At 45.5% G+C, this 263,362-nt stretch overlaps 7 protein-coding genes, 1 long non-coding RNA gene and 1 pseudogene across 17 annotated transcripts; 5 read left to right on the top strand and 4 right to left on the bottom strand.

Annotated features, from left to right (window-relative positions):
• Positions 1–23,345: 23,345 nt before the first annotated feature.
• On the bottom strand, positions 23,346–61,808 carry RAB43 (RAB43, member RAS oncogene family). The gene is made up of 3 exons (XM_004475939.5): positions 61,440–61,808; positions 27,959–28,142; positions 23,346–26,717 (listed from the first exon to the last, which is right to left on the bottom strand). The coding sequence occupies exons 1-3, from the start codon at positions 61,635–61,637 to the stop codon at positions 26,467–26,469; spliced, it is 633 nt and encodes a 210-aa protein (XP_004475996.1). The 5' UTR covers positions 61,638–61,808; the 3' UTR covers positions 23,346–26,466.
• Positions 61,636–63,640, top strand: LOC131276118 (basic proline-rich protein-like). Its single transcript, XM_058288527.1, has 3 exons — positions 61,636–62,036; positions 62,132–63,331; positions 63,424–63,640. Exons 1-3 carry the CDS (start codon positions 61,636–61,638, stop codon positions 63,638–63,640), a joined length of 1,818 nt encoding a protein of 605 aa, XP_058144510.1.
• A 23,544-nt stretch (positions 63,641–87,184) lies between these two features.
• On the bottom strand, positions 87,185–113,969 carry ISY1 (ISY1 splicing factor homolog). Its single transcript, XM_004475938.5, has 11 exons — positions 113,812–113,969; positions 110,998–111,020; positions 110,199–110,250; positions 106,239–106,304; positions 106,015–106,057; positions 99,971–100,083; positions 97,418–97,535; positions 95,069–95,191; positions 93,552–93,676; positions 88,241–88,327; positions 87,185–87,878 (listed from the first exon to the last, which is right to left on the bottom strand). The coding sequence occupies exons 1-11, from the start codon at positions 113,812–113,814 to the stop codon at positions 87,771–87,773; spliced, it is 861 nt and encodes a 286-aa protein (XP_004475995.1). The 5' UTR covers positions 113,815–113,969; the 3' UTR covers positions 87,185–87,770.
• LOC139437661 (E3 ubiquitin-protein ligase KCMF1 pseudogene) lies at positions 104,278–105,478 on the bottom strand (annotated as a pseudogene).
• A 28-nt stretch (positions 113,970–113,997) lies between the features above and the next one.
• Positions 113,998–116,667, top strand: LOC131276053 (uncharacterized). The gene is made up of 2 exons (XR_009183535.2): positions 113,998–114,168; positions 115,340–116,667. It is a non-coding gene; the product is annotated as an uncharacterized lncRNA (long non-coding RNA).
• A 25,545-nt stretch (positions 116,668–142,212) lies between these two features.
• On the top strand, positions 142,213–147,378 carry LOC101441437 (large ribosomal subunit protein uL16-like). Its single transcript, XM_071212260.1, has one exon. The coding sequence runs from the start codon at positions 142,213–142,215 to the stop codon at positions 142,510–142,512; it is 300 nt and encodes a 99-aa protein (XP_071068361.1). The 3' UTR covers positions 142,513–147,378.
• Positions 146,444–202,370, bottom strand: CNBP (CCHC-type zinc finger nucleic acid binding protein). 9 transcript variants are annotated; one of them, XM_058288164.2, is made up of 5 exons: positions 202,275–202,370; positions 149,236–149,376; positions 149,048–149,138; positions 148,663–148,866; positions 146,444–147,535 (listed from the first exon to the last, which is right to left on the bottom strand). In XM_058288164.2, exons 2-5 carry the CDS (start codon positions 149,357–149,359, stop codon positions 147,418–147,420), a joined length of 537 nt encoding a protein of 178 aa, XP_058144147.1. In that variant the 5' UTR covers positions 149,360–149,376; positions 202,275–202,370; the 3' UTR covers positions 146,444–147,417. The 9 variants fall into 9 exon arrangements, with proteins under 9 accessions (XP_058144147.1, XP_071068358.1, XP_071068355.1 ...); XM_071212257.1 differs by having other exon boundaries at positions 148,663–148,861; positions 149,046–149,138; positions 149,257–149,376; XM_071212254.1 differs by having other exon boundaries at positions 148,663–148,861; positions 149,046–149,138; positions 202,275–202,367.
• Positions 202,371–202,845: 475 nt separating this feature from the next.
• On the top strand, positions 202,846–230,470 carry COPG1 (COPI coat complex subunit gamma 1). The gene is made up of 24 exons (XM_004475943.4): positions 202,846–203,047; positions 203,966–204,018; positions 204,437–204,517; positions 204,766–204,837; positions 204,961–205,040; positions 205,440–205,515; positions 205,766–205,858; positions 206,248–206,334; positions 208,049–208,206; positions 208,302–208,435; positions 210,554–210,621; positions 214,194–214,382; positions 216,414–216,509; positions 219,061–219,304; positions 220,015–220,090; positions 221,099–221,202; positions 221,686–221,811; positions 222,501–222,572; positions 223,847–223,989; positions 224,295–224,466; positions 225,340–225,437; positions 227,183–227,321; positions 228,169–228,267; positions 229,987–230,470. The coding sequence occupies exons 1-24, from the start codon at positions 202,867–202,869 to the stop codon at positions 230,115–230,117; spliced, it is 2,772 nt and encodes a 923-aa protein (XP_004476000.2). The 5' UTR covers positions 202,846–202,866; the 3' UTR covers positions 230,118–230,470.
• A 997-nt stretch (positions 230,471–231,467) lies between these two features.
• HMCES (5-hydroxymethylcytosine binding, ES cell specific) lies at positions 231,468–261,105 on the top strand. Of its 2 annotated transcripts, none has more exons than XM_004475944.3 (7): positions 231,468–231,550; positions 232,264–232,462; positions 237,844–237,987; positions 238,835–238,960; positions 248,277–248,458; positions 257,342–257,534; positions 260,278–261,105. In XM_004475944.3, the coding sequence occupies exons 2-7, from the start codon at positions 232,280–232,282 to the stop codon at positions 260,509–260,511; spliced, it is 1,062 nt and encodes a 353-aa protein (XP_004476001.2). In that variant the 5' UTR covers positions 231,468–231,550; positions 232,264–232,279; the 3' UTR covers positions 260,512–261,105. The 2 variants fall into 2 exon arrangements, with proteins under 2 accessions (XP_004476001.2, XP_058144138.1); XM_058288155.2 differs by lacking the exon at positions 231,468–231,550 and adding an exon at positions 231,577–231,715.
• Positions 261,106–263,362: the final 2,257 nt, after the last annotated feature.

Genomic DNA, 263,362 nt, shown 5'->3' with positions numbered 1-263,362 from the left:
AAGATGACGTAACAAAGGGAAGCGCAGATTCCCGTGCCGCTGACGGCAACAGAAGCAGACAAAGAAGATGCAGCAAATGGACACAGCGAACAGACAACTGGGGGAGAGGAGAGAAGTAAATAAATAAATAAACCTTTAAAAAAAAAAAACCCTGAGAAGGTCTGGAGCCCTCCCCACTGTGTGGGGCAGAACAGGCACAGAGAGGCCCACGGTCATTTTCACACAGAGGGTCTTCAGGTGGATCCTCTTCCACACATGAAAAATGCTCCCCTTAGAACTAGCCCTCCATCCACCAAGCCCTCAAGAGCTCTGCAACACAGATCCCCTGCCCCTAAATTCCGTGAAAGATGACCACAAAATGCAGTGTGTTGGATTAGAATATCTACATACATTTCCTAGCTCTGTTCCCTGGGAGGGACTAGAAGCAATAACATCCCAATAGTAACAAGCTCACCTAGCTTTGGATGTTGGTTTCTAATACCATCCTCCAATGAAAAGAACCAGGGTTCCTTGGAAAACTGGTTGAGTCCAGGTTCGGGGCAGGGAACATACACAATGAGCCCGGAACATCTTATACCAGAAAGTAAGGAAGTGCTAACAAAAAGAAGGGGGGAAGGGGAGGGGGGAGGGAGAGAGGGGAGGAGGAGAAGGAGAAGGAGGAGAAGAATGAGAAGGAGAAAGAGGAGAAGAAGAAAGAAAGAGGGGGGAATGAAGAAAAGAGCACTGGGGAAGTGGATGTAGCTCAAGTGGTTGAGCACCTGCTTCCCACATTCAAGGTCCGGGGTTCAGTTCCTGCACAGGCGCCAACCTCAAAGAGGTCCTAATGGCAAAAGTTGGAATAACTTGAGCAACAAAATAAATAATGATATATTAGATTATAACCCAAAGAATAAAATTAATATCCATGAGTCCATACTAATATAAATAAATATGAATAAATTAATAAGTGGGGGAGAAGGGACAACTCTTCCTTGCAGAAGATTCAATTAATTAATGTAGAAGAAAAGAGGAAAATAGAAAATCAGCAAAACTTGAACACCACAGCAATAATTGCAGCAGGCAAGATCTACAGACTGATGCTAAAATCAGAAGGTGAAAGGTTAAGCAGATATAGAATATTTGCATAGCCTCAGAGTGTCTCCCTTCCCCCAAATCCTTAATAACTGCAAAGGGAAAATAAGTAACTTCCAGGGGACAAATCCAGCAAACACCACCTTTACCAAGTGATCGGTTATCACCAGAAGTTAAGATAGAGTAGCATCAGGTACCCCATCACCTCTGTGGTGTACTTCCAATAACACAAAACCTCACTCTAACCAGGAGAACATCAGACAAATTTGAGTGTTTCCAAAGATGTCAGAATGAAAAGAGAAAGCAGGCTCTGAAGTTCCTCCAACCTGCTGGCTTTCTTTACCTTATACCTCAGTGTGCCTACCTAGCAGTCGATAAAAGCAAAGCTCAAAGACAGGATACACAGACATTCCACTGGATATCCGGGTTCTAGGGAAGCTTTGAGGGCCTGAATCATAACCCCAATTACCATTCCTCACTTCCCGTTGAGAAAGTTGAATTCCCTAACCTACATCAGGGCCCATCTATAGGGCATGTGGTTAGTGTATCTCCATTCATTACCCTCGGTCTTAATCCTCCCCCTTCATGTCACTGCACTTCACTGTCACTTAACAAATATTTATATTAAACAGGGTAAAAACAGAGATCATCAGGATCTCAGCACTGTGGCATAGCTGTGCTATGTGTGCTATAGTGAATTACAGTGATTGTATTTGCATAACATTGTTTAGTAGTGAAAATATTTGGTTTTTTTCCTTCAAGTGTTTCATGATTCAAATTTCGTATGCTTAACATATTGTGTAATCTTTGATTCCCATCTGGGGGAGTTCTGCCACATTTGCTAATGGAACAACAAGAATGCCCCAAGTGCAGGGACAATGACTTGTGAAGGAGGATGGTCCATTGAAGGACCCTTGATATTGATGGCTATGCTTATGTGTCTTTGCTCTTGAAATTGAAACACTGTAGTGATGTAGGGTGACTAAGAGTTACCTACTGGGAACCTCCTTGTTGCTCAAATGTGGCCTCTCTCCAAGCTGAACTCAGCATATAAAGGCCATAACTTGGGAAGCAGTTGTGGCTCAATCAATTGGGCTCCCATCTACCATATGAGAGGCCCTGGGTTCACATCCCAGGGCCTCCTTGTGAAGGCAAGCTGGCCCGCACCGTGTGGAGAGCTGACAGCCCTTGCCACACAGAGAGCTGTCACAGCAAATGATGCGACAAAGGGAGACAAGCAGACACAGAAGAGCATGCAGTGAATGGACACAGCAGAGAGAAAAAAACAAGCCACAAGGGGAGGGTGGAATAAATAAATGCATAAATAATAAATCTAAAAAAAACCCAACCCTATACTTAAAAAAAAAAAAAGCAATAACTTGCCACCAGCATGGGGCATGACTCCCAAGAATGAGCCTCCCTGGCACCAAGGGATTGCTACCAAGTACCAATAAGCAACAGTGTATTTGGGGAAAGAAAAAAAAAGACCTTGACCAAAAGGGGGAAAAACTAAAGACAAATGCGTTTGTATGGCTAAGAGACCTCAAAGTGGGAAGCGGATTTGGCTAAACTGATAAAGCATCTACCTACCACATGGGAGGTCCAGGGTTCAAACCCAGGTCCTCCTGACCCATGTGGTGAGCTGGCCCATGTGCAGTGCTGATGCGCACAAGGAGTGCCCTGCCACGCAGGGCTGTCCCCTGCATAGGGGAGTCCCACACACAAGGAGTGCACCATGCAAGGAGAGCCACCCCACGTGAAGAAAAAAAATGTACAGCATGCCCAGGAGTGGCACTGCAGACATGGAGAGCTGACACAGCAAGATGAGGCAACAAAAAGAGATAGATTCCTGGTGCCGCCGACAAGAATACAAATGGATACAGAAGAACACACAGTGAATGGACACAGAGAGCAGACAGCTGGGGGGAGGGGGAAGGGGGAGAAATAAATAAAAAATAAATCTTAAAAAAAAAGAGAGAGACTTCAAAGTGAGTCGGGAGGCCATCCCAGAGAGGCCAACACTTATGCACATCTCAACCAGATCTCACTGACAGCCAAAGTAGATACTATCCCAAATAGTGAAGCTCTTCAGGATATGGAGACATCCAGACACTGTAGTCAGGGCAGAAAGCTCAGAAATTTGGCCACTTGCCAGTGAGCCCTAATCTGGTATTTATGCTCCCCAGTATGGCAGAGTTAGCCTCAGCAGTTGTTTTCCTATGCATGACTCTTCTGTCCTACTTGAACCTATAATTAGTACTAGAGTTGGTAGGTGTACATCAAAGAGGCTTAAACGTTTGGGCTGTCCATGTGCCACCTGAGCCCTGAATCTCAACAGAATTGCAACACTTACTCTCCAGTTTGCTGGACTCACCCAGGACAACTAATGGGGAGGAGATGATGGACAAACAACATACCAAGAGAGTCCCATCTATTGGATGAATGGGATCGAAGCCCCCTCAATTAATGGTGGAGTGGGCATCACCATCCCAGAGTCTTCAGGATTGGGGAATGATCTATGGACTAAAATAAACCTACGTATTCTACAATAGACATTGTGATTCTAGCAATGGAAGAAAAACCATTGTTGTTTAGGCAGTGACCCATGGATGTCCTGGGTTTAGGGAAAAGGAAAAACAGGTGTAATAGGGAGACATTTTGGGGACTTGGGAATCATCCCGAATGACATTACAACAGATCCAGGCCATTATATATTCGGCCATAACCTACTGAGTCAAATAGGAGAAAGTGTAAACTACAATGTAAACTATAATCCATGCTTAGTGGCAATGCTCCAAAATGTGTTAATCAATTGCAATGAATGTACTACACTTATGAAAGATGTTGCTAATGTGGGAGAAAGTGGGAGGTGTGGGGAGCGGAGCATATGAGAATCCCCTATGTATTCTCTGTAACATGTATGTAATTGAAGTAGCTTTTAAAAAATAAAAAAAAAATTGTAAAAAAAGTGTAATCTTGACTCATTCAGAAACCATTAAGATAATCCAAAAATAATAATCAAACAATTTTTTTTAAAAAAGAAAGTTTGAGTTATATTATCAAAACTTTTTTCAATAGTGGTTGAAAGGGAAAGTCTAAGTTAATGTATATTACTAAAAGGAAAGCTAAAAAATGTAACATGGGACTGTATAGCATAATAAAACCTCATGTGAAATATGCATATGGGTAATATTGCATATATAAGACTGTTTTTCTTTGAAACTGAACAAATGTATGTTAATGTTATGTTAATATCAGACCAAAAAAAACATTATTCCAAGTGAAAGAAACCAGACACAAAGCACTACATATTGTATAATTCATTTATATCAAATGTAAATATAAATCTATTTATAAAGATGGAATTATATTAGTGGTTATGTAGGGCTGGGGAAGGATAGAGGAATTGAGAGGTGACTGCTAAGGGGCATGGAGTTTTTCTTTTTGAAATAATGATATTGTTCTGAAATTTTTGTGGTGATGAATGTGCAACATTGTTATTATACTAAAAGTCATTGATTATCCACTTTGGATAGATTGTATGTTGTGTGAATATATCTCAATAAAACTGCTTTTTTAAAAAGTTTGAATTCCTTACCAAAACTTTTTTTTAAGCCAATATATATTTCTATATTGATTTCTATATAGATTTGCCTTCAACAAACATATGGCTAATTTTAGCTTATAATTGGATTCATCCATTTATTTGCCTTTTAAAAATCTAGAGTGGGAAGCAGATGTGACTCAACTGATAGAGCATCTGCTTACCATATGGGAGGCCCAGGGTTCAAACCCAGGGCCTCCTGGCCCATGCAGTGAGCTGGCCCACACGCAGGGCCGCCATGCACAAGGAGTGCCATGCCACACAGGGTTTTCCCCCGCATAGGGGAACCCCATGTGCAAGGAGTGCCAACCCTCACGGAAAGCACAGCCTGCCCAGGAAGGGCACTGCACACAAGGAGTGCTGGCGCAGCACGATGGCACAACAAAAAAGAGACACAGATTCCCATGCCACCTGATGAGAATGCAAGCAGACACAGAAGAACACACAGCAATGGACACAAGAGGGCACACAGTGGGGGGAGGGGAAAGAATTAAAAATAAATCTTTTTAAAATAATAAAAATAAAAGTCTAGAGTGGGGAAGCAGATATGACTCAGGCAGTTGGGCACCTACCTAACACATGGGAGGTCGCAGTTCAGTTCCTGGTGTCCCCTAAAGAAGAAAAGCAAGACAGTGATCTGACACGATGGGTGGGCATGGCAAGCTGACACAACAAGGAAATCCAAGGAGAGACACAACAAGCAGGAAGTAGATATGGCTCAAGAAATTGGGCACCTCCCTCCCACATGAGAGGTCCTGGTTTGGTTCCCGGTGCCTCCTAAAACAAGAAGAGCAGACACAGAGAGCACAGAACAGAGAGCAGACAGAGAGTGCAAACAACCTGTGGGGGTAATTAATTAATTAAAAGTCTAGAGTAATGGTTTTCAAACCTTTTTAGCAGAAAGCCCTTTTCTCCAACAAACTCCTAGGCAGTGTCTAGTATGTAAAATAGGTGGAACGGATGGCCCTGCTTGAAGGGAACCTAAGCCTTCCCCCTCCTTCTCTGCACCTTGGGCACTTTTGCCAAACTTGAGGGCTCTTAAAAGTCAGTTGAAATAACACAGATCTAGAGCTTTTGGGGGGACATTCAAATTTGTTTAAAAAAACCAGCAGTCCTGGGGAATGTCTAAATGCTCATTCTGCCAGAGTGGGTGACACCATGGGGTAGAAACCCAAGTAGTGAGAGTGGGGGTGGACCCACATCCTGGGGAGGACTAATGCCATCCAATAGAGGGAACTGTATCCCTCGAGAGAAAGGGTGGCTCCCAGGGCATTGGGGCAGTTGAGCAAGTTAGGCCCTGAACACTATTCCATCTATCTCTGGAAGTGGCTCCTCAGGAAACGGAGGTTGGCTATCACTGAGGGCACCAAGGTGGAAGGGAAAATGGACGTTAAATGTGTGGAACCAAAGTAAATGGGGGGTAAGAGAGGAGCTTCTTGAGAGTACACAAGGATGGATATAAAACATGTAATATTACACCATAACATATAGGAGATGACAGACTGATAATGTAAACCATAATGTAAAACATAGGATAACTAAAAATGTAAAGAACTGTGTATCCTAAAGTATGCACCATAATGTAAGCACAGATGTCACCTTGTTAGAAAGCTAATGTCTCAGACTCTGTACATCACTTTAAGTAAATATGATATGAATAGGGCGTAAGAGTATCACTGTGGAAGGGAAAAGGTTTTCTGGTGGATGTGTGGGAGTGCTGTATATTATATATATACATTGCTGTGGTCTAGGACTCCTGTGAAGAAAAGCTGAATAATTAGGGGGGGGGGGGAAAAGAAAAAGATAGGATGTGGAATTTTTTCAAGTCAACATTCTTTATCTAAGTTCTTTATCTAACTTTATCCAAGTTCTTTATCTATCCTTTAAACCCATCGCTATATGCCATTCCCTAGTAAGGGACCATGACATTATACTGGGCTTCAAATTTCGGGGAGTTCTGGATCACAGAGTGTTTCAACAATGGCAATGGAGGGATACTGGTATGGGATACCAATGACAGGTGATATATGACTGACAGGGAGCTGTACAGATCATATGTCCAGGGTGCATGGTAATGTTTGGATATACTCATAGTGGCAACAATTAAAAACCACAGTAGGGGGGGTACTGGGTTCCTGGCCAGTGGTGCTCTGTCGTGGTCCCTAGGGGAGCAGCGACAGTCTCCCAGGTACAGTGGTGGGGACCGGGAGGGAGTGAGGGTTCAACAGTGAGCCCCTGATACTAATGACTATGCTTGTGAGCTGATAAACCCAAAATAAGAACAAGGCCTAGAGCAACTTTGTGCCTGGGAATTTCCTTCTGTCAGCCTTCATGTTACTCAAATGTGGCCAGTCTCGAAGCCAAACTCAACATGTAAATGCAATGCCTTCCCCCCAGCGTGGGACATGACACCCGGGGATGAGCCTCCCTGGCAACGAGGGACCACTATCAACTACCAACTGATGATGCAACTGGAAAATGACCTTATACGGAAGGTTCAATGCGGATCAGCAGAATATCCATGTCTACATAAAATACCATGACTTTAAAATGTTGTTTGACCTAAAGTAAGGGGGAAATGGAAAGGAGAAATGAGTTTACATGGCTACGAGTTTCTAAAAAAGAGTCTGGAGGCTGGCAGAAGGTTTGCCCTCATGCACAACTGAGCAGAGTCAGAGAGACAGATAAAGCAGATACAACCCCCAGATATTGGTTCCTTTGAGGGCTAAAGAGACCCATGGGAGTTATGGCCATGGCCGATGGGGTTAACTACCAGGGCAGATGGCCCCTCTTTGGAAATGGTGTTTATGTGTGATGAATCTGGACTCAGATGGGATCTCCCTTCATAAGACTTCCATGCTAATGTGCTGGAGGTGCAGTTAATGTTGGGGTTTAAGATATATTTAGGGGATTTGAATCTCTGGACTGACAATGTGATAGCCAGATCCTGAGCCTCAACAGACTCCAGCACCTACAATCTGATTTATTGGACTTACCACACTCAGCTAAGATGGAAGTGAAGAAGGACAACCACCACACCATGGAGCCTAGAGTGATTACAACTGAAAATGGGAGGATTGCATCCAGCATCCAGGTGGAATCTGAGCCTCCTCTTGACATAAAGGTGCAATGGACACAACCAATCCAGTGTCCACATAGAAGAGGTGGCATTGGATTGGGAAAAGGGGACATAATGGACAAAGGGTATGGGGAAAGGCAGGAAGAGATGAGAGGTGGAGGCGTCTTCGGGACATGGAGCTGCCCTGGATGGTGCTTCAGAGGTAATCACCGGACATTGTAAATCCTCACAGGGCCTACTTGATGGAATAGAGGAGAGTATGGGCCATGATGTGAACCAATGTATATGAGGTGCAGAGGTGCCCAAAGATGTACTTACCAAATCCAATGGATATGTCATGATGATGGGAACGAGTGTTGTTGGGGGGGGGGAGAGGGGGGGTGGGGGGGTGGGGTTGAATGGGACCTCACATATATATTTTAATGTAATATTATTACAAAGTCAATAAAAAATAAAAAAATTAAAAAAAAAAAAAAAAAACCAGCAGTGTCACAAAATGTTGCTGACAGCTTAAAGAAAGTCTAACTAAATGAACAGTAAGATTCAGTTCTCATGGATTCATCTCTAAATTCTATTTCATATCACTCAAAATCCCTACAGGGTCTTTGGGTAGAACTTGAGGAATGGAAGGGTTGCAGCTGGTGCCACTGAGCCTCCTCATGCTTCTCCACGAGGGGTGTCCAGCCCCTGCTGTGTAGACCCAGCCTGGCAGCTCTGAAGGGCAGCGGCACAGCCGGCCGCAATGATGGTGGTCCGTGGGGAGCATTCTCCAGTCTTCTGGTTAGTCTCGGCATGCCAATCATATACGGGTTTCCTCTCTCTGTCCAAATTCTGCCCAAATGACTCTACAGTTATTCAAAAGGGATAAACCCAAAAAAAATTTTTTTTTAATTTTTTAAGGAATAAATTCACAAGGACAAAGTGAAAAAGAGGTGCCAGCAGGTTCTGTAAGCGGGCGAGTGGAGGAGGCGGGCGAGCTGCCTCAGCAGGTGAGAGGCGGCTCCGCCCCGGGCCGCGTGGATCCCACACATTCCTGAGGGCTCTCCACACAGACCCTGGTGCCTGAGCATGGGGGAGGCTTGGGGGGAAATCAGCCAAGGGCTCAGAGCACCGAGAGTGCCCAGGGCCGACCCCCTCCCCAACTCTGGCATCCAGATGACTATCACTTTTTCCCATCCCTGCAGGAAATGGAAGGTGATTTCTAGAGAGATTGGAAGGATGCAGAGAGGATGGCAAAGAGGAGGAGCAGAGCTGAAAACAGGGAGTGAGTAGCTGTCCACACTCATTGCCATGCCCTCCCCGGATCCCCCACCCGAGGGCAGTGAGCTTTATGCCAGGCCCACCAGCCCCCCAAGTAGGAGATGAGAATAAACCTTGGAGAGATCTCCAGGTGTGGGCCTTTGAGGAGCCCTCCCCAGTGAAAAGGCCGCCTTGGCCCCCGGCCACCTACTGGACGAAGCTTGCCCACCTGCAAGGCCTGACGTGCATTTGGGCTTTGAATGTGGGGACAGAGTCAGGGATGGCCAGGCCTGAGGGTCACCCCTAGCAGGAAAGACTCAGTTCAAAACAAACAGAACAACGAACATCCAGCGAAGGGAGACAATCGGGTGTGTTTGTTTGCTAAAAGCTGCCAATGCAGAATTCCAGGAAAGGGCTGGTTTTTACAATAGGGATTTCTTAGGGTAGATGCTTTCAGTTTCCAAGGCTGTGAAAATGTCCAAATCAAGGCACCATCAAGAGATGCTTGGGAAACGGGCTTGGCCCAGTGGTTAGGGCGTCCGTCTACCACATGGGAGGTCCACGGTTCAAACCCCGGGGCCTCCTTGACCCGTGTGGAGCTGGCCCATGCGCAGTGCTGATGCGCACAAGGAGTGCCCTGCCATGCAGGGGTGTCCCCGCGTAGGGGAGCCCCACGCGCAAGGAGTGCGCCCCGTAAGGAGAGCTGCCCAGCGCAAAAGAAAGTGCAGCCTGCCCAGGAATGGCGCCGCCCACACTTTCCGTGCCACTGACGACAACAGAAGCGGACAAAGAAACAAGACGCAGCAAATAGACACAGAGAACAGACAACAGGGGGAGGGGGGGGATTAAATAAATAAATAAATCTTTTAAAAAAAGAGAGAGAGATGCTTGGAGTTGTCCTAAATGATATTGCAGGGACAGATGCTGGACATCCTATATCCTGCCATAACCTGGGGGAGAGTATAAATGACAATGTAAACTATTATCCATGCTGTGCAGCAGTGCTCCAAAATGTATTCACCAAATGCAATGAATGTGCCACGATGATGAAAGAGGTTGTTGATGTGGGAGGAGTGGGGAGGGGGGGTTGGGAGGGTATATGGGAACCTCTTATATTTTTTAATGTAACATTTTTTGTGATCCATGTATCTTTTTAAAAAAAGATAATTTTTTTAAAAAAGAAAAAGAAAGCTGCTGTCTTACCACACTGCAGCTGTAGGTGATCAGGCACATGGCAGCATCATCTAAAGATGGTTTCTCTCGAAGCTAAGCTGTCCATTTAAGCATATGGCTCATCTCTTCCCCTCCTCATTGCTTCATTCTCCACTGCTCCCCTATTGCAGCCTCCCACTTCTCTCTCAGCCTCTCGGGGTTTCTCTTTCTGTGATTGTGATCCTGGAGGCCTCTCTCCCATGGCAGGGTAAATGGCAGCTCTTTCTCTGTGTGCCTGATGTTTCTCCTGTTTATAAAGGACTACAGGGAAGCGGACTTGGCCCAGTGGTTAGGGCGTCCGTCTACCACATGGGAGGTCCGCGGTTCAAACCCCGGGCCTCCTTGACCCATGTGGAGCTGGCCCATGTGCAGTGTTGATGCGTGCACGGAGTGCCCTGTCACATGTAGGGGACATGTAGGGGAGCCCCACACTCAAGGAGTGCGCCCCGTAAGGAGAGCCGCCCAGCATGAAAATAAGTGTAGCCTGCCTAGGAATGGCGCCGCACACTTGGAGTGCTGACACACAAGATGACGCAACAAAAAGAAACACAGATTCCCGTGCTGCTGACAACAACAGACAAAGAAGAACACACAGCAAAATGGACACAGAGAGCAGACAACAGGGGAGTTGGGGTTGGAAGGGGAGAGAAATAAATAAAAATAAATCTTTAAAAAAAAAAAAAAAGGACTACAGCAAGGGGCCGAGACCCACCCTGGGTCACACCTCACTGAATTCAATCCAGTCAAAGGGTCCCACGCCAACAGGAGTGGATTAGCTCCAAGGCAATGATCTTTCCTGGGAGTTGCAAAAGCTTCAAAGTGTGTGATGTGGGGGCATTTTCAGGACTTGGAGTTGTCCTGGGTGATGCTGCAGGGACAGTTACCAGACATTGTATGTCCTCCCATGGCCCACTGGGTGGAACATGGGAGAGTGTGGGGTATGGTGTGGACCATTGGCCATGAGGTGCAGCGGTGCTCAGAGATGTGTTCACCAAGTGCAATGACTGTCCCATGATGATGGAGGAGGTTGTTGTTAGGGGAGGAGTGGGGTGAGGTGGGTAGGGGGTGTATGGGGACCTCATATTTTTTTAATGTAACATTTGAAAAAATAAAGACAAAGAAATCCTTTTAAAAAGCTTCAAACTGTCACACCAGGCAACAGAGGAAAACTTTAAAATGTATTTTCAAAAGAACAAAGCATCCAAGGGCTCCTTGGAATGAGGACCAACTCCAAGTCTGGGGCAGAAAATGTACAAAATACTCCAGAAAGCAAAGAAGCACTGTCAGAAGGGCTCAGCTTGACAGGACCCTCAGAGAGCAAAGGCGGGACAATCTGTGATTCCAAAAGAATAATGGCTTCCATGGATGAAGACATTCAGAAGATGCAAAGTGCCGAGATGATGCACACCCTCTGCCAAAGGAGGAAGGCACAGAGGAAAAGGCATGCAATTCTAGGTTGAAAGAGACTGGAAGGAGGAAGACCCACCCAATATAAAAGAACCAAAACGTCCCTGCTTTGACCCAACCCACTATACAAAGACTTTTTTTTTTTTTTGACAATCAGTGAATTTGAAAATGGACTAGGGAAAGGATGATTTTTAAGAATTATTATTAATTTTGTTTGGTGGGACATGGCATTAAGGTTATGCTGGCTCGCTTGCTTTTTAGATTTACACCGAATGATTCAGGATGAATACCATGATGCAATTTACATTAAAATACTATAAAAAATGGGGTGGAGGAAGATAGATGAAACAAATCCGGCAAGACAATGAGGGTTGACGTGTAATGGACTCGTGGAGCTTTGTCCTACTGTTTTTGTGGGTGGGTATTTGGAAATTCTCATAATTAAGACAAGTGTTACCTATCACATATGTAATTTTTAAGTTTAAAAAACAAACATCCAGCAGCATTATTCACAGTAGCCAAAAGGGAAAACAACCTAAATATCCATCAACAGATGAATGGATAAATAAAAGGGGATCCACACACCCAATGGGATATCATTCCAGGGTAAAAAGGTTGGAAGTTCTGATTTATACGACAAAAGGGACAGACCTCGAAGAGATCATGTAGAATGAAATAAGTCAGAAACAAGGTTACAGATATTGTAAAGTTCCACTCATATGAAATAACTAGAATATGCAAATTCAGAGACAGAAAGCAGAGTCCAGGTTACCAGCAGCTGCAGGGCGAGCGCGTGGGATTATGCACACTGGATGAGGGGCTCCTGTCGGGGATGGCGGGGCAGCCCCGGGGACGGGAGGCGAGGTGGTGTGGTGCCGGCTCTGCAACGTTCCAAATGTGCTCGGTCCCACTGAATTGGATGGTTGGGAGGGGTCGAGTGGGAAATATGCTGTTTATGTATTTCCACAACTTTCTTAAAAAAAGAACAACTAAAGAAACAATGAAAATTAAATGCAATTCATGATCCTGGACTGGATCTAAAAAGAGAGGAGAAAGGGCCCAAAAGGACATTAGTGAGACTGTCGTGGAAATTGAGAGATTCAGTGATTGCATATGGAAGGCCAGGACACAGTAATAATTTTGGGAAGGAAAAAAGAATTTATTTACAACTGGCCAGGCTCGGGAGCTTCTCTGTCCAAAAACCCAAGCCTCAAATAAGAGTTTTGGGTTCTTTTTATACAGAGGAAGAGCCACATGCTCCTTTGTTTGAGTTCTCCATAAGCTTGAGTTAACACTTATTTCCCACATTCCAGGTAGGCTTGAATTAACATACTGAGTTTGCGTTTTTCCTGAATTTTCAAAGTTTATAGAGCTTACATTTTTTTTTTATTTTTTATTTTAGATTTATTTATTTATTTAATTCCCCCCCTCCCCTGGTTGTCTGTTCTTGGTGTCTATTTGCTGCGTCTTGTTTCTTTGTCCGCTTCTGTTGTCGTCAGCGGCACGGGAAGTGTGGGCGGCGCCATTCCTGGGCAGGCTGCCCTTTCTTTTCACGCTGGGCGGCTCTCCTCACGGGCGCACTCCTTGCGCGTGGGACTCCCCCACGCGGGGGACACCCTTGCGTGGCACGGCACTCCTTGCGCGCATCAGCACTGCGCATGGGCCAGCTCCACACGGGTCGAGGAGGCCCGGGGTTTGAACCGCGGACCTCCCATATGGTAGACGGACGCCCTAACCACTGGGCCAAAGTCCGTTTCCCCATATAGAGCTTACATTGTTAATTGGCTTCCCGGGACTGGAGTAGTTGGCATGGTTACAAACGCTGCAGCTTTTCATTATCTGACACACACAGCCCAGGTTATTTTATTTACAAAGAGCCCCACGGCCCCACCCATAGCTCATATCTTTCCCCCTTTATGCCAGTTTAACTTGTTAAACTTTGGCATAATTGTTGTTGGAGTCATGAGGTGGTGGCTGTTTCTCGTTTTGATTGATTACCCCATAATATATATATATATATAAAGTTACTTTATGTTCTTGATTAACACCCAGAGAGAAATTGTAATAGATAAGGGTATTAGGTACTTAGCTTAGTTCTGAAGACACATTTCAGGCTGTTCAGTGTTTGGCACTCATGTGTTTCATCAGGTGCTTCTGGTGAACTGGCACTTTTTTAGGCAGCTGGTCTCATTCAGGATTAGTGCACCAAGTTGGAATTTTTTTTTTAGCTTTTAGCTGTGGGAGTGATCAGAACTACAGAATAAAGTGTTTTTTTACATTTCAGCTTTAATTAAATAATTCCTGGTAATTTTGACTGTTTAATAGGTAGCCCACTGTTAGTAAGGAAGCCCCATTTTTGTTACACAATAGAGTAGTAGGGTGGCTGAGCCTGGTATTAATTAACTGGTTACCTGTAAGTCACTGGTGGCCCCTGGCCTAAACTACATTCTTTACCCAGTACGGGGTGAAGACTGTGAGAGGTTGCCTCTGAGCTAGTTTGGTGGCCCTTAGATTAAAAGGGCGGTTGGCCCTACTGTTTTAGCCAAGATGGCTATTTCTTATTTTATAGACATGCTATTAACTACTTAGAAAATGAAGTTTACCAGGATTTTAACTTGTTTAATGTACTTCTGTACATGATTTAGAATGGAAAAGTTAGCATTACAATTATCAGATATATATTTAGAACAGGATAAAGGTACAGCACTTAATATTAATCAATGTCTTACTTAATGTATAAGGATTTTGAGTTGCAATTAATAGTTTTAAGTTTCAGGTTTGTAATACTTTACATGTTATATCTCCATGGGAGCAGGCCATAACTTCTACTTACAGTATTCTGGTATTTATTGCTCCACTTCATATGTTCTTCACAGAAGCTGCAGCACCATTGATCCTAGAGAGAAACTAGGGAGTTGATTTTACCGGCCTGGTGCATAGTGTTCTCTGGCATTATGAAACAGTGCCAGTCTGAAGACAATACTTATTGTACATTTGACTGTACTTAGCCACTGTTGGCTGCTGCAGGAGCTCAAAACTGCAAAGTAGTTTCCATCCACTTAAGGAGCATGACCAGAGACATAGTAGATATTTTTATTGTTTTAGAGGTCAGTGACCAAACTAGCCAATAACTCATATGGAGAGGCAACCTGCAATGTATTCAAGGACTGCTTAATGCAAAAGAGAGTTTGACAATGCAGAAGTTCATTTCTTGATTTTTATATATCCTTTGAACATTTTAAGCAATGTGTTACATATCAAATGAACTTAACTTTTAGTACTTTGTTTTTTATTTTTACACTTTTATCATGAAGATATTAATTAGCAAGTATTTTACTTGAGCAGTAGAGGTAAAACTATTTTTCATTGTTAAAATGAAAACTTAATATTCCCAATGGAATTAAGGTAAACTTTATTACTACTACTTGAATATGTACATTGAGGTGACTTTTAGACAGGTTTCATTGCTATGAAATTACTTCTTGCTATTAATATTAATCCAGGTTTCTAGTTAATAATGGCTCCTTAAAACTAGAGCCATTTAAATGCTTGTTTGGAAGATGTTTTACAAACTCTTTATAATTGACCACAGTTATAGACTGGCAAATTTACCTTAGATTACAATTAGTAACCAATGGAATTTATGCATTTAAGAGAGAGCAGCCTTATATTTAATTTAATTTTATTAAACATGAACTTACAGCTTTTATTATCTTAAAGATTCAATACATATAATGTTAACTTATTAACCTGGTATCCCATAAACCACAGGGATAATACTTAAGCTAAACAAATTGAAATTGTTATTATTTAAACAAAGAATGTTGTTTTCCTTTTTTTTTTTTTTTTACAGGGGCTTAAAACCTTTTGTTTTTGATCATTTTAAAACTGTGAATAATTTTAAAAGCATGCTGACTTTTAGGCTTTGGAATATAAAGCAATTACTTATTTTGTTTCAATTATAGTTCAAAAGGATTTTTATAGCTTTCTCAATAGTTTTTATACTCAGATTTCTATATGATTTTTTATACTGCTTAGTTTAATTTGGGTTTTAGGAATATATATTACTTATATGACTGCATATTTAACTTTAATAACTTGAGCAAATAGGCAGACATGAATAGTTTGATACAGAAACACCATTTAGTTATTTAAAACCTTTTTTTTTTTTTTTTTTTTTTTCTGGCTAATTCCTGGCAATAGTTATTTCTGATTCCTGGTGGAAGTGGCCAATCAGAATTAATTTATATTATTGGGAAAGATCAAGGAAAAAGACAGCTTTCCCTTTAAAAAGGTAAAGAGGAAATGAGAAGACCAAAAATATTTAGAATGACACAAAAGTGCTATGCATAAACCTTTTCATTTTTTAAATTTAACTATAAGTTTCTTCAAGTTTAATTATCAAGTTGAATTGTTAAGGGGTGGGCCAGACCTGCAAAAACCATAACAAAGGCAAATGCAGTTTAAAATTACTACTGCAATAGTTGAAATTTAAGGGTTAAATTCGTTATAAAATAACTATAAAATAAGTTTGAGTTATAATTACTATATTACTATAGCTGAAATTTAGGCTATATTTACTTCCCTGTAAGTTTCAGTTATAGATTTATATATATATATATAAATATATAAAGGTACTTATACAATGATTTTAATTTTCAGTTACAGTTGCTAGTAAGTTTTTATCTTAAGATGAATTGGGTACCTTTATTAATTAAGCCACAAGAATTTTATCAGTAACAACCCTGTGAAGTTTCTCTGTTTTTCTAGTAACAATACATTTCATTCATGAGTTATGCAATAAATTTACCAGCAAGACAGTATTGACATTTAAAAATTCATTTCCAGGTTACTTTTCACCGTGATTGCTTAGGCACAAGCAAACTGACAAAAGTTAAACACAGATTTCAAAGTTGAACACAAGGTTATGCACAAATTAAAATAGAAGCATTTATACCTTTAGCATTTCGAGGAACTCTTTGACCTTAATTGATGGCACATGAGGTTTTATTTTGATTACTATTCACAACTTTTATAGGCACAAATGAGTTTAAACTGAGAAGTTTGAGGTTTATTTCCTCATTTTTTTAAGGAGACATGACATGAGGTTTCTGGGCCTGAGATTTATCTGTTTTTTCCTTTGCAGTTTTTATGACTTTATTGTCTGACTAGGCACTAGTTGTTTTTTTTTCTAGACAAAGAAGGTACTTTACCAGTTCTACAGTTTTTTAAAAACATTTCAAAGTATTTTACACAGACATGCTAAGAGAGATTCAGAAAGGCAGAACCTGGGCAGAAGTCAGTTTTGCAAATGTATTTTGGCTGCAATGCCCTGGGGAAGGAACTTTCATTACGTTCATCCTGGCACTGCTCAGACTCGCTGGGAGGAGTAAGCTCTTACCTCCCCCTGCCCAGGCAGCAAGTTCCAGGCTGCTAAAATGGCTTTTAAAAAAGTCTTCCAGGCTTGGTGCCTTTCCAGGGAACCCCCGCCCTGGCAGGGCCATGATGCAAGCCCCTGCTCCACCAGCCATCCTGACTGGGGCCAGCTCCAATAAACGTGGGTGTGCAGTGCAGACAGAGACGTCCCCCAAGACACAGACAGAATCACAAAGCCTATTAATCTGACCCACAACCTTTATTTTTCTGGCACGGCCACCCCTGAGCAACCATTGCAATCCTAGAAAGAGGGAATTTTTAACACCAAACCTTTGAACAGGACTCTCTGCTCATCCTTGCTGTTTACAAAGTGAGTTCATTTGCAATTCAGCACCAAAACAAAGGCTCTGGCTAAACTTTTTTCACTGTTTAACCTTACACCCAGGTCAAGCCTCACTACAAAAGCCAATCCATTTTTCTGTAACCAAGATTTTCCAAATCCAAACCAATTTTCAAGATGCATTAAGACTTAAACTCATCAACATTTTTTTCCCACTGTAATCAAGCCTTCACTATCTTAGTGGAGGCAGAACCAGAATCAGATGCTGACGCGCAGTTAGCTAAACCTAAGCATCAGGTTTTGTTTTGTCTTTTTTCTTTCCTTTCAGCCCCAGGGAAGATGGCTTCTGCCTGAATTCCTGGAGGTAATGGGGTCCTCTTGGCAGGAGATCAGTCTCCCCTCCTAACATTTAAAGTTAGGTTTTCCTGACACTATGCCCCCCAGGAGGGTCTTACCTGGGGTGTGGAGGTTTTTCATTCCCAGAATCTTTTAGACCTTCCACTGTATCCGATTCCTTGCCAGGAGGATTCCGGCAGAGCCAAAGCATCCTCTTTCTGGACTGAAGAGAGTCCAGGGGCACCCAGATTTGGGATCCACCAGAGTCCCCCCAGCTTCCTCAGAAACACTGGTAGGGGTAGCAAAGTGCTCCTGTCTCTGGCCTTTTGTTGCAATTCTGGATGAGCCCCCAAATATTGTGGAAGTCAAGAGATTCAGTAATTGCATATGGAATGTCAGGACACAGTAATAATTTTGGGAAGGAAAAAGGAATTTATTTACAACCGGCCAGGCTCGGGAGCTTCTCTGTCCAAAAACCTGAGCCCCAAATAAGATTTTTGGGTTCTTTTTATACAGAGGAAGAGCCACATGCTCCTTTGTTTGAGTTCTCTGTAAGCTTGGGTTAACATTTATTTCCCACATTCCAGGTAGGCTTGAATTAACATATTGAGTTTGCATTTTTCCTGAATATTCAAAGTTTATAGAGCTTACATTGTTAATTGGCTTCCCAGGACTGGAGTAGTTGGCATGCTTACAAAAGCTACAGCTTTTCATTGTCTGACACACACAGCCCAGGTTATGTATGAAGAGACACACAGATCCCACCCATAGCTCATATCAAGATATAATGAAAAAATTGGAATATAGACTGTAAGCTTTAAATCAGTGTTAAATTTCTTGAACTTGATAGCTTAAGATGATTACATACGTGAATACCACGATCTTGGGAAATGTACATGACAGTGTGACGTGTTCAAGGAACGTGATGTATACAATGTAACTCAAGTGTTTAGAAAATAGATGATAGCTAGATAGCTAGATAGATAGATACAGAATGGTACAGCAGATGTGGCAAAATATTAAAAGTTGGTAGATCTGGGTGGGATGTATGTTAGCGTTCTACATATGGGTTTAGCATTTTTTTTAACTGTCCTGTAACTTTGAAATTATTTCAGAATTTAAAAATTAATTAAAATAAAAATAAACTATCAAAAACCAACAAAATAAATGAAAACCCTCACGTGAGCATGTATGTGGATGGATAGCTCGCTAAATTGGTCGATAGAGTTAATGTGATATATATAAATAGAAGATACATATATATATACACAAAGTGGTATACTTTCATTTTAATACATTTGTTTTTTAAAAAGGAGTATTCAGTGTTAACATTTTCATGCCCGGATTCTATTTTTTTCCTCAGTAATAACATTTCTTTACTTTTTTGGTATTCTGGGTGATTCAGTGAATATTGCAGCATAAAGATTTTTAACTATTAGCTACATTGTGGTCATGACTCTTTCAAAATTTATTTTTTTTCTATTACAAATATAAGTTAATTTTTTAAAAAATGGAACGTGTAGAAAAATAGCAGAAATACCTTAGTCCCGCTCAGCTCCTGCACTTGCTATCCTACAGTCGGCCCTTCAACATACTTGACTTAAATATCTTGCACTGAGTGATGGCGATGTCCAGGGTTCTCCTTATTTTCAAATGAGTAAATGAATATTCTTGTGCAGAGAGTTTTTATTGTTCTGAGTCTCGACCCCATAGAGGTGCTATTTTCAGGAACGTCCGCCTAGAAGCATGCTCCTTCACCAGGCCTTATGCCTGAGCCCGTGGTGGCTGTCCCTGCGGCCGCAGCCTCCCCTGGGGATGCTCCAAGTTGTTTCTCAAGCTTTCGAGCGATCAAGGCACAGACTCCAGAGCCCGCAAGCCCGGGGTTCCAATCTTACCTCTGCCACTTACTGACTAGATGTGGTTTGGAGCAAGGCACTTAAACACCCTTGTGGATTCAAGTAAAGTGCTTAGAAAAATATAAGTTCATAGTAGCCTTTTTTGGGGGGGGATGGGTACCACAAGCCAGGAATTGAACCCCAGCACGTAAGTGGGAAGCTGGTGCTTAACCACTGAGCCACATTCACTCCCCTGGGTCGGTTATTTCGTTTGTTTGCTTGTTGTTTGTTTTTGTTTTTTCAGGAGGCACTAGAACCGAACCCAGGACCCCCTGTGTGGGAAGCAGGTGCTCAACCACTTAAGCTGTATCTGTTCCCGTTAGTAGCCGCTTTTTTTTTAAAGATTTATTTTTCATTTATTTCTCTCCCTTCTCCACCACCCCTCCATTTTCTGCTCTCTGTGTCCATGCGCTGTGTGTTTTTCTGTGTCCACTTCTATTCTTGTCAGCGGCACACGGAATCTCTGTCTCTTTTTGTTGCATCATCTTGCTGCGTCAGCTCTCCGTGTGTGGGTGCCGCCACTCTTGGCCAGGCTGCACTTTCTTTCACCCTGGGCGGCTCTCCTCATGGGCGCACTCCTTGCGCTTGGGGCTCCCCTACACGGGGACACCCCTGCGTGGCAGGGCACTCCTTGCGTGCATCAGCACTGCGCATGGACCAGCTCCACACGGGTCAAGGAGGCCCGGGGTTTGAACCGCAGACCTCCCATGTGGTAGACAGACGCCCTAACCACTGGGCCAAGTTTGTTCCCGCCGTTAGTAGCCTCTTGATAAATACAGGGGGATGATAACCATCGTTCTCAGGGAAGTTTGAAGATCTTACACTTGTAAAATGGGCAGTCTTCACCCAACTGTCTGTCAACCCCTGATGACCTACCCTATCTTGGATCTAAATGTGAACCTATATCTTTTCTGACCAAAGAGCACAGCTGAGCAGCCAAGTGTTAGGACGCCTGCCTCCGTCATGGAGAGCTACCTTAGGGACCCACTGACCACATCCCTCTCCTTCCCTCGTCTCTCGGGAGCCCCTGCTTCCTGATGAGCCAGTCTCCTGAGTTCCCCCCAAAACAGCCCAGACCCTCAAGCTTCCTGGGGAGTGTGGAAGTATAAAAAACTGCAGATATAACTATTATTATGCTACTGAGGGAATATCTTTGAATTTAGGTAAAGGGTGTTACAGTTTGAGATTATTTTTGTGAATACCCAAAAGAGAAAGATTATGTTTGTATACTAATTTGTTCCTCTGGGTGTTAATTCAAAGGATTCAAGTTTACTTGATAAAATCAGTTTGGGGCTTCTGATTTGACGTCAGCAAGGCGTAACTCTGGTTGAGTCCCGCCCCACCGGTGAGCTGATACAAGCAGACACTCACTCAAGAAGACACAGGAGAAGAGAGAGCTCTGTCATGTTTAACCCTGGGGCCCCGAGGAGAGAGGACCATTTGCCTGATCGCTCACAGCTGCCCTGGGGAAGACAGCCGAGACTGATGCAGGTAGCCTGAGAGACGAGCCGCAGCCAGGAGAGAGGGAGAGGACTGGAAGCCCCCAGGGAAAGGACAGAGCAGGCGGAGACGCCGCCATCTGCGCCAACACTAGCAGCTCCAGCGGCTGACCGCGGGAGCAGCCTTGAGCGGACTCTTCAGGGCCTTGTAACTGTGAGCTTTGACCCTAAACAAACACCTCTTGTGAAAGCCAACAGATTTCCGATACCTCGCCTCAGTACCCCTTAGGTGGACAAAGGGAAACCCCCACGTCTCAGATTAGTCCCTGATTACATCGGAGTGGGGGGTTCAGAGTCACTGAAAGGGCGCAGCCGGCCTGCAGGGGAGTTTCCCAGCACACACAAGCCCGGGCGCAGGGAGGGAGTGGGCGCAGACCCCAGGCCTGTCTTGGCAGTGAGACCGGTAGGCACCCCGCGTGCTGGCGGGGTGTCGTGTAGGCCCGGCTGCGGGGACCCTCCGGGGTGTCGGCCCTGGGCCCTGAGTGCGCTGACACCTGGGGCCCAGGGTGGGCGCTGAGGATCCGCACCCGGAGCTGGCACCTGTCTTCCAGCCCTCTCCTTTCCCCTGGGAGACGCAGAGGCTGCCGCCTCGGAGGCTCCTGCCCAGAGGGGCCACGGGGGAGCCTGGGCGTGTGGGGTCCTCTGTGTGGGGGCTGCAGCTCGGGCTGCGGGAGCAGGGGTGCCGGCTGGCAGGAGGCCGGGGCCCAGCGAGCTGAGGCTCTGCAGGTGGGTCGGGCGCTGGCCCCGGGGAGCAGCTCGGTGGGAACACGGCCCAGGGCTGCGTGGCCGCAGGTGGCGGGGGCCAGGGGAGGGCTCGGGGGGCGAGGAGGTTCCCGCGGGCTCCCGAGGCCAGGCGGGCAGGGCGGAGTGGCCGGGCCCATGGTCTGCTGTGGAGAGCGCCTGCGGTCGTGCTCAGCAGGGCAGGGGCGCCCGGCCGGGTGGGGGGAGCGAGCTGAGGGGCCCGGCGGCCCAGGGTCGGGGACCTGAGAGGCTGTGCCGAGAGGAGGGCCAGGTGCAGGGGCTGGCGGGGTGGGCGAGCGCCTGCGGGGAGGAGGGCGGGTCTGAGCTGGGGCTGCGGGACCCTGGGCAGGAAGGCCCCTCAGCCCCTCAGACGGGCTCAGGACCACCAGAGGGCTTTGAGCAGGTCCTTCCCGCCCCGTTTCTCAGGGCCAGGCCCCTGCTATGCTCTGAGGCCGCCCTGGGGTCTGGGCAGTGCAGCGGCGTGGTCAGGGGCGCCAGGGCCCCCAGGGACGGCCTGGCCACGTCTGAGCCGCGGGGCCGAAGGGCCTTCCTGGGGTTTTCTTCCCAGGCCCGTGTGTTGCGGAGCCTTGGAGGGGAGCAGGCAGCACGAGGAACAGCTGCTTTTCCTCCTGGAAGAGCTGCTCAGCAAATGCCTGGGGGTGCGGGGGCCCCTCGAGTGCCCAGCATGAGCCCCCTGCAGGCCCCCCACCCGCAGGGCCACAGGGCTCACAGTCCTCCCCGCAGCCCGCGGGGTTCAGCAGCTCTACCTTGCCGCAGGAGCTCCGCAGGCCCCGCCCTGCAGCTTGCACAGCCCCTTCCCACCTGGGAGCCAAGCACGGCCTCGCAGGGTGCAGGCAGCACGGGAAGCGTGTCCTACACTCTGGTGACCGAGGCTCAGCCAGAAGTGGCTGCCCGAGGCCACGTAACTGGCAGCTGAATAAGGGCTGGTCACTATGCCTTAGATGGGTTTGCAGGGATGGGCAATTCCAGCTGGCCTCCCCTTTTCTGGTGGTGGGACCCAACTCAGACCCCGGAGAATCTGGACCGAGAACCTTGTCTGTGCGGGGAATGTGGGCAGCTTTGAGCAGATTCGGTCTGAGCCCTCGGGCGCCCTTGATCCCCACGTGGAATATCGGCTGTTCTTCCTTGTGGCCCCCGGACCTGCGCAGGCAAGCTTACTTCCAAGCCTCAGTGTACTCGTGTGTACAGGCAGGTAGAGCGACACCTCGCTGGGTGGGCCATTGGAGGTGGGGGTGCTGGTCATGGCACCCCCCCGGTGACTGCCAGCCTCCCTTCCCAACACAGAGCCTTCATCTTCCAGTCGGGAGAACCCAGGGCCCCGGAGAGGTGCAATGACTCAGGGGTGTCCCTGGCAGAGATGGCCCTCAACTCCAGCTTCTCTCTGCCCTGGGGAACCCCCAGGTATCTGGCAGGGGGCAACACACAGGCGGCTGGGGTGATACTGCCCAGCAGGTGAGACCATACAGTGTGGATGTGACTAGCACAGCGCTGGGCTCAAGAGTGAACCAGTCGGTGGCACCAGTGGTTCCTTACAGAAATCTGTTTAATGGTTTAGAAATGTGTACATTCTGGCTCTATTTCTCAAAAAAAAAAAAAAAAATGGCTATTCTTTTCATGTTTTAAAAAATAGATTTGATATAAAGATTCATATCATCATAAATAGGTGATGAGGAAAACTGAAATGTGGATGGCATCCCTGGGCTGGTGGAGGCCCGTCCTCCCTGCCCTGCCCCACTGCAGGGCTCAGAGGTCGGGGCCAGGGAGGGCCCCCCAGGGCAGGCCTCTGGGGGAGGGAAGAGCTGAATTCACTGTGAACCAGGACTCCTCCCAGCTCCACATCCGCTGGGCCCAACTTGGAGGCAAACTCCTTTTCTGGGAGATCAGAGACCCAGCTCTGGCTGAATCCCACACCTTAGAGTGCTCTCCCCCCACCCCCCAGGCCCTTCCATTCCCTTGCAGCCCAGCCCCCAGGCCTCAGGGCCCTCTCCCGGCTCTCCTTCCTGCACCCCGCCCAGCCCCCTCTTGCCCTCTGCTCCCAGGCCGCACCTGCTCCTGTGCTTGGGTAATTTATAAACTAAGGGAGGGACAAGACTGTCCTGCCCAGAGCCCTGGTGGCTGGGAGAGGGCCAAGCCTGGCACTGGGAGCAAGAGGAGGTTTGGTTCCCAGGCCCAGGTTCCTGATTGAGGAGGGGGCTCCAGAGGCAGCGAGGGCCCTCCCAGGCCCCCACCCGTAGGGGCTCGCCACCCCAGGTCCCAGCTCAGCAGTGGCAGCGGGTGGAAGACAAGGGTGGAGAGCTCGGAAGACTCGTGGGGCCTCCTGGGGCCTGGCTTGGAGGAGGTTCTAGAGTCCCTTGTGGGATTCTAAATGATGGGTGGGGGGCAGGGCTGGGCTGTGGGGGGAGGGAAGGCCAAGTTGGCCCAGACGGAGACGCACACAGGGGACAAGGTGCTGGAGAGAAGCCCGGGCACAACCTCAGGGGCCTTGCCTGGCGGGGCCCGGGACTGTGGAAGGTGTTCGGGCAGGTGGGCCTTTCAGCCGCAGGGAGGAGGCCCGGGCAGCGGGGGCGGGAGGCCCAGAGACCAAGGCAGAGGCCGGGAGCTGCACAGGTTAGACACGGGCCGGCGCTGAGGACGGCAGGGCAGGGCCCCGTGGACGTGGCAGTGAGGGGGGAGAGCAAGGAGTCCCCGGGGGCGGCGGGGCATTTGCGCAGCCCAGCATGTCTGCCTCGGGGGGCCTCCTGGTTGCTGGGGAGCCAAGGGGCCGCACTGAGAGCAGGCGCAGGGAGAGGGGGCCTCTGCGGTCCCCATGCGCGCTGGCGGCTCCCTTCCCCAGGGTAATGGGGGAAAGGGGGTGGCTCGAGGCAAGGGGACACATGAGCCCTGTGCCTGCCCATACCTGCGGAACCCCAGGGCTCCCCAGCCAAGGAGACGGGGTGGGGCTCCACATGGCTGGGGGGCTGCCTCCCTCATTCTCTGAGCCCCAGGAAAGCCATGGCCCTGTGAAGCCATCAGAGTGCCTACCAGCCCTGGCGGGAGAGCCAGGCTTCTCGGCAGGAAGCAGGGGGCAGCCACTGACAGGGCCGGTGCCTGCCAAAGTCCCCGTGTGCCCCCGTCCCTTCCCCACAAGGCAGCACGTCTTCTTGCGCAGCTTGGGTGCAAGCCTGAGGGACCTTGGCCCTTGGCCTGGGTGGGCCGCTCTTCAGGGAAGCAGACATCACCTTCTCCCTGCAGGCTGCTTGGGCCAGTCAGGCTGCCGCCGAAGGAGCCGGGGAGCCGTCTTGCCATCTGCTTCCAGCCCCCAACCCCGCCCCCAGCCCCATCGAGGCAGGGCCGAGATTCCCACCTGGATGGACCCTCAGAGCAGACCCTGCCCAGGAGCTCCAGGCCCACCGGGCCAGGCTTCTCCCCCCCCACCTCGAGCCCTGCTGGTCTGGGGCTCAGCCAGAGATGGGCCCTCCCAGCGGCAGCTCTGCTGCCGGGCCAGGCGGAGACCGAAGGGCCTCGTGCAGAAGGCAAGGCGGCCCCAGGCTGGGACTCGGTGCTGCCTGGGCTCGACCTCAGTGTGACGTGGCCTCAGCCTGGATCTGAAGCAGTTTCTTAGGAGCCCCATGCCGGGGTCCTTGAGGGACCCTGAAGATGGACCGTCCTCCCCGCCTTGCTCCCCTCTACCTGCACATCCCCCCTCCACTCCCAGTCCTGGAAGCTCCACAACCGAGAACGTTGCTCTGACGTTCCCAGAGGCCCAGTGGTCAGCTCTCTAACCTTCTACCCTCGGTGCCCGGCTCAGGGTGAGGCAGTGAAGGGCAGGCCCTGGGATGTGGCAAGACAGAAAGGCCTTACTTTCCTGTTTGGAAAACACTATAAGTTGGGCCGGGACCGGGCAGAGACTGGGTGACATGAGGGTGCCTTCTCAGACCTGAGCCTCAGAGAGCAAGCTTTTCCTTGTAGGCATTCCCTTTCCTAGCACATTATTAGCCAGCTGGGCAGCCTGAGGGGCAAAACCCTGGCCCCAAGCCGGCAGACAGTCCCCACCCGGCCGTGGGCTGTGCCCCCCAAGCTTGGTGCTGATGAAAATGAGAAGCTACCCTGACAACACGGAAACTCCAGGGGTCTCGTACGAAGGCAGCGAGCCAGGCCCCAAAGAGGTGCCTGGGAGCTCGGAGCTGGCAGTAGAGAGGAAGAAGCGTCCTCGGCTGGGAGGAGTTAGGGCTTCTTTGGGGGTTGAGTCGGCAGGCTCTTCTCTGCTGCTCCAGACCAAGGTTCTGGAATGATCTGGAAGAAGCCAGGACACTGGCCATCTCCCTAGAAAGCAGCAGCCTGCTGCTCCAGCCGCAGCAAGCTCAAGGTATGAAGTGGTCGGATGGGGAGGCGCCTTCCCGGCCCCTCCTCCACGGCTGTCCACACCGGCAGGCTCAGGCCAATTCTGGAATGTGAAGAAGGCGGAGGGGATGGCCACGGGCTGGCGCACCCGACCCTGTGCCGACAGGCCTCCCGCAGGAGGTGACGGGCCGCCCCCCTTCCAGCACCCAGGCTTTATCCACCGGGAATCACCAGTGCCCAGAGGGGCCAGCCCTGGGGCTGGGCAGGGCAGGCCAGGGGGAGCGAAGGGGTGGGAAGGCCCTGGCCGGCCGGCCCGGCGACGCCGGTCAGCAGCTGCAGCCCCAGCCCTCCCCCACGTCCTTGCTGTCCAGCTGGATGTGGTCAGCGCTCCTCTCGCTGAACATGGGGCCCCCGTGCCGCATGATGAGCTCGGTGGCCACCCTCAGGAAGGCCTCCTCCACGTTGCTCGAATCCTTGGCGGACGTCTCGATGGCACAAAGGATGTCGTAGTGCTCGGCCAGGCTCTGCGCCTCGGCCAGCGGCACCTCCCGCAGCTCCCCGAGATCTGACTTGTTCCCTGCAGAGAGGCCAGGGGCACTGGGTGAGGCTCCCCGGACGAGCACCCCATGCCACCCGCCCCCCCAGGCAGCCCCCAGGGCTCCTTGATACTCTTCTATTTTTGTGTTTCATATGAAACGCTCTATCATCAATTTTGTTCTTGTGTTCTTGATGACAGGGAAGCAGCTGGTCGCAGGCAGGTAGAGCTCTGTTTTCCACCGGGGGAGGGATCCCAGCTGGGGCTTCCACTCCCCATCCTCCCAGGCAAGCCATGAGGATCCAGCCAGAGCAAGGTTTAGGCCCCCCAACTCAAAAAGCTACAGGGCAAGCCCCACCTGCACAACCTACTTTTAGAAGATTCTACCCAACTGCTGCGGCGAGGACCCCAGAGACCAAAGAACACAGCAGAGCCTCTGGGTTGCAGGTTAGGAAACAGGTGCAGGAGGAAAAGGCCTGTGTGGAGAGATGCCCCCTGGCCCAGAAGTAGCAGCTTGACCTGAGACCCCATGAAAAACGCCATTCTCAGCGCCCCCCTTAGCCCTCGGGAGGCAGCGCCCAGCAGTCTGCGTCGCAGCAAGCGATGCTGGTGCATGCGAAAGTGTGGGGCCCTCACTCTGCATAACTGTGGAACAGAAATACAACCAGAAAACCTAGACTCCGAGTCCAGGGCCGCAGGCGCACAGGCTGGGTGGGCTGGAAGAAATGCCTTGCTGTCTCTGAGCCTCAGCTCCTCGCCTTTTAGGTGGAGCCCATCCAGGGCTTTGGGGATAAATCTAAGGACACATGGGACCTATAGATGACAGCGCTGCTCAATAGCCAGGTACAGTCACTACAAAGCAAACTTGAGCTTCCTTTCTTCTTTCCTCTAACTCCAATGCTAGAGAACTTTGTAAGTGATTGGCAGGAGTGGAATTCACAAGATCATGAGTTCAAGTTCTGGCTCAGCTGCTACCTAGCCAAGTTTAGCCACTCTCTAAGCTCAGGTTTATTCTTTATTTGGAAAAAAGAGAAAAATAGAGAGAGTCAGAGACAAAGAGAGAGAGGGACAGAGACAGGGAGACAGAGATATGGAGAGACATAGAGATAGAGACACAGAGAGAGAGAGATAGCCACAGGGAGATACAGGTATACAAAGACATAAACAAGAAAAGACACAGAGACAGAGAGACACAGAGGACAGAGGGAGACAGAAGGAAAGGATCCCACCACCTCGTGGAGCCCTCCTGAGCCCAGCCCACCCGCCTGGCTCCTGCACCTCACCGATGAGCAGCTGCACAATGTTGGAGCCAGCGTACTTCCTCACGTCCTCGATCCAGTGCGGCACGGACAGGAAGGAGCTCCTCCTGGTGATGTCATAGGCGAGGATGGCCCCGTTGGCACTGCGGTAGTAGCTCTGGGTGATGGTACGGAAGCGTTCCTGGCCGGCTGTGTCCCAGATCTGCAGCTGGAGGAAGCAGGAGACCTCAGGTGAGCCCGGCAGCGCAGGCTGAACGCAGAAGACAGGCAGGTCCGACCCACAGCCTGAGCCCAAAGCGGGCATTCCACTAGCCCAGCACCTTGGCAGGAATCCCAGGAAGGGCGACAAGGTGGGCTGAGGCAGACGCCTTGCAGGCCCTGAGAGGGCCACTTGGTGGCCCAGTTTTGAGGAGGAAAAGGACGCCAAGGGAAGGTGGGCAGGCTTTGACCTCTAGCCTCTAGAATCACCAAGAAGAGGCCAAAGTAGGGGGCAGGTATCCAGGGATATATTGAGTGGTGGGAGAAGAGCACTCAACCCAGAGTCCGTCATGGGTGCCATTCTCTCCCAAACCCAGGGCTCAATGCTGGGGACCCTGAACCAGCAGAGAATCCCCAGCACAAGCTGCTCAGGGTCTGCTGGGCAGGTCCAGGTCTGCTAGTGTGTGCAGACCCTTCCGTTCCCCTGCCCGGGCCCTAGAACGCTCCATCGTACCCGCTGGCTTTCTCATTCTGACCCAGCGACACCATGAAAATGCTCCATGGGGGGATTTCACAACCAACCGAGAAGTTTCTAGTGATGAGGAAGGCAGAGTCCTCTCCTGGGCCTTTAAGCACAAGGCAGTTTCCACAGGCCATCCCCAAATGGCCACAGGCAGGTCAAAGGTAGAGGCTGAGCAGTTCCAGCACGTGATGAGGAGGCATCAGCCCTCTAACACCCCGATGGAGCTGAGAGCTCAGAAAAGCTGTGCCCCATGAGTGAGGACCAGGCTACGGGAAGCCTCCACGGACCCGCCTGAAACCAGGCCCAGACACGAATCTCGGAGGTCTGGAGGGTGAACTCTTCCAAGTGAATGAGGCTAGAGAAACATCTTAGGCTTATCCAAATACCTGCCCTGGCAAGGCAGTCTAGAATCCAGAGTCTCTATGAGGTATCAACCACAATTCCCAACCAAAGACAAGCCTACACAAGTTTGAGGTGATCAGTCAGTCGCTGAACTGCCTACTAGTAACAAGAATCACACTCTTAAGGGAATGACGACAAAATGCAGTGTCTCCACTAGGTATGAACCATAACTTCCAATCAAATAATACCAAACATGGAAACTGGTAACCCATAGACAAGGAAAAAGACAGTCAAAAAAACTAACACCAAAATGACCCAGACATTGATTTTAGCAGAAAAAGACTTTAAAGCAGATATTTAAGTATTTTCAGAGAATTAAAGAAAATATGATCAGAATGTGTGGGCAGATAGGGAAATTCAGCAAAGAGAAAGGAAACTATAAAAAAATAATAATAATAAAGTGGCATTCCAGAACTGAAAAGTAAAATAAGTGAAGTGAAACATTCACTGGACAAGCTTAACAGCAGAGCTTAACAGCATATCGGAGATGGCAGAAAATGTCAATAGACATTATTCAATCTGTAGAACAAAGACGGGAAAGAAAAGGATTGAAGAAAAATTAACAGTCACAGGAATCAGTGGGACAACATCAAATAGCCTCATTCATATAACTGCAGTTGCAGAAGAGAAGAAAGTGATAATGGGACAGAAAAGAATATTTGAAGAACTAATGGCTGAAACTTTTCCAAATTTAATTTAAAAAAAAAAAATATATATATATATATATAGACTTAAAGGTCCAAGAATCTCAGCAAACCCCAAGGAGAAAAAATATAAAGAAAACCACACCACTGTACATCATAGCCAAATTGGTGAAAACCAAGGAAAAAAAGAAAATCTCAAAAGCAGAGAGAAAAAAGACATACTTCATACAAGGAACAATATAAATGACAGCTAACTTGTCATTAGAAATAGTAGGCACCAGAAGAAAATGCTGAAAATGCTAAAAAGACAAAAAAAAAGATGAAAAAAAAAACTTTCACCACTGAAGTCTAAATCTTGCAAAAATATCCTTTGAAAATGAACATGAAATAAAGATATTTTCAGATAAAGGAAAGCAGAGAGAATCTCACTGGAAAACCTGTACTACAAGAGATGTTAAAAGGCATCCTCCAGGCTTAAGGGTACCAGATGGAAACTCAGATCCACAGAAAGGAATAAGAAGCACCAAAAATGATAATTAAGCAGGTAAATATAAAATACTATTTTTTCTTCTTGTAGTTTCCTGATAAGACACAACTGACAGTTAAAAGTATAATGATTATAAGGTAGGGTTTATATGTTAGAAATAAAAAATGACAGTAATAGCACAAAGGACAAGCATAAGTGAAATTATACTCTTTTAAGTTTACCACATTTGGGAAGTAGAAGTGTGAAGTGTCAGATGGGAAGTGAGAAATGGGAAGTGTGACGTATCAGATGTGAGTATGAAGTGGTACAATATTGACTCCAAACAGACTTTGTAAGTTAAGAATGCATACTGTTAGCCCTATAACAGTAACCAGGTTAAAACATAAGCCAATAGGGAAGCAGACGTGGCTCAACTGATAAGAGCATCCGTCTACCATATGGAGGGTCCAGGGTTCAATCCCCAGGGCCTCCTGACCCATGTGGTGAGCTGGCCCATGTGCAGTGCTGCCATGTGCAAGCAGTGCCAATCCACACGGGCCCCCATGTAGGGGTGCCCCAAGTGCAAGGTGTACGCCCCGCAAAGAGAGCCACCCCACGTGAAAAAAGTGCAGTCCACCCAGGAGTGGTGCCGCACACATGGAGAGCTGACACAGCAAGATAACACAACAAAAAAGAGACAGTTTCCCAGTGCTGCCTGATAATGCAAGCGGAAGCAGAAGAACACACAGCGAATGGACACAGAGAACAGACAACAGGGGGAAGGGGAGAGAAATAAATAAAATAAATCTTAAAAAAAAAAAAAAAGCCAATAGAGGAAATAAAATGGTATACTAATAATTTTTCCAATTAAACCAAAAGGAAGTGGAAAGGAGCAACAAAGGAACAAAAAAATAGAAGAAACAAAAAGAAAACAAATAGCAAATGGTAGATTTAAATCCAACCATAACAATAATAACATTAAATATAAATGGACTAAACACTCCAATGAAAAAGCATAGGTTGTCAGAATGAGGAAGGGGGCCAAGATCCAACTATAAGCTGTCTACTTGAGATACACTTTAAATATAGAGACATGGATAGGCAGAAGGTAAAGGAAAGGAAAAATACACATATTGTACAAAGAGTACTTAAAAGTATAAAAATAATAGCATACTATCAAAGTAAATTTCCAAATAAAAAATTATGAGAGACATTTCATAATGATAAAAGGAGCAATTCATCAGAAAAACATAACAATGCTAAATTTTATTTAAAAATAACTAAAACAAATCCATAATTGTAGCTGTATTTAATACCTTTCTCAGTAATTGATACAGCAAATAGACCAAAAAAATCAGTACTGCTACAGAATATTTAAACAACACTACTAACCTAATTGACATTTCAGAAAACTACACTCAACACTGAAGAATAGCACACTTTTTTCAAGTAGACATGGAATATTCACCAAGATAAACTATATGCTGGGCCATAAAATAAATCTCAAAAAATTTCAGAAGATTGAACTCTTATAGAATATTACTCTAACCACAAAAAAATTAAAATAGAAAACAATAAAGCTCTGGGAGAGAATTCTTCAAGAAGATTTGTGGCAGATTAAGTTATGTACCCTTGTGTGTGAACCCACTGTAAATAGGACTTTTCGAAGATGGTATTTTTGGTTAAGGTGTGGCCCCCTGGATCAGGACGGGTCTCAATCCTATTACTGGAGGCCTTGTAAAGAGAAATACATGTGGAAAAGCCAGAAGTCAGCAGGAACCCAGAAGAGAAAAAAGAACATCACCATGTGCCAGGAAAGCCAAGGAACCCTAAGGACTGCCAAAAGCCAGCACCAGAAGGCTGATGGGAGAAGATATGCTGACACCTTGATTTTGGACTTCTCCTAACCTCAAATAAATTTCCCATTGTTTAAGCCAATCCATTGTGTAGTATTTGTCATAACAGCCAGGAAACTAAGATGGATAGAACTGAAAGAAAACAATAGATTTTGAGAGGAGAGTTATACAACCAGAAGGGTTTAGAGATGAATTAGGGGTTAAAACAAACCTAAGTAAAAAGATGATTATTACTGGAAAAATGAAGGGAACACAGGAAAGGAAAAATAATGACAGCACACCACATGGCTTAGCTGTGAACAGCATTGACTAATAATTATGCATTTATTCAATCATTTAATCAATATTTACTGAGTATCTACTGTACGTTCTAGGCACTGGAGATACCAGAGGGAACAAAACAAATGCAAGTTCCTGCCCCCAAGAAGCTTCTGGTCTACTGTGGGAGACAGATGCTAAATAAGATAATAAGTAAAATGTATAGTATGCTGGAGAGTAGTAAGTTATATGGAAGAAAAATCCAAGCAGGGGAAGAAGCTATGAAGTGCTTTAGAGTGAAATTTTAGATAAGGTGGCCATGGGAGGTCTCACAGAGATAACTCTTGAGTAACAATTTAAAGAAAGCTAGGAAGTAAGCTATACAGATGCCTGGGAGGTAAACATTCCAAGGAGAGCAAAGAGCAAGTCCAAAGGCCCTGAGGCAGAAACATGACTGGAGATGCAAGGAGATGAGTGTGGCTGGAACAGGGTAAAAGGGGGGAAAACAATGACAGCACACTGCTCAGCTTAGCTGTGACCAGCAGAGAACAATCAGTGGGGTCAGGTCGGGTGGCACCTAACAAATCAGAAGGAACTGTGGCCTTCACACTGAGTGACATGGAAAGCCTCTGGAGAGATTTGAGAAAATGAGATTTACTTTGTAACAGGATCACTCTGACTGCTGTAATGAGAACAGACAAAATGAGAGCCAAGACAGAAATGAGGAAACCAATTAAGAGGTAAAGGACAGTGGGAGGACAACTGGAGGAGTGAGGACAGGGAGAAGTGATCGGATTCCAGATATAATTTGACAGGAACTTAATACTGATCTAATTGATATTAGCCCAAAACTCTATTGGGAGGCTACAAGCCTTGTGAATGATGGGGCCAGAGTAACTCAAGAGAGCTATAATACCAAGATCCTCATCTCATCTTCCCAAGTAGGAAGTCAAGAGATTATGAGGGAACGTCCGGGAAGATGGCGGACTAGAAAGTCACAGCACTCTCTTCTCTGCCAGAAAATTAGCTGAAGGACAGGCAGAAACAGCCTGGGAAAAAAATCTTCTAGGGTTTAGAATGCCAGGGGAAAGCTAGACACCACCTAGAAGAGAGAGGGGTAAAGAAAAGAATCGTGACAGCAAAAGCTGCAGCTGCAACTACTGGCATCCTCCAGTCCAATATTCACCTTTGAATTCTCAGGCCTCTGGGCTTGTGGCTACAGACAAAGGGGGCCCAGGATCCACCTCTCCAGGGAATGGGAGAGAGGGAGGGACACAGTCTAAGGCTGACTCAGCTTTTGACCCACAAATTTGGTCTGCTGTGTTCCACAAACACTTCCAGTCTGGGTTGGCAGTGTCATTGTTTGCCGTGGGAACCAGCAAGGGGCTACAGAGATCTGACCCCCTCAATCTATCTCTTTACTGACCGGTACTAAATGTTGAGGATGCAGAGCGGGCTGCCAGCAAAGGCTGGAGAGCAGCCTCTTTCAAGGTTTGAATTATGAGGCTCTTAGCCACCAGGCAGAATCCTCGATCACATTGATCAGTGTTGCCGGAACACACTTCAACCATGCCTTGAAATGAGAGAGCTGCCAAAAAGGGCCATCTGGTGGCAAACCAAGGAGGTGCATGTGAGGAAATTAAATGAGAGGCATTTTCCAGCCTTTATAGCCTCCTTCCCCAAGGCCCTTGGAATTGAGTCCAACCCATTACTGGGTCCATGGCCCTGATTTGAGCAACCAGCAGGGTTGAAGACACAGAACATGTTGAACCAAGAATCCAAGAACAGCAGTAACACCCAGACCTCCCACCACTAAATCCCTACCAAGAGAAAGTGAGCATCTGAGTAAACACACCATCTGAATCAGATGCCTAGACATCAGCACACAATTACAAGCCACACTAAGAAAATGGAAGAAATGGCCCAATAAAAGGAATATACCAAAGCCCCAGAAGGGATACAAGATTTGGGACAACTAATCAATGAGATTCACACAAATTCCCAAAATCAAATTAATGTGCTGAAAGACAATGTGGGTAAAGAGATAAAGGACATCAAGAAGACACTGAGCAAGCACAAAGAAGAATATGAAGGCTGAACAGTGACAGAGCTCTTGGGAATGAAAGACATGATAAGTGAGATTAAAAAAAAAAACATTAGATTAAAAATTTTTTAAACTAATTTTTAAAAACCACATTAGAGACATACAACAGCAGACTCAAAATGATAGAAGAAAGAATAAGTGATACAAAAGACAGAACAGCTGATATTGAAGAGAGAAAAGAATGGAAAAAATTGAGCAGGGGCTCAGGGAATTGAATGACAACACAAAAGGAAACATGTGTCACAGGAGTTCCAGAAGGTGAAAAGGGAAGGAGTATTTGAGGAAATAATAGCCAAAAATTTCCCAACTCCCATGAAAGAAATGAACTTGCATGTCCAAGGAGGGCAACATAACCCAGTCAGAATAAATGTGAATAGACCCACTCTAAGACACATACTACTCAAAATGTCAAACATCAAAGAGAACAAGAAAATTCTGAGATCAGCAAAGGAGAAGCACATGCAAAGGATACCCATTAAGACTTAATGAAGATTTCTCATCAGAAACCACAGAGGCAAGAAAACAGTGGTATAATACAATTAGGATACCGAAAGAGAAAACCTGCCAGCTGAGAATTCTTTATCCAGCAAAATCGTCCTTCAAATATGAAGGTGAGGGAAATGGATGTGGCTCAACTGAAAGAGCATCCGCCTACCACATGGGAGGTCCAGGGTTCAAACCCCAGGCGTCCTGGCCCTGTGTGGTGAGCTGGCCCACACGCAGTGCTGATGTGTGCAAGGAGTGCCGTGCTACGCAGGGGTGGCCCCAGCATAGGGGAGCCCCATGCACAAGGAGTGCGCCCCACAAGGAGAGCCGCCCCGTGCGAAAAAAGTGCAGCCTGCCCAGGAGTGGTGCCGCACACATGGTGAGCTGACACAGCAAGATGATACAATAAAAAGAGACACCAATTCCCAGTGCCACTGAGAATGCAAGCAGACACAGAAGAACACACAGTGAATGGACACAGAGAGCAAACAAAAGAGGGGGAAGGGAAGAGAAATAAATAAATCTTAAAAAAAAAATGAAGGTGAGTTTAAATATTCACAAACAAACAGAAACTAAGAGAATTCATAAAAAAGAATAAGCCTTTCAGGGAATATTAAAGTGAGCCTTACAGCCTGAAAGAAAAAGACAGGAGAGAGAGGCCTGGAGGAGAGTATAAAAGACGAGAATATCAGAAAGGATATCCAAAAGAGTAAAAAGACAGATGAAAATAAGATATGACATATGAAAACCAAAGAATAAAATGGTGAAAGTAAATAATGTATTTACAGTAATATCACTGAATGTGAATGGATTATACTCCCCAATCAAAAGACACAGGCTGACAGAATGGGGGAAAAAAAAGCCATCCATATACTAACTACAAGAAACTCATCTTCGACACAAGGATACAAACCAGCTTAATGTGAAAGGCTGGAAAAAGATACTTCATGCAAACAGTAACCAAAAAAGAGCAGGGGTATCTATACCCCTGACAGACTTCAAATGCAAAAAACTTAGATAAAGAAGGCCATTATATATTAATAAAAGGGACAATCCACCAGGAAGAAATAACAGTCATAAATATCTGCACCTAACCAGGGCACTCCAAAATACATGGAACAAGCTCTGGCAAAACTGAAGGGAGAAACAGACATCTCTACAATAACAGTTGGAGACTTCAACACACCATTCGTATCATTAGATAGAACAACTAGACAGAAGATCAACAAGGAAACACAGAACTTGAACAATATGATAAATGAGCTAGATCTAACAGACATACACAGAATGTTGCACTCAAACGCAGCAGGTTATATATTCTTCTCAAGTGCTCATGGATCTTTCTCCAGGTTAGACCACATGTTGGGTCACAAGGCAGGTCTCAATAAATATAAAAAGATTGAAATTATACAAAGCATCTTCTCAGATCATAATGGAATGTAACTGGAAATGAATAATAGGAAAGAGGAAAATTTGCAAATGTGCGGAGGCTGAACAATCAGTGGGTCAAAAAAGAAATTGTAAGATAAATTAGTAGGTATCTCAAGATGAATGAAAATGAGAGCACAATTTATCAAAACTTATGAGATACAGTGAAGGCAGTGCTGAGAGGGAAATGTACAGCTCTAAATGCCTATAATTAAGAAAAAAGAAAGGCTGAAATCAAAGACCTAACTGAAAAACTGGAGAAACTAGAAAAAAAACAGCAAACCAATCCCAAAGTAAGCAGAAGGGAAGAAATTACAAAGATCAGAGCAGAAATAAATGGAATTGAGAACAAACAAACAAATAAATAAAATCCACAAAATCAAAAGCTAGTTCTTTGAGAAGATCAATAAAATCAAGAAATCCTCAGCAAGACTAACAAAGAAAAAAAGAGAGAAGATGCAAATAAATAAAATCAGGAATGAAAGGCAGGACATTACAACTGACCCCACAGAAATAAAAAGGATCAAAAGTGGGTATTATGAGAAACTGTATGCTAACAAATTTGGCAACCTAGAGGAAATGGACAAATTCCTAGAAATGCACAAACAACCTACATTGACTCTACAAGAAATACAGGAACTCAACAAACTAATCAAAAGTGAAGAGATTGAATCACTTGTTAAAAATCTTCCAACAAAGAAAAATCCAGGACCAGATGACTTCACAAGTGAAGTCTACCAAACATTTCTAGAAAAATTAAGACTAACCTGTTTAAACTATTCCAAAAAATTGAAAAGGAGGGAAAATTACCCAACACATTTTATGAAGCCAACATTGCCCTAATACCAAAGTCAGATAAAGATACTACAAGGAAAAAAAAAGATACTACAAGAAAATTACAAACCAATCTCTCTAATGAACACAGAAGTCAAGATTCTCAACAAAATACTGGCAAATAGAATCGAACAACATATCAAAAAATTATACACTGGTTTTATTACTGTTTTTGCAAGGTGGTTCATCATAAGAAAATTAATCTACCACATTAACAAATTGAAGGGAAAAAACCATATGATCATCTCGATTGATGCAGAAAAGGCATTTGAAAAAATCCAGCATCCTTTCTTGATAAAAAACACTTCAAAAGATAGGTATAGAAGGAAAGTTCCTCAACATAATAAAGGGCATATATAAAAATCCCACAGCCAACATCATACTCAATGGGGAAAAGTTGAAAGCTTTTCCTCTAAGATCAGCAACAAGACAAGGATGCCCACTGTCATAACTGTTATTCAACATTGTGCTAGAAGTTCTAGCTAGAGCAATTAGGCAAGAAAAGAAATAAATGGCATCCAAATAGGAAAAGAGGAAGTAAAACTTTTCACTATTTGCAGATGGCATGATCCTATATTTAGAAAATTCTGAAATGTCTACAAACAAGCTACTTGAGCTAATAAGTTATACAAAGTGGCAGGATACAAGATCAACAAGCTAAAAACAGTAATGTTTCTGAACACTAGTACTGAACAATCTGAGGAGGAAATCAGGGCAAAAAATTCCATTTACAATAGCAACAAAAAGTTTCAATACCTAGGAATCAATTGAACTGAATATGTACTGGACCTACATGCAGAAAACTACAAAAAGAAATCAATTGTTTGCTTTATTAATATATACCAATTAAATTGATTTGTTTAAAAAAAAAAGAAAATCAGTGAAGACCTAAACAAATGGAAAGATATTCCATGCTCATGGATTGGAAGACTAAATATTGTGAAGATGTCAATCCTACCCAAATTGATTTATAGATTCAGTGCAATACCAATCAAAATTCCAATAATTTACTTTACAGAAAGAGTAAAGTTAGAAGGGAAAGGGTCCTGAATCACCAAAAACATCCTAAAAAAGAATAGCAAAGTCAGAGGACTCAAATTTCCTGACTTTAAAGTATATTCTAAAGCTTCAGTGGTCAAAACAGTATGGTATTGGCAAATAGACAGACACATTGATCAATGAAATAGAACTGAGAGTTAGAAATAGACCTCCACCTCCATGGTCAACTAATTTTTGCAAAGTCTACCAAGTCCATATTACTGGGACAGAACAGTGTCTTCAATTAATGGTGCTGGGAGAACTGGATATCCATAACTAAAAGAATGAAAGGGGACCCCTATCTCACTCCCTATACAAGAATCAACTCAAAATAGATTAAAGACCTAAACATAAAAGGTAGGACCATAAAACTCCTAGAAGAGAATGTAAGGAAATATATACAAGAACTTGTAGTAGGTGGGAGTCTCTTAAACCTTACAACCAAAGAAAGAACAACAAAAGAAAAAACAGTTAAATGGGACCTCCTCAAAATTAAATACTTTTGCACCTCAGAGGACTTTATGACGAGGGTAAAAAGGCAGCCTACCACTCAAAGGGAGAAAATATTTGGAAATTACGCATCCAAGGGTCTAATATCCATGATATATAAAGAGATTCTACAACTCAACAGTAAAAAAACAAATCACCAGATTAAAAACTGGGAAAAAGACCTGAATAGACATTTGTCTAAAGAAAAAATACAATTGGCAAAAAAAAAAACATGAAAAAAATGTTCAATATCACTGGCTATTAGGGAAATGCAAATCAAAGCTACAATGAGATAACATTTTACATCTACTAGAATGGTCACTATTACCAAAACAGAATACTACAAGTGTTGAAGAGGATGTGGAGAGATAGGAATGCTTACTCACTGTTGGTGGGAATGTAGAATGGTGCAGGCACTGTGGATGTGTGTTTGGTGGTTCCTAAGGAAGTTACCTATAGATCTACCATGTGACCCTGCAATACCACTAGTAGTTATTGTCCAGAAGAACTGAGAGCAGGGACACGAACAGGTATCTGCACCTTGATGTTATACTGACATTATTCACTATTGCCAAAAGATGGAAACAACCCAGGAGTCCATGAACTGACAAATGAATAAACTGTGGTATATGCAAATGATCGAATATTATGCAGCTGTAAGACAAAATGGAGTCATGAAGCATACGACAACATGGATGAACCTGGAGGACATTATGCCAAGTGAAGCAAGCCAGACATGAAAGGACAAATCCAGTATGATTGTGCTATTAAGAACTAAATACTATGAGCAAACTCATGGAGTTAATAGCGAGAATATAAATCACCGGAGAAAAGAATGTGGTTAGAGAATGGAAAGCTGAGGTGTAATCTGTGCAGAACTGATAAAAAGTTGTTTGTAAGTGTTTGGAAATGAATTAAAATGGTAGAAGAACCTCATAGGATTTGTAATTTGTAGTACTAACATATGGGTATGATACTGGACTTTTTTTGACTAATGAAAATGCTCGAATATTGATTAAAGTGATGAATGCACAACTCTGTGATTATACCAAATGCCATTCATTGTACACTTTCGGTAAATTATATGGCTTATGAACAACAACAAAACAAAAGGGTGTTTGGGGGAAAATACACCAAATACAAGATATGAACTATAGTTAGTAGTAATACTTTGAGGATGCTCTTTCATAATTTTTTTTTTTTGAGGTGCCAGGACCGGGGATTGAACCCGGGACCTCATATATGGGAAGCTGGCACTCAACCACTGAGCCACATCAGCGCCCCTGAGTTGGCTTTTTCATTTGTTTGCTTGTTTCTTTGTTATTAGGAGGAACGAACCTGGGACCTTCCCATGTGGAAAGCAGGTGCTCAACCACTGGCGCCACATCCCCTCCCTGCTCCTTCATAATTTATTACAACTGTTTCACAACAATGCAAGGTGTTGGTGGTAGGCTGATGTATGGGAGCCCTGTATGATGTTATGCATGTTTGTTTTGTAAGTTCACGACTTTTACTATACACTTACTGTTTACGTACGTTCATGTATGAATGACATACTTCAATAAATTGTTTTTTAAATGGATAGACAGATGCGAGAGGCTCGACTGCTGCTGTCTCAGCCCTGACTGCCTGCTACGCTGCCCCCACCTGGCTCTGGCTCTAAGCCTTGCTCAGAAAGCCAGCCCTGGGTAATTTGCATCCTGGTGAGGTTAAGGGGGCTTTTCACTACCCAGAGTGCTGTAATGGGCTTTAAACTACTTAGAACATCTGCCAAGTTAAACTGACACCCCTCCCCACCCCCCCTCCCCACTTCTCCACCCACCAGGAAGTTCTGTGCCTGTACTGTCACTTGACAAATTCAACAGTGGACTTTGTATTGTGAAGTATATTCAAGACTTTCCCTCCAAAACACCCTTCCCCCCCGTTTTTTTTGGCCTCCTACATTTTTTACCTCCCACCTGGCCGTCACCAGCTTCTCAGCTTTTCCCAGTCAAGGCTTTCTTATCTTACAATCGACGTTGTGGAGGGGGTGGGATTCTTTAGGCTGCTGATGGCTGGCGCCAAGTCCAGAAGCATTTGCTGAGCACTGAGGAGGGTGGGTGAATCCCAGTTAGGAAGGAGAAGGACTCCAAGAGCTTGTAGACACTCCCATTCAGTAGGGTTTGTTCGTTTAAGTTTCAAAAGCAGTAGGATGAGGTGGGCTGGCGACTTCAAGGCAGCAAGAAATTCAGTCCTGCTTTTCGGGGCCTTCAGCAGCAGAAGGCTCTCCTTGTTTGGGAAGCAGTCTCTAGCTGAGGTTTATTTTCTCCTCCCAGCCCCATAACTAACAATTCCCAGTCTGCACGGTCCCCGAGTCCACACACCCATTGGGGTACTGGTTCTCGCCAACAGCTCCTTTTCCCAGGGTATACAGCATTCCTCTTCAGCTTCGGATGAACTCCTACCCAGTTCAGAAGTCACCTCCTCAGGATAGCTTTCCCGGCACCACAGGCCTGTGCCTCAGCCCTAAGCAGGATTAACTCTTCTTTCCTTCATGTTCCCAAGGCCCTTTGTTCTAGCCTATCAGCAGGGTATCACAGAGTATTAGTTATCCGTTTAAGCTAAATGTCCCAAACTAAGATGACTTTGGGGGCCAGGCTAGAAACATAAAACCCATCAAGACTAATAGATTGGTGGGAGCTGGTAGCATTCAGAAAAGGATATCCTGGCTAAAGCAAATTCAATTAAAAAAAAAACACACAAGGAAATCACCACTGTGTCGGCCAAACAAAAGAGCTTTATGGTGGCAAGCCGCCCAGCGCTGTCTGTCGATGTGTTTATAAGTGTTTGTTTATAACTCTGTCTTTTGTCAGAGAATGTGCTCTGGAAGGGAGCGAGAGCCCATCTTCCTCCTGTTTGTGCCACCAGTAGCTGACAGTGCCTGGCACACAGTAGGCCCTCAACAACCATCAGATAAAGGCACGTAAGAGAGGCAAGTGCACAGATACGAGAAATGTGGCAAAGCTAAAAAGGTGCTCGTTCCAGGGATTCGTGACAGATGTTGCTAGTGAGTAAAGCTGCACTTGCCCCAGTGGGAAATCAATCCTGCTTACAAAGGTAAAAGCACTGCTACCAGTTCCATTCCAGAGCTGCTGTCAAGCATGGTAAAAGCACTGCCACCAGTTCCATTCCAGAGCTGCTGTCAAGCACGGTCCCTCTCAGTGAAAACCAAAGATTTTGTGTGAACAGTCTTTCTCCCCAGTGAAGAAGCAGGCAGTGGAAATTTCCTTGTGTCTTCATACTAGAAAGAGACCTTGGAAAAGCTAGTTTTCAGGACAGGCTCTGAAAACTGGTCATACTGACCCAAATACAAATGCCTGAGCTATTTTTCCAGCACATCTTGGGATGTGAGGACTTGAACCAGGAAGTGGAGTCTGTAGGTGGTGCAGCCATTTCTAGGTCTGTGGCGGGCTTAGCAAGCCTTGAGCTGATGGTAAAACTGCAAAAGCTCTACTCCATCTTCTGGCTGAGACACACTCCACCTATGCGTGGGCAGGCAGGCAGGTGGGTAAACAGAAGCTAATGACTGACCCAGGAGGGGCAAGCAAAGTAGACCTGAATGCAGTGCCAGTGCTGGGGGGCGGGGCAAGTGGCCTCCTCTGTGGGGGAGCACTAGAGGCTTGGGACAGATCCCTGACCCCAAAATCCCTCCCACCCCCTAAATAAGGTCGTCCAGCTCAGAGATGCCTCTCCCTTGTTAAAAGGCAGCTCTTGGGGGAGGGGAAGTGGGAGTTACGGTTTAAAGGGTGTTGGAGATTGAATCGTGTCCTCCGCAAATGGCATGTGAGTGTGAAACCACTCGTGAATAGGGCCTTTGAAGGTGGTATTGGTTAAGATGTGCCCAGACTGAAGGAGGGTGGGCCTCAATCCAACGTGGCGAAGCCCCTCTGAGCCAAGGAAACTGGACACAGGAAGAGAAACTGTGGGGAGCAGCCAGAAACCAAAAGACAGCGGAACCCAGAAGAGAAAGGAGAAGATGCCGCCATGTGCTTTGCCATGTGCCGGAAAAGCCAAGGAACCCCAAAGACTGCCACCAGCGGGAGACACCAACCCAGGGGGAAGCCAGCCTTCTAGGCTCTGAACCCGGAGCCAACAAGCTCCTGCTGTGGACCAGCCCACTGTGTGCGAGCTGTTTTGGCAGCTGGGAAACTAAAACAAAGGGTAAAGAGTTTCTGTTTGGGTGATGAAAGAGTTTCAGTAATGGAAGCTGATGACGGTAGCATGCCACTGTGAATGTAAATGCCCTGAGTCAGACATTTTAAAATGGTTAAAATGGCAAAATGGTATGTTATATATGCTCCCACAATTTTAAAAATAAACAAATGAATAGTATAACAAGAACAATGCAGCTCTCTTTGGTAGCGCCACCCCCCAGTGCAAAGGGCAAGAGAAATTGGGAATCCTGGCTTCCAGTTCCACTCCAACAGCTGTGTGAGCTTCTCTAGTCTAGCTTGTCAGTAAAATGGGAACAACACAGTCACCAGCTCTAATCTAGCAGGACCGCTGAGGCTTTGAAAACAATGAAGGAAGGATTCTAATGTTTTTGAGAACCTACTCTGTGCCGGAGACCGTCAGTGCTACCTGTCCACCAGCCCACTGAATCCTCACAGTAACCCTAGAAGGTAAAGATGATTACCCCTCCCTTTTTTCAGATGAGGGGTGTTATGGATCGAATTGTGTCCCCCAAAAGGATATGATCAAGTCCTAAACCCCCGATCCTGTGAGTGTAAACTCATCTGCCAGTAAGATCTTTGAAAGTATTGTTGGTTAACAGGAGGCCAAACAAGATAAGGCTGGGCCCTAATCAAGTATCAGTGGTGTCCTGAGAAGAAGAAACTGACAGAGAGAGACACATAGACAGAGAGCAAATTGGCCATGTGGCAGAGCCAGAGGTTGAGTTACGCTGCCATAAGCCAAGGAATGCCACAGCTGCCCGGCCACCCATACCCTCCAGGAGCCAGGAGAGAGGCTTTCAACAGGCTCTCCCCTTTAAGCAGGAGCACGACCCTGCCACTAATGTGATTTTGGACTTCTAGTCTCCAGAACGGTGAGGTAATAAAGTTCTGTTGTGTATGCCAACGAGTCTGAGGTACTTTGTTGCTACAGCCCTGGCAAACTAAGACAAGGGGTCACAGAAAAAAATAAAGCAGAAGAGGGGTTAAAACTCAGGTTTATCTTACTCTGAGACCCCATGCCCTCTACTATATCACAAGTTCCTCCCCAAGTTACATACATTTTCTTTCCCGATAAGTCCCACTCTTGACTTATACCTCCTGCAGGATGTCAGACCCTGTCCTCAGCAGATTTGGTGGGAGGAAAACAAAATGCTTGAGCAGCCTGGGGAACTAAAACATGGGGTGACCAAAATAAAGCAGGTTTCTCAGGAGCCCTTCCATGCAGTTCAGTCCACCTGAGGCAGGCACCCGGCCAGGCCAGGAAGATCCCGCCATGAACAGGGTGGACTGCGGGCTCCTGCTGGCAGCCTGCCCCACGGTACGACTGCAGGCATAGCTGCAATCCGACTTTCTCACTGAATGGTCTCCTGGCACCCCCACCCCCACCTCTGCAGCAATCCCCTTCACCCCCAAGCCTCCTCTTCCGAGGTCCTCCGCGGGGCCCATCCTACAGGGGGCTCCCTCGCGGTCCCTCCTGTGCCCCTGCTTCTCTCTTTAACGGACAGCTGCCCACGCCAGCTGCCTGGCAGCCATCTGGGACACATCTGCTCACTCGGTCACCACTGATGGTGCTGCCTGCCCTTTTCACACTCTCACCAGACCAGCAGCAGCAGCTCCGAACCGATCTCCCAGAGCCTGCTGCCACTCAGGGCCAACCTGCCCACGCGGCGTCCTACGGCCAGCAGGATGATAAGGGGGTTCCGAGCATTTATCATAGTCCCACCTGCCTGCCCGCCCCCTCCAGCTCCACCTGACCTGACAGACGCCCACAGCTGCACACCTTCGCCCTTCCCATCTGTCCTCACTTGGAGAGCACTCACCTATTCTTCATCTTTTTAAATATATTTTTATTATTTATTTTATTATTATGCACCTGTGTGGAATTCCCACACAGCACCCCTCCACCAACACACTACGTTGTTGTAGAACATTCATTACAGATCATCAGGTATCATCAGGTAACATCACCAGACGACCACCACCGACCACGGTCACCTGCCGTTCAGGGCCTATCGCCATGTCACCGTCCCTGTGACCTGGGGACTGGGCACTGCCGCCTCCTCAGTGCTCCACGGCATCTCCAGCATGAGCACAGCCACCACACGGCCCTGCTGAGCAGAGAGGTCCTGATTTTAAACATTCTGTCCTGAGATCGCCACGATAAATGCACTTCCACTTGCCAGGCCACGTACTCGAATTCTGGGCTCAGAAACTGGTCACTCCAGCGACAGTACTGACAGCACTGCATTCCAGTTATCTACTCATACACCTGTACCCCAAATAGCTTGGGAGCTCCTGGAGAACAGGGGCTGTCTCTTACCTGCCTTTTTGCTTTTTTTTATTTTTATTTTTTTAAGTTTTTAAGGATACTTGGATTATACAAATGTCACATAAAAAAAAAATAGGGGATTCCCATATGCCCCGCTCCCCACACCTCCCACATTTTCCCACATTAACAACATCCCTCATTCATTGCAATTGATGAACACATTTGGAGCATTGCTACTAAGTGTGGATTAAAGTTTACATTGTTGTTAACACTCTCTCCCACCCAGTTCTGTAAGTTATGGCAAGATTTTTTACGGCCTGTATCTGTTAGTGCAGTGTCCTTTTCGCTTTGTGTTGAGGGCTTATTCTGGGTTGCTGTAGAATCAGAGTGTACCTGGAGGCATGAGCCACTGTGCCTAGAACAGCACCTAGGAGAGAAGGTACTTCTGGAGTGGACCAACAATGAACTAGTGGCCATTTAATTATCCTACTGACATGAAATTTATGTCTAAGGGTGTCAGATGGGTACCTTCCTGCCAAGAGAGCTCCACAGAGCACCTTCCAAGTTTCAGGCATTTTCCTCCTTTAATCCCATTTCAAACTGCCCACTGGTTGCAGACAGAGGACGTCAGCTCAAGACCGTGGTTCTTAAATGACACCCCAAGAAACAAAATTAACAGAGCAAGCCCCTGCTTCAAAAATAAACATCAATGAACCGGTGCAGCCACTGCGAAAAAGTTTGGCAGTTTGTCAGAAGGTTAAGCACACAATTACCATATGACCTGGCAGTCCCACTACTGGACGTGTACCCAAAGGAACTGAAAGCAGGGGTCCAAACAGGTATGAACACACGATGTTCACAGCGGCGTTGTGCAGAATTGCCAGAAGACGGAAGCCGCCCGAGTGTCCATCAACAGATGAACGGATACAGAAAACCTGTCTATCCACACAGTGGGGTATTATTCAGCCGTAAAAAGCAATGGAGTCCTTTTGCAAGCTATAACATGGATGAACCTTGAAGAAACTTGAAGACATCATGTTGAGTGTAATAAGGAAGACACAGAAGGGTAAATATTGTATGATCTCACTTAATGAAATAATTAGAATATGCAAACTCCTAGGGACAGAAAGTAGATTATAGGGCATCAGGACAGGTGGGGGGAATAGGGCGTACTGCTTAAAGGGTTGAGAGTTTCCGTCTGGGTGATGGAAAGTTTTTAGTACTGGATAGTGGTGATGGTAGCACAGTAGTGTGGGTATAATTAATACCACTGAATTGTATACTTCAAAGGGGTTAAAATGGGAACTTTTAGGTGGTACATGTTATCACAATAATTTTTTTAAAATACGCATGGAGCTTTACTTCTAAAATTGGTCGGTTTTGCTCTAGGTACATTATACCTTAATAAACCTGACTTTTAAAATACATAGATAGATAGATAAATGGAGAAATCAGGCCTCACTCTCAAGTGGTGAGACTCAGCGTCACTAACAGAGGGGTAACCTACCAGGATATACCGCCCGGTACCACGCCACAGAACATACTCAACATACCCTAGGGAGTGTTTTTGCCAAAAATATTGAACCTGAACCTAATCAAGCCTCTAAACTTCACTTCCAGTTTACGGGAAACATAAGGGCTAAAGCAGCACGTGAAAAGACATCAGTGAGGAAACCAGGAGACAAATACCAAAAGTGACTCTTGAAAAAAAAAAAAAAGGAAACAACTTCGGGGGAAAAAAAGTGAGGTGTCTGTCACTCTAGACTTAAAAGACTAAAGAGGCACAACAACCAAACACAAATCATGAACCCCTATTGCACTCTGTTCAAGGGCAGGAAATAAATTAATCAATCAATAAATATTATACTGCTGTTTATTTTTTTAAAAAAAGATAAACAGTTTGGAACTCAAATCCTTGATGATTTCAACATGGGAGTTGGTGGGAGGGCAGGGGACATGATGAGGAAAAGGAAGCAGAAGTGAGCTGAGGGTCTTGCCTGCTTCAGAGAAAAGAAAGAGATACTAAATCAGTTATATTTAAATAGGCATGAACATTTTAACAAGATGAATAGAAACAGCCTGTTGTTTGCAAACTACTGGAGGGATCCAGGAAGAGATAACTAATCCACCCAAAAGCAAGCCAGAGAAGACATACTTTGTGACATGGAAAAAGTAAATCACAGGACACTGACTACATTTTGGTTTAGTCATTCCTTCAACAAACAGGTGAAAACACAAAACAGCAACAAACTATTATTAAAAAAAAAAAAAAACAAGAAAATTGAGCTTGCACAGTTTACCTTCTCTCATGCACAAGGAGGAGGCAAATAGTAACAAACAAGTATGATTTGGGGTTATTGGGAAGTGCTAGAAAGAAAAACAAAGCAAGGCAAGCAAGAGGCTAAGGCCTAACTCAGACCTTGAAAACACGCCCAGGGAAAGAAGCCAGGCGCTTAGTGTGATTCCATTTCTATGAGACAGTCACAGCAGGCAAATCTACAGGCAGAAAGTAAAAATTAGTAGTGCCAGGAGATGAGGGGAGAGTGGGAGGGGGGGAGAGAGGAGTGACCACTAAGGGATGATGAAAATGCTCTAAAATTGTGGGGATGGTTGCACAACCCTGATAATACTAAAAACCACTCACTGAACTGTACGCCTTAAAGGGGGGAGACCGGGGTGGGAGGGTGTTTGGACAGGTGAATTCTATCTCAATGATGATGTTTTTACAAAGGAACTTGGGAGAGTGCTATTTTAGGCAGGGGAGTCAGGTTAAGGCCAATGGATATAAGGCAAAATAATCTGTTGATGTACGCACATATGTATATAATTGCAAAGTGAGCTGCCCCAGAGCCTACCTTAACACACGCAGGCTGTCCACCCCTTACCACTTTCCCGCCCAGAGGCAGGGAACCCCTGAGTTCCCATGAGCGGCTCCCCTTTTCACTGAACATTCGTTCCGCCAGGTGTACTTTGTTAAAATGGCCACGTGCCCTCAGGCAGCTCTTGCATGAACCAACCCGGAGCGCTGCTCCTCTCAGCAAGCAGAGCTTCCAGCCTCCATACACCACGGAGCTGATGGTACCTTCCCCTGCTCAGAGGCGTCTCCCCTTCTCTAACATTCACTTGCTCATTCATTCATTCATTCAGCCAATACTTGTCCAAGGCTTATTCTCAGAAAAATAACCCAAAGAATGCAGCAGAATCAGACTTGACATTGAAGTATTAACCTGGGAGCTTCCATAATAAAACTGACTTTTTTCTATGTCATTCTATTTCATCTAAATGTAAATACAGCAGATATGAACAATTCACAACTAGTAAACTTTAGTTTATTGTGCCAACTGTGATCAATTTCTTATCATAGAATCATCCAGTTTTTATGTAACCACAACAAATGTGAAACTCGTTAATCCAAGAGTGAAAAGGAGTCAAACAAAACAATCAAAGGTTTTCACTGGAAATGTAAACACAATATTTTTAGTTAAAAAAAAAATTTTGACACCTCTCATCCTTAAAAATGGTGGGGGTAAGGTGGAAGATTATATGGCTTGAAATCACAAGGAAATTTTTTCAGATACTGATGGTCTCCATGAGCCGGGAGAGGCTTTGTAGATGATACGGTCCCACATCCTCTTGTAGCAAAAGAGGAAACTGGTGCAAGGAGGTGAAATAATCTACTAACCGCCATGCTGTTGGCTACACGCCAACCTTTGAGACCTTTTAAATCAACATGAACTGTGTTCCCTTAGGAGTGCCCTGCCACGCAGAGGTGTCCCCCCTTAGGGGAGCCCCATGCACAAGGAGTGCACCCCGTAAGGAAAGCCACCCAGAGTGGAAGAAAGTGCAGCCTGCCCAGGAATGGTGCCGCACACACGGAGAGCTGACACAAGATGACGCGACAAAAAGAAACACAGATTCCCGTGCCGCTGACAACAACAGAAGCAGACAAAGAAGACGCAACAAATAGACACAGAGAACAGACAACCAAGGTGGGGGGGAGGGGGAGGGGAGAGAAATAAATAAATAAATAAATCTTTTAAAAAAAAAAAATCTGTGCCCTCAGGAGACCTTGCACTTATTCCAATGACCTGCCGAGGTCCACCATTCTGGAATTGCCTTTATAGCGAGCGGTGGGGGCAAGGCCCCTAGTCTAAAGGAAACCAGAATTATTTTATAGTCATATCTCATTATCATTTTTTTGTATTGTGGTAATATATATGCAACACAAAAGTTTCCATTTTAACCACTTTATGTGTACAATCCAATGATATTAATACATTCACAATATTGTGCTCCCTCACTACCATTCATTACCAAAGCTTTTTCTTAAAGCAGTTTTTTGAGATATATTCACATACCATACAATCCATCCACAAGAGCTTTTTCATCACCCCAAACTAAAACTCTGCACATTAACCAACAACTGCCCATTCCCCACTTCTCCTCAGTCCCTGATAACATCTAGTCGACTTTCTGTCTCTGTGAACTTGCCTCCGTGAATCTGTGTCAGGCTTATTTTACTCACCATGGTGGCTTTGAGGTTCATCCATGTGGAAGACTATACCAGAACTTCATTCCTTTTTGTGGCTGAATAATATTCCATTCTACGGATAAACCACATTTTGTTGATCTATTTATCCACTAATGGGCACTTGGGTGCCTTCCACCTTTCGGCTATTGTAAATACTGCTTCTATAAACATCAGTATACAAACCGTAGCTCATTTTTTACCAAAGCATTGAAAAACCTGCCGGTTATTAAAACAACTGTGAATAGAAAGCATCAAAATGAATTAAAAATTTGGGAAATAAGTATACAATAAGTATACTGTCCTTGAAAGGGACAGTACCCATTTACACATTTATGTTCTGGGTTAACAAAAAAAATCAATCAGGACCAAAATAGCATTGGTTTGTTTGTTTTTGTTAGCTCCTGACACTCAGGAAAATCTCGGTCATATCACTAGTTGGATACAAACTAAGCTAAGGGACTAAATCCCAGAGTCAATACTTTAAAATATTAAAATGTACGGTATGCAATAAAAGAGACAAGCAAAGAAACAGGAAATGATGGCCCATCCAAAGGAACAAGATAAAAGTCTAGAACTGTCACCAAAGAATATCGGTCTCTGGACACACCAGACAAAGATTTTCAACAACGATCCTCAGTATGCTCAAGTTAATAAAGGAAAACACAGAGAAAGAACTAAAGGATATCAGGAAAACAATGAAGGAACAATATGAGAATTCTAATAAAGACACAGAAAAATAAAATAAAATAAAATAAAATCATAGAAATGTTTAAAAGGAACCAAACAGAAATACTAGAACTGAAGACCACAATAATGTAAATGAAAAATTCTCTAGGAGGTTTCAGCAGCAGATAAGAGCTGGCAGAAGAAAGACTCGGTGACCTTGAAGACAAGAAAATCAATGGAGATGATTCAGGCTAAGGAGCAGGAAAAAAAAGTATTTTAAAAAGCAAAGAGAGCCTAAGTGACCTCTGGGACACCACCGAGTATACCAATATATGCATTATGGAAGTCCCAGGAGAAGAAAGGAACAGAAGGAATATTCAAGGAAATAAGGGCAGAAAACTTCCCAAATTTAAGACATGAATATGCACATTCAAGAACCCAAGGAACTCCAAGTAGTATAAACAAGAAGCAAACCACACCCAGACACATACTAGTCAAACTGACAAATTCCAATGATTTAGCAAACTAAACCCAAAGCAAACAGAAGGAAGGAAATAACAAAGGTTAAAGTGGAGATAAATGAAATAGAGAGAAAAAAAAAAACAATAGAGCAAATCAACAAATCCAAAAGTTGGTTCTTTGAAAAGATCTATATAAATGTAAAACCTTAGCTAGACTGACAAAGAAAAGATGCAAATAACTAAAATCAGAAAAAGAGGCCATTACGCTAACCCCACAGAATTAAAGTATTATAAGAAGATACAATGCACAATTGTATACCAACAAATTAGATAACTAAGATGAAATAGGCAAATTCATAGAAACACACTAGCTACCTACATAGATTCAAGAAGAAACAGAAGGGGAGCAGCTATATCTCAGTATTTTGACCATCCGCTTTCCATGTACAAGGCCCTGGTTTGGTCCCTGGTACTGCCAATAAATAAATACATACATACACACACAAAAAAGAAGAAATAGATGACCTCAAGAGATCAATAACAAGAGACTAAATCAGTAATCAAAAACTTTCCAACAAAGAAAAGTTCAGGACCAAGAATTTTATCAAACATTACAAAACGAATTAACACCAATCCTGCCTAAACTCTCCCAAAAAATTTAAAAAGAGGGAACACTCCCAAACTAATTCTATGAGGCCTACATCACCCTAATTCCAAAGGCATAAAAGATACCACAAGAAAACTACAAAATAATATATCCCTTTTGAATATTGATGCAAAAATATTCAACAAAATATGAGCAAAATGAATCCAACAGCACATTAAATGAATTATAAACCAGGATCAGGTGGGATTTATCTCAGGAATGCAAGAGTGGTTGCATTACCAAATGATTATCTCATTTGATGCAGAAAAGGCATCTGACAAAACCTAGCATCCCTTATAAAAACCCTTATAAAACTAGGAATAGAAGGAAACTTCCTCAACATGATAAAGGGGATACATAGAAACCCCACATCTAACATCTCGCTCAATAGTGAAAGACAAAGCTTTCCCCCTAAGATCAGGAAAAAGACAGGGATGCCCACTGTCAACCACTGTTAGTTATTCAACATTACTGGAAGTATTAGCCAGAGCAATTAGGCAAGAAAAATAATTAAAACACATCCAAGCTACAAAACAAAAAGTAAAATTTTCCTATTTACAGATGACATGATCCTATATATGGAAAATCCTAAAAAATCCACAACAAAGCTCCTAAAGCTAATAAATGAATTCAGCAGAGTGGCAGGGTACAAGATCAACACAGAAAACACAGGTGGTTCAGGCAATGAGGTACCTCCCTCCCCCATCAGAAGTCCTGGGTTCAGTTCCCAGTGCCTCCTAAGGAAACAAGGAAGACAGACAGACACAATAAGTGCAAACAATGTGGGGAAAGGAAGACATAAAGAATAAAATAAATCTTAAAAATAAAAAAAGAGGGAAGCAGATGTAGCTCAAGCGATTGGGCTCCCACCTACCATATGGAGGATCCCGGGTTCAATTCCAGGCTCCTGCTGGTGAAAAGCAAGCTGGCCCGTGTGGCACAGAGAGTTAGCACAACAAGATGACTCAACAGAAAAAGACACAGAGGAGAGAGAGTGAGAGACCAGGGAGCTAAGGTGGCTCAAGCGACTGAGTGCCTCTCTCCCATGTCGGAAGCTCCCAAGATCAGTTCATGGTGCCTCCTAAAGAGAAGACTAGAAGAAAAGACAAGCAGACACAGAAGAATGTGCAGTAATGGACAAAGAGAACAGACAGCAAGCGCAAGTGGCGGAGGATGGGAATAAATAAACCTTAAAAAAAAAACACAAAAATTATTAGTGTTTCAATACACAGGTAAAGAACAATCAAAGGGGAATTTTTTTTTGAAACTCTATTTACGATAGCAACTAAAAGAGTCAAATATCTAGGAATAAATTTAACCCAGGATATAAAGGACTTACATGTGGAAAACTACAAAAAATAGCTAAAAGAAATCAAAGAAAATGTAAATAAACAGAAGAGCATTCAGTGCTCATGGACTGGAAGACCAAATATTGTTACCCTGTACATAGGAAGCAGGCGCTCAACTGCTTGAGTTACATCCGCTCCTGATTTTTCACAACGGTACCAAGTCCACTCAATTGGGAAGGAGTAGTCTCTTCAACAAATTGTGCTGGGAAAACTGAATATCCATATGCCAAAGAATGATTACGGACCCCTACCTCATACCATATTCAAAACTTTACTAAACATTTTAACTCAAAATGAATAAAAAACTTAAATATAAAAACCAGAATTCTAAAACTCCTCGAAGAAAACATAGGGCATCTTCAGTGCCTTGTGTTAGCCAGTGGTTTCTTAGACTTTATATCAAAAGCAAAAGAAACAAAAGGAAAAATAAAATAATGGGACTTGGTCAAAATTAAAACTTGTTCATCCTTTGTTCATCAAAGGCTTTATCATGAAGTAAAAAGATAACCTACAGAATGGGAGGATATATTTGGAACTACCCATCTGAAAAAGGTTAATTATCCAGAATATATAAAGAAAACTTAAAACTCTATCAAAAAAAAGGCAAACAACCCAATTAAAAAATTAGCAAAAGACCTAAATAGACATTTCTCCAAAGAGAATATACAAATGGCCAAAAAGCACTTGAGAAGATGCTCAACATCATTAGCCATCAGGGAAATGTAAATCCAAACCACAATGAGATGCTATTTCACACCCACTAGAATGGCTACTTTAAAAAATCTAATTGTAGGAGAGGACGTGAAAAAACACAAAGACTTGTTCATTGTTGGTAAGAACATAAAGCAGTGCAGTCACTGTGGAATACAGTTTGGAAGTTCTTCAGAAAGTTAAGTATAGAATTACCATATGATCTGACAACCCCACTTCTAGGCATACACCCAAAAGAATTGAAAGCAGAGAACTGAAGAGATATTTGCACACCCATGTTCATAGTGGCAAAGATAGAAGCAACCCCCATGTCCATCAATAGATGAATGGATAAACAAAATGTGATCTATACATATAAGGACTATTATTCGGCCATAAAAAAGAATGATGATCCGATACATGAGACAACATGGATGAACCCTGAAGATATGCTGAGTGAAGATAGCCAGACAGAAAAGAACAAATATTGTTTGAACAAACAAATGAAATAAGTAGAAAAATCAAATCCATAGTTAGAAACTAGAATACAAGTAAAGAGGGGCTGTGGTGGGGGTAGGGTATGAGGAGTTAAAGCTTAATTGGAACAATTTCTGCTTGGGATCACTGGTGGTGGTGATGGCAGCATAACTGTGTAAATGTAATTAACAGCATAGAATTATGTATTTGAATGTGGTTAAAAGGAGATATTTTAGGTTGTATGTTACTAGAATAAAAAATTTTAAAAAAACATAGGATGTACAACACAAATAATGAATCCTAATGTAAACTATGGATTATAGTTAATATAATTATTATATATTATATATAATAGTCTTTCTTCAATTTTAGTAAAGGTACATTAATGCAAACTACTAATAGGAAAACTTCTGTGAATGAGTGGGGGGTATATGAGAACTGTATTTTCTGCATGATTTTTTCTGTAAACCTACAATTCTCTAATAAAACCTTTAAAAATATTTTTAAAATCAGTCCTATTATTCCTCAGGCACACTCCATACTTGGTAACACCACAATCATTCATGAGCAAGCAGGAAAATCTCTACAGACTAATAGACTTCATGCAATTACATTTGCCTTTTTTAACCCAGGAAAGGGAGGTTTGAAGTTTGTAAGAACTACTCTTATAGACTGTATGTAGAGCAGGCCTGTAATGGTATAGAAGCTGTTGATGACCAATGGTCCTCACATCTGAACTAAGGCAGGTTAGATAGGCTCTATTGAATAGCACTTGGTTGGCTTCTGTTACTATGTGAACCTACACACTCCATCAAAACAGCATTTCAGGAGCAGATGTGGCTCAAGTGGCTGAGTGCCTGCCTCCCACACAGGAGGTCCTGGGTTGTTTCTGGTGCCTCCTGAAAAAAATAAAAAACAACAACAACAAAAAAAGCAAAACAACTCAAAGTAACAACAAAAAATAATAATATAGTAAAAAGGAGAATTTTTAAAAAAACCAACTCGGGAGCAAATGTGGTTCACTGGTTGAGCATGGCTTCCCACACATGAGGTCCCAGGTTCAATCCACGGCCCCCAGTACCTCAAACAAACAAAAAAAAACAAACCAAAAAAAAAAAACAGCATTTCATAAGCCATTCTTCTAGCAGCTTTTCCTTCCGTCCAGCCGACCATTTCCACCACTTCCCTTAATTAATCTGAAAGGATTCATTTGCTTAAAAAGCCCCCAGCATCACAGAATATCAGTGTCATAACTCCAAAACGGAAAATGCAAGTGCTATCGGATGGCCTGGGTGGCCCCAATCTCGTTTGCTTGTTTTCTGGTAGTGGTAGAGGGCCTGCACAATACACGGTAGGCAAAGAGCAGCAGACTAGAAGCCACCCAGGGGCCTTGATCTCCTCCTCTGTAAAATGCGGCCATCTCACAGGGTGGCTACAAGGAGCCAAAGGAACATGGCATGCAAAAAGAGGTAAAGACCGGGAAGCTGTGGTACATGTGTGGGAGGGCTGTGACAACAGCTACTGAACTGTAGGCCATGTGGTTTCCTCGTGCCCAAGGCACTGATCCTATTTGCAGAATAAGAAAACCAGGCAGCAGCAGGCATCCTCGAGGGCCTCTCATGGGCCTAACAAGACACCAGGGCCAGAGGAAGGTAAAGGCTATATAAAAAAGTTTAACAACCAAAGAAATGAAAGAGAGGAAAGACATGTGGACACCCTGAGTCATAAGGTGGAGCGGGGAGGGACTTGTTACATTTTTTTATTTTAACTAATTATAAATTTTTTTAAAAAGATTATTTATTTATTATCCCCCGCCCCATTGTCTGCTCTCTGTGTCCATTCGCTGTGTTTTCTTCTGTGTCTGCTTGTCTTCTCTTTAGGCGGCACCAGCAACCGATCCTGGGACTTCTGGAGCACAAAAGGCACTTAATCTCCTGTGCCACCTCAGCTCCCTGGTCTTCTGCGTCTCATTGTCTCTCCTCTCTGTCTTTCTGTTGCATCATCTTGCTGCGCCAGCTCTCTGCTCAAGCCAGTTTGCCACACAGGCCAGCACTCCAAGCAGGTCAGCTCGCCATGTGGGCCAGCTCGCCTTCATCAGGGCACCCTGGAAATCGCACCCTGGACCTCCCATGTGGTAGGCAGGAGCCCAATCCTCGAGCCACATCGGCTTCCCACCTCGCTCCATTCGGCTTCCACGGTGAGCCCTAGCCACTTAGAACCACGGTCTGGATCTTTCCAGCACCAGCACAGCCACTTGCCTTTTCTTACAGGGAAAACCGTATGTGAGTAGGTAAGAAGGTAACAGTTTCTTCATTTTGCTGATAGGGTAAGAGACCAGTCAAGTGACTTGCTTAAGGCCAGCAGGGCAGCCGGGCTGAGCAACCATGCTTCCCGCCCCACTCAGCTCTCTGGCCAGGTGGTCTACACACCAACATCAGCTCCCTTTTATTGACTGTCCACTAGGTCCCAGGTCCTCAAAGGGACAGGTTTTTGCAGATAAAACAGTTTAGAAGAGGTGACATCACACGCCCAAGCTAATATGTGCATTTTTACCCTGGTACTGCATGGTTCCAAAGCTGGCTCTCTACCCACTATCTTTTCACTACACATGCTGCCTCAGAATTGTGAGAAACCCCAGAAGGCAAAGTTCATTTTGCAGTTAGGATGGTTGTCACTGACACTGAGAACAGATTTCTTCAGACAACCAGCATGGCCCAGAATTTCTGTCTTATCAAACATTCCTTTGGCTATTTCCGATCAAAGCAGAAAGAATCAAATCAATTTTTACCCAAATACGAGAAGGATATGAGCAAAGCCAGGCCCTTGATGGGAAGGACTGAGATACAAACCTAAAAAAAAAAAATTTCCTTTTACCTTGCCCCTGTTCCCCCCAGCCCCCTTTTGGAAGTGCCAGGAGCAGCTATAAAATCAAAGGTGACTTGTAGGGCCAAGGCAAGTTTGAGAGCCAAGGTCAAAGTTTCTGAAATCTTGAGGCCCTGGCCCAAGGGCATAAACTTTACTCCTGTGAAAATGAGATCTGGCCACATCCCGACTGGTAGACAGTGAACCTGATACAGAGCTGGTAAAGGAGGCACGATTCTAGAAGACTAACCTCTGTGCACGTACTTGAGGCCCTAGGATCTGCGAAAAAGAGAGTTTACATAACAGGCCTTTGTGTTGTCCCAGATAAGACTCACTTGAGGGGCTATCTGGATGTTTTAAGGATTTAGAACTGGCTGAGATTTCCTGGGGGATGGTGAAGTGGGAAGGAAAGGGGTGTGTATGGGGGGGGCGGTTAGTTAGGAAATATGGCAGCAACAGCAATCTATAAAAGCATGATTCTATTTACAACGGCACTTTCAGGATAAACTAGAAATGGCTAACATTGACTATCTCTAAGAAGGGACTGGGTGGCTTGGGGGACACAAAAGTGGAAAAAAGGATTACCTTCATATCCTTTCCAATCTTAAATTTTGAACCAGAAGAATGCATTATCGATTCAGAAATAAGCCAAGGTTATTTTAAAATATTTTAAGCATATCCATAAATTCCAGCACCCCTAAGAAGTTTAGGCAGAGCCAAAATCATCAGTCCCATTTAGTAGATGGGAAATCTGAGGCTCCAGTGAGGTCATCTAAATTGCCTAAGGTGGTTGGCAGGGCTGGAAAGTTGAGACCCAGACCCTCAGGCTCCTAAGCCAGTGTTTCTTTTCAGAGGCTCCAGAGTTTGAAAGACTAGCTAGCAGCACCCAAGTTCACATTCTAAGTTCAGTCCGTGTAGCCAGAGCCAAATGAATCCACACGGGAGAGCGCAAAGGAAATTCTCATCGAACGCAGAACCTCAGCCCGCGCTGCAAACACAGGGACTGTCTGTGGCTACATAAATGTTCTGGCTAACCAGCAAATCCCCAGAAGCTCTCTGAGGTTGCAATCCTTATTGAAAATCTTCATCAAATGCCCAAGTTCACATTCTTCCCTCAGTAAGGACAGAGGCTTCGATGGTATTTTTACTACATTCATTCACTTGCAGACTCTCGGGGTCCCCTTGATGAGCTCAGAGGGAATCAGAAGGGAGGTCCAGTGTGAAAATGAGCCCTGGGCTGAGGGGGAACCTTGGGTTCCAAGCCTGGTTTTGCCACGGATGTTGGCTGTGACCTTGGGAAGCCGGTCACTTCACTGGCCTTGCCTCAGCTTCCTCTCTGTAAAAATGAAAACCAGCCAATCCACAGACATGTACTGAACACACATGCCTGACGCTACTCTGAGTTCAGGGGCTCCCAGGTCCAGCAGGCAGGCATGACCCAGCGCTTTCAAGGCACTCACACTGAGCCAGGGGGACCAGCAAACATGGGCATTTCAAGTCCTGGTAAGTGCATGAAAAAAATAAAACAGACTAATGCAGTAGAGAGAATTAGGGAGATCAAGGAAGTTCTCTTGGAAGAGGTGGCATTTGAGTTGGGACCCGAGTGAAAAGGAAATAGTTGCACAATCTAGGGGCAAGGTATTCCAGGCAGGGGATGGACAGAGGTCCCGAGGGAGGAACAAACCTGGCATGCTTGAAGGACAGAAAAGGCTAGCATGGCTGGAGAAGTGTGCGCTAGGGACAGTGCAGAAGACAAACAGGCAACCTCTTGGGGTAAGGAGTTTGGTTGCCATGGGAAGCCACTACAGAAACAGAGGGTCTGACTAGATCTGTGACTATCAATTTCTTGGAACCTCCATATAAAACTAGATAAGGTGAGCAAATGTAGTCCAAGCGGTTGAGCACCTGCTTCCCATATATGAAGTCCCAGGTTTGATCCCTAGTACCTCCTAAAAACAAACAAACAAACAAAAAAAACTCTCATTGGAGAGTGGATGTAGCTCTGTGGTTGAGCATTTGTTTTCCATGTATGAGGTCCTGGGTTCAATCCCCCCGCACCTCCTACCAAAATAAAACCCTGATGAAAGCAGCATAGCTCTATCTGGTGGGAAACCAGTGAAAGCCCTTCTGTTTTCTTGGCTTATCCTCTGCTCCAGCCTCCCACCACCCCACCTGTAGCCCACCCCCAGGGCACTTCCAAGCCCTTGAACTCTGAGGAGCTGGAAAATCCACCCCGGGGTCTCTAAGGTTCCTTCAAGCTCTAGCAAAGCCCAGCCTTACAGGGAGAGATTTAGGAGATAAGGCTGGACGGTTGCTCCACCCGGGACAGACCCGAGAAAGGTTTCATACGAAATCCCTCATGTGAACTTGCTTTCTGCAGAAAGGACAGCAACAAAATCTAGTTCAGCAAAGTTTCCAGTTAAAATCACTGCTGTTAACAACAGGGACAGAAAACAGATCAGTGGTTGCCAGGGCCTGGGGTGGAGGGAGGGAACTGACTCCAAAGGGACACAAGGGAACTTTTGGGGTTGATGGGGAAATGTGCTATATTTTACCTTCAGTGAGGTTCCATGTCTATGTCAAAATTCATAAATTCATAAAATGGATGAAGTTCACTGTGTAAATTAAACCTCAATAAAACCGACTTTTTAAAAAAATCCCATTGCTAGATGAAGAAACAGTCTCAGAGAGAGGAAAAATGACTTGCTCCTGCTGAGTTGGGAGGGTTGCCCACCCTCTGCAGCTCAGTCTTATCTAACTCAGCAGCTACGAATGAGTCTTTTCCCTGCACCGGGCTTCAGGTTTCCCTGAGGCTCAAACCAGTAGGTCAACAATCCCCAGCTTTGAGCAATCGGATTCTAGGACGCAGTTTGGAGTCAGAAAAACTGGGAAGATAAATTCCCAAGTTTGTGCCCTGGGGCAAGCCTGCCCTGTGTGGATAACACCCTCTTGGAAGCAGGGAGCACATCTGGAAAGCAGCTGGCCTGCACCCAGGAGACTCAAGAAGGGCTGCAGTTAGCACCATTAAAAGGCTTAACTACACCAACCCTGCTGTCCTCTCTCGCTCCCAGTTCTTACAGGCTGCTTCCGAAGAACAAGCTGGAAAAGACCCGAAGGAAATAAAAAACGAAACTGCTAACCGCCCTGACCTGCATTGCCTAAGCTGAACTCTGCCACATCGTGCACCCTCCGGGTTATCTGGACAGGTAAACAGGAGCACCCTGCCCCTCCCCGACCACCCTCAGCACCGCACCACCACAAGCCCTTTGGGTGCAGGCAGGTGCCTGTGAGAGGAACCCTGTTCTCTGTGCCTCTATTTTTTTTTTTAAACACTCCACTTTGCCCGTAGCTGCTGGCATCACCACAGTGGCACCAACTCCGCTGGTCACGGACACCCTCCACCCGTGCCACAGCCCTCCCCTCCGCCACCTGCTCCAAAAGCGATAGTCCCGACAGACTCAACGCGGCCCGCCTGCACCTGGCTTTTTTCTGCCGCCAAGGAGAGCAAAACCAACACACACCCGGGAGAATGTAAATAAAACTCTTCAAGGCGGGGAGTTTCTGTTTCTCCATTTCCCTGGCACTGTGGCCACGGAAAGACCACTGACTTGCTTTTTTTTTTTTTTTTCCTTTCTCCGTGGCGGGGCAGGAGGGAGGCAACACCCAGAAATTATTCCAGTTTTAGAGAAGGGCAGACAAAGAGCGAAAGTCGCCTGTCCAAAGCCAACACCGAGCAGGCCCGCAGCAGCCAGGGAGGCCCTGCTCCAGCCTCCTGACCACACCCTTCCGAGCCCGCATCTCCCCCTGAAACGCAGAGCTACACCTGCCGGCCCTGCCGCCCGCCCCGGCCTCCCCCGAGTCCTGCGGGCGACAGTGTGAGCTCCGGAGCACGGAAGAAGGGGAAGGACCAGTGCCCGGGGCACTCAGGAAAGTGAATGGGTGCCCGCTGGCGACGAGAGCCAGGCCCCGCTGGGGGCGGGCCGAGGCGGGAGGTGAGAAACTCCGATGCGTCAATCACAAGTGCTTATCGAATCAGTGCCGGGACGAGGCCCCCGACGCGACATCCTGCCGCGGCTGCCCGAGCCCGGGGTCCTAGCCCGCCTTCCGGGATCTGCGCGAGGTTTCAGTTTCTATCCCGCGGCCGAGCGGCGGGGGAGGGGGCGGGGCCGGCCCGTCTGGGGTCAAGTTCCACCACCCGGGCCACAAAGGCGCTGCGGGGAGGCGTGGCCAGGCCGGAAACTGACAACAACAGAAAGTTTGGCCCTTCAGGTCCCAGAAGGATCTACTTCCTGACCCCTCCCGGTCGTGGGGATGGGGGGGAGGCGTGAGGGGCCTGGGGGAGCGGCGGTGGGGAAGGGTCCAGGGCCGGCCGCCCCCCCCCGCCCCCGGCGACATGCGGCCCCCGACGGCCAGGTCGCGGCGCGCCCCCCACTCCGCCTCCCGCCCACACCCGGCTCGCGGGCCGGAGCCTGGCCCGGATCCCGAGGCCCGCTCCACCGGGGAGAAGGGAGCGGGGAAGCCGCGGGGCGGGCAGGAGAGCCGGCGCAGCCCGGAGAGCGCCGGCGCGGGCCCGCCAAGGCAGACCCGCCGAGGGCCCGAGCCCCCGCGGCGCACCTTGACCCGCTTGCCCTGGACCTCCAGCGTCTTCATGGTGAAGTCCACGCCGATCGTGCTGCCCTGGCGCTCCGAGAAGGCGCCCGTCTTGAAGCGCTGCACCACGCACGTCTTGCCCACGCTCGCGTCCCCCACCAGCACCAGCTTGAACAGGAAATCGTACAGCTCGTCCGGGTCCCCTGGGCCCGGCCCCGCCATGGCCGCGCGGGAGGGAAAGGGCCGGCGCTCCAGACGCGGGCGACCGAGGCTCACCGCAGCCGCGGGGCGGGCTCGAGTGGCGCCAGCCCCCGGGCCGCCGGGCGACGTGGAACCGCCGGAGCACCTGAGCCGCGGGCGCGCCCGCCGCCTGCCACCGCAGCCCCGCCCCGCGCCCCGGCGGCCTCGGCCCCGCCCCGGCTCGCCCGCCCCGCCCTCAGCTCCGCCCTCCCCGCCCTCCGCCCGCTCCCGCCCGGCACCGCCCTCAGGCCCGCCTCAGCCCGACCGCGCCCACAGGCCCCTTCAGCCCTCAGCCCGGCCCCGCCCACAGCCCTCCTCAGCCCTCAGCCCGCCTCAGAACGGGCCCGCCCACAGCCCGCCTCAGCCCGGCCCCGCCCACAGGCCCCCTCAGCCCGACCCCGCCCACAGCCCGCCTCAGCCCTCAGCTCGACCCCGCCCACAGCCCGCCTCAGCCCTCAGCTCGACCCGGTCCACAGGCCCCTTCAGCCCTCAGCCCGGCCCCGCCCACAGCCCTCCTCAGCCCTCAGCCCGCCTCAGAACGGGCCCGCCCACAGCCCGCCTCAGAACGGCCCCGCCCACAGCCCGCCTCAGCCCTCAGCCCGACCCCGCCCACAGCCCGCCTCAGCCCTCAGCTCGACCCCGCCCACAGCCCGCCTCAGCCCTCAGCTCGACCCGGTCCACAGGCCCCTTCAGCCCTCAGCCCGGCCCCGCCCACAGCCCTCCTCAGCCCTCAGCCCGCCTCAGAACGGGCCCGCCCACAGCCCGCCTCAGAACGGCCCCGCCCACAGCCCGCCTCAGCCCTCAGCCCGACCCCGCCCACAGCCCGCCTCAGCCCTCAGCTCGACCCCGCCCACAGCCCGCCTCAGCCCTCAGCTCGACCCGGTCCACAGGCCCCTTCAGCCCTCAGCCCGGCCCCGCCCACAGGCCCCCTCAGCCCTCAGCCCGGCCCCGACCACAGCCCTCCTCAGCCCTCAGCCCGCCTCAGAACGGGCCCGCCCACAGCCCGCCTCAGAACGGCCCCGCCCACAGCCCGCCTCAGCCCTCAGCCCGACCCCGCCCACAGCCCGCCTCAGCCCTCAGCCCGACCCCGCCCACAGCCCGCCTCAGCCCTCAGCTCGACCCGGTCCACAGGCCCCCTCAGCCCTCAGCCCGGCCCCGCCCACAGCCCGCCTCAGCCCTCAGCCCGACCCCGCCCACAGCCCGCCTCAGCCCTCAGCTCGACCCGGTCCACAGGCCCCCTCAGCCCTCAGCCCGGCCCCGCCCTCAGCCCTCAGCCCGCCTCAGAACGGGCCCGCCCACAGCCCGCCTCAGAACGGCCCCGCCCACAACCGGCCTCAGAACGGGCCCGCCCTCAGCCCGGCCCCGCCCACAGCCCGCCTCAGCCCTCAGCCCGGCCCCGCCCACAGCCCGCCTCAGCCCTCAGCCCGACCCCGACCACAGGACCCTCAGCCCTCAGCCCGGCCCCGTCCACAGCCCGCCTCAGCCCTCAGCCCGGCCCCGCCCACAGGCCCCCTCAGCCCGGCCCCGCCCACAGGCGCCCTCAGCCCTCAGCCCGGCCCCGCCCACAGGCCCCCTCAGCCCTCAGCCCGGCCCCGCCCACAGCCCGCCTCAGCCCTCGGGCCCGCCCCAGCCCCGCCTTTCCGGAAGCCCGATTCTGCCCCCTACTGCCGCCATCCGTCCGGCTGCCAGACGGTTTCCGCCCTCCAGCCTGCGCTTGGCAGGGTGCCTGCCCGATTCCACGCACAGTCCCTCTCTCGTCCCCGCCCAGTCCTTCTGGCTCCGCCCACCGCCCGAACACACCGCCCACCTCGGACCTCAGCCGGGTGGAGGCCCCAGGTTCTGCCCGGTGCCTCCTCCACCCTCCAGGCCTGGCCGGCCGGCCCGAGTGGGCTCTCCTACCTGTTGCCTCTGAGACCACGGTCAGGAGCAGCATTGAGGGACTGGTGCAGTCTCCGGGCCTGCAAGCTTGGAGCTTGCTCATGTAGCCTTTGGACCCGCAATGGCCTCTGCCAGCCCTGGAGCCGTTGGTGAAAGCGACATCATGGTAGTGTCATCTCAGTGCTCACATGGACAGAGTGGACAATTCAGACCCTCTCTAACAGAGGGATGGATTAAGTGGCAACATTTTCCCACATTGAGGAAGCAAAAGGCCTGGCATACCACAAGGAGGAATGGAGAAGGCTTGAGTGGGGGCAAAATTAAGCTGCCTGTAAAAGGGGAAGAGGCCGATGTCCTTGAGAGGAGAACTGCAGACTATGGACACGAAGGAGAGGGGAATTAGGGAGGCTTCCAGAAGAAGGAGTTGTCAGAAGCCATCGCCCAACGGCAGCCTACCAGGGGCTGAGCAAGGTTCAAATGACTCGGGTGGGGCCCATTCAGCTGGGATGATGGGTCCAGTTGGGGGAAATTGACCAGGCAGAAAATCACCAATGATCAGCCTGAGTGCAAGAACCAGCGAGGCTTGTGGGGACCTGTGGGAGGGCACACCTGGCACACCAGGGTTCCTCAGAAAAATAAGAACCACCTCTCTTAAGAACCTTAAAGTACATCAGATAGGGGAAGCAGACTTGGCCCAGTGGATAGGGCCTCTGCCTACCACATGGGAGGTCCGCAGTTCAAACCCCGGGCCTCCTTGACCCGTGTGGAACTGGCCCACGCGCAGTGCTGATGCAGGCAAATAGTGCCCTGCCACGCAGGGGTGTCCCCCACATAGGGGAGCCCCATGCACAAGGAGTGCACCCTGTAAGGAGAGCCGCCCAGCGGGAAAGAAAGTTCAGCCTGCCCAGGAATGGCGCCGCACACACAGAGAGCTGACACAAGATGACCCAACAAAAAAGAAACACAGATTCTCGGTGCTGCTGATAAGGATAGAAGCGGTCACAGAAGAACACACAGCGAAGGGACACAGAGAGCAGACAACTGCGGGAAGGGGAGAGAAATAAAATAAAATAAACAATAATAATAAAGTACATCAAATAGGGCATATCCCCCAAATGGCTTCCCAGCAATAAAAACAGGCACGCCAATTCTATTCACTTCAACAAATTTGGTGAATACCTCCTATGAACCTGGCACTCTTCTAGGCCTTGGAATACATCAGTGAACAAAACAGATGAAAATCCATTCTCTCCCCTGCAGAAAAGGGAAGAGGAAATTTCCACCACTTAAGGAAACTGCAGAGAACAAGTCTACCTGTACCAGTGCCCCTACAGATCCCTGACCACTGGCCAAGTGGGAAAGGGATTGGACAGAGAAGGCAATGGAGAAGGGAAAGAGTTGTCGTCTCTGAAACAGTTTGAAGTTCCTTCTCATGAGAAATATCCAGCAGTACCAGACAGGAAACTCCAAAGTGCCATTGAAAAGCAATTCTAGGAAGGCAGCTTTGGTTCTTTAGACAGGAGTGGAGAATTGGGAGTGACAGAAAATAGTCCCCATTCCAAAATAGAACTAAACTGCAATTGATGAGGATGGGCCTTCCATAGTCTGGGTTTGGCACGTCTGAACCCCTACACATACCACAAGGCTGAGTGGGGAAAAGGGAAAGGCAAGTCCCGTAGCCAAGGCGATCCCTTGGGCTATCACAATTTTGAGGGGATGGGGAGGGGAGGGGGGAGGAGAGGATCCTATTACTGGAGGCCAAGGAAAGGAGCAAGAAGCTGGAAGTCAACAGAACCTGGACGAGAAAGGAGAGGACATGGTCACATAGTGAGAAAGTCAAGGAACCCAAGGATTACCAGCCACCCAGAATGCCCCCAACCCTGGAAGGAAGCCAGTCTTCCAGCTTCTGAATCTGTGAGACAATAAATTCCTGTTATGTCAACCAGTTGTGTAGCATAGCAGCTGAGAACCTAACACACTCCCCAAGACTGTTCTTTTACTCTGTGCTTCCACAGCCTTGTCTTTCCTCCATCACTGCACTTAGCACAAGACAGTGTGCTATTTCTTCTCCATCTCACCCATTGACCACTGCTTCTCCTGGTTCTCACTAGTGCATTGGATTACCAGTGGAGCTTTCAAAAGTACTGATGCTGGGTCCCTCCTTGAAATTCTACTTTGATCTGTCCAGTGTGCAACCCGAGCTTTGGGATTTCTCAAGTCTCCCCAGGTGATTCCATATGCAGCCAAGGTTGATGTGCCTCTGATATACATTGAATTCTGTGAATGAGTGGCCTGCATTTATATTATTATTTTTTGTGATAACATCTATACAATACAATAGTGCCCATTCTATCCACTTTCAAGTACACAATTACATTCACATTTACACTATTGTGTTACCATCACTACTTTCCATTACCAAAACTCTTCCATCACCCCCAGGAGAAACTCTGTCCCCACTATGCAATAACTCCCCCATTCAGCCTGAATTTATCTTCTTCACCATTCTGCACTCAACATGAGCACAGTGCCAGGGTCTTAGTGAGTTCTCAGTAAATACTGAGTGAGTCAAGGAATGAATGAATGAATGGGGATGATCTGCATGTCCTTCCAGGTGGACGTGATGTTATTTAGGAAGCTGGCCATTCAATTTAACACATTTCCTCCCCATCCCCCATTGTTCCCTTCTCATTAAGATTTTAGAAATTGATGCTGAGCCTAGGGACCCCTCTGTTTCCCATGAGATGATTGCTGTGAAATTTTCAAGAAGTTGGGAGATTTAGTAAACAACACCTAAATTTTGTACATGTACAAATTGTTTAGCCTGCCTGAACTCCTAACATGAATGTCATTTCTTTCAGCTCACAAAACGTGAAGTTAGTAATGGCCCTTTTTAAATTTATTGGATTTAATTTGCCAATATTTAAAAATTTCTAGTAATGAGAGGCCTAATTACTCAGGAATGATTCTCCCTGCTTCTTCCCGTTTAAAAAAAAAAAGATATAAAGATAGATAATGGACGGAAGGGGGGGGAGGGAGGGAAGAAGGAAGGAAGGAAGGAAGAAAGAATGATGGTTTGAAGCTGTTTGGACCCTAGAAAAATATGTTCTTAAAACTAACACATTCCTGTGGGTGTGGGCCCATTGTAAGGATCTTTTGGTGAGTAAAATCTTAAGATATGACCCACCTCATTCAGGATGGGTTGTAAGCCTCTTACTGGAGTCCTTTATAAAAGAATGAAATTCAGAGGAAGAGAAAAAGCTATGAAAGCAAGAAGCTGAAAGCAATGAAACACAGAAGAGAAGGGAGAGCCCGGCACATGGCACCATGTGCCTTGCCATGTGACAGAGGAGCCCAGGATCGCCGGCAACTGATCTTCCAGGAGAAAGCATCACCTGACAATGCCTTGAAACAGACATTTTTCTCAGCCTCAAATTGTAAGTTTAAAAGTTAATAAATCCCTATTGTTAAAAGCTGATTCTTTTCACAGTATCTTCATTTCAGCAGTCTAGCAAAGTAGAACAGATTTAGATACACACACATATCTGTACAGAAAGGGCTAGGGACGCTAAGTCTCAAAGTATTTCCTACCTTAGAAAAGAACTGAATTGCCTTAAACGAGTCACCCAGCCGCTCCGACCTGCAGTTTTCTCATTTATAAAACAGCACTAACAACCAGACTCATGGAGACAGGCTCATGGAGTCAGGAGTCAGAAGTGCCAGGCCCTCTCCAGACCACTTTGTGCGCGTCAACCCATTTAACCCTCAGAAAAACCCCAGGGAGGCTGAGCAAACTGCGAACGTGTAGAGAGAACAGTCTCCAAGGCCACTCTCAGGTTCTACAATACACCTGGAGGACTTTCAGAACTGAAAAGTGTTATGCTGACAGTCGCAATGTTTCACGGGGAAAGGATACAGATTAAACTTTGCCAAGGGTAGGAATGCATGCAGCAGAGTCTGGGAAAGTACCGAAAGTGGAGCTTCCATTGTCCGCTCCCCAAGGAGTCCTGATATCAATGTGTGACAATATACATGGAGCATTGCCCACCAGGGAAGCTCGCTCAAGCCCATTTTTACTGGGACTTCGTTACATTGGCATGATTGATTGATCGCCCAGGTGATTGATCTCGATCTCCAGGGTAACTGATCCGATGGCCCTAGGTCCCCACTCTAAGTCACATGTTGGTTTCTCTGGTGTGGCCAACCCCCCACTCTACCACTGTGCAGGTGTGACCAGCTGTAGCAGTTTGGCATTATTTATGAATTTCAAAAATACATACTGGATTATGTTTGTAAACTGGTCTTTTCCTCTGGGTATATTAGAGTGTATTGGATTCAGAGGTTTTACTTTTACTTGATTATATAATGATTAAGGCTTTGATTGGGCCATGTCAGTAGGACACTGAGTTCCTGCCCCCTTGGTGTGCAGGGACTCACAGAGAAACTGCACGGCAGAGAAGGGAGGTCAGAGTCTTGAGCTGGAACCCTGGGAAGTAAACACACAGAGGAAAGAGAAAAGACCCCAGGAAGAGAAGCCTGATAGTCTACAGCTGGCCTTGTGGGGATACAGAGCAGCTGAGCCTGAAGAGAGGCAAGCCCCAGGAAGAGAGGAGCCCAGGAAGCCTGAACCCTGGCAGACGTCAGCAGCCATCTTGCTCCAACAACACGTGGCAATAGACTTTGGTGAGGGAGGTAACTTGTGCTTTATGGCCTGGTAACTGTGAGCTTCTACCCCAAATAAATACCCTTTATAAAAACCAATCCATTTCTGGTATTTTGCATCAGCACTCCTTTGGCTGAGTAATATACCAGGTCCTACTCTAAATCACATTGTTAGACCATCCAGTATGACCCAAGACCCCAGACAAACAAAAACACTAAAGGTTACCTCCCAAAAGCTGGGGGCAAAGGCCATATTCCTTTTTGGGTAAGGTTAAAATCTTTACAGATTTATCTGACAAAAAAAAAAATCTTTACAGAACGTCTGGGAAGATGGCAAACTAGAGAGACAGGGGACTCTGTCCTCTCCCAAAAAAACGGCTAGAGTATGGCCTAGAAAAAAATGCCAGGGAAAGGTTGGACACTGCCCAGAAGAGAGAGGGGTAAAGGAAAAGAGTCTCAACAGCAAAACTGTGAGTCAAAGCTGCAGGTGCAGCTGCCAGCACCCTAGGCCACCCTATAGACAATTTTTAATTCTAAGGCTCAGGGCTGGCAACAAAGGGGGCAGGGGATCCACCTCCCCAGGAAATGGGAGAGAGAGGGACCCAGACTAAGGCTGACTCAGCTTCTGACCCACAAATTTGGTCCACTGTGTCCCAGGAGCCCTTCCAGTCCGGGTGGGAACACGCCACTGTTTGCTTGGGGAGCTGGCAAGGGACTGAAGAGACTCAACTCTCACCCAGCACCCTCCCTAAGGACCAGAGCTAGGTGTTGAGGACACACAGGAGAGTGGATTATTTCCTATCCAGGAAAAGGGAAGGGATTGCCAGCAAAGGTTGGAGAACAGCCTCTGAGAAAGTTTGATTTGCAAGTCTCTGAATAGCCTTCAGGCAGGATCCTCTGTTACACTGTTACACATTCTGACCAGAGTTTGAACTGAGAGGGCTATGAAGAGCACCTTTTGCTGGAGGACTAAGGAAGTACATGTGAGGAAATTAAAAGTAAATAAATGAGAGTCTTTTTCAGGCCTTTACAGCCTTCCTCCCCAAGACCCTTGGAAGAGGGTCTGCAATCCATTACTGGGTCCATGGCCCATATTTAAGCAAATAAACAGGGATAATCCTAAAGAGCTAGAACAGACTGAACCAAGATTCAAGAATGGCAGTAACACCCAGCCTCCTGCCACTAAATCCCTACGCAAGAGAGAGAAATTTAACATCAGAGTAAACTCAATATCCTAATCAGATGCCTAGAAATAGCAAAAAATTACAAGCCATGGTAAGAAAATGGAAGACATAGCCCAAGCAAAGTGATATATCAAAGCCCCAGATGAGACACAGGATTTGAGATAACCAATCAAACAAGATTTATACAAATCTCCTAAACCAACAAGTTGAAAGACAATATGACTGAAGTGTCAAGAAGACACTGAGCAAACACAAAGAAGAATTAGAAAACGTGAGTAGAGGGAAGCGACTGTGGCTCAATCAGTTGGGTTCCCGTCAGCCATATGGAAGGCCCTGGGTTCGCGACCCAGGGCCTCCTTGGGAAGGCAGGCTCGCCCGCACGCTGTGGCATGCCGCCCAGCCTGCAAGCACCACGGAAAGCTGACTCAGCAAGGTGATGCAACAAATAAAGGGAGACTAGCAAAAAAAAATAAAAACACAGAAGAGCGCACAGCGAATGGATACAGAGAGCAGACAGCAGGCAAGCCGCAAAGGGGGAGGGGAAATTAAATACATAAATACAGACACAGAAGAATGCACAGCAAATGGACACAGAGAGCAGACAGCATGCAAAAAGTCCCAAGCAGAGGGGGATATATAAAATTTAAAAATAAAAAAGGATTAAAAAAAAAAACCTGAATAGAAAAGTGACAGAGAGTGGGTGTGGCTCAAGTGATCAGGCGCCTCCCTCCCACATGAGAGGTCCCAGGTTTGGTTCCCAGTGTCTCCTAAAAATAAGATGAGCAGACACAGAGAGCACACAACAGACAGACACAGAGAGAAGACAGCAAGTGCAAACAACAGGAGGGGGGGAATAAATAAAATAAATCTAAAAAAAAAGTGAAACATTAAAAAAAAGAAAAGGTAACAGAGGTCATAGGAATTGAAGACATGATAGGAGAGATCAACTGTATTTAAAAAATAATAATAGAGTGGGATGGGGGAAAACACACCAAATGTAAGATAAAGACTATGATTAGTAGTAAGATTTTGACAATATTCTTTTATAGTTTGTAGAAAACATCTCACAACAATGCAAGGTGCTGGTGGAGGGTTGATGTATGGGACCCCTGTATGATGTTATGCATGTTTGTTTTGTAAGTTCACAACTTTTACTATACACTTAATTGTTATGTATGTTCATATATAAATGATATAAAAATAATAATAGGGTTGGTTTGGGGAAAGTGTTTGGTTAGTAGTAATATTTTGACAATGCTCTTTAATCATTAGTTAAAAAGGTTTAACAACAATGCAAGTTATTGGTGGTAGGGTGCGTTATGAGAGTCCTGCATGATGTTATATACGTTTGTTTTATAAGTTCACAATTATTATTATATGTATGTTTATGTATGTTTTGTGTATGTTTATGTATGAGTGATTTACTTCAATAAATTAATTTAAAAAAATAAAATTTATTAGACCAGGCTTGAAACAATAGAAGAAAGAATAAGTGATACAGAAGGCAGAACAGCTGAAATTGAAGAGAGAACAGAGTCAGAAAAGAATGGAAAAAATTGAGCAGCAGTCAGGGAGTTGCATAAAATGAAATGCAACTACATATGTGTCATGAGAGTTCCAGAAGGAGAAGAGAAGGGAAAAGGAGCAGAAAGAGTATTTGAGGAAATAATGGTGGAAGATTTCCCAACTCTCATGAATTTACATGTCCAGGAAGTGCAGCGTGCACCAACCAGAATAAATCCAAATAGATGTACTCCAACACACACACTACTCAGAAGGTCAAACGTCAGTGATAAAGAGAAAATCCTGAGAGCCGCAAGGGAGAAGCGTACTATGATATACAAGGGACACCCGGTAAGATTTAGTGCAGATTCCTCATCAGAAACCATGAAGGCAAGAAGACAGTGGTATGATAGGGATGCAAACTGACTGAAAGTGAAAGTTTAGAAAAAGATACTCTACTCAAACAGTAACCAAAAAGGGCAGGGGTAGCTACACTAAAGTCGGACTAAACAGACTTTAAATTCAAAAAAGTTATAAGAGAGAAAGAAGGCCATTATATAGTAAAAGGGACAAGGCACCAGGAAAAAATAACAGTAATAAATACCTATGCCCCTAACCAGGGGCATAAGACAAACACTGGCAAAGCTGAAGGGAGAAATGGACCCCTCTACAGTAACAGTGGGAGACGTCAACACCCAACTCACGTCATTAGACAGAACATCCCAAGGAGACAGGGAACCCGAGCGTATGATCAAAGATGCTGCCACCTAGCTCCTGGAGGGCACAATGGGGGGCGGCAGAACCAAAGCATGCCCTCACCAAGGTGTCAGGCATGAGCGGTATTTATTGGGACTCAAGGGCTGGAGGTATTTTCCCTGGAGGCGGCAGTCCCGAGAATGAAGATAGCACTCCACAAAGAGGTGGGAAGATGAGGGCCAACATAAGGGGTCTCACAACAAAGACATGTCCTGCCAGAGTTACATGAAGTGGGTCTGGAGAAGTTGCTGCAGGGAGGAGCTGCACAGCCTGGAGAGCATAACAGTCTACAACTCCATCTGCGTTGCTCCCCCTGAGGAGGTCCGTTACATTTTGACCTGTGTCCTGGGCGTGCAGATGGCTCCGTACTTTGGGCTGAGTTTCCCTTAGGAAGGGGGAGCCAGGGCCAGGGACCTACTGGTCCCCCACAAACGAGCTAGTCCTAACAGACATTGTGTCACAAATCAGCAGGTTACACACTCTTCTCAAGTGCTTACAGATCTTTTTCCAAAATAGACCACATGTTGGGTCCCAAGGCAGGTATCAATAAATATAAAAAGACTGAAATTATAAAAAGCGCCTTTTCAGATCATAGTGGAATGAAACTGGGAATCAATAATAGGAAAGAGGGAAGTCTGCAAAATGTGTGAAGGCTGAACAGCTCACTCCTAAACAATCAGTGCACCAAAGAACAAATTGTAAGTGAAATTAGTTAACATTGAGATGAATGAAAATGAAAACACAATTTATCAAAATGTATGGGATACAGCAAAGACAGTGCTGAGAGAGAAATTTATAGACTTAAACACCTATATTTAAAACAAAGTGCTAAACATCAAAGATCTAACTGAACAACTAGAGAAACTATAAAATGAACAGCAAACCAATCCCAAATCAAGAAGAAGGAAAGAAATAATAAAGATTAGAGCAGAAATAAATGAAACTGAGAACAACAATGACAACAAAAACTAGAGAATATCAACAAAGCCAAAAACTGGTTCTCTGAGAAGATCAATAAAATTGAAAAACCCTTAGCTAGACTAACAAAGAAAATGAGAAGATGCAAATAAATAAAATCAGAAACAAAAGGGAGGAAGTTACGACTGACCCTAAAGAAATAAAAAGGATCATAAGAGGAAATTATAAAAAAACTGTTTGCAGTTGTAGGCACTCTCGGTTCCCTGGTGTGGCGGTTGACCATCTTCACTTCCTTGTTAGCTAATCTGGGTAATTCCAATGAACCAGAGAGTAGGTGCTGCAACTCTTCTGAGGCTCAGGACCCAGATGGCACATGGCCAGTGCAGAGAGTCAAATCTCCTGAGCATACATCGAACCCAGGACCAACCACAGGTTCAGTAAAAGTGACAGAAGAGGCATGTGTAGAGAGCTCACATCTGAGTCCAATTCCATCTCACTCAGGAACACAGATTCCAAAGTAGGGTCCACTGACAAGGCACTGAACTCCAGAGCCACCTGCCATGACCATAGAACCTGTGTTACTGAGGGTAGGGAGAGAAAAGAAGAGAAGTGATGTGGGGGCATTTTTAGGACTTGGAGTTGTCCTAAATGATAATACAGGGACAGATACTGGACATTATATATCCTGACATAACCATTGAATGGACTAGGAGAGAGCATAAACTACAATGTAAACTACTATCCATGTAGTACAGCAGTGCTCCAAAATGTATTCACCGAACGCAATGAATGTGCCACAATGATTAAAAAGGTTGTTGATGTGGAAGGATTGGGGGTTTGGGGTATAGGGTATATGGGAACCTCTTATATTTTTTAATGTAACATTTTTTGTGATCTATGTATTTTTTTTTTGAAAGACAATAATTTTTTTTTAAAGTTAACAAACTAGACAACCTGGATGACATAGACAAATTCCTAGAAATGCACAAACTACACTGATGCTATAAGAAATACAAGAACTTAACAAATCATCACATTTAAAGAGATTGACTCAATGATCAAAAATCTCCCAACAAAGAAAATCCAGGACCAATGGCATCACAGGGAATTCTACCAAGCATTTTGAGAAGAATTAACACCAATCCTGTTTAAACTCTTTCAAAAAACTGAAGAGGAGGAAAATTACCTAACACATTTATGAAGCCAACATCACCCTAATACCAAAGCCAGATAAAAATACTATAAGGGAAGCAGATGTGGCTCAAGTGATTGGGCTTCTGCCTACCACTTGGGAGGTCCTGGGTTCAGTTCCCGGTGCCTCCTGGAGAAGACAAGATGGGCAGGTGCAGTGAGCTAAGCAACAAGATGATGCAACAAAAGAGACACAGAGGAAAGACAATGAGAAATACAAGAAACCAGGAAGCTGAGGTGGCGCAGGTGATTGAGCGCCTCTCTTCCACGTGGGAGGTCCCAGGTGCAGTTCCCAGTGTCTCCTAAAGAGAAGATGAGCAAACACAAAGAGCACACAGAGAGCAGACAGCAACCATAAACAGTGAGAAGTGGGGCAATAAATAAATAAAATAAATCTTTTTTAAAAAAAGATACTACAAGAAAAGAAAATTATTAAAGACTCATCTCGCTAATGAACATAGATACAAAAATTTTCAACAAAATACTTGCAAATACAGTCTAATATCATTTCAAAAGATTTATACACTGCAACCAAGTGGGTATGCAAGGGTAGTTCAATACAAGAAAATCAGTTAACATAATACAGCACATGAACACATTCAAGGAGAAAAAAAAACCATGATCATCTCGATCAATGCAAAAAAGGCCTTCAACAAAATCCAGCATCCTTTCTTGAAAAAAAACACTTTGAAAGATAGGAATAGAAGGCAAATTCCTGAGTATGATAAAGAGTATATATGGGGAAAGCAGATATGGCTCAAGTGATAGGGCTTCTGCCTACCATATGGGAGGACCTGGTTTCGACTCCTGGGGCCCCCAGGTGAAAAAGAAGAAGAGAGAGTGCCTGCGCGTCGAGCCAGTGCCGCAAGCCAAGTGCCTGAGCGGTGAGCCAGTGTCCATGCCAGTGAGTCACACAGCAAGATGATGATGCAACAAAAGAGAGACGAAGGGGAGAGTCAAGGTGAAGCGAAGCAGAAACCAGGAACTGAGGTGGTGCAGCAGACAGGAAATCTCTCTCCACATCAGAGGTCCCCAGGATCAAATCCTAGTGAATCGTAGAGGGGAAAGAATGAGAAGACCAATAAGAGAAACAGATACAGAAGATCACACAGTGAATGGACACAAACAGCAGGGCGGGGGAGGGGGGGAGACGGGAGGGGGAGGGGAAGGGGGAATAAATAAATCTTTTATTTTTTTTAAAGAGTATATGTGGAGAAGCAGATGTGGCTCAAGCAATTGGCTCAGTAATGTTTCTGTACACTAGTATTGAACAATCGGAGGAGGAAATCAGGGGAAAAATTCCATTTACAAAAGCAACAAAAAAACTCAAATGCCTAGAGTCAATTTAAGCAAAGAAGTAAAGAACCTATATGCAGAAAACTACAAAACAATGCTAAAAGAAATCAATGAAGACCTAAACAAATCAAGACACTCTGTGTTCATGGATTCCATGTTCATTCCGTGTTCATGTCAATCTACCCAAACTGATTTATAGATTCAATGCAATGCCAATCAAAATTCCAACAGCCTACTTTACAGAAATAGAAAAGGCAATTACCAAATTCATTTGGAAGGGAAAGGGCACCCAAATAGCCAAAAGCATTCTAAAAAAGCAAAGTGATGTGGGAGGAATTTCTCTGCCTGTGGTTGAAACATATGACAAAACTACAGTCTTCAAAAGAGCATGATATTGGCACAAAGACAGACACATCAATCAGTGGAATAAAATTGAGAGTCCAGAAATAAACCCTCACCTCTCCGGCCAACTGGTTTTTGACAAATCTACCAAAGCCATGTCAACAGGAAAAAACAGTCTCTTCAACAAATGGTGCTGAGAGAACCTGATATCCAACCAAAAGAATGAAAAAGGACTCCTATCTCACTCAAAAAGAATCAACTAAAAATGGATCAAAGACCTAAATATAGAAGACCTAAATATAGAATGCAAATCTACTACAAGAAAATGTAGGGAAACATCTCAGAGACCTTGTGGTAGGTGGTGGTTTCTTGGACCTTACACCCAAAGCACATGCAACAAAAGAAAAAACAGATGAATGGGACCTCCGCAAAATTAAATGCTTTTGCACTTCAAAGGACTTTGTCAAAAGGGTGTTAAGGCAGCCAACTCAATGGGAGAAAACATTTAGAAATCATATATTCAATAAGGATTTAATATCCATAATATATAAAGAGATGCTGCAATAAAAAGACAAACGACCCGATTAAAAAATGGGCAAAAGAATAGACATTTGTCCAAAGAAGAAATATAAATAGCCAGGAAACTCATGAAAAAATGTTCAGGAGCAGAAATGGCTCAAGTAGTTGAACACCTCTTCCCACATGGGAGGTCTCAGGTTTGGTTCCCAGTGCCTCCTAAAAACAAAAATAGAAACAAGCAAATAAATGGAAAAACCCAACCCAGGGGAGCCAGTGTGGCTCCTGGTTGAGCACCAGCTTCCCACATACATGGTCCTGGGTTCCATCCTCAGCCCTGGAACCTCAAAAAAATTTTTTTTGCAATATCACTAGTGATTAGGGAAATGCAACACAGCTACAATGAGATATCATTTCACACTTATTAGAATGGCCACTATTGAAAAGACAGAGAACTACAAGTGTTAGAGAGGATGTAGAGATAGGACCTCTTATTCACTGTTGGTGGGAATGTAGAATGGCACAGCCACCGTGGAGGACTGTTTGGCAGTTCCTAAAGAAGTGAATATGGATTTGCCACATGACCCAGCAATACCACTTTCAACAGTTAGAGATTATTTTATGAATCCCAAAGTGAGAAAAATTATGTTTGTAAACTCTTCTAGGAAGGCAGATGTGGCTCAAGCGATTGGGTTTCTGCCTACCACATGGGAGGTCCCAGGTTCGGTTCCTGGTGCTTTCCAGAGAAGGCAAACTGGGTGTAGTGGGCAGATGCAACGAGATGACGCAAAGAGACACAAAGAGGAAAGACAATGAGAGACACAACAAACCAGGTTGCTGAGGTGGTGGCTCAGGTGATTGAGCACCTCTCTTCCATCTGAGAGGCCCCAGGTTCAGTTCCCCAAGCCTCCTGAAGAGAAGATGAACAGATACAGAGAGCACCCAGCAAATGGACACAGAGAGCAGACAGCAACTGTGAACAATGAGGGAGGGGTGCGGATAAATAAATCTTTAAAAAGAAACCGGGGAAGCGGACTTGGCCCAGTGGTTAGGGCGTCCGTCTACCACATGGGAGGTCTGTGGTTCAAACCCCAGGCCTCCTTGACCCATGTGCAGATGGCCCATGCGCAGTGCTGATGTGCACAAGGAGTGCCCTGCCACACAGGGGTGTCCCCCACATAGGGGAGCCCCACGCGCAAGGAGTGTACCCCGTAAGGAGAGCCGCCCAGCACAAAAGAAAGTGCAGCCTGCCCAGGAATGGCACCGCCCACACGGAGAGCTGACACAACAAGATGACGCAACAAAAAGAAACACAGATTCCCGTGCCGCTGACAACAGCAGAAGCGGACAAAGGAGACGACGCAGCAAATAGACACAGAGAGCAGACAACCGGGGTGGGGGGAGGGGAGAGAAATAAATAAATAAATAAATCTTTAAAAAAAGAAACCTAATCTATTCCTCTCTATGTGATACCCTTTGATTATACTAAATTTAGTTGAGGGGCATTTGATCAAGTTACCTATTAAGGCTGCTTTTAGGGCACTTCTTATTCAGCATCATCAGTAGGGTGTGGCTCAAGTTGGGTCCCTTCCCCTTTGCTGGGTCTGATATAAATGGACACTTACTCAAGAAGACAGAGAGGAGAGAACTTTACCTTTTTTTTTCTTTTTGGAAGTACTGGGAATTGAACCTGGGACCTCACACATGGGAGCAGTTGCTCAACCTCTGAGCTACTCCTGCTCCTCACCTTTGGCATTTTTGATCCTGCCTTGTGACAGAAAGGAGAAGGCTCAAACAGCTAAAGCCCTGGGGAGACGTGTGCCCTTTGCCTGATACCTTACAGCTGACCTTGGGAAGGCAGCCCAGTCTGACACAGGAAGCCCTGAGCGGCAGGCCCTATGCCAGCCTGCAGCCAAGATGCCAAAGAAGCTGGGCCCATGGAGCCCCAAGGGAAGAGAAGCCCAGAGAGGAAGCCTGAAGCCTGGAAGAGAGGGCCCGCCATCGTGCTTCCACACGTGGCAGCTGACTTTGGTGAGGAAGTCCCTTTTATGGTATCTTGAGGTAGACTTTCCATGACCTTGGGACTGTAAACTTTTATCCCAAATAAATCCCCTTCATAAAAGCCAGATTTCTGGTACTTTGTATCGGCACCCCTTTGCCTGACTATTACACGACTTACTGGCAATATACCCAGAAGAAATGAGAGCAGTGACATGAACAGACATCTGCACGCCGATGTTCACAGTGGCATTGTTCACAATTGCCAAAAGATGGAAACAACCCAAGTGTCCATCAACAGATGAATGTAGAAACAAACTGTGGTGTGCACACATGATGGATATTATGCAGCTGTAAGAAAAAATGAAGTCATGGAGCATATGACAACATGGATGACCCTGGAGGACATTATGGTTAGTGAAGCGAGTCAGAGGCAAGGCGGCAAATGCTGTACGATTGTGCTATTACGAACTAAATATATTGTGTAATCTCATGGCGTTAATAACTTGAATATGGGTCACCAGAAAATAGAACAAGGTTAGAGAATGGAAACCTGATGGTTAATTTGTGCAGAATTGGCAAAATAAATAAATAAAAGGATGTGTGGGTTTTTTTTTTACTCGATCAACTATTAAAACTTTATTAAGAAGCTTTATCCAAATCCACCCTAATAGTCAAATCCTGTTACAACTTAACAGGGACTTTCCAATGTCTTTACTGGCAGTGGAATTTTGAACTGAACATCAATGAAGTAAATGGTCCACTGGGCTGGGCCTTTGGACTTTTTGGTTATATGGCCTCTGCTGTAAAGGTGTTTTGCTGTAACTGGATTTGACCTCTTCCATGTAAAAAGATCTAAATTTTAAATGCAAAGCATTTTTTTTTTGCTACGTTCTTCATGGCCGTTAGCACTGCTCAATTTGTTCTCATCAATTAAATCAAGATACAAAATAAAAAGTTTTCTATATTAACAAGTTAATTTTTAGTTACTTTCTTATATATTTTAGATATTATGTTATCCAGCTTACAGTGTTGAAGTGGTTAAATATAATTTCTATAAAACATGCATGAAGTCCTGTTTTGTTTTTTGGTTTTTTTTAAAGATTTATTTATTTAATTCCCACCCCCCCCCCTCCCCCAGTTGTCTGTTCTTGGTGTCTATTTGCTGCGTCTTGTTTCTTTGTCCACTTCTGTTGTCGTCAGCGGCAAGGGAAGTGTGGGCGGCGCCATTCCTGGGCAGGCTGCACTTTCTTTTCACGCTGGGCGGCTTTCCTCACGGGCGCACTCCTTGCACATGGGGCTCCCCCACGCGGGGACACCCTTGCGAGGCACGGCACTCCTTGCGCGCATCAGCGCTGCGCATGGCCAGCTCCACACGGGTCAAGGAGGCCCGGGGTTTGAACCGCGGACCTCCCATGTGGTAGACGGACGCCCTAACCACTGGGCCAAAGTCCGCTTCCCGAAGTCCTGTTTTGAGTTTTATTCCATGCGCTATGATCCCTTAGGTCAGTACCACGGATTCTATTTCTGCCTAAGCCCCAAGTGGCCACGCTAGCGGCCAGCCACTATCGATTTCCCGTGACCGATGCCATTCCTGAGATCTTTGCCCATTTCCATCAGAGGGTTGGGACTGTAAGAGCTTGATGCCACCTGTCACACATCTCGCCCTGTTTACATGGTATTGCATCCATGTAAAAAGCTTATAGTTTATTACATCAGTGATAATGCATGCATACAGCTATTTTCACCACCAACTGGTGAAAGAATGAAAAGCGATGTGTGTTAATCTTTGGAAATGAATAGAAAAGGTGAAAGTACAGCATGTTGGTAATTAGCAGTGCCATTATATGGGTGTGACAGTGCTTGAAATGAAAGTCTAAGGTCATGTATATTACTAAAAGGAAAGCTAAAAATGTAACATGGGACTATATAGCATAGTAAATCCTCATGTGAAATATGAATATGGGTAATAGTGTATATAAAGACTGTTTTATTTGAAACTGTACAAATGTATGCTAATATTACAAGATATTAATATCAGACAAAAACATTATACTAAGTAAAAGAAATCAAACACAAAGTATTACATATTGTATAAATCCTGTATATAAAATATAAATATTAATCAGTTTATAAAGATGAAATTACATTAGTGGTTATGTAGGGCTGGGGAAGGATAGAGGGATTGAAAGGTGAGTGCTAAGGGGTGTGGAGTTTTTCTTTTGTAGTAATGAAATTGTTCTGAAATTTGTGATAATGAATGCACAATAATGTGCTTATACTAAAAGTCATTGATTGTGGAAAATAGGAGGAATAGGAGAAACAGAAAACAATTTTCATAAAAGGAAAAAATCATTAATTTCAGTTTCATGCTGGAAAGATCAGGGACTGCTTAATAGGTACAGTTTCAGTTTGGGGTAATGGTTGGTGTTGATGGTAGCAAAACATCGTAAAAATAATCAGCACTACAGAACTTTATACTTGAAAGTGATTAAAATGGGAAATGTTAGGTTGTATATAAGTTACCACAATAAAAATGTTTATGAACACACAGAACTGTACAGTACAGAGAATGAACCCAAATATGAATGATGAAGTTTAGTTACCAACGCAGTGGCCTTCCATTTGAAACTGAATTATGCTGGTTAGAAATGGAGCAATTCAAAGATATTTATTTTTATTTTTTTAATATTTATTTATTCATTTATTTCTCTCCCCTACCTGCCCCCGCCCCGTTGTCTGTTCTCTGTGTCTATTTACTGCGTCTTCTTTGTCTGCTTCTGTTGTTGTCAGCGGCACCGTAATCTGTGTTTCTTTTTGTTGTGTCATCTTGTTGTGTCAGCTCTCAGTGTGCGTGGCACATTCCTGGGCAGGCTGAGCTTTCTTTCGCACTGGGCGGCTCTCCTTATGGGGCACACTCCTTGCGCGTGGGGCTCCCCTACGCGGGGACACCCCTGCGTGGCAGGGCGCTCCTTGCGCGCATCAGCACTGTGCATGGGCCAGCTGCACACAGGTGAAGGAGGCTGGGGTTTGAACTGCGGACCTCCCATGTGGTAGACGGATGCCCTAACCACTGGGCCAAGTCTGCAGCCAATTCAAAGTTATTTATGATGCCTCACTTTACGCCCAACATTTGAAATAATGCAAATCAAAAAAAAAAAAAAAAAAGGCCAAGACTTTAAGATTTTTAAGCTGGGGGTAAAGGGAGCGAATCTTGCAGTGCGTTGTGCTGCCACGCGGCGGCTCCCGTGCCTGGTAAGCGGCAGCGCGGCCCGCGGGCACCGCTCGGTGGCTCGAGCGCCTCCCAGAGGCTGTGGGGACAACTGCGCCTCTTTGTGCTCTTTTTCGTCGCGCTCTTTGGGCAGTGACCGTTACTAAAATGTTATCCTCCCAGGGGCACAACCCTGTGGTGGAGGACCTCTGTGGTGAACTGCACAAACGTGAGAACGTCCCTCCGTGAACTCTAACAGCGCACATCACCATTACAAGGCATTAGTAGTGGGGGGGTATGGGGAAAATACCCCTCGCGCAAACTGTGGCTCTAGTTAGCAGTAATGCTTGAGTATTCCTCAAATGCAGATAAACCTATACAGACAGAACTAGATTAGGCTCTGCAGGGCTGGGGAAGGAGAGAGGGGTCAAGAGGCGACCGCTAAGGGGTGGGGTTTCTTTTTGAAGTAATGAAAATGTTCTAAAAGTGTGTGGTCATGAGTGCACGACTCCGTGATTATTCTAAGAGCCCCTGGTTGTGCACCCTGGGTGGATGGTACGGTATGTGAATATATCTCGGTGAAACAGCTTTAAAATATGTCCTCCTGCCGGGAGCAGGTGCGGCTCAGCGGCTGAGCTCCCATCCCCGCGCGGGAGGTCCCGGGTTCGGTTGTCAGCGCCTCCTACAGACAGCGAACACTAAGCAAGCAAACGAGGACACCAGCTCTGGAGGCCGAGGCGCTCCGCGGCTGAGCGCCGGCTTCCCGCGCCCGAGGCCGGGTTCAGTCCCCGGCCCTGGCACCTGAAAAAAAAAGGGCCCTCCAAGCCTCATGCGTCGGTGCTGTGAACGCGGCCCCCGTCTAAATCCAGGAGGGGACCTGCAGCCCAGGCCTCGCCCTGCACGATGCCCCGTGCTCTAGGAGCGCGCTCGCTGCGGAATGGGAACCAGAAGCCGCGGCTCAGCAAGGCCACGCCGCCGCCGGGGCCCGCGCAGGGGCAGGCGGGCCCGGGTCTGTCCCGGGGGTCCGCACCCAGCACCCATCCCGCTCTCCCACCCCAGAATCCGAAAGCGTCGCGATGGTCGTCCCCGTGCGAGCCCCGCTCCAGGCTGAGGGCCCCCCTGGCGCTCAGCGCTCCCACCGCGGCCTCCGCCAGCTGCGCCCCGCCAGCCCCGGGGAGGGGGGGCTGCAGGAGCCCGGCTCCCTGCCGCGGCGGCCTGTGCCCCAGGCGCCCGTCCCCAGCTGCCTCTCCGAATAACCCACGGGCCGAGGCCTCCAAAGCTGCACCCCCGCGCGCTGCAGCCCCGGCGCCGCTGCTCCCCGGCCCCGCCGCCCCTGCTCCACGCCCCGGCCCCGACGCCCCTGCTCCACGCCCCGGCCCCGACGCCCCTACTCCCCGGCCCCGGCCCCGACGCCCCTGCTCCCCGCCGCCGCCGCCCCTGCTCCCCGGCGCCGCCGCCCCTGCTCCCCGCCCCGGCCCCGACGCCCCTGCTCCCCGCCCCGGCCCCGACGCCCCTGCTCCCCGGCCCCGGCCCCGACGCCCCTGCTCCCCGCCGCCGCCGCCCCTGCTCCCCGGCGCCGCCGCCCCTGCTCCCCGCCCCGGCCCCGACGCCCCTGCTCCCCGCCCCGGCCCCGACGCCCCTGCTCCCCGCCCCGGCCCCGACGCCCCTGCTCCCCGGCCCCGGCCCCGACGCCCCTGCTCCCCGCCCCGGCCCCGACGCCCCTGCTCCCCGGCCCCGGCCCCGACGCCCCTGCTCCCCGGCCCCGACGCCCCTGCTCCACGCCCCGGCCCCGACGCCCCTGCTCCCCGCCGCCGCCGCCCCTGCTCCCCGGCGCCGCCGCCCCTGCTCCCCGCCCCGGCCCCGACGCCCCTGCTCCCCGGCCCCGACGCCCCTGCTCCCCGGCGCCACCGCCCCTGCTCCCCGCCCGGGCCCCGACGCCCCTGCTCCCCGGCCCCGGCCCCGACGCCCCTGCTCCCCGGCGCCTCCGCCCCTGCTCCCCGCCCCGGCCCCGACGCCCCTGCTCCCCGGCCCCGACGCCCCTGCTCCCCGGCCAGGACGCCCCTGCTCCCCGGCGCCTCCGCCCCTGCTCCCCGCCCCGGCCCCGACGCCCCTGCTCCCCGGCCAGGACGCCCCTGCTCCCCGGCCAGGACGCCCCTGCTCCCCGGCGCCTCCGCCCCTGCTCCCCGGCCCCGACGCCCCTGCTCCCCGGCCCCGGCCCCGACGCCCCTGCTCCCCGGCGCCGCCGCCCCTGCTCCTCGGCCCCGGCCCCGACGCCCCTGCTCCCCGGCGCCGCCGCCCCTGCTCCCCGCCCCGGCCCCGACGCCCCTGCTCCCCGGCCCCGACGCCCCTGCTCCCCGGCGCCACCGCCCCTGCTCCCCGCCCGGGCCCCGACGCCCCTGCTCCCCGCCCCGGCCCCGACGCCCCTGCTCCCCGGCCCCGGCCCCGACGCCCCTGCTCCCCGGCGCCGCCGCCCCTGCTCCCCGCCCCGGCCCCGACGCCCCTGCTCCCCGCCCCGGCCCCGACGTCCCTGCTCCCCGGCCAGGACGCCCCTGCTCCCCGGCCCCGACGCCCCTGCTCCCCGGCGCCGCCGCCCCTGCTCCCCGCCCCGGCCCCGACGCCCCTGCTCCCCGGCCCCGACGCCCCTGCTCCCCGGCGCCACCGCCCCTGCTCCCCGCCCGGGCCCCGACGCCCCTGCTCCCCGCCCCGGCCCCGACGCCCCTGCTCCCCGGCCCCGACGCCCCTGCTCCCCGGCGCCGCCGCCCCTGCTCCCCGCCCCGGCCCCGACGCCCCTGCTCCCCGGCCCCGGCCCCGACGCCCCTGCTCCCCGGCGCCTCCGCCCCTGCTCCCCGCCCCGGCCCCGACGCCCCTGCTCCCCGGCCCCGACGCCCCTGCTCCCCGGCGCCACCGCCCCTGCTCCCCGCCCGGGCCCCGACGCCCCTGCTCCCCGGCCCCGGCCCCGACGCCCCTGCTCCCCGGCGCCTCCGCCCCTGCTCCCCGCCCCGGCCCCGACGCCCCTGCTCCCCGGCCCCGACGCCCCTGCTCCCCGGCCAGGACGCCCCTGCTCCCCGGCGCCTCCGCCCCTGCTCCCCGCCCCGGCCCCGACGCCCCTGCTCCCCGGCCAGGACGCCCCTGCTCCCCGGCCAGGACGCCCCTGCTCCCCGGCCAGGACGCCCCTGCTCCCCGGCGCCTCCGCCCCTGCTCCCCGGCCCCGACGCCCCTGCTCCCCGGCCCCGGCCCCGACGCCCCTGCTCCACGCCGCCGCCGCCCCTGCTCCCCGCCCCGGCCCCGACGCCCCTGCTCCCCGGCCCCGACGCCCCTGCTCCCCGCCCCGGCCCCGACGCCCCTGCTCCCCGCCCCGGCCCCGACGTCCCTGCTCCCCGGCCAGGACGCCCCTGCTCCCCGGCCAGGACGCCCCTGCTCCCCGGCGCCTCCGCCCCTGCTCCCCGCCCCGGCCCCGACGCCCCTGCTCCACGCCGCCGCCGCCCCTGCTCCCCGCCCCGGCCCCGACGCCCCTGCTCCCCGGCCCCGACGCCCCTGCTCCCCGGCCCCGACGCCCCTGCTCCCCGCCCCGGCCCCGACGCCCCTGCTCCACGCCGCCGCCGCCCCTGCTCCCCGCCCCGGCCCCGACGCCCCTGCTCCCCGGCCCCGGCCCCGACGCCCCTGCCCCCCGGCGCCGACGCCCCTGCTCCCCGGCGCCGCCGCCCCTGCTCCCCGCCCCGGCCCCGACGCCCCTGCTCCCCGGCCCCGGCCCCGCCGCCCCTGCTCCCCGGCCCCGGCCGGCAGAGCCGCGAGCTGCTCCCGGGGAGTCCCGGGCTCGGAGGCTGCGGTGACGCGCGGGCGGCCCGGCTGAGGAGCCTGAGGGGGTCCGCCTCAGCCAAGGACCCCTGTGGCCCAAGCGGGTCGCCTCTCAGAGCCGCGGTCCCCCACGTGCAGGCGCCCGCTGCCAGCGCAGGTGTGGCCCCGCGCCCTCAGGCCTGGGGCCGGCCCCGCAGGAGCACTGCGCGCTCCCCTTTCGACGTCCTTGCGGGGAGGACGCGGATAGGCCTGGAGGGGGCGGGGCCCTGGCCCAGTGGACGGAGGGGGCACCGGGAGCGGGGGCCAAGCGGTCCCGAGGCGGCCGCGTCCCCTGCCACTAAGGCGCGTTCACTGAGCCTTGCTGGGAGTGAGCAGACTGAACGGACAGGAGTGAGGCGGCTCCGTCCCCTGCGGCTTGGGGAGGACCCTCTTCCCCAGGCCGGACTGACGCCCGGGGCAGGGGTGGCGCAGCCCGAGGCGGAGAACCCGCTCCTTTTCCTCCCCGAGCAGCCGGCCTCCGCTCCCAGCAGCAGCAACAGGAGGGTTTTCCTCTCTTGCTTGTTTCCCAGTTTCCCACGGGAGGAGCAGGAGGGGAAGGGTGCGCAGGAGGGGCCCGGAAGTCCGAGGCCTGGGTGCGCTGTGTGAGGCTGAAAGCACAACAGGAGGGAGACGATGTGATTTTAGTCTCTCAGGAGGGAAGGGCAGGGGAGCCTGTGGACACACGGACGTCACCTTTTGAGAAAGGGCTGGCAGAGTCACATCTAATATAATCAATTAAACAGGCTTTGCTAGGGCAGCCAAGGCTTTGGGACTTGCAGAGGTGCCACTGCACCCCAGTGGTCACGCCTCCCCCCTTCCCTCTGCTCCCAGACTCTTCCGGCGTCCCCGAATGTAGGACACGCTTCCCTTGCTGCCTGCACCCGGCGAGGCCGTGCTTGGCTCCCAGGTGGGAAGGGGCTGTGCAAGCTGCAGGGCGGGGCCTGCGGAGCTCCTGCGGCAAGGTAGAGCTGCTGAACCCCGCGGGCTGCGGGGAGGACTGTGAGCCCTGTGGCCCTGCGGGTGGGGGGCCTGCAGGGGGCTCACGCTGGGCACTCGAGGGGCCCCCGCACCCCCAGGCATTTGCTGAGCGGCTCTTCCAGGAGGAAAAGCAGCTGTTCCTCGTGCTGCCTGCTCCCCTCCAAGGCTCCGCAACACACGGGCCTGGGAAGAAAACCCCAGGAAGGCCCTTTGGCCCCACGGCTCAGACGTGGCCAGGCCGTCCCTGGGGGCCCTGGCACCCCTGACCACACTGCTGCACTGCCCAGACCCCAGGGCGGCCTCAGAGCATAGCAGGGGCCTGGCCCCGAGAAACGGGGCGGGAAGGACCTGCTCAAAGCCCTCTGGTGGTCCTGAGCCCGTCTGAGGGGCTGAGGGGCCTTCCTGGCGAGGGTCCTGCAGCCCCAGCTCAGACCCGCCCTCCTCCCTGCGCGAGCTAGCCCACCCCGCCAGCCCCTGCACCTGGCCCTCCTCTCGGCACAGCCTCTCAGGTCCCCGACCCTGGGCCGCCGGCCCCTCAGCTCGCTCCCCCCACCCGGCCGGGCGCCCCTGCCCTGCTGAGCAGGACCGCGGGCGCTCTCCACAGCAGACCACGGGCCCGGCCACTCCGCCCTGCCCGCCTGGCCTCGGGAGCCCGCGGGAACCTCCTCGCCCCCCGAGCCCTCCCCTGGCCCTCGCCACCTGCAGCCACGCAGCCCTGGGCCGTTTTCCCACCGAGCTGCTCCCCGGGGCCAGCGCCCGACCCACCTGCAGAGCCTCAGCTCGCTGGGCCCGGCCTCCTGCCAGCCGGCACCCCTGCTCCCGCAGCCCGAGCTGCAGCCCCCACACAGAGGACCCCACACTCCCAGGCTCCCCCGTGGCCCCTCTGGGCAGGAGCCTCCGAGGCGGCAGCCTCTGCGTCTCCCAGGGGAAAGGAGAGGGCTGGAAGACAGGCGCCAGCTCGGGGTGCAGATCCTCAGCGCCCACCCTGGGCCCCAGGTGTCAGCGCACTCAGGGCCCAGGGCCGACACCCCGGAGGGTCCCCGCAGCCGGGCCTACACGACACTCCGCCAGCACGCGGGGTGCCTACCGGTCTCACTGCCAAGACGGGCCTGGGGTCTGCGCCCACTCCCTCCCGGCGCCCCGGGCGTTTCGGGAAACTCCCCTGCAGGCCGGCTGCGCCCTTTCAGTGACTCTGAACCCCCCACTCCGATGTAATCATCACTTCGGAACACTAAGCCCAGGGAATGGTCTGAGACACAGGGTTTCCTTTGATATAAAAGTTTTTACTAAAAATAGTTCTCTCCAGAACAGCTATAAAACAGGCAGCAGCCCCCAGCTCTCCCCGCCCAGCAGGACGGGGGCAGCAGGCTGCGTGGCACCCCAGAGCCCTGAGAGCACAGTCTGGTCCAAAAAGGACCGCTGTGGCTTACGGCTGGTGGACAAGTGGGAATGTGGGCTCCAGGACATCTCAGCTTCTCATTTTTCAGGACAAGTTATATGGGTTTTTATGTAAAATTACATTTTTAAATGTTGGCCACTAATTGATTCTCTCCTCCAGAAAACACAGTGTGAGGCTAAATAAAGCACGTTCAGGCAATTAACAACCTGTCTTACACACTCCAAAATAAGAAAAGGATGCTTACAGTAGCAAAATATTTATACAAAATTATCAGTACAAGACAGCCCAGCGGGGAAGCAATGGATAGAGCCCTGCTGGGATCAGGACACGAGCTTAACAGCGAGGCCAGAAGAGCATGAACGGTGGGAAGCTGGCCCGTCTCTCTGCAGTCCCACAGAGGCCATGGGCTAACGCGTGAGGCTGGGGGGCCGCGGATCGCCTGGCTGGCACTAGTACCCCAGGAGCCTTTTGGCCTCCTCGCTCTGGGCCTGCAGCGTCTCGCTTGCGTACTTGTGGAGGAGCTCCATCTTCTTCCTGCGCACAAGCGCCTCCTCAATCTGCGGAGAGCAAGAGGAAAGGGCTCGTGCTTCCCGCCTCAGGGACGCCCGCCAAGCCCTGCCAAGAACCCCGCCCTGAGGGAGTTCCAGCAGGCGCGGGCCCCCAGGAGCCCGTCTAAACTCTCCTGCTGGAACCCTCTGAACACGTATTTGATGTGTCATTGAAGGCAGAGGGTCTCACCCCTTTCTGGAGTCCACACCCTGCCCTGCCCTGTGGTCAGGACCTAGAGCTGCCTCAGGGGCTGGAAGGGCTGAGGAAAACGCCCTCGAGGCTGCCACGGAGTGGGCTTTTAGAGACAGTCATGTCGTGTTCCGCCCCCCCCCCCCCCCCCCCCCGACTCCAGGAGCCAGTCCCCGTCTACCTCTTGCTGTGATGGCACTGGGACGTGAGCGATGAACTTCTGCTGCCCGTCATCCCCTCCCTTCTCCAGGCCGCCTTCCTCATCCGACTGCGAACAGAGCAACCAGAGGCCATCAGCGCGAGACGAGTTAAAGACAGAAATGCCGTAACGTTAAAAAAACGTACTACTCTGCGCGGCTACAAAAAAAAAAGAACTAACGAGGAAGCTCTGAAACGACATAGAAAGATCTCCAAGACCCATTATTGAATAAAAAGGCAGCAAAACCCTGTGTATATTATACTACTTTTCATGTAAGGAGAGAAAGTAAGAATAGAAACTAGTAACAGCATGAGAACTGGGAGGTGGGGAACAGAGATGGGAAAGAGACTCTTTGCTGAATACAGTTATATCCTCTTTGGTTTTTGAAATTTGTGAATGTATTATCTATAAATTTATTTTTTTTTTAAGATTTATTATTATTATTATCTATTTATTACTACCCCCCCAGCTGTCTGCTCACCATTCACGGCTGTGGGAATGTAAAACGGTTCAGGCACTGTGGAAGACAGTTTGGCCGTTCCTCGGAAAGTTAGGTACAGAATTACCATATGGCCTGGCAGTCCCACTTCTAGGGATACACCCAAAAGATTTGAAAGCAGAGATTCAAACAGATAGCTGTACGTTGATGTTTCTAGTGGCATTAACCACAATTACCAAAGATGGAAGCAACCCAAGTCTCCAGCAAAAGATGAATGGGTGCACAAGTGTGAGATGGACACACAATGGAATGTTATTCAGGATGAAGTTCTGATCCACGGAAAGCATGGATGCACCCTGAAGACATCATGTTCGGTGAAAGAAGACAGATACGAAAGGAAAATATTATAGGATCCCACTTATATGAAATAATTAGAATAGGCAAATGCATAGGGATAGAAACTAGAATACAGATTACCAGGTATTGGGGCAATGGTAGGGGAGAGGGAGTTAATACTTAAATTGGTTTGTGCTTAGGGAGATACAAAGTTTTGGTAATGAATGGTGGTGATAGTAGCATAACAATCTGAATGTATCTTACACCACTGAATTGTATATTTGAAAGCAGTTAAAATGAGAAATGTTAGGTTGTACATATGTTACCATAATGAAAATTTTTCAAAACCATACAACTGTACCATACAAACAGTAACCCTAATATAAACTATGAACTACATTTAAAAGTATAATTACAGTAACATTGTTTCATCAAATGTAACAAAAGTATCATACCAATGCAAAGAGGGGAGGGTATATGAGAACTCTGTACTTTGTCATGATTTTCTGTAAACCTACATTGCTCTCAGGAAAGAAAAAGGCTTATGGGGCCATAGGGAAAAACTGGAACACAGACCATAATCTTTATCTCAATGTTAAATTTCCTGAACTCGATCACTGCCCTTTAGGTGGTTACATAAGTGAAGATCCTTGTTCTCAGGAAATGTACACGAAAGCATTAAGTATTCAAGGAACATGATGCATACAGCCTACACTCAAGTGTTCAGATAATGGATTGACAGAGACAGACAGACAGATAGATAGATAGGTTGACAGATGTATGGATGGTGGATGGACAGACAAGTAGGTAGGCAGGAAGATAAAATGATACCACTAATGTGGCAAAATGTTAGAATCTGTCTATCTGGGAGTTAAGGAGTATGCCGGAGTTCTCTGTATGGGTTTGTATAAGTAACTATAACTTACAAAACTAAGTAACTTTCAAACTTACTTTCTGTAAGTTTGAAAATATTTCAAAATAAAAAGTTAAAAAGGGAGCAGAGGTGGTTCGAGCCACTGGGCACCTCCCTCCCACATGGGAGGTCTCGGATTCAGTTCCCGGTGCCTCCTAAAAAAGATGAACAGACACAGAGAGCACATAACGGGGGGTGGGGGTGGGAAGAAATAAATAAAATAAATCTTTAAAAAAGGTTAAAAAAACAACCACCTTTGGTGGGAACCTCTCGTACGCTCCTGGCAGGAGTCAAAGTTGGTACAAGTGCTTTAGGAAACTGGCTGGATCTCCTAAAGCTGATCCGTGCCTACCCCCGTGATCTGAGTGTACTCATCTGAAAGGACTGTCCCCCAAGGACACACACAAGGACGTTCACAGCCTGCCTGCCGTGGCCCCACACTGGACACCAAATACTAGGAGCACCAGGCACAAAAGTGTATGCATGGTTACGTTCATATAGGACGTTCAGAAAGGAGAAAAAGCAATTCGCTATCAGAGGTAGGAGAGCACCTCGGGGCAGGAGGGGAGCCTCCAGGCTCTTGCTTCTTCCACTCTACTTCCTCGAAGGGCGCGTTCAACCTGCTGCGCGCTTAGACCTGTGTGAGGGGAGCACCACTCGGCAAGAAGACAGGAAGGCACTGCAGAGGCACAGCAACCTAACAGTCCTACCAGGCACTGGGCTGAGTGCAGAGGCCAATCTCAAAAGGTGACATGCTGACTGGTTCTACTTACGTAAAATTTTCTAAATGACAAATTATAGCAATGGACAGCAGACTAGTTGCTGCCAGGGGTTAGGGACAGCACAGGGAGGGAGGTGGCTGGGACTGTGATGGGGCAGCAGGAGGGCAAGCTTTGTGGTGACGGCAAGTTCTGGAGCTTGACTCCGGCGACGGTTACGTGGCTCTACCCCCGTGATCGAATGACTTAGAGCAATGCACACTCACTGGACCAATGTCGGTTTCTCCAGTTTGGACACTGTGCTGCAGCTACAGAGATGGAACCCCTTGGGGCAACTGGGGACAGGGTACATGGGACCTCTATCTTTGTAACTTCCTGTAAATCTACACTTATTTCAAACCAAAAAGCCGCCCCCTTGCATGCCAAGCTCTATGTCCCACCACGCTGGTCTGCGCTCTGCCCTTCACGCGCACCACAGAACCTTCCAGCACACGCAGCCTCTGCACCTGCCACTCCCTCTGCCTGGAACATTTCCCTCCCTTCTGTGCTTGGCCAACTCCTCCTCATGTTCCAAACCTCAGCCGAAGGGTCCCTTCCCCAGGAAAGCCTTTGTGGGCTCTCCCAGCCCATGTGGCTCTCTCCGAGCTCCCGTCCCAGCAGCCACTTCCAGTCTATCCCTGTGCCTGCTGGCTCCCCACCAGGCCGGGAGCTGCATGCCCAGAACTTGCACTGGGCACAGGCCTGGCTCACAGAAGCCACTAATGAACCCGGCATCACTCAATGAGCAGATGAATATGTGCACCTTGAGCATGATGTCGTCTTGCTTCAAACCCTTCACTGATCCCCACTGCTAGTTAGCGAGACCTGAGCATGCACCTCAGGTTTGATAGATCCTGTGTGGCCCTGACTGAGTCGCTAAACCTCTCTGGGCCTGCCTCCTCACTAGTGACGTCAAGGGAACCTGGCCTGTCATCTGCACTGGGGTGAGACCCTTCCTCCCCTTTCTCAGACTAGCGCATCAGCTGCGTTCTGGTCCTGCCTGGGGATGACTGCCCCCACACGGCAGGACGCACACAGGAGCTGGGGTGAGACCCTGCCTCCCCTTTCTCAGACTAGCGCGTCAGCTGCGTTCTGGTCCTGCCTGGGGATGACTGCCCCCACACGGCAGGACTCACACAGGAGCTGGGAGCTCAGGGGCACCGCCCGCGGGGAGGGTCACTCTGCCCCACCCTGAGCCGCTCAGCAAGTCCCTTCCTGGCCCCAGGCCTGTTTCCCCATCTGTACAAGGCAGTGTTAAACTACAGAGGAGCTACTGCCACTGCCATTTTAAAAGACATGACGATGGGAGCAGGTAAGGAGAAAAGCAGCAGAGCACCCATCTCCCACAACGAAGGTCCCAGGTTTGGTTCCTGGTACCTCCTGAAAAAAAAAAAACAAACAACAAGCAAAACAAACGAAAAAACCAACTCAAGGAAGCCAACGTGGCTCCGCAGTTGAGCACCGGCTTCCCAGGGAGGTCCCGGGTTCGATCCCTGGTACCTAAAAACAACGATGAGGTCCTTGTCACGAAGATGGTGCTGGAAGTGAAGGAAGCCACTGCCCATCCCAAAACTGGAGTCAAAGCAAAGGCTGTGAGGCAAGACAACAGCACTGGAAGGCGTCCGCTGCCATACAAAAGAAGCTCCGCACACGACCCACCTTCCAGCAGGCTAAGACGCTGCATCCCAGAAACACCCAAATATCTCCACAAAAAACAAGCCTGACCACTGTGCCATCACCAAGCCCCTGACCACGGAGTCACCGTGACGGAGAGCAAAGACAACACACTTGGCTCGCTGTGGACGTCAGGCCAACAGCGCCAGAGCAGACAGGCCGTGAAGAAGCTCCGTGACGCTGCTGCGGCCAAGGTCAGCACCCGAGCAGGCCTGAGGGCAGGGAGGAGGCCTGTGCTCAGCTGGCTCCTGCTAGGACCACCCGGATGCTGCCCGCAAAACTGGGATCATCTAAACTGAGTCCAGCTGGCTAATTCTAAAAATAAGTTTCCTGACCACGGGGAAAAAAAAAAAAAAAGGAAATGATGAGGTCATGGGTTAAAGCTCGTATGGCTTCATATGTGTCTATGCCTCCAATGCCCGTATCTCAGCAGGTCCATCCCTAGTAAGTAAAGGGCTAACCTCTGGGAAATGGACGTGGCTCAACCAATTGGGCTCCCGTCTACCACATAGGAAGTCCAGGGTCCCATGCCCAGGGCCTGCTGGTGAGGGCGAGCTGGCCCATGCAGCGAGCTGGCCCACGCAGGAATGCGGCCCCGCACAGGACAGCCCCCCTATGTGGGAAAAGTCACCCTGCACAGGAGTGCCGGCCGACGTGGAGAACTGGTGCAACAAGATTACACAACAAGAGACACAGGGGAGAGAAAATAAGAAGATGCAGCAGGACAGGGGAGCTCAGGTGGCGCAAGAGAGTAATCACCTCTCTCCTACTCCAGAAGGTCCCAGGATCGGTACCCAGAGCCGCCTAATGAGAATACAAGCAGGCACGGAAGAAATCACAGTGAATGGACACCGAGAGCAGACAACGGGAGAATGGGGCGGGGGCGGGGAGGCAGAAATAAATAAAAAGAGCTAACCTCTGTGTTAAGGTGTAGCTCCAAAGTGTTTCCCCAGCCATACTTCTCTGAAACCCTTCCCATAATCCTCAGAGGTGATTTCCACACCCATCTTCCATGAGAGGAAGCTGAGGGTGAGGCTGGAGGTAGGGGCAGAGCCGGGCTTGACCCCTGCTCCCTTGTTAACGAGCCACACTTCCTTCCTCCCGTGCTACCCTGAAATCAACGCCTCACAGCTCGGAGCACAGGACGGCGGCCCACGGGGAGCGGCCCAGTACCTCCTCCTCGTTGACAGCGTAGATGTTGACCTCTTCCTCTTCCTCCTCCTCCTCCTCCTCCTTTTCTCCTCTTGCCAGCCGGGCCTCTCGCTCAACTTTCCACTTTTCCACTAATTTAGCTCTCACTAAAGACAAGGGAGAGCAGATGCAACTTACTCCAGGCTCTAAATTAGCCCTAAACACCAGGCAGGGCGTCAGCCCCGGAAAAGGGACCCCTCTGTTCTGCCCTGGTGGGTGGGAAATGGGTATGAGGGGTGGTCTTGCCTTCCAACAGGTCTGGCTTTAAGTTTCTGCAAGGCAGCTTTTAAAGGTTTTTTTTTTTAATTTATATTATAACATATATATACAACATAAAATTCCCTAATTTAACCACTTTTAAGTATACAGTTCAGTGTCCCCCTCCCCTCAGCTCCTGGTATCCCTCTGGTCTCTTTTCCGTGTCTCATGAATTTCCTTATTCCACATATTTCATATAAGTGAAATCATCCAGCAGTGGTCCTTGCGTGCCTGGCTTATCCCACTTAGCATCAGAGGGAGATTCACTGTGTAGTAGCATGCACCAGAACCACATTTCTTTCTACAACTAAGGGACATTCCATTGTCCGGAGGGACCGCATTTTGCATACTCATTCATCTGTGAATGGACAATAGGCGCTGGGACCTCTCGGCTCTCGTGAATCATGCTGCTGTGAACACTGTTGTGCAAGTACCTGCTCCAGTCCCTTCCAAGGCAGCCACCTAAGCAAAGTCCTCAGAGCCCCGCCAGTTCAACAACCCGGGTGGGTTCCCGGCACACCTGCTGAAAAACAGAGCAGAGATGGAGCATGCTGGACCATCCGAGTCCAAGTCCTGACTGGTTGTGTAAGATGGGGATTAACTGCATTCTTCACAGATTGTCAAGGGGCTTCCAAAGAAAGCCCATGTGGTGTTTAGCACGGAGGAAGTACTTGGGAAGTGATGCCTGCCGCTGCGTCCACGCGATGCCCATCGCTACACAGGTGAGCCAGGAAGATGTGATGCTAAGTGGGACAAGCCAGGCACACAAGGACACTACTGTATGATTTCACTCATGTGAGATACCTAGAATAAGGAAATTCATGAGACACAGAAAGGAGACCAGAGGATACCAGAGGCTGCGGGAGGGGGATACTGAATTGTAACCCTGGAGCTGTGTTTCAAGCAGATCTAAAGCTGCTTCATGGGCACCGTTGCATGATTCTCGGAGAGGTCAACCTGGGAACGAATCTACATGGTAAGCACATGCAGCAGAAGGATGAGACCAGAAGCAGCTCTGGGTGGCATCCCCCGCCTGCTGCTCCTGGCCTGTGACAGCCCCAGCTGCCTCACAACCCGCCTCATGGATACGCATAGGGAGGTGGGAACTCCACACACTCCAGAGACCACTGGCAACAAGGAAAACTCCCTCCTGGTGCAAAGCACTGTTTTAAACCCATTTTCAAAGGAGTGAAGAGAAACTGGACGCCGTCTGTAAGGAAATGTAATGCCCATCGACCTACATTTCTTTTCATACTCCTGTTCCAAAGGCACGATAACACCATCATCTTCATCCAGGTACCCGTAGTACTCAAAATCGATGGCCTTCATGAGCTCAGCTCGCGTCTTCCTTGGAGGAGGAAGAGCTAAAAGAAAGAGCACCAACGGAGCTGAATTTCCCAAGTCACAATCACACTAGAGCCTCCTTCCTATACAATGCTGTGCAGCCATATAGTATATATTCATAAAGAGACACTGCAATAGGCACTTCTCTGTACTACTGAGATTATATGGTGGCACCACCCTTTAACTCAGTGCTTAGAACTCTGATCCAATCAGTCCACGTGAAGGCATCTATCCTAATTTATAAAAAACCTGTGGCTGAGGCCCGGCCAGCTCAGGACACTGTGTGACACGTATCCTGGCCACAAGGACTGGTTGAGGGTTTAAGGGTGGAGCTGGGATCAATCAGAGCCAAGCAGACTCAGTTTGGGGAATTCTGTTTCGATGCTAGGGGGCTGGAATCTGACGCTGAGAAAGCACAAGATGTAAGTCCGCGATGGACAATGTGCTGTCACAAGCAGAGACCAAAGCAGAGGACGCTCGCATGGTAGAAGTCGAAACACAAAGAGCGACCGTGACCTGGACTCCTGAAGCCAAACTACCCACGGGCTTTCCAGTCCCTGAGCCCATACATTTTCTCTTCTTTTTAAGTCAATTTGGGTGCAGTCATCTGTCATGTACAATGAAGACATTTAACTGAAGAAAGACACACGGAAAAGCATGGAAAAGGCCTGGAAGGCACCAGACAAAAAATAATGTGCCCTCTAGCAGGGAAAGTGGGCCTGGGAGGTCAAGGGGACTGTAGCTCTTTCTGTACTATCTGAATTATACCCAGAAAGACATACTTTCTTTTATTTAAAAAAAAAAAATCTATGACTAGAATAAATTTTTTTAAAAACCCACCATATACAGCATAAACTTAATCTAGAAGCTCCCCTCATGACCCTTAAAAATTGGAGGGAAATATGCCACAGCATCTTAACAGTCATCATCAAGTTGTGAAAATTATAGGTGATTTTTTTTTCCTGATTTGCTTTATTTTACAACCTCGCCGTAATAATAATGTATTGCTTCCATATGTGGTATTTAAATTTTGAATCATTTTTAAGTAATGGTAATGAAGCATGAAAAAATTTTGACAGAATGAATTTTTAAAGAAGCAGGATTTACGCTTTTTTAAAAATAGGAAAACCAACTGGAAGAAAATACATTAAATGACAACAGTGGTGCCAATACTGCTACCATTTTCTGCTTTTCACATTTTTTTCCTATAGTGTTTAAACTACTTTTCTAAACAGCAAAATCAAAATACACTAAAACTCTAGACCAGTGGCTTCAAATTGTGTATGTGAAAGCCCTAAGGCTGAGCTGGTTCCCCAGGGCCACTGTGGGAGGTGGGGAAGGGGGGAAAAGGAGGACCGATGAAGGGTCCCCACTGAGAGCCACACAGAGCAGCTTACCTTTCATCTGTTTTCTCACACTGGCATTCTGCCCGTGTTTTGTTTTTCAGGTACAGTTTTCTCAACTGACAAGTCCGTCAGCGGAACCATGAACCTGACTTAATGAACTTCAGAGACTGCACCTTGTGTCCCAATGGTTTTGAGAAACTTCAGACTGGCAAACTCCTTATCCAGACTCACTAGTATCTGCAGAAAGCATGGAATTTGGCACCAGCCATCCTGGGCTCGCTTTCCAGGCCCAACTGTGTGGCCCTGGGTCTGTGAGTTCAAATCCTAGGGTCTGAGGTTTCTCATTTAAAAACTGGGAACAGGGAAACGGACTTTGGCCCAGTGGTTAGGGCGTCCGTCTACCACATGGGAGGTCTGCGGTTCAAGCCCCGGGCCTCCTTGACCCGTGTGGAGCTGGCCTATGCGCAGTGCTGATGCGCGCAAGGAGTGCTGTGCCACACAGGGGTGTCCCCGGCGTAGGGGAGCCCCATGTGCAAGGAGTGCACCCATAAGGAGAGCCGCCCAGCGCGAAGGAGGGAGCAGCCTGCCGAGGAATGGCGCCGCCCACAATTCCTGTGCCGCTGATGACAACAGAAGCGGACAAAGAAACAAGAAGCAGCAAAAAAGACACAGAAAACAGACAACCGGGGGAGGGGAGGGGAATTAAATAAATAAAAATAAATCTTAAAAAAAAAAAAAAAAAAAAACAAACAAAAAAAAACTGGGAACAGTTATTCCTATATTACAGGTCGTTGTGCAGCTAAGAAATGATAGAGGAAAAGAATTTAGCACGTAACATACTTACTCACAATTATTACCGACAAGCAGGGGTTAAAATCTTCACAAGCATCAGTTACTTACGCTCTTTTTCAAACAGCTCTCTCACACCAGGCAAATCTTTGGCTGCTCCAAAGTACTTGTAACCTCGGTTTCCCGGGACTTCTTTCCCTTCATGATCCAGCATTTTAGGGCCAACTTTCTTTATTGGGAGGGAAAAAAGAGAAAATAGGTATGATCCTTAAACCCACTATTTTCACATTTGTAAAGATATTTTAAGATAATAAGGTTAAAAATGGAAATACCTATCTACAAAGAACAGTTTTACACATATTTTTATCCCCTAAAAATCAACCTAAATATCTAACAGCAGAGATTTCAGTAAATTATATATTTACTGATAGAGTATCTTCTAGACCTTAAAAATGATGGTTCTTATGAAACTCTTACATTGACTTAGAAAAATAATATGACATTATGTGACAAAAGTCAAAAGAAAGAAGAAAATGCAAGCAACTAAATGAGAATCAGTAGAAGACAAATTAAATACATCCAGAAAACTGAGTTCTATTCATTAAAAACGAGGATATTTACAACTAAAGACAGCTTGTAAGCCTGAACTGGGTCTGGTACTAGAGGGGAAAAAATTGCTATAAAGGACATTATTGTGAAAATTTATAAAACTGCCATGTAGACTGTATATTAGATTAAAATTATTCTATCAAAGTTAATTTTCTTACATTTGATAACTCTACCATGGTTCATTAGAGAACATTCTTATTCTCAGAAAATACACAGTATTAAGGAGTTAGATAGCATGATGAATTCAACCTACCTTCAAATGGTTCAGGAAAATAAAAACTGGTGAATCTGTGTACAGGGTATATGAAAGTTCCCTACTATTTTTGCAACTTTCTGCGAGTTTGAAAAAGTATTTTTAAAATGATGACAAGAATTACCATTTATTGACATAAAATATTTTCCTGATATACTATTAGGTGAACAGAGAATATAGTTAAAATATGAACTGAGAAAAATCCTATAAAGATAAATAGAAAATGTTAATAGTGGCTATTGCTCAGTATATGTTTATTTTTATATTTTTTATGTTTTTTCTTTTTTGCAAAAAAGTACATACTATTTATATAACTAAAATTACCATTTTAAAAAGAAAATAAAACTGTAGAACCAAAACTTTACATGCAGTGAGAATGATCTCAATGATGAAAAATGCATCCAAAGAAAAACAATGGGAGGAAATATTCTAGCAGTTGTGCTTAGGTTATAGGATTATGACTGGAGCTTGTTCTGGTTGTTTATATTTTCCTGAACTTTGTAAATTTTCTACAATGATAATTTATTACTTTAATACTTAGACAATGAAAAAAACTTAAGCATTACAAAAAGCCTAGAAGAAAATCCATAAAAACATTAAAAGCGTTGAATTTGGATAGTAGAACTTAAACATATTTTATATACTAGATTTCTCTGTTTTTGTTTTTTCTTTTATTTTTCTCTTTTTTTTATGTGTTTGTTTCATGTTAGAGTTTTAATGCTTCTGCAATGGGTCACTTTTCTAAGAAAGTTAATAAAACTCTATTTTTTTTAGGAGGTGCCAGGGATTGAACCTGGGGCCTTGTGTACAGGAAGCAAGCATCCAACCACTGAACTACACCCACTGCCCTCTGCATTACTTTAAAACAGACTGAAGGGAAAGAGAAAATCTCCCTTCACAGTTGGAGAGGTTCACAAGAGGACCCATGAGAAAGCTCCCAGCATAGAACCTACAACAGAAAAGGTGCTCGAGAAAGGTGAGTGCCTTTCCCCCAGCAAGGGGAAAAATAAAGCCTTCATTTTTATGCCAGGTGCTAAAGTGAGGCTTCAGGTTTTGTGTTAGAATTCCATAAAACCGAAAAGACCACAATGGAGAAAAACAGCATGTATTTCTTACATAATATATTACAGCCCGTTGATTAGAGGCCATTGGTTCAAAAGATCTGGGATACATCTCCTCACAAAAGCAGCCAGATTCTGGGCAGTGTTTCTCGAAGCTGAGCTAAGTGAGGGGGTCATGAAATCAATTAAATGTGTCATAACCATTGTTTTGTTTTGTTTTTAAATCAAAATAGAACAGAATAGAAACCATCGAAACCATCATAACAATCATGTTTTCAGCAAATTTTGTGTACGCATGTGTGTGTTTACAAAGGGGCATGTCCTGAAAGTTTAGAAGCCACTGTCGGAGAGTCCAAAGAAGGGAAGGAATGGAGAACGCCTGAGGCTCAATCAGGTGAAGAAGCCAACAAATGGCCACACCTACCTCCCCTAATTCAGAGAAAGGATGTGGAGAGGCCATGATCATTTCAGAGAAAAGGAAACTGAGGTGCACAGATTTAAGCTGCTTACTCAGGAGCGACAGACTGTTTAAGGCAGGAAGCCTGTCCACCTCTGAGCCTTGTGCTATGAACTTTTTACACCTATCCTCCCTTTTCCGAGGCAATTTTTGAGCCTTCTTTCATTTCCTGAGCACCTCCCCTGTGGCAGGCATGGGCTGAGAGCTGCAGGGAATGCCAAGGGAGACAGACCTACCCATCCTGCCAAAAAACACCAGGCACAAACCAAACGCCATCAGCTTACCCCATAATCAGGGCCACCCAGTTCCTTTATCCGGACCTCCCAGTGTCCTTTTTCTCTTAGCAGTTTGTTAATTTCATCATTCAGGTCACGAATTCGGAATTCACCTAAACCAGCTATAAAAGAAAAATATTAGTAACATCATATCTTCCAAACACCAATGTCACATCCTCTAAAAAGAATGTCAACCATCAAGAGATGAATGGATAATTAAAATACATACAATGGAATATTAATCTGCCCTAAAATGGAACAAAGTTCCATTACATGCTACCACATGGATGAACCTTGAAGACATCATGACAAATGAAATAAGCCAGGTACAAAAGGACAGACAGTGCATGACTCCAGTTACATGAAATAGCTGGACTAAGCAAATCAATAGACAGAAGTAGATTTCAGGTTACCCTGGGGAGTTTTGCTTAATGAGTACCATTTCTGTTTGGGGTGATGAAAAAGTTTTGGTAATGGATAGCGGTGCTGGTAGCACAATATCGTAAATATAATTAGAATCACTGAACTGTATACATGAAAGTGATTTAAAATGGGCAATTCTATTGCATGTTACCACAACTTAAAAAAAAAAAAAAGAACGTAAGGGGCCTGCACAAGGTAGTCGGTAGTGGCCAAAAGCAAGAAGCAACTTGCCATCCCACCATAGAGAGGCAGGGAAAATGGTTTAATGAACCCTGACAGGTGGAAATGGCACACTGCACGGCTCTTGCTAGTATGAGGTAAAGAACGAATGAAAATATCAAAAGTATGGAAAGGCACTTCTACCCAATCACGAAATTACTCTAGAAAATTCAATTGGATGCCTTTTCCTTCTTTTTCTTGTCTCATTGTTCTAGCTAGAACTTCCAGCACAATGCTGAATAAAAGTGGTGACGGGGGAATCCTTGTGTTGTACCAGATCTTAAAGGGAAAGCTTTTAGTCTTTCACCATTGAGTACGATATATGTCTTTTATCATGCTGAGAAAATTTCTTTGTACTCCTAGTTTTTCAAGTGTTTTCATCAAGAAAGGATGCTAGATTTTGTTAAATACCTTTTCTATGCCAATAGAGATGATCATGTGGTTTCTTCCCCTTTATTCTCTTAATGTGGTGTATTATATTAAATGATTTTCTTATGTTGAACCACCCCTGCATGCCTGGGATAAATCCCACTTGATAATGGTGTGTAATTCTTTAATGTGCTGTTGGATTCAAATTTGCTAGTATTTAGTTGAAGATTTTATTCCCCTACATTCATAAGAAAAATCAGTCTGTAATTTTCCTTTTTGTAGCATCTTTATCTGGCTTTGGTATTAGAATAATGTTAACCTCATACAATGAGTTCTGTAGTGTTTCTTCTTCAATTTTTCAAAAGGTTTTGAGCAGGACTGGTATGCATTCTTGGAATATTTGGTAGAATTCATCTGTGAAGCCATCTGGTCCTGGGGTTTCTTTTTTGGGAGGTTTTTGATCATTGAGTAAATCTCTTCACTTGTAATGAGTCTTGAGATTTACTATTTCTTCTAGAGTCAGTGAAGGTTGTTGATGCTTCTAGGAATTTGTACACTTCACCTAGGCTGTCTAATTTGTTGGCATACAGCTATTCCTAGTATCCTCTTATGATCCTTTTTATTTCTATGGGATCAGTGCTAATGTCCATCTCATTGCTAATTTTATTTGAGTTCTCTTTTTTCTGTCAGACTAGCTAGATGTTTAATTCATCAATTTTATTGATCTTTTCAAAAAGTCAACTTTTAGTGTTAGAAATTTTTAGTGCTCTATTTCATTTATTTCTGCTCTAATCTTTGTTCTTTCTTTCTTTCTTCTTACTTTGTGTTTAGATTGCTGTGCTTTTTCTAGGTCCTCCACACCTATGGACAGATCTTTGATTCAAGTCTTTCTTCTGGTTTTTTTTGGGAGGATGGCAATTTGAGATTATTTATAAATTCCAAAAAGAGAGATTATGTTTGTAAACTGGTCTGTTCCTCTGGATGTGATACCCTTTGATTGTATTAGGTTCAGCTGAAATGTCTTTGATTAAATTTTTATTAAATTATGTTAAAAATTAAGCCTTTGATTCAACCACATCAGTTAGGTAATGAATGTAAATATCATGATTATACTAAAAGCCACTGATTACACACTTTGCAGAGACTGTATGGTATGTGAATATATCTCAATAAAACTGCTTAAAAAAAGAGGCTGGGTTGAGTGTGTGCACCTCTTGCCAACAGTTCTCCTGCAGTCTCTTTTATTTCCCAGGGAGGAGTCTTTTTTCAAATGCACTTGCTCACCAGCTGCTTGTACCCTGCTCTGGCCTGTGAAGACTTGGGTCCCTGTGCCTGGATATGCCTGGGATTCTAACTTGCTGTCAGTGGCTCTAGGGTCTTAGTCCACAGCAGGAGGGCCTGGGGCATGCTGCCTCTGTGCTACTCTTAAGCTGCACAAGACTGAGTGAGGGGATGGGGTCTGGACTGGCAGGTCCAGGTCACAGATCTCCCACCTTTTTCTGTTTTGTTTTTCCTCCTTTGTGAGTTCAGCATTTATGGAGTCATTCTCCAGGTTCTATCATCCTCCAGAGTTCCAAACAAGTGGAGCTTGTCCCTGTATTAGTTGTTTCTGAGGGGAGACTTTTCCAGGGGATATCTTTTGTTGCCATGTCGATGATGTCACTCTGTGAATTACTTTTTAGATTAGAAAACTAACTAAAACAAACGTTTCTTTCATTTTCATGGACTTGACCTGCAGCCACTCAGGGTTTTGAGGGTAGGAAAATGTCCAAATCAAGGTGTCATCAAGGAGATGCTTTCTTCCCAAAGACTGGTTTTCTGGGGCTGGCTGCGGATGATCCCTGGTCCCGGGCTCCTCTGTCACATGGTAACGCATGATCTCCGCCTCATCGTCGCAGTTCCACTGACCTTCAGCTTCCTGCTTCCTAGGTCGTTCTCCCATGATGTAGCCTTTTAAATCTGGTTTCTGTTATTTAGTCAAATGCTTCTGAGATTCATCCATGTTGCTGCATGTATCATTAATCTGTTCCTTTCTATTGTCAAGTAGTAGACTACTGTATAGATGGTAGCTCAGTTTGCCTCTCCACTCACAAGGAGAAGGGCACTTGGGTTCTTTCCACTTTGGGGCAATTATGAATAAAACATACATGAAGAGCTGACGCAGCAAGATGACACAACAGAAAAGAGACACAGATTTCTGGTGCCACTGACAAGAATATAAACGGACCAAGAAGAACACACAGCGAATGGACACAGGGAGCAGACAACTGGGGGGGGGAGGGCAGAGAAGGGGAGAGAAATTTTAAAAATTAAAAAAAAAAAAAAAACTACTTATAAATATCTGTATACAGGTTTCAGTATGAAGAAATTTTTTTCTTGGTTATATACCTAGGAGGGGAAAAGCTAGGTCATATGGTACGTGTACGGGTAGCTTTACATGAAGCTGCCAAACCACTTTCGAAAGTGGCTGTACCATTTTGCATTCTCATCAAAGATTCAGAGTTCCGGTTGCCCCATGTCTGCCAGTACTAGGTACTGTCAGTGTTCTTTAATAGGTGTGTAGTTTTAATTTATATTTCCTTAATGGCTAATTATGTTCAACAAAAGAAAGAATGCTCATTTGCCATTAGTTTATCTTCTTTTGGTAAAGTATCCAAAGCTTTTGCCCATTTTGCAAAATCAATTGTTTTTTAAAGTGAGGGTTTTTTTTGTTTTTGGAGGTAAACCATCTAACCAGTTTTCATTCATTAATATTCATAAATACACACAGTAGCTTCATTAGCAGGTTCAATTTTCCTCTTTAGGTGGAATTTTAGTATTACAAGTCCTTTGAATACCAAGATGCAGGAAGCAGAGATCATTCCTGCGATGGTACCTACATTTGCCTGCTAGAAATAAAAACTACTTAAGTGGAAATGATCATTTCATATATTTCCTCTCTTCCTATTAAATGTACATGATATAAAAGAGGAACAGACCTGAAATTATTATCACCAAACAAACCCAAGATAGTAGTTACCCACTTTCCCTGGCAAATACAGCACAGAGGATACTGGCTGTGAATTGGGTTCTTTTAAATTAAGCCTATGAGAAGCAATGTCTAAAGACATAATCTCTACACAGACCATAGCACCAAAATTTGCCATCTCCTCCCATTCATCCTCATCTCAGGAAAGGTTGTTCTCTACGTGCATCAAACTGGACAGAAGCTGCTCTTAGACAAAAAGAGTCACTTTCCATGGACTAGTGTTCTGTTTCAGACATTTTAGGATGATTCAACCTTGTTAGAAGGAATCATGGGAAGCAGATTTGGCTGAAATGATAGTGCATCCGCCTACCACATGGGAGGTCCAGGGTTCAAACTCAAAGCCTCCTGACCCGTGCGGTGAGCTGGCTCATGCGCAGTGCTGATGCACACAAGGAGTGCCATGCCACGCAGTGGAGCCCCACGTGCAAGCAGTGTGCCCCATGAGAGCTGCCCCACACGAAAAAAGCATAGCCTGCCCAGGAGTGGCACCGCCCACACAGAGAGCTGACACAGCAAGATGATGCAACAAATAGAGATTCCTGGTACCACTGACAAGAATACAAGCGGGCACAGAAGAACACACAGCAAGTGTACAGAGAGAGCAGACAAGGGGGAGGGGGAGAAGGGGAGAGAAATAAATAGAAAATAAAGCTTTAAAAAAAAGAAAAAGGAATCATAAAATAAAAAAGATTTTTAAAAAAAGGAATCATGAATTCTAGAAAGTTTTCTGACTGCTTTCTGCCCTAGCTGTGCTGGTTGTTGCTCTGGGTTGTAATTGTGGTGATGGCATTGCTTGCGTTAGACTGCGAGGATGCCCTGTGTGCAGTCTCCAGTGCTTGCAATGCTGTCATTCTGGCTGCAGCTGTATCTGCAGTTGCTGTAACTGAGACATGAAAAGGCCAGAAGAATTAAGCTGTTCTCCTGCAGAACATCTCACTGCTGACAAGTGAGAGAAAGGCTCAGCTACAGGATCCGTACTGACTGTAGAATATGAACTCAGAAAAGAAGAAAGTCCACCAGCAGGACTTGTGGTACAGTGCATGTTTGATCTCTGAGCACGAGGACTTCTTAATCCCTGGCCAGGTGAAACACAACACCACTCGAGTCACCCGAATCTCCAAGTCTCTGTGTTCAAGTGTAAGACAAGCTGCAAAGTCACCTGTAGCCTGATTAGCATTGCCTCTGGATAACTGCACAAGTTGGACAAATCTCTTCTGCTGATGTTTCCATGATATCAGAAGTTAACATGTTTTTAAAGAGATGTCTCCCTATTGGCTATTGGTCCACAATCCTGACAAGTAAAAGACTGTGGCTGCTCTAGAGAAAGCTTCCTACCACAGCACAAATCAGAATTTACCCTTGTTAGTATGTACTGCTACTATGTAGTATGTACTGCTATCAGGTGGTCCGGGGATTGTATGCCTTGTTGCACCACTTTTATAACAAAATGCAAAAATACCTTAATCGCAGCAAAGTAAACATTTTTATCTGTGACATCAAAATTTGCCTTTTACACATATATCACAGCTCAATTCCTGGGCTTGGCTGCAGGGGTGGGGTGGGCAAGGAGTGCGGGGGGCAAGAAAGAGGCCTGGCCTGACCAAGGCCAAGCTCCTGCAAGAGGGGAGTCCAACATCCACAATGACATGGTTACTCCTGGACTTGCAAATCCCACTCCTCCCAACCCCAGCCCCTCTCCCCAAGAGCCCAAGGCCTCTTCCATCCTCTCACTGTTAAGTTTTCTATCAGACAATATACTTGGTATATCAATTATTTTAAACTTGGTAACAGTTGTTTTATAGCCCAAAATATGTTCTATCTTGGTGAATGTTCCATGTGTACTTAGAAATGTATTCTTCTGTTATTACATATACTGTTCTATATAAGTATCAATTAGGTCAAACTGATTGACAGTATTATTTAGGTTTTCTATGTCTTTACTTATTTTCTATTTGCCCAAGTCTAACTTTCTATTTGAGAAACAAACACATCAGAGACAAACGAGACAGCTTACCATTCTGAATTTGAGCCACTTTTTTAGAGATCTCTCCAATAATCTGTGAAGATTTAAAAAAAAAAAGCTAATAAATTTTCATGGCTTTTGACTATCCCTGAGACAGGAAAAGTATAATTCAAAATGAGTACTTTAAAATACTTAGAATTCTGGTTTAATAATCATTTTAAAAGGAAGCGATCACAAGCTTGCTTTCGCTAAGGTTAGATTCACCCAGAATGTACCTGTCGTCTCCACTTCTCGGCTTTGGGCAGCTCGGTACATTCTGAGGCGAGAAAGGGTCTTCGTTCCTATGGACAAGCGAAGTACACATGCTGTCACTGCGCTAGTTACAAGCTTCATGCAACATACACAAGTGGTTCAAACCTGGAACCTAAAATGTCTAAATGTTCCAGTTATATTTGAATTCACTTCCAGGCAAGCCTCATTAAGCCTTAAACCCAACTCTATAATCTCTCCTAAGGAAAAAACTACACAGGCAAAATCATTCATTGCATTGTTATCTAGCAGATACAGTGGAAGAAACTCAAATGTTGTTTAAGTGGAATAGCTACATTACCTTAAAAATTATGGCCATCAATGTTTAGAACAAAGAACCATCTATTATTTATGCAAAAAGAGCAAGATATAAAATGCATTTCAAGGGATACCAATTATGTTAAAACACACTCACTAGCACATACACATGCTATATTAGTCAGCCAAAGGGGTGCTGATGCAAAACACCAGCAATCTGTTGGCTTTTATAAAGCGTATTTATTTGAGGTAGGGGCTTACAGATACCAGGCCATAAAGCATAAGTTACTCCCCTCACCAAAGTCTATTTCCACGTGTTGGAGCAAGACGGCTGCCGACGGCTCCGAGGGTTCAGGCTTCCTGGTTCCTCTCTTCCTAGTCTTGTTTTTCTCTGGGCTCAGGGTTTCTCTCTTCCCAGGGCTTGCTTCTCTTTCCTCTCTGTGCTTACTTCCCGGGATTCAAGCTTGAGACTTCAGCACAAACTCCAACATCAAAAACCTTCCAACTCTGTCCTTTGCCATGCCTTTTACCTGTGAGTCCTCACTGACCAAGGGGTGGGGACTCCACATCCTACTGACAGGCCCAATCAAACCCCTAATCCTAATTTAATCATGTCCAGGAACAGACCAGGTTACAAACATAATCCAATATCTATTTTTGGAATTCATAACTATATCAAACTGCTACACTCCATCCTCCGAATTTCAAAAAAACATTATAATATTTAAGAAAATCTTAAATCAGTAATAATGCAAGTACTAAATCATATCACAATCAATTTAAAGAAATACAGTTTTCTTGGGGCTAAGTCCCACCTGGATATAGACCTCTGAAATTACAAAACAATTTATCTGCTTCCAAAACACAAATGGACAGAAAAAGGATAAACATTTTCATTACGATAAGGAGAAATTGGGAGGGAAACATGAGTTATGGGTCCTCTACAGTTCAGTAAACCTGCAGGGCATCCTCCATTCGATTTCAAAGTCTGAGAGTCATTCTTAAGATGATGGTTTCTTCTCCTTGGTACCTTATGGGAACCCACCCTTTCCACATGCTTACCCAACAGCCATTTTCTTGGTTTGAGCCTCATCAAGCATTGGGTGTGGACCAAACTCCAGACCTTACCCTCCAAGAGTGTTGGGGTGATTGCCACACTTTACCCGATATGTGGGTTAGAGTCTTAGCCCCCCTAGTACAGTAATGTGAAGGCAACATCCTGCCTGACCTTTGGCATACAGGCTCAACCTTCTCAGAACAATGAGTCGACAACCTGGCCTCCCCTAATCTTAGGCATACAGGCTCAACCCTCAGAGCAAGGGGTTTACCACCTGCCCTCCCCTAATCCATGGAGGACAGGTCCACCCCTCTCGAACCGATGGGGTTCTAACCTTAACCGCCCTAATCCTTGAGGAATGTGCTCCACCCTCTCTGTACCCTGGGGTAGCAAAAGTCTCCCCAACCATCGGGTGGGAACATCCACCCTCTTCAAATGCTGGGGCAAACTCACCCTCTCTGTACACATGGGTGGGGTTCCTCTCTTGGCCCAAGGTGACGTCTTAATTCCAGATCTCAGTTTCCATGGCTTTCCTCTTAAAGCTGTCTCTCCTTCCATTTCTCCTTTCCATGTTCTTTTTATTTCATGCTGACAGTGGTTTTGTTCATACAGCTCTCTCAAAAACCTTGTTGGTTTTGCATGTAAGAAGCAGGGGTCCAAGCCATCAGACAGTAAGACTTTCCACAAGTTTTTCCTGGATAACTGCATCTTCAATCTTGATTTATAGTTCCAAGCATTTAGCTAAGTCCCCAAATGGGGCAATATCATCTGGGAGCTTGATTTCCAGAGGCTTGGAATTTCCACAATCAGTTTCTGTTTTCTTTGTGTCTGACAGTTCAGTCCTCAGCATATCTCTCTCATCTAGCCTTCTGCTATAAGCTGCAAGCAGAAGCCAAGTTGCATTCTCTGGGTTTCCTTTGGAAATTTCTTCAGCTAAATGCCTAGGCTGCCCATTTTCAAATTCTTCCTTCCATAAAACATCAGGAGTTAATCTTGCTAAGTTCTCTGCAACTTTAAAACATAGATCATCTTTCCTCCAATTTCCAATAATAGTTTTACCATTTACTTCTAAGACATTATAAAAGGTTTCTTTAATATCCATAGCCCTACCAAAAGTCTCTGCAAAGCAATCTCAGTCTTTTCTATCAAGCATCTCACAATTCCTCCAAAAAATATTCCTTACTCATTTATAAAACCTTTACAGCACTTTGGTAATTACAAAAGCACTACTCCACTTCCAGTACCAAATTCTGTATTATTCTGCCAAAGCAGTGCTGATGCAAAATACCAGAAATCTGCTGGCTTTTATAAAGGGCATTTATTTGGGGTAGGAGCTTACAGTTACCAGGCCATAAAGCGTAAGTTACTCCCCTCACCAAAGTCTATTTCCACGTGTTGGAGCAAAACGGCTGCCGACAGCTGCCAGGGTTCAGGCTTCCTGGGTTCCTCTCTTCCCAGGTCTTGCTTCACTCTGGGATCAGGATTTCTCTCTTCCCCGGGCTTGCTTCTTTCTGGGCTCAGGTTCCTCTCTTCCTGGGGCTTGCTTCTCTTTCCTCTGTGTGTTTACTTCCTAGGGTTCCAGCTTGAGACTTCAGCATCAAACTCTAACATCAAAACTCCAACATTAAAAACCCTCCAACTCTGTCCTTTGCCATGCCTTTTATCTGAGTCCCCACCCACCAAGGGGTGGAGACTCAACACCCTACTGATGTGCCCCAATCAAAGCCCTAATCCTATTTAATCATGCCCAGATACAGAGCAGTTTACAAATATAATCCATTATTTATTTTGGGAATTTATAACTATATCAAATTGCTACACATACATACACACACTTGTGCATAGAGAAAATACTAAAAGGAAAATATTGGGGAAATGTTAATAACGATGTTTATCTTTGGGGGATACAAGGAGTATGAGAGGCCTTACCCCTCTCTTCATTTTACTATTCTTTTTTTCTCCCAGTTTTCTATGAATAGTGCTTTCATAAAAAATGTTAGGTGATAACTGTTGAAGGTAGATGACATGTATGCATTGTGGAGAGTTCATTCTATCATTCACTGTATTTCTGTGTAGATTTGAGACTTTCCATAATAAAAAAAAAGTTTAAAACTAAATACAGATACTACTCAAATGTGTGCGTATACACAAATAAATAAGTATATAATTTTAAAAGAAGAAAGGAAAATATCCAAATGATACATATATCCTTAAACTGGCTAAGTCTCCATGAGTCGAGACATTTCTGGTTTCAGCTTATAGCTGCTTCCCACATCCCACTATACTTCCTATTACTCAATATTAGACAGAGCCAGGATAACAACGGGGCCCACCAAATCAACATATTACAGAGGAGATGGAAAAAGCAACCACGAGATCATTACACTGCCCCAGCTATAGGGAGGTACACCTGGGATTCAAGTGCACAGATGCAAGAGTATCAGTGAGAACAGACAAGAAATAGGAAGACTAGGAGTCTGATGTCTACCCAGGAGGAAGTTTTACTGCATTTGTGGTTTGTTTGTTTTTTTTACTTAGTAAAAAATAATTTTAATGGTATAATGCGTTTGTTTTTGACACTTTAAAATTCCTAAGGAAGACTGACACCAACCTTCACTTTTCCCTCTTCCAGCTGAGCTTGGCGAAATCTTGCTAAGGCCGTCCTACAAGGGATAGAGAAGATTCTGTTAGATCCTGCTCATAGATTTCTTATCACCAAGGTTCCTGGATGGGGAAGATCTGCTCATGACCATACTTAATGTCATTCACAGATGGTGATTAAGAAACCATAAGGTAATTAAGGGCTTTCACATTCCAAGCAGTAGGGCTTATAAGACCAATTGTGCTCCTGGAAACCCAAGTCTCTATTTTGTTTACACTGTGTGTAATAACAGTAGGAAATGCTACTTATCAGACCAATGAGACAAGCAACAAATTCTGATATTAAAAAACCAGTATCATTGGGTGCTCCAGCTGTCACTCTCACAGCCCCTGCACCATCCCAAGTGAACAAATGTTTATCCAGTATAAGTTCTGGGAGCCATCAGAAAACACTAATGGGGAAAACAGAGGAGCAAATATAAGGAATGCTACTTTAACACCTGCAGAGAAAGAAATGGCATCTCAAAAGGTCCATATTCCAAAAGGAGCAAATGCAGAGACAGTTCCATGGTAGATACTAATATTTTCTTAAACAATATTTTTTTTTAAAGACTTATTTCTGCTGACTCCCTCATTGTTTGCATTTGTTGTCTGTTTGTTGTGTGCTCATCTTTTTTTTTAAAAGGCACAGGGAACCAAACCTGGGACATCCCTTGTGATATGCAGGAGCTCAGTCGCTTGAGCCAAATCCGCTTTCCTAGATATTAACTTAACATAAAATTTACTTTCAAAAACCAGTTGATACTTACATGGCCTTTTCTGCATTTCGAGCCTAGGAAGAGAAAGAAGGGAAAAATGCCCATGTTTACAATACTTTTTGTTTCCATTTATATTTTTTTTTCAGATTTATTTTTTATTTATTTCTCTCTACCTCCTCCCCGCCCCCCCCCCCCACCACTGTCTGCTCTCTGTGTCCATTTGCTGTGTGTTCTGCATCCGCTTGCATTATCTAGTGGCACTGGAAAACTGCATCTCTTTTTTGTTGCGTCATCTTGCTGCGTCAGCTCTCCGTGTGTGTGGCACCACTCCTGGGCAGGCTGTGCTTTTTTCACGCAGGGCGGCTCTCCTTGCGGGGCGCACTCCTTGCACATGGGGCTCCCCTACACAGGGACGCCCCTGCATGGCACGGCATTCCTTGCACGCCACAGCACTGCACATGGGCCAGCTTACCACACGGGTCAGGAGGCCCTGGGGATCAAACCCTGGACCCTCCATATGGTAGACGGAGGCTCTATCAGTTGAGCCACGTTCACTACCTTCCATTTACATTTTAGTGAAAAGTTTTACAAGGACATTAGCAAAGTGCTTTGAACCAACAGATGAACCAACAAAAAAGCAAAAAATGTCCAAATCCTAAAACTTTACAATGTTCCCTCTACCTAAAAATTTTATCCCCTACTGTCCACACCCCAACTTATATCTGGCTGTTATTTATTCTTCAAATTTTACGTATGTCTTCACATCCCAAAAAGTTTTTTTCTGACCCCTGTACAGCAGGGCTAGTATTCTCTTTCTGGGTTTATACTTACATAATACTTACCACTCAGCATCATTCTGTTAGTGGAATTTGAAGAAGAAACACCTCAAGACTGACTTCTGAGTTTTACATAAGTACCGATACACTAGTGTCAAGTTCCTTAAACAAACTGTCAGGCAGAAAACATGTTTTCTGCACTGTAATATAAAGTAGAGCAAGTACTTGCTGAGACAAGGTCTTGAATTTTACCCCCGGCTCTGCCACTTACTATCCCTGAAAAGTAGTCTCTCTAAGCTTTGGTTTCTCCATCTTCACAACAGGAATCATACCATGTTGTGCTACATAGGGATGTTGTTTGATTTAACAAGATAAAACACGAAGACATTAGGCATACAGTTTACAGACGCTCAGGAAAAGTGAGCTCAATTAAAATCTCCTTTCATAACCTCCATTTTAACTGACACAGAAACAAACTTGGCAAATACTTGGTGGACAGATGAACACGACATTTATAAAGAAATAAAACAGAGCTTCTCCCAGGGGAAGTCACCATCTTGAAAGCTGAGGCTGTGTTTTATTTCAACTGTTTATTAAGGTCTACAGATTCTAAATATTTAATTCAGTGTTTCTCAATGCCTATTCCATGCTTAACACTGTGCTAGGTGCTAGATATATATTTTTTAAGATTTATTTTTTTATTTATCTCTCACCCCACCCCCCAAGTTGTCTTTGTTGTGTGACCGTTTCTATCCTTATCAGCGGCACCAGGAATCTGTGTTTCTTTGTTGCATCATCTTGTGCCAGCTCTCCGTGTGTATGGCGCCATTTCTGGGCAGCCTGAACTTTCTTTCGCACTGGGCGGCTCTCCTTATGGGGCGCACTCCTTGCGCGTGGGACTCCCCTACGCGGGGACACCCCTGCGTGGCAGGGCACTCCTTGCGCGCATCAGCACTGCACATGGGCCAGCTCCACACGGGTCAAGGAGGCCCAGGGTTTGAACCACGGACCTCCCATGTGATAGGCAGACACCCTATCCATTGGGCCAAGTTCGCTTCCCGGTGCTAGATAATTGACCATGGTTTTTGTTTTGGGGGAAGCTCATAAAAACTTTTCCCCAAAACTATAATTCAATACAATTAAAAGAGCATGCACCTAGGGTGATGGAAGCCCACAGACATGACTGTGATGGGGACAGGTATATAAAACCCAACAACTACTGTAGTCAAAAATATCCAGGGCCAGAGTTCCTTCTCCCTTACTAAGGAACAGAGGGAGGGGATTCCCTATGCTTGTCAGATGGAAGGAGTAGTTTGAGGCAGGGAAGATCTTCCCACAAAAAGGACTGCGTCTGGTCCAGTGGTTTCTCTCCTTGGAATCTTGTATTCACCAATGGCTTCCCATACATCTTTTTTAGTTTTACTATAAAGGGTCATGTGTCTCTTACGTTAGTTCACTTACTGAAAATAGTTTAGTAATCTACACATATGAACATTTTCTTTGTAATGGCACTGTGTGCATTCTCATATTTGCACATCGTTAAGACTTCCTGAACGAATGAAGGAACCAACAAACCAGGCCAGACCACAGAGATGACACTCTTATTCACCAGCACTTCCTGTGTATGCCATTCATTCATTTATTAAGTGGTTATTGAACACCTACAGTGCGTAAGAAGGCAATGATGAAACCTGTGAAATTTATAACACTGTGGAGAGATAGACAACATACATCAAATAATCTCTGAAATATACAGTCACAACAGCTGCTCCTCTCTCTTTCCGGACTTGGAGACAGACAATCCAGCCCACCCTGTGCATCGTGATTCCAAGCCGGTTCTTCCGCCTCTCTATACTTTGGTTTCCCTACTGATACCACAAAGAACTTCAACGGGATTAAAACACGGTCCGAAATGATAACGCGGCTGCTATCTAGGTTCCAGTTTGCACCTCCAACTTGCGTCACGTACGGGAGGCAGGAAAGAGGCTCGTCAGGCCTACGGCCGAGGAGCCTGTAACCCGCAGTGGCGTCCGACGGCGCCGCACAGCCCGCCCGCTCGCCCCCTGCCTCCCACACTCAGCCCACTTACCATGGTGCCGAGGGCGCTGCTCCCGGGCCGCGAGGCCCGGCCCGAGGAGCTTCACAGGCGCAGGCAAGCACTACCCCAACAGGAACTGAAGCCTCTAGCCGCCGGGACGGAGGCCGTTCATGTCGGAAGGATAAAGAAGAAGGACCGGAACTGAGCGCGAGCGTCGGCCTGCGGGAGGGAGGGAAGGCCCGTGAGCGGACTTCCGGTGCGTCTGGACACCGCCCTACGGCGCACGTGCGTGCAAACGCGCGTAGGCGTCATCGCGCTTACGTCGTGGACTGGTCGAGGCTCTGGCTCCGCACCCCGATGGCAGGGTTGGCTCCCGCTTTTCCTGCAGCGACCGTTTCGCGTTAACTGGTCGGTACCACGCGAGGGGAGACGTGGAGCGCAGTCGTGCGGAGAGTTGTGTGGGCTAATTGTCGCGACGCAGGCTGTCATCCCACAGGCCTCCGTTTTAGTTGTCTTGTGAGCGCAAACACCACCTTCTGGAAGTTATTCGTCCTTCTCTGTCTGAATGGACGGGGCCTGCGGACCACGAATCCATGGCAGCTCCAGACCCGGAGCTGAAGTCTCCAGTTAGTGGGCGCTGAAACGCCTCTCGGGGCAGATCACAGCGAGAGCCTGTGTTCCCGGGATTAGGGCTAGACGGGCTTTGCACGCTCCCCCCTTCCCCTGGCATTAACTTGGGGCCTCTGCTTTTTCTGGCCTTGTTTTCCTCTGGAGTCGCTGGGCCCCTTGGAGCTGAACCGCGGCTTGAATCGTCGTTTCGTGTGTGCGGGTTGGGAGGGGGAGCGAAGCGGGCACTATGTGTGTGTACAATTTAGTGGAACTGATCACATTTATAATGTAGTGCCGTTCTCACGACCTTCCATTACTCAGACTTTTCCATCACCCCAAACAGAAACTCTGCACTCATTAGGAACTTTCCATTCCTACCTTCCGCCAGTCCCGGTAACCTTTAATCTACTCTGTCCCTATGGATTTGCTTATTGTAGATAGTTCACTTAAGTGGAATATTTGTCATGTCTGGCTTATTTCATTTAGAAGATTATCAAGGTTCATCCATGTTGTATAGTATGTATCAGACCTTCATTCATTTTTACAGCTGAGTAATAATCCATTATATGTGTATACCACCTATCTACTCATCCATCAATGGACACTTGGGTTTTTTCCACTTTTTGGCTATTGTGAATAATTCCTTGTGAACAATAGTGCACCAAGTATCTTGAGTAACCCTCTTTTAAAATTATTTAAGGCCCAGGGAAGTAAAGGCCACTTTTGGGAGAAAAGGGGATTTAGAGGGATGAAATATAAGTCACTGCCCACATGGATAGAATCAGCATGTGAATGTCACAGTCCTGGAACCAGAAGCTCCTCAAACAAGGACCAGGAACGGAGGGAAGAGGCCACTCATAGGAAAAATTCTGGGTGGCTACTCCTGGATGGCATCAGTATTGGGGTGAACATGGTGTGGAATTTAGGACCTGCAGCAGATTCAGCCACTTATGCAGCTTTCCCCTTCCAGGCATGCATGGAGACTCCCTCCACCAGAGGACCTATGGTGGTGGGCATCCTACTGCAGAGGCCATGTGGAGCAGGTCAGACAAGTACTTAGGAGCAGACACCAGGATCTCATTGCCTAGCCTATGGCAAGGACAGCAGATTTTCTCTCAGATGCTTTAGGTTGGCATATGGCCACTCCACTTTGAGACTACTATGTCTTCTCACCTCTGTGGCAGCTAGGAGTGGGTTTGTGATTAAATAATGGCCAATAGGAAGTGAGTCAAAGAATGTGTGTCATGGGAAGCAGATGTGGCTCAAGAGATAGAGCATCCACCTACCACATGGGAGGTCCAGGGTTCAAACCTAGGGCCTCCTGACCCGTGTGATGAGCTGGCCCAGGCACAGTGCTGATGTACTCAAGGAATGGTGTGCCACACAGGGTGTCCCCCACATAGGGGAGCCCCGTGCGCAAGGAGTGTGCCCATAAGAAGAGCCGCCCAGTGTGAAAAAAGTGCACCCAGCCCAGGGTGCCACACATGGAGAGCTGAGCAGCAAGATGGTGCAACAAAAGTAGACACAGATTCTGGTTGCTGCTGACAAGAATACAAGCAGACACAGAAGAACACAGAGTGAATGGACACAGAGAGCAGACAACTGGGGGACGGGGGAGCGGGGAAGTGAAGAGATACATTTTAAAAATTAAATCTTTAAAAAAAAATGTGTCATGTAGGTAATACATGTTGTTTTGTTTTGTTTTTAAAGATTTATTTTCCCCCCTTCCGCTCCTCCCACCCTGCTGTTTTTGCTGTGTTGTCTTCTCTTTTTCTCTCCTCTAGGATTCACTGGGACTCGATCCTGAAGACCTCTGATGTAGAGAATGTTTCCATGTCAGTTGTGCCACCTCAGTTCCTGGTTTCTGCTGTGCTTCACCTTAACTCTCCCCGTCTCTCTTTTGATGCGTCATCATCTTGCTGTGTGACTCACTTGCGCAGGCACTCGCTCACTGCGCAAGCACTCACACAGGCACTGGCTTGCCAAACGAGCATGCTTTCTCTCCTCCTTTTTCACCAGGAGGCCCCAAGGATCGACCCCAGGCCCTCCCAAATGGTTAAGCAGAAGCCCTATCACTTGTGCCACATCCAGTTTCCCATTTGTGTTGTTTTAAGCCACTAAGTTTGTGATAATTTCTTACAACAGCAAGAGGAAGTTAATACAGATTTTGGAATCTAAAAGTGGATGCTGCTGTAACAAATGCCTAAATATGTGCAAGTGCTTTGGAATTGGGCAATGGTAAGACACTGGAATAATTATGAGGATAATTTAAAATAAAAAACCTTGGAATGCCTTGAACAGACTGTTGGTAGAAATATGGATGTTAAAGGTGCTGCTGCTGAGGGCTCAGAAGGGAAAGAGGAACATGTTATTAGAAACTGGAGGGAAAGGAGGTCCTTGTTGAGTCAGAAAGCTTAGCTGAATTGTGTCCTACAGTTATGTGGAAAGCAGAACCTGTAACTGATAAACTTGGCTATTTAGCTGAGGAAATTTCAAGGCAAAGTGCTGACGATGTGGCCTAGCTGGGTATTGAACCCAGGACCTTATATGTGAGAAGCTAGTGCTCAACCACTGAGCCACATCAGCTGCCTTGGTTTTTTCATGTTTTGCTTGTTGTTTTTAAAGATTTATTTATTTCTCCCCCCTCCCTCCACTGTCTGCTCTGTGTCCATTTGCTGTGTGTTCTTCTGTGTCTGCTTGTATTCTCCAGGAACTGACCCTGGGACCTTCTGGAGTGGGAGAGAGGCAACCATTCTCTTGCGCAACCTAGTTCCCTGGTCTGCTGTGTCTCATTGTCTTCTGTGTCTCTTTTTGTTGCATCATCTTGCTGCGCCAGCTCTCCACGTGGACTAGCACTCCTGTGCAGGGCAGCACTCTTGTGCAGGGCAGCACTACTGTGCAGGGCAGCACTCCTGTGCAGGGCAGCACTCCTGCGTGTACTCCATGCAAGCCAGCACTCTGTACAGGCCAGCACTCCACATGGGTCAGCTGTCCACTCAGGCCAGCTTGCCTTCACCAGGAGGCCCTGGGCATTGAACCCTGGACCTCCTATATGGTAGATGGTTTTGTTTTTTCAGAAGGCACTGGGAACCAAACCGGGAACCTCCCATGTGGGAAGCAGGCGTTCAAATACTTGAGCCACATCTGCTCCCTTCTTCATGCTGCTTATAATAAAAATGAAGATGAAAGAGTAAAATTAAGGGAAGAGCTGTTAAGCAAAAAGGAACCAAGAGGGAAGCGGATGTGGCTCAGGTGACTGGGCTCCCACCTACCACATGGGAGTTCACTGGTGCAAATCCTAGTGCCTCACTGGTTCAAATCCTAGGGCCTCCTAAAGAAGACAGCGGGCTGGCACGATGGGCAGGTGCGGCAAGTTAACACAAGAAGACACACAAGAAGAGTGAACATGAGAGACACAACAAAGCAGGGAGCAGAGGTTCTCAGTACCTCCTAAAGACAGCAAGCTAACACAACAGGCAGATATGGAAAACTGATGCAACAAGAGACTTGGGGAGGAAAAACAATGAGACACAACAAAGCAGGGAGCAGAGGTGGCTCTAGCGATTAGGAACTTTCCTCCCACATCAGGGGTCCCGGGTTTGGCTCCCAGTGCCTCCTTAAAAAAAAAGAAGGAAAACAAACAGACACAGCAAGTACAAACAACTAGAGGGGTGGGGGGATAAATAAATACATCTTGAAAAATTAAAAAGGAACCAAGACTTGACAATTTGGAAAGTTCTCAGTCTATCCAGATGGCAAGAGATGCTAAAATTAAGAGATTCACTTTTAGGAAAGCAAGCTCTGAAGACAAAGCCAAAAGTGTGGCTGGACAACCCTTTGCTAGTAGCTCAGAAAGAGCAAAAGGTCATAATCTTTAGTCACGCAGGGCTCTCTGAAGAGAGGAGGCATATGAATTATGGCGTTTCATCAGAAGCCAAAAATAGAGATGGGACTATCTAGCAAAGATCTGTGAAGGAGCCTCTTAATGGCGTGAAACTTTGTGACATACAGGAGAAATTTACAAAAACTTTGAGAATGTTGTACCAGCAGAAACACTGACAGCTTGGACTGAGAGGAACAGAAGAGAGGGCAAAACAAAAGAAAGTTATTGACTCCCAAAATTCTACAAGCAGGAACCAGCCTAACACAAAACTATTTAGCTACATGACAACTAGGACTGGGCCTACAGCCCAAAGGATTATTCCCAGGCCTTAAAACCGAATACTGTTTATCCAACTGGATTTTTTAAATTAGTTGAGACGAGTGATGCCTTTTTTTCCTTCCATTTTCTCCTCTGTTGAAGAAGAATGTCTATTACCAATATCCCATGCTATCCCACCATTCTATTTTGGGAATGGATGACTTGCTTCCTAGGCATTTTTGTCTCATGATAGAATGACAGATATACCCAGTATCTCTCCATCCTGCTTCAGATAAAACATGGGACTTTTGAACTTCTGGGAAGATGGTAGACTAGAAAGACATGGGAAATCTTTTTTCCCAGAGAAAATAGCTAGAGAACAGATAGAAATGGCAGGAAAAAAGAAAATCTAGGGTTTTCAGGCACCAGAGGAAGGCTGGACATTGCCCAGAAAAGAGAGAGGAAAGAAAAGAATTGCAAAGGCAAAACTGTAAGTTAAAAGCCACAACTGCAATGCCCTATTCTTTTTTTTTAAAGATTTATTTATTCATTCCCCCCCTCCCCCCGCCTTGTGGCTTGTTCCTTTCTTTGCTGTCTCTTCTCTGTGTCCATTCTCTGCGTGTTTTTTCTGTATCTGCTTGTCTCCCTTTGTTGGGTTATCTTGCTGCACCAGCTCTCCATGGCATGCAGGCCAGCTTGCCTTCACAAGGAGGCCCTGGGACAGGGACCCAGGGCCTCCCATATGGTAGATGGGAGCCCAACTGATTGAGCCACAGCCGCGTCCCTGCAATGCCCTATTCTACAGACACTTTTGAAATCTCAGGCCTCAGGTCAGCGGCTACAAAGGGGGCCCCAGGGATCCACCTCCCCAGGAAACAGGAAAGAGAAGGACGGTCTAAAATTAACTCAGCTTTTAACCCAGAAGTTGGGTCTGCTGTGTCCCAGGATCTATTCTAGGCCACGTGGTGGTTCAGGCTACTGTTTGCATTAGAGCCAGCAGGGAACTAAAGATTTCCAATTCTCTCAGTCTCCCTGTTTACTGACCGGGAATGGTTGTTGAAGACACAGAGGGGAGTGGAATTATTCCCTGCCTAGGAAAAGAGGGGGCTGCCAGCAAAGGTTGGAAAACTGCCTCTGAGAAAGTTTTAATTACCAGCCTCTTAGCCTCCAGGCAGGATCCTCTGTTACGTTAATCCCAGCCATTCTGCAGCAGACACTCCAACCAGGCTTTGAACTGCAAGGACTGTCAAAGAGCACCATCTGCTGGCGGATCAAGGAAATGTATTTGAGAAAATTACCTTTGGAAATAAAAAGTAATTACTTAAAAGAGGCTATTTACGGCTTTTTGAACATGTACAGCCTCACTTCCCAAGGCTCTTGGAAGTGGGTCTGCAACCCATTACTGGGTCCAGAGCTTATATTTGAACAACAGGGACAATCCTAAAGACCCATAACAGGTTAACCCAAGAATCAAAGAGCAGCAGTAACACACAGCCTCCTGCCACTAAATCCCTATGAAAGAGAAACTAAGCATGTGAGTAAACTCACCATCCTGATCAGATAGATGCCTAGACATCAGCAAAAAATTACAAGCCATACTAAGAAACTGGAAGAAATGGCTCAATAAAAGGAATAAAATCAAAGCCACAGGAGACAAAGGATTTGAGACTAATCAATGAGATGCACACAAATACCCAAAATCAAATTAATGAGTTAAAAGGCAATGTGGCTAAAGATATAAAGGACATCAAGAAGAAACTGAGCAGGCACAAAGAAGAATTTAAAAACCTGAATAGAAAAAGTAACACAGTTCATGGGAATGGAAAACACAATAGGTGAGATGAAAAACACAGTAGAGGCATACAATAGCAGACTTGAAATGAGAAAAGAATAAGTGATAACAAAGACAAACAGCTTAAATTGAATAGAGAATAGAAGAAAGAGAAAACAATGGGAAAAATTGGGCAGGGGCTCAGGGAGTTGGATAAAATGAAATGTAAAACATACGTGTCATGGGAGTTCCAGAAGCAGCAGAGTAAGGAAAGGGGCAGAAGGAGTATTTAGGGAAATATGGTTGAAAATATCCCAACTCTCATGAAAGAAATGAATTTACATGTCCAAGAAGCGCAGCATACTCCACCCAGAATAGATCTGAATACACCTACTCTAAGACACATACTACTCAGAGTGTCAGACATCAAAGATGAAGGGGAAGTTCTGAGAGCAGCAAGGGAGAAGCAAACCATAACATAAAAGGGATGCCAAGTAAGACTTAGCAGATTCCTCATCAGAAACCATGGACGCAAGACCGTGGTATGATACAATTAGGATACTGAAAGAGAAAAACTGCCAGCAGAAAATTCTTTATCCAGCAAAATTGTACTTCAAATATGAAGGTGAGTTTAAACAGAAACTAAGAGTTCTTAAAAAGAATCCACCTTTGCATGAGGTGAAAGAAAAAGACAGGAGAGGCTAGGAGAGTATAGAAGACACGGTAGCAGAAATGTAACCAAAAGAGTAAAAAGACAGATGAAAAATAAGGTATGGGGAGAACTAGCAAGATGGCAGTGGTGTAAGGAGCTCCTAGAGTCAGCTCCTGCTAGGGGGCAGTTAGCAAACACCCAGAGTTCTCTGGAGCGGCTGAAGCACCTGTTTGGGGGCTCCAGGAGGCCAGAAGAGGATCCTGCAACATCATTGGGGGAGTGGAAGGATGAGACTGCCTGTCTGCAGAGTTGACTCCTAAGTAGAGCACTCCACGCCCAGAGGCCAGTGCCCATCCTTCCCTGGAGGCAAAAGCCACCTCGGGAGCTGTTCCGCAGCTGAAATTGAAAGCTCCACTTCCCCAAAACCAGGGAGGAAGAGGCGGTTGGGCGCCCATTTCAGCTATGATGAGGAAATTCAGTGAGCTACAGTATGATCTTGAGAACAGCTAAGGTTTGAGCCTGTCCAAGTCAGAAAGAGGCTGGTGGCTGCCATCTTAACTGTGCCTGGCACGAGGGCAAGCGGGGAGGACTGAAAATCCCAGTGCTGGTGGGGATGGGCTTCTTCCCATCCAGATCATATTGCTGGTCTAGCCTAGGCTCCAGTGCCACCTCCAGCAGGGAGGAAGCTATGGGGACCTGCACTAGCCTCTCCGGGAAATTACCGGCCAAGCCACGGAGGCCAGTGATTGTCCTACTCTGGCAGCACAAGCCGTCCCAGGAGCTGTTCTGTGACAGGAATTGGAAGCTCCATTTCCAAGAAACAGAGGAGGAGACCGTTGGCTGCCGATTTCAGCTACTGATTAGGAGACTTGGCTGGCAAAGTCAAGACTTGGCTGGCAAACCCTGGGAACAGCTGGGGTGAGAACTAGCTCAAGTCAGAAAGAGGCCAGTAGCCACCATTCTGACTCTGATCCCAGCCTGAGGGGAAGCAGGGCTGACAGTTTCTTTCATGTAGATCAGCCTACAACCCACCTAGGCTTCAGCCCTGCCTCTGGGAGGGAGGAGGCTGAGGAGCCCTGCACCAGCCTATACAGGTAACTACAGGGAACTTTGGCTGGCATAGACTGAAAATCAGAAGTCTGCATAGATTGCTGCCCACACCTGCAGCTCCATCCCTGCCCCAGGTAGGGGAGAAAGGGATGTGAAGCTTCATCAGTCTCTCTGGGCAACTACGGTCTGGGCCTGCATGTGGATTATTCCATATAACTGTGACTCTGTCCCTAAGCCTGTCAAAGGAGAAAGTTGGGAGAGGCTTCATTGGTCCCTGGGGCAATGAGGGCAGCTTGAACCTCCACAGCTTACAGCACTAACTACATGCGTGGCTCCTACTGCACAACCAGCAAGGGAGAAACGATAGCAAGCCCTAGAGAGAAAAACTGCACCCAGAAAAAATACTCTATTAAGCCAGATGTGAAGACACCAACAAAAAATTACAATTCACACCAAGAAAGGAAGCTATGACCCAGTTAAAGGAACAAGATAAGCCTCCAGATGACATAAAGGAGTTGAGACAACTAATCATAGCTGTTCAAACAAATCTTAATAAATTCAAGGAGATGGCTAAAGAGAGTAAGGATATTAAGACACTGGATGAGCACAAAGAAGAATTTGAAAGCATACATAGAAAAATAGCAGATCTTAAGGGAATGAAAGGTGCAATCAAATTAAAGAAACATTACAATCATATAATAGCAGATTTGAGGAGGCAGAAGAAAGGATTGGTGAGCTTGAAGAAATGGCCTCTGAGAGTGAACATACAAAAGAACAGATGGAGAAAAGAATGGAAAAATTGAACAAGGTCTCAGGGAACTAAATGACAGCAAAAGGCATGTAAACATAGGTGTCATGGGTGTCCCAGAAAGAGAAGAGAAGGGAAAAGGGGCAGAAGGAATATTTGAAGAAGTAATGGTAGAAAATTTCCCAACCCTATTGAAGGACATAGATATTCCTGTCCATGAAGCACAACGTACCCCCAATAGAAAAAATCCAAATAGACCAACGCCAAGACACATACTCATCAGAATGTCAAAGGCCAAAGACAAAGAGAGAATTCTGAGAGCAGCAAGAGAAAAGCAATGCATAACATAAAAGGGATACCGAATAAGATTAAGTGCTGATTTCTCGCCAGACACAGTGGACGTAAGAAGACAGTGGTCTGATATATTTAAGATACTACAAGAGAAAACTTCCAGCCAGGAGTCTTATATCCAAGCAAGACTGTCTTTTAAAAATGAGGGAGAAATTAGAATATTCACAGATAAACAGAAACTGAGAGAATTTCTAACAAGAGACCAGATTTTCAGGAAATACTAAAGGGTGTGCTAGAGCCTGAAAAGAAAAGACAGGAGAGAGGGGCCTGGAAGGGAATCAAGTAACTAAAAATATCAAAAGAGTGATGAAAATAAAATATAACAGATAAAACTCAAGTAGAAATAAACTTAACCAACGATGTAAAGCACTTGGATTCACAAAACTGCAACTCAATGTTAAATTTAAAAAGCCCTAAATAACTGGAAGAACATTCCGTGTTCATGGATTGGAAGACTAATCTCATTAAGATGTCAATTCTACTCAAACTGATATACAGATTTAATGCAACCAAAAAAAATTCCACCATTGCAGAAAAAATGGAAAACACAATCATTAAATTTATTTGAAACGGTAAGGAGTCCTGAATAGCCAGAAACATCATAAAAAGGAAAAGTGAACCCTCATCTCCAGATTTTAAATCAAAATGCCTACCTATAGTGGTAAAAACAACATGGTACTGGCCTAAAGACACACACAATAGACCAATGGAACCAAATTTATGGTTCAGAAACAGACCCTCACAGGTATGGTCAAGTGATTTTTGACTAGCCTGTCAAACTCACACAGCTCGGGCAGAACAATCCATTCAACAGATGGTGCTGAAAGAACTGGACATCCATAGCTGAAAGAAGGAAAGAGGACCCCTATCTCACACCTTATCCAAAAACTACCTCAAAATGGATCAAAAATCTAAAAATAACCCCCCAGCCTCCCGGGGATGAACCTCCCTGGCACTGAGGGATCACTACCAAATACCAGCTGATGATGCAACTAGAAAATGACCTTGAATTAAAGGTTCCATGCGGACCAGCAGAATATTCCTGTCTACATATAATAACAGAACTTTAAAAAGCTGTTTGACCTAATGTAAGGGGGAAATGGAAAGGAGAAATGAGTTTATATGGCTACGAGTCTCTAAAAAAGAGTCTGGAGGTTGTCAGAAGGATTGCCCTTATCCACACCTGAGCAGAGTCTCAGAGACAGATAAAGTAGATACAACCCCAGTATTGGTTCTTCTGAGGGATAAAGAGACCCACGGGTTCTATGGTCATGGCAGATGGGGTTCACTGCCATGGCAGATGGCACTTCTTTGGAGCTGGTGTTTCTGCGTGATGGAACTGGACTCAGATGGGATCTCTTTTCACAAGACTTTCATGCTACTTTACTGGAATTGTAGTTGGTGCTGGGGTTTAAGATATATCTAGGGGATTTGAATCTCTGGACTGACAATATGATAGCCACGCCCTGAACCTCAATAGACTTCAACTCCTATACTCTGATTTATTGGACTTACCCCACTCAGCTAACATGGAGTTAAAGAATGTCAACCACCACACCATGGAGCCTAGAGTGCCTACAACTGAAAGCAGGAGGATTACATCCAGTATCCATGTGGAATCTAAGCCCCCTCTTGACATAGAAGTGCAATGGACACAACCAATCCAATGTCCACAGAGAAAACGTGGCATTGGTGTGGGGAAAGTGGCCATGGTGGCTGATGGGTGTGGGGAATGGGAGGAAGAGATGAGATGTGGAGGCGTTTTCGGGACTTGGAGTTGTCCTGGGTGGTGCTTCACGGACAATTACGGGACATTGTAGATGCCCCCAGGGCCCACTGGATGGAACGTGGGAGAGTATGGGCTATGATGTGGACCATTGACCATGAGGTGCAGCGATGCCCAGAGATGTACTTACCAAATGCAATGGATGTGTCATGATGATGGGAGAGAGTTTTGCTGTGGGGGGAGTGGGGGGGTGGGGGCGGTGGGGTTGAATGGGACTTCATATTTTTTGAATGTAATATTTTTAAAAAAATGAATTTAAAAAAAGAGCAAAAAAAAATCTAAAAATAAAAGAACCATAAAACTTATAGAAGAAATTATTGGAAAATATCTTCAAGACCTGGTGGTAGATGGTGGATTCTTAAAGGAGATAAGAGAAGGACTGAGTGGACATTAATGTATGTAGAAGTTTTAATTAGCTTTACTGTAAAAGTGTGGAAACATATAGACTGGATGGTAACACACAGTAACAGCTAGTTTATAAATGGGGATGTGACTGAAAATGGTAGTCTAGTTATGTAAATGCCAATTGACAGAATGCTTGAGAATAATCTAGGAACTGGATAGCACAATAAACCAAGAGGTAGGTGAGAATTGTGGTTTTTGGTTAGAACAAATGTGTATCACTACTACAGGTTGTTGGGAATGTGGAGAAGCATGGGAAAAATACAGGGAGTGACCTATGGACTACGGTTAGTTATAATTTAATATTCTTGCATCTATGCAAAAGATGTACTGTGTTGATACTGAAGCAATATGGAAATGTGAGCCAAATGTACACTATGGACATGACAATAATCTGATGATATTATTTTATGTGTAGCAAACGACACACCACATTGTGGTGTGTTGATGGAGGGGTGTTGTTTGGGAATTCTGCACATGTGCATGATTGTTTTATAAGTTTACAACTTCTGTCACAAAAAAATATATTTAAAAAATAATAATAGGGTGGGATGGGGAAAAACACACCAAATGTAAGATAAGAACTATGATTAGTAGTAAGATTTTGACAGTGTTCTTTCATAGTTTGTAACAAACGTCTCATGACAATGCAAGGTGTTGGTGAATGGTTGATGTATGGGACCCCGGTATGATGTTGTGCATGTTTACTTTGTAAGTTCACAACTTTTACAATGCACTTAATTGTTTATGTATGTTCATATATAAATGATATAAAGATGATAATAATCAGATTGATTAGGGGAAAAATACTTTGTTCAGTAGTAATATTTTGACAATTCTCTTTAATCATTAGTTAAAAAGGTTTAACAACAATGCAAGTTATTGGTGGTAGGGTTAGATGTTATATATGTTTATTTTATAAGTTCACAACTATTATATATTTATTATGTATGAGTATATATTTCAATAAAGTTTAAAAAAATAATAAGGTATGACATGAATATCAAAAAACAAAATGGTGGAAGTAAATAATGCATTTACAGTAATATCACTGAATCTGAATGGATTAAACTCTCCAGTCAAAAGATATAGTCTGACAGAATGGATAGAAAAACATGAGCCATCTGTATGCTGACTACAAGAGACTCACCTTAGACCCAGGGATAAAACTGGCTGAACGTGAAAGGTTGGAAAAAGCTACTCCACACAAATAGTAACCAGAAAAGGGTAGGGGTAGCTATACTAATATCAAACAAAACAGACTTAAAATGCACAAAAATTATAAGAGATACAGAAGACCATTATATATTAATAAAAGGGACAAGCCACCAGGAAGAAATAACCGTCATAAATATCTATGCCCCATGGGAAGCAGATGTGGCTCAAGCGATTGGGCTCCCATCTACCATATGGGAGGTCCAGGATTTGATTCCCAGGTCCTCCCAGTGAAGGCAAGCTGGCCCACGCAGTGAGCTGGCTTGAGCGGCAAGCTGGCCCATGTAGAGTACAGGCCCAGGCGGAAAGGTGGCCCAAGTGGATTGCTGGCCCATGCAGGAGTGCTGGCCCACATGGCAAGCTGGCTGGAACAGAGAGCTGGCGTAGCAAGATGTTGCAACAAAAAGACACAGAGAGCAGAGACAATAAGAGATGCAGCAGACCAGGGAGCTGAGGTGGTGCAAGAGATTGAGCACTTTTCTCTCCCACTCCAGAAGGTCCCAGGATTGGTTCCCGGTGCTGCCTAAAGAAAAGACAAGAAGACACAGAAGAACACACAACAAATGGACACAGAGAGCAGTCAACAGCGGGGTACGCAGGGGTTAGAGGTGGGATAAATAAATAAATAAACCTTTAAAAAAAAATGAAAGAACAAATATCTATGCGCCTAACCAGGGTGCCCCAAAATGCATGAGGCAATTTCTGGCAAAACTGAAGGGAGAAACAGACATCTCTACAATAATCATTGGTGACTTCAACACCCCACTCACATCATTAACTACAAAAACTAGACAGATCAAGGAAACAGAGAACTTGAAAAATATGATAAATGAGTTATACCTAAGGGACATATACAGAACACTGCATTCAAACTCGGCAGGTTATATATTATTCTCAAGTGCCCATGGGTCCTTCTCCAGGATAGGCCACATATTAGGGCACAACTCAGCTTCCAATAAACATAAAAAGACTGAAATTATACAAAGCACCTTCTCAAATCAGATTGGAATGAAACTGGAAATCAATAATAGACAGGAAAAAAGTAAATTCACACGTGTGGAGACTGAACAACACATTCCTAAAAAAATCAGTCAGAAAAAAAATCATTCGGTCAAAGAAGAAACTGCAAATGAAATCAGTAAATATTTTGAGACAAATGAAAATGAGAACACAACTTACCAAAGCTTTTGAGATACAGCGAAGGCAGTTTTGACAGAGGAATTCATAGCCCAAAATGCCTATATTAAAAAAGAAGAGGCAAGTGGATTTGGCCCAACAGATGGGGCATCCGCCTATCACGTGGGAGGTCCGGGGTTCAAACCCAGGGCCTCTTCCCAGTGCCGCCTGAATGCAAGCAGACGCAGAAGAACACAGCGAAAGGACACAAAGCAGACAATGGGGGGGGAAGGGGAAAGAAATAAATAAAATAAACCTTTAAATAAACAAAAACATAATGTGGACCATTGACCATGTGGTGCAGCAGTGCTGAGAGATGTATTCACCAAGGGCAATGAATGTCCCATGATGATGGAGGAGGTTGTGGTTATGGGAGGAGTGGGGTGAGGGAGGTGGGGGGGGTATATGGGGACCTCATATTTTTTTAATGTAACATTAAAAATAAATTAATTTTTTAAAAAATGGAGACAACAACTTGTACCTAAGTCAAGGGAAATAAAGCATGTAACCTCTTGGTGAAAAACAACAACACAAAACAAAACAAAACAAAACAAAAAAAAACCCAGGGCCTCCTGACCCGTGTGATGAGCTGGTCCACGTGCAGTGCTGATGCACACAGGGAGTGCCCTGCCACGCAGGGGTGTCTGCCACATAGGGGAGCCCCAACGCAGCAACAAAGAAACAAGATACAGATTCCGGGTGCTGCTGACACAAGCGGACACACAGAGAGCAGACAACTGGGGTGGGGAGGTGGGAAGGGGACATAGATAGATAAACAAATTAATAATAAAATAAAAATAAAAAAGAAGAAAGGGCTAAACTCAAGGATCTAATTGAACAACTAGAGAAACTAGAGAAAGTACAGTAAACCAATCCCAAACAAAGCAAAAGGAAAGAAATAAAAAAGATGAGAGCAGAAATAAATGAAATTGAGAAAAAAACAACAGAGAAAATCAACAAAACCAAAAGTTGGATCTGTGAGAAGAGCAATAAAATTGATAAACCCCTACCTAGACAAACAAAGAAAAAAAAAAGATACAAATAAATACAATCAGAAATGAAAGGGGGGAAGTTATAACTGACCCCACAGAAACAAAAAGGGTCCTAAGAGAATATAATGAGGGAAGCGGATTTTGGCTCAACAGATAGGGCATCCGCCTACCAAATGGGAGTTCCAAGGTTCAAACCCAGGGCCTCCTGACCCGTGTGATGAGCTGGCCCACACGCGTGCTAATGCACGCAAGGAGTGGCGTGCCACGTGGGGTGTCCCCTGCGTAGGGGAGCCGCACACACAAAGAGTGCGCCCAACAAGGAGAGCTGTCCAGCATGAAAAAAGCGCAGCCTGCCCAGGAGTGGCCCCCCACACATAGAGAGCTGACACAACAAGATGACACGACACAACAAAACAAGACACAGATTCCGGGTGCTGCTGACAAGAATACAAGTGGGCACAGAAGAACACGCAGCAAATGGATACAGAGAGCTGACAATTGGGGGGGCGAGCAGGGAAGGGGAAAGAAAGAAATTAAAAAAATCTTTTGGAAAAAAAAAAGAATATAATGAGAAATTGTATGCCAACACACTAGACAACCTAGATGAAATGGACAAATTCCTAGAAATGCACAACCTACACAGATGCTACAAAAAATACAAGAACTTAACAAACCAATCACATTTAAAGAGATTGAATCAGTCATCAAAAATCTCCCAGCAAAGAAAAGACCAGGAACAGATGGCTTCACAGGTGAATTCTACCACCGTATTTCTAAAAGAATTAACACCTATCCTGTTTAAACTCTTCCAAAAAACTGATGAGGAGGGAAAATTACCTAACACATTTTATGAAGCCAACATCACCCTAATACCAAAGCCAGATTACAATACTACAAGAAAAGGAAATTAGAGACCAATCTCTCTAATAAAAAATAGATGCAAAAATTCTCAACAAAATACTTGTAAATAGAATCCAAGAGCACATCAAAAGTCTCATACATCACGACCAAGTGGGATTTATTCCTGATATGCAAGGCTGGTTCAACATAAGAAAATCAATCAACATAATACATCACATTAACAAATTGAAGGAAATAAAACACATGATCATCTCAATTGATGCAGAAAAGGCATTTGATAAAACCCAGCATCCTTTTTTGATTAAAAAAAAAATACTTCAAAAGATAGGAATAGAAGGAAAAGTCTTCAATATGGTAAAAGGCAAATATGAAAAACCCACAGCCAACATTGTAGTCAATGGGGAAAGGCTGAAAGCTTTCCATCTATTATCCAGAACAAGACAAGAATGCCCTTTTCACAAGTGTTACTCAATATTGTACTAGAAGTACCAGCTAGGACAATTAAAAAAGAAAAAAAATTAAAGGCATCCAAATAGGAAAAGACAAAGTAAAACTCACTGTTTGCGGATGACATGACCCTGTATTTAGAAAATTTGGAAGTATTCATGACAAAGCTGCTTGAGCTAATAAATTAGTTCAGCAAAGTGGCAGGATAAAAGCTCAACTTGCAAAAATCAGTAATGTTTTTGTACACTAGTACTGAACAATCTGAGGAGGAAATCAGGAGGAAAATTCCATTTACAATAGCAACAAAAAACCCTCAAATACCTAGGAATCAACTTAACCAAAGAAGTACAGGTTAAAATACTGCTAAAGTACAGTACTTTAGCAATACAATGCTAAAATAAACTTTGAAAAAGACCTAACCAGAAAGCGGTTGTGGCTTGATCAGCTGGGCTCCTGTCTACCATATGGGAGGCCCTGGGTTCACATCCCACGGACCTCCTTGTGAAGGCAGGCTCGCCCACAAGCGCCGCGGAGTGCTGCTAGCCCGCAACTGCCACAGAGAGCTGACTCAGCAAGGTGACACAACAAAAAGGAAGACAAGCAAAAAAACACAGAAGAGCGCGCAGCAAATGGACAGAGAGCGCACACAGCAAGCAAAAAGCTGTGGTGGGGGGGGAGTGGGGAACACATTCTACGTTCATGATTGGAAGAATAAATATCATGAAGATGTCAATCTTACCCAAACTGATCTATAGATCAATGCAATACCAATGAAAATTCCAATATCCTACTTTACAGAATTAGAAAATGCAATTACCAAATTCATTTGGAAGGGAAAGTGCACCCAAATAGCCAAAAGCATTCTAAAAAAAGAACAACAACATGTGAAGAATTTCACAGCCTGAGCTTGAAACATATTACAAAGTTACAACAGTTAAAACAGCATGGTACTGGCATAAAGATAGACACATTGATCCCTAGAATAGAATGGAGAATCCAGAAATATACCATCACCTCCACAGTCAACTGGATTTTGACAAACCTATCAAGTCCAAGACTGGGACAAAACAATCTCTTCAAAACATGGTGCTGGGAGATCTGGATATCCATAACCAAAAGAATGAAAAAGGACCCCTCTCTCACTCCCTACACAAGAATCAACTCAAAATGGACCAAAGACCTAAATATAAAAGCCAGGACCATAAAACTACTAGAAGAAAATACAGGGAAACATTTTCAAGGCCTTGTAGTAGGTGGTGGTTTCTTGGACCTTACACCCAAAGGATGTGCAACAGTAGAAAAAATAAGAGAAATGGGACCTCCTCAAACTTAAACACTTTTGTACATCAAAGGACTCTGTCAAAAGGGTGAAAATGCAGCCAATTCAATGGGAGAAAATATTTGGAATCACATATCCAGTAAGGGTTTAATATCCAGATGATAAACTCAACAATAAAAAGACAAACGACCCATTAAAAAATGGGCAAAAGACTTGGATAGACATTTGCTCAAAGAAGAAATACAAATGGAAAAAAAAAAAAAAACACATGAAGAAATGCTCAGGGCGGCGGACTTGGCCCAGTGGTTAGGGTGTCCGTCTACCACATGGGAGGTCCACGGTTCAAACCCCGGGCCTCCTTGACCCGTGTGCAGCTGGCCCATGCGCAGTGCTGATGCGTGCAAGGAGTGCCCTGCCACGCAGGGGTGTCCCCCGCGTAGGGGAGCCCCACGCACAAGAAGCGCACCCCGTAAGGAGAGCCGCCCAGTGCGAAAGAAAGTGCAGCCTGCCTGGGAATGATGCTGCACACACAGAGAGCTGACACAAGATGACACAACAAAAAACAAAACACAGATTCCCGTGCCGCTCACAACAGAAGCAGACAAAGACGACGCAGCAAATAGACACAGAGAACAGACAACCGGGGTGGCCGGGGGAAGGGGAAATAAATAAATAAATAAATAAATCTTTAAAAAAAAAAAAGCTCAACATCCCTAATCATTAGGGAAATGCAAATCAAAACTACAGAGAGATATCATTCATACCTATCAAAATGGCCACTATTAAAAAAGACCTGGGGGAAGGAGATGTGGCTCAAGCAATCAGGCTCCCGTCTACCATATGGGAGGTCCAGGGTTTGATTCCTGGGACCTCCTAGTGAAGGCATGCTGGTCCGCATGGCAAGCTGGCCTGAGAGGAGTGCTGGTCCGCACAGAAGTGCTGGCCCACATACCAAGCTGGCCCGAGCAGAGAGTTGGCACAACTGGATGCAGCAGCAAAGGGAGACCAAGGAAAAACAAGAGACGCAGCAGTCCAGGGAGCTGAAGTGGCACAAGAGATCGAGCACGTCTCTCCCACTCTGCAAGGTCTCAGGATTGGTGCCTGGTGCCGCCTGAAGAGAGAAGTAGACACTGAAGAATGCACAGCAACGGACAAAGAGAGCAAACAACCAGGGGTGGGAGTGGGGTGGAGAAATAAATAAATAAATCTTAAAAAATAAAAAAAGAACCACAAGTGTTGGAGAGGATATGGAGAAATAGGAACACTTATTCCCTGTTGGTGGGAATACAGAATGGTACAGCCACTGTGGAGGAGTGCTTGGCAATCCCTGAAGAAGTTGACTATAGACTTGCCACATGACCCTGCCAATACCACTACTGGGTGTATACCCAGAAGAACTGAGAGCAGTGACATGAAAAGACATTTGCGTATCAATGTTCATAGCAGCATTATGCACAATTGCAAAAAAGATGGAAACAACCCAGATGTCCATCAACTGATGAATGGATAAACAAACTGTGATGTATTCACATGATGGAATATTATACAGCTGTAAGAAATGAAGTTATAAAGCATATGACAACATGGATGAACCTGGAGGATTTTATGTTGAGTGAAGCAAGCCAGACACAAAAGGACAAATATTGTATGACTGCCTTACTATGAACCAAATATATTGTGTAACATATTGTATGATGCAAAAATAAAAAAAAAAATTATAGGTATCCAGTACATTTAATTGATAAATGTATGTTTTTATTCAACTGTGTCATTTTTAATTATTGTTTATATTTTCAATTACTAAATGTAGACAATAAAGTTTAAAAAAAGGAAAAAAATTAATATGCCACTTCCTGATTTCAAAATTACAATGCTATACAAACCAGTATGGTACTGGCACAAGGACAGACATAGACCAATGGAATAAACTGAGTACAAAAAATAAATTCACACATCTAGGACCAATTGATTTTTTACAGTAGTGCCAAGTACATCGATAGGGGAAAGAAACAAAAACTGGATATACACACGAAAATGAATGAAAATGAACCCCTACCTCACATATACAAACCAACTCAAAATGGATCAACAACCTAAATATGTGTAAAAATGAAAAACTCGTACATGAAAACACATTGAAATATCTTCAGGACATTGTATTAGGCAATGGATTATGCTTTCTATCAAAAGCACAAGCAAAAAAAAGAAAAATTAGATAAACCAGACATCATCAAAATTAAAAACTTTTCTGCAAGGACATTATCAGGAAAGTAAAAAGGGGGAAGTGGACTTGGTCCAGGGGTTAGGGTATCCGTCTACCACATGGGAGGTCCACGGTTCAAACCCCGGGCCTCCTTGACCTGTGTGGAGCTGGCCCATGCACAGTGCTGATGCATGCAAGGAGTGCCCTGCCATGCAGGGGTGTCCTCCATGTAGGGGAGCCCCGCGCGCAAGGAGTGCGCCCCATAAGGAGAGCCGCCCAGCACGAAAGAAAGTGCAGCCTGCCCAGGAATGGTGCGACACAGAGAGCTGACACAAGGTGATGCAACAAAAAAAACCACAGATTCCCGTGCCACTGACAACAACAGAAGCGGACAAAGACAACGCAGCAAATAGACACAGAACAGACAACCAGGGCGGGCGGGGGGGGGGGGGGGGCGCGGTGAGGGTGGAAGGGAGAGAAATAAATAAATGAATCTTTAAAAAAAAAAAAAGTAAAAAGGCAACCATCAGAGTAAGAGAAAATATTTGGGAACTTATGTATGCTGAATATCCAGAATATAAAAAGAGCTGCTACAAGTCAACAGCAAAAAGAAAACAACCCAATTAAAAAATGGACAAAGGACTTGAACAGACATTTCCCTAAAGAAGCTATACAAACAGGTATAAAAAGAAGCTATACAAATTCCCTAAAGCCATTAGAGAAATGCAAATCAAAACTAAAATGAACAAATTAGCTGGAAACTGACCCAATCAAGACGACACAGTGACATGCATTATGGCTCTGTCTGCCCACAAAAGCTTGGAATAAACATCAAGAACTGGTAGAAATACCTTTCTCAAGATCGAAAAAACAGTTTAAGGATTACAGGAACATGGCAAGCACCAAATCAAGAAAATGGCCACTTAAAAGTAGAAGGATGTCTTGGTGCCTGGCACCTCCCCCCATCCCCTCACCAGCTCGCTGTGAAGCCAATGTGCATTGCCAGTGCAGATCTGTATCCCAATTCCAGATGTGCACATACTGGGAGCGTGTATGTATGGCCCAGTCTGTCTGGTGGTGGCCAGAGGAACTCACTATTCAGAACTTACCCTGCATCACCATTCCAGGGTCCTCAAGATGGAGGAATTACATACAGATTAAAGTGGATTTATTGGGATTCTACTATAGAATTATTGCGACTCTAGCAATGCAATTATATCACTGATGTGGAGACAGTGGCCAAGGAAGTTGCTGAAGGCAGGGAGAGAGAAAAGGAGGTGCGATATGGGGTAATTTTCAGGACTTGTTCTGAATGATATGCAGGGACAGATGCAGGACATTATATATCCTGCCATAACCCACTGGACTAGGAGAGTGTAAACTACAATGTGAACTGTAATCCATGCTGTGTGGCAGTGCTCCAAACGTATTTGTCGAATGCAATAAATGTACCAGACTAATGAAAGATGCTGATGTGGGAAAAGGGGGGGGGGGGGGAGGGGTGTATGTGTAGGAAGTGGGGCATATGGGAACCTCCTATATTTTTTAATGTAACATTTTGTGTGATCTAAGTATTTTTTTAAAATAAATAAAATAAAATGAACTTGCCCCACATGTAGGTGGCTCACTGAGCTCTCCTATACAATACTGTGGGAACCCAGTCAAGTGGTGCTGCTTGAGGCAAGGGACTGCTGGCTGTAAGCCATACAGTGCAGTGCCTGGGATTGAGGAAACTTTCCTAAGGGGGAACATTAGAAACCGTGTAAACAGGGGAATTCTTATGGCCAAAGGTCACTTCAAAGGCAAGAGGCACGCACAGGTCAATCCCCAGGATAAGAGGCATGCACAGAAAGGATCTAGGAGCCCCTTTTCTTTGGCCTGGAACTATTCTCCAAACTCACTGGATAAAATGGATAATCCCTGAAGGAAAGCACTCAACACAGGTCAATAGTAAAAAACTGGGGAAGGTGTTTTCTAACTTTTTTTTTTTTCTTCAAATTAGCTCCTGACATTGAAGGAAACCTCTGTCATAATATTAGCTAGATCCAATCAGGAGTATCAGACCTGGGACATTTCAAAGACATCTAAAAAACAGCCCTAATTATGCTCAAAGAGATAAAGATTATGCTCAAAGAACTAAAGGAAAGAATGAAGAACTAAAGGAAATCAGAAAAACAAAAGATGAGCACAAAGAATATCAAGAGGAGGAAATTATGAAAAGGAACCAGAAGACCACAGCAACAGAAATAAAAAATTTCCATAAGAGTTCAATGGCAGATTGGAGCTGTCAGAAAAAAAGAATCAGTAAACTGTAAATCTTAGAGTCAGAGAAGTAGAGAAAGAATGAAGAGAAGCAATCAGTCATATACAACTGTGTCTCAGTAAGATTAAATGCCAATTTCTCATTGAAAACCATGAAGGTAAGAAGGTAGTATCTGAAAGAACGAACTGCCAACCAAGAATCCTGTATCCAGTAAAACCATCTTTCCAAAGTGAGGAACTAAAACATTCTCAGATAAAAGCTGAGGGAGACTTCTGGCACTTCTACATCAGCCTTACAATACAGCTAAGGGGAATTCTGCAGTTTGAAGGAAAAGCACTACTACTACTACTACATTTTTTGTTACCAGTTTTTACTTCCTACAGGATCTGAAAGGCAAATGCATAATTATGAATCAGTGATTTTAGCCTCAAAATACAAATATGTAATTTGTGACAAGTACATACAGGTGAGGCGATGGAATGATACAGGAACAAAGTTTATGTATGCTACTGAAGTTAAATTGGTAACAAAACAAAAAAAAATAGTTAACAGATTTAGGGTGTTAAATTTAAGCCCCCTGGTAACCACAAAAAAAGTATCAGAAATGATGCAAACTTAGAGACAAAGTAGAGGGTGAGAAGGAGACAAGAGCAATGGGGAGTTAATACAAACAGTATGATTTTCTGTTTGGGGTGAAGGGACTACTGTACCGTTGAATGTGATTAAAATCCCAACTGAACTTTATGCTCAGGAGTGGTTGAGATGGGAAGGTTTTTTTTTTTTTCAAATTCTACTCAATTTACTCATTTTTAAAAAAATACTACATTCAAAAAATATGAGGTTCCCATTCACCCCCACCGCCCCCAACCCTGAGATGGGAAAGTTTATGTTGCACATAAAATGTCACAATTAAAGAGAGAAACTAAAGAAATAGTAAGTAAAAGCAATACGTTATTGGGTAAGATCTAAAAATGCAGAAAAGGTTCAAAGGACATTATTGGGACATGAGAAAAAAATGGAATAAAGAATGTAAGCTTTATATTAAGCTGTTTAACTTAAAATAAATGCACTTACAGTTGATTTCATAATATCCTTTGGCATTGGTGGTGGGAATTTAAAACACTGCAGGTGCCATTACTCTCTGACCTAGCAATCCCACTTCTAGGTGTATACCAAAAAGTATTGAAAGCAGGGACCCCTATCTATACATCAGTGATCACAGCAGCATATTCACAGTAGCCAAAAGGCGGAAATAAGTTTCCATTGGCAGGTGGATTAATAAACAAAATGTGCTACACATCCATACAATGGAATATTATTCAGACTTAAAAAGGAATGAGGTTCTATGGAAAATCTTAAACGGTATGTTAACAAAAATTTTAAAAATGAAGTTTTCATTCATGCTACTATATGGATGAATCTTGCAGACATGTTGAGTAAAAGTGGGACAAAAGGAAATACACTGTAGAATTCCACTTGTATGAACTACCTACAATGTGTAAATAACAGGTCACCAAGGGGAGGAGAAGGAATTGAATTTTTTTTTAATAATTTATTTTTCCCCACCCCCATCCCCACCTCTGCCCTGGTTCTTTTCTTAAGTGCCAGGACCAGGAATTGAACCCTGGGCCACATATGTGGGAAGCCAGAGCTTAACCACTGAGCCATATCTGCTCCCTGGGAACTGAGTGTTAATACAGCAGTGTGGGATTTCTCATCAGAGTAATGGGAAAGTTCTGGTAATGGAAAGTGATAAGGGTACTGCAGTATCAGGAATATGCTCAATCCCACTGAATGGTATGCACAGGAATAGTTAAGAGGGGAGAGCTTTTTTGCATGTTTCCACAACTAATAAAAAAAGACAAGACAATGATAAGTCTAATACATGATCCTGGACTGGATCTAATAATGGAGAAAATTCCCAAAAGGACATTACTGGAACTATGAAAAAAATGGAATGTATTTCATGTGGTTTCCTGAGTATCCTTGTTCTCAGATAACATACACAGTAGTAAGTGTTCAAGGAGCATGATATATACAACCTGCTCTCACATGTTTAGAAAGCAGACAGAAGATGGATAGATGGACAGACAGAATGAAGAGCCAATATGGATTATCTCATTAGGGGTATGTTGGATTTCTTGGTATGTATTATTTTTACAACTGCCTGTTAAGTTTAAAATTATTTCAAAAGAAAAAGAAAAAATAAAAATCGAAACCAAGTTTCTGTTACCATTATCATTTTGCAAACATAAATATCCCATTTCCAAGGTTTTTTTTAATTATTCAGAAATCTAGTTAATGAAGCAAACTGAAAATTAATCTAGGCATTTAGGATGACTAACTCCTAGAACTGGCACGAAGACCACTGGTGCTAACAGTCTTCTACCCACAAGTTACAAAACCAACATTGTTCAAGTTTTTGTCCTCTCCAAAGAAATGGGTCTGCAAATAAAACCACTGAGTTCTGCCATCTCTGTTACCAGGTTCACTGTGTGGAAACTATCATCTGAAATTTAGTGGACAAGCAAATGGTCAGCCTGGAGACAAGTGTGACATCATCTGTATTTGACCACCTGGAAGCATTAGCAAAATGCCATTATACTGAGGTTTATGCTTAACATGAGCCAGGAACATGTCCCCCGAGCCTTAAAGCATGAATCAAGGTTTAATCAATTCTCCATCGGTAGGCCGGCAAGAGTTCCAATGACCATATATGGTTGTCTCATAAAATGGTAGGTACAGAGGAAGTGAGTGTGGCTCAGGTGATTGGGCTCCTATGGGAGCTCCTATGGGACGTCCAGGGTTCAATTCTCAGGGCCTCCTAGTGAAGGCAAGCTGGCCCAAGTGGAGTGCTGCAGCAGCAAGAGAACACAAGAGAGACAGAGAGGAGAGACAGTAAGAGATGCAGGAGACCAGGGAGCTGAGGCGGCACAAGAGATTGAGCACCTCTCCCCAGTACTGCCTAAAGAGAAAACAAGAAAACACAGAATACACAGCAAATGGACAGAATGAGCAGACAATGTGGGGTGGGATTAAAAAAAATCTTTAAAAAAAAAAAAAGGCACACCAGTCAAACCTCACATACTATGAAACATCCTGAATCCATGTGCCTAATACATGAACCTCTGTGACCGATTCAGGAAGCTTGAATGTAGTACACAGGATTTCAGTACCCCATTCTTTTGGAGAACTGCTCACCCTTTTCCACCCCACATGCACCCACTTTGCATGCAGGCTTATTTTGATATCCTTGCTCCAATGACCATCAACAACTGGGGCACAGAGGCTAGCTGTAACTAAAGGAGTATTCAAGCCGGACCTAAGGGAAGGGGACAGTCATCCTGTGGTGGCAAGGCTGTAAGATGGGTGATGACAAGTACAGGGAGACTTCTTGCCTGAGATGGGAGCACTGCTCTCTTCATCAAGTGGAAATACCCTTACTGAGCTATCACTTAATTACCCCAGTGCCACCACATTATTTTTGCCTAAACTTGGTCAATTAACAATGTTTTATGTAAGAGACAAGAAAGAGAAGTCATTTTTTAGACCCTGATGGCTGTGTGGCAGCATCACAACAAAGGCGGCAATGCTGATAAATAAGACCCATAATTGCAGTAGGGTAAAAATGAAAATATCATGACTAATACACATGTACCCACTGTTGAATGGAATTGACTTTGTGTCCTCAGTCCCACTTTGGAAGGTTTTGTTTGTTTGTTTGTTTGTTTGTTTTTGGAGTTATGGGGATTGAACCTGAGACTTCATACATGGGAAGCAGGAGGCACTCAACCACTGAGCTACATTCACTCCCCAGAAGGTTTGCTTTTGAAAATAAAGTAGAAAAAAAGTGTGAAAAAGACTTAATCTGTTAATTTTGAAAAGCCACTACCACCATCCTTGCCATCAGAAATGTAATTATCAGTCACCTTAGATAAATGTTTGCTATCAAAATATTTACTAAACAGTTAACTTTCTTAAGTTTCGTGGTAGCACTGAAAGTGGATAAATGTGAAGCAGTTTTTTGTTTTGAGGTACCAGGGCCAAGGATTGAATCCAGGACCTCGTATGTGGGAAGCCGATGCTTAACCAATGAGCCACAGCAGTTCCCCTGAGTTGGTTTTTTCAGTTTTGTTCTTAGGAGGTACCAGGGATCAAACCCAGGACCTTGTATGTGGGAAGCAGGCACTCCACCACTTGCGCCACATCCACTCCCGGAAGCTTCGTTTAGTGAGTGCTCTTTAACATTTAAGGCAAAAAGATAACACAACATCAATCACAGTACGAAAGAACACAAGCACGACTCAGACCTGTTCTCAAAATCCTACCCCTGGGGCTATAACTTCATGTTACCTAACAAAATAGTTTTCAATCTGGTAGTACATTATAAAATCACCCAAGGAACTCATGATGCACATGACATACCCTTGACAAATTCAAGCCAAATGAGTATGCCTCTATTTCCAATTAAAAGGGTATATTATAGTAGTATCTACTCTATGAAATTAAGATTAAATGCTTTTAACTTCTTTAGCACGATTATATCTAGAATATAGTACTGTACTTACTAAATTTTGCATAGTAAGCAAGCACATTTAAAGGCTTTGACAATAGTCCCTAATGTTTCAGGTCACATGACAACTATACTGCTATACTAGGGTCTACAGCAAAAACAACATACTCAAAATTTTTCAGATTAACTAATGAGTTTACCCCGTTTGTTTTTCTGTCATGTTTTTTCAAGGAGGTACCAGGGATTGAGCCCAGGGCCTTGTACATGGGAAGCAGGTGCTCAGCCACAGAGCTACATCTGCTCACCAATCAAAGTTGGCTTTTTTTTTTTTTAGGAGGCATGGAGGATCGAACCCAGGACCTTGTACGTGGAAAGCAGGTATTTAACCACTTGAGCTACAACTGCTACCCAAGTTCATCAATTTAAAAACCCATAGAGTTTTAATTAGATTGTGGAAGTGAATAACATTTACCTCTGGGTAAGAAACAGTTTACCAACACCGCTGATAAAATGGCAGCACAGACCTCTTTGTGTTAATTTCTAAAATATTCTCCAGAAAATGGTCTAAATATTCATTTATGAAATTCCATCCTATCATTACAACGAAGAGGTAAATTTTTCTGAAAATGCTCCCCTTTAAGTGCTGTAATCCAATCAAACAAGGCTCCCAGAAGCTTCTATGTTCTTTCAGACCACTTAAGCTATTTTTTACTTTTGATCTTTATCATTACAAAGTTCTTCCCTATCATCACTACTGTGTGTGAAAAACAAATAGTCCCATTCAAGTAAGCATGAGAAGCAGAACACATGAGACCAGCTAACAACTGACTTGGAAAGTACTGGTGCCAAGACTTGACCTAAAATTTTTAATTGTGTATGTCTATTACAAGAATAGAAGCCTTTGGCAGAAATAAGAGCCACAACCTTGCCTTTGCCAACTCATTCGCATATATATACAAGTGTTAGGATAATTTTTCTAGGCATGCATGGAAGGGAGAAAAAAAACACTTTATCCTACAAATAACAATGGATCATGGTACCCAAGTTTAGAAAAATTATTTTAACATATTAGAGAAATGAAAGACAAAATTAAAAATTAGAAATGTTTTTGGATTCTCAGTCCAGAAAAGAAAAAGAGTGCCATATTCCTGTTATGTTCAAACCTTATAATGCCAGCAACAGTTCTGCTCATTTAGAACAGGCTCTGAAGAATAGGTCACAGAAAATCTTGACAAACTAACAGTTTGGCCTGGATGACAAACCAATCAGGAAAAACAAAGAAAAGAAGAAAGGAAAAAGGTAAGCACATCCAAAATGGAGTTGGAAGAAAGAGCAATATAGTAAAAGACAAAGATGCACTAAATGTTCTTTTGACATTCGAAAAACCTAAAGGTTTTACTTCTGGCACTTTGAATAGACAAGGTTGAAAATGTGGCTGTACCAGAGGCAGCCCAATCCAAGTATTATCTGGGAAAATAGTACAATAGTCAAGCTCTCCAATGTTCTCTGCAACCGACCCAAGGAAAATATTGTCCTAATTATAATACACTGTGCAGGACTCCTAAAAGCACAAATCAATGTGCAGGAGCAGTCTTGGATATAATCCATGTGACAGAATATTAATTCCATTCACTATAAGCCACAATTAATTGTTCAATGCAGCACAGTAGTTTACTAGGGCATAAGAAGAGTTCCTGACCTATCTACTAAAGAGGGGAACCTTTTCAAATCGACTTACAAGTGTCAAAGCAAAAACATCAACACATTTTTAAAATACTTTTTGCTAGATGAAAAAAGCTTTCTAGGGAAGCTGATTTGGCTCAATGGACAGAGCATCTGCCTACCACATGGGAGGTCCAAGGTTCAAACCCAGGGCCTCCTGACCTGTTGCCTGTACAGGTGGCCCTAAGGGACCTTGGAGATAGGACCAGCAACAGGCAAGGAAGGGCTATCTGTAACCTCATACCATCCCCAATCTAGGCTCCAGGTGGGTATGCAAGGTGCCTTTGGAAAGCCTCAGGGGACAGTGGCCCAGGTCCACATCGAGCAGGTCATCATGCCCATCCACAACAAGCTGCAGAACAAGGAGCATGTGATTGAGGTGCTGCGCAGGGCCAAGTTCAAGTTCCCTGGCTGCCAGAGAATCCACATCTCCAAGTGGGGCTTCACCAAGTTCAATGCTGATGAATTCCAAGACATGGTGGCTGAGAAGCGCCTCATCCAGGATGGCTATGGGGTGAAATACATCCCCAACAATGGCCCCTTGGACAAGTGGGGTGCCCTGAGCTCATGAGGGCTTTGCCAGCACTGCCCTCATCCTACCCGTGCCCTCCAATAAATGACTTCCTGGCTGTCAAAAAAAAAAAAAAAAAAAAAAGCTTTCTGCCTCTAGCTAGGTGAATCACTTTATTTTCCAGAGAAAATTTCTCATATTCTGCTGCCATAACTAGAAAAACAAATGCCTTATCTCCCAACCCTATAACTGCTGCATGCCAATAAGGACAGCATGTTCTGCAAATAATTTAACATATTACAAAATCAAAACAACTCAAACTAACACCAAAAATCTTCACAAAATCTTTTAAGGCACTACATGTAATTGTCCATTTTGGAAGCTGATTTTTCCCTTAACTTCATTTAAAAAGTGACTGTTCCTATTAAAAAAACCAACTTTTCCCTATGTGGTCTTTCAACTGATACGCAATATTTACTTATAAATAACCTCAAAAGCATTATTCCCAATATGACTTGGTTTTGCTACACCAGTGTTGTTACATTTTACATTCTCATCAGTTATGTAAAAAGGTTACACACTGGAAGCAACACAGTAATGGTTAATAAGTGTTATATGCACTAAGTATAAAAGGATACTGGGGAACAGGAGATAAATCACTAAATTTCCAAGAGAAACGTGTATTATTACAGTGAAAAAATCTGGGAGACACTGCCTAACTGATCAATTTCTGAGTCAACAGTGGAATTGACTTAACACAACATAAAGTACATACTACCTTTAAATATTTTTTGCTAAAAAAATATTAACCTGGACCTAATAATCAAGTCTCTAGGTCAAGAAACAGAGGATATAAAGGAACTAGTAAATTGAAACCAAAAGGAAACAATCAGATAATAAGTATGGAACGTTCAAGAAAACTGTTCTAGTTTCTTCAAAGAAAAAGTCAAGGTTATAGAGGAAACAGTGGGAGAACTGTTAGGTTAAGAGAGACTAAACAAACATATCAACCAAAAGTAAATGCAATTCATAAACCCCAAATGGATCCTGGTTTGGAAAAACTGGTTATGATTTCTTTGGGACAAATGAACTACTTGAAAAATCTACTAGACATTAGATGGTTTTAGGAAAATAATATAAAATTTCTTAAATGTGATAATGGTATTTTGATTTTAAGAAATTCTTCCTAAGAGATTCAGAGATGTATGCTGAAATATTCAGGGTGAAATGTCACACTCATAACTTTCAAATGGTTCAGCAAAAAATAACAGTTGTTAGATCTAGGTGAAGGGTATCCATAGAGATGTTTAATGTACTGATTATTCTTTTAACTGTTCATGAATTTTTCAAAACAAATTTAGGGGAGTTATATTTTGTCAACACATTTAAGTCATGGATGAAGCTAAGAGATTGAAGTAATTTAGCTATTCCAGAAGTAGTTGTCAAATTATGGATAGTAAGACTAATAAAATAGGCAACAAGATAGCAAAAATGTAGAAGGAAGGAAAAAACAAGATGTAGTTTTTCTGATTGGATGACGCCTAATTCATTACAGTACTTTCATTTATCTTCTCCTCAATCCATGTAAGGAGAAATATCCTTGACCTTTTACTAACTTTTAGCGATAGGATCAGCAGATAGTAGAAAAATAAGTGGGATTTGTTTTCTTCCATGTCTCACTGGGAAGGAGGAATTCATTTCAAGTTAATAATTTGGGTTTCTCACACAAAGGTGAAATTTGCTACCCTCTCCAAACAAATCTCACTGACAAAATCATTAATGCAGCAAAGTTCTTCACTAACAGAATGGTCAGTGTCTTTTTCACACACAAAACTCCGGTTTAAAAAAAAGGAGGGGGGCACATCTTAAAAACAAATCTCACTATAAACACTAATTCCTACTGCACATCTGCCCTTAAAATTAATTTCCTTATTAAACCATGCTGCATTTGCTAAGCCTTACCAAGGACAATGCAAATAGATCAGAAGTGATGCTTTGTGGTCTGCTGGAATAGGTTAACTATGTTTATCAATTTCCCTAAGTACTACAATTGAAGCACAATGGAATGATTGTGTGAAAACAAAGTGTTATAATTTTTAACAGTCTCTGTAACCTCTATCTACCCAACGCTTAAAGCTGTATTTAACACAGAAAAAAGTACAGAACTGGAACCACCTAGAGTGAAAGCACATTTCATGTACTCCCCTTTTTCGGGTTTTCCTACCTGAAGTGAGAAATGTTTTTTTTGTACCAAGGATTGAACCCAGGCCTGACTGAGCTACACCCGCTCCCGTGAAGCCAGAAACCTGAGGGAAATGACCCCATACACACCAGTACCCACCCCTGAATTCAACTACAGTTAGCAGTGATGCCTTCAAAAATAGGTCTCTCCCACAAAAAGACAAATACTGTATGGTCACACTAATATGAACTAAATACAAAAAGTAAACTGAGTTAAAACTTAAGAGGACAGGTTACCAGGCGATAGGATGAGGGCTGAGAAGGGATACTGATGCTTAATATATGTAAAATTTTTAATTAGTTGGACTGTTAAAAAGTGTAGAAACGAATAAATCTGGCTATATGTTATAGAGAATATAACTAACACAACTGGTTTATAAATGGAATTGTGGCTGAAAGGGGTAGTCTAGGGATGGGAATATCAAATGAGAGAAAGCTAGAAAATCTAGGGACTAAATAACATAGTGAACCCAGATGACTACAGTTAATAGAAAAATGTTCTATGAACTAGAATAAATTCACATCACTATTATAAGGTGGCAAAAATATGGAAATGCATGAGAAAAATACAATTAATGTAACTTACGGACTACAGTTATCAGCAATATTGTAATATTCTTGCATCAATGTCAAATATGGTACTGTGTTAATAATAGGAGGTATGGAAAAAATATACCAAATGTATACTATATATAGATCATTAGTGGTAACAGTCTGAAGACGTTCTCTCATCTGTGACAAATGTTCCACAAGAGTATAATGTGTTGGTGTATGGGAATTCTGAACATTGTTTATGATTGTTTTCTAAGTTCACAACTTCTCTAGTAAAAAACATGTATTTTTAAAAAGATGTCTTTCTTTATGCCTTTTCTTAGTTGGGGTAGAAACTAAAAATATCAAGTATAAGATATTTAATGTGCTTAATTAACTGAGACATAGTATTTGCTCAGTTAAATTTATTATCGCCAGTAATTTAAAAAAAACAGGGAAGCAGGTGTAGCTCAGCTCAGTGGATGAGCATCTGCTTCCCATGTACAAGGTCTTGGGTTCAGGCCCCAATACCTAAAAAAAAAAAAAGATTATATAAGCTTGGACACATAAGGAAGAGTCTCTCTATATGCCATTACCTCATTTTCTTGCCTGCTTTGGACTATTAATTTGACAAAGCGGGAGTGTGCACTGCACAGCCGAGATACCAACATCTTAATACTCAAGTGATATGCCATCACAAATTGACCAGAACTGTAGAGGGAAAAAATAGAACTAAGTCATCAAAATGTACGCTACTAACTGTATTTAATTGCGGGGGTGGGGTGGAGGATGGATGAGTAGAGGAGATGGGGTAAGGAGGATACTTGGAGTTCTAAGTTCTACCTGTACATCCTTCAAACAAGTAAAACTTTTAACTCATCCATAAAATGAGTCCATTAAACCAGATAATTCCTAAGGCCCATTTCAACTCTTAAATTAAAACCTAGAAAATTAAGGAATTGACATTACAGACCCTTGTGGAGCCCAGGAAAATGTGACAGAGCTGCAAAAGAGCAATGTAAAACATATTAAACAGTTCATAATGCACACAGAACTAAAAGGCACCATTATAATGGATAACAAAGAAAATTAAGTTTTCTAAGCTCCTACCACACAACTGACACCAAAATACTCAGGCCCTATGCTTCTTTACAATAGCTATTTTCATTATGGAAAACATGACGGACTTTGTACAGAAAGAAAAGTCCAAACTGGCAGCTTTCAGTCCTCCACATTCCCCTCTTTAATATGGCATTTTGTACTATATACATTAATGAAAATTTGAAACAAACAAAAAGAACTTTAGTCAAACTCCCCTTCCTCCTCCAGCTTTATTGGATAGTTTAAAATTACATTTCTATTTTCTAGGACTTCAGTTGCTTTTTCCATCTCACTTTTAAAAACTGATTACAGCAAATGAAACACAGTTGTCTAAGTGATATAGTATACAAAAATAACATCTTGATTTCTGTGAAAATGCATTTCTCTGCAATTCCTGAATAGCTCCAAATTATACTAACTCTGAACATCGATGTTTCCTCTGGGTTTTAGATTTAGTCTTTGAAAATAATGTGTTCTAAACCTTTGCCATCACCATCTATACATCCAGCATCAATGCTGTGATTAAGGTGTTCCTGTTTAGGCTTTTATCTCGATTTCTCTCTTGCACAGCCATTAGCGCGCATGTTTGTCTTATTTTGTTTACTCCCACTCAACTGTATGCTCTATGGAGGGCCTGATACAGATGTTACTTGATGTTATTTAATAGCTACTGAGGTCAGACAATCCAAGGCCATCATTATGCTAAAATTAAAGTTATTTATGGAAGTTCATAGACACTTCCAGAATTGGTTTTACCTCCTACATGGGAACATATTCAAGAAACCCAGAATGGGCTTACTGGTCTGACTCAACTCTTCCCATTCATTAATCCCTATTCACCAGTGGCGCGGAAAGGGGGTTCTTTAACAAAGCATTATACATAACACCTCTACCAAACTAAACATAAACTTTTTTTTTGTAGTTAAATGCAGGAAGTCGATTTTTTTCCACCCCTTTCCTCCTTTTACACGGCAAGTAAAGCTCACTGGCCTGGGAGTAGCCTCTATCTGCCAACCTCTGGCCAGTGAAGAGGATTGAGAGAAAATAATACAACCATCAATCAGAAAAAGGAGGGGCGACAAAGGAAAATAATTAAGCTGTAGCTTCAATTGTGCATTCCCGTGCAAGGTGCCCTGACTCGCCACAGCGGTAACAGTTGACTTCACTTGTCTTGCTGCAGTTGATGGCTACATGACCAGTTTCACCACACCTAAAAAAGAAATTAAAAGTTTTCACACTGGTGCTCAGAAAATGTCCAACTGTTAACCAAAGCAATAGTCAGTACACAACAAAGAACCAAAACAAGCCAACACTGGCTTTAATATTTTTAATATTTTAAATTTAAATCTTGTTATTAATCCCTTACCTAAGGGCAGACAATGATGGAGGAGAAATCAGATAATGGAACTATTCTTTTTTTTTTTTTTTTCCAAGATTTATTTATTTAATTTCCCCCCCTCCCCTGGTTGTCTGTTCTTGGTGTCTATTTGCTGCGTCTTGTTTCTTTGTCCAGTCAGCGGCACGGGAAGTGTGGGCGGCGCCATTCCTGGGCAGGCTGCTCTTTCTTTTCACGCTGGGCGGCTTTCCTCATGGGCACACTCCTTGCGCGTGGGGCTCTCACGCGGGGGACACCCTTGCGTGGCACGGCACTCCTTGCGCGCATCAGCACTGCGCATGGCCAGCTCCACACGGGTCAAGGAGGCCCGGGGTTTGAACCGCGGACCTCCCATATGGTAGACGGACGCCCTAACCACTGGGCCAAAGTCCGTTTCCCGGAGCTATTCTTAATTACACTGCCTAAGCCATAAAATTAAATTATCATTAAAAAAAATCAAACATCATCAAAAGGCAAAAACACAGAGGTCAAGATCCTGTTAAACTGTTATGCAAATCAATACCTAAGGTTTACAGGTGTACACACAACAAACCTTATCAAACCACACACTTTAAATATGCAGTTTATTATATGTCACCCTCACAAACAGGCAAAAAATTTCTGGCTCCATAACAAAATAAAGACATACATGTGAATCATATAGCTTTCTACAAGAAAAAACAAGTCTCTGTATGCTTCAAATTATTACAGCATAACACGCATATTTTTTTAAAACATTATGAATTCTATAGTCATATAGACTGTCCAGTTGCCAGAAGCTATCATGGCAGAAGACTGGATATATAGATAGGCTGCTGGTTATTTATACCAAAAATCTATCTCAACTGGTCAGAGCCAATTTTCACTGAATGTACTAATCCACAAGGTCCTTCTATTTACAGCTACTTTACCTATATAAAGAATTGCTGCAATGAGTCTTCTCTAGCAAGATTTTAACTCACCTATAGCACTTCACTTTGGTGCAGTCTTTTTGAATGTGTCCAAATTCTCCACAAGAATAGCACTTCTGCTCATCCGCGTGGTCACAATCACGCGCCAGATGGCCTGGCTTGCCACAGTTGTAGCAGCACTGCTCTCGCTCTCTCTTGGGCTCCTTGCAGTCCTTGGCAATGTGGCCACCTCTACCGCAGTTATAGCAGGCTTCAACAATAAGGAAAAGAAGCAGACCAAGACTATAAAATCTTGACAAAGTATTGCTATTATTTTAAACCACACAACACAAAACCTCAAAGGTGGAAAATCCTTTCAAATGCTATGCTGCAGTACTGTGCGCTCACCTCTTCTAGTTTTAGAGGGGTATGAAATAGAAGTATTAAATACTTACCATCCTCCTGAAGATCACAATCCTTGGCAAGATGACCAGACTCACCACAGCGATAACAGATGTCTGGAAGAGATGAGGAAACAAACTGGAAACCTATTTTGAGTGGAAACAAAAAGAATTTACTAATTAGATTAATCTTGATACTAATGAATACTGAACTACTTCACAATTTTTTATTCGACAAAAATACCTCTATCCGAGGTAAAACCACCTCTGCCACGGCTTCTCATTCCACGGCCACGGCCTCCTCCAGTAGGGCATTCCCGGGCCCAGTGGCCAGATCGTCCACACTTGAAACACTCATTGCTGCTCATGGCTGCAGTTAGATCTTCTGAACACCAAAAATAACAACATTAAACTACTTGAAATTACTTTTAGCCTCTATTCCTTTTAAGTATATTTTTGGAAAATTATTTCAGGAGAAAAAAGCCACACACCTATCAATTAAGCATTACACACTTTTGTAAAATGCTGTACTTTATGCATTAATACGGAGAATTAAGATACAATTAAAAACAAGGAAAAAAAATTTTTCATACACTTTGTCTTTTTATTAAAACCCGTAAGATTATGCACATATGGATTACCATGCACGTTAATGTAATTACTGATAGATGGGATTTATAGGGTTAGTAGTAATGAAAGCCCATCATCACAAATAAATAGTAATACCTCATATTCCAGGTCCAACTTAACTGACTCATTTTACTGGCAATAATTCAGTAAGTTTTATTTTGGGCAGAAACCACTTACTGGTTATAAATTGGACTAACTCCAACCAATGGAGCTGTACCTATGGGTTCTGGAGGTAAGGGGTAGGCAGAAAAAAAATATTTTTCTCTGTAACCTTAGCACCTAACAGAGTGCCTAGTTATAATGTAGTACTCAAAAGCTTATTAACTGACATAGTCTTTGAGTAAATATAGTAAAAGACATGCAGAATGTAAATTTTATCTCCAAAACGACATGTTGAAAAAAATATATATATATCACTAGAAAAAAGACCAGAAGGAGGTACACTAAAATGTTAACTACACCTGTAACACTGGGACCATTAGAATTTTTTTCTCTTCTATTCTTTTTCCAATTTTTTTTCAGTAATTTGTTTTACTTTTATAACAAGACTACTTCAAATCTCCTAATACACCCCCTCTTATAAACAATCATTTGAAAACATTAAATACAAAACTTCCACTAAAGCAAATGGATTATGCCCTTCTAACATTACAATCTAAAAATAAACGGAGGCTATTTCGGAATTCATAAGTCACAGGGCAAACTCCTAGAAAAGTGGCTATTAAAAAATAAACCAGCTAAAAACAATACACTTCCATAGTTAACATTTTTACCCATAATTTCAGTGTCAAGCAATGTGTACAAAGTTTTAAAAAAAATACTTAGCTCAAAGCCAAATTCCTAAGCACAATTATTTAGAAAAACATCAGACTGTTTCAAATGAATGCTAAAATGATAGTGGAATTAAGCCAAACCAACCAGTCTCTTTCCCAAGCAACAAAACCCTAAATCCCCTTTCAGTAACTGATTCACCATTAAGTTCTACGTAGAGAAATCTAGTGACTAAAAATTAAGCTAAAAACATCTAGTAAGCTTCCACTGTCAAGCACTAAAAGATCCAAATAGTAACTTATCACAAATCTCTAGGATCAAATCTACATGTTTTGAATACTTGTAGTTAGTGGATTCAGATGTATAATACACATTTCATGTTAGAAAAAAAGCTGGCAAAAGAAATACATACAGAGGAGAAGCACAGAGATTAAGAATTTTCTTTTTGTTTTTTTGTTCATTATTACTGAAATAATGAAAATGTTCTAATAATGACTGAAGTGATTAGTGCACAAGTATGCGATTATACCAAATACCACTGATTGTACACTTTGGATGAGTTGTATGATATATATGTATCAATAAAAGCGGTTTAAAAAAATGTATTTTAATAGAATCTGAACTTTAACTTACTTTGTAACACCTTTGCTAGTTTTAGCGCTGTAAATTATGGAAGTGCTGGTTTCTAGCCGAAGGCAGAAAATGAATGGCACATGAATGGTCAAAAGAAAAAAGCTGCTATATGGCACCTTTTTTTTTTCCATTTTGGATCTTCTCCAGTTTACTACTTGAGCACATATAACTATGACTGTTATTGAGGTTTTGCTTTTGTGTGTTTTTTTTTTGGAAGCTCTGGGAACAGAACCCAGGACCTCCCGTGTAGGAGGGAGGCCCCCAATCCCTTAAACCACCTCAGCTCCCTTCAGTTTTTATGTAGAAAAATGATACTTCCTTTTATCATGTAATCCAGGCAATCCCACAACTTCTGAATATTTTATTACTTATTAAACAAGATACTTATCTTTTCTAGAAAAGTCAAAACAAAAGCTGACAACCCAACATGCATTTCTAGAGCTAAAGAAATGACAGAACCTGCCATAACCTCTTCAGACTGTTGCTTTAAAAAAAAATTTTTTTTGCAATTGTAAAGTACAAAGGGAAAATATTATGATACATAATCATATGCTTATCAGTGAAGTAACATTATTTTTTTACCTATGGCATAGAAACACTGTTTAAAATTTTTTGTTACTCAAGACCTGATTAACCAATCTGAAGATTTTTCATGAACCATTTCGTTTTTCTCTCCCTTATGTATGTTTACCTTTATACTCATGGGACTCAGCTCCAAAGTAAATGGAAAAAAACAAAATGACAGGAAAAGAAATATTTTTGTAAAAGACACAATTAGCTAAAATGACATTTAAGTTTAAACATTCCAAATGTGATTAATCCCACTGAACTGGATGTTTGGGAATGGCTGAAATGGGCAATTTTTTTGTGGTATTTATGTTAAATTATTTTTAAAAAGAGAAACAAATACAAGGACAATTAAGTGCAATACATGATCCTCAACTAGACCTAATAATTGAGGAGACAATGCCCAAAGGGAAATTATTGGGACATACGAAAAGACTGGAATAAAGGCTAAAAGCTTTTTATCAATGTTTCTTGAACTTGTACTTGAACTATACTTAACCGTGGTTACATTAAGTAAATATGCTTGTGCTTAAGAAATGTACATGGGAAGTATTAAGTGTCCAATGAGCACGATGCATTGCAACCTATTCTCAAACATTAAGAAAACAGTGATATCACAAATGTGGCGAAATGTTCAAAGTGGGTATAATGGAGTTCTCTATTACTTTTTGCAACTTTCTTATAAGCTTGAAATGATTTCAAAATAAGTTTAAAAAAAGCAAGATTAAACACTGAGTTCTACTTTCTCCTTTCATTCCTAATTGAAAGTTGTGTTAAATGTGATCATTTGAGTATGAACTCAAATTACAGGAGTTTCTCCAATTAGATTAAAAGTAATAATCCAAAAAAAAAAAGTAATAATCCAGTAGTATTTATCTACTTTTAACAGAGTATGTCTTACAGAACTAGAAGTAAACTATTCTAAGAAATAGATAAGAACAACTCAGTGGCAAAGGCAAAACCTTATACATTGTAACTAAATAGTTTGGGACGTTTAGTTTTGTCACCAGCAAATTTTAGCTTCACCTCATTTTTGTTTTCTGAAGGAAATTAAGGTAAAAACAAAACAAAATTCCAGTAAATCTTAAAAGGGGATATAACATTAATTTTATTAATATCTCAAAGACCCATCATTAGGACACATGCTTTTTAAAGTGTTTTCTAGTATAATTAGTAATGTGTATGCAATCTGCAAACCAGCAGGTCTACATTTTCATTGTATACTTGGTCCCTTGGGATGGACTCATCCCTTTAGTAACACTATTAAAACAGCCGTGTTTTAGAGGCAGGTGTCCATCCTAAAACTCACATTATATATAAATATACTTAGTTAGTTAAGAGGTCTTTAGAGGATTTCATGCTATCCTTTAGGAAAACTGAAGGGAATAAGGTAAGAAAATCTGAGCTGAGAATCATGGCTCAGTGCTTCTCACAGCCCAGTCACTCCCAGTTGGAATTCTAATGTACTATCCAGACCCCTGACCTGTATGTACTCCACCTGCCAAGTATTTTCCAACTCTGTATAAGAATCCAACCACATCTCCCAACTTGGAACTCTACCAAACCTTAGGGCATTTGGTTAATTCTGTTTCATGGTACTGCTACATTGCTTTTTTATCATATTCTTTGAGGGCAGAAACAAAGTAATACACTTTGAAGCACCTTTCTACTTTATAATTACCTGTTTAGTAGCAGTTACATAACTCAGGTCTAAATTACATATAAAGCACCTAAATTTTGCTATCACTCACAAGATTGTACCATTAATTAAAAATAACAATGTATTTTCAACTATGTACTCATTAAGGATTGACTATAATTAATGCCCTGAAACACCTAGCTTCTTGAAATCATAGGCACGACTGTGCCAATGAATTTTTAGGATCCACAGGTTGCAGCTTCTTAGGATTAAGGCCCATCACTATAAAGGCAATTCCTAACATAATTTAAAAGAAAAATGATCCAAACAGAAGTAATTTCCATTTGTTATTTTTAGATTCCAATCTATAACAAAGCTCAGACAGAGAGACCAAAACAAGTAAATATTGTGAATGATAAAACCAGTTAAAGTTGAAGGGTATCTATCAGATTATCTAGTACAATCACATTGAGAAATTTTTGCCCAAGGTCACCAAAAAAGCCAGCAGCCAGGCTAGAACCCCCAACTTACCATCCAGGGCTCTTCCAATTACACCAAGAATTCACAAGCAACCAAACCATAGTAATATTTTATGGAATGCTACAAAATATATGTACTAATTAAAATAAAAAACAAAATACTGTTTTCAGTGTTGCCAGGCAACAGGAGAGCGTATATTCTCTTCCTTTCGATGTAATAAAATACAGCTTTATCTACAAGTATCCCAATGCAAAAGAAAAATTGAGGGATCATAGGTAAGCTGAGGTTTGAATCCCAGCTTAACCATTTGCTGCATTACCTCAGAGAAAACACTGTACCCCTCTCTGTCCTTCTCTACAAAAAAATATTAAAACTGATTTCTGGTGAGATATGTAAGGCAAAATGTAACAAAGTGCCCTGAGATTAACAGATGCTCAATGTGCAAAAACAGTTTATATTATTCCATTTCATTTTTACCCTAATAAAATTATACTGTTTACAGGGAAACTTCGTTTAGAACTCAAGCCAATGTCTACATAAGAACAGAATGAACTTGGCTATACTCAAGATATGTATATATATATATATATATATGGTTATACTCAATTTTTCCATCACTTCCCATCTCATAATATCTATTTCCTAAATGGAATGGAGAAAGAATTTAAAGGAGAAAATCTTACAACTACTAAGTAGTTTTACATTTTAACTATGAAAAATCAGATGTTCTTTCTAAGTCTCAACTTTCATGTACCAAAATTGTCATAGAGACCACACGGAAAGCAGTGTGATGAGTCAGGCAAGGGAAGGCATGTGACTAAGACAGTCAAGATAATGCTTTAAACTTGAGATTTCTAATAAATTAAGAAGTTTGACTATTTTAAAGATTCTGCTTATCTAAGACTTAAATCCAGGAACTGATACCAAAGCACAAAGTTATACTACTTTTTCATTAATGTAATTGTACCATACTTTTAATACCAAGACTAAAGCCAGTAAATTACTTTATTATTTGGTCAAGACTAATAATATTTGGATTCAATGAATAAAATGTCTATATAAATCTATCTATCCTAGAAAAAACACTTGAAATAACAATAGGAAAATTGGGGATAAAATGGCATTAGCTAAGTATGATGGGTGCTCGGCTACCTTTATTGTTTTATGTTTTTCCTAACACAGTGGTAGATTTACATTTGCAGTACCCCTAGTCATATTCCCAAGCTCGGCGTTATCCCCATCTCATTGCAACTGTTGCTCTAAATGCATTTAAGACAGTGGCTTGCTTTTGGCCTCTGAATGCATTCACTCACTCATTCTTCTATTTTTTTTTTTTTTTCAGGAGGTACTGCGGCTTGAACGCAGGGCTTCATACAGGGGAAACAGATGCTCAACCACTTGAGCTACATCCACTCTCCTCATTCACTCATTATTATGTTCCACTAAATCAGTTTAGTGTTCCTTCAAATACGGTTCTGAAACACTTCAGACTATATAATGTAACGTAGTTGTACTATATAATGTAATATATATGTATATTATATGTATAATGTATAAATATATGTATATTATATGTATATTATATGTATAATATATATAATATATATAATGTACTATATAATGTAATATAGTTGTACTATATTACAAATAGAATGGAAGGAAGCAAAATATGTTCTGCATTACCTGCAATCTAGACAAAATCATGAGATCAGAGTACAATATTGGGAGTAATTCTAAGTTCTTAGCCTGGGTCCTGTATTTTACTGCCTGATCTTTATTAATTAACCCCATTTCTGCCCTCCCTAATGATCTCTGAGGAGTTTTCATTTAATAGCTGAAGTAGTGAAGTACACCAATTATACACCAATTCACCCCCTACCTCAAAAATATCACACAAGGGCATTTCTACTATAAATCAAATAACTGGAAAAAACACAAATTCGTTCAAATTTTAATGCAAAAAATTTTCTTTGTACCATCACACAGCTTTCCTGAAATGTTAAGCTAAAAGAGAACTTAGGAATGTCACCACGTGCCCCAAATACTGGCAACCTGATTTCACTAGTTAATATGCTCATCTGTAATTATGCAACCACTCCAGGTGATCACTAGAGCACTCTCCTACTTCTAATTAACTGAATCCTTCTACTTACAACTTGGATTTCAGTGGCTACAAACTCTCATTAATTATTCCATCAAGTTTTCTATAATACGAAAATGCTGTACCCTTTACTGGGATCTCTCAATGGCATTCCCTTTACTACAGTAGCATCTGTCACTCCCAGAGTTAAGAGTTCTATTAAGTGAGACAGTATGGAAAGCATATTCTCCACATAGCAGGCCAGGATGCCTTGGCATCAGTCTTCTGGCACTCCACTTATTTGTCAGGAGGCTAAGAGGAGGAAAGGAGCCAATAATTTTATTTTAAACTCTCACTCCTGCAGGGGAAAAAAGCACACTCTCTCTGTGGTAAATGTTTAGCCAATAGGCCAATCACCCCAATTAGCCAAGTGGTGGCTCTACTGCAGTTAAGCACCAGCTGGGTACTTACTCATATATGTGTCATATATTCTTATCAGTAGATTTTTAAAAGGTAAAATGAATCCCAACAATCACAAAACCTTATTACAAAGAACATTTATAATGCCTTAAAAAAGAAATGACTCCGCCTGTTCAGGATGTTCAAATACAGTATAAAGAAACACACCTTGGTCTTCCACTGACTGGCTCAAAATATATTACAGAAGCTGTACATCTGTTTAAAATACATTACTTCTCTTGTACGGATGCTTGGAACCCTAAGAAAAACTTACACAAGTGTCTAATGTGACGTATGTAGGTACACAAACATACCCTGTTAGGGTTTTTTTCCCCACCCTGCTGCCAAGTGGTTACTGCATTTGGAAAAAATTTAAGTCCATAATTCATTCATAATTATGGACTTGGGACTCTAATAAATTACTCCTTTTATATTCCAGGACACAGAGTTCCTTGTAGACAAGAATCAGGCCCAACAAGCTAAATAAAAACAACACATACCTAGTAGCACTTTGTAGGTGCTGGATAAGCAATGATCACAGTCATTCTTTAGTATTTTTTTTTTAAAGCCATTTTGCAAGGGGAAAAAAAAAATTCTAGGAGGCAGAACTAGTTTTATAAATCTTTTTAAAGCCTTATGCTTATGTTCAATAATATAGTGTTTGAACAAATGACAAAAGAAATTGCTAATTTAAATTCAAAGATGAGCTAGATGCAAAAATCAACTGATGTTTCTCTCTAAAGCTGGGTCACAAACAGAAAAAGGGAAAACCTACTTTGGGGAAAAAAAAAAAAAACCTTGTAATTTGCGGGCAAAGTTAACCCTTTACTTTAAAAAAAGGAAAAGCAAACCCTGACTCTTGGCTTCCTTCTTACTTGGGTCCCCCTCAAAAATGCCTGAAACACACGACCTGTAGCCACAGCTTACTGAGCAACGTTCTGGGTTTCTTTAAAGACCCCCATGGCCAGATGAAGTCATTTCCTTTTTGAAGTACCCTGTGGCTGAAGCCATGTGGTTAACATGTGGCAATAAGGAAAGCCTTATCCGTAATAAAATCAACACCCAAACCCAAATATGAACGATTAGGCCTTCCTAAAGTAGGTTTTCACTTTAAGAAAAATGTAGATGAAAGTTGGCCAATTTAATGGCTCGTTTCCAGCGTAAATTATGTTTAATTAATCCAATAAATGATGCAAACTACTGTCGCTGCCATTGTTTTAGAGGGGTGACAAATTCATATTTTTTTCTAACAATGAGGTTTTTGTAACTCCCCTCTAATGTAAATCCTGTTGATTCGAAGAGAACAGGCTCTATCAGGTCCTTTTCGAAGACAACCATCCGAAAGTCGACGAAAATTCAAGATCAGGAAGCTTGATAGTATGGAGTATGGAATTCCAAAGGCTCTCAGGCCTTTTTAGGGAGAGCCCTGCCGCCCCCAACACCAAGGCATCTTCAAAGACCCTTTTCTAGGACCACGAGTACCCTCGGCTCCGGCACATGGCCCGCTGAGGACCCGACCCATCCCCCCCTTCCGCAGCCAGGCCTTCCCCACCACACGGCCTCTTCCGGTAGCTCCCGCTAACTCGGCCGTCCGTCCCCCATTCCACCACTCTCGAGGCCTCGGGCGTCAGCCCCGAGGACGCACAGGCCCGGGGCCCAGCTGCCCGCAGCCCGCGGCCTGGGTGCGGCCTTGGCGCAGGGTGAGGCCCCAAGGCGCAGCGGCCCAGCTTCCCCAAGGGAGGGGTGCGGGGACGAGTCGCTGGACTGCGGAAGGCCGGGAGGGCCTGAAACTCCGGCCCGAGACGGAGGTGGCAGCCGACTCTCCCGCCTGACGCAGCAGCGGAGCAGGCCGAAGTGCGGCCGCCATCGCCGCCTCACCGCTCCCTCTCCCCCCACCCTCGTCCGCTTCGAGCCCGCGGCCGCCCCGCCGCGCCCGGGTCCGGGTCCCGATTCCCAGCCCTCACCTTCGGCGTCTGAGAGCACCCGCAGCGGCGGAGACTCGGACTCGGCCGGCAGGAACGCGACTGGCAAGGAAGCGGCTGTTTATTTTCAGGGTCCTTGCCTGCGCCACACGCGGGTCTGCACACGGCCCCACACACGCCGCTGCACACGGCTCGCCTCCGCCTCGCCCACGCGGCCAATCAGCGCGCGGGGCTCGGCCTTCCAATCAGAGCCGCCCTCGAGGAGGCCCGCCCAGCACCACCCCACCCCAGCCCCGGGGGAAGGGCCTCCTTCTCCGCGCGCGGCCTTTCCCGGCGTGCCCCGCGCGCGACCTTTCCCGCCCGGAACCCGGCGGCGCCCCCGGCTGCGGGCCGCGTCTCTTCCGGCCTTTCCTCGCTGACGGCGTGGAATGTAGGCGTCTCCGCTGTGACCTCTTGGGCAGCCGGCGGCGAAGGATCCCTGGGATGGGTCTCAGTAAAGTGACTCTGATTAGCGTGGGGCCGAGGAAAATTCCTCTCCCTTCTTGGGCTCCGACGAAAGCCTTTTTTGGGCGCTTGACTTGGGACACACTTTCGGAACCGGGCCCGATTTCCTGATACGCACATTTAAGCTTGGAGAAAAGTCGTGGCTGCCAAGTCATGGAAGGACATGCAAGGCCTAGAGGTTTTTGCATTTTGTGTGAGCCCGAGAAGAGCCCGGGAGGCCTAGCTGCTCTCATCCCCAGAACTGATGTATCCGCCCCCCACCCCCAAATAAGAGCGCCTGATGAGAGAAGTGGCCCGCCCTGTCGAGGGAGAAAATGGTGAAGGGATGGGTCCTGCTACCTCCCCTCCCACAACACTTCGTGGGATTCATTAGCATAATTATAAGTGACATTGCCTGGCCTTTAATTTAAATATGGCATTTTCTTCAGAAGAGATTTTACATATATATTGACGGATAATAAGTCAGGGTTGCAATCAACTTTTAATATTCTAGAGCTTTGTGCCCTGTTTTGGACCGTCTTTGTTTCTTAGTATATTAAGAACATGTAAAAAGCAGGAAAGTCCCGAGTCTCTTGGGCCCTGAAATTGCTACAGTGTCAAACTTACTAGGCTTCTAGAGGCCAACGTCCAGCCCATGCTGCTGGCTGCTTTATTGCACCAATGTGCTTTTCAGCTAGTGACTAGCCCATTCTTTGAAGTGAAGGGCACAGATCTATTAAAATGTTAAAACTAGGATGAGGGTAGCGAATGTAGCTCAAGGGGTTGAGCACCTGCTTCCCAAGCAGCAAGGTCCCTGTTTCAAGCCCCGTACCCCCTAAAAACAAATGAAAAACCCAACTCTTACTGGGGAGTTGATGTAGCTCAGTGATTGACTGCCTGCTTCCCATGTATGAGGTCCTGGGTTCCATCCCTGGTACTTCCTGGGGAAGAAAAAAATCTGTGATAACCCGTCAGGGATTGTAGCATTGGTTCTGCAGGTGACTGCCTCCTTTCATCCCCTTGGGTCCTCCCAGTTCCAGGGTTGTATGGTTTTTGTAATCCTATTAATATTTGTGAGGAGGCAGTACAGCAGAGTGGCTAAGAGCACAGACTTCAAATCACTAGTGTTTGTTTTTTTGTTGCAAAACATTTAGCAAACTGCTGGACATATAGTTCTCAATAAAAGGTAGCAGTTATCAAAGAGGGAATGCACTGTTTTAGGACCAATGATTTTTAAGTTTTTTTTTTAATCAAGACTGTTTAAAGTACAAGCATTTTAAAATTCAGTATAAAAAGGCTCCATTTCCTATCAGATTAAATAAATGCCTAACAGGTATTTATGTACTGAGCTGTAATACTGAGTTACCAATAATGAAGTGGTATTTTATATTATAGTTTTATCTCCAAGAAGCTTACACAGCTTTATAGATTTCCCCTCCCTAGTCTGATTAAATCTTTATAATGTCTTGAGGTAGGGAGTAGTTTTGCAATCGCAGACATTAAAGTAGTGACTTCCTAATAATGAGTCAGTTTAATGCAAGAAGCTATTGATGGAGCCTGGAGCATTCACACCACGCAGGAGAACAAGTTAAAATTGGCATAGGAACCATAAATTCAAATTTTCTGACTTGTTTTCTGTTCACCATTTCAACCACAGTGCTGCATAAAAAATTTGCTATTCATTATAAACTCAGGGACAGAATGTACCTAAAGCTAAAAAAAAAAAAAAAACACTAAAGAAAATGAAGGTGGGTGTGAATTATAGGTGTTGGACATTATGTCCTTCTATAGGCTTTAAAAGATTTAAGTAGAAGGAATGGAAACATAATGTGGTCTTGACTTCTTGGCTCCAGGTGTAGTAACAGCCAGCTTTCTGTAATGATGATTATTAATAGAGCCAGACTGATCATGAGGCATTAGTGATGCCTCCAGAGATGGTCTGTGAGGGAATTTTTAACTACTGTAGCTCACATTGCCTGGGGTATGCACCCTGGGTACACCAATTTCCCTAGGGATGTTTGGAAAAAAAGTATAAGAAAGGGAAAAGCCAGCTCATTCAAAAGATGAACTGCTTGACTATACTTGAAAATAGAGGCTCTTATAGCTACCTCCCCTGGGACGGTGATTAGCCTCTCCTTCCGCTCCAGTATTGTCTGACCTAGGTATTGCCCTGGGCATTGCCAGGCTTACAAAGGTGACTAGGGAAGAGCCAGACCTTGCCCTTTCAGGATAACAAGGGTTATGAGAAAATATTAAGTGTCCTGAGAGAAGGCCAGCTTAAATGATGATTCATCATGATTCAGGATTCCTTAAAATGGGTACCAGTTGAGCAGCAATACCTGCCAACTCTTCATTTCCACTCAGATGCCTAACTGGAGAGCACATGCCTTAGAGTCTGCCCTTAAGGTGGAGTGGTATCAGATATACCCTTTTAAACCCTTCCAAGTCTTGCTTTCTCTATGGCAAGGAAATGGTGCTCTGTAACTTTGCTTAGAAAGACTTTAAGGTTGAAGAGAATAAATTGATGTTCTGACTCTCCTGTCTGCTTCTAAAGCAGAAACATTGTAATAATAGGAATCTGTAATAATAATAGCTAATAGTGGGAAGCGGATTTGGCTCAAGTGATTGGGCTCCTGTCTACCATATGGGAGGTCCAGGGTTCGATACCCAAGGCCTCCTGGTGAAGGCGAGCTGGCCCATGTGGCGAGCTGGCCCATGTGGAGTGCTGATACAGCAAGATGACATAACAAAAAGAGACAGAGGAGAGACAATAAGAGATGCAGCAAACCAGGGAGCTAAGGTGACACAAGAGAATGATTGCCTCTCTCCCACTCTGGAAGGTCCCAGGAGATTCCCAGAACCACCTAATGAGAATACAAACACACAGGAACACACAGCGAATAGACACAGAGAGCAGACCATAAGAGGGATGGGGGAGACACAAATAAATAAATCTTTTTTTTTAAAAACCAGCTAATAATATATGTAAAGCTCTTAAAACAGTGCCTGGCACAATTTTGTTCAGATTTCCCTGGTTTTACTTGCATACATGTGTGTATGTGTGCTAATTAGTTCTATACAATGTTATCACACCCATAGGTTCACATATCCAACACCACAGTCAAGATACAGAACAGTTCTGCCACCGCAAAGGTCACTCCCACTGGCCCTTGATAAACCACACCCGCTTCCCTCAACCCCTCTCTAATCACTGACAGCCACTAATCTATTCTAAAACCTCATCCTTTCGAAAATGTTACACGAATGGAATCATATAGTACGTAGTCTTCAGGGAGTGGCTTTTTTCATTCACCATAATTCCCTGGAGATTCATCCATTTTTTTCCATTATCAATGGTCCGTTTTCTTTATTTCTGAGTAGTTTTCATGGCATGGGTGGGCCGCAGTTGTTTAACCGTTTACCCATTAAAGGACATCTAGGTTGTTTCCATTTTGGGGCTACTACAAATAAAGCAGCTAAGAACATTCATGTATAGGTTTTTATGTGAACGTAAACTTTCATTTAGGATCTCAATTTTTCAAGTAGCATTCTGCAGACTACTTGTGTGGTTGAACATCTCTTTACTTATTTAGAGGCTGTCCAAGATTCCTCTTTTGAGAAGGGCCTTTTTCTTACTAGTTTGTAAGAGGTCTTTACATATGGTGATTTTTTTTTTAAAGATTTATTTTTTATTTCTCTCCCCTGCCCCCCCCCCCAGTTGTCTGTTCTCTGTGTCCATTCGCTGTGTGTTGTGTGTTCTGTGTCTGCTTGTATTCTTGTCAGCAGTACTGGGAAAATGCATTGCATTTCTTTTTTGTTGCGTCATCTTGCTGCATCAATTCTCCATGTGTGTGGCACCACTCCTAGGCAGGCTGTACTTTTTGCACCATGCAGCTCTCCTTATGGGGCACACTCCTTGTGCATGGGGCTCCCCTACACGGGGGACACCCCTGCATGGCATGGCACTCCTTGCACGCATCAGCACTGCACGTGGGCTAGCTCACCACACAGGTCAGGAGGCCCTGGGTTTGAACCCTGGATCTCCCATGTGGTAGGCATATGCTCTATCCGTTGAGCCAAATCTGCTTCCCATATGGAGAATATTAATCCTTTGTCACTTACAGGAGCTTGTCTGCATTGACACTGTGGTTATCATTGTTTCTCAAAGTGACATAAAGTTTAGAAATTGATAACGAATTTCTGAAACTCGGGTTTGGATCCTTGATGAGGGAACCGAGATTTTCATTCTGGGAATGTCTTTCAGAGCTGCCCGCCAAGTTCAAGGAGACTACTACACCATCCATCACCTCTTATAGCATTTCCTTTGCATCTATTAAGTGCCAGCAATTTGCTTAAATGGTGGCAGTTTAGTGCTAAGCAGAGCATCTCAAAGCTTCTGCCCTCTGGAGGGCAGATGCCATGAACACTTAGATTTGCTATTAGAAAACCTTTACTGCACTTTTTTTTGGGGGGGCCTTCAAAATGTATTTATTGCATCACTAAACTAGCTGTGTTTTTAAGTGTTTTGACTTGGAAACTGCTGACATCACAATGAACTCCTTCACTGGTGCTTTTGCTTTTCCTAGCACTGCAGAAATTCCAGAATTTAGACTCCTGACGCACCCTTCAGACAGTCACAGATACTGCTGACTTATTTTGGTGGGGTCAGGGCTCACAATGTGACTTTTAAAGGGGAAAATTACTTTTAGACAAACCACAGCCAGTGCTGCCTTTTTCTCCTCTAACCTCTCAGCAGCTTGGTCTCTCTCCTTTGACTGAAGCGGAAGCCAAGCCTCCAACATCCTGACCATAAAGCTGTGGACTGTACGAGCTGGCACAGCCAATACTGTCCTTCCAAGGCTGAGTGACTCATCGTTTAAGGCTCCTGGCTGGGGTGCAGTATGCCCTTAAAGTGAAACAGCCGGCACGACGAGCTTAGGCATAGTTGAGTTAGCAATTCACTGGGCAGAATCATCTCGAAACGTTCATTTTTGTGAATGCTGCAATTCCTCAAATTGCTGATGGAGAAATGAATGTACAGATTGCTATAGCTGTCCCTCAAATCACAACAAAAACATAAAGGCAACTACTCGGACTTCTAGGAGTATGAAATTTATACCTTTTCTATACAAATAAATGTTAAGGAAAAGAGGTTTGGATATTTTCAAAAGGCTATGATGAGGATTAAATAAGGTATAATATATGAAAATGCTTTGCAAATTCCAAAGTGCTTTACCAAGGTAAAATATTAAGGTCAGTTCCTTTGTTATGAAATTCCTTTTCCACACTGGTTTTTTATATTTAAAAGAAATATTTTTGATGTATGAATAGACAATTACAGCATTTCTATTGCATTTGAAGAGTGGAAGTATTTTCTCCCTTTTTTTAGGTATTGGCTTCCCCATATGATGCAATATTCTCAAAGAAATAGAACTGACTTCAGATGTAACTGATGTCAAAGATTTAACCAAAATAACGTTTGTTTTTAAATAGAGGGGGAAAAAATAGAGGATAGAAACAAGTGCCTGCTTCATATTACTTCTATGAATATAGTTCAGAGCAAGCTGAAATGGGAGTTTGGGGCAAGTGTCTGAGACATTTCAATGTCTGCAGACAGGCAGTTCTACTGGCATTTCCTGTTGGCTGCTGTCCTGAGGAAATTGCCAAGGATGCCAGGGGCGAGTGGGTGAAGGTGTGAAGAGGGAAGTAGACTGCTAATAATCGGGGTGCTTGAGACTTTTAGCACCTGAATGGTGTGTATGACCGAAAAATTCAGCGTAGGTGGTAGCTTTCTCTGTTCCTTAGCCAAAGGCAGCATCCTCGGTTTTGTTGTGTCTACACACACCTGCATACAGCACATTACAGGCCCTTGGTTATTAGAAGAATAATATCAAAAGGGTCAAGACTTCTCTCTTTTTTTTTTTTTTTTTTAAGATTTATTTTATTTATTTCTCTCCCCTTCCCCTCCACTGTGTGCTCTGTGTCTGCTTGCATTCTTGTCAGGCAGCACCGGGAATCTGTGTCTCTCTTTTTTGTTGTTGTGTCACCTTGCTCCATCAGCTCTCCATGTGTGCGGCACCACTCCTGGGTAGGCGCACTTGTTGCACGTGAGGTAGTTCTCCTTGCAGGGCGCACTTGTTGCGCATTAGGCACCCCAACACGGGGAACCCCTGAGTGGCGGGGCACTGCTTATGCACGGCAGCACTGCCTTTAGGCCAGCTCACCACAAGGGCCAGGAAGCCTTGGGTATCGAACCCTGGACCTTCCATATGGTAGGTGGATGCTCTGTCAGTTGAGCCACAACCACTTCCCAAGACTTCTCTTAAGATAAACAACCCAAGAGTTGGGCCTCAGGGGGAAGGGGGGATACAAAGCAAAACTGGAGAGTGAAATTTGTCTTTGATTTTTATCCTCTTCCTTTTCACATCTCCCTTTTCCCTTTCCTTACTATTGTTTTTTCAACTGTCTTAGGTAGTGGTCCCAGCTGAATAAGAGCAAATCAATAACTTCCCACTGAGAGGTTAGGGGACATTGGCCAAGAGTCTTAGCTTTCCCCAGGTTTTTGCCCACAAAATCGACTGTGAATAGATTTTTGTGGGGGGGAGGGTGCAGTGAGGAACAGTGTCCTCAAACTTCCCAAAAGATACCTACAGACCCTTTCCCACTTTTCTACCCCTATCCCCTTTGAAGACCTTTATATATTCCTGTCTTAAAGAACAGTACGTTGGAATATTATATAGGGGCATAAAAGATGAAACCATAGTTTGAGATCCACAATAGAAGGGAAAAAAGGAGATGACACTGAAATTAAAATCATAGGAAGTCTTTGAAAACAAATTTCATAGTTTCATTATATGATTCTAAACTACAAGGTCAAGAGGAAGCAAAGCTCAACTCATAGCCCCTCTACCTGACAGTGCTTGAAACACAGGCTTTCAATAAATTATTATTGAATGAATATTTCATTTTCCCTCTCAGCATCTCAACTGAGACTTCCCAATTCGTTCACATTTCTCAGAGTCAACATTCATTACAACTTGTCCAAGAGCCAAGGCATTTTCCGCAGGTATTTCCTGTTTTTTAATGCTGGTGACAGCATTAGTTGGCTTGTGTTATTATGCTGGCCTTTGCAATGACACAGTAAAAAAAATCTGGAATCTCCTGAATTAATGTTAATACAAATAGTTTTTAAATGGAACTACTGTACAGTGGGGAGGTTGATACCTCCTAAGAGGGTTGTGAGATTTAGGATAATGTATATAAGAAGTACGTTTTTAAATGTAAGGAGCTGGTCACACAGATATTATTGCAACTGAGAGTTCAGAGTTAACAAGTAATTATGATTACAGAATCATGATAGATGCCTTTTTTTCCTTTCTAATATATTGTAGAATAGCCAAAAGTAAATACCTGAAATTACTGAAACTCACTAAACTAGAACCCAGTCCTTGCTGAGGTATGTTGTCTTTTTGTTGTACTGTTAAAATTCTTCAAATATTCTGGATATTAAGTTCTTATCTGATATAAGGCTTGCAACAATTTTCTCCCATTCTGTAGATTCTTTTCATTTCTTGATAATGCACAAAACTTTTACATTTTGATGAAATCAAATTTATTATTTCTTTTGTTGCCCATGCTTTTGGTGTCATTTCTAAGAATCCATTGCTCCCTAGACCACAGAGATTTGACCCTATGTTATTTTCTAAGACTTTTATAGTTTTAGCCCTTATGTTTAGATCCTTGGCCTATTTTGAGTTGATTTTTTATGTACGCTGAGGAAGGGTTTTAACTTCATTCTTTTGCACATAGATATCCAGTTTTCTCAGTTTGTTGAAGGGACTATTCTTTTCCCACTGCATGTATTTATCACCCTTGTTAAAATCATCTGGTCATAGATGTGTGGATCTATTTCTGAACTTCCAGTTCTGCTCCATTGATCTATTTGTCTATCTTTATGCCACTACCACATTGTTTTAATTATTGTAGCTTTGTAGTACAATTTGATATTGGGAAGTATGAGACCTCCAACTTTGTTATTTTTCAAAATTGTTTTGGCTATTCAGGACCCCTTGCAGTTCCATATAAATTTGAAAATTAATTTTTCCATTTCAGTTTTTTTAAAAAAAGCTTACTAGTATTTGATAAGGACAACATTTGTATAATACTTTGGGGTAAGTGTTAATAATATTAACTCCTTCCATTCATGAATATGGGATGTCTTACAATTTATTTAGGTCTGAAAACGATCCTTTTAAATTGTTTTTAAAAGGTTCAGTGGTTTTTAGTATATTCACAGAGCCATGCAGCCATCACCACTATCTAAATCCAGAACATTTTCACACCCCAAAAAAGAAACTCCATATCCATTATCAGTTCATACCCATTCTCCCTACCCCCAGCCCATGGCAATACTAATCTACTTCAGCTCTATTCCTTGACATTTAAATGGAATCATACATTATGTGGCCTTTTGTGTACCTGGCTTCTTTCACATCCCTCAATTTTAAGTTCCATTCATGTTGTAGCATTATTCAGCACTTCATTCCTTTTTGTGGCCAAATAATATCCCACTGTATGTATTTTCCACATTTTGTTTATTCATACAACAGTTGGTGGACATTTTGGTTGTTTTCACTTTATGGCTATTATGAATAATACTGCTGTGACATTCATATACAAGTTCTTGGGTGAACAAATACTTTCAGTTCCCTTAGGAAAGTAGGTAACTTTTTTTTAAAGATTTTTAAATTTTTTATGCCCTTCCCCCACCCAGCTGTTTTTGCTGTCTGTGTCCATTCACTGTGTGATCCTCTGTTATCTATTTCTTTTTTTTTTTTTTTTTTGTCTTCTTATCTTTCTCCTCTAGAAAGAAGGATTCGATCCTGGGGACCTCTCATGTGGAGAGAGGTTCCCTGTCAATTGCACACCTCAGTTCCTGGTCTCTGCTGTGCTTCACTTTGACTCTCCCCTTCATCTCTCTTTTGTTGCATCATCATCTTTCTGTATAACTCACTTGTGCAGGCACTGGCTCTCCACACAGGCACTCGTGTGGGCACTCAGCTCACTGCATGGGCACTGGCTCACCATGCAGGCACGCTTTTCTTCTTTTTCACCAGGAGGTCCCAGGGAGTGAACCTGGATCCTCCCATGTGGAAGGCAGAGGCCTTATCATTTGTGCCACATCCGCTTCCCAGGTAACTTTTTTTTAGCAAATCAATTTTATTGATACATATTAATGAAGCATAAATCCATCCAAAGTGTAAAATCAATGGTATTTGGTATAATCATGTAGTTGTGCATTCATCATGTCAATGGAAAATAGGTATCTTAAACCCCCTTTTCCCTAAGTTCCATTTAAAAATTGTTAGCAGTAAATTCATAGAGACCAAAAGTAGATTAGCAGTTATCAGGGACTAGGCAGGGGGGAAAGGGTGATGAAAGAGTTTTGGTAATGGATGGGAATGGGGAGTTATTGTTTAGTGGGTGCAGAGTTTCAGTTTTGGGTGATGAAGAGTTTTGGTAATGGATGGTATTGCTGGTAGCAAACATTGTAAAGGTATTTAGGGCCACTTAATTGGACATTTAAAAATGGTTAAAATGGCAAATTTTATGTTATATAACAGGTGTTATAATGATTTAAAATTTTTTTTTAATTGTTAACAGTAGCCTAAATTGAGGCAATTCCAGGATCACTTAGCTTTATGTTGATACAAGCTGATGTAAGGAAACTTGGTTCACGTGTGAATGTCAAAAAAGTATTCACAAAATAAGGGGTGTTTGATTTAGGTTTTGAAGGATAAGAATTACAGGTAAGGGATGAGTAGTGGTGGGGAAGGGACAATTGGGGAGGGTGTGGGAAGGGGACAGCTGACTTGCAAGTTTGGGGACCGAAATCCTCCTTCTGTTCTTGGCTTTCCAGTCAAGCCTGGATCCTCATCATCCCCATCAATTCTGGGACCACACACTCACCTTCCAATAAGTCACCTTGTGCTTTAAGCACATGCTCAATTTCTATTGCTTATAACTCACAAACTATAACTGAGTGCTCTATAAATACTGAAAGTGCATGACTTTTGGAAACACAAAAACAGGTTTTGAATCATGGCTACATAACTTGGGACAAAGTCCTCCAATCTTGTTATAAGTTGAGTTTTCCTGTCTCTAATATACAGATCATCATCATGTGGCTTTGTGAAGCAGAAATAAAATTAACTAGCATGTGTAAAAGCACCCAGCTGGAACTTGGCATTTAGTGGCCACTGAATAAATATTAGTTCCATCTCCCTCCGCACATCTACTATATAAAAATCAGTGAAGGCATTAAAATAGATGTCACAATTCTTGGTGTGAAAACCATGGGATCCCACACAGTTTTAGTGGGTTTGAATAACCACTACATACATTACGATCAAAATCATGGGGGCAGGGAAGCGGATGTGGCTCAAGTGACAGGGCTTCTGCCTATCATATGGGAAAACCCAGGTTCAATCCCTGGGGCCTCCTGTTAAAAAAAAAAAAAGAAGAAAAGAAAAAGAGGCGTGCCTGCATGGCGAGTTGAGGGTCTGAGTGCCCACACAGCAAGCCAAGTGCCCATGCAAGTGCAGCCTGCCCAGGAATGGCGCCGCACACGCGGAGAGCTGACGCAACAAGATGACGCAACACAAACACAGATTCCCGGTGCCGCTGATAAGGAAAGAAGCAGCCACAGAAGAACACAGTGAATGGACACAGAGAGCAGACAACTCGGGGGGAGGAGGGATAAATAAAGAAAGAAATAAAACTTTTTTAAAAATGGTTAAAAAAAAAATCTGGGCAGGGATTCCGAACGGGTCGATCTCTCTCCCTGGAGAGAGAATGCAGGAGTCGAGAAAGGTCCTGGTCCGGGAAGAGATCCCAGGAGGAGGCCCTCCAGATCCCCCTCACAGAATACGTTCCAGATGCCCAAGATGACACACATCTACATTTTCTTCCCCTTCTCAACTAAAAGAAGAGATGAGGAAAAGAAACAAAGCAAAGAACGTCAGATTACTGAGGAGGACTTAGAGGGCAAGACAGGAGAAGAAATAGAAATGAAGTTAATGGGCTTTGCCGCCTTTGACTCCACCAAAGGGAACAAGGCCTATGCCATAAATTTGTCTCAGAAGCAGAAATATGGGCAGGAAAGTCTGGAAAAGGTGGATTCAACAGACCTTTGGATTTCATTGCATGAGAACTGCAACGCTGAAGAATGACTTTTTTCCCTCAGCTTGGTCAAAGGAATAGATTTTGTATTTTGTATTTAGTATGCATCAAAAACAGGATCTCAATTCTTCCTCCTCTTAAAATAAGAAAACCTTCTTTATGAAGTGTGCCGTTTGCTTACCCTGACTCAAGATTAAATATTACATTTTTTCGTTTTAGGAAATATTTGGGTCAATCATCAACCCCATTTTGTTTGTCCTTATTTCTGTGGAAGGTGTATGCATTTTCTTCTTGGCTGTTTTGCCAGGACTTTTTAAAAAAATGTAAAAGTAATTCAAATGTTTCTCCAGTATAGCAATATTTTTTTAAAAAATATCATGGGGGCTATCAAGACGGTGGAGGGAGATGATTCAGGACTCCATCCCCTCACAGAAGCTTTGACAACCAGCAAGAAATACAGAAAAAGATTCTGCAAAGCTCCAGAAAACAGTTAAAGGATTTCAGTAACAGGGCACACACCAAATCGAGAGCGAGGGAGTAAAACATTCTCAGACAAAGAAAAGCTGAGGGAGTTTGTAACCCCCAGCCCACTCCTACAAGAGATGCTAGAGAGTTCTTCAAGTTTAAAGGAAAGGGCAGTAGACCATCGATCAATGTCATGAAAAAATAAATATCTCCGGTAAAGGTAAAGACATGGGGAAAGATGAATGTCAGTACTATTGTATTTTTGGCTTGTAACTCCACTTTTTTACTTCCTATAGGTTCTAAAAGGCAAATGCATAAAATATAATGATAAATCAGTGGTACTGGACTCATATAAACATGTAATTTGTGACAAAAAACACATAAAGATGAGGGCACAGATTGAACCTGGGGCCTCACATGTGGTGGGCGGAGGCCTTATCACTTGAGCCACATCCACTTCTCTTAAAATAAATTTTAACCTACACTATAGGTTTCTTAATGGGACAGGAAATTTCTTATACTTCTTTATCATTCCTCAATGCTGAGCATAAAAGCATACCTGCAGTTGATGTTCAACAAATGTCCAACCAATGATGGAACTTAAAAAAATCATGGGAAAGGAAATCTTCTTAATTAGTTGAAACTTTAAAAAGTTATGTAATTATGGTGATGGTTGCATAACCTTGTAAATGTAATTAACACCACTGAACTGTATACTTGAAAGTGGTTAAAATGGGAAATGCTGTCTTGTATATATGTTACCACAATAGTGTTTAAAAAATAACCTATGCAGGAAGCAGATTTAGCTCAACTGATGGAGTGTCCGCCTACCATACAGCAGGTCCAGGGTTCAAACCCAGGGCCTCCTGACCTGTGTGATAAGCTGGCCCACGGGCAATGCTGATGCATGCAAGGGGTACCGTGCCACGCAGGGATGTCCCCCACATAGGGGAGCCCTACATGCAAGGAGTGCGCCCTGCAAGAAGAGCCGCCCTGCGCGGAAAAAAAAAGGGGCAGCCTGCCCAGCAGTGGCGCTGCACACACGGAGAGCTGACACAGCAAGATGATGCAACCAAAAAAGAGACACAGATTCCCGGTTCCACTGACAAGAATGCAAGTGGACACAGAAGAACACACAGCAAATGGACACAGAGAGCAGACAATGGCAGGGGAGGAGAATGGGAGAGAAAGAAATAAAAAATAAATAACCTATGCAATAAATTGTAACAAAGTTACCACACTAATGTAAGATATTAATAATGGAGGGCGGGCAGGGGCATATGAGAACTTTGTATTTTCTCCATGATTTTTCTGTAAACCTACAACCTCTCTAATTTAAAAAAAAAAACTTTATTTTCAAAACCTATGTAATTCAATAAATAAATAAGCTTGGAATGAAAAATAGAGATATATTACCTGATTTTTGTCTTGAAGATGGATGTAAACAAAAAATAGCCCAAACCAGATAGACAGAAATTCTGTATTTCTGTACTTGCCCTGAGCCTGAGTCTGGTTAAAAATAGCATGCTAATTTAACAACTCTCATTTAATTTGCAGACATTGATCAAGTATTGGCTTGGTTTTTAAGTGCTGTTCTATGTTGCTAAGGACTAAAGAGACATTGCCCCTGCCCACAGGTAACCATCTATTAGAAGAAATCTAATGGAGAAATAAGAAACCAAATGTGGTTGAACTCTGACAAATGGTGCAATAGGTCATTCAGTAAACATTTACTGAGAAAGTGCTTTGAGGCAGGTAAGATCTCAGTGCTGGACATAACAGCGGTGGACTGAGGTCCTGGCTCTGCTGGAGTTCACGACGCTCAGGACAATCTAGAAAGAGCTTTGCCAAACCCAAATACACAAGTACTGGAGAAAGGAGACCAAGAAGCAAGGAGAGTGAACCCCCAGCTGCTGCCTCCAGCCACAGCAAGCTGGAGCCTGTGCTGTAGCGGAATGACAAGGTCCTGGGCGTCCAGGCCACCCGAGGGGGTCTGTGGTGGTTTGAAGCTGAATGGACCCAGAAAAGTATGTTTCCAAAGTTAGGCCTTTCCTGTGGGTGTGGAGCTACTGTAAATGGGATCTTTTGGTGAGTAGTGGCTTTTTTTATTTTAAGATTTATTTATCTCCTCCCTCCCACATTGTCTGCTCTCTCTGTCCATTTGCTGTGCACTTTTCTGTGTCTGCTTGTCTTTCCCTTTAGGCGGCACCAGGAACCAATCCTGGGAGAGTGGGAGAGAGGTGCTCAATCTCTCGCGCCACCTCAGCAACCTGGTGTGTTGTGTCTCTTATTGTCTCTCCTCTGTGTCTCTTTTTGTTGCATCATCTTGCTGCACCAGTACTCCGCTTAGCCCTGCTCCCCGCACGGGCCAGCTTGCCTTCAGCAGGAGGCCCCGGGAATCAAGCCCATACTCCCGTATGGTAGATGGGAGTCCAATTCTGAGCCACAGCCGCTTCCCTGGCGAGTAGGATCTTAACTTAAGATGTAACCTGCCTCATGCAGGGCAGGTCTTAATCCTTTTACTGGAGTCCTTTATAAGAGAATGAAATTCAGACAAAGAGAGAAAGAAAGCCATGGAAGCAAGAAGCTGGAAGCAATGAAGCCCGTGAGAGGCCAGCAGATGCCACCATGTGCCTTGCCACGTGGCAGAGGAGTGCAGGATCGCTGGCAGCTGGTCTTTGGGAAGAAAGCATCACCTGATGAGGCCTTGATTTGGACATTTCCACGGCCTCAGAACTGTAAACACGTAAGCCAATAAATCCTATCGTAAAAGCCAACCCATTTCTGGTATTTTGCTTTTGGGAGCCCAGCAGACTAAAACAGAGTCCAAACAAAGAATGACGAGGAGAATCGGCTGAGAGGATGAGGACGAGCCCCTGCATGGTCTGGCCTCTGCTTATCTCTCCTGCTCCTTTCACCCTCTCCTCCTGCCACCCTGGACTTTGAACAGTTTTCTGGATTGTTTCCTGCCTGCACATGCTTGCACGTGCTGTTTTCTCTTCCTGAAAGGTCCTTACTCTCTCGTTCCTCATCCAGCATTCAGCTGAAACATCATCTCTTCAGCAAGAACTTCTGAAACCACTTCCCACTCCCAACCCCAAAAAGAGACGACCCCTGTCCTATTGGGTGTGCCAGGTGCTGTTCGGAGGGACTCGGCAGGTTTACACCTTGGAGTGTCCAGGAAGACAGCACTCTGGTTATGAAGTTTCTTCTGCCTCTTCCGTGCTGGCCTAGGGTAGAGTGCTATGATGGTTTGAAGTGGTACAGACCCCCAGGAAAGTCTGTTCTTAAAGCTAATTCATTTCTGTGGGTGTAAATCCATTCATTCATGTAAAAAGCATTTATGGGGAATGGATGCAGCTCAAGCAGTTGGGCACCTGCCTACCACACAGGAGGTCCAGGGTTTGGTTCCTGGTGCCTCACAAAGACAAGCAAGACAGCAAGCTGACGCAATGAGAAGGCACAATGAGGAGACACAGTGAGAGACACAATAAGCAGGGAGCAGATGTGGCTCAAGCTTTGGGCGCCTCCCTCCTACATGGGAGGTCCCGGGTTTGGTTTCTGGTGCTTCCTAAAAGAAGACGAGCAGACGCAAAGAGCACACAACAAACAGACACAGAGAGCAGACTGTGAGTGCAAATGAGGGGGGAGGAGAAATAATTAAAATTTTCTTAAAAAAAGCATTTACGGATTATGTGGGTGCTGGGGACTCAGAAGTGGATAAGGCAGGTGCAGGTGAGCTCCTGCTCTTGTGAGGTGTCAGATAAGCAGGACATGCTCAAATTAATAAGATAGTTTCAGACAATGGCAAGTTCTATAAAGAAAGCAAAATAACACAATGGTAGAGTGACCAGGCGCTGAGGGCTGGCTGCTTAGTGAAGGGGTGAGGAGGGGCCTTCCTGGGGAGTGGGGAGCTTGGCCGAGACCCAAGGGATGAGAAGTAGCCAGCCAGGCCGAGCCTGCAGGAGAGCATTCCAGGAAGAGGAAGTGAGAGCAGAGGTCAGAGTGCGCACCTTGACGTAAGACTCAGCTCAAAGCGTTTGGGGACAGAAAGAAGGCCAGGGTGGCTGAAGAGAAACAAAAGAAGGGAGAGGGAAGGGGTCAGGTCGGAAGAGTTGGCAGGGGCCTTGTTGGACCTTGGAACAGAGCCTTGATTTATTTTTTTTCTTCTTTTTAATGGTTTAAATCTTTTTTTTTTTTTAAGGATTAGTCATCAGAATAACAACCATTTCTGTTGGAGTGCCAGTAGCCATTGTTCCTTAGCCATAAGTGTGCTTTCTTAATGCCTTCCTCTGTTTCTAGAACCTTTCCTGGAAGCCGGCTAGATCTGGGGACTGCCACAGGCAGGGGGAGGCTAGAGGGAGGATAAAAAATATTCTAGCACTTGAGGACGAAAATTCCTGCCCAGGCAGTGGAGAGGCAGCTCAAGCTCAGACACCCCTCCCCCATGTACACACTGACCCACGGCACGCTGCTAGGACTCAGGGCCCCTGACAGCCGTTTCTAATTATAGCTCACATTTGTTTTCACATATATCATCCAGCATAACCCTCACATCCAGCTAGCCAGGGACAGTCCAAGGAAGCAAACATTTGAACTAACACCACTGGCTAAGTTTTCCCGTGCTCTGTCTGGTTCAATATTCCCACAACCCCGGGAAGAAGGTTTTTATTACCATGTGCATTTTGCAGTGGAGGATGTACACTCAGAAACCACACCAAGAAACGGCAGAACTGCAATTCCAACCCGAGTCCTCTTTATCTGTGTCACAGGCTCTGTCCCCTCCCAGTGGCTTTAGCCAGCTCCCAGCAGGGCCTGCCGCAGGCGGGGGGGCTGGTTGCATGTTATTCAAGAGCCTTATCTCTAGACAAGATATGTGGGAGTCAGAAAAACCAGCAGGCTGAAGAGAAGATGCTTATCTTATTACCTTGACTCGTCTTCCTTTATTGAACCAGACCACTGGAGTGGTATTATATATATAAACAATATAATATGTTCTATATGTTATATATGTAGTATATGATATATAATATATCCTATTTTTTAAATTTCTCACCTGTATTTTCTTATACTCTTTCAAATTAATCAAATCCATTGCTTTATTTTATTTATTTTTTTAAAGATTTATTTTATTTATTCCTCTCCCCTTCTACCCTGTTGTCTGCTGTGTCCATTCGCTGTGTGTTCTTCTGCATCGGCTTGCATTATCCGGTGGCACTGGGAAACTGCATCTCCTTTTGGTTGTGTCATCTTGCTGTGTCAGCTCTCTGTGTGTGCAGCGCCACTCCTGGGTGGGCTGCACTTTTTCACGCAGGGCGGCTCTCTGCAGGGCACACTCCTTGAGCATGGGGGACCCTATGTGGGGACACCCCTGCATGGCACAGCACCCCTTGCACATGGCAGCACTGCACGTGGGCCAGCTCACCACATGGGTCAGGAGGCCCTGGGGATCGAACCCTGGACACTCCATATGGTAGACAGATGCTCTATCAGTTGAGCCATGTTCACTTCCCAATTGCTTTAAATTTAGAGGTTTTTAAGCTGAAAAGATGGCTAGAGGTTAAAGAAAAAAATATTGAGCATATTATATGAAACTAACAAATTATTTAACAAGATTATCCCCTATTTCTTGACTTTTGGAATATTTATATATTTGTGTATATATATATAAAATTCTGTTTTTATCTTGAGAATAGCATTATTATACCTGGAATGTTTGTGTGTGCTAAAAGTGTTCATTATACTACCCAAAGAGATTTACAGATTTAATGCAGTCTCAATCAAAATTCCAACAGCCTTTTTCACAGTTAATCATCAAATTCATATGGAAGGTCAAGAGTCCCCGAATAGCCAAAACCATCTTGAGCCAGAAGAATAAAGTTGGAGGACTCACACTCCCCAATTTCAAAACTTATTACAAAGCTACAGGAATCAAAACAGTGTTGGGATGGGGGGGTATATCGGGACCTCATATTTTTTTAATGTAACATTAAAAAATAAATAAAGACAAAGAAATTAAAAAACAAAACAAAACAGTGTGATACTGTGTTGGTCAGGAGGGGAGACACCTGAAGAGATGTCATCCCACTCCAGCACAGGTGTCAGGGTGGCCAACAGAAGCATGGCACCGGGCGCTGGATGGAGAAAGCAGGGCCAGGTCAGCTCCGTGAGTGGCGCCGGTTCCCCAGCAGCACTCCTTTTGTGTGAGTGCCTTAGTGGGGAGCCCCTCTCCCTCCCCACCAGGAACAGATGGACCACTAGGGCGTGACAGGATGTCATACAATAGGCCCACCAAAGTCAGAATGTCTCCAGTGACTATTTATAGACACTCAGGACAATAGGGCAGGGAATGTCCTGACGGTCCCCTTTCTGCTAGGGGCGGCTTCATCCTGCCAGGCCTGCACGCTTGGCCCTGGGCCCTGGAGGTATGTGTGTGTCCCGGGGAAGGTGTCAGGCTGCACTACTCCCCTACCACACACTGGTACAAGGTCCAGTAAGACCAATGGCATAGAATTGAGGGTGCAGAAATCAACCCACACAGCTATGGCCAATTGATTTTTGACAAGGGTGTCAAGTCCACTCATTGGGGAAAGAATACTTCCTTTGACAAATGGTGCTGGGGAAACTGGATATCCACAAGTAAGAAAAAATGAAAGTGGACCCCCTACCTCACCTCATATAAAAAATTAACTCAAAATGGATCAATGACAACTGTCAGAGCTAAAACTATATTCTTAGAAGAGAAGAGGGATATATCTCCAGGACCTGAGATTAGGCAATAGACCCTTAGGCTTTACACCAAAGGCACACAACAACAAAAAATAGATAAATAGGACTTCATCAAAATTAAAACTTTCTGTGCATCAAAGGACATTATCAATGAGAAGCAGGCATGGCTCAAGTGAGCGGGCTCCCATCTACCATATGGGACGTCCAGGGTTCGATTTCTGGGGCCTCCTGGTGAAGGCGAGCTGGCCCGCACAGCGAGCTGGCCCACGTGGAGAGCTGGCCCTAGAAGAGCGCTGGCCCATGCAGGAGTGCTGGTCCGCGCGGGAGTGCTGGCTCACGTGGCAAACTGGCCTGCGTGAGGAACTGGCACAGCAAGATGATGCAACAAAAAGAGAAACAGAGGAGAAACAATAAAAGACGCAGCAGACCAAGGAGCTGAGGTGGCGCAAGAGATCAAGCACCTCTCTCCCACTCCAGAATGTTCCAGGATCTGTTCTTGGTGCCTCCGAAAGAAAAGACAAGCAGACACAGAAGAACACACAGCTAATGGACACAGAGAGCAGACAGCGAGCACAAAACAATGAGGGTGTAGGGGGGTACAAATAAAGAAATAAATCTTAAAAAAAAAAAAGGACATTATCAAGAAAGTGAAAAGACAACCTACAGGATGGGAAACCATATAACTGATATATTCAGAATATATAAAGAAATCATACAAAAAGAAAAGAAAAATGAAAAAATAAAGAACAACAAAAAAGAAACATACAACGCAATGTAAAAATGGGCAAAGGACTGAGGTAAACATTTCTCCAAAAAAGATATACAAATGGTCAAAGCGCATATGAAAACATGCTCAACATCATTAGCCATTAGGGAAATAAAAATCAAAGCCACAATGAGATACCACCTCACACCTAAGAGAAATGGCTAACACACACACATAGATTCATAAAGGAAAATAATAAGTGCTGGTAAGGGTGCAGAGAAATATGAAATTTAGTACATTGTTGGCAGGAATGTAAAATGGTACTGCTGCTGTGGAAAACAGTCTGGTGGTTCCTCAAAAAGTTAAACATAGAATTACCAAATGACTTGGAAATCCCACTCCTAGCTATACATATTCAAAAGAACTGATTGCAGGGACTGAAACAGTTGTTTATATACCAATGTTCATAATAGCATTATTAACAATAGCCAGAAAGTGAAAGCAACCCATATATCCATCAATAGATGAATGGATAAACAAAATGTATGTATTAGGGTTCTCCAGGGAAACAGAACCTACAGTTCTGTTATATATATAACATATATATATATATATAATATGTAATATGTATATATATATATATATATATATATGATGAGGTTCATTATAGGACAGAGCTCACACGACCATGGGGACTGGCACATCTGACTTCCAAAGGGCAGGTCACAGTTTGAGAACTCTGATGAAGGTTTTGATAAATTCTCCAGGACAAGCTGGCTGGCTGAAGAAGAGATAGAAATTCTTCCTTCCAACTGCTGTAATCGTCAGTCCCCTTGGAAGCCCTTCGGTTGATTGGATGAGACTTCCCTCATTGCTGAAGGCAACCTCCTTTGTTGATTGCAGATATACTCAGACATAGAGGCAGTCAACTGGCTGATGATCTAAATCCATTAACTATTCTCACGGTAACAATCACGCCAGTGCTTGCTTGACGAAGCAACAGGACAGAATTACCTAGTCAAGCTGACATAGGAACCACAATTTTGTAACTCCAATGTGATATTTCTTCTATATTATAAACGAAATTAGCAGTGGCCCAAGGCCTCTGTGTCCCTGAGAGGCCCTTCTCTAGTTGATTTGAATCCTATCAAGTCTAGGATTAACTTGGCTTTTTAAAAGTGACTAAAGGGAGCTTATAGGACCGTGTTCAGTTTACAGTTCACGTTAAGGCGCGGCAAAAACACCTGCACGGGGAGGCCACTCTCTGGGGCAGGAACAGCCAAGAAGTCCTGTGACTTCCTCTGCATGTCCCAGCCGGCCTCACAGCCTCTCCCCTTGCCCAGGTCATTAGCGGCCATTGCCGGGTCCCAGTGACTCTGCTGGCCCTGTGGCCAGGGCTGTAACCGAGCAAGAACCTGTGTCCTAAATAACTCTCCCTGCAGCTGTGCGTGATTACAATTCTTTCTTGATACAGTCTCTGATTTCCTATCTAAAGGTCAACAACGCAAGAGATTGTGTTTTAGGGACTACCCCATCAGCCAGTATTTAAAAGGGGGTGATTTTATCATTTGGAAAAAGATGGAGCTTTTAGGAACTGGGAAACACAAATTAAAAGCTTGTTTTCCACTCTTGATTTGTATTTTTTGCAGCTTAACAAGAAAGGAAATAAAAAATAGAATACCCTCACTGATCATTCTTCCTAGCTCTTCCTCACTACAAAGAGGTACACTTTGATAAAGCAGTAATTTGAGATGATACAAGTTTGTGTTCTTTCATCTAATGTCACGAATTTAAAAGAAAAAAGAAACTACCTTTTAAGGGCAGCAGAGTTACGTTTTATTATAAAGATGGAGGACCATAATAAAGTTTGGGAAATGGAAAATATTTATTCATGTCTGCCATCCTTACTAAACATATTTAATTTTTGCCTTTTCTCACCTACACTTTGCCCCTGCATCCATGTTTTATGTTTTATATATTTTACATAATAGAACTGTTATTATGATTTTCTACAAACATTCACAGATACAAAAAAAGAAAAAAGTATGCACACTTCTAGCACTCTAAAAACCTCTAGGGGGAAGCAGTTGTGCCTCAACTGATAGAGCATTCCCAGGCAGGGCGGCACTCCTGCGCAGGGCAGCATTCCCAGGCAGGGCGGCACTCCTGCGCGGGGTGACATTCCCTGCATGGGCCGGCACTCCACGTGGTCCAGCTCACTGCGTGGCCAGCTTGCCCTCACCAGAAAGCCCTGGGCATCGAACCCTGGACCTCCTATATGGTAGGTGGGAGCCCAGTTGGTTGAGCCACATCTGTTTCCCTATAAATTTTTTTTTAATCATACAATATAACAACACAATATATTTAGTTCATAGTAATGCAACCATACAATATTTGTCCTTTTGTATCTTGCTTGCTTTGCTCAACCTAATGTCCTCCAGATTCATCCATGTTGTCATATGCTTCACAACTTCATTTCTTCTTACAGCTGCATAATATTCCATCATGTGAATAGACCACAGTTTGTTTATCCATTCTTCTGTTGATGGACACCTGGGTTGTTTCCAACTTTGGCAGTCATGATTAACGCCACTATGAAATCAGTGTGCAGATGTCTGCTCATGACACAGCTCTCAGTTCTTCTGGGTATATACCCAGTAATGGTATTGCAGGGTCATATGGCAACTCTATATTCAACTTCTTCAGGAACTGCCAAACAGTCCTGCACAGTGGCTGTACCATTCTGCATTCCCACCAACAGTGAATAAGTGTTCCTATCTCTCCACAACCTCTCCAACACTTGTAGTTCTCTGTCTTTTCAATAGTGGCCATTCTGATAGGTGTGAAATGATATCTCATTATAGGTTTTTTTGGTTTTTTTTTTAAAGATTTATTTATTTATTTATTCCCCCCACCCCGGGTTGTCTGTTCTCTGTGTCTTTTTGCTGCGTCTTCTTCTTTGTCTGCTTCTGTTGTTGTCAGCAGGACGGGAATCTGTGTTTCATTTTGTTGCATCATCTTGTTGTGTCAGCTCTCTGTGTGTGCGGCGCCATTCCTGGGCAGGCTGCATTTTCTTTTGCGCTGGGCGGCTCTCCTTACGGGGCACACTCCTTGCACATGGGGCTCCCCTACGTGGGAGACACCCCTGCGTGGCACAGCACTCCTTGCCTACATCAGCACTGCATATGGGCCAGCTCCACATGGGTCAAGGAGGCCTGGGGTTTGCATCACGGACCTCCCAAATGGTAGACGGACGCCTTAAGCACTGGGCCAAGTCCACCTCCTCATTATAGTTTTGATTTGCATTTCCCTAATCATTAGTGATGTTGAGCATTTCTTCATGTGTTTTTTTGCCATTTGTATTTCTTCTTTGGATAAATGTCTATTCAAGTCTTTTGCACATTTTTTAATTGGGTCGTTTGTCTTTTTATTGTTGCATTGTAACATCTCTTTATATATCCTGGATATTAAGCCCTTATTGGATATGTGATTTTCAAGTATTTTCCCCTAAGAAGTGTTTGTAAAAGTAACAATAATAACTAAAAAGTGGAATTGGTGTGACTCAAGCAGTCCTCACAAGGAAGGTTCCAGGTTCGGTTCCCATGCCTCCTAAAAAAAAAAAAAAAAGAAAAAGAAAAACAAGCAAACAAATGAAAAAAAACTCAGGGGAGCCAATGTTGCTCAGTGGTTGAGCACCATCTTCCCACATACAAGGTCCCAGGTTCAATCCTTGGCCCTGGTACCTCAAAAAAATAAAAAATAAAAAAAAATAATAAAGAACTTGACAAGCCAGTCCAAATAGGGCATATGTGTGTGTGGGGTTAGGTATACCCTGGGCTTGGTCTGCTTGAGTTTGAATCCTGAGGTGTAATCACATGTAAATTATCTAATCTCTTGATGCCTCAGTTATTTTCAGATTGAAAAGAAGGGTATGTATTTCACTGGGCTGTTGGAAGGAGTAGGCACTGTAAAATGCTTGGCATATACAGAGCTTTCTGTGGAGATAAGCTATTATAGTTATAAAAAGATACAAGTTAGTCAAGGAAGGGAGAACTCTTCCCTTCACGGCTGGGCAGGGGGGCGAGAAGACTTCCTAGAGGGGGCTTAGGGGGTGGGTCTTGCAAGGAGGGCAAGCGCTTGGAAAGTAGAGATGGGCAGGGCTCATTCCCAAAGGTGCAGACACAGAAATGAGAATCTGGAGACTCTACGGTCCTCCTTGCAGAGGGGAACAGAGGAAAACGAGCTGACCACGTGCAGGCCGTCCACGCCCGATTCACAAGTCTTGTCTCTTTCTTCCCCTTTGTGGCCCCGCACATGGTCAGCCCCCCGCTATTTGTTTATCATAACTTCATTTTTTCCTGTGGTCGAATAGTAACCTAGAAGCTGTACAAAAAGGAACTGAAACAACAGCTAGTAGAAAAGCAATGTGGAAAGGCCAAATGCCGGCAGCCACAAACAGGAACGTGGATTTTTTTTTTGGAGATTTATTTTTTTATTTATTTCTCCCCTCTCCCCTGACCCCCCAGCAGTTGTCTGCTCTCTGTGTCCATTTGCTGTGCGTCTTCTGTGACTGCTTCTATCCTTATCAGCGGCACTGGGAATCTTTGTTTCTTTTTGTTGCGTCATCTTGCTGTGTCAGCTCTCCATGTGTGCAGCGCCATTCCTGGGCAGGCTGAACTTTTTTCGCGCTGGGCAGCTCTCCTTACGGGGCACACTCCTTGCGCGTGGGGCTCCCCTACGCGGGGACACCCCTGCGTGGCACGGCACTCCTTGTGCGCATCAGCACTGCGCATGGGCCAGCTCCACACGGTCAAGGAGGCCCAGGGTTTGAACCGTGGACCTCCCATGTGGTAGGCGGACGCCCTATAGGTTGGGCCAAGTCCACTTCCATCTTTTGTCTTTTTAAAAAAAAGATATATAGATGACACAAAATGTTACATTAAAAAATATAAGAGATACCCATATACCCCACCCCCCATCCACCCCCACTCTTCCCACATCAACCTCTTTCATCATTGTGGCACATTCGTTGCATTTAGTGAATACATTTTGGGTTTTTTTGGTTTTTTAAAGATTTATTTTTTATTTATTTCTCTCCCCTTTTCCCCTCCCCCCCTCCCTGTCTGCTTTCTGTGTCCATTTGCTGTTTTCTCCTGTGTCTGCTTGCATTCTTGTTAGCAGCATCAGGAATCTGTGTTTCTTTTTAATTGCATCATCTTGCTGCATCACCTCTCCATGTGTGCAGTGCCACTCCTGGGCAGGCTGTGCTTTTCTCACATGGGGTGGCTCTCCTTGCAGGGCACACTCCTTGTGCTTGGGGCTCCCCTACGCAAGGCACACCCCTGAGTGGACAGCACTCCTTGTGCGCATCAGCACTGCACGTGGGCCAGCTCCACACGAGTCAGGAGGCCCGGGGTTTGAACCTGGACCTCCCATATGGTAGGCAGATGCTCTATCAGTTGAGCCAAATCTGCTTCCCAGTGAATACATTTTGGAATACTGCTGCACCGCATGGATTATAGCTTACATTATAGTTTACACTCTCCCCCAGACCATCCAGTGGGTTATGGCAGTATATATAATGTCCAGCATCTGTCCTGGCTATATTATTCAGGACAACTCCAAGTCCTGAAAATGCCCCCATATCACACCTCTTCTTCCCTTTCCCTGCCCTCAGCTGTATATTCTTTATAATAACACAATGTAAGAAAGCAATATTTTCTGGTTGGATTATTTTTTAAATGTACCAGTAGTTACCACTTTGACTTTAATATGATTAACTTACAACAGAAAAAAGGGGGTAGAATTACTACTACTCAGAAAATATTAGATGAAAAATATATATAGTATGGTATTAGAATGAAGTACCAGAATAAAGCAATGAAGTATTTTATAAATTGAGATTCTCATATAGACTATGCATTCCCATGCACCAATTAATGCACACTTTTTATATAAAGATTTATATGATGCAATAAGATCCATGATTTATATTTAATCCGCTCGCCCTAGCCTGGAACGGCCTAAGACATTTTGTGTATGGACTCTGTCGACTCATTTGTATTTATTTCTCAGAAACACAGTTCCAGAACACAGACTGATTATCTGAAAGCCTGCCTGATAAAGTAAAATAAAAGCAAACAACATTTATAGCTGTTCTGATTCAGCACAATTGGAGTCTCTTTTGGCAAAGAGAGCTAAGTAGTGTTCTGGTACTTCTCAGCCACAGTCAATAGAGAGAGCTTCGGGCTCCTTGTCCAAGTAACCATCTTTGCAAGGACACTTTCTGGAAGAGCTGCCAGGTAATCTGGGTGAAAGGGCCCTAGCAGATGCCCCTCTCAGCACCGCGATGCCTCTGGGCATTTGTTTACAAAATCAAGGCTGACCTGTACTGTTGTACTTTTTAAAATGTAAAATGTATTGTTTATTCATCCATGTTCCTAAAATATTAAATTCCTAAATTTAATATTTTCTTTAAAAAATGATTGCAGAGGGAAGCGGCTGTGGCTCAATCGGCTGGTCTCCCATCTACCGTACGGGAGGCCCTGGTTCGCGTCCTGGGGCCTCCTTGTGAAGGCAGGCTCGCCTGCACACTGTGCAGAGCCACCGGCCCACAAGCACCACAGAGTGCTGCCCGGCTCACAAGCGCCGCAGTGTGCTAACTCCGCAAGATGATGCAACAAAAAAGGGAGACAAGCAAAAATGCAGAACACATAGCAAATGGACACAGAGAGCAGACAGCAAGCGAGCTGCAAGGGGGGGGTTAATAAATAAATGAAAATTTAAAAATACAGACACAGAAGAATGCACAGCAAATGGACACAGAAAGCAGACGGCAAGCAAAAAGCCGCAAGGCGGGGGGATAAAAAAAAATGATTGCAGGAAAAGGATGTAGCTCAAGTGGTTGAACGTCTGCTTCCCACGTAGGAGGTCCCAGGTTCGTTCCCTGGTACCTCCTAAAAACAAACAAACAGGGGGGTGGGGGGGTGGGGTTGAATGGGACCTCACATATATATTTTTAATGTAATATTATTACAAAGTCAATAAAAAATAAAAAAATTAAAAAAAAAAAACAAAAAAAAAAACAAAAAAACAAACAAACAAACAAACAAACAAATGAAAAAAGCAACTCTCACTGGGGAGCAGATGTAGGTCAGTGGTTGAGTGAATACTTCCCCTGTACAACATCCTGGGTTGAATCCCCAGTACCTCCTTTGAAAAAAAAAAGATTGCAAAAGACAGAAGGTCAACATGGCTTTGCTACGAGAACAACTTCTTGCAAGTTAATGAAAACTTAAAATTGCCCCATGCTCCATGCTGCCAGACCACTAGGGGTTGAAGAGTTCTGAGGATGGTAATTTCATCAGAAGACCTAATTTGGTAGTGTGCGTGGATATTAACACGTCACTTTCATATTCTTCCATATCCCTTTATAGCGTCTCCACTACTGAACTTTGCCATTTCTGTTAAAACCAGTCCTTACGGTTGCCTACCCATATGCAACTCCCCGAAGGGGTTGCTCAGCTCCTACCACATTCTGAATACCAGCAGGTTTTTGATCCTTATCTACCCAACCCAAATCTGCATCATGGCATTTCTTTACCCCAGTTCTCCAGCTGCTTTTCTTTTAGGTACCCAATCCTTTGATTTTTCTTCTCAGTCAATATTCCACTTTGAGCATGTAATAGCTGGAGGGCAAAGGACAAATTTTACTAGTCTTTTGTATCCTGCAAAGAAAATCAGGTCTGTACATCACCAAAAGAAAGAAAGATAACTGAAGTAAATACCATTGGATGGCATCTTCCCTTGGTATTATACATCATTACAATATTCTTTCAACTCTCTTCTCTTAAACTCTATTTCCCTCTTCTACCTTCTTTTATCCATCTATAATTTTTCCCTCCTTCCATATTTGACATCTTCCAGGAAGATGACACGTGCGAAACTTTATCTGTGCCCTTGTTTTCTAACCTTATCTAAATGTGTAAAATTCCTTCCCAATGGGACAATGTCACAAAATATTGGAATGCTAGATATTTACATATTAGAAATATGGTGGGAAGAGGACTTGGCCCAGTGGATAGGGCGTCTGCCTACCACATGGGAGGTCCACGGTTCAAACCCTGGGCCTCCTTGACCCGTGTGCAGCTGGCCCATGCACAGTGCTGATGCGCACAAGGAGTGCTGTGCCATGCAGGAGTGTCCCCTGCGTAGGGGAGCCCCACACGCAAGGAGTGCGCCCTGTAAGGAAAGCTGCCCAGCGTGAAACAAAGTTCAGCCTGCCCAGGAATGGCACCGCACACACGGAGAGCTGACGCAGCAAGATGACGCAACAAAAAGAAACACAGATTCCTGTGCCGCTGACAACAACAGAAGCAGACAAAAGAAGAACACGCAGCAAATTGACACAGAGAACAGACAACTGGGGCGGGGGGGAGGGGAGAGAAAGAAATAAAAAATAAATCTTAAAAAAAAAAAATGGTGGTATGTCAGTTTGAGATTATTTATGAATTCCAAAAAGAAAGATTATGTTTAGAAACTCATCTGTTCCTCTGGGTATGATACCCTTTGACTGTATTAGATTCAGCTGAGATGACTTTGATTAAATTATGTTAAGATTAGGGCTTTGATTCGACCACATCAGTAGGGTGTAACTCACTTTAAGTCCCTACCCCTTTGGTGGGCTATATAAACAGACACTCAGTCAAGAAGACACACAGAAGACGGCACAGGAAGAAAGAGAGCTCCACAGACATGGAAGAAGAGAGAACTTGGTCATTTCGATCCTGCCATGTGACAGAAAAGAAAAGGCTCAAACAGCTAAAGCCCCAGAGAGAGCTGAACCATTTGCCTGATATTTTGCAGCAGAAGAGACCAGAGCCCTGAGCAGCTGAGAAGGCCCAGAAGGAAACAAGCCCTCCCGCCTACAGCTGAGATCGGAAGAAGATGGCCCCCTGAACCTGAAAAGGAAGAGGAAGACTGAACCCTTACAGGGACCAGCAACCATCTTGCTTCAACACGGGGCAACAGACTTTGGTGAGAAAATACCTCTTAGGGCACCTTGAGTTGGACTCTTTAGGGCCTTTTAACTGTAAGCTTTTACTCCCAAATAAATACCCTTTATAAAAGTCAACAAATTTCTGGTACTTTGCATTAGCATCCCTTTGGCTGACTAATACAGGTGGGGAAAAAAAAATTATTGAGTCAAGGAATACATAGTTAGCAAGAACAAGTATATGAAGAATTTTTAAAATAGTACTCAAATGCACCTCCATTTTAATAAGTTCTTCCATATGCATAAAGTAGAACAAAGTGAATTGAAGTCCACAAGCCATTCAAACTATACAGATTCCATATAAACTACTGATATCAATGTAGGAAGGAAAGATACAAGAAGGAAAAAGACAACTTATATCACAGGACTCATGGGCCATCAAACCTATGGTCTGCCCTAGCATCCAGAAGTTTTCACAGCCTGCTGCAGAGTCATCCTAAAATTACTAGCAAGAGGGAAGTGGATGTGACTCAAGCAACTGAGCTCCCACCTACCAAATGGGAGGTCTGTGGTTCGGTTCCTGGAGCCTCCTAAAGAAGACAGAGAGCTGGCGAGACAGGCAGGTGCAGTAAGTTGATACAACAAGATGACACAACAAGAGAAACAAGAAGAAAAACATAATGAAAGACACAACAAAGCAGGGAGCAGAGGTTCCCCATGCCTCCTAAAGAGGACAAGCAAGACAGCAAGCTGACACGATGGGCAGGTGCAGTAAATGACGCAACAAGATGATGTAACAAGAGACAAAAGAAGAAAAACATAATGAGAGACACAACAACAAAGCAGGGAACAGAGGTGGCTCAAGCTATTAGGTACCTCCCTCCCACATAGGAGGTCCGGGGTTCAGTTCCTAAAGAAACAAGGAAGATGAACAGACACAGCAAGTGCAGATAATGAGGGGGTGGGGAGAGATAAATAAATAAATATTTAAAATTACTAGCAAAAAAGAACTATACTAGAATGATTTTTATGGCTAAATTGACTCCAAGTCATAATTATTCTCAGAAAAATCCCATCTATATAATATAGGCCAAAAAACACAGCCACAACTGGATGCTTCATTTCTTGATCCATTCTGAACTCCCATGCTGCGTGTTTGCTGGCTCTCTTTCAGTCAGATAACACTGTTTGAGGTAGAGATGTTTCAGTTTTACCATCCTCTCAAACATTTCTTTACACTGAGATAACAAGGTTCTTCCTCCACTCCTCCAGCAGGGAAAGTTATTTCTATTTTCCCCGATGACCTTTTCTCTGCCCTGCTGTTAGAATACATCTTCTGGTAGAGAGGAAAGGAATTGACACCAGGGTTGAGAGACAAGTTGCTCAGGTTTCTTTTTTTTTTTTAAAGGTTTATTTTATTTCTTTATCCCCCCACCCCTCTTTGCTACTCTCTTTGTCCGTTTGCCATGTGCTCTTTCTGTGTCTGCTTGTATTCTCACCAGGCGGCTCTGGGAACCGATCCCGAGAACTTCCAGAGTGGGAGAGAGGAAATCTTTCTCTTGTGCCGCCTCAGCTCCCTGTTCTGCTACATCTTCTCATTGTCTCTCTTCCGTGTCTCTTGTTGCGTCATCTTGCTGCGCCAGCTCTCTGCGTCGGCTGGCACTCCTGAGCGGGGTGGCATTCCTGCGTGGGGGGGTGGCACTCCTCGTGGGCCAGCACTCTGTGTGGGCCGGCACTCCGTGTGGGCCAGCTCGCCACGTGGACCAGCTTGCCTTTTACCAGGAGGCCCTGGGCATCAAACCCTAGACCCTGCATATGGTAGATGGGAGCCCAACTGCTTGAGCCACATCCATTCCCTTGGGTTTCTTTATTAACATTTCTGAGGAGAAAGGATGAGGGGTGGCAGCGTCTTTCTGGGAATTCTCTTCAGTCGACGTCTGGGAAGACTCCCGGGTCCAGGCTGAGGCAAGCCTCTGTGTTGGGTCTGTGGAGGTCCAGTCACAGCTCCAGAGTCCTCCTGGGTCCTGGGCTGGACTGGGAAGTTAATGCTCAAGGCCCTCAAACTACTGCATGGCAGTCTGGAAAGAAACTACAGCCCAGAGTCAGAAAAACCTAAACTCCTACTCGGTATTGTACTATTAATTTGAAACAAAATGAAGGAATAAAACTTCTGCAGGTACCAAGCTTCATACATTTGGACCTTGGCTTGTAAAAGTAAAAAAATCTGCTTAGTTTTTCTTTACTCAACACTGAGCCTTTTATTTTAATCACTTTAAAATATAGAGAGATGGAGATTTAGGAACTTTAGGGGGAAAAAAAAAAACTATTAATCCTTCTAGATTAATATTGGTCAGACATGGCATCCAGATGCAGGGCATTTAGTGGTCTCAACACCCGATTCCTTTCAAGTTAACAAATGGACCTAAGTACGTTTTCAGTCTGCTAGGCTGCTAAAAGCAGTATACCACAAATGGGTTGGCTTTTATGATGGGGATTTATTTGCTTACAAGCTTACAGTTCTGAGGCTGTGAAAATGTCCAAACCCAAGCATCACCAAGATGATACCTTCTTCCTGAAGACCAGAGCTGGCAGTGATCTGGACCCCTCTGTCACATGGCAAAGCACATGGTGGCAGCAGCTGGTCTCTCCCTTCTCTCCCTGTTTTTTGCTTCCAGCTTCTGGCTTCCACGGCTTTCTCTCTCTCTCATGTGTGTGTGAGTTTCCTACAGACCTCAAAAGAATGAGGCAGCTTTGTCCAACCTTGAAATTCATTCACGTCTTAAAAACAAAACAAAAAGCTTGGGAAGCGGACTTGGCCCAGTGGTTAGGGCGTCCATCTACCACATGGGAGGTCCACGGTTCAAACCCCGGGCCTCCTTGACCCGTGTGGAGCTGGCCCATGCGCAGTGCTGAGGCACGCAAGGAGTGCCCTGCCACGCAGGGGTGTCCCTGCAAAGGGGAGCCCCATGCGCAAGGAGTGCGCCCCGTAAGGAGAGCTGCCCAGCGTGAAAGAAAGTGCAGCCTGCCCAGGGATGGCGCCGCACACATGGAGAGCTGACACAGCAAGATGACACAACATCAACAAAAAAAGAAACACAGATTCCCGTGCCGCTGACAACAACAGAAGCGGACATAAAGAACATGCAGCAAATGGACACAGAGAACAGACAACTGGGGTCGGGGGGGAAGGGGAGAGAAATAAGTAAAATAAATCTTAAAAAAAAAAAAGCTTATGCTTCCATAAGAAGTAACTCCACGTCCTTTAAAGTTTTATCACAAGAGGGCAGCAATTCAGTCACATCTGCAGGTTTCTCTTCTAATTCCAGTTATTTCCACCACATCTGCAGTTACTTCCTCCACTGAAGTCTTGCACCCCTCAAAGTCATCCATGAGTGTTGGAATCAACTTCTTCTAAATCCCTGTTAATGTGGATATTTTTACCTCCGCTCATGAATCATGAATGTTCTTAATGGCATCTAGAATTGTGAATCCTTTTCAGCAGGTTCTTTTTTTTGAGGTAGCAGGGGCCAGGGATTGAAGCTGGTGCTCAACCACTGAGCCACACTGGCTACCCTGAGTTAGTTTTTTTGTTGTTTGTTTTTGTTTTTTTCAGGAGGCACCAGGAACTGAGCCTGGGACCTCCCATGTGGGAGGTGGGAGCTCAACAACTTGAGCCACATCCGCTCCCCTCCAGCAGGTTTTAATTAACTTTGCCCAGACCCATAAGTGGAATCACTATCTACGGCAGCTATAGCCTTATGAAATGTATTTCTTAACTAACAAGACTTGTAAGTCAAAATGACTCCTTGATCCATGGGCTGCAGAACGGATGGATTAGCAGGCATAAAAACAATGTGCCTCTTGTTGTTCCTGCCAGCAGAACTCTTGGGTGACAAGGTGCATTGCCAATGAACAGTCATCTTTTCATAGGAAACTTTTTTTTTCTGAGTGGTAGGTCTCAACAGTGGGCTTCAAATATTCAGTAAACCATGTTGTTAACAGACGTGTTGTCTCTGCGCTTTGTTGTCCCGTATATAGAGCACAGGTGGAGTAGATTTAGCATAATTCTTAAGGGCCCTTGGAGTTTGGGGCTGGTAAGCAAGCACTGGCTTCAACTTAAAGTTACCAGCTGCATTAGCCCCTAACAAGAGCGTCAACCTCTCCTTTGAAGCTCTGAAGCCAGACAGTACCTTCTCCTCCCCTAGTTAGGAAAGCCCTAGATGGCAACGTCTCCCAATAGAAGGCTGTTTGCCTACACTGAAGATCTGTTGTTTAGGGTAGCCACCTAAATGATATTAGCTATTAATAGATTTTCAGGATAACTTGCAGCAGCTTCTACATCAGTATTTGCCACTGTATCTTGCACTTTTATGTTTTGGAGTTGGCTTCTTTCATTAAACCTCATGAACCAACCTCTGCCACCTTCAAACTTTTCTTCTTCCGCTTCTTCACCTCTCTCAGCCTTCCTAGAATTGAAGAGAGTCAGGGCGTTGCTCTGGATTAGGCTTTAGCAATAAGGCTGTTTTGCTGTCTTATCATTTGTGTGTTCACTGGAGTAGCACTTTTCATTTCCTTCAAGAAATTTCCTTCTTTTTTTTTAAAGATTTGCTTTATTTATTTCTCCCCACCCTTTCGCTGTTTGCACTTGCTGCATCTGTTTGTCTTCTTTGTTTCTTTTTTTTAAACATTCATTTATTCAATTATTTCTATCCCCTTCCGCCCCCCACCCCAGTTGTCTGTTCTCTGTGTCTATTTGCTGCGTGTTCTTCTTTGTCCGCTTCTGTTGTTGTCAGTGGCATGGCAATCTGTGTTTCTTTTTTTTTTTTTTTTTTTAAAGATTTATTTATTTATTTAATTTCCCCCCCTCCCCTGGTTGTCTGTTCTTGGTGTCTATTTGCTGCGTCTTGTTTCTTTGTCCGCTTCTGTTGTTGTCAGCGGCATGGGAAGTGTGGGTGGCGCCATTTCTGGGCAGGCTGCTCTTTCTTTTTCACGCTGGGCGGCTCTCCTCACGGGCGCACTCCTTGCGCGTGGGGGCCACGCGGGGGACACCCTTGCGTGGCATGGCACTCCTTGCGCGCATCAGCGCTGCGCCTGGCCATCTCCACACGGGTCAAGGAGGCCCGGGGTTTGAACCGCGGACCTCCCATATGGTAGACGGACGCCCTAACCACTGGGCCAAAGTCCGTTTCCCTCTGTGTTTCTTTTTGTTGCATCATCTTGTTGTGTCAGCTCTCCGTGTGTGAAGCACCATTCCTGGGCAGGCTGCTCTTTCTTTCACACTGGGTGACTCTCCTTATGGGGCGCACTCCTTGTGCGTAGGGCTCCCCCATGCAGGGGACACCCCTGCCTGGCACGGCACTCCTTGCGTGCATCAGCATTGTGTGTGGGCCCACTCCACATCAGCCAAGGAGGCCTGGGGTTTGAACTGCAGACCTCCCATGTGGTAGACGGACACCCTAACCACTGGGCCAAGTCCACTTCCCCTTCTTTGTTTCTTTAGAAGGCACCAGGAGCTGAACCCGAGACCTCTGATACAGAAGAGAGGTACCTAATCACTTGAGCCATCTCTGCTCCCTGCCTTGTTGTGTCTCTCATTATGATTTTACTTTACATGTCTCTTGTTGCATCATCTTGTCACATCAATTTGCCACGCCTGCCTGACGTACCAGCTCACTGTCTTTTTTTTTTTAGGAGGCACTGGGAACTTTCACCTGAACACTTAGAGGCCACTGCAGGGTTACTGGATTATTCATTGGCCTAATTTCAATACAGTTTTGTCTCAGGAAATAGGAAGGCTAGAAGGGAGGGAGGGAGGTAGAGAGAGAGAGGAAGAGAGAGGGCGAGAGATGGGGAGCGGCCTTTTGGTACAGCAATCAGAACACACTCATCATTATCGATTAAGTTTGCTGTCTTACATGGCATGGTTCATGACACCCCAAAACAATTACAATAGTAACATCAAAGATTACTAATCACAGATCACCATAACAGATATAATAATAATGAAAAGTTAGAAGCATTGCGAGAATTACTAAAATGTGATACAGCGAGCACATGCTGTTGGAAAAACGACCCCAACAGACTTGCTTGATGCAGAGTTGTCACAAAGCTTCAGTTTGTAAAATACCAGTATTTGCAAACTGCAATAAGATAAAGTGCAATACATGGTATGCCTGTAGACACAGGGGCTCATTTAGTCCTCAGGACAGCTTTGTGGGGTTATCTCATCTTCCACTGAACAGCTAAGGAGACAGCTAGCCTGTGGGCCATACCACAGTCACTGCTGGTGCTCAGAGACTAGCACACAGCCTGGTCCACTGCAGGGGCTCTGTTCATATTTTCTGAAAAGATAAAAAATAATGGATAAAACAAATAAAAGATAAAGAATACACTCCAGTGTAAGTGGAAAATGAGAGAAGAGAAGACATCCAGGAGGGCTCCAGGTTTCTAGATTGTGTGATGGGGTCGTGTCATTTACAGGGCAAAGTAAGTCCACAGGATGAGCCGGTGCGGGTGGGCTAGCAACAGGGTGAAGCACTGGGTTGGGCAGACACGGAGCTGAGAGCTCAGCGCTGCTGCCACTTTGGGTCTGCTGCTCAGGAGGCAGGTGTGGGTCAGATGGCTCTTGATGCAGGAGCCGTCAGTACATAGGCGGTAAACTGACCCCGAGGGTGTGGAGATTACCCAGGAAAGCGTGTTGAGTGGGAAGAGAAGCCCAGGGCAGAGCCTTTAGCGAGTTCGACATCTAATGGGGGAAGCGGAGGCAGCTCAACAGATAGAGCGTCTGTCTACCATATGGAGGGTCCAGGGTTCGATCCCCAGGGCCTCCTGACCCGTGTGGTGAGCTGGCCCATGCACAGTGCTGCGTGCACAAGGAGTGCCATGCCACACAAGGGCGCCCCCGCATAGGGGAGCCACACGCACAAGGAGCGCGCCCCGCAAGGAGAGCCACCCCGCCCAGGTGTGCTCTCCTATTTGCCTCAGTCCCTGCCTCTCCCTATTGTATCCCTGACAACTGAGGCTTGTGAGAGTATTCACCATCTCACCTGCATTATTGCTTTTCTTTTAGTAGAGTTAAGAGAAAAGGGAGAGATTTCTGAAGTTCAGGTTTCTATCAGAAATGGGAAAACAAAGCATAGACTGAGAAGGTCATGCATTTCTTGAAAAATGGGAGGGAGCATATTCCTTAGTTGACAAGAAGACTGTTCCCGTATTTCACACAATTGCCTTCTCTGGCTAGGAGGTTTGTAAGAATGGGGAATTCAAGGTGGAGGTGGGTCTCCTCACCCCCTTCTGCCATCATCCACATGGCAGCGACCCCAAAGCCAGCGTAGGACCAAGGAGGGGGCCCCCAACCCGCAGCGTCGTCACTAGTGCCTGCCGCCCCCTCTCGCCACCGCCTCCCACCCACCCAGCCTGGGTCGTGATTCCCCACAACTCGCAGAGCTGTGCAGGATGTCCCTGGGGCCTTGTGACTTCACAGAAGACACCCTCAGTCTTCTTTCCTGGGGAAGAGGGGTCACCTACAATGAGGATGAGGCGATTTGATGCAGATCTCAAAATATTTTGAACAGTCAAAAAATTTTTGAAAAAAAAGGTCCTTGGATAATCGGCTCTCCTTGCCTGTGACCTGGACCCAGTGACTTGATTCCAACAAGTGGAATGTGACAGGTGACGGGACGGGCTTCCATTTTGCTAGCAGACTCGATTGCCTTCTTGGCTTGCAGGTTGGTGCAGGTGCGAGTGCACGTGGCAAGGGGCGGCAGCTGGTAGGGGACCGAGGCCCTCAGCCAACAGCATGGGGAACTGAATCCTGCCAAAATCACCGGAGCCTGGGAAAGGACCTTTTCCCAGTTGAGCCTTCGGATGCAACCTAGATCTCGTGGAACCCTAAAGCGGAAGAACCGGCTAAGCTGAGTCCAGATTCCTGACCTGCAGAAACTGGGTGATGCTAAACATGGGTTGTTTCAAGCAGCTAAGTTTTGGGGTGATTTTTAAGTGCTAACACATAACTATTAATAATACAGGCCTACTCAGAGACACCACGGGCTCAGTTTCAGACCAACGCAATAAAGTGAACATCACAATAAAGGGATTTCCATAATTCTTTTGGTTTTCCAGGGCATATAAAAGTTATGTTTACACTAGGCTGTACTCTACTGACTGTGCAGTAGCGTGGTCTAAAAAAACAATACACATACCTTAATTAAAATGTGACATAGAGACACAACATGAGATTATGCTCTTGGAAAAATGGCACCGATAGACTTGCTCAAGCAGTAACCACCAACATTCCATTTGTAAAAGAAATACAAGATATCTGCAAAGCACAATAAAAGGAAGTATGTCTGTACACCATTTTATTTTGAGTTTCAATGAGGGAGTGGTCATTGGTTTCAAATGCCGCCAAAAGGTTGAGCAAGAGGAGAACTGAAACAAAGGTCTGCCAGAGTTATTACAAAGAGAAGGCAGGGGGACTGGGCAGAACAGATTCAGTGCAGAGCTGTGGAAAGGGACCTGGCTGGAGGCATGGAAGTAGAGACAGGAAATAAGGGCGATTGTTTTTAAGGAGTTACCTATATTACTTGCACAAGTTATCTGCATTCTTTCCTGTGAAATGGAGATAAATGGAATAGCGAGTGGGTCAGAGAGGGTTTATTCTTTTGCATTTTTAAAATAGGAACTATTTAAAATAGGAAATAAATCTTTTTTTAAAAATTTGCTTTAAAAAAAAGACAGACTGTTTTTCTTTGACACTGACCAAAGCTTTGTTAATGTTACAAAATGTTAATATTAGGCAAAAAAAAAAAACAACCAAAGCAAACTATGGACAGTAGTATGTAGTAATATGTTAATAACCTTCCAGTAAGGGTAAGAAAAAGGAAATATACTAAGGGAAGAAACTAGACACAAGATACTACATATTGCTTGACTCCATCTATACAAAATATAAATACAAATAAATTAGAAAGAGAAACAGAAAAGCAGCTAGGTATGGCAGGAGAAGCATAGAGAGATTGAGAGGTGCTTAGTAAGAGGTAGAGCTTTATTTGTTTTATTACTATTGAAATAATGAAAATGCTCTAATATTAATTGAAGTGATGAATGCACAACCATGTGATTATACCAAATACCACGAGTGTACATTTGGATGGATTGTATGCTTTATTAATATGCATCAATAAACTGATCTTTTTCAATTGAAAGGGAAAAAAAGGAAAGAAGGTTATGGCTGGAGGGGCATGCGGCAGGAGGAGAAGACAGGGTCCCCTCAGGCCATGGGGAGGAGTGTGGCCTTTACTCTGGGTGTAAGGGGACTCCTGTGGTAGGTTTTAGGAAGACCTGTGCAGGAGCAGACGTAGCTCAGTGGTTGAGCACCTGCTTCCCATGTCTGAGGTCCTGGGTTCAATCCCCAGTACCTCCTAAAAAAAAAACAAAAGAAAACCTGCAATTGTTGTATAACAAAGAATTTGGCTGGCCATTGTCCCTTGTTCCTAGAAGATACCCTCAAAATCTCTAGAATTTCCTCTAATAGGGGTATCTTTGCTATTTGCAAAGAGGATAACTCAGCGTGGGTCCTTTGGTAGTCTGAGGGTGGAAGCTGGTCACCCCAGTGAGACCGACCATATGATGAGAGGCATCAACCCAACCTCCAGGGAGGGGACGGTGCTGGAGGCTGAGTTCAGCTATGTGGGTTTTGATTTAGTCCATCATACCTAAGTCATGAAAGCCCAATAAAACTCACGAAACAGAGAATGTCTACAAATCAACTCCAAAAGAAAAGAGAGAGCGAGAGAGACATGAATGGGTATTCAAAGAAGAGCTCCACTTATTTATTTATTTATTTATTTTGCTCTGTCAACTTCTTTAATGTTGTTTAGTTGGATAAAACAAAAACTATTACCTTATGCTGAAACTGATAATTTTTCTCTCATTAATAGAGCTTATACTATTGTTAAAATACTAAAAACCCTTATCTCTCATTTAGCTTGACTTTTTTTTGTTTTATTTATTTTTTCAATTGTATTTTTTTTAAGAGACATAGATCACAAAAAAATGTTACATTAAAAAATATAAGGGGTTCCCATATACCCCACATCCCACCCCACCCCACTCCTCCCACATCAAGAACCTCTCTCATCAGTGAGGCACATTCATTGCATTTGGTGAATACATTTTGGAGCACTGCTGCACTGCATGGATAATAGTTTATATTGTAGTTAACACTCTCCCCCCAGGTACAGGTGCTTCTGAGGGCTCCAGGGACACACAGGTTCCATGGTCATGGCAGGTGGCTCTGGAGTTCAGTGCCTTGCCAGTGGACCCTACTTTGGAATTTGTGTTCCTGAGTGTGATGGAGTTGGACTCAGATGTCACCTTTCCACACATGCCTCTTCTGTCACTTTTACTGACCCTGTGGTTGGTGCTGGGGTTGGTGTATACTCCGGAGACTTAAATCTCTGGACTGGCCATATGCCAGCTGGGTCCTGAGCCTCAGCAGAGTTGTAACTCCTACTCTCCGGTTTGTTGGTCTTACCCAGGTCAGCTAACAGGGAGGTGAAGATGGTCAACCACCACACCAGGAAACCGAGAGAGCCTACAACTACATGCAAGAGAGTTGCATCCATCAACCATGTGGGATCTAAGCCCCCTATCAATATAGAGGTCAAGTGGATACCACCATCCATTGATTTATTAACAGATAAAAGATCCTCAACCTCAGGAAAAAGCAAATTAGACCTCAAAGAGATATCATTTACATCCACTAAATTGGCAAAAACTAAGTGGAGGGAACTGGATGTGGCTCAAGTGATTGAGCTCCTGCCTACCACATGGGATGTCCTGGGTTTTGTTCCCAGTGCCTTCTGGAAAAGGCAAGCAAGACAGCGAGCTGCCATGACAGGCTGGTAAGGTGGGCCGATGCAACAAGATGATGCAACAAGTAGGCACAAAAGAAGGAACAACAAAGCAGGGAGCGGAGGTGGCTGAAGCAACTGAATTCCTCTCGCCCACATGGGAGGTCCCAAGTTTGGTTCCCGGTGCCACCTAAAGAAAAGACAAGGGAAGCGAACTTGGCCCAGTGGTTAGGGCGTCTGTCCACCACATGGGAGGTCCGCGGTTCAAACCCCGGGCCTCCTTGACCCGTGTGGAGCTGGCCCATGTGCAGTGCTGATGCGTGCAAGGAGTGCCCTGCCACGCAGGGGTGTCCCCTCATAGGGGTGTCCCCCGCGTAGGGGAGCCCCACGCGCAAGGAGTGCACCCGTAGGGAGAGCCGCCCAGCGCGAAAGAAAAGTGCAGCCTGCCCAGGAATGGCGCCGCCCACACTTCCCGTGCCACTGATGACAACAGAAGCGGACAAAGAAACAAGACGCAGCAAACAGACACAGAGAACAGACAACGGGGGGTGGGGGGGAATTAAATAAATAAATAAATCTTTAAAAATAAATAAATAAATAAAGAGAAGACCAGCAGACACAGAGCACATAGCAAATGGACACAGAGCACACAGCAAATGGACACAGAGGGCAGACAGCAAGTGCGAACAACAGGGTGGAGGGGGAAATAAATAAATACAATTAATCTTAAAAGGAAAAACTAAGTGGGAGAGGATGGGGATCCCCAGTAGGGGTTAAATTGGTACAATGCTTTGGGAAACAACTGACATTTATCTTGTATTTTTGTACAAATTACCTCATCCTACAAACTTCCAGTTTTTAATAATAATCATAGCATACATTTACAGAGTACTTGCCAAGTTTTACAAACTTTATGTAAGAGTGGGTGTTCAATAAAGGCTGAGTGAAGGAACGAGCGTTTCGAAGGTGCACGCAAGCAGAGAAGAGAGCCTGCTTCTCTGACAGAACTCATTGTGTGTGGCTGGAAGCTGCCCCTAAAGCAAGAGTGGCCCTGAGTCTCCCTGCTACAATAAGGGGACCCTCGGGGAAGCCAGGACTCTGAAACGGCCTGGGTCCTTCTGGCCGGCAGCCCGGCACAACTCAGCAAAGGGGCTTCCGCCTTCTTTCTGATCATTCTGGCTTCTGAAAAACTAGAGGTGGAAAGAGAGTTGGCGCCACCTGGAGGGTAAATGTGGGCAATTGGGAGCTCTGAGGAAGACTGGGAGAATCATTAGAACAAAACTTTAGTTCTTTTAGCTTGTTTTGGGGTGGGTCCATATTAACAATCCCGACTTTATTTCAAATTGAATTTGAATTGAGATCATTGTAGATTCCCATGCTAGTGTAGGAAATAATGCAGGGAGATCTTTTGTATCCTCTGAGCAGTTTCCCCAAGGTTAACATCTTACAAAACTATAATATATAGATCAGTGGAATGGAATGGAGAGTCCAGAAATAAACCCACGCATTTATGGTCAATTGATTTTTAACAATGGAGTCAAAACCATTCAATGAGAAAGGAACAGTCTTTTCAATGGATGGTGCTAGGACAATGGGTTTGGAAAAGAATGAAGTTGGACCTCTAATGCAGACCACATACAATATTTACTTCAAAAAGGCTCAAAAACCTAAACGTAAAGGCAAAACTATAAAACTCTTGGAGCAAAAGATAGCGAGAACTTCATGACCTTGGAGTAAGCCATGGTTTCTTACATATGACACCAAACCGCACAACCAACCAAAAAAAAAATTAGATAATTGAATTTCACCCAAATTAAAAGCTTTTGTGCTTCAAAGGACACTCTCTAGAAAGTGATGACAACCCATAGAATGGGAGAACACATCTGGAAATAGGGTCTAGTGCTCAGGATAAAGACCTCTTACAACTCGACAATAAAGAGACAAAATAAGCCATTTTAAAATGGACAAAGTATGAACACTTTTCCAAAGAAGATACACAGGGAAGCTTACTTGGCCCAGTGGTGAGGGCGTCCGTCTACCACATGGGAGGTCCCGGTTCAAACCCCGGGCCTCCTTGACCCGTGTGGAGCTGGCCCACGCGCAGTGCTGATGCGCACAAGGAGTGCCGTGCCACGCAGGGGTGTCCCCACTAGGGGAGCCCCACACGCAAGGAGTGCACCCCATAAGGAAAGCCACCCAGTGTGAAAGAAAGTGCAGCCTGCCCAGGAATGGCGCTGCACACACGGAGAGCTGACACAGCAAGATGACACAACAAAAAGAGACACAGATTCCCATGCTGCTGACAGCAGAAGCAGACAAAGAACACACAGCAAATAGGCACACAGAACAGACAACGGGGGGAGAGGGGAAAGGGAGAAAAATTTTTAAAAATAAAAAATTTTAAAAAAAGAAGATATACAAATGGCCAATAAGCACATGCGAGATGCTCAACATCATTATAGCCACTAGGGAGATGCAAATCAAAACCATAACAAGACACCACTAGATGGGCCATAACAAGTGTTAGTGAGGATGCAGAGAACTGGACCCTTCCTACACTGCCGGCTGCGAACGCGAATTGGTGCAGCCACCCTGGAAAAACCTTTGGCAGTTCCTCAAAAAATTAAACAGTTACTTCATGAACCAGCAACATTACTCGGAGGCATATACCAAAGTGAAAACCTAAGTTCACCCCAAAACTTGTACACGTATGTTTATAGCAGCATTATTCATAACATCCCCAAAGTGAGAACAGCCCAAATGTCCATCACCCGAAGAATGGATAAACGAAATGTGGTCTAACCCCACAATGAAGACTATTCGATGTCTTAGTCTGCTGAGGCTTTGCTGCGGCAATAACAAACCACCACAAACTAGACGGCTTAAGATGACAGAAATGTACTGTCTCACAGATCTGGAGGCTGGAAGCCCAACATCTGTAGGGGAGAGTCCTTCCCTTGCCTCTTAGCTTCAGGCGGGCTGCTGGCAATCCTTGCCTCAGTCAGCACATGACATTCCCTCTGAATGTCTGTCTGTCTGCGTCCAAGTCTCTCCTTCTCAGAAGGGCACTGGCCGTATTGGATTGACTCACCGGTTTGGCCTCACTTTAACCATTAACATCTCCAAAGACCCTATTTCCAAATAAGGTCACACAGGACCGCAGGACCGGGGGTTAGGATTTGAACGTATCTTTTGGAGAGATGCAAGTCAATTCATAATATTAAGCCATAAAAAGGAATGTAGGGGAGCAGGTGTGGCTCAGTGGTTGAGTACCTGCTTCCCACATACAAGGTCCTGGGTTCAATCAAGGTCCTAAAAAAAAAAAAATGTAGCACTGATTCATGCTACAGCATGGATGAACCTTGAAATCATGCTCAGTGAAAGAAGCCAGACCCGCTAAAGACCACATACTGTAAGATTCCATTTATAGGAAATGTCCAGAATAGGCAAATCCAGAGACAAAAAGTATATTAGTGGGTGCCTAGGGCTCAGGGAGGGGGGGGGGGCTGAGGAGTGACTGCAAATGGGCACAGGGTTTCTTTTGGGGGCGCTGAAAGTCTTCTGGAATTCGATAGTGATGATGGTTGCTCAAGTCTGTGAATATGCTAAAAACCACCAAACTGTACCCTTAAAAAAGGTGAATTTTATGGCATGTGAATCATATCTCCAAAAAGCCACAAAACTGTAGCATGCTATCACAAACAAAACGATAGGAGAATATCACATTGATCCGACTGGCCTATCTTATTCAGGTTTTCCCAGTTTCACTTGTACTTCCAGTTCTAATAATCTGTGTTTCTACAAAAGACTCAGGAGTTATCATGGTGAATGTACATTTTAAAAAAAAAACAAAAAACCTTAACTTACATATAAGCCTCTAATAAGAGTTGGAGGCACAAGGCAAAATTCTCCTTTTCAGAAAAGTATTGTAAAAATTGCCCTTGATATATAGGTTTATAGAATTAATATCACAACATAAATTGATATTTTAACCCAACAGAATTCATCTGTATTTTACCATCTTAATAAAAAAATTCAATACTCAGGGTTTTTTTTTCCTGTTGGTAACCATAAAGCATTTCTATTTCACCTTGATTATAAACACTTTTACATCCAACTTTTCTCTTTTAACCTCATATTTATTTTAAGATGTTGTCCTCAGAAATATCCCTATTAAATGATGCAGAATATTTCATCCACTGGATGTGCCAATACCGTAATTTCCTTACTTACGGACATATAGGGTGTTCTATCTTGCCGCAAACTGCTGCAGTGAGCAACTTTATCTTCTTTTGGATGATTTCCTCCGGATAAGGGGTGGGGTTACTTGTTAAAGGTTTTGAACCTCATTTTGTCTCTAGGCCATTTCCTTTTCCAGCAAAACCTGCTCTCCTGCTGCCCACCTCCCTTTCCCCCCAGCCTCAGCCCCCGCAAAGCCCAATCCACAAGGCTGTCCCCTCCTCCAGCATTTCCGACGCACGCACCCCGCTTTGCTGTCACCCCCCTCCGCCTGCGGGCCTCTGCTCCAGCTCCTGGTCTCTCCTCCCCACCTCCTCCTCCTTCCAGCTTGGCTGCGGGGCGCCCACTCCCCAGGCGCGCTGGTGCCACGCGTGGCAGCGCTTGGGCCCTCCCGACTCGGCTGGCCGCTGCGAATGCACTTTGGCATGCTGGCACTCACGGTCCTTACCTTAGCTGCAGGGTGTCCCGAGTAGGTTTCCAGGAAGATAAACCCTGGGTGATGTGTCATTTTTCCTGTCCCATCCCTTCCCACCCCCAGCGCTAGGAGGCGCGCGTAGCTGGCGCTCCGTAAATACCTAGTATTCAGACAGACACTGAAGTTTCCTGTTGATGTTTACTTATTTTTTTCTTTTTTTGTTATTAATTATTTTTATGTTTATTTAAATCCCTAGAAGTTAATGAAGTACAAAGCAATTTGTACCAGGTGCAGCTGTGATCGGGGCTGGGCAGATTTAACAGCAATGTCATACATTCAACAAAAACTTATTGCGCACTTACTTTGTGCTAACATTATCCACTGCGGTGATTAAGGACAATAAAAGCCATTAAGTAAAAGAATTGTACGTTAGACGGTGATTCAAGCTTGAGATAAAAATCAAGCAGGAAGGGGCACGCAAAGCGAGGAGCGGCGCAGAGCGGGGACCCCTGACCGCGCGGTTCCCAGAGGCTTCCGCCCTCTGTGTCTCTGGCTTCTGGCGAGGACAGGGTTAACGCCGTGCAAGGCTGCGGCAGCCGCACTGTGCGCAGGCGCGCGGCGAGGCATGCGCCTGCGCAGAGCGCTGGGCTACGTGGCCGGGCCGGACCCCGGAAGTGGCCCGTGTGGAACCGCCGCGGTACCTCTTCTCCGAGCCGCGCTAGCGCTAGCGGAGGATTTGTTGTTGCGTTGCGCGCCGGCCCGCACCGCCATGCTGAAGAAATTCGACAAGAAGGACGAGGAGTCGGGTGAGGGAGCCCAGGCCTGGGTTTGAGGGAGGCCGGACCTCCGCGCAAGCCCCCAGGACCACCCCCCCGGAATTCTTTAGGTGCCTCTGTCCTCACCCCGAGGCCGAGGCCCACGGTCGGGTCACAGAGGCTTATGCAAAGCTCCACGACTGGCCAGTGGTGGAGATCAAGCATTTCCCACGCCCGCTCCCCCTCGTAAGCTCGGACCGCGACTCGCCGGGTGACCTTGGGCGAGTCTCGCTCTTCTCTGGACCTCAGTTTCCCCATCTATCAGAGTAGAGTGTCGGGGTGGATTCTCCCTTGTTACTTACTTCATCCAACCACTGACTGATCTGCGGAGACGTTGTGCGGTCACTGGAGAACCCTGGCTCCATTCATTCGTTCATTCATTCAGCAAACTTAGGGAGGCTTACTGTGTGTCAGGTCTTGTACTGTCGTGATACAGCAATAGAACAAAGCAGACAGTCAGTCCCAGAGCTGGGAATATGAGAATGAAATAAACAAGGTGGTCACAGGCCTAGTGGAGGAGACAAACATCAACCAGGTAATCACACACGTCATTAATCACAGAGGTGAATTTGCTATCTAGAAAACCTAGACATGGGGTGAGTGGTCCCTGGCACATAGTAGGGACTCAGCAAGTACGGGCTGCATACATGAATGCAAAGTGTGACACCAGGAAAGTCACAGAAAGGGCTGTACCAGGCATTGCTGCTGGGTGACCGTAAGTGGTTTGAACTGAGTGGAGCCCCCCTGCGTGGTAGGATCTAAGGCAGATCGCAGAGCCTTCATTGCATTCCTGAGGAGTTTGAATTTTATTAGATAAACAGCAGGGATATCTTCCCCTTCCCTATGTCTGTGAGAGTTTTGAAATTCAGAGATAGACCAGTATTCATTCTTCTCCATTCTTGATTGTAGGTGGAGGCACCAACCCATTCCAACACCTGGAGAAGAGTGCAGTACTCCAGGAGGCAAGTGTCATCTGTTCCCATACTGGTGGGATGGAGATATTAGCACTTTGAAACAGTGATTTAGGAGTAGTAGGAGAGAAAACCTGTGCGAGACAAAACAGGAAAACTATCTTGGAGAGAGTTCATTATGCCGATGTTTTTGTTGATGTTAATCGTTTCTTCTTCCCCTTAACAAGCATTTACTAAGTACTTGCTGCTCAGTAGGTCAGCCTATCCATAACCATTATTTAGGGAAGATTTCAGAAATTGTGTATAGATGAGTTAAGGAAAAAAGCCTCTTCCTTTATGAAAATAAGCTTGTCTAGACAAGTGTATTTATTTTCCCTAGAACTTCTCAGAGCCTTGAATATGCTTGAGTGTAGCCAATGGAAGGGAATGAACTGGGCTAGAAAGTAATAGTCCTGGTTGCTTCCTCTAGGCTCGTGTATTTAATGAAACTCCCATCAACCCTCGGAAATGTGCCCACATCCTCACCAAGATCCTTTACCTCATAAATCAGGTACCAGGGTGAGGCTTGGGAGTGGGAAAAATGGTGCTGGGGAAGGTTTGGGGGATGGTGCACAAAATTATCATGACGCTTAGGTGCGGTTGCAGCCACTGGTCCAGCTTGTGGTTCCCTGCAGCATCCAGCCCTGCTGTGTTGCCTCTACTGGCACCTCTGCAGGCCAAGGAATGGCCTGGGGTGATGCAACCAAGAGCCATCTGGCTCCTCTTCCCGGGCTGAGGCTTCTTTCTTCATTACCACAGGGGGAGCATCTCGGCACCACCGAAGCAACCGAGGCCTTCTTTGCCATGACCAAGCTCTTTCAGTCCAATGACGTAAATACATTGACCCCAGTTTTTCTTGAGGGGGAGCAGCTTATAACAGGGTGGTGGGAGGACCAAGGAAAGTCACTGAGGACTGCCTTTGTGAGATCAGAGTTTTTCTCATCTCTTTCACAGCCCACCCTCCGTCGAATGTGCTATTTGACTATCAAGGAGATGTCCTGCATTGCAGAGGATGTCATCATTGTCACCAGCAGGTGAGTTGTTGGGCCGTGGTGCCTTCTGTGATGGGCTCAATGGACACAGAGGGCATTCTTCCTCTCGTGGGTTCTAGAGTTATGAGACTTGCGGCTGGCATAACCGCCTGGCACCCTTTCCTGTTCTGTCTCCCTCATCTTCCAGTTACTGCTGTCAACCCCATGATTGCCAACCCTGGCAATTCCCCTTTTTAATTCTCTGGCCTTAACTTGGGCACAAACCTTTCCTTCCCTTGGTTCCTCTAAGTCCACAGAGCCAGCAGGAGCACATGGGTTAGGAGAGGTTTATAGTAATCCAGGTAAGCATGGTAGCAGAGCCAAGGAGCAGATGAGGGCGTGGCCTCAGGGGAGCAGGCAGGGCAGCCTCCGCTGTGCTGAGCACCTCTTCTCCCCCCACAGCCTGACCAAAGACATGACCGGGAAAGAAGACAACTACCGGGGCCCGGCCGTGCGAGCCCTTTGCCAGATCACTGACGTGCGTCCTCCCAGCCCCCCGGCCCCTGTTTCTCAGTCGAGGCTCTCGAGCTTGTCCTTTGCATGCTTTGGGTTGTGCCCCATCTCCTGGGCAAAGCCCGGAGCCAGGTGCTATGTGGGAGGGTGGTGGGTGAGAAGATAGGAAAACGAAACGTTGACTGCCCCCACACACCGCTCCCTCCCCGTTACCTGCCCTCCTCAGCGTTGCTGGGGATCGACTGGGTCCTCTCACCCACCTCTTATTCCCACAGAGCACCATGCTGCAGGCTATTGAGCGCTACATGAAGCAGGCCATCGTGGATAAGGTGCCCAGCGTCTCCAGCTCCGCCCTGGTGTCGTCCCTGGTGTGTACCTGTGGCCGGGGCCCCGCAGATGGGGTGGAAAAACAAAGGAAGGAAAAGCGTCTCCATAGCCCCAGAAACAGGCATCTCATTCCCCTTTTCAGCCAGGCGTCGATCGAGGAGGGGCCCGTTTGGATGGCCTTGACCCAGACCTTGGGACCCCACAGATTGTAGGGAGTTTGAAGCAGCCAGGAGGTCTTCTGCCATGGCTGGGAGAGTGAGGGGGCAGCCGTCCTGAGCCGCTGTCTCAGAGGCCCAGGACCATGGTGGGCCCTGGCTGTGCAGTTCAGCCCAGGACCATGTGAGCTGGGCTCGACTGCAGCCTGCCCCCGGGAGGCCTAACGGGAGAGCCTCCTGCCTGTCCGCGTCTTACTCTGCCCTGTTACCCCCAGCACCTGCTGAGGGGCAGCTTCGACATGGTCAAGCGCTGGGTGAACGAGGCCCAGGAGGCGGCGTCCAGCGACAACATCATGGTCCAGGTGAGCTGCGAGTAGCGGGGTCGAGACTTAAGGGACCTCAGCACTTGGGACAGCACTGGCCAGTCGGGGTTGACACTCGCCCCTGGAGAGCCCTGGCCGGCTTTCATCCTGGGTCATGGGGGGATTTGGGGGCTTCTGGGGAAGAATCCATGGTGCCACTTGAGGACACTGGGGTTAAAGACTGTGTACCAGCTGGTGCAGAAATATTCCCATATTTTGGTAACCAGCCAAGCATTGTTTTGGGGTATGTGATTTATGGCAAACCTGGCTCAGGCTAGGAGAGGGCCTCCTAAATGCCAAGCTGGCTTTGTTAGAAACACACGTACATATCTCAGTGGGGCTTTCATCTACTTAGCTCTTTCTCGGCGGCCCAGGCGAGTTATTTCTTATATCTCTCTGAATCTCCGTTTCCTCATTTTAAAGTGGGAGTGAAGGTCTCTACCTCACAAAAGCACTGAGGGTTAAGTGAGATGACACGTGCCACCTAAGCCGTCTGGTGCGCAGGTGCTCCTTCACTAGTCGTCTCTTCCCCACATCTCTGCTCTCCTCACCACACTGGCTGATTCGCGCCTTCAGAGCCAGCCGTGGCCCCTCACCGTACCTGTGAGGCTGACACAGCCTCTGTGCCTCAGCCCTCAAGGGCCACTCTGGTATGGAAGCGAAGAGAGAGAGAAGACAGGAAAGAACTCTCCAGAGGAGGAAACCCTGGACTTCTGGCCCTCTAGACCTGCTTCACCATTCCCAGCCAGGGTGGGATAAGACTAGCTACCTTCAGGGCTCCCGTAAGGTGTCCGAGGTACATGTCCTTGCACGCGGCGGTGCCGTACCCTGGCTTCACCATCCCTCCTGGTGGAACAATGCGACGTCTCCTCCCTTGCCTGTCATTTCTGTGGTGTCTGTTGTCACTCTGCCTCTGCCTGTCAAAATCGGAAGTGAGAACGAGAGCAACAGGCTCAGTCCCGTGTCTTTGTTAAACATTTGTTCTGGGGCTGGGCGTGCAGAGGGTCTCAGAGAGTAGACACAGCCACTCTGAGGTAGTTCGTCTATGTCTGTTCCAGTTTGCTAAAGCTGCTCAAGCAGATACCATAAAACAGGCCAGCTTTTGTATTTTTTTGTTTTTTAGAGGTACCAGGGATTGAACCTAGACCTTCGTACATGTGAAGTGTGCTCTCAACACTGAGCTATATCTGTTCCACAAGGGTCAACCTTTAACAATGGGGATTTATTAATTTGCAGGCTTACAGCTTTGAGGCTGACAAAAATGTCCAAATCAAGGCATGATCACGCAATGCTTCCTCCCCAAAGACTGGCCGATGGTGATCCTTGGCTCCTCTGTCACATGGCAAGGCACACGGCAGTATCCGCTGGCTCTCCCCCGGCTCTCTTCTGGGTTTTGTCGCTTTCAGCGTCTTGCTTCTGTGGCTTTCTGTCCAAATTTCATTCTCTTATAAAGGACTCCAATAAGAGGATTAAGACCCACCCTGAATGAGTCTACTCACCAAAAGAACCTATTTCTAGCAGGTCCACAGCTACAGGAGTGGATTAACTTTAAGAACGTACTTTTCCAGGGTCTGTACAGCTTCAAAGCACCACAGTGTCGGTCTTAGAGATGAGGAGGCTGGAGCCCAGGTTGACGCTGGGATTCGCCCAGGGCCATGCAGGTATTAACCAGAGCTTCGCGTGCTTGTGCTCTCTGCTCTCGCCTCTCCTCCAGTACCACGCACTAGGGCTTCTGTACCACGTGCGTAAGAACGACCGCCTGGCCGTCAGCAAGATGATCAGCAAGTTCACCCGGCACGGCCTCAAGTCCCCCTTCGCCTACTGCATGATGATCCGGGTGGCCAGCAAGCAGCTGGAGGAGGAGGACGGCAGGTAACGGGGCTTGTCCCTCCCTGGGGGGGAGGCCTCCCTCGTCCCACCGTGCAGGGCTGCCCCACCTCTTCCTGCTGCCCTGTGTCCTTCTGTAGCCGTGACAGCCCACTGTTTGACTTCATCGAGAGCTGCTTGCGCAACAAGCACGAGATGGTGGTGTATGAAGCTGCCTCGGCCATCGTCAACATGCCAGGCTGCAGCGCCAAAGAGCTGGCCCCGGCTGTGTCAGGTAACCCCACGCTCCACCCTGTCCCCTCGCTTGTTGAGTGCCTTCTGGCCCTGAACCAGGCTTTGGGGGAGAGAAAGAGAAGGCCCTCAGATCGGTGGCAGTCTAGTGTTATGAAAAGAGCTCAGGGAGCAGATGTGGCTCAAGCAGTTGAGTGCCTGCTTCAATTCCTAACAACAACAACAACTGAAAACAAGCAAATGAAAAATCCAACTCAGGGGCACGGATGTGGCTCGGGTGGTTGAGCGCCTGCCTCAACACAGGAGGTCCTAGATTTGGTCCCTGATGCCTCCTAAAAACAACAACAACTAAAAACAAACAAGCAAATAGAAAAACCAACTCGGGAGCCTGTGTGGTTCAGTGGTTGAGCGCCAGCCTCCTGCATACAAGGTCTGGGGTTCAATCCCCAGTACCAAAAAAAAAAACCAAAAGCACTTGGTACTTAACAAGCACCTGCTTCGTGTCCCCACTGTGCCGGGGTCCTTCACCTGCACATTTTGGGGCTGGGGTCATTTGAGTTCCCACTTGCCACTGAAGAGGTTGAGGCTCTGGGCGCATGGCAGAAGTGAGTTCAGATCTGTCCTGGAGCCGCTGGGCTGGCTAGGTGGGGGGAGATGGCCTAGTGGGGGAGCCCAGGGTGCTTCTGCCCTTCTCTCGGTCATTTATGAAACCAGCATGTGCTCATGAGGTGCTGAGCTGTCACGGGTGCAAAGAGGAGAACATCCAAAGGGGTCACTCAGAGCAAAGACAGGGAGCCCTGCCGCTGCCCCGGCTCGGCTCTTGTCTCTGCCACTTACCGTTTGGCGGCCCTGGGCAAGGCCCCTCACTGTCTCTTTAAAAATCTGGGTGACAGCAGTACCTATGGCATAAGTTCATGGTCGGCAGCAAAGGTCTCTCCCGTACCAGTTGCTTGGCACAGGCCCTAGCAAAGCACAGTGTGACGTTGGCTCTTGGTTATTGCTACGGTAGATACAGCAACCTAGGGTGTTTGGGTCCTGCCGTTAGGTATTCGGCTCCTCGGCCGCAGGACCCCGTGCGTTGTGTTGAAGCCTCCCTGTGTCAGGGAAGAGAAAGCGTGTCATGGTGTGCTCAGCGGCTGGCACTGAAGAGCGGGTGCATGGAGCAGTTAGAGATGGAGAGAGTCACAGGGGGCTAACTTCATATTCACAGAGTGGGAGAAGGGGAGAACATTCTCAACAGGCCAAGCCCCGTGAAAGCAAAGACCCAAAGGCAGGAGAGTTCGATTTTTGGATTTCTCAGGGATGAGCAGATGTCCTGTTTTTCTCACATTCTTCACAGGGTCCTTGTTTGGAGAGAGAAAATCTCCCTTTCTTGTTAGAGGAAAAAAATTCAAAGAATTAACGAATTCATTCTTAATTCTGATTTGTATAGTCATTCACTCTTATTGTTCATATTTTCAGAATAAGAGATATTAAATAGAGCCTGCAAAGTAAAGGTTATCTTAATTTAAGAACAAGAAGAAAAATTAAATTTTTGAAAGAATAAAAAGCCAACTTACAAAGGAAGAAAGATAGATAGTAGACATGCCAGCTACTATGAATGAGTGCAAAATTTAGCTCTGAGCTTCTTGGCAGCCAGGGCAAAGGGAGGGCTGTGGTCCCTGACACGGCTCTCACGTAGTTATGGGAAATGAGCCAGGAGTTTAAGAGAGGATTTTGTTTCTTCCCCCAGAGGCAGTTAAACTGGTTTCTGTACACTCAGCCGGGGGGGCAGAGTGGAATTTGTTACAGTCTGGGGCTTCACTCTGATTCTGCCCCTCACTGGCTGCTGACCTGAAGCAAGTCCAGTTGCTTGACCCCTCGGTGCTTCAGTCTCCCTGTCTGTAAAATGGGAGTCGTCGTAGCTGCTTCCTAGGGTGCTGAGTCAGTGCGGCGACACACGCCAGGTACTCCGCTCAGGTGCGGCATCGGCACCAAGCAGGCGCTCGGTTCCCCTGAACACAGCAAGGCCTCGCTGCCCACAGCTCAGTGCCCAGGGAGAGGGGCAGAGCTGAGCGGGGGTTTGAGTCAGTGTCCCCTGTCCCCAGAGACCCTCCCCCAGGCGCTCCCAGCTGCTGCGGATTGGGGAGCAGCCTGGCATGGGGCATCTGTCTTCCCACAGTGCTCCAGCTTTTCTGCAGCTCCCCCAAGGCCGCGCTCCGCTACGCCGCTGTCCGCACTCTCAATAAGGTAAGAGCCCAGGGTTACCGACAGCGGGGTCGGGCCTCTAGGGAGGACAGGGCGAGGTGGGCTGATCCAGCTGGAGGGGTTCCCCAGCGCCACCCTGTGGGGGTGGGACGAGCTCTTCCGAGGAGCCCTCACCTGACCAGACTGTCAAGTGAAATGACAGGCTACACGTCCTGTCCTCTTTTATTATTATTATTATTATTTTTACTTTTTATTTTGAAATACTCTCAAACTTAACAGGACAGCAAAAATAATACAAACTCAATATAGAGAACTCCATTATAAGTCCACTCCCCCAGCTACCCAGATCCATCATTTTTAACATCTTGCCACCTTTGCCCTTCTCTTCTTCCCTCCTTCCCCCTTTCTCCTTTCCTCCCTTCCCTCCCTTCCCTTCTTTCCCTTTCTTCCTTATCTGTCTATCTATCTGTCTATCTGTCTGTCTATCTATCTATCTATCTATCTATCTATCTATCTGTCTTTGAACATTTGAGACTAGGTTACATCCATCATACTCCTTGAACACAATACTTCCATGCACACTTTCTACGAACAAAGGTATTCACTTGTGTAGGTATCACATTCAAGAAATTCAACTTTGATTTAAAGCTTGTATTCTCTATTCCAGTTTTCTCATATGTCCCAGAAATGTCCATTTGAGCCTTTTCTCCTCCATTCTTAGATCCCATCCAGGATCATGTATTGCATTTAATTGTCATTCTCTCTCTAATATTTCTCGCTCTATTTTTAAATTGTGGAAACATGTATAAAACATAAATCTTCCCAACCCAAACTGTCCCAAGCGTACCATTCAGTGGGATTAATCACATTCACCATGTTGCTGTACCTTCACCACCTCCCATTACCAGAATTTTCCCTTTACCCCAAACAGAAACCCTGCACTCATTTTGTATTAACTCCCCACGTCCCCTGTCCTCCTCCCCTGGTAACCTGTACTCTACTTTCTGTCTCCAACTTTGTATATTCTCTGATATTTTCTGTGTAGTTGCCACGCGGCTTAAATTTAACATCCTAAATCTATAGCAGTCTCATTTGCTTTGATACCCACTTGATTTCAGTAGCATCGATAAGCTATGTTACTCCACCCGTCCTTCACTCCATGTGAAGTTCTTGTCTCAAATTACATATTCATATGTTGTGAGTCCAAAATCATTGGTTTACCATTACGTTTTATCTATTTATCCTTTAGATCTTGTAGGAAGGAAAGGTGGAATTACAAATCAAAAATACAATAGTACTGGCACTTATATTTACCCATGTCATTATCTTTACCAGAGACTTTGATTTCTTCATGTGACTTCAGTCAATGGTCTAGTGTCTTTTCTTTCACCTGCAGAGCCTTCCTTAGCATCTCTTGTGGGAGCTGTCTGCTGGTGACACAGTCCCTCAGCTTTTGTCGATCTCAGGATGTCTTCTCCCTTGTGTTGGAAAGGACACTTGTGTGGATACTGAATTCTTGGTTGGCAGTTTTTGCTTTTCCACACTGTCAGGGTCTTCTCACTGCCTTCTTGCCTCTGTGGTTTTGATGAGAAATGGGCACATAATCTTATGGAGGCTCCCTTTTCCTTCTTTTGTGGTTTTCAGAATTCTCTCTTTTATCATTGGCGTTGCAAGGGGTGGGCCTCTTAGGGTTTATCCTGTCTGGAGTGCGTTGAGCATCTTGGATGTGTGTATTCGTATCTTTTGTTACACTTGGGAAGTCTCCAGCCATTATGTCTTTGAATATTCCCTCTGCCTCTTTCTTTCTACTCCTGCTGGGACTCCCACAGTGCTACGCTGGTACAGTTGACCCGTTCCACAGGTTCCTCAGGCACTGGTCACTTTTCTTCATTCTTTCCTCTCACTGCTCCTTCAGCTGTAAGATTTTTAAATCTTAATATTCATGGATTCTTTCCTCTGCCAGCTCCAATCTGCTGTTGAACTCCTCTAGGGAATTTTTTTTTTCTCTTGCTATGACCTTCAACTCTGTTTGGTTCCCTCTTCATAATTTCCATCTTTCTATTGATAATCTCTTTGCATTCATCTGTCATTTTCCTGATTTCCTTTAGTTCTTAGTGCATACTTTCCTTTAGTCTTTGAGCTTATTTAGGATTTTAAAGGTCTGGCTGGAATGTCCACTGTTGACCCCCCCGTTGGTAGTTCCTAATGCTTTAAATCTTCTCCTTTGACTAGACTGTTTCTTCCTAGTTCTTCCTATTATGTGTTTTGTGATTTTTTTTTTTAAGATTTATTCCACCACCACCACCCCTATTCCCCTCATTGTCTGCTCCTGTGTCTACTTGCTGTGTGTTTTTCTGTGTCTGCTTGTATTCTCATTAGGTGGCTCCAGGAACCGATCCTGGGACCTTCCAGAGTGGGAGAGAGATGATTATTCTCTTGGCCACTTCAACTCCCTGTTCTGCTACATCTTCTTATTTTCTCTCCTCTGTGTCTCTTGCTGTGTCATCTTGCTGCACAGCTCTCAGCATAGGCTGGCACTCCTCTGTGGGGCGGCTTTTCCTGTGCTGGGTGGCATTCCCACTCAGGGGGCACTCCTGTGCAGGGCAGCATTCCAGCATGGGCTGGCACTCTGCATGGGCCAGCTCGCCATGTGGGCCAGTATGCCCTCACCAGGAGGCCCTGGGTATTGAACCCTGGACCTCCTATATGGTAGATGGGAGCCCAGTTGGTTGAGCCACATCCATTTCCCCATTTTGTGATTCTTTGTTGACACCTGGACAGTGTGATCTTTTACTGTGTTATCGCTGGAATTTAGCCTGTGAGGCATCTGTTCTTTAAACTTATATTCAGCTAGTGTTGTGACAGAGCTTTCCTTGAATGCCAGGAGCTAAGTAAAAGAGAAAAAGAAAAGGAAACACCCTTCCCAGTCTTTGCAGATTGACCTGTGCCCAGCGCTCTCCCCACCAGCTTATCCGTACAGTGAGTTTAGAGAGTAGCTTGAGGCCATAACCTGGGGGCCTTCCTGATAATTCTGTGCCTGTGTCTTGTCTTGGGCCTGCTGTGTGGCCCTAGGAATTCCCCCTTTACAGGAATATAAACGTCCTCATTCCCCTAGGAAGTAGTTTCCTCGTGGTCCCAGGCTCAGCACCGCGGGTGCTCCAGCCAGCAGTCCCTTGCCCCAGGCTGCCCGCCTTGACCGCTCTCCACGATGCTCTGTAGGGGAGTCCCGCAGCCACCCTCTACAGCACATGTAGGGGCTGGGCTGGGACGGCACGTCCCTCAGGCCATCTCCAGACAGATTGGGCCGGACTTGCATCCTCCTGGCGTAGGCACTCGCGGGTTACTCTGCTCCCTCTGGAAGGGAACCCGGCATCTAGGCTGGATAGGAGAGGGTCCCGCCAAGGTGCCCGCTGGCCCTCCCACTTTCAAGTAGCCTTTTTTCTTGACTCGGTGCTTGTCCTGTTACTGCAGTCCTTAAATTGCTTTTTGGAGCTTTGAGGAAGGTGTTCCTGCGAGTTCTCTTGGGGGCTGGGAGCCCTGGAGCTTCTCGTTCTGACATCTCGATCGGGGCGGGGCTGGTCCTGCCCTCCTTGTCTCTCTCTCTTCCTGAACAGGTGGCCATGAAGCATCCGTCTGCAGTGACAGCCTGTAACCTGGACCTGGAGAACCTCGTGACGGATTCAAATCGCAGCATCGCCACCCTGGCCATCACCACCCTCCTCAAGACGGGCAGTGAGAGCAGCATCGACCGCCTCATGAAGCAGATCTCCTCCTTCATGTCAGAGATCTCTGATGAATTCAAGGTACCCAGCGTAACCCTCCGGAACACCCACAGCCCCCAGCATCGGGAGGATACTCTGCGCCTGCCCTCCGTGTCCACCAGCCCTCACCCTGGGGTTGACCCGAGGGCTAGGTGGGGTGAGAATCCAGGCGAGGCTGGTGTGGTCCCGTCAGAGGGCTGGCACTTAGGCACGCACATCCCCACCGCTATGCCTCCGTCTTGTTCCTTGGTGCCGCGAGACCAGCGGCTTCCAGCCCAGTCAGGGATTCCTTTGTTCGTTCCGTAAGTAGTTTCCCAGTGCTGGCCGTAGACTGTAAATGATCTTAGGAGTAAGGAATACAGCAGAACATAGCAGGACAGGTAGCTGCTCCCCTGGAGCTTACCAGTGAGGCGCGATAAACAGTGAACAAACAAATGGATTGACAAGTTTGTTTCAGACCATGGCAGTCCAATGAAGAAGACGATAGAGGTTGCCAGGACCAGACCAGATTAATGCAAGCGAGCCAGCTGTGCAAAGAAAGGGGCGAAGAGGCAGCGGACTGGCCATGAGGGGCCGTGAGCTTTGGGGATGGTGGCAGGCGACTAAGTCAGAGAGTGGGCAGAGGTAGAAAGTGTTAGGGCCTCAGGGGTCCTGGTAAGAGCTCTGACTTTTAAGGAAGGCATTGGAGAGTTTCAGAGGTTTTTTTTTTTTTAGTTCTTCTTTTTTTTTAACCTTTATTTTGAACTAATTATAGATTCCCAGGACGTTGCAAAGAAATGTACCAAGCCTGTGTACTGCTCCCCCAATCCCTGCCAACATCCCACACAACCACAGTATAATATCGAAAACAGGAAATTGACCTTGACACTATTCACAGAGCTTATTCTGATTTCACAGGTCATGTCTGCACTCATTCTTGTATGTGTTTGTATCTCTATGCAATCCCCTGCATAATTACCACCATCCCTGGGAGACTCTCATGTTTATAATCTCATCCATCCCCTCTCCCCCATCCCTAACCCCTGTCAACCACTAATCTATCATCAATTTCTATGATTCTGTCATTTCACAATCGCTACATAAATGCAACCATACAGTATGTCATTGGACAGATTTAATCAAGGCTGGCGGTCATACAAATAATTATAATGTAGCATGGTGTGTTTTCTGTCGAGGTTTGTGCGAAGTGTACAGAAAGGGACTCTGCCTATGGGTTACGAGATTATTTCGTAGACGGTGGAATGACCTAGCAGGGTTTGCATGTTAGAAAGGTCCTCCTGGAGCAATGTGGAAGCTCGCCTGGGGTGAGGAGACTGTTGCAGTACATCGGTAGAGAGATGACGGCAACCTCACCCGGGCAGCAGGAGAAGGGGTAGAGGGGGTGGATAAGAGAGCTTTTGGGGAAGTAGAGCCATTTGTCAGGGCACGGGGTGAGAGGAGAGAGCACATGTCAACAAGAGGACACCCTTTTCTGGTTTGGCTTAGTGGTGGTACCATTGATGAGTTTGGGAAAGAGGGGGAGAATTGGATCTTGAAGATAATGACTGATCTTAGCTACTGTGAGCTGAGGTGCTGTGGGCAACAAGTAGTTGGAAGTTCAGGTCTCGAGCTCAGATAAGAGAGAAAGAATTGGGAGTCCGTGACATAGAAGAGGTAGTTAAAGCCATGGGAGGAAATGAGGCTGCTGACAAGACTATGTATGAGAAGAGAAGGCGGCCGAGGACGGGATACCAAGAGTGGCAGCCTTGACGAAAGAGCCAGCCAGGATAACGAGTAGCAGTCATCGGCATAGGAAGAGAGTCAAGACCAAGTGGGCTGGCGCGGGAGCGTGTAGGCTTTCCTCGAGGTCTGAGTAGAAGAGCAGAGTTGGGGAACCCAGAGTCTGAATTGGGGGCCATGAGGACAGCCGTGCATGGCCCCCTGCCTTGGACAGACTCCAGGACGAGGGCCCGATGGGCTTCCCCTTGCCTCCTGGGCCCCGTGGGCCACCTCCAGGGCCTGGGCTCACCTGGCAGGGCCCGGTGGCACCCAGTGATTTGAGTACACTCGTTGTCACATGTCTGTCTGCCTCAGGTGGTGGTTGTCCAGGCCATCAGCGCACTGTGTCAGAAGTACCCTCGCAAACACGCCGTCCTCATGAACTTCCTGTTCACCATGCTGCGGGAAGAGGTGAGCATGCGGCACCCAGGGGCACGCCGGCTTCCCTGACACGGGGCGAGGGACCGCTCAGCCCGGAGCCAAGAGCCTCTTCTAGCCCGAGCAACCCGTTAACTGGGTAGATTTCCTGGAGCTTGAGGTTCCTCAAACTCTGGACAGGTGGTGTGAACATGCACTGACTGCTATTAACTGTAATAAATAACTCATGACTCATCACCCGGCCTTCAAGGCACCTGCCCTGAGGCTATGCTTGTGCGGTAGGTGGGAAGACATGTCATCTGCTGGTGTGGTCCAGTGCAGACAGGCTGGGGCCTTCCAGATGCCCAAGGGTGGCGTCTTGTAAAACTAATGCCAACGTTGTGACGCCGTTCTTGTTTTTACCCCCAACATGACCTGGCAGTGTGCCTTGGCCACCTTTCTTGATGAACAAAGCCAGTTTAACTCAGAGGAGCAGGGGCCAGGTGTTCCTGGGGTAGATTTGGTACCCTGGTACTTGGTCCCCCTTTCCCTCCAGCCCCAGAGTGGCCCTTGGACCAAGGCAAGAGAGGGGCCAGGGTCTTGGGATTTCCCAAGAATGTGAGAAGGGAGAAGAGCACCTCACTGAGTGACCTGGCACCCCGTAACCGCCCACACAGCGCGCTCAGTCTTCCAGGACCCACACGGGCATACCTTGTCAGTGGACATTATAGGCCCCCTTTAAAAATCAGGACCCTGAGGCTCAAGGGTGACGTGTCCTTCCTGTGGTCACCTGGCCAGCCCGCGTCTGTCAGCCCGGCTCCGACGCCCAGGCTTTCCCCCAAGACCTCCCGGGAGAATACCCGGCTCACGCATTCGTCCTCAGCACCCAGGCGTGGAGGCCTTATCTTCTAGAAGTTGCTCTGCAGAGGGGCTCGCCGTTCTCCTGGTCAGAGCCTTACTGCAGTTCATCCGAGCTTCTTGGGGAAGGTTACACGTACCTGCATACCTAACGGTTTTGTTTCTTTGTTTTGTTTTGTAATAATAAACTTTACTTTTAGAGAAGAGATTACAGGACATTACATCACAAGTATAGAGGAGGGGAGTGGATGTAGCTCAAGGGGTCGGGCACCTGTTTCCATGTACGAGGCCCCTGATTCAATCCCCAGTACCTCCTAAAAAAAAAACATGAAGGGGAGATGGAAATACTCGTGGAACTTCGAATTCCAATAGTCTTGTCATACAAATTAATGTGACAATAAAAAAAGTATAGGGGATTCCTATATAATCCCTACACACCCAAACACACCCATTTCCCCCTAATAGTAACGTCTTATATTCATATGGTCCCTTTGTTACAATTGATGAACCACGATTGAATTGCCACTAACCATGGTCTATCATTTACGTTATGGTCCATATTTTGTGCTGTACAGTTTTATAGGCACATGTCATGTGTCACTGCAGTATCATTCAGAACAATTCCAGTGCCCTAAAAATGTCCTGTCTAAATCACTGTCTTTATATGAATGAGTGACATTTTAAAAATAACATCTTTTTTGAGGTATGAGTCACATGCCATACAAATGACATCTCATTTATTCTTCAAAATACCTTGTGAGGTACGCACACTAGTAGTCCTTATTGACTTTATTATGAGGTCCACACAGTGCCGTAAAACAAAAGTCGTGATCTGGTAACTGCGGGCCAAATCCAATACACAGACACATTTTATTTGGATTTTACAAAATTTAAAAATGTTTGAATTATAGCCAATTTAAAAATCAGGATATTTCATATTTAAAAACGACCCCCCTCCCTTGGTCCATGAAAAAAAAATACACCAAATATACCTAAGGACTATGGCTAGTAATATTGTGGTGATGTTCTTTCACAATGGTAAGAAATGTTCCACAACAGTGCATGGTGTTGTTGGGGGAGTCATGTTTGGAAAGTCTGCACGTAATGCATGATTGCTTTGTAAACTCACAACATCTCTGAAAAAAAATATGTATTTTTTTTAAAAACCCTGACCTACACCCCCCACCACCACCACCACCATGAGAACATATTTGCAGTTTCTCTTGGAAAAACTTGTGTGCTCTGGCGACACTAGCCTGGGCAGGGCCTGCCTTCTTTCGGTGGATGTGCACTTTCTGTTGCCCCCTGATTCCCAGCCTGCTTCGTTTAATCCAGTTACATGCCTGGCACCTGGGTCATTAAAGTCTGTATGTCAGGGGGTCCAGATTTGAACTGAATCTTTTAGCTTCCAACTACCCTGTTCCTGCCTTTTGTCTCATCTCAAAGTCGGGAAGGAGAGTAGGACCCAAAATGTTTCTATCCTCTCCTATTGGAACCGGAAAGGGCCCAGTGAACATGCAATCCAAGCCTATTGTTTTACCCAAAAAGACAAGGGAGGTCCAGGGCACCGGACACCTTACCCAGGCCGCACCCCGAGTCGGCAGCAGAGCTGGGGGCAGGAGCCAGGTGTGCTGCCTCCAGGTGCTGGGTCTGGCCCTCCGTCCCTGCCCTGGGTCGGCCCTGGGCCTCAGCCCGTGCCTGGAGAGAGCAGCCTCCACAGTCGGCTCAGCCCCCTACCCCCCTGCAGGGTGGCTTTGAGTACAAACGTGCCATCGTGGACTGCATCATCAGCATCATCGAGGAGAACTCGGAGAGCAAGGAGACGGGGCTGTCGCATCTGTGCGAGTTCATCGAGGACTGCGAGTTCACGGTGCTGGCCACACGCATCCTGCACCTCCTGGGCCAGGAGGGGCCCAAGACCAACAACCCCTCCAAGTACATCCGCTTCATCTACAACCGAGTGGTCCTGGAGCACGAGGAGGTCCGAGCAGGTGCGTCCAGGTGGGACTGGAGGCGGGCGTGCCCCTTGCCCAGGAGCTGTTCTCCTGGCACAGCAGGGCCCCGCCTGCCATGGTGTTCTGGCCTCGCAAGCTCTGTTTTTTATAGCCTTGTAGGAAGGGCCTGAGGTCGCGAGGTGTGTGGTTCTTAGTCCTTTCATTTTGTTTTATTGGTTTATTTTTAAGTTTCACTACATGCCAGTGTTTAAAATTCACCCTCTTAAAGCATACAATTCAATGTTTTAGGTTTTATTATGATTTTTTTTTAATGTTCTCATGACCCCACTGGACAGATTTTCTTCTTTCAGCAACCTCTTTTCCTTAAGCGATAGTTCACGTTCTCATTCACATTAACCTACGGCTTCACTGCGAATTGAGGCTCTTTGGATACAGAAGCTGAGAAGCCTGATGCTGTAGCCAGCTTCTGTAGCCTCATAATGGTGGATGCTGAAAGCAGCTCCTGGACCGTAGGAGGAGCCCTCGTGGTCACTGGGTCCTCTCCATGATGTGGGGAGGACGTGGACGCCCAGCGGCACTGAGGCCCCCCCGAGACGGCTCACTGTACTGGTGGCAGGTGTGGGCCTCGGGATTGAGGCTGCTCGGCTCTGAGCGCTGCTGCCTCGAGGCCCGGCTGAGCACCTTGAAGTGAGCACACGAGGACTGCCAAGCGCATCAGGCGTCTCCTGTTTGCTTCACGACTGCAGGCGCTGTGAGTGCTCTGGCCAAGTTTGGAGCCCAGAATGAGGAAATGCTCCCCAGCATCTTGGTGTTACTCAAGAGGTGAGTCAAGGCCCAAGGGCCCAGTGGGTGGCAGGTCCCTCTCTCTCCAATGGAAAAAGGAGAGAAGAATTATGTAACTGTTCCTTGTAGGGAAAATTGAAAAAGAGAAAGCATGGAAAAGCATGGGGCAAAAATGTCCGGCAAAAGCCCACCACCCAGAGGTGACTGTTAACCTGGGATTTCTTTTTTCTTTTTTAAAAGCTTCTTTATTAAGATACAACTCACATATTATGGCATTCATCCACCTCAAGTATACATCTCTGTGGTTTTTATCTTATTCAGAGGGGTGCAACCATCTCCACAGTCAAAGTTCAGAGTATTTTCATCTCCTTACACTGAAACCCTGTGTCCATTAGCTGTCACTCCCCAACTCCCCCAGACCTCCAGCCCTGGCACTCACTAATCTACTTTGTGTCCCTCTGGATTTGCCTATTCTGGACATTCCTATAAATGGAATCACAATAAGTAGCCTTTTGTGTGTCTGGCTTCTTTCACTTTGTGTGATATTTTCCAGGTTCATGTGGCATCTATCAGAATTTCATTCTCTTTATGGCTAGTATCCCACTGTGCGGCTCTGCCATATCTCATTTCTCCATTTATCAGTTAAGGGACATTTGGGTTGTCTGCACTGCTGCTGGGAACCTGCGTGTATAAGTTTTTGGGTAGACGTGTGTTTTCATTTTTCTTGAGTGTATTCCTAGGAGTGGAACTGCAGGATCATCCTGAGTTCTTTCTGGCATTTACCGTTAGTTACAGGAGACTGACACTCTCACCAGTGGGCTTTCCAGAGAGTCCAAAGGGAACAGACAAGGGCGTTATCCCCTTATTAGCTTCATGGACCCCTCGGGGTGTTCTGATGCCCGCATTCCAGAGCCGCCTGCACACCCCACCTGGGGGCTGCGTTCTCGGCGCTTCCAGGGGTCTGCTTCCCCGACACGCCCTGCTGAGGCCTGGAAGGCTCCCCTGGCCCCCTCTCCCCACTCAGCAGCACCTTGCGTCCCGCTGCAGGTGTGTGATGGACGATGACAACGAAGTCAGGGACCGAGCCACCTTCTACCTCAGCGTCCTGGAGCAGAAGCAGAAGGCCCTGAACGCCGGCTACATCCTCAACGGTGAGTGCCCCGGCAGCCTCGACTAGCCCCGGCCGGGCTTCTGCGCAGGCGGGCTTCCGCGCAGGTGGGCTTCCGCGCAGGCGCGCCCCCAGGGAGAGGATCCAGGACAAGACACCCGCCCGGACTGTCGTGACACCTTCACGGCGTCCCTCGAGCTCAGGAGACCCAGGGCCACGCAGGCTGCCGCAGTTTGGAGGAAGCAGCCCCCTGGATTGAAAGACCAGCCACCAATAAAAGCTCTGTCCTCACAGAACTTCGCGCTTTAGAGGACACGCTTATCCGAATGTTTACTCCTCCTGCCAGTCCTGCGAAGGAGGACGTGGTGGCCCAGAGGGTTAAGTGGCTTACTCAGGGCCGTACAACCTGAGATGTAGAGTTTGAAACCCCAGAGCCTCACTCCGGCTGGGTTGGTGGCCGGGAGGGAGTGGTCCCTGGCTCTTTTGTGTCTTCCAGGCAGAGTGACCTGTCTCCCATCCCCTCTAGGTCTGACTGTGTCCATCCCTGGTCTGGAGCGGGCCCTGCAGCAGTACACTCTAGAACCCTCGGAGAAGCCTTTTGACCTCAAGTCTGTCCCCCTGGCCACCGCACCCATTGCAGAGCAGAGACCAGGTAACCCCCGCACCCCCTGCCAGAGGCCCTAGGGCAGGGCTGGCCTCCACTGGGGAGGCTGCAGTGGCCATGGGGCCACTAGGCTGGCCAGGCCGGGCGGCACAATGCCGGGACAAGGGCTTGCTCCATGAGACAGACACACACGTAAGCTTGCTCTTTTTTTTTTTTTTTTTTTTTAAGATTTATTTTATTTCTTTCTCTCCCCTTCCTTCCCTGTTGTCTGCTCTCCGTGTCCATTTGCTGTGTGTTCTTCTGTGTCTGCTTGCATTCTTGTGTGGCACTGGGAAACTGTGTCGCTTTCTTTGTTGTGTCATCTTGCTGTGTCAGCTGCCCGTGTGCCACGCCACACCTGGGCAGGCTGTGCTTTTTTCGCGCGGGGTGGCTCTCCCTGCGGGGCACACTCCTTGTGTGTGGGGCTCCCCTATGCAGGGGACACCCCTGTGTGGCACAGCACTCCTTGTGCACGGCAGCACTGCGCGTGGACCAACTAAATGCGTGGGTCAGGAGGCCCTGGGTACTGAACCCTGGACCTCCTGTATGGTAGGCGGACGCTCTATCAGTTGAGCCACAACCACTTCCCTAAGCTTGCTTTCTTTCTCACGTGTTTTCCACGTCACACTCTCAGGAGAGTTGAAGTTGCAATCCCTTAGTAACAGCACTTGGGTCACCGCTCATATTTGCTCCCACAGAAAGCACCCCCATCGCGGCGGCCGTCAAGCAGCCTGAGAAGGTGGCAGCCACACGACAGGAGATCTTCCAGGGTGAGTCACAATGCCTCTCTCAGCAATGACTGAGAGTAAGAACCGTCCTTTACTGGGCCTCCCCGGAGTGCTGGACCTGCAGGGTTCTTTAGGCCTCTTAACTACCACATTTGGCCTTCAGAGTTAAGAGGGGAAGGCTGTGATGTCCACTTGGTATCTGAGGAATTGGAGGTTCAGAGAGGTAAAGTGACCTGCCCAAGGCTGCACAGCCAGAGAGTGGAAGGGATGGGATAAAAGCCAGATCAGACTGCCTGAGAGCTTTGCTGCTTGGCCTCATGTCCGAGGGCACTGGCCCCTGGAGTGCCCTGGCCACTTCAGGATGCCTGGTGAAGCCCAGCTGGGGGCCAAGGAAATGGTACTTACTCTTGGGTTCCAGATATGTTTAGTCTGTGCTGCCTCTGGTCTTGTGGGTGCTTTTTGTTTTTGTTTAATTTTTAAATTTTTAGTCTTGTGTTTGTGTCTAGTTGCCAGACTGTTTTTTATCCTCATCCTCACCCACCGAATTCCTACCTTCAAGGCCTGGCACAAACCCCTCTCCTTCCGCGAAGCCCTCGCTGGTCTCTCGAGCGCATTTCTCCCCCCAGCTCTTCTGTCTTCCCTTCAGTAGTTCTCCACAGTTCTTCGCGTTTCGTCTGTCACAACACTCAGCCTATTGCCTGCCTGCCTTACGTGATGATCGCATTAAAAATTAAATTCCCACCCTTTTCCAGTGCATTCCAAAATCCTGTCTTCTGTTGACCCAATATGTTTTAAACTCAGAGGATCCCGAGTTAACCAGGATCGCTCACCCCAACCTTTCCTTCTTTGCTAGTCCTATGGCTGCTGGAACAAATTGCCCCAGACTTGGGGGCTTCAAACAATACACACTTACTAGCTTATAATATGGGAGGTCAGAAGTTCAAAGTGGGTTTCACCATGTTGAAAGAGGCCAAGCCCCTTTGGAGGCTTAGGAGAGAATCCGTTTCCTGGCCCTCCCCATGTCTGGAGGTATGTTCTTTGGCTCGTGGCCCCTTCCTCCATCTTTAGAGCCAGCAGCGTTTGCTGCTACCGAGGTCTTTTGTGGGGAAAATGGAAAGTATTCCTGGTGGATGGACCAACTTGAGCAAAGTTAGGGAGAAGAGAAAACGGACAGATACGTTCAGGAAACAGCACATAGCCTGTTGTATATACATACCATCCTCTCAGGCAGGGTGGAAGTCATGAGAATTTATTAGAAACCTTCACAAGTCGGTGTGGGCATCAGGCGAAGTGAGTGTGTGGCCTGTGGGTTTCAGAGCAGCTGGCAGCGGTGCCGGAGTTCCGTGGGCTCGGGCCCCTCTTCAAGTCCTCGCCTGAGCCCGTGGCCCTCACCGAGTCAGAGACGGAGTACGTCATCCGCTGCACCAAGCACACCTTCACTGAGCACATGGTGTTTCAGGTGAGCAGGGCGGGCCGAGGCTCAAGTGGCCCCAGTCTGATGGGTCCTGCAGGGCCACAGCACCCTCAGTCGGTGGGAGCCCAGCTGGGTGTCAGGATCTGGCACCAAGGTGTGTGTCCCTTGGCCCTCTTAGCCCAGGACCTTTCTGGCTCCTGAGTATAAGCACAGAGTCAGGGAATCTGGGGCAGGTGACTGGGGCAAGGTCAGCTTGACCGAGGGGGTGAAAGGTAGGCCCTCCGGCTCTTCCTGGGCAGCACAGCTCCGACCGAGAGCAATGTCTGAGCACCTTCTCTTCCCTGGTCCAGTTTGACTGCACCAACACACTCAATGACCAGACCTTGGAGAACGTCACGGTGCAGATGGAGCCCACAGAGGCCTACGAGGTGCTCTGCTGTGTGCCTGCTCAGAGCCTGCCCTACAACCAGCCTGGGACCTGCTACACGCTGGTGGCGCTGCCCAAGGAAGACCCCACAGCTGGTGAGTTCCCCACCAGAACCACTGTGGCCTCCCGGGAGCCCATGGGGTCAGGATGGGGTGGGCAGCGTGGGCAGCGTCGGCTCCGCGACTGCAGTCCCAAGGAGAACAGGAATGGCACTGGCCATGTATTGTCTCATTTACTCTTTGGTGTTTTTTTTTGCTTAAACAAAGGGAATTTATTGGCTCATGGTTTTGATGCGAGGAGAAGTCCAAAGCAATGCTTGCAAGGCAATGCTTTCTCCCCAGAGTCTGTAATAATCTGGTGCTGGCTGCCAGAAATCCTTCAGTTTTCTTTGCTTGTAATTTCTGCCTTGCATCTATGGTGATGTCCTCTCCTTTTTCTTCTGGTTCTGTTGACTCCTGGCTTCCCTCAATTATTTTTCACAGCTAACCTATAAGGGTAAGTGCTGCTGTCCTATTCGTAGATGAGGAAACTGAGACTTGGGCTGAGTGGCTTGTCTGCATTCATTTGGCAGGTCTGTCTGGCTCTCAGACCAGTGCTCTCATTATACCCTGTCTTCTCCCAAAGACAAAGGCACAAACACTTAAACATCCCGCGCCCCCTCCTCCCAGACCTGGGGTGGCAAGCCTGGGACTGTTCTGTGGACACAGCCGTCCTGCACTGTCTCTGCTCTCTTTTCTCTTCCTTCCCTGGGAGGGAACTCCTTGGACCCATGACTCGACTACCCTGTCCTGCAAGGCAGCGTGCTCTGTCCAGATTCTTGGGGTTGGAGTGGCGCATCGCTGCTACGGGTCATTGGGCAGAGGCCTGGCGAGCGGGCTGTGGACGTTCTTCCTCCTGCCAACCCCCAGGGGAGCTTGTCCCCGGTAGCCGGGGACAGCCTCACTCACCCCCAGCGTTCCTCCCCACAGTGGCCTGCACGTTCAGCTGCATGATGAAGTTCACGGTCAAGGACTGCGACCCTACCACTGGGGAGACCGACGATGAAGGCTACGAGGATGAGTACGTGGTAAGGGACTCACGCCAGGAGGCTTGGGTCAGTGCCGGCACTGCAGAGCAGCTCTTTCCAGGAGCTGACAGTGGACTTGATTCCTTCTCTCTTGCTTTTTTTGGCATTACAGAGCTCTCAGGTTTTTTTTCCCTTTCTTATAAAAATACATGCTCAGTTGTTAAAAAATTAGGGTCATAGGAAAACCGTATAAACAAACAGAAAGGCATTACCTGTAATTCTTGGGAGTTATTTTTTTAGGGAAATGTATATAATTGAGGTCATCCTGTACATGATGAATCTTGCTTTTTTTCACCTAACATTATAACAGATGTATTTTCCATATCATTACAAATACTTCATAAATCCTGTATTTACAGAGATAGCATAATCTACTTGATAGTTCATTTCTCTAATGCTGAACATTTGGCTTTCCAAATTTTCACTGTAGTTTAAAATTTAGAGTTTAAATTTTTTAAAAAAGTATAAAAATATTTGCAATGTAATGTCTTCTTCCCCATCCTTGCTACCAGCCAACCAGTTTCCCTTCCAACAGGTAACCAATGTTATATCACATTAAACATCCCCTCAGGTACAAATCTGTTATTGGCATTTCAGATGATTTCTTTAGGATAGACTCTTAGAAGGAGAATAATTGAATTGGGTCAAGGGGTAAGCCTGATTTTAAGACTTTTCATTTATATTGTCAAGTTGCTTTCTAGAAAGATCAGATCCATTTATACCTGCTCGGAAGTCCTTTTTTTCCTGGAAAGTTATCTTGAATTTCTTTACTAAATTAACATTACACACAAGACACGACCACTGTAGGCTTTTATCCTAGTTAAAGGTACTGGGCAGTCCTTTCAAACACTGGCATAGCCCTTCCAATTCCACTCCTCTGTGCTTGGGTAGAATTGAGTACAGGATTGCTGGGGGTTTGACATGGGGCGGTGGCTTGGCGCCGTCGGAAGAGAGAGTGTTGTACGTAGCCTGGGAGCAGGGATTGTTAGAGCGCCTCATGCCTAGGGGGACAATCACTGTAGAAGACCCTTGGCATCCACCATTGGGTCATCCTACAGGCGTAGTGGAGGATGGGCCTCACCTGAGCCAGAAAGGACCCAAGGGCAGGAACTGCCACCAAGTGAGCTCCTCAAGACAGCCAGCTCTGAGGCCCCCTTCTACTGAGGGAGCTGAGCTTCACTTACACAAACCTGCTGGGTGCATGAATGGGGAACCTTTATGTAGACTCAGCCCAAGGCAGGTGACTGGGGTGTGTAATGTATCAGGTTCTGGAAGGGCACAGCTGTATATGTCAGGCTCTGGGGACACAGCAGAGGGAGGAGAGAGGATCTCTGGACCCGGGAATGGCTGCTCCTTTCGAGGGGCTCACAGTTGCCAAGGAGTGGCAAATCCTCGGAGGCAGAGCTTGAGGAGAGCATCAGTCAGTTCATTTGGATGCTGGATCCTGGGGGTACTGGCTCCAGGATGCTCTAGAAGAAATGCAGTCACCTGGCTGAAAACCCAAGGATGAGTAGAATCTTGTTAGAACGATAGTTGGGGTCAGGATGTTTGTCACTCAGGGGTCCCCACTGGGCTGTGCCTTGAGGCTAGGTCCCTAGTCAAGTTGTCCGCGAGCCTAGCACAGCCCATGCACCAGCTGGATGTGCTGTAGGAGGGGTAAGCGGATGGATTCAGGGCAGAGGCCCAGGGGTGCGTGGAGAGAGAGTTTCCCGGGCATGTGCTCCTAACTGCCGCTTCACCCCCAGCTGGAAGACCTGGAGGTGACTGTAGCTGACCACATACAAAAGGTCCTGAAGCTGAACTTCGAAGCAGCCTGGGACGAGGTCGGAGATGAGTTTGAGAAAGAGGAAACTTTCACCTTGTCGACCATCAAGACACTTGAAGGTATTTTGTGTGATCTAAGTACCTTTAAAAAAAAAAAAAAGACCAAAAAAAATTTGCTAAAAACAAGAACAAACAAAAAGACACTTGCAGTTAAAAATCCTGGGGATGCCTTTTCTGGGCTAGCCTTTCAAGACCCTTCGATGCTGTTCAAGTGCACTCCCAACCCCCAAGGATTCAGGCCGTGCCAAGGGCATAGACTCCCAGCGGCACTCCATTAAACGCCTCTTAAAAGCCCGTCGAGGAGGGGCAGATGCAGCTCAGTGGCTGAGTGCCTGCTCCCCACACACGAGGTCCCGATACCTCCTAAAAAAGCAGCGAGCACAAAATAAAGGGTTCAAAGTGTGTTTGTTTTTTGTTTTTTTTTTTTAAAGATTTATTTATTTATTTATTTAATTCCCCTCCCCCGGTTGTCTGTTTTCTGTGTCTTTTTGCTGCGTCTTGTTTCTTTGTCCGCTTCTGTTGTCGTCAGCGGTACGGGAAGTGTGGGCGGCGCCATTCCTCGGCAGGCTGCTCCCTCCTTGGCGCTGGGCGGCTCTCCTTATGGGTGCACTCCTTGCGCGTGGGGCTCCCCTACGCGGGGGACACCCCTGTGTAGCACGGCACTCCTTGCGCGCATCAGCACTGCGCATGGGCCAGCTGCACACGGGTCAGGGAGGCCCGGGGCTTGAACCCCGGACCTCCCATGTGGTAGACGGACGCCCTAACCGCTGGGCCAAAGTCCGTTTCCCTGTTTGTTTTTTTTTAAACAAAAAAAGCCCCTCGAGGAAGGTTTGGCGTGGCGGTGTGGTGGTGGCACAAAGGGGAAACCAGAGAGGTGGCTTACTGGCACTGGGATTTCTCCCTCCAGAGGCTGTGGGCAACATTGTGAAGTTCTTGGGAATGCACCCTTGTGAGAGGTCAGACAAAGTGCCGGAGAACAAGAACACGCACACCTTGCTCCTGGCGGGTAAGCGGCATTTCCACATGGAACGGGCCCGGATGACACTGGGACCGGGGTAAAAGATCCGGAGTTTCAGTCTGAAAAGTAAAAAACAATCTGCAGTGGTAGGTCTTCCTCCCCAGCCTTGCTACCAGTCATCCACGTTCCTTTCCACAGGCAACCAGTGTTACTGTTTCAAAAATGTCTATATATCCTGCCAGTCATGTTATGGATATAAAAGCTAATGCACCATGTTGGAGATAAGGTGATTAATAGTACCAATGTAATTCATTTCCCTTTTTTTTTTTTTTTTAACTCAAATATCTCTGCGGAAATGGTACATTCTTTGTTCTGTACTTTGCTTTTCATGTGCCAGTACATCATGAAGGTCTTCCCTGTTAATACATAGAACTTCCTCATTGTTTTTTATAGCTGCCCAGTATTCCATTGTATGGGTGTACCAGAATTCTATGGAACCAAGTCCCCTACCGACGAGCACGGAGAATGTTGCCTATCTTTTGCCATTTCAAACAATGCTATATAAATAGCCACACATAGGCATATCCATCCACGCATGTGTGCACACACACACTTTATTTTGCATGTGTGCACTGAGCATACCTGTAGGCTCACTTCCTAAAAACGGCATTACCACATCACAAAGCAATTTCTGAAATGCCTTCCCTAGGAATTGTATGCCTTATCCCCCACACTCTGGCCAGACTTTATGGATCTTTGCCAATCTGGGTGGAAAATGGTATCTTACTGTAGTTTTAGTTGACATTTCTTATTTTTATTGTGGTTTTTAAATTTTATTTTATTGTGTAACATGAAAAAAATACATATATACACACACCATAATATTTATTATTTTTTTCCATTTTTAAAGGTTTCGCATTTCTTACATTTTGAATGAAACTAAGCATCTTCTCAAATGTTGAAGAGCCATTTGTATTTTTTTTTCTGTGAATTGTTTTCATATCCTTTGTCCAATTTTCTTTTGATTTGGTCCTTTTTTGAATAAAAATGGGGTATTTTTAAAGCATTTTATCATGGAAATTTTCAAATATGAACCCCCAACAACAACAAACATCTGTATCACCATCTATTCTCAGATTATTTAAAAGTAAATCCCAGGTACTCTATCATTTTAACTACAAAAGGTCTGTGTCTATATGTTTCTCTACGATATAATGATTCTTTGTATAAGGGGGAAAAAAGGGGCTAATAAAATTATCACACCTAAAATAATTAACAAAAGTAACGAAAGGAGGTGGTTTTTCGGTTTGTGTTTTTTTCCCCTGAGTGTTTATACAGGGTTGGGAGGATGCCCTGCTTCAGTGCTCTCCCCCAGCTGGCAGCTTCCCACCGCACTGACGCACCCGTCCCCTGGGACTTGTGTGGTTCTCCCAGTGGGGCTGTCCCCTCCTCTCTGCTCCTAGATTCAGCCAGCATGTGTGAGCCCCTTGGTGGCATCAGACACAAACTTCGTGTGTCCGTTAATTCACGTCAGCCTTGGCAGAACCCTGAATAGGATACGTAATACTATCCCTCAACTTTGCAGCTGAGGCTTCTAAAGCTCACAGAGGCAAAGTTACTCACCCAAGGCCTCACTTTCATGGTCCAGGCTCACTACCCATTTCACACACCAAAGCTGCCTTGACTTGTTGCTGCAAATGCTACCCTGGGCCTTGTCTCCAAGCTGCCTTCTGCCTTATGCACCTGCACCTCTCTCTTCCCTTCTAGGTGTGTTCCGGGGTGGACATGACATCCTGGTGCGCTCCCGGCTGCTGCTTTTGGACACAGTGACGATGCAAGTGACAGCCAGAAGCTCAGAGGAACTGCCAGTAGACATCATCTTGGCATCTGTGGGCTAATGGGCCAGCCCTGCATGGGCCCTGCTCCTATCCCTTTCCCCCAACACTACATAGAAGTCACCCCTTCCTCTTGAACCCAGTGGAAACCTCTTCCCTGGCTTCAGTATTCAAAAACAATTAGGAATCTTTGAACATTTTTTTTTAAGATTGTGTTCCCTCACCTCCACCCCGATAGCTACGAGATAATTTTTTTTTTTTTTTAAATAAGGGATGATTTTAGCTTCTCCTAAAACTTGCTGCCATGCCAAGGAAGGAACATCACAAATGAATAAAATGTTCTCAACTCCTTGAATTTCTCTGTCCCCAAAGAAGCCATCCGATCCCTATAAATAAATCAGCATGTATTTATTGAATGACTGCTACTTCTGCAGACTTGTGCGCAAGAGTTCCACCGTCCCTTTTGCAGCCTCCCCACCACCAAGTAGAGGACCTGCTCTCTCTCCATTTCACACGCACAGCCCCTTGGCTACTGTATTTACTGTGAGGAGTGGCCCTACTAGGCGCTGTCCCCAGCATCAAGCCTAACAGGCCTGAGGTCATATGCTTATTTATGGATTCTCACAGCCACCTCCTTTTTAAAGGTGATCAGTGGAGGCCCCAAAGGGTTTAAGTAAATTTCCTGGGTGCTTCCTAGCGTCAGCTCAGAGGTGGAATTGGCACTGGGGTTTGCCTGGCTCCCAGCTCAGTCCAGCTGAGTGAACGGGGGAGGAATTGCCCTCCAGAGCACGCTCTTTTGGCTGCAGAAGCAGACGTCGCTGGTGGATGTCCCAAGAGAGCAAGTTCAGAGGCCACCCCTACTGAACTCAAGCTTTCAAAACTTTTACCAGCTCAAATACACCTGTACAGCCTGTTCCAAAAACCTCGTGGCCTCGCCTTTAGTGAGTCGGGTTGGTAGAGGAGAGGGCCTTGGGAAGTCTCGTTCGTCACCCACCAATATTTAACGGTCACTTAAGTGATTCATGGGATTCTTCCTGATGCTCCTCAGTTTCTGCCGCAAACTATGAGGCCCTTGGGACTGCAAGGTACAGAGGACAGAGTTTCGTTTCCTGCTCCCGACACGCCAGGTTCCCGCCAGAGAGCGCGGCGCTGGGGCTCCCGGCGGCCGCCTGAGCGCTCCCTGAGCCGCCCCTTCCCCACCCTCCCTTCCCGCGGGGCACCCGGCGCCCCCGGAGGAAAGTGGGGCCCAGAGGCCCTTGGGGTCGATGAGCCCCCGCCCCCCTTTAGGGACCCCTGGGGACTTCCGCGGATCCAGATTCCATGACCCCGTCCTCTGTGATGCGGCTGCGGGAGAAGACCCGCCTCCGGCGCGCGACCCGCTCCGGGGCGCACCCGCCGTCGGGGGCGGGGCGGGGGGCGGGGCCTGGCGCGGGAGCGTGACCCCGCGGGAGCGTGACCCCGCGGGCGAGACGCGCAGCGCGCGCGGCGGGGCTGAGGTGAGGGCCGCGGGGGCGAGGCGCGGGGCGGGCGCTGAGGTGGGGGGAAGGCAGAAGGGAAAGGAAGGGGGCCTGGAGCGCCAGGACAGGAGGGTCCCCGCGGCGAGGAGTCGGTGGCCCCCGGGCGCCCGCAGGCGCCTCCTCTAGCCCGTCGCGCGGAACCAGGTAGAGCCCGCGGCGCCGCCTCCCGCCCGCAGGGCGCCGCGCGGGACGGCAGGGCGGCGGGACGCGCGCGGGGCTGCGGGGCTCCCTCAGACCTGGGTCAGGTGCTCTGACGACGCCCCCGGGCTGGTCTCAGGAGGGCCTGGGGTCACAGGAGGGGGCTGGGGTCTCAGGAGGGCCTGGGGTCTCAGGAGGGCCTGGGGTCTCAGGAGGGCCTGGGGTCTCAGGAGGGCCTGGGGTCAGGAGGGGGCTCGGGTCTCAGGAGGGGACTGGTCTCAGGAGGGGGCTGGGGTCTCAGGAGGGGGCTGGGGTCTCAGGAGGGCCTGGGGTCTCAGGAGGGGGCTGGGGTCTCAGGAGGGCCTGGGGTCTCAGGAGGGGCCTGGGGTCTCAGGAGGGGGCTGGGGTCTCAGGAGGGCCTGGGGTCAGGAGGGGCCTGGGGTCTCAGGAGGGCCTGGGGTCTCAGGAGGGCCTGGGGTCTCAGGAGGGGGCTGGAAGGCGGGAATCGCGCCGCCGGGCCGCCAGGCGCCCTGACGCCGCGGTTTGAAGCGCAGGAGGTCGCGCCGAGCCATGTGCGGGCGAACGTCGTGTCACCTGCCCCCAGAGGCGCTCGCCAGGGCCTGCGCCTACCGCGACGCGCAGGGCCGGCCGCGGCTGCCCGAGTGGAGAGACGCCGACCGGTACCGCCCGTCCTACAACCAGAGCCCGCAGGCGCGCAGCCCCGTGCTGCTGTCGCGCCTGCACCTGGAGAAGGTAAGGCGGCGCTCGGCTTCTCCCGGCCTGGCAGGCGCGTCCCCTGCTGCAGGTTCCCGTGTGCGCTGCTCCGAGATGGCGTTAAACACCAGCTCCTGCCGACCGCGTTCCAGCCCCACGTTGAGAGCCACTCTGGGCCTCACCCAAAAATTTCTATTAGTGTCTTAGAACTTTAGAGGACCATTGAGTATTCCTTCTTCAAGCTCTCAATATAAAGGCCTTCTCCGTACAAGGTATACCAGCCCAGGACTTTTATTTGAATACATTTTTTACTGCAACAGCTTTCAAACCTCTCTAAGCAGCAGCAGCAGCATTTCAATATCTTTAAAAAAAAAAAAAGATTTTCAGCTAAATTAAAATCTCCTGAATTGGATAGAATGAAGACTGCTAATCTAAAGCTCCTCTAATGTTTTTTTGAACACTGAAAAGTTTGTTCTTTCTGCTTGTTTTCAGTCTTTCTATACTTGTCTCTTACTGAAGCGAGAAAGGATGTATTTGGTTTGGCTGTCTGAGATTTAATTGCATTCTCTGTTTGTAGTGTTGACCCCTGTAATGTTGGGAGACCAATAATTTACCATTGTGTTTTAGTTCTTTGCCTTATCTCCTGAAAGTCTTGTGTGTGTGTTTGCGTTTGTGTCTAGTGTAATAAAAATTTCATTCGGAAATGAATAGCTTCTCCATGTCTTGACTATTTTGAATGACTTTAATAGTGTTTTGTTTTTTAAATAATGGTTATTTCCTTTCTGGATTTTGGTTCTGTATAATCTGTAATGCTGACATCACATTATAAAGTTGATTATACGTCTGGTACATACTCTTCAGAACTCTTGTGATAATATGGTAGTCAAAAAAAACTCATGAAATATTTCATTCTTGAGTCACTATTTTAGAGGATGCATACTTCCCTACTGAAACTTTGAAAAAAAAATTTTTAATCAGATAAATCAGGGTAAATATCATGGAGAAGCTTGAAGGAGAAAGGAAAAGACAAGTTTCAGAGGAAGGCATACTTTCGGGTGAGGAGAAAAAAGGATTAAGTATATGTCTTATTCTTTTTTTTTTTTTTTAGCAGAAAAGTTTATTCAACAGAAGAATAGATAGTTTATGACTTATCCTAGATTACCCAACTAGTGAGGGACAGAGCTGGGATTCAGGTTCACACCACTGTCCACAACCCAGTGGATACTTCTTGGATCCAGGAATGGGGGAAGGTCAAGCCTCTAGCAGACAGCTCTTTTTGGATCAGTGGTGTTAGTTTGTTCATGTAGTGTATTGACTTCACATCTCTACCAAGTTTTGCTAAGATTGCCAGTGTTTCCTACTTTTGGTAAATAAAATGATTTGGTTTCATTTTCTCAAACCTATAAATTGTGAAGCAAACTTGGAACCAGTTCAGCGGTTTATTATTCCAAATCATCAACGGTCAGCACATGTGTATAGATTGTAACATTTGCATTTGAAACCACCGATTTGCAAATTATTTCCTCTTTCATTTATCTGCCCCAGCACCTCCAGCTGTTGTGGTCAGCAGTCCATAAGGGTAGAGGAAAAGATGACTAATACTGAGCAATACTTTCAGTATTTTGGCTTCCCAGCCACTTTCTGTTCATAGTCCCCAGTAGAGGGCAAAGCCTAACATTTGGGTTTGGTTTACAGCTGTTGAGTGAACACATGCAAGTGTTGGGAGTTAAAAGTGGTCCATAGATCCCACATGGCTGATAGATGGAATTCTCCTGCTTGCAGCTGTAGACTCTCTTGATTCCCTGGTGTAATGGTTGACTATCCTCACCTTCCTGTTAGCTGATCTGGGTAAGTCCAACAAACTGGAGAGTAGGTGTTACAACTCTGCTGATGTTCAGGGCCCAGCTGGCAGATAGACGGTCCAGAGATTCAAGTCTTCTGAGCATACACGAACCCCCTCTTGATTTAGAGGTGGAGTAGACATTGCCATCTCAGGGTCCTCAAGATGGAGGAATAAAATATGGATTAGAGTGGACTTACTGGTATTCTACTGTAGAATTAACTGTGATTCTAGCAACAGAAGAAATTATATCATTGATGTGGAGACAGTGGCCACGGGAGTTGCTGAAGGCAAGGAAAAAGAGGTGTGATATTGGGGCATTTTTGGGACCTGGAATTGTCCTGAATGATATTGCAGGGACAGATGCAGGACATCGTATCTCCTGCCATAACTCTTTGAATGGACTGGGAGAGAGTGTAAACACACCATAAACTGTAATCCATGCTGTGTAGCAATGTTCCAAAATGTACTCATCAAATGCAGTGAATATACCACACTAATGAAAGAAGCTGTCAAAGCAGAAAGAGTGGGGGATGTGGGGATTGGGGTATATGGGACCCTCATATTTTTTATTTTATTTTTTAAAGATTTATTTTTTATTTATTTCTCCCCACCACCCGCTGGTGTCTGTTCTCTGTGTCCATTCACTTGCATTCTTGTCAGTGACACCGGGAATCTGTGTCTCTTTTTTTGTTGCATCATCTTGCTGCATCAGCTCTCCATGTGTGCGGCACCACTCCTGGGCAGGCTGTGCTTTTTTCACACTGGGCGGCTCTCCTTGAGGGGAGCATTCCTTGAGGGGAGCACTCCTTGCGCGTGGGGCTCCCCTACATGGGGGACACCGCTGCGTGGCATGGCACTCCTTGCGTCCATCAACACTATGTGTGGGCTGGCTCTCTACACAGGTCAGGAGGCCCTGGGTTTGAACCCTGGACTTCCTTGTGGTAGGCAGACACTCTTATCAATTGAGCCAAATCTGCTTCCCTCTTAATTTTTTTAATGTAACATTTTGTGTGATCTGTGTATCTTTAAAAGAAAAAAGATTATTTAAAAAATGAGGAAAAAATTTTAATTTAATAAAATATTTGGCAGAAATCAACAACAACAAAAACAATTTGGTTCCAAAACTTATTTAGCCATCCTTTGGCTCTTATACTTTTCTTTGAAAACTGCAATAATTTATATATTTTATTGCTTTACTTTGGAACTGTAATTCTATGTAAGCTTATCTACTACATTTAGTTTTACCAGAATAAAATATTTGTTAAAAAGTGGTCCATAGACATTGTGAAAGCAGGATTTTTCAATGTCAACACTAACATTTTCGGTGGCATAATTCTTTGGGGAGCTGTCCTGTGCGTTGTAGGATTTTAGTGGTGTAGCTGGCCTGTACCCACTAGGTGCCAGTAGCACCACCACCCCCACCCCACCCTCAAGTCTTGCCCACCAAAAATGTCTCCTGACATTCGCGAATGTCCCCTAGAGAGGGACAGGCAAAATTACCATGTCTTACAAATTTCTGATGACAGATAATTGTAATTGGCCATTCTATAATATTGTCTCTCTTTTTCTCATATATGATTTGGCCAAGGGCCTCTATAAGCTTAGATTATGGCACATTTGATTCTGAAGAGTTTACAAAAGTTTTATATTTTCACCTTTCTCTTCCTTCCTCCTATCTCTCATGAGGTTAACACTTGCATTAAAGTTTCCTCCCCTCCCATTTCTTCTGAGGTCTCTTCTGTAGTTATCTTGCATTCATTGATTGGTTTCATTCCTACTTCTTGGCATACAGCATATCTAGGCTGCCTTTGTCTTTAAGGGGGGAAAAATATATGTGTGTGTGTATATATATATGCTTACATATGAAAAGGGAATTGACTGATAGAGCAGGATTCTGAAGAAGGAAGACAAGGGTGGTAAAAGGAGCACAGTAGAGGAACTGACTTTAAAGAAAAGGGAGGGAAGTGGTTGTGGCTCAACTGATAAGAGCGTCCGCCTACCATATGGAGGGTCCAGGGTTCAATAGCCAGGGCCTCTTGACCCATGTGCTGAGCTGGCCCATGCACAGTGTCTGCCACGCGTAAGGAGTGCCGTGCCATACAGGGATGTCCCCCACATAGGGGTGCCCCATCACGCAATGAGTGTGCCCCTGCAAGGAGAGCCACACCATGCAAAAAAAGCACAGCCTGCCCAGGAGTGGCACCGCACACACAGAGAGCTGACGCAACAACAACAGCAAAAGTGACACAGTTTCCCAGTGCCACATGACAAGAATGCAAGTGGACACAGAAGAACAAATAGCGAATGGACACAGAGCAGACAATGGGGGGAAGGAGAAAGAAAGAAATAAAATCTTAAAAGAAAATTAAAGGAAGTCTTTCTCCTGGACTATTACTATGACTCATTTCTTAGAGTTCCATCCTTTCATAACTTTTTTTTTTTTTTTAAGATTTGTTTTATTTATCCCCCACCCATTCGTTGTTTGTGGTCACTGTCTACTCTCTGTGTTCATTTGCTGTGTGCTTTCTGTATCTGTTTGTCTTCTCCTTAGGAGGCACCGGGAACCAAACCTGGGACCTCCCAGGTGGAAGAGAAGCGTTCAGTTGCTTGAGCCACCTCAGCTCCTTGGTTTGTTGTGTCTCTCATTGTCTTTCCTCTTTGTGTCTCTTTGTTGCATCAGCTTGCCATGCTAGCTCACCTTCTCCAGGAGGCATCAGGAACTCCATGTTGTAGGCAGGAGCCCAATTGCTTGAGCCACATCCCTACTCTCATTTTTCCCCCCTGTTTTTTGGACTCCCAGGTTACATCCTGAGCTTGATTTACTCAAAGAAGCCTCACTTATCCTCATGACTAACAATCACCTTTATGTAGAAAAATTTTAATGTTTTTAAAAAATCCTAACCTTAAAAAATCCATGCCACATATTTTAGGTGTATTATGTTTAATTCTTAAAAATTATCTTGCAAGGTACGTAGGTATTATTCACTCTAGTTTTACAGGTAAAAAAAGTTGAGAGTCCAGGAAATTGAGATTAGTTTAACATTTTAAGTAGCAAAGAAGGGATTTTTGAATCAGGGTCTCCTTACAAAGCCCTATGCTTTCTCTGTATCAGAGATTGGCAAACTTTGGTCCTCAGAGCATATCTGGCCCACTGCCTGATCTTAATAAAATTTACAGAGCATAGCCATGCTTATTAATGTACATACTGCCTTTGGCTGCTTTGTGCTGCCAATGACATAGTTGAGTTGCTTGAGTAATTGCAGCAGAGACCACATGAAGTACAAGATCTAGCACTGCATCTTCCATAGTAAGCACTAATTAAGTATACAGGAACTAAATCTCTACATAGCCCCCACCCTACCCAAGCAGAACGTCTTATATTCTAATAAATGAGATTGCTAAAAAACTCAGAAGTTATCCACACCATGATAAATATTAAAATTGTCTTCAAGTAGAATCTTTCTTTCCTTTTTAATAATCTTATTTATATTTCAATGCCTAATAGTAATGTATGTGCTAAGTTTCATTTTCTGAATTTCATTATGTTCTCACTAAATCTCACCTTTCTCTGTGGCAGGATGCAGACTCATCTGAGCGTATCATTGCCCCCATGCGATGGGGCCTGGTCCCGTCTTGGTTCAAAGAAGATGATCCTTCCAAGCTACCGTTCAACACTATCAACTGTCGTAGTGATACCATGATGGAGAAGCTGTCCTTTAAAGTAGGTAGCTGGTCTAGGGAAAATGCATATATTCTGTTATTATTTCTAACAGCTATTAGTGTCTTATATACCTGGGAATATAATAAGGTTTTTTTTTGAACCTATCTTAAAGTTCTAAAGAATGTTCCCAGTTGTTAATGTTGAGTACTATTCAATTTATTACTGTGTAACAAACCATGCCAAAACTTAGTGATTTAAAATAACCATTAATTATTATGTCATATTCTGGTAGTTGACTGGGCTGGACTGGGTGGTTTTCATGTAGGTTTCTCAGATGGCGTCTGGGGCTGCACGTGCAAGATGGTTTCTTCACCCACATGCCTGATACCTACCTGGGATGGCTAGAGCACCTGCAGGACTTTCTGCTGCCTAGCATAGGATTCTCAGGGTAGTCAGGCTTCTTTTAAGGAGGATAGCTTACCCCAGAGCTCAAGATCTAAGAGAGCGGAGCAGAAACTGTAAGACTTTGTTAACTATTTATACAGCATCACTTCTGCTTTGTTTTATTGGTTTTGCTGAGCCAGCCCAAATTCAGGTGGGAGGGGACTACATAAAGTATAAATGCTGGGATCCCTGGTTCATTGTGGGGCCAACTTTGGAGACTAGCTACCACAAGTACCTGTTTGTTAGAGAACTGGTTGCTTTTGTGCACTTTATTTAATCTTTTCAAATCTGTGTGTTATTTTCACCACTTTGTACACAAGAAAACTTAGGAACAATGAAATTAAATAACTGCCCTAAGTTCACACATTAGTGGACCTGAGATTTTAACTCAAGTCAATGTAATGGCAGTCTGTGAAACATGATTATATTACTAAGACCATACCTTGCTCATATTTTCCCCCAGGTGCCTCTGGGAAAGGGACAACGCTGTGTTGTTCTAGCAGATGGATTCTATGAGTGGCAGCGATGTCAGGGAACAAGCCAGACGCAGCCATACTTTATCTACTTCCCCCAAATCAAAACAGAAAAGGTATCTTCATTACCATTCACAGTAGTGTTTGGAAATCTATGAAGCAGATTAATTCAAGGAAGCACATATTTTTCTTCATAAATTTTTTTAATAACTTTGCTGAGATAAAAGTCACCTTTTTAAATTGTACAATTCATTGGTTTCCAGTTTATTCAGAGTTGTACAACCATCGCTACTATCTAATTCCAGAACATTTTCATCACCTCAAAATGAAACTCTGTACCCATAAAAACTCTTACCATTTCCCTTTTCCCACAGTTCATGGCAACCAGTTATCTACTTTCTCTCTGTATAGATTTTTTTTTAAAAGATTGATTTATTTATTTTTCTCCCCTCCCCCCCACCTGCCCCAGTTGTCTGTTCTCTGTATCTATTTGCTGTGTCTTCTTTGTCCACTTCTGTTGTTGTCAGCAGCACGGGAATCTGTGTCTCTTTTTGTTGCGTCATCTTGTTGTGTCAGCTTTCCGTGTGGCACCATTCCTGGGCAGGCCGAACTTTCTTTCACCCTGGGTGGCTCTCCTTACGGGACACACTCTTTGCACATGGGGATCCCCCACACGGGACACCCCTACATGGCACAGCACTCCTTGTGTGCATCAGCACTGCACGTGGGCCAGCTCCACATGGGTCAAGGAGGCCCAGGGTTTGAACCGCGAACCTCCCATGTGGTAGACGGACGCCCTAACCACTGGGCCAAGTCTGCTTCCCTCTCTATATAGATTTTATGTCACATTGTGTTTATTCATTCATCTGTTGGTGGACATCTGGGTTGTTTATACTTTTGGGCTTTTATGAATAATGCTGCCATAAATCTCAGTGGAATTGCTAGGCATATATGTGATAACTCGATGTTTAAAATTTCCCTCATAGACCTTTCATTTTAAGACATAATAAATTTGACCTGTTCATAGCATAACATCAGAAGATTGAAAATAAATCAGACATGGTAACATTATGTTTTCTTTTACTTAGATTTATGAGTTTTACACTGCTAAAGAGTCTTACACCCAGTTTGCTTTGTTATTGTTCTTTAGTAACAGTGGGAATTGTTCTTCAGATGGTATCATCTCTTTTTTGGAACTTCTTACAGTCAAGGGAATTTGCTCACCCACAGAAAATGCCCTCTGCAGCCAATCTAGTAACACAGGAATGATTTGTAGGTGATAAGACTATTTATAGAAATGGATATCTGTTAATTATAACAAATATTAAGTGCTTACTGTGAGCCAGGTACTCATTATGAGCTTAATGTTTATTAATTTAGTACTTCTAATAACCCTGTGAAAAAAGTACTGTTAGCATTTTACAGATGAAGAAACTGAAATGCTAAGAGGAAAAGTAAAACTATCTTGTTCTCCTAGACTCTTATTTTAACTCCACAGAATGACCCATTCATTCATTAGACAGTAATTATTGACTTCCTTACTTCTTGGTGGTATGGGCAAGTAATAGAAATTTGTGCCACTTTATAGTAAGAAACCAGCATAAAGAGTTCTGTGAATTGGGGGAAGAACTGAAATTTGTTTTTTGTTTTTTTTTTAATAAAGATTTATTTTATTTATTTCTCTCCCCTGCCCCCCTGTTATCTGCTTTCTGTGTTGATTCGCTCTGTGTTCTTCTGTGTCTGCTTGCATTCTTGTCAGGCTGCACCGGGAATCTGTGTCTCTTTGTTGTGTCATCTTGCTGCGCCAGCTCCCCATGTGTGCAGCACCACTCCTGGGCGGGCTGCGCTTTTCACGTGGGGCAGCTGTCCTTGCGAGGCGTACTCCTTGTGTGGGGGGGCACCCCTGTGTGGCACAGCCCTCTTTACGCACTGCAGCACTGTGCGGGGACCAGCTCACCACACGGGCCAAGAGGCCCTGGATATCAAACCCTGGACCTCCTATATGGTAGGCACATGCTCTGTCAGTTGAACCACACCCGCTTCCCTGAAATTTGAATGTATAAGTCTTGTGACTCACTGATTCATTGCTTTAATATTGGTGTCTAGTATGAAATATTTTTGTCCCTAACAGTTAATACATGAGTCTTTTTTTTTAGGTGACTCATTAATGTGGTTGGTCGCTGCATTCTGTCTCTCGCATTGATTTGGGGTAAAAGATTGTTCGCTTGTCTAGAGACAGTAAGATGACTATTGTGACATGTCATCGAAGATTTGACCTTCAACTAATAAATTGCTTCCCCCTCCCTTAAGGTCTTTTCTTTGCTCAGGAGCAGTTCTGTCTTGAGCGAAGGGTACTAGATAGGTAGGGGCTAGAGTAGAGATTAATTTATGAAAGATGAAGAAACCCCAGTTTGCAGAATTGTCCATTGTATGACTTATTTCCCTTTAATTCCAGGATTATCACTCTTGTTTCTGTTCATATTAATTTTTATTGAGGTAAAATTCACATAACAAATTCACGATTACAACCATGTCAGTTTACAAGTCAGTGTTTATTTATAATGTCATACATCCGTTACCAGTATCTAATTCCAGAACATTTTCATTATTCCCAAAAGAAACCCCATAGTCATTAAGCCCCATTTCCCTCAATGCATAGCCCCTGGAAACCACTAATCTGCCTTTTCTGGATATTTATATTAATGGAATCATACAATATGTCTGGCTTCCTTCATTTATCATAACATTCAAGGTTCAGCCATGTTGTAGCATGTATCAGGACTTCATTCCTTTTTATAGCTGAATGATATTCCACTGTATAGATATACCACATTTTATTTATCTATTGATGGACTTGGGTTATCGTAGAAAATGCTGTTATGAACATATGTGTATGCATGGTCTTATGCTTTCATTTTTCTGGGGTATATACCTAGGAGTAGAGTTTCTGGGTCATATAGTAATTCTGTATTTAATTTACTGAGAAACTGCCAAACTGTTTTCCTCAGCAGGTGCACCATTTTACATTCCCACCAGCAGTGTACAAATAAGTGTTACAGTATCTCCATATCTTCACCAAAACTTATTTTCAGGTTTTTTAATATAGCCAGTGTACTAGTGAATATGAAGTAGTATCTCACTGTAGTTTGTATTTGCATTTTTTTCCAATGAAAATGAGTCATTTGTCTTTTTGTTGTTAAGTTGTAATAGTCATTTTGGATACTAGGCCCTTACCAGCTATATGATTTGTAAATATTTTCTCCCACTCTGTGGGTTGTCATTTTATTTTATTTTATTTTTGTATGTGTGCTGTGGAAGCAAGCACATTACCTTTTTTTTTTTTAAGATTTATTTATTTCATTCATTTATTCCTCGCCCCCGCCCCCCGCAGCTTGTTTTTTACTCTATTCTCTGTGTCCATTTGCTGCACATTTTTTCTGTGTCTGCTTGTCTCCCTTTGTTGTGTCATCTTGCTGTGTCAGCGCTCCATGGTGCATGGGCCATCAGCTCTCCGCGGCGCTTGAGCCAGCTTGCCTTCACAGGGAGGCCCTGGGACAAGATGGTAGACAGGAGCCCCACTAATTGAGCCACAGCTGCTTCCCCACATTACCATTTTTTATATTGTCTGTTGGTACACAAATAATTTTAGTTTTGATCACTCCAGTTTATTGACTTTGTCTTTTTGTCCCTTGCATTTTTGGTATCATATCTAAGAATCCATTGCCAAATCTAAGGTCATGAGAAAAATTTTATAGTTTTACTTTTTAAAGTTAAGTCTTTGAGTTAATTTTGGTATATGGTATGCGGTAAGGGTCCACCTTTATTATTTTGCATGTTGTCATCCAATTGTCCCAGTACCATTTATTGAAAGGACTATTCATTTCCTACTGAATTCCCTTAAGCTAAAGCCTAATCCAGAGCAAGACCCTAACTCTTCAATTCTGTGAAGGCTGAGAGAGGTTACGAAGCTGCAGAAGAGAAGTTTGAAGTTAGCAGAAGTCGGTTCATGAGGTTTAAGGAAAGAAACCATCACCTTAACATGAAAGTAGAAGGTGAAGCAACGAGTGTTGATGTAGAGGCTGCAGCAAGTTATCCAGAAGATCTGGCTAAGATCATTGGTCAACAGATTTTCCATGTAGCCAAAACAGTCTTATTTTGGAAGAAGATTCCATCCAGGACTTTCATTATTACACAGGAGATGTCAATCCCTGGTTTTAGAGCTTTAAAGGACAGACTCTGTCCTGTTGTTAGCCCCTCTCTTGTTAGGGGCTTATGTAGCTGGTAACTTTAAGTTGAAGCCAATGCTTATTTACCATTTTAAAAATCTGAGGGCCCTTAAGAATCATGCTGAAATGGAACAACAAAGTTTGTATGACAGCACATCTGTTTACAACATTATTTACTCAATATTTGAAGCCCACCTTTGAAAATTACCACTCAGAAAAAAAAAGAATACTTTCGAAATATTACTGCTCATTGACAATGCACCTGGTCATCCAAGAGCTCTGGTGAGATGTACATCAAAATGAATGTTTTTTTTCCCATGACTGCTAACCCAACATCCATTCTACAACCCGTGGGACAAGGAGTCATCTCGACTTTTAAGTCATATTTAATAATATACATATTGTTAGGCTGTAGCTGACATAAATAGTGATTCCTCTAATGGATCTGGGCATAGGAGATTGAAACCTTCTGGAAAGGAGTCACTACTCTAGATGCCACTAAATACATCCATCTGGGATATGAATTCTTTGGGGTCTTTTAAAATGCAGATTCTGATTCTGTAGGTTTAGGGTGGGGCCTTCAACTTATTTTATACCAAATTCTCTCACATGCTCAGGCTGCAGAATCATTTACCACACGTTGTGAGTCTTGAGACTCCTTTTAGGGCTCAGATAATTAGAGAAGTGAGTCTCAAACTTTGATGCCTATTGAAATCACCTGAGGATTTTTCAAACTCTTGAGTCTCATGCCAAGCACAGGAACAATTAAATTCATATCTCTGAATGGGACCCAGGCATTAGAATTTTTTAAAACCCCGAGGTAAATTCAGTGTGCAGAGACATTTGAGATCCAGTTCCATAGAGTATGTGATACAATATGGAAAACTCCAAAAATAGGATTTGTAAATAATTAGCACAAAAATTTCATGTTTTTTTAATAGAAAGAATATGATTGTCATAGTAAAAAAATGTTTGTGTGAGTGGTGTGGCTCAAGCAGTTGAGCACCCACCTCCTACATGGGAGGTCCTGGTTCATTCCTAGTGCCTCCTGAAAAAATAAAAACAAGCAAAACAAATGAAAAACCCAACTCAGGGAAGCCTATGTGGCTCAGTGGTTGAGCTCAGAGGTTGAACCTCATATAAGGTTCCAGGTTCAATCCCCAGCCCTGGTACCTAAAGAAAAAAAAAAATTGTGATTCATGGGAGAGGAGATCAAAATATCAACATTCATGGGTGTTTGGATAACTTTGAGGGGTTCAAAACTTTAGTGGAGGAAGTAACTGCAGATGTGGAAATAGCAAGAGAACTAGAATTAGAAGTGGAGCATGAAGATGTGACTGAATTGCTTCCATCTCATGATGAAACTTTAATGGATGAGGAGAGTTGCTTCTTAGCAAAGAAAGGTTTTGTTTTGTTTTTTTTTAAGATTTATTTATTTATTCCCCACTCCTACTCCCATGAAAGAGGTTTTCTTTTTTTTTTTTTTTTTTTTTAGATTTATTTTTATTTATTTAATTCCCCTCCCCTCCCCTCCCCTCCCCCGGTTGTCTGTTTTCTGTGTCTTTTTGCTGTGTCTTGTTTCTTGTTTCTTTGTCCGCTTCTGTTGTCGTCAGCGGCACGGGAAGTGTGGGCGGCACCATTCCTCGGCAGGCTGCTCCCTCCTTGGCGCTGGGTGGCTCTCCTTATGGGTGCACTCCTTGCGCGTGGGGTTCCCCTACGCGGGGGACACCCCTGCGTGGCAGGGCACTCCTTGCGCGCATCAGCACTGCGCATGGGCCAGCTCCACACGGGTCAAGGAGGCCCGGGGCTTGAACCGCGGACCTCCCATGTGGTAGACGGACGCCCTAACCACTGGGCCAAAGTCCGTTTCCTGAAAGAGGTTTCTTGAGATGGACTCTACTCCTAGTGAAGATGCTGTGAACATTGTTGAAATGACAACAAAGGGTTTAGATTATTACATAAACTTTGGATAAATCAGGGGTGGGGTTTGAGAGGATTGACTCGAAGTTCTGCTGTGGTTAAAATGCTGTCACATAGCATCACATGCTATGAGAAATTTTCATTGTTAGAAATTTGTTGTAGCAAATTTCATTGTTGTCTGATTTTAAGAAATTGTCACAGCTACCCCAGCGTTCAGTAACCACCACCCCAAGTAGTCAGCAGCCTCTAACAACAAGGCAAGATCCTTCACCAGCAAAAAGATGACTGTCTGAAGGCTTAGACGATGGTTAGCACTTTTTACCAATAAATTTTTTTTCACTTTTTAAAAAAGATTTAATGATGTATTTTATTTAAACCAATATATCCAGAAACAATGTTATTTCAATATATGATCAATATAAAACAGTATATTACATTCTTTTTTTCTGTACTGTCTTATTTTTGTAATAATAAAGTATTTTTAATTAAGGTATTTTTTTAAGACATAATGCTATTGCACTTAATAGACTACATTATAGTGTAAACATACCTTTTTTTTTTTTTTTTTTTGAGGTATCAGAACAGGAAATTGAACCCGGGACCTTGTAAGTGCACTCAACCACTGACCCACATTGGTTCCCAAACATAATTTTTATATACACTGGGAAACCACCAAATTCATGTGAATTGCTTTTCTGTGATATTCACTTTATTGTGGTAGTCTAGAACCAAACCTTATAGTTTCCATCTCCCTGCTGCAATTCCGTATCCGCTCTTGTGTGTTGTTCACCTTTCTGACAGACAAGAGCCCTTAATAATAATTTTTTTTTTAAGATTTTATTTATTTCTCTCTCCTTCCCCCCCATTGTCTGCTCTCTGTGTCCATTCACTTTGTGTTCTTCTGCATCTGCTTGCATTATCAGGTGGCACTGGGAAACTATGTCTCTTTTTTGTTGTGTTCTTCTGCATCTGCTTGCATTATCAGGTGGCACTGGGAAACTATGTCTCTCTTTTGTTGTGTCATCTTGCTGCATCAGCTCTCCGTGTGTGCAGCACCACTCCTGGGTGGGCTGTGCTTTTTTCACATGGGGCAGCTCTCCGTGCAGGGCACACTCCTTCCATGTGGGGCTTACCACACAGGTCAGGAGGCCCTGGAGATCGAACCCTGGACCCTCCATATGGTAGGCAAATGCTCTATCAGTTGAGCCATGTCCACTTCCCTAATAATAATCATTTTAAATCTTTATTCAGTAGCTTCACCCTCTGGGAAAAGTAATTTCTTAATTCTGATTCTGTGGACTTCTATATCTCTTGGTGGCAGTTTTTTTCCCTCTGTTTGAGGTTTTTTTGTGCATCTCGTAATTTTTTATTTGCTTGCTAGACCTAGCGTGTAGGGTGTAGAGACTGAAATAAATATTTAGGTCTGGAAATGGCACAGTTATTCTTAGGCCATTAATGTGAGAGGTTGCAATCAATTTACTCGGTGTGAACTGGGTTTGGGTTGTGATGTTTTTTGTTTGTTTGTTTGCCATCCCACCCGCCCGAGGTGGCTCCCTGTTTGTGTGCTTGTTGTCTGCTCACCGTCTGCTCATTGTTTCTGCTCACTGTGTCCACTACCAGCCACTTGAGCCACTTCCACTCCCTTGGTGTTGTGTTGTTTTTTTATCTCCCCCACTGTTGTTTGCGCTCACTGTCTGCTCTATGTGCCCATTTGCTGTGTGCTGTCTTTTGTCTGCTTGTCTTCCCTTTAGGAGGCACTGGGAACCAACCTGGGACCTCCCATATGGGAGAGAGGTGCTCAGTTGCTTGAGCCACCGCAGCTTCCAGCTTTGTTGGGTGTCTCATTGTGTCTCCTCTTTGTTGTATCAGCTCACTGTCTTGCATGTCTTCTCCAGGAAGCACTGGGAACCAAATCTGGGACCTCCCATTTAGTAGGCAGGTGCTCAATCTTGAGCCATTTCTGCTTCCCCAGTGTTGTTTTGATTACCTCTGTTCACAGGCTTTCAGTTTCCTGTTGCTACCTTGTACTTGGGCTGCAAGTTGATTTTCCAGAAGGTTTTTCTCAGTAGTTCTCCACCCTGTGCTGTACGTCTTTCCCGTGAATCTGTGCCTTAAAGAGGGTCTCTCAATACCTTTGTCCCTCCAGTAGCAGTAGTCCGCTGTTGCCTGTTGCTTAGTTTTTGCTCATCTGAAGGTAGAAGGTGAGGGAACAGTTCTCTCTTATCTTGGTTCAGACTCCCTCCTAGGCAGACGTGTGTCCCTGGGACTGAGTTCGGACTTTATCAACAGTCCTGCTCCTCCCCTAGTGGGGTAGAGGGCTTTTTCTCTCACCTTTTCCCAGTTCCAGTGGGTCTTCATCTATATCCTAGGGAAGATAGGGCTTATTGTCCTTCTCCTGGCCATTTAAGGCTTGGGTTCCTTTGGAGAGAAGGGGTCAGGTGAGGCTTTGTGCCTTTCCGGCAGCAGAGGAGCATCCCTCCTCCAGGCCTGGACCACTAGGCGGGCTCTCGCCAGGCTTCTGCCCTTCCACAGTCTTTCCTGTGAGCATCTAGTGAGGTCTGGGGGGAAGAGCCTGCAAGTGGGTGCCAGCCCCGCTGATGTCTGTGGCTTGTTGACGTTCTTTACTCTCCCACTGGCCCACACTCTACTTTTAGCAATTCGATAAATTTTACTTAAATTCTTACCTGTTTCTATGGAGGCCCTATCTTTCTCCTACTGCCACAGGTAAGCCACCTCTCCTTGGAGAGGCCCTGTCTTTCCTTGAATTTCAGGCTAATGGCCTCAGTTCTCTGCTGGATTCAAGAAAAGTTATGATTTTGCTGATTACCCAGCTTTTATTTTAGGTGGGAGTGATACACTTTCTACATGCTAGGCCTAGAACTGAATTTTGAATGGCAAGTAGGAACTGGGATGGTGAGAAAGGGTGGCAAAGACATTTTTGGTAGAGGAAGGTAAGACATAGTGCTATGAAGTTCAAAGAGAGTGTCATTTACAAATAGCTGGTTTGGGATCAAATTGACATCATGAGTGAAAGTTGGGGGGAATGGTGGGCCCAGTTATGGAAGGACCTAGACGGTTGCCTAGTAAATGGGTTCACTTGTATTTTGAAATATTGAGAACCATGAATCTATAGCTTTGATGGTCATTTGCCACCAAGCCTCTTTCCTCTGGTGTCTGGATCAAGAGGTATGGGCTGAATTACTTCTAAAATCATGGCCGTGCTCTTAAGTCTGTTGGTAGAAGAGGGCTGCTGAGGATCTAACCTGCCTGTGTATTCTGCTTCCAGCCCAGCAGCATCAGTGCTGCAGACAGTCCTGAGGACTGGGAGAAAGTCTGGGACAACTGGAGGCTCCTGACCATGGCTGGAATCTTTGACTGCTGGAAGCCCCCAGAGGGAGGAGACCTCCTGTATTCCTTTACCATCATCACTGTGGATTCCTGCAAAGGCTTGAATGACATCCACCACAGGCAAGTCGTACTTCTTATCCCTGGATCCAAAATGAGTCGGTAAGGCTTGTCCCCTTTGCTTTTAGATAGGTAGTTTTTTTATTCCTTTTCAACCTTTTGGCTGAGATCAAGTGTAGATAGTTAGCTTTCAGAATTCAGAGTTTCTTTATGAACAGATTTAGAAAATGGAAAACTGAGTTTCTTCACAAAATACAGTTACACTCTGAATGGATGCAAGACAATGGTGGGATTTGTAATCTAATAGATTTAATATTCAAAATTATATTTCATAGAAATAAACTTTAACATACACACACACCCCAAAAAATAAATTACATTCAGTTCTGTTCTGAATACCTAAAAATCACCACATCATGCAAAACTGTGCAATAAAAATCACAGAGCTTATGGGGAAAATGGGGGAAGGGCACAACACTTAAAACTTTCTTAGTGGGAAACGGACTTTGGCCCAGTGGTTAGGACGTCCGGCTACCACATGGGAGGTCCACGGTTCAAACCCCGGGCCTCCTTGACCCGTGTGGAGCTGGTCATGCGCAGTGCTGATGCGCGCAAGGAGTGCCGTGCCACGCAAGGGTGTCCCCCGCCTGGGGGAGCCCCACGCGCAAGGAGTGCGCCCGTGAGAAAAGCCGCCCAGCGTGAAAAGAGAGAGCAGCCTGCCCAGGAATGGCGCCGCCCACACTTCCCGTGCCGCTGACGACAACAGAAGCGGACAAAGAAACAAGACGCAGCAAACAGACGCCAAGAACAGACAACCAGGGGAGGGGGGGAAATTAAATAAAAATAAATAAATCTTAAAAAAAAAAAAAAAAAAACTTTCTTAGTGACATATTAAAAAGTATAGAAGCTAAAAAATAGTAGCATAGTTTTTATACATATTAAATGACTAAGAAATACATGAACACCTCAATAAATATGGCACTTTACCTTGATAAAGACCTGAAATTCACTTGTAGAAGTGGATGTCAGAAGGGTTGCAGCTTATGAGTTACTGTTAAATGGTGGAAGGAGAATTATCCAGATTTTCAAAGTTTGTGCAGTCTTAAATCCAGGGGCATATTTTTGTGCCTTTAAAATGTAGTTCCAGGGAGCAGATGTAGCTCAAATGGCTGAGCACCTGCTTCCCATGTATGATCGTGGTCCCAGATTTGATCCCTGGTACCTCCTAAAAACAAAAACAAACGGGGACAATCAGCAAGATGGCAGCAGAGTAAGGGGCTCCTAGAGTCAGAACCTGCTACAGCACAGTTCGTAAACACCCAGAGTTATCTGAAGCTAGCAGAAGCACCTGTTTGGGGGCTCCAGAGGCCAGAAGAGCATCCTGCCGTGTTCTTGAAGGAACAGAAGGAGGAGACTGCCTATCTGTAGAGATGAATTGTAAGTAGAGCACTGCATACCACGGAGGCCAGTGCCCATCCTCCACTGGAGGCACAAGCTGCCTTGGGAGCTGTTCCACGGCTGGAATTAAAAGTTCCACTTCCCAGAAATAGTGGAGGAAGAGACAGTTAGGCACCAACTTCAGCTACTTATGAGTAAATTCAGTGGGCTAAAGTATGATCCTGAAAACAGCTAAAGTTTGAGCCCGTCCAGGTCAGAGGGAGGCAGGTAGCCACCATCTTAACTCTGGGACTGGCAGGTCGGACTAAAAATCACAGTGCTGGTGAGTACTGAATTCTTTCCATCCAGATCAGATTGCAGCTGTAGTCTAGGCCCCAGTGCCACCTCCAGCAGGCAGGAAGCTGCGGGAACCTGCGCCAGCCTCTCCAGGAAATTACTGGCCAAGCCGTGGAGGCTGGTGATTATCCTACTCTGGCTGCACGAGCCACACCAGGAACTATTCTGTGGCTGGAATTGGAAGCACTGTTTCCCAAAAATAGGGAAGAGGAGACTGGCTGCTAATTTCAGCTACTGATTGGAAACAGCTGGGGTGTGAGTCTGCCCAAGTCAGAAAGAGGCCATTGCCCACCATTTTGACTCCGCTCACAGCCTGAAGAGAAGCCGGTCTGACGGAAAATCCCAGTGACAGTAGGAACCTGTTTTTTTCACCCAGATCGGCCTGCAGCCCTAGACTAGGCTTCAGTCCTTCCTCTGGCAAGGAAGGAGGTTGGCAGGCCCTGCACCAGCCTATCCAGGTACCTGCAGGTACATTTGGCTGGCACAGACTGAATAAATCCGAAGTCTACTGGGGCAACTGCAGTCATCTTGGACCGGCACTGCATAGATTGCTGCCCACACCTGCAGCTCTATCCATGCCCCAGGCAGGGGAGAAAAGGGCATGAAGCTTCATCAGTTTCTCTGGGCAACTACAATCTAGGCCTTCATGACTTGGATTATTCCACACAGCTGTGACTCTGTCCCTACCCCTGGAAAGGAGAAAGTTGGGAGAAGCTTCATTGTTCCCTGGCACAATGAGGGCAGCTTGAGCCTGCACAGCTTATGGCACCAACTACAGCCTTGGCTCCTACTGCACAACCAGCAAGGGAGAAAGGGCAGGAAGTCCTAAACTAAAGAGAAAAACTGCACCCAGAATAAATATTCTAGTAATCCAGATGCCAAGACAACAACAAAAAATTACAATCCACACCAAGAAACAGGAATCTGTGGCCCAGTTAAAGGAACAAGATAAGCCTCCAGATGACATAAAGGAGTTGAGACAACTAATCAAAGATGTTCAAATAAATATCCCTAATAATCTCAATGAGGCAGTGGACTTGGCCCAGTGGTTAGGGTGCCCGTATACCACATGGGAGGTCCACAGTTCAAACCCCGGGCCTCCTTGACCCATGTGGAGCTGGTCCATGCACAGTGCTGATGCGCGCAAGGAGTGCGGTGCCTCGCAGGGGTGTCCCCCACGTAGGGAGCCCCATACACAAGGAGCCCGCCCCATAAGGAGAGCCGCCCAGCACGAAAGTGCAGCCTGCCGAGGAGTGGTGCTGCACACACGGAGAACTAACACAACAAGATGACGCAACAAAAAGAAACACAGATTCCCGTGCCGCTGACAACAGAAGCGGACAAAGAAGTCACAGCAAATAGACACAGAGAACAGACAATGAGATGGGGGGAGAAATAAAAAATAAATCTTTAAACAAAACAAAACAACAAAGACTGGGTGAACAGAAAGAAGAATTTGAAAGCATATGTAGAAAAATAGCAGATCTTATGGGAATGAAAGGTGTAATCAATTAAATTTTAAAAACATTGGAATCATAAAATAGATTTGAAGAGGTAGAAGAAAGGATTGGTGAGCTTGAAGAAATGGCTTCTGAAAGTGAACATACAAAAGAATAGATGAAAAAGATAATGGAAAAAATTGAACAAAGTCTTAGGGAACTAAGTGACAGCAAAAGGCGTGCAAACATACATGTCATAGGTGTCCCAGAAGGAGAAGAGAAGGGAAAAGGGGCAGAAGGGATATTTGAAGAAATAATGGTTGAAAATTTCCCAACCCTATTGAAGGACATAGATATCCATGTCCAAGAAGCACAATGTATTCCCATCAGGAAAAATGTGAATAGTCCCAACTCCAAGACACATACTCATCAGAATGTCAAATGCCAAAGACAGAGAGAATTCTGAGAACACCAAGAGAAAAGTAATAACATAGAAGGGATACCCAATAAGATTAAGTGCTGATTTCTCACCAGAAACAGTGGAGGCAAGAAGACAGTGGTCTGATATACTTAAGATACTACAAGAGAAAAATTCCCAGGCAAGAATCTCATACCCAGCAGGACTGTCTTTGAGAAATGAGAGCGAGATTAGACTATTCACAGATAAACAGAAACTGAGAAAATTTCTAAGCAAGAGACCACATTTTCAGGAAATACTAAAGGGTATGCTAGAGCCTGACAAGAAAAGACAGGAGAGAGAGGTCTGGAAGGGAGTCTAGAAGTAAAGATTATATCAATAAAAGTAATTAAAAATGTCAAAAGAGTGGTGAAAATAAAATATGACAGATAAAACTCAAATAGGAATAAACTAAACCAACAATGTAATGCACTTGGATTCAGAAAACTGCAACTCAGTGTTAAAAGAAATCAAAAAAGACCTAAATAACTGGAAGAACACTCCATGCTCATGGACTGGAAGACTAAATTTCATTAAGATGTCAATTCTACTCAAATTAAGATACAGATTCAATGCAATCCTGATAAAAATCCCACCAGCATTTAAAAAAAAATATTAAAAACACGATTATCAAATTTATTTGGAAGGGTAAGGGGTCCTGAATAGCCAGAAACTTTTAAAAAGGAAAAGCAAACCCTCATCTCCAGACTTGAAATCATATTATTACCTAGCTACAGTGGTAAAAACAGCATGGTATTGGCATGCAGACAGACATATAGACCAATGGAACCAAATTTATGGTTCAGAAACAGACCCTCACAGGTATGGTCAAGTGATTTCTGACTAGCCTGTCAAACTCATACAGCTCGGGTAGAACAATCCATTCAACAAATGGTGCTGAAAGAACTGTATATACATAGTCAAAAGAAGGAAAGAGGACCCCTATCTCACACCTTATCCAAAAATTAACTCAAAATGGATCAAAAACCTAAAAATAAAAGCAAGAACCATAAAGCGTCTAAAAGAAATTGTAGGAAAATATCTCCTTGAGGTGGTCGGTGGTGGATTCCTAAAGGAGATAAAGAGAAGGACTGAGATGGACTACTTAATTAGCTTTATCGTAAAAGTGGAAATGTATAGGGTAGATGGTAACTCATAGTAAAAGCTAGTTTATAAATAGGGATGTGGCTGAAAATGGTAGTGTAGGTATGTAAATGCAGACTGACAGAATGCTAGAGAATAAGCTAGGAACTGAATAGCACAATAAACCAAGAGGTAGGTGAGAATTGTGGTTGATAATACAGATGCAAGAGTGTCCTTTGTGAGCTAGAGCAAATGTACATCACTGTTGCAGGTTGTTGGGAATGTGGAGAAGCATGGGAAAAATATAACTGGAGTGACCTATGGACTGTGGTTAGCAGTAATAATATAATATTCTTAGCATCTATACCAAAGATGTACTGTGTTGATAATGGGGCAGTATAGAAAGTGTGAGCCAAATGTACACTATAGACATGGTAACAATCAGGTATTATCTTAACCTGTAGCAAATATTCCATCACAGTGTGGTGTGTTGATGGAGGGGTGTTGTTTGGTAATTCTGTACATGTGCATGATTGTTTTATAAGTTTACAACTTCTGTCATAAAAAAATATATTTAAAAAATAATAATAGGGTTGGGGGAAAACACACCAAATGTTAGATAAAGACTATGATTAGTAGTTAGATTTTTAACAATATTCTTTCATAATTTGTAACAAACGTCTCACGACAATACAAGGTGTTGGTGGAGGGTTGATATATGGAACCCCTGTATGATGTTATGCATGTTTGCTTTGTAAGTTCACAACTTTTACTATACACTTAATTGTTTATGTATATTCATATATAAATGATATAAAGGTAATAATAGGGTTGGTTGGGGAAAAAGTAACTTTGGTTAGTAGTAATATTGTGACAATGCTCTTTAATCATTATTTAAAAAGGTTTAACAGCAATGCAGGGAAGTGGACTTGGCTTAACGGATAGAGCATCTGCCTACCACATAGGAGGTCCAGGGTTCAAACCCAGGGCTCCTGACCTGTGTGATGAGCTGGCCCACGCACAGTGCTGATGCGCACAAGGAGTGCCGTGCCACACAACGGTGTCCCTCGTGTAGAGGAGCCCCACGTGCAAGGAGTGCGCCCCATAAGGAGAGCCGCCCAGCACAGAAAAAGTGCAGCCTACCCAGGAATAGCACTTCACACACGGAGAGCTGACACAGCAAGATGACGCAACAAAAAGAGACACAGATTCTTGGTGCTGCTGACAAGAATATAAGCAGACACAGAAGAACACACAGCTAATGCACACAGAGAGCAGACAACTTGGGGGGTGGAGGGCAGGGAGGGAAGAGAAATAAATTTAAAAAGAAAATAAAAAATAAATCTTAAAAAAATAATAATAATAACAGCAGTGCAATTTAGTGGTGGTAGGGTGAGTTATGAGAGTCCTGTATGGTGTTATATATGTTTGTTTTGTAAGTTCACAACTATTATACACTGACTGTTTATGTAAAAAATATTTATGTAATAAGCACAAATTAAAAATCCCCTATCAAAAAGAATAAAAATACAAGGACCATAGAAAACAAAAATAAAATTGCTTTTATCAGCACTAAAAAAAAGAAATAGGGGAAGCAGATGTGGCTCAAGTGATTGGGCTCCCGCCTACTACACGGGAGATCCAGTGCCTCCTAAAGAAGATGAGCAAGACAGCGAGCTGACGCAATAGGATGATGCAGCAAGAGACACAAAGATGAAAACATAATGAGAGACAACAGAGCAGGGAGCAGAGGCGGCTCAAGCTTAATAGCACCTAATGGCCCTTCCCTCCCACAAGGGAGGTCTCAGGTTCAGTTCCTGGTGTCTCCTAAAAAAAAAAAGACGACGATGACCAGCCTGCACACAACAAACAGACACAGCAAATGCAAACAACAAGGGGTTAGGGAGAAATAAATAAAAATTAAAAAAAAAAAAAATGGGGCAGTGTATCTGGCTCAAACAGTTGGGCACCTGCCTACCATGTGGTCTGTCCCACATTCAGTTCATGGTGCCTCCTGAAGTAGATGAGCAAGACAGCAAGCTGATGCAACAAGAGGATGCAACAAGAGGATACAACAAAACACAATGAGACACAGCAAATAGGCCGTGGATGTGGCTCAAGCAATTATGTGCCTCCCTCCCACTTGGGAGTTACTGGGTTTCGTTCCAATGCCTCCTAAAAAGAAGATGAGCAAACACAGAGAGCAGATCGAGTGCAAAACATGGGTGCCTGGAGGGGGAATAAATAAATAAAATAGATCTTTAAAATTTTTTCAAAAAAAACAAAAACCTCTCATTGGGGAGCAGATGTAGCTCAGTGGCTGAGTACCTGCATCCCATGTATGAGGTCCTGGGTTCAATTCCCAGTACCTCCTAAAAACAAAAAGGCACTTCCTTAAAGGCATGTGTTTTTAATAGAAACATATTTCATCAAAATTAAAAATTTGTTCCAGTAAACTTTTCAGTCACTGCTAGAAGTTCTTCTGTTGCTTTTTCATGTATACTCATGGGTTTACCCAACAACTAAGGGCTTTGGAAGTTGTAGCAATGAATGAAATCATCAAACCATCTGCTGCTAGCCCTAAAAGGAGCCATACTTCTGTTTGAGTTAAAGTCTTTCTATACAGGTAGTGTTTTCTCTTTATGAGAAAGGTTCCAGTTTTTTCACTGTTTAGCATTCAGTCCATTTGCCAAACAATCTTTCCATTTTTTCTATTTTATAGACCTTGTTGGTAATGACTTTGCAACAGTTCTGGAAGTTGCTCCTTCAGTGGATTCCTTTGTCTCCGTTGCTTGGGACATATCACATGTTCTCTTTTTTCTTTCAAGGAGCTTTTTTATTTCAAGTTTCTCCTTAATACTTAAGTTTTCCATTTGTGTGCACTCCTTGGCATGTTTTGAGCCAGGAAACTTTAAACACGTTTGAGATATGAATCAGTGTTTTTCATATGTAGAAAAGTCCACAAATAACGAAAGTATAGCAGAATACAACTTTGTAGGATAAAAGGTGATGAACCAAGGGAGCTGGTAAATGTTACAGGTGTGTACATGTATACATTTTGTGTATTCCTTCAAGCCTCAGTGCAGCCGGGTGCAGTTCTCTGTCACCTATCTCAGATAAAATCTTGCATAAGCAAGCACAAAATTTGTGTTAGCTCAACTAGTTCCCTAACAGGTCAATTACATTTAAACAGATTGGTGTTTTAAAAACAAGCATTAGGAGAACTGAATGAATTTGTATAACACCTTCAAATTCTTGCCAGATCTCAGCATTTGCAGAAATGACTTTTTGATGTTTCACTGAAAAGAATATGGTGCTGCACATAACAGGATTACCCACTTTAGCCTTGTCCTGAGTGAGATCTGTGAGAAATCATGGTTTGATGTGAGCAGTAGTTGTATTTTTTACTAATTCACAGTAAAATAAATTCTGCTATTTCATCTAATCTAAGACATTGTCAGTTTTAAAAATGGACAATTATTTGTGTGCTACTAAGAAAGATAAAGTAGGGAAAAAAAAGAAAGATAAAATGCTGCTAATAAAAACTATAATACAATGCAAAGATGTCAGTCATCATAAGAAGCATCTGGGTTTCAAAGATTTTAAAATACATGTTTGATTTGTTGAAGTTACAGTAATAAGCTTTTGAAATAGTTGTTTCTATATATGTCCTAAAATCACCTGTACCACCCACCAATGATATGTGTACCATACCTGTCATTGGTCTAGGACATGAAACTCAAAGTTAAACAGAAGCTCTTTTCCTGACATCTTCCAGGTACCGAGAATCATCTTCAGTAATCTCTTTGCTTTGCTGAGGCATGGTTTCCCTTTGTTCACAGTTACATAAATAGCAGCTTCTTACTGTTAAGTCTTTCATGGTGATGAGGCTGGAGATTGTTGTTTAGAGACAAGTTTTCCAGGATCTCTTTTCCCTTTTACTGTAGTCTGGGGCATCATGGAAAGCTCACCAGTTTGCTAGAGTATACTCTGGAGTGCCCTGGCATCTAGTCACAGCACTGGTCCCTGTCTTTATCTCAGAACTTTGTATGCAGGCTCTCCTGAGCTGAATTTAGTGCACTTTCAAGTTGTGCTCAGGAAGGTACATGCGATACGCAGAGGGAGGGTGAGCTTTCCCTTGTCATGATTTGAGTTTTGTGTAGGCTCAAGTCTTCTTTCCCTGCCTGCCCTCACCCTCCCTCCCCTAACCAAGGTCTTCTCCTCCCTGGCTAGGATGCCTGCTGTACTGGATGGAGAGGAGGCAGTCTCTAGATGGCTCAACTTCAGCGAGGTCTCCACTCAGGAAGCTCTCAAGTTAATCCACCCGACAGAGAACATCACCTTCCATCCAGTCTCCCCTGTGGTGAACAACTCCCGAAACAACACTCCCAAGTGTCTGGCTCCTGTTGACTTACTGGTCAAAAAGGTAGAGACCTGGGACTATTATAGTCCTTTTTGAGTTGTCTGTCTGTTACTATGACCTGTTCTTACAGAATATAGCCTTTACAAGCAGCACTTTAGTTTCAACCGCCACTCTCCTATTCCTGAGCATGGCAAGGTAGACCAGAGCAGTGATTTTCAAACCTGGCCGTGACTCAGAGTCCTCAGACCTTTACTGTATTTTTGTGCCCAAAACGGTATATGATTTTTTTCAATGGTTTGGTGTTTTTGTTTTTGTTTTTTTCATTTTTAAACCAATTTTATTGAAGCGTATTCATGAACTACACAGTCCAACCACAGTGTGCAGTCAGTGTCATTTGGTATAGTCACAGTTGGGCATTCATCATTTTGTTCAATATTAAAGTTTTTTTAATATATATATTTTTTAGAATCCCACCCCTCTGCCCCGTTGCTGCTTTTTGCTTGCTGTCTGCTCTCTCTATCCATTTGCTGTGCATTCTTCTGTGTTCTTTTTTTTTTATTCTCCCCCTCCCTTGCGGCTCGCTTGCTGTCTGCTCTGTGTCTGTTCACTGCGCGCTCTTCTGTGTTTTTGCTTGTCTCCCTTTTTGTTGCGTCATCTTGCTGAGTTGGCTGTCCGTAGCACTTGCGGGCTGGGCGGCACTCCACAGCGCTTGCAGGCGAGCCTGCCTTCACAAGGAGGCCCTGGGACGCGAACCCGGGCCTTCCATATAGTAGACGGGAGCCCAGCTGATTAGCCACAGCTGCTGCCCAGAGTGTTTTTTTGTTTTTTTGTTTTGTTTTGTTTTTGAGGTACCAGGGGCCGGGGATTGAATCCGGGATCTCATAATGTGGGAAGCCAGTGCTCAACCACCGAGCCACATTAGCTTCCCTAAGTTGGATTTTTTGTTTATTTTACTTTTTTGTTCTTGTTGCTGTTGCTGTTTATGCAGGAGGCACCAGGAACTGAAACCAGGACCTCCCAAGTGGGAGGTGGGTGCTCAGCCACTCAACCACTTGAGCCACACCTCCTCCCAAGCATTTTCATTTTAATGTCCCTGTTCTATAACTCTGCTTCCCAGTTTACAAGTCGGAAAAGGAGTTCCTGGCTTCTGTCTCTTCAGAAAAATTTGAGGGAATCCGTGCCATGAACTTTAACTTACTAGAATTATCATGGACCTAAGGATATGTGCTAAAGGGAAGGTGAACAGGCAAAAACCCTTCCATGGAGAGGGAAGTTCCAGAACAAAGTGGTCAGGCCAGCCCCACTGACATTGAGGGTTTAGGAATGGGGGAGGTATGAGGAGGGGACAGAGAAATCTTTTTTTTAAAGGAGGGTTTAGGAATAGCAGTTGTCAATAGGTATATTGTAGGGACCTGTAGTAAGAGTTGTCAGTGTTCCAAGAATAGACATCTTCGAATGCCTGAGACATGCAAGGAGGATGACTGTACTGTGCTCTCCCCCATTGTTTTAAGTTTTCTAGATCCATACCTTTAACAGCGTCATCTTTTTTCTTTTGTTTTGGTCCTCTGCAAACTCTAGCAACACTTAATATTATTATCAGATGTCTCTATAACGTGCTTTTTACATATTATTTTTGCTCTCAACATTGCCCCATCTCCACCCTGGTCTTTATTCCAAAAGAATTCACATTCCAGAGAGGCAGCATTATGCTACTTCAGGACCTTTCCATTCAGCTTTTGGACATGAGCATAGGGAAGGCAGAAGGCAGCAGTGAGAGTTGAGGAAAGGCTCTGCAGAAGGGCTGACGAATGGGGAGCTGTTAGCCTGCCCAGCCTTAGGCCCCAAAGCCCCTCTGTTAGTGGCTGAGGCCCAGCCACCTCTCTGCAGCCTCCCTCCCCACCACTCCCCTGGCCACACTAAATTATGTCCTTTCCTTGAGAACACTTTGTTTTCTGCCATGGAGTGCCCCTCAGTTCTCTTCTTTGACTGGTTCCACGCACCTCCTCTGAAGCTCAGAGCTACTCCCTTACCCCTGAAGCACGCTCAGATGCTGCTTCCTTCCCTTGTACTCCCAAGGCACTTTGTACTTGTACGTGACTTTATTAGCACTTGTTACAGAGTACGGACTCCTTCACAATACTGGGAGTTCTTTGAGGGAGGGAGCTAGACTGGTTCATCTTTGAACTCCCAGAATTAATCATAGTATTTACGTTCTCCTTAAACCATTACTGATGAAGGAAGGAAAGGGACATGTTAGAGGGGTAATAGAAGGGTATGTGGAGAGCGCGTACCTCTCAAACAAAATATTTGAGAAGCAGGTTGTCTTAAATGTAACTGTTGCTGTTGAGATTGTGGGTTCTGGAGTCATACTGCCTGAGCTCAGATCCCTGTTCCACCACTAATTGGGTAGGTGTGGCTTTCAGTAAGGGACTTAACTTTTCAGAGCTTCAGTGTTCTTATGAAAATAAGAAAATTATTTGTATTTTTCACTATTTCTTAAGTAATACAATCCATACAAAGTATATATAGCATAGTGTCAGGCCCTGTAGTAGGTGCATAATTACAATTAGGTCTACTTGTGTAGGGAAAGAAGCAAAGCATGAAGAGGTTGCGTAGCTCTGGACATTAGGAGATAGGAGCTGTGGGTCCCCAGCAGCAAAAAAGAACATTCCTGACTTTCGGACCCCAGTGTGATCCTTAGTGATGTTTCTAAGCCAGGGTCAGTGCCTAATGCCACTTGCCCTGTTTCTTCCCATTTCCCAAAGGCTTAAGCAGGTTGGTCTGAGCTTCGCTTTTTTCTTCCTAGGAGCCCAAGGCAAGTGCCAGCAGCCAGAAGATGTTGCAGTGGCTGGCCACAAAGTCACCCAAAAAGGAGGATCCAAAAACACCCCAAAAGGAAGAGCCCTGTGTGCCCCAGTGGTCCAGCCAGTTCCTGCAGAAGAGCCCAGGCCCCACCAAGAGAGGCCGTGTAGGCCTCCTGGACCGGTGGCTGAGGCAGGGGGAGGAGGAGCCGCTGGGCAAGCGGCCGCACTGCCAGTGACCTTCAGAGACCAAGGCCACATCTGCTGCACTAAAAGCTGCTGCTAACAGTTTCTTGCCTTTTTTGTGTGGGGGGGTGGTGTTTGCTTTGGGTTGTTTCTGATGCCAGGGAAGCGGCAGCAGGTTTTGCTGGTAGTCGTGCGCTCATGGATGCCTATGCCTGGCCTGACTAGGAGCCCAGCGGGGCTCAGGACACTGCCCAGCTGTTCCCTGGCGGGCAGCGGCTGGGGCTGGCCTGGAGGCCCCACCCTGCTGGCGCTCGTGCACTGACCTGCTGCTCTGCCTGTGGGCTTTTCATTCTTTCAGATTAAGCTCTCAACACTTTGGAGGGTTTCTTTCTTTTTTAAAATATATTTTCTTCTTTTGTTATATTCATTGAAATTACATTTGATAAACTTCTTTATACATTTTGGAAAATTGTGCTAGTGGGGGAGTTCTGGATTTTACCCAGTTCATGGCATCGGTCCTATGGAATGGGCTTTGTCAAGAACAGAGGCCATTGGAGCTGTCTTTGGACAAAAGTGCCTTTTTGGAAACAATAAAAAGTTTGAAGGGGGCCCTTTGTTGGGTCTCTTTTCACTCTTAAAACTTGGAAGTCGTCTGACCTTGATGGAGTACCTGCCAAAGAGCAGGCGTGGTGGAGGAGAGCTGGGTGCAGAGCGCCCACAGAGCCAGGGGGGCTGGGGGAGCGAGACCCCGGCAGGCCCGCCGCGCCAGTGCACAGCACCCTGGGGCCCCCGCCCGGCCTCGCACTGGAGCGCAGGAGCCAGTTGGTGCTGCGGAAGGCTGTCTACCGGCCCTTTCCCCGCCTAGACCACGAGCTCCACAGGGAGGGGGCTCCTCCCAAGCCTCTGCCGGGCACCCGCCCCAAGGGGCGCAAGCGCTCGCGGGGGCCTGGCCAAGCCCCGGGCTTCCCGCAGGCCACCGGCACTGCCAGGCGGCTCGCCTCCGTCGGCGCCGCTTTGTGCGCTGGGGCCGTGCGGCGAGCGGGAGCCCGGGAGGCGCGGGGCGGGAACACCCGGACAACCCTGCCAGCCTGGGCGGCTCCTCCCAGGGAGGCGCGCTGCGCGGCTCCCGGCGAGCCCACTGTGGGGCGGGGCATGCAAATCAAGGATCGCATTTCCACCAATCAGAGGGCCCCGGCGCGGCCGTGCTCACCCAGTCTCCTGCGAAGCGGGGTGTCAGGGGCCGCCCTCCCCGCTCGTCACAGAAATTCTTTTCCAGCCCCGCCTCCAGCCCCTTCGCGTGGCCGCGTGGCCGTCTGCTCTGTGTGGAGGCGGGGGGTGTTCTCATTTATGACCACCTGTTTTGTTTGGGGTGCTGCTTTCTATGGGGTCCGGTTGTTTTAAAAAATGCTGGTGAATTTTGACTTGTATTTCGCCATCCTTGCTTAAAGTTTAGTAAACATGACAAAAATGGAATTCCCTTTGTTTTTCATCACTGCCTCCCCACTGGTGAGAACTGCAAATGAGTTTGGTGGGGTCTTTTCGTATTAAAATGAAGAAAATATCCGTGGTTGCACACATCATTTTCACTCACGTGTTTATACTTTCACATACTTGTGACTTCTGACTGCATTAAAAACGCCTACTTTTATCTGGACATACTGTTTCCTGCGTTTCGAGCTTATATAAATGGTCTTCATTTTAGACATTTCATTCTGCAACTTGCTTTTGTCTATTGAGCTAGGCGTCAGGAATTCATATCTGGCTTTACTGGGTCTTGCCAAATTGCTCTCCAAATTTCCACTTATTTCAGGGGCATCTGAATCTCTTTCCCCCCCTTTCTTGCCAATACTTCATCCTGCTTTGAGAGTAGCAGACCCTCTTCTCCTGTCCCTTGTTTCTCACCTCTCAAAATGGGATGTCTTCGCCTGCCAGTCACTCTGGGGCTGCTTCCCCGAGTGTGGCAGGGTTGAGCCAGGAGCCCAAATGTTCTTTGGAGCGGGTGGAGCAGCCCTAGGACGTGGCAGTGACACCCCCACCCCCACCTCAACCTTCTACCCTAACTCCACCAGGACCCCGCTTGGCTCCAGGTCTTTCTTGCCCTGCAGCCTTAGAGCAGGTAGAGGGTCCCCAGGGGCTTCCGTCCTAAGAGAGGGGTGTCTGCCCCCAGGCCAGTCTGGATCCATGGCCTCAGGCAACAGGCGTGTGTCTAAAGTCCCTACTGCCTGTGCAGAGGTAGACACAGACCCAGGCAAGGGAGGGACTCGGCCAAGAGCACACCGCTGAGCACAGGCAAACTGAAGCAAATCCAAGGTGCTCCAGGCCCGGGAAGGGGGTCTCACTTTAAAGAGTTTGGCCAAGATCCTGCCAGATGCCAGCATGGGCCTTAGAGGTGGAGGTTGCGGTGGGAACGAGACACGGTGAAGGGTGACCTAGACTCCCAGATCCCCATCTGGCCTGCACGTCCTCTTTTCCCCTTCTCAGAGTGAGCAAGCAGCCACTGGAAAGGTGGAAACCCCACTCCCTGGGGAGATGAGCTCACTCAAGCTGTCTTTGGAGGGTGGGTCCCTATTATAAGCAAAACTTGGGCTCGGGGACTTGGCTTGCCCACCTCTGAAGGAAGAGGATGGGTGCTCACAGTCATTAACTCCCAGCAAACCAGAGCAGCGACACTAGTTGTTGGAGTAATTGATTCCACCCACACACACCCTAGATCCCAGGGAAGCTGGAGAAGCAAGTTCAAGGCACCACAGGGAACGTTCCCGGTGGGCCGCAGAAGCTGGAGGGCTGAGTGCAGCGGCAGGGGCCATCAGCGAGAATGGCTGGACAGTCAAGCTGAACAGCGCAGGTCTGCAAGCACAGTGTTTCCCTGCTGAGGTCATGTTCAGCTCAGCCAGGCCCTGACTG

The sequence above is a fragment of the Dasypus novemcinctus genome, chromosome 26, assembly GCF_030445035.2.
Source record: "Dasypus novemcinctus isolate mDasNov1 chromosome 26, mDasNov1.1.hap2, whole genome shotgun sequence".
NCBI lineage: Eukaryota > Metazoa > Chordata > Mammalia > Cingulata > Dasypodidae > Dasypus > Dasypus novemcinctus.
The sequence above is the reverse complement of the archived record's forward strand: the minus strand, read 5'-3'. Positions and strand labels throughout refer to the sequence as shown.

What these genes read in the sequence shown, in the direction of transcription:
- LOC131276118 (XM_058288527.1), top strand. Translation starts at nt 61,636, where the DNA reads ATGGCCGCGCGGGAGGGAAAGGGCCGGCGCTCCAGACGCGGGCGACCG. An exon ending in CAGCCCGGCCCCGCCCACAG is followed by an intron (nt 62,037 to 62,131) that starts GCCCCCTCAGCC and finishes CCCGGTCCACAG; the next exon opens with GCCCCTTCAGCCCTCAGCCC. An exon ending in GCCCCCTACTGCCGCCATCC is followed by an intron (nt 63,332 to 63,423) that starts GTCCGGCTGCCA and finishes GTCCCCGCCCAG; the next exon opens with TCCTTCTGGCTCCGCCCACC.
- RAB43 (XM_004475939.5), bottom strand. Translation starts at nt 61,637, where the DNA reads ATGGCGGGGCCGGGCCCAGGGGACCCGGACGAGCTGTACGATTTCCTG. An exon ending in TCCAGGGCAAGCGGGTCAAG is followed by an intron (nt 28,143 to 61,439) that starts GTGCGCCGCGGG and finishes TGCTTCCTCCAG; the next exon opens with CTGCAGATCTGGGACACAGC. An exon ending in CATTGTGCAGCTGCTCATCG is followed by an intron (nt 26,718 to 27,958) that starts GTGAGGTGCAGG and finishes GCCTCTCTGCAG; the next exon opens with GGAACAAGTCAGATCTCGGG.
- ISY1 (XM_004475938.5), bottom strand. An exon ending in ACAGGAGTATGAAAAGAAAT is followed by an intron (nt 93,677 to 95,068) that starts GTAGGTCGATGG and finishes CCTTGTCTTTAG; the next exon opens with TGAGAGCTAAATTAGTGGAA. An exon ending in CAGTGCCATCACAGCAAGAG is followed by an intron (nt 87,879 to 88,240) that starts GTAGACGGGGAC and finishes TGCTCTCCGCAG; the next exon opens with ATTGAGGAGGCGCTTGTGCG.
- LOC101441437 (XM_071212260.1), top strand. Translation starts at nt 142,213, where the DNA reads ATGCAAGGTGCCTTTGGAAAGCCTCAGGGGACAGTGGCCCAGGTCCAC.
- CNBP (XM_058288164.2), bottom strand. Translation starts at nt 149,359, where the DNA reads ATGAGCAGCAATGAGTGTTTCAAGTGTGGACGATCTGGCCACTGGGCC. An exon ending in TGGTTTTACCTCGGATAGAG is followed by an intron (nt 149,139 to 149,235) that starts GTATTTTTGTCG and finishes CACTCAAAATAG; the next exon opens with GTTTCCAGTTTGTTTCCTCA. An exon ending in ACCAAAGTGAAGTGCTATAG is followed by an intron (nt 147,536 to 148,662) that starts GTGAGTTAAAAT and finishes TTTCTTTTTTAG; the next exon opens with GTGTGGTGAAACTGGTCATG.
- COPG1 (XM_004475943.4), top strand. Translation starts at nt 202,867, where the DNA reads ATGCGCCTGCGCAGAGCGCTGGGCTACGTGGCCGGGCCGGACCCCGGA. An exon ending in GCTGGCCCCGGCTGTGTCAG is followed by an intron (nt 208,436 to 210,553) that starts GTAACCCCACGC and finishes GTCTTCCCACAG; the next exon opens with TGCTCCAGCTTTTCTGCAGC. An exon ending in GACCATCAAGACACTTGAAG is followed by an intron (nt 227,322 to 228,168) that starts GTATTTTGTGTG and finishes TTCTCCCTCCAG; the next exon opens with AGGCTGTGGGCAACATTGTG.
- HMCES (XM_004475944.3), top strand. Translation starts at nt 232,280, where the DNA reads ATGTGCGGGCGAACGTCGTGTCACCTGCCCCCAGAGGCGCTCGCCAGG. An exon ending in CGCGCCTGCACCTGGAGAAG is followed by an intron (nt 232,463 to 237,843) that starts GTAAGGCGGCGC and finishes TCTCTGTGGCAG; the next exon opens with GATGCAGACTCATCTGAGCG. An exon ending in TTGAATGACATCCACCACAG is followed by an intron (nt 248,459 to 257,341) that starts GCAAGTCGTACT and finishes CTCCCTGGCTAG; the next exon opens with GATGCCTGCTGTACTGGATG.